This window comes from Anopheles ziemanni, chromosome 2 (genome assembly GCF_943734765.1).
Source record: "Anopheles ziemanni chromosome 2, idAnoZiCoDA_A2_x.2, whole genome shotgun sequence".
Taxonomy (NCBI): Eukaryota; Metazoa; Arthropoda; class Insecta; order Diptera; family Culicidae; genus Anopheles; species Anopheles ziemanni.
In genome coordinates, this window is record NC_080705.1 from 82,106,564 (window position 1) to 82,356,030 (window position 249,467).

Here is a 249,467-nt window from a genome sequence, read left to right on the forward strand (position 1 = left end):
GAAATACGTAGTATTTTTTTTTTTTTTTAAATTGAAATGATTGCATGATTATTAATATAACTTATATGGCGTCGACAAAGTTTGAATAAAATAATATATTTTCGTCGTAGTTTTTAAAGATTTACTTAGATATAAACTTAGTTTTGATCGTCATTTGAATTTATTGGTGTGACCATAATATTTTACTACATTAATTGTTAGCAATATTCTACTTGTGTTGACTTATATTGTATTCCACAACTTGTTTTAGCTCTGAATTTATTTTATATACCGTTAACTTTCATATACCGTTTTAAAATGAAAAAAGATACTTACTTAAAAGAAGGAAAAAAACTCAGATAAGCAGGGAGGAAATGTCCTAAGAATTTAAATTTCAGCCATATATTATTGGCTCTAATAATATTAAAACATTATTTAAAAAATATAATAATATTTGAGGGTCCGCGACAGCCGAGCGGTAGCGCCGGTTAGAACATCGGCCCATGAGCGCCGGGGCTCACCACCTCGACGGCGTGGGTTCGAATCTCAACCGAGACCGGACCCTCCCCTGTACGAGAGGACTGACTATCCACGTACAACAGGGAAACAAGTCTCGTAAGCCCTTAACGGGCAGGCATGACCAAGAGGTCGTTACGCCAAGAAGAAGAAGAAGATTTAAAAAATATAAAAATAAAAGAAAAATTATGAAGGTTTAAAAAATGTCGTCAGCAGCGAACAAGCAACCTAGTATGGGTAACGCGGCTCTAAACTTTGCATGCCGGTAACTTGAAATTTTTGTTAAATCATAAAATTATCTCATATGTTTTTAGTCTAAACATTTTTATTTTGACTACTATGAAAACAAAACAATTAATAAACGCAACCCAAAACATGAAAGAATAGAGAATTTGATTAATACTGTCCAAAAAAGTTATGCCTACTAAGGAGAATTCTTGAAGTCTAAACAAAGTTCGCGCTCAAGGAACAACAATTTGTATACACAACCTAAGCTGCAAACGCTTTTGATTGTCTGTTAAGTACATTAAAGTTCAGTATTTAAACTTTTATACCTTGACACATTGACCTCCTACGCGAGATTTATCGATATTTTACAGCCGTGGTGATCCACAGATTGTACCACGCCGAAGTAGCAAAAACCCGGGACAAAACGCTTTCCGCGCATCCTTAACGACCGGTGACCAACGACTGCAATTTGCTCAACAATTTTACGAGTGCTCATTAAACTCTGGATTGCTGCGCGGTTGGGTCCGTAAGATATTCTTTGCGAAAACAGGTACCGAACGAGGTGAAGGAGTTTGATTCGAACTCACGATAATCTTATTTATCATTCGTTGTCGCCACATTTATCTCCGGTGCGGGGAGAGGCGAACAGCAGGCGAAATCTTGGCGAGAAACAAAAACATCCCCGAAAGCACCCAATCGCAACCCGCAGTTCGGTAATAATTCATTGGCCACCCGAAAGTTGCGTGCAGTTCTTCGCTCACCGAGTGCGGTCAGCGTGGCCATTAATTAATCACGGGCCCATTTCGGACGGGAAAACTTTTCCCCGGGCATCACTCTTCTTCCGGCTTTCGGTAATTCATTCTGTTTGACGCGTAAGGGGTTGCTGTCGAGGTTCACGCCGCCGAAGGGACGGTTTCTGCCTCGCGGACCAAAGACCTGGCCAGTATTGGTAGAGTTTCGCTTGTTGTTGAACGCAGCTACCAAATTGCGCCTATCAAGACGAGTAGCTGTTTGCGAAAGCTTCCTTCCTGCTTTGGCGTGTGATGTATTGCCTCCAGCTTGTCAACCGGTGTTTTTGTAGAAGATTGTTTGTTTCGCCGAAATAGTCTGTAAATAAGCTATTTTTGGTTGTAGTTAGCATATTTAAACAAGCCAAGTAAGCTCCAAATATCTTGTATCACATACATTACCGTCAACCAGGGCAAACACACTTAACTAACACATAGAAAAGAGCGTGAACATAACATTTAATTGTTGTTCCTCATTTTAAATCAAACATTTGTTTTTGATGTATTTTAATTATTCCACTTTCACTGACATTTGATTTGTTTTTGCTTATATCTGTATTTTTTAAGGCATTTATCTTTCGAATAATGTTTGGCACACCTTTCCCAATGCGGTCAACACCTGACGATAAGGGTTTCCATTGCCGTAAATATTTGCTTTCCGCACAATCATTCAAGACCCGTTCGCTGTCGGGGATCGCTGGGCGGGCGTTCATTGGATACTTCAATCCGTTTTCGTTTGTTACACACCGCATTAATTAAATATTCATTAAAGCTCGACATTTTCGGACAATCGGCCTGGGGCGAATCTAATGAGATGTTTCGCCAGGGTGACCAAGCCCCGGTTGGACAGAACCGGGCCTGCACCGGTGGCCGAAGACAAACTGAACGTTAATCTCTTAATTCGATTTTATGTTCCCGTGCCACGCTTCCGGGGTTGGTCGCTCCATTTGGCCCATTTTCACTCGTTCGATCTGAATCGATTCCCACTCAATCACGCGGCTGCCCGTCAAAAACATGACGCCCCGGTGCCGCAGCCAGACGCGATGCCAATCCTGACCCGGGTTTGCCCATATTCTTTCGACGTTAATGGGATTTCTCGTCATGCCAGGCCAACGAATCCTTCCACGTTGCTCGATTCGTAATGAACACGATGGAAAGTTCAGTCTATTAATTTTATTTATAACAAACAGGTAGAGCAAATGTTTACTGATATTTGATACAGACAATAATAAACCTAAGTTTTGACGCATGATGTACGAATCAAATTACAAGTTATCTTGTTGTTGTGGGTCAATTGCTTTCTAGACGAATCTCCAAAGGAAATACAACTTTCAAAAGTGGATTTACATTAAAACTTAAACTAGCGCTGAGTAACTAGAACTAGTGTAAACGTACACCACAATACGTATAAAACTTATAAAACATTTTAGCATACAACTCAGAGATGTTTGGCCTTGTTTGGTGCGTTTTGGCTTTCAGTTTTAGTCGAATGAAACGCTCAGTTTCAGCAAATTAATTAGGACAAGACAATTTACATAATGCATTATCATGGAGAATGCCTTAGACACTTCAATTTGCATTGAGCAGGAGAACAAAAGGTCCACAGAAAATGTATTTACATTTTGCATTTAACACTAGAATCGAAGAGTCAATTTGTTCACTTGTTAGTTTTCTTTTTCGAATTTTTAGAAAACGGTTGAATATTTGAACAAACAAAAACAAAGTTTATTTTACAATTCAGTTCTACATCAGTTCCGCGAAACAATGGGACGTACAACAACGTTGTGTTCTAAAAGTGAATTACGTACAATTATGATGAATATGTTCAAATCAATGTTTTTGCGCATATTTTCTAGGCAAACTATTTTCTTTGCAATATATTATGGTAATGTTTTTGGTAAATCTGTCTAAATATTTTTCTATTTACATACACTGATAAAGTGGTGCCCTAAAAACCTAAAAACAAAAGCCCCTAAAGATAGTTAAAAAAATTGCTAAACAGCGGCCGTTTATAGAACATAATCAACTTTTATCATCATGAAGTTAATACATTTTGAAAATGAGTCTAATCTAATTGGTTGAAACTTTTGATGCTTGGCTCAACGTTTTTGTAGGAATTGATAGGGTTCAATCTGGGGTTAAGACAACAACCTCTTTACATAATAGCTAGACTATAGCGAGCTCACTTACTCTATTAAGCACAATTACTCCTTTTCCTTTCCCGCTGGACTAACTCCCGTTGCAATGACCACTTTCTGAACTTTGAAATCGATGGCTTGATCGTGCAATCATCTACCAGGAACCGGTTTTTATTGAGCAGTCTAATGTGATAAAAAAAAACTTACGACATCCTATATAAACGCGCTTTGAAACCATTTGATCGACAGTTCCGCCTAAGCAATGAAACCGTTAGGAGTATTTTGCGTTATTGTGACAATTCTGTCAACTCATTCAATCTCAGCTTATCCCAAGTCGTGTTTAGAGGTCCCACATCGTACGTCTGGTGTATATAGGATTCAACCGGAGGTGCCATTTCGGAATTCGATAGTGGTGTTTTGTGATCAAGAATACGAATCAGGCGGTTGGGCAGTGATACAACGTCGTATCGATGGAACTGTTGACTTCGAACGCCACGTAGCTGATTACCTTGACGGATTCGGAAACATTGAGGCCGAATTTTGGCTAGGCCTTGAGAACGTCTACAGACTAGTGAAATCTGAACGGCATGAACTGGTCATTTTGTTGGAGGATTTCTCTGGAAATGTTTCTCTCGCCAGATATGAACCGTTAAACCTAAAGAAATTAACTGCTGATCTTTTTCAACTAGACTGGGAAATTTACACGGGATCTGCCGGTGATTTTTTAAGAGGACTAAATGGAAACTCAATGTTTGCATCCTCAATCGTGGGTTCACCTAGTTATGGTGCCTTTTGGAGCTACGAAAGCAGGTTTGTTATTAACTTACAGTCGTTACCAGTTCATACTGTCGTCCGTGCCATAATCTTCGGTTATTGCACAGGTGCAAAAACTAGGCGAGTTGGCTCAAACAACCAATTGACGGCTCAATAACCGAAGATCATGGCATGGACGTCGGTACGGAGTGGCAATTATGTCGAATGTCGGTGTAAAGCAATCACATGTTGTTACATATGTTCCTCTGTATGACATTTTTTATGGTAATGGTAATTTTCCTAATATTAAAAAAAAATCTTTTATAGGAGCAACCTGAATGGAAAATACATACAACCAAATAAATCAGACACAAACCCTGAAGGAGGACTATACTGGGGTAACATTAGAGCAGGATCTATTAAATCAACCAAAATGATGGTTCGGCCCAAAAAATCAACAGAGTTACCTCAAGATTCGCGAAAGAGTGGTGAAACGATTGTAAGGAAATAAATATAATAAGTACAGTAATTTCTACTAACAGTCTACCATACTTTCGTTCTGCTAACCTGCCTACCGGTTCATCTTGTGTGTAATATTGGTGATCTTGAAACGCTATTTTCTATGCTAAGGCAACGGTGGTAAGCCTTCTACTTAATGCAAAGGATACATATTTTGATTGAACTGTTACCTTACTATGTTACACATAGATTAAAAGCAACCAAAACGCGATGAATTCTAAGATGGTGTAGGCACAAAAATATCACACAAAGACTATAACTGTTATTTCACGAAACTATGCTTATCTTTCAGGCAGTACCATATAAGAAAGACTCAAAAAGCAAGCCTCCATACTAACCTTATCTCAACGATACGAAGTTATATTTTCACTTGATAAGCTTTGCTTATCGGCTTCGAGTTGGCCGCTAAGTAGCATCAAATGTTTGATTGTTAGTGTGGCTTCAGAACAATGCGGCGTGAGTTTCGTATAACCGTGGGATTACTCATGTCCCTCATTATATGGTGGAGTGTTTCAGTTGCAAACAAAAGTGTAAAGTTAACCGCATCGAGAACGTATCCTAAATCATGTCTAGACGTGCCACAGCATTTAAAAGTATCCGAAGTGTATATGATTCAACCAGAGTGGCCATTCCACGATCCGATACTGGTGCTCTGTGATCAACAGTACGATTTCGGCGGCTGGACAGTGATACAACGCCGTATCGATGGAACGCTCAGCTTCGAGCGGCCGGAAAAGGACTACGTGAATGGTTTTGGCAACGTAGACGGCGAACATTGGCTAGGTCTTGAACACATCTACCGATTGCTTACCTCTGCTCCACACGAGCTTGTCATAATGCTGGAAGATTTCTCTGGCAATCAGTTCTACGCTAAATATGAGCATGTTGAAATGGTTAAATACGGAGGCTACGGAACTCCCATCTATGGTTTGCGAAAATGTGAATCATACAGTGGAAATGCTGGAGATTTTATTCTAAAAATTAGGGAAAGTGGATACAACACAACCCGTGGTACCACCGCTAACGTACGCGTACCTAACTTTGATGGTATAATATTTCACGAATTTCAGTACGAATATTCCGGAGGATTTTGGCTTGGTAGTGCTAGGTATGTTGAACATCAGAGCGTTATGGATTTATCCAGTCGCTACAAAGCTATATGATTATAAAATTAAAATACATATGATTTTTCTTGAACTTCATTCACAGTAATCTTAATGGTCGATACATACTTAAACAGGATGTTTACACCAACTACTTTCAAGATGATTGGAGCTACGAAATGAACTACCAAACTTACCTTCATTGGGGAGATATAGAAGTTGGGACCATTAAAACAACAAAAATGATGGTTCGACCTAAGATAAATAAAAATTAACCTCGTTGCATTCATGCAGATAAAACCCCAAAAAGAGGAAAGTGAGATGGCATTTACGACTAACCACGTAATGTGCAGGAATCAATGGGTTTTACATCAGAATGAAAAAAGAAGCTTCTATCTATTTTGAAGGCCGGAAATCGGAGCCACCGAACGGTCGCTGCTGCATGGTCCCATCCAAATTGGACCGCATAATCTCGGCTCCTGGTCGCTCGAACGCGTCCAGTACAGCATTCCCTGATAAGGATCAACGGCGTGTCGGCATGGATGATGATTTACATTAGTGATCAGCACCGTACGCACGTCTGGATTTACTAGGCTCGCGAACTCGTTAGCAATATTAAAAGGATCGCGTTATCCAATCGACCGCCACCTCCGTCAGTCCGATATCCTCAAGCTGTTCAAAGTGACAGATTGTGGTCTTATAGGTCCAAAAATGTTCCGGATACCAATTGAAAAACATTTGTGGCCACCACGCCACACACGCGTTTTTATAAAAAAAAATAGACAAAAATTACCACTATTTTATGTAAAACCGGTAAGGCCACATTAGGGGCCGGGGGCACTCTATAAGGTCTTTGTACCGAGTTACTGCTGTTTAGTGTCTTAAAGGCACATTTAAACGACACGAACTTCAAAGCGTGAATGTTGATGCCTCAATGTTGTACAAATCAGTTTGTGATTATAAATTTACCAACAATTGTTAAGCGACCGGCAATGGCACGAACGCTCAACAGCATAAAACTTTCGGCCAAAATTTGTCGATAAGAGGTACAGAAATATTACAAAAAAATCTCGATTATAAGATTATGTTGCTGCCCAATCATCGCACTGAACACATAGAAATTATTAATGCTGGAAAATTCCAACAGATAATCATCGAACCAGCGACCAAATGAATTTGAAACAAAACAGAAAAGGCTTATCAGGAAGATTTACTTCTTTCACTACGACAAAACATACAGCATGCAAAAAGCGCTGGACAAGAAGTAAGCATAAGAATCAACACGAAAACAAAAACATAACAAAATAGTACTCTTAACAATTTTAGTAAACAGTACTAAAAAAACATTCACAGTATTTTCTGTAATAAAATTAATAGAGCTCTTGTAAAAATTATTGTACCATGTTTCAGTTCTTCAATCATCTTCTTTTGATTTATTTTGATCAGATGCGGGTTCTACTGATTTTCAGATTTATTTTGTGACATGTTTTATTATTCGTTATTATACACCATTATACACCAGTGTTAATACTATTAAAGTGTTATTTAATTAAGAAAAACATTTTCATCATGTTCGATGAGATCGAAAGTCAAGCACATAATTTCAAAGTTCTTATCGGTTGCAAAACTAAAAGTCGGAGGGGCAGCACCACCAAACGAAACCACGTAATCCAAAGGTATCGAGTCATGTTACAAGTGCTTCATTCAATCGCCTCTAGTGCCTCTAAGCTCTGATATCTTCCGGGAGCTTTGGTCGAGATGGAAAAAAATGGTATCCCACTTCCACGGTGTCGCAAGGTTGGTTCGTTAAAAATGGAAAATATCGTACTCATGGTGAAAGTTCCCGGCGCTCACCTGAACTCGGGCTAGGTCAACACGGTGTACCAAGTGGGCTTTGCGCTAGGTTACATCTTCGTTTGCTAGTGTTGCCAGCGGTGGATTTCGGTTCCGTTTCGGCGGCACGTTACGTGCGGATTACACCGGATATGCAGATGTCGAACACCCCCTTAACGAACCTCCCAGGGCTCGATAGACGTTTGGCAGCTCCGTTGGGAAGCGGAACGGCTACCATGCTCTCCAAATCGACGCGACCCTTCACTGTTGCTACCGATGGATCCGACTTTTTGGTGCACCTTCTCGGAAAGCACTGTGCAAAATGTTCCGCATGCACGCCAGATTACCGAGCCAGGATACCGGCTGGACCGCCCATCTGCTAGCCTCAAGTGGAGCAAATGTGGGCGCCAAAAAAGGAACATCCAGCTCCCTTCCACAATATGGCCGAACGGCATGCACCATGCCAACAGTTCTCGCACAGGGCCGAAAACAGAGTATACTCGACGCCCGCCATGGACCGATAACGCAACACTCGATGGGGCTCAACTTCCACTCCAGGCTAGGCTATCGGGACCCCGAATCGGTTCGCCTTTTTTTGTTTGTTGTCGATTGCACTTTGGCGCTGGCAAGCGGTCCCATTCGGGTGCGCCGTGTTCGATATTTCTTTTTTATTACCCCCATACATCTTGGTGCAGCTACTCCTAATACTACCACTGCTACCATGCCGATAACAACGGCATCTTATGCCCCTAACGGATGGACCCCCACCGCACCATCGGAGCAACAGGGGCTAACGATGAGTCTCCAATGGTTTCGAGCATAGAATCGCTCCTTTCCGAGACGCCATCGACAGGCGGCTAAAAGATGCACCTTTCGGACGCTTGCACTCTCGAGAAGTCTCGTTCCGGTGCACTTGCTAACATCAGAAGAATAAAAGGCTGCACTTTACGAGCAGCTTACAATTCCTTCTTGCTTACCCCTATCACAGCCGTGTCCGCACTTGTCTTAAGGAGCTCGCCCTTTGCCATAGCCCCTAGCCCTCAGCCATCCCCCCCCCTCCCCCCCTCCGACTGGACTAGTCGCACGAGCTGCAGCTGAAACCGGTGCCGCATTCTCACAACCGTTTCAGAGATAAATATTTAATGCACCCCCATTTTTTTCCCTTCCACCGGGGCAACAGAAGTCGAGTGCTTTCCAACGCTAGGCGCCGGGTGTGTGTGTATCTGTGGGAGAGCGCACGGCATCTAATTACATATTTATCAGTTTAGTTAGCTTCATAGTTTATGATGTATGTGTGCAACTGCATCACTTTTTCCTTTTCAAATCCTTCGACTTTGCGCTGTTCCGTGTGAAATTCAGGTGAAACAACAAATGGGTTTCGGGAGATTGTAAATAGTCATTCTCAAGCTATCGTAATGTGCATAATTTATTGCCGTAGCTTTGGTAGGGAAGAAGATTTCATGAAAAAAGATAGTAGAATCGGAAAAAGGAATTAAATTGAAAAAATCTTGAAAATATTCATACTACAAGCTTGCCATAACCAGCTCACACAGATCTTTATAACTCATGTTCTTGTATTTCCGTGGAATATTGATGAACTATAATTAAAAATATTAGAGTACCAAACACAACATTCTCTATCGTATCCAAATGATAAAACAACTCCTTTGGCGTGTCAATCGTCAAATAGCTCAGTGTAAGAATATGGAATCGATTTGTTAGAAGCTCTAAAATCAACTATTTCAAATATTCCAAACATCATTTTGTAAAGCTAAATTAGCTATAACGGAGTCTTAAAGTTCAGTGGCACCACCACATTAAAACTGCGTTGTGCTTTCTGCGTAATTTAAAACGGTAGGTAACGTTAGTCTCTATACCCACCATTAACACACTCATCGCACTATATTGACAACTGTAAGTTTATTTTTCGCGATCATTCGACCCCTGGTGAACTTTCGGTTGCAGGGCAAAAATTATAAATATAAAAAGAACGCTCGTCGACTTCCTGTTGCGCATGAATGATTGAGCGAGCGACAGGGCACCCCTTCGGCGGGCGAATAATTTCCATCCGCCAGTCCGGGCCATTTCCTAGCTGAATAAAACATTTGATTAGTTTCCGTACATCAATCCTTCATATTCAGACATTCCGGCGTGGGCGCTGCATGCAAGCTCCGGGCCTAATTCGGCCGGTGCGAGCGCGAAAAGTTACCGGGAACGGACTTTGGCCAACTATTTCCAATCGAAAATTCAATTAAATTTATTTCATACTGTTCCGGTGCGCCGGATATGAGGCTCCCGTATCGCCACGGCAGCAGGACGCATCGGGTCGATTTGATTCGCCATAGAATCGGCTGGAGCGTTCCAAGAAGCGCATGAAGGCGGAACTACAATGCACCCACGGGCGGGTAGCCACGGGGACACTTCCTAGCATCCTCGACAGCGCGCCCCGGGTCGGCCGAAAAATCCAATATCCATTTGCCGCCAAACGCGGGGGCTTAGGATCGATTCAATTTTCGACGGACTCTATAAAGAACGTCCCGAACGCTACGAAGGCCGGTCGTGCTTAGTTGGGCATTCAAATCCACTCCAGAGTAGTGACACCCTCTAAATCCACTCCGTATGGTATTCCACACTCACACACACACACACACGTTCCATGGCACGTTTGGCATGCAACCCGAACGCTTCGTAAACGTTCCCCAAACTTGCTGCTTCGGTCGACAACCCCTTCCGTTACCCACCTTGGCGGATGTAACAAACCGTTTCCGGCTCATTCACTTACCGGACACATTACGGCATAGATAAACTTGTCAAATGGGGAGGGCTTAAAGAGACGTTTGCCATGTGCTTGACACGAGCTTTCCCCCCGCAACGGCGATGTTCAGCAGCCTAAACCGCACTTGCATGACATTTCTATGCAGCAGTGCAGCATTTTTTAAGAAATTTCTTTAGCTTACTTTTAAAAACATTTGAGCTTGTCCTACCCTTTTTATTAATCACCATATATTTTGCATAAATTTCATGAACTACATTGATGATTACAAGCAAAACAAAAAGTTTACTAACGAATACTTCAATTCGCGTAATGTTAACGTTTCTCAGCGTTGGGACTTTCTGTGTTTTCGTAGCCATTTCTAATCTGTTTCATTTTGCTTCTAAAGCAAAATTAATAACACGATTTAAAATAAAACTAAAGCTAGAAAATCAGCAAAAAAGCTCCTCCACAAATTTTTGTTTGCTCTTAGAGGAATTGTTATAAGTTTATAATTTGATATATTTTCATTCAATTTCTTTCACGTTTCTTTTATAGATAGATCCGGTTAAGTTTATCACATTACATTGGTACATTGTACTTGGATTACGTCTTACCGTTCATAAAAGAGGAAAAAACCTCCTCCGAAAGCAATGCAAAGTGGAAAAAATTGAACATCTTTTGGAAATTGTGTATTGTGTCTTACAGTTGCGTTAAATTTTAATATTACCTCTACAGTCTCTTTTGGTCAATTTTTTGCAATTTAATTCATAATTAACATTAGTGTGTTGTAACTCGAAGCTATTTATATTAAATCTATTCCTCATTTTCTACAAACATTATTTATTTTACTTTGTGCATGAAACGTGTTTGAAAATGTGTTGGCAGAATAGTCAAACGAAATCATACGGCTTTCGCAAGAGTTGCGCATCATTTCTCGTTTCTGATTTGTTTTTTTTTTCACGTTTTGTCCCGGTGAGCAAATCTTGCCAATCGATCTCCCCCTCTGAATGCCTTCACGTCACAGCAAGTCGCACTCGAAACCGAATGATTGAGTATCGATTTAAGATCAAACCCTCGCCTTAGTCGCATCCACCCCCCGAGACGCTGGCCGAGTTCCGGCGGAAAATCTGGGCTGCCCGACGTAGAACGGCACCATCCTGGCCATCCTGTGCTCCTCGCAACTCCGCGGTCCGCTCCGAAGGCGATGGGCGATGCGCCGGCAGAAGATTTCACCGATCAGGATGCCGATTGACAGGGCCAGCCCGCCGGCCAGCAGCACGAACGCCGAGACGACTGCGTCCAGGCCCACTATCAGGTCGGTCGGGGCAATCTGGCGAACGCATTTCGGTTTCGGTTCCTGCCAGACGTTGCGCTGCCGCTGCATTAAGCCCGCTTCATTCAACCGGCGTAATCTGTGAGTTTAGTCCCGGGGATTTGGTGGCCCCGGTGAAGGCCATTGCACACGCACACATACATACACACCCCGGAGATAATCCATCCACGAGCAGAACAAAAAAGTGCCGAAAAAGTCAGCACGAAAAAAATGGAAACAAACAAATATCAACTCTCAACATTCAGGCACTCGAGATCGTGAGGTGGTGCGGGGGTGAGAAAAAGAGTGAGAGAAAAAAAACACACATTTTCCATCGCACTACCTCAGGTGCAGATAAAAACAGGAATGAAAAGAAAACGAACGAAGGACGAAAAAATACACCAGAAAAACCATGCTCAACGACTGAATAAATCCAAAATTGGCCACAGTCTATCACAGGAAGAACCGTTCGGCCACACGACCGCACCTTCTGGGGCTGCGTATCTCCGGCAAGGTGAACCGTTGGCACACAGCACCAATGACTTTTCCACCGTGGCTCCGCAGGCGACGAAAGCAGGTGATGGGGGTTATTGAAACTATGATTGAAATCGAGCATAAAAATCGAGCATGACGTTCGATGGCGTTGAGAGTGTACCGTGCGCCTCCATCGCGCCCGATGATGCTTTGTGGCTTCTGATGCTGATGCTGACCGATTAGCCAGTGCCGAAACACGAAACACTGTTGAAGGGCGCACGGAATATGTGACACTTGAAACTGTTATTTTTTAAATGCAAAAAAAAGATGACAAATATTTTTCATCTGATGACGCTGAATATTTACTTTAATAAATGATTCCATGATCGTGAGAAAATTTAATACCCTGACCAAATTTGGTTTATAGGGAGGCACGGGTCATTATGCTGTTTTTTTTTCTTCATTTATCATTCGATCGGTTTTAGTTTTCGAAAAATAAAAATATCTCTTACTCACTTTTTCCTAGATATGTTTTAAGATACAGATACAGTACAATACAGATATACAATTCGCAAATTTAATCACAAAATCAAGAGAAAATTATTGTTCCATGAATAATAGGATTATCAAATTGCTTGATTCAAATGATTTCTACTTTCCTGGTGGAAATGTTTACAGGCTTTTCAAATTGCTATACTTCATTTTAATATTGTTGTTTTGTTGGTAAATCAATTTTTTAATTATTATTTTGTCTTTTCAATACACGCAGGCGTAAACATTAAGTACTTTACGCATAGAAAGGCATTTAAACACATTTGTTTCATAGTCTATAGTGAAGCTTGCCGTTTTACAAATTCACTTCATGAATTGCAATGAACTAATGTTTATTTTTGGAGCACATTTTCTACCCCAAAACAGTACCAATCTAAGCCATTTGCGATGGAAATAAAAGTTTATTGTATCGAGAAATCCCAAAACAAGTAACTGAAAAATTGAAACAGTATTCATTGTGACAACATTAACGTGAATGAAAAACTTTGCTTTAAAAATCACAATCATGATTTGTAAAACACAAATTGAATTTTTTTAAATATTTTCGAAACGAAAACTCAGGGCACCGATTAAACTCGCCCACACGGCGGCTCTACTGGTTCTGTACACTCTCTCACCCCCAGCAACTACCCTCCCGGTCCCTCCGCTCCCTCCGCTCCATTCTTACCCGTAGGTTATGACGTCACGGTACGGTGAATTCTTCTGGACGATCGCCACCATCCACTGCGACGACACGGGAAACATATCAATTTCACTCAGCTCGCAAATTTCCCGCTCGCCGAACGTCTGCCGGATGATGCGGTAGGCGGCCGATATGGCCACGTGGAACGCGTACCCGCCGTCCAGGACCAGCTGCAGACCGTCGGCGGCGGGCAGGAAGTGGGACTCGTTGCGGCCGGTGCGCGCATCGTAGTACTCGATCCGGGTCCGGTACAGCTCCAGCGAGTCGGCATCGGTTGTGCGCTGGAAAATTTTGGAGAGCTATTCGTTTTTTTCCCATTCTTTGTTTGTGGGTTTTTATTTCACTCTTTTTCCCTCTGGGTGACGATATCATCCATAGAGCCATTAGCAGAAGAAAGGAAAAAAAAACACACTCACAGTGGCGTATCCCGAGAGTCCTACGAAATAATGCAATGCACGCACCCACTCAGTTCGGGGGACATCGGACACATATGCTCCCGGATGGAGAGGGTCAGGAAAAATAGTGGAAACTGAAAAAAGCAGTCGGGACAGGCAAACAGTAGGATAGAGCGACAGGGAAAGATTTCCCACAAAACGATGCTGAAATGGGGAGCCGAAAAAAAAATGACCAACCAACACAAACGATGCCCCAACTCTTCTGCACCCAGAGCTACAGTTTCCATTGTTTTGCACGTCCGGATGGCCAAATAAACCGGTCCACCTTTTCGCTTTTCCTATTGTGTGTACCGTTTTTTTTTTCTTCCTCCCCGGTTCGCTTGTTCATGCATTTCGCATCTAATCTATTTGCGTACAGCCTGGTCTAATCTGTTTACGTTCTCTTTAGAGGCAGGACGTTGGGCATACGTGTATCGTCGGGTGCACCGGACCGTGCAATGCAAGCGAGTTGATACAACCTAAAATATTTGCATTTTCCTTCCCGAGATCCATCGCTCACTCTTACGGTTTTTGGGGAATGTCTTTCTTCGGAACATTTTTCCAAAGGTTTACAAAAGGATAAGTGGACCAACAAAACATCACTAGATCCGTAAGCGGAATCCATCTTGCAGCATGCTCCTGAAACTTCTGGAAAACTTTAAAAGAAAAACTTAATTATGTGGGTTGGCCTTCAACCGAGCAACCTACTGCAAGGGAACTTCGCTCGCTGCCGGATGTCTTCGGAAAGCCTTACCCGAACCTGGCATAAATTTCAATCAAACACTAACCACAAAGTAATCTCTGGAATAGGGAATATCCTCGATGCCGAGCGTGAGGCGGCTGTCAATCAAGCCGCGCAGCGTTTTTATACTCTTCGGCTGCTCCATTAGCAGCGAGCCGACGATGCTGGCCGAGTAGTACTGGAACATTAGGTAGCCGAAGAGCAGGATGAAAAATGACGTACATCTGCCGGATGATAGGTGCGGTATCTCGGATAATCCTGTTAAATGGAACGAAAGTAATACGGGTGGCTAAGGGCGAAGGGTCATTTGCCGGCACGGGTGTCGGACACACAACGCAAAACAACAAAAGCCACTGAAGAACAAGCTTCACGAATACTGTATTACGATAACTAACTTAACTATCAAACTGCTTTGATTTTTGTCTTAAAAAAATAAAAATAATTGAATCGTACTTGCGATAAGCTGTTGCCGATGGATATTAGTTGAAATTTGTTTTTCATATATTTTTATGCTTTACTAGGTTTGTTCATTCTTGATAGCGTGTTGCGTTACTAACTTTAAAACATACAAATCAAAATCTATTAGGAGCAAAATTAAATATCAATATACCCCCTTTCGACAACGGAATTTATTTCAACGTTCAAACGTTCAACGGGGTTAATCGTTTGAAAATCGATAGGTATATCGCGAAGCATCGCTCCTTCTTTGGAGCTTCCTCGCTTTCTATCTTCCAGCAGTCCGAATGATTGATTTTCCACATGTCAAGAAATGTTTCCTGTCAGTTTCTAGCGTCTCGCATACGTGAAACATAAGTCGGAGTGACAGCGTAACAATACCGCCGAGCAAATCGGGCGGCAATATTGGAATGGTTAAACTTTTCACATCATGCGTACATACAGGCCGGTGCGGATGGACCTTTGTTTCTCCGGTGGAGCATATCCGTGGAAGGAAAGAGAAAAATGGGTTCTCTATCGAGGCCGTTGCTTTGTAAAAATCAATCATAACCGGCTGAAAGGAAACATGATAAATCTTAATGAAACGTGAAGCCATACGCAACGGAAGGCGGAGGGAATGGGTTCCTTCATCTCACCAATGAATGTTGGCCACATTCCAGTGGAAATCATGTATTTTAACATTTTTGAAAACTTTTTAAATTAACCTGAAGATTGGTTTTATAAGAGTGAAACGGGATTTTTCGTATTGATTATTCAAATATGTCACTAGCAAATTTAAATTTAATGTTGCTATTTTTAGGCAGATTTTGATATATTATTAAAAATATAAAGGGTTCAAAGCATGTCATAATTTCAACTTGAATTTAAATTGCTTATAAAATTTGATATACGTGCTTATACTTTCTTGTAATATGTTTGCAAATTAACTGTTGAATCAAGATAAGAAGAAAAGTTTATAACTTCTAGCGCAACAATAAATAATTTCTCAACTGCCTACGCCAAGCTTTTATTGCATGGTCATATTTGTTAATCCAAGGGCACGATAAAAGAGGTAAGGTGTTGGAGCAAGCACTGGCAACGATCAATAAATATCTACTCAATTTGATGAAAATTTCCATTCCCCAATTCCAATCAAGCAGCGAACACGGCTTACACAGGCAGTGTAATTTACGAACGATGCAACTTGTCCAACGTGCCAAAGCAAACACCACCGAAACTTTTCGCGACGGGAGCCACAAATAACAGAAGAAAGCAAAAACCTGATGGACGATAAAAAATGTTCTATCTCCGTTACCTTGTTGACAAACGCCTCCGAGAAAGAGTAAAACGCTCTTCGATGCCTTTTCCGCCTTATAATTGCATTTGGTGCCATCGTTTCCGGCCACCGGCTGAAGTCGATGCGTTCTCGACGACGACGGCGATGTGTGCACATCCTTGTTATGGCAATTGTTCCCCGTTCCCGGTGCACCGCCCCCAACACGCTGACGACAGTCCGGATATTGCCGGTGGCAGATTTTCCAACGCCACCCGACGGTTTTCGGCGGCCTTTCGATTGAGAAAAGCCACCGAAAACGAATACGGATAGAAGCGACGATAGACGATAGAGAAAAAAATAAGAGTTAGATGTGCAGTTTGACACTCGGGAAAAAATAAATCCCCGTTCGGGGTAGGGTGGCTCACATACAACAAAGGAAAACTGGTGTACGAAAAAAAACTCATCGTTATTTCGTTCGGCCTTTTCCCCAAACAGGCCACCATTAAAAAGATCCACCCGTATTCGATACGACAAACTTTGCATTTGCTGATTGAAGTGAAAAATGTTTCTTGTAATAATGATTTTCTTCCGGTAAACGGGGGACGGTTGGAGCGGGGTGTTTTTCTTCACGAGGAACGGGGGTTTTTCTTGCCGTAACGTAGTTTGCCGTTTGACATAAAACCCGATATTCACTATCCCTTCTTCTGATGGGTTGCACATTGTTCGATCGACCTCCGGTCGGGCCTCCGATCCGTTGCATCCAAAGTGCATCCGGCTTTTGTGCAGTGTGCAGACGGGGGCGACGTTGGTGGCGAGCTACATGCTCCACACAAAAGGTGAATCTCATTCCACTAATGATGTCGGTCCAAAAGTGGAAACCGATCGTGCTGCAGCTGCATCCGGTGTGGTGTCCGCATTGGCGCGGAACGACTGAACAAGTCGTTTTCCCGATGACTCCGGCCCCGAGCTGCAGCAAGCGGATGGAAATAATGCCGTCGAGTGCCAGCTGCAAGCAATTTGTGAGCGCTACTGCTGGAGACTAGTCGAGATTGATCCGTTTTTCACCGAATCGACAGCGTATTGAACATGGATATACTGCATACATTGACAATGGTTCGCCGTTCTCAGAAAATCATTACATTAAAAGATGTAAACCTTTCAATGGGTCTAAACATAAACCAACGAGGATGCAAATGTTTGTATAATAAAAATGTTTCTCTGAAACACGATACAAAACTTATCATGCAATCCTAGCGCGCATACCCTTTAAACTCCACGCCATTGCATGCACGAATGAATCGTTTTAACGGGCATGCATTGCCGATCTCATCAACATAAATAAAAGCAAAGCGTGCATATCACCTACCGGGCGTCGGCTGCATCAGATTCTCCGCCGGATGCTGGCACGTCCTCGCTGTAACGGATGTCTTTCACTCGCTGCCAATATTGTCGCTGCATCGGTGACGGCTTAGGGCGGCTTAAAAAGGATTCGCTTCCACTCCGGTACGCTTCCGGTGACACGTTTCCCGCCGCCTCATCCGCCCGGAGCGTCGCCGTGCTGGCTCGATCGAAGTTGGCCGTGGCCCTCGCGTTCTGCCACATTGTTCTCCATGCGCTTGCAATTCCACCGACAATGCTGCACCATGGCAACGGAACCGGAGCCGTTCGGTGTCTTATCGGTATCCCCCGGTCGGTCGCTGTCGGGAAGAATGGGTGAAACGATCTATAAATACCTGTCCAATCACATTAGGACACCTATCATCGCCCAGCCCGCCCGGTTCCGTTGTAGGTGGGAGAAAAGCTCGATGTCTATTAGGGAATGTTTCCATTGCACTGTAGACGCTGATGGATTACTAGGCGATAGGATGTAATAAACATGGAACATTGAGAATGGAACATGTTTTAGAAAGAAAAAATCACCTGAAAATGAATTGAAACAGCTGACACTGGCAACATAAATCATTCGAAGTGTCTTGCTCATGCAACGCTGGATAACATCATCAAGGACGAAGCATTTAGAATTTCTCACACATCCGTACGACTAGTGACGAAAAAATATTTTCCCACCCATTTATTTGATTAACACATCTTACTCGTGTGAGTGATGGTAATCTTCACCCATTAAGCAAACAATCCTAATTTCTTGCAATTCATTGAAGAAAAAAAGTACCGAACTACAAAAAACGACACTCTCAAATAGTTTACTAAAACTAAAATCATTTAAAGTTCTCAAAGAGCCTCTAGTTTAAAATTGTGGGACAGAACCCCAGGAAGGGGTTCATGGGGTAATATACAACCATTAAGGAAAACTATTGAATTGTCTGTGTCAATCAATTCATTTGATTCATTACGGTTCAAATTAGAAACCTCTTAGGGAAGTTTAGACTTTTTTTACTAAAATAAAAAAAATCAAGAATATTTCAATTTTTAAAAGTTCAACCATAACAAAACGGCAATACACACCGTAACAAAAGAGCAATATGCACCAAAACAAAAATGCACCACTCCTCAAAAAAACAAATTAGGATCCATCAACAAAATGAAAAAAAACTGTACTTTGACCGAAAGTTAATTAAATACAAGGAGTGAAACCTTTTATTAATCAAGGTCTATATTTTGAACGATAATAATTCGTTTTAGTTTACTAACAAACTGATGCATTTTGCCCCGACCTACGGGATGCTTAATGCCCCGTTCATAGTTGAAGGCAAATATGCAATTTGAAGCTCCGATTCCAATGTACCGGATTATGTTTGCCGTGTACAAAAACAACGATTTTTGTACTGTTTGTTCCTTAGCGGAGTGGTCTGCAAAATTACATCAAAACATGTTCGAACCCGCGATGTTTTTGTTTTGTTTTTATTTCACTTTAATGTTAATATAAAAAGCTAGCAAACTCACAGGATTAACATATTTTAGCTCACTATAGCAGAATGACTACTTTTTTCGCGATCAAAACAAGTTTTTTATAAGAAAGCGGAACAAGTGCGTTTTGCCTCAGAGGTGCATATTACCCCAGTCACCCCTTGTGAAAAAGAACGCACGTGAATATTAATTTAATAAAAACTCTATTTAGGGGTATAGTATATTAATAGTTTAGTAAAAGAGGATCCTGGAGTCTAAATAACAACCATAAAATGAATTGTCTTTTTTAGTCATCTAGGTTTTTAGGGCATCTCTATTTCAAATGACCATCATTATACTCCAATTTAATATATTACTTTACAACATTTTCCTTTTTCTCGTTAGCAATTGCTTTGCTTTAATAAGACCTACAACCGTTTTTCCTACTCTAGCCGTTTAAAACTGCTTAAATTATATTGTTCAGTATGAGTTAATGACCACGCATTTACTGCAACAAAGTATTTTAATTAATCTACATAACACCTATTAGAAAAAAACCTTACATGCCAGAAAATAGGTGAATAAGTGAATAAGTTACCTGTGTACTCGAAGTAAAAGCTGAAACTCAACGCAGCCGCCAGCATTATGCCCCAAACCACCATCAAGTACCAGACGATCGTTTCGAAGGGCAGCAAGAAGGGATTCTTGACCGCATCCTGACGCGCTGGATGGCGAAAGATGAAGCAGGGCCTGCAAAACGGTCGGAATTACGGTTGGGGGAAACGCACACGATGGCGCAGGTCAACAAACCGCTCGATGAAGGTACGCGTGGTGTAGCTGACGACGCGGTGGCGCTCCTGGCGAAAGAACATGGGCGACCCGCCGAGGTCCACTTCCCGCCGGGACAGTGCTCCGATCATGCCATCGAACGTGCCGTTCCGCAGATAGCCCCAGCTCTTGGTGCGCCGGTTGACGAAGCTGCCCAATGCAATGCACAAGTTTGATGGCTTTAGTGAAGTACTTACAGTATTCGCACCCTTCCTTCGGTCGCATTTCGCGGGGGGAAGAAAGTTTTTCTCGGCGAGCAAGGAAATAAGTTCTTCGCCAACGATATAAAAAAGAAAACTAAACTGTCAAACATTCTACTGAACTACCCTCCACTCCCCCAAACAGGCGCTGCCTTTTCTACCTAACCTTTCATTATCTGGACATCGTCAGGCCCCGGTTGAGGCATTTCGGGATCAAACTAACCTTCTCCATGGCCGTCAGCAGCTCATCATCATCATCCGGCCATAATAATCATTAATCATGTGTGAAAAGTTAAACCACAAAAGCCCTCCCATACCCGTCCCTCCATGGGCGAGGCGTAAAATGCTGGCGGTGCCGATATCAGTAATGAATCGAACTTTCACCCACCCCACGCTGGATCTCACACTCCCCGGCAATAAAAGGGCGACCCTTACGTAAAGTTGTAGAAATCCTTCAGCATGCTCATCAGCCCGTAGTTGTAGCGGTGCACGGCATCGAGATGGGTGTTCCGCGGCGTCGTCAGATACCGCTCGAACGGTTGGTGCGGTCGCTGTGTCACCACGGTCATTATCTTCAGCTTCAGCCCGTCCATGTTCCGGCGGCGTACCACGGTCGTTTCGTGCCGCTCCACCACAAGCCCGCCGGCCGGCGCATAGCGCCCCAGTGGCTCGACTTTCAGTTTGCCACCGCTCATGTAGCCAGGATTCCTTTAGGGTGGGTGGAGAGGAATAGACAGAAATCGAACACGGACAAGGAAGAGAGGGTTTGTTTGAGACCGGAACATCGAACCGGTGTAGCGATAAGCAAAGTAATTTTTATGCTTGTACGACTATCTAGCCAACGGACAGATCGGAAGGATTGATTCTAATCAACTACCAAGCATGTCATAAACATCAAAGTGTTTGTACCGACGGCCAGTATGCAACAGCCATGGGTGGTATGGGATGTCAGCAACATGCAAGCATGCAAGATGGTGCCGCAAGAAATGTGTTTTCAGAGACTTTACGCTCTTTCCGTTATTTCCATTCATCGTATCAACAGGGATACAATTTTAGTAGAAATATGATTTTCAGTTAAAATTTAAATCATTCGAAACATATTTTGCGTACGGTTTTCAATTATGCCCACAGCTAAAAGAAAACATATTTAAAAAACAGTTTTATTTAAAGAAAATTTAAAGAAAATAAGGTTTATGCAGGATACATTTTGATTTCGAAAATAAAAAAGGCTGATTTATAAAAGTTGCCAAGCTGTACGCTAGTTCTAGTATGGTTTGGAACAACAGAAGAAAGCAATTCTATTGCATCGATGTAGGTATTCAATATCCGAACATCACAGAACCAGTGTGACGCAATGCGGTTAAATTTGGTCCAGCTTCGCAGCTCGTTGTTGATCGCTGTTTTTGTTTTTTTTTTAAGTCACGAAAACATCATTGGGTGCGCAACTAACCACCCCTCGACATAGAAGTTTCCGTAGTGTAGCGGTTATCACGTCTGCTTCACACGCAGAAGGTCCCCGGTTCGAACCCGGGCGGAAACAGATCAGTTTTTTTTCCCTACATGTTGTTAGTTGTGTGTCTTTTTAGCAATCGCTAATCGCTATGACATCTATGACCGAGTGTAGACTAGGCTAGATTATACTAGACATTCATAATGACACACAAGAATAATATCTAATCACGAAGGCGCGAGAGAAGTAAGAAACGAGTTTTATGTAAGTCATCAATCTCTTGGCAAGGGAAGTGGGTTGAAATGGACAAGCGAGGAGTCGATAATGACCGCGAGCCGTCTAAAATCAACCCCCTCCCCATCCATGCTCTCCCTTCCTCCCTTCCTCCCTACCTATTCTAACAACACTCTACGGTGGTGCGATGGACAGAACGTACAAAACGAAAACAAAGGAACGGATGATTACCAGAGATCATAGAGTGTGAATTCCCGATAGGTTGCATCCGCAGGCCGCGCAATGGTTATTTCTGCATTCATGCTGACGTTCATTGTTGCGAACAAGTCGAAGGCATTGCCCGGGGCGCTTGCAGCGGTGCCAACGCCGGCACTCCGTTCCCAATCGGTCTCTGTTGGTTCTCTCGAACCGCCAAGGCTGCTGTTTCCCAGCGTCGTTGGGCCATCGTTTCCATTGTAATTTTTATCAATTATCAGCCAGTGGAACGACGCGTTGAAGAGTTCATATTTAGATGCCTGCAGTCAAAGCGGATTGCATCAGTCATCAATAATATTGTAGCAGGGAAGAGAAAAAGGCCGGGGGATTCCGAAAAGTTAAGGTGTGTACCAAAAGGATTGCTTATAGACTGATATTCCTTATTACCAGCGACTGGAGGTATTTTTGTAGATCTTAAAAAATCATTGGATGAATATTTACAGTTCTTAAAATGATAAAATACAATTAAAACTTTTGATTCTGGTTTAAAAACAAATTAATTTACATTCGGAAACTAATTCCTGTAAGGACGCCATCCGAAATAATTGGATTATTTAATTAGAGGAGTAAATGGTAACGGTAACGAAAGCATGAAACTCCCCTTTGGAAGTTTTGTTCTACAAATTGGCATTTCCACAATAAGACATACAAGAAAATTAAATTTAAACAGTTTTTAAAACAGGTACGACAAGATAGTGCCCTTTTATAGGCAAAATTAATTATTACAAACAGGAATAACGAAATATCTCGTGGCGCAACCAATGTTTAAGAAAATTAAACTAAAACGAAAAATATTCTGCAGAACAAATGATTGAAAATTCATGGTTGACGCTATTTTGCGATCCACACTGTGCTACAATGCTACGTGAAACATCGTTTCGATGAAAGCGAAGGATCAAACCTTTCGTATCGTCCTTCACCAACCAACCATTTTTGGAGCCGTTCCGTGTAGAACTGTACTGTATCTTGATTCATCCCACATAAATTCAACTTAAGCTTAACGCTTTTTAACGTCTGCGATAGTACCCTACACGATTACGCTAATCCCTCCGAGAACGCCATTGCTGTCTCCTACGTTTGCTTGATGCGAGGACGATTGATATCCCACGTGAAATTCGGAGCGCTCACTAAAGGCACAATAATTCCATGCTCACCTGTTCCAGTACGATCGGTGCATTTTGGCAGGCCATGTGTAGCAGGACGAATTGATGAAATTCCAGCGACTTGCGAAGGGCACTCGAGAACTGTTCGGACTGCCCCGGTGGTTCGTGGTCCATATTCACCGTTCGCACCGGAACGCTTCCGGCCGTCAATTGCGATAAAACCTGGTAAATGAGCAGTAACTTTTGGTAGCATGTGAAAACGATACCCATTTTCAGGCCTTTATGATCCCGGAAAAACTGGTAAACCAATGCGGCCACCGGTTCGTCGTAATCGTCATTTTTTATCGTCCCACTGCTAGCCGTTGACAGCACGGCCGGAAGGATTGCACACAGAAGGCACCACACGACCAGCCGTATGTGAGGCAGATGCATCATCATCAATCGGGTACGCTTTTTCAAATCCACTCGCGACTTCCCTGGTACACTGTGGGGATATTCGTTCAGGTGGTTACTATTTATACCGGATCAACCAGAACCGAAGCGGGGCAGCAATTGCTTCATCATTTTTCAACCGCAATCGCTGACGGAACTTGTCCATACGTAATGATTTGCTGGCAATAAGGTGCGCCAAAAAGCCGTACGCCAGTAACAAACGATACCACCGCTATACGCATATATTGGAAGAAAGATCATTTAGTTGTCAAATCGATTTACGACCACGAGAACTAAATTACTTCTCAATTGAACATTTCGATGCAGAAGCTATTGGATGACCATTTAAAATGTAAAGCATTCAAAACGAGATTAGTTCGGTGAAATTAAGAAGTTTGCAATAATGAAAGAAATATAAATTGAAGAAACAGATTGAGCTATTATTCAAACTGCGTTTGGGGGGTAAACCATACGATGGGTAATTTTAGATCCGCCTTTACCACGTAAGTGCAGCTAAATGGCAAATGTTTGATGATCTCTACATGGACTTCCAAAAAAACTCATTCCTTGACCAAGTTTAAAGTGTGTCTTAAATTGTTTCTAAATATAAAATTCAATTTGCAATCGTGTTGGCAAATATTTTATTTTATTTTTTCTTATTATTTTTTTGGTTTGGCTTTTCTTTAATATTTTTTTGGTTTTTCCAGCGTTCCCTCCAAACACAGAAGAATAGCAGAAGACAACGTTCTTCAAAATCAAAATTTCATTAGTAAATAGTAAAATGAATCTGTTACTTTAAAGATAGTTCTAAAATTACCCGAAAGGTTTATTAATAGAAAAGTAATTTATAGCTATCCCGTATTAACTTTATGCTCAATACAATTCTGCCGAAGAAAGAAATGAAAAAAACAACTGCTTATTTACGTTAATATCATTTTGGTTTATTAGATAACCTTTTCCTAGCGTTACATTAAGATTCGTGATGGATTCAATTCGGAGCTATTTTATTGTAGTCAATGATCGGTTTTTGGTTTACCTTCAAAACAATTGAACATAACTAACTGGGAGGGGGATTTCCAATTCGCTCGCCAACTGCATGGCACATACCGTTTTACCTAAATTTCACCTGATTTCCGTATCTAATAGCCGTGTATTAGTAGAACTATGTAAGAACACAATGTCATAGGACGCTGGTGTTTACGGAAAGGATTAAACTGCGTTAAGTTTGTCGAAACACCTAGCCATGCTTTGTAAATTGAATTACATAAAAAATGGTAGAACAAACATTAAATACAACAGAAAGAGGTAAATATTCATTTGAGAATTAAATAACCGAATGATATACGAGAAATTTTAGTGGACAAAGGATACTCGTTATTAACTATCGACATCCTATAACTTGCGTTACACACAAACACACATCAAATAGTTGTGAGATTTGATTTGCATCGAACCGAACCCCTGAAACGGCACATGTAACGCGCGCCCGTGAGTAGCTGCTAGTGGTTTCAATGAATGCATCAGCTTATTTCGAAACATGCTACCGAAGATTGTTACACCTCGTGTAGGGTTTTTGCGTATGTGATGCATTGAACTTGTTTCGTGGTAGTAGTATATAGTAGTTAAACCGAGAACACATGAGGGGGGACACCGGACCGACAGGCGTGTTTCGAAGCAGTTTCTGAATATTTGGAATCATTAAGCACACACAGACGGCACAGAGTTTTGCTGGTGCACCGACGGTACACTGACGGACGTGCAGCTGCCACCGTAGTGCCATGCCACGGCTACCCTCCTTCCAAAGAGATTCGATGTGTCGACCGGATCAGCTTATTATCGATGTCGTCCCAGGTACGCCTTACAGTGAGGACATGTATGGTGTACGTCCATACACTCGTCGATACAGCACGGAATTAAGCAGCATCCTAGCCAGCATCTAAAATTAAACGTTAAGAAAAAAAATTTATTATAAGTGTGTATTTTTTTGATAAGCTTCGTACAGTTCCTACTGATTGTGTGCTTCTACAAAAAGGTACCATGTGCATAATTTTCCATAAAATAGGTAATTGCGAGATAACGACAGTTTTCCAGATGTGTTCTTTCACAATTCCGTACAAAAACAATACTTTGAAAAAAGCGAAACATTGGCCGACCGCGTTGAGAATCTGCACGGGCTCTTAAGCACGCGGTACGAATTCTTATTTACTGATTACCGTCTCGCAATGCAACTAAACTACACATAAAAATCCAAATATGTTTTTTTTTCAATCCTTATCTAAAACTGATTTGGGCTCTGCAACAATCAAGCGGTTACGTAGATTAGAAAATCAGCATACGAGCTACCCCTCAACGGCGTGAGTCAGAATACCAATCATGACCAGACCCTCCCATGTACGAGAGGACTGACTATCCACAACGGGAACAAGTCTAAAAAGCCCAATATAGATTCGCGTCTAATTTGTAAGTCTAGTTATAAGATTTATGCACGCCATAAGGCGAGATACTATGTATGTTACTAAATTTTAAATTAAATTTAAATAGAAATTAAAATAGGTAGATACGACCGAAGACGAAGAGAAGCACGCCAAGAAGAAGAATCTAAAGTTGATTAAACGGATAAAAAAACGATGAGTCTAAGATTGAAAAAGAATTCAAAAGTCTTCCCAACAAAATGACTCTATCGCGCACGTGTGATCTAACATGTGGCTTTGTATAGCATAAAAAAAATCAAAATTTAAAAAAAGAAAGCCATTTCAGTCAGGATATATTCCATATCCAACCAACCAGGAGTTTAAGATAAACAACAGCGGAGAAACGAGGATCCCGAATGATATCCGTTGGTTAAAACTGTTGGAAATGAGGACCGCATTCAAAATGCTATCGACTTTCTTTCACACGAGAATTAATGTTGATGAAAATTGACTGTAGCAATGATACCACCGATAGCATTTCTACAAAGAAATAGAGTGTAAGCATAAATAAATTTCAGCAAACCGTTCTTACCCGAACAAAGCGATCAGAAATCCGGAAACGTAAGCTATCATGCCCGGCGATGTCGTCGTCTGAGTGTTAATTTCTGCATGGCAGCTCGGACATATCATGTGGGTCGACTGGGGCCCTATGGGGACCACGGTGGTCACAATCTGTGCACCGGTCAGAATGGGCTGCTGTGGCGTAAAGGGGGCAGACGGTGGGACGCCACCTACGGCTTGCGCGTAGCTCGGCGGAGCGGACTGTGGCGGGACAAACCCGTACGGTGGTGGGCCGTCTTTGCTCATCTGTGGGGAAAACCGAAACAACAGGTTTGATTAAATGGTGACGAACGAATCTTATCATGGGTTGCTGGGTTTCATCTAGATTTTCGAACCGCAATTCACTTCTCCGTGATAGCGATGGTTTGAACAATTCAACGATAACCGTATGACGATATTCCTCCCCTCCAATTAGTGTTGTTTTTGTCCGTGACAGAACACGCGATGGTTATAAACATTTTCATTAGCTCTGCTGGGTAGCGTTCATGTTCGTTCTACTCCCACAGGGCAACTGCACCTGAGACAAACGCGTGACAAACGCAGCAAATAGGATTTAGTTTTTACTCCTGTTATCCTCATTTTTCTTTGCATTGATAAGTATTATTTTGGGACAAGAAATGGAAGCATATGCATAGTATGTAACGGAGAAATAATAATGCCGGAGAAAACCGTTGATCTAAATCTAAATTTATAAGTCTCGTATGAGACCTTGTAGAGAAGGTTGAAAGTGATGCTGCCAATGAAAATAGGAACATGCTTTTCAATAGATGTGTTTAGCTCCTCGACGTTGGATTGATTCCTGCCGGACAATCCGTGCCTGTACGATAAGGGTAATCGAAAAACCGAACCATGGTTAACGATCCCAGTCATCAAAAGTCGGTCCAGAAAGATCCCGATACGTTGGACGTACATATTGGTCGATGCGATGTGTAAATTATCAACCAAATTTCACAACACAGCTCCCCCACTCGCACACACACAAGGTCAGGAGAATTCTTTTTTCAGCAACGCGTTTCCATTGCCTGCTCGAAGGTCTTTTCGACGTCGAGGCGTCGTCAGCCGTTCTGTAAATGGTTTGCAAGCGCGATCGCGCTTCTTCGCTCCGCCACGATAATTAACGTGTGCGTTTGCATATTTGTTGCCACCCGTTTGTTATTTTAATCAATAACCCAGGTGAGCTTGATGAGGCCCACACAGAGTAACACAGAGTTTCCGATCGAATGCGGCACCAATTGCCAGCGCGTTTGTTGACGTAATTTACCAGCAATCGTTGTTCCTGGAACACCGCTGGCCCTCGACAAACTCAATGACCGTGTCGTCATACTGCATTTGATTAGGGAACAGAATGTCCGCCTGGATCTACACAATGCACTGCGGCCAACATTGAACCGAAGCTTTACCGCCCGATGGAAAATGATTAGCAAAAATAGATTCATTCGGTAAACTTTGACTCCCAAACCACGGCCACGGATGGGTAAACTTTCTGCATTCTGCGTAGTTTACCTTTGTAATAAACTCGTTCTAGAAGAAGCTATGCAAGCTGCTCGGTCTGAACGAAGACGATTTCGATCGTTTTGCTTCACTCTCCGCAGGCAAGATGAAATGCAATTGCTTGAACCAAAACTCGTAAGCACTTTGTTGTATTTAACTGCCCTACACGACGTTGACTAACCACTCGAGGGCTAGGAGAACGAGAAGCTGGCACGCACTTCAATGTTTCTTGTGTTTCTACGTTGCTGCATATGACTTCATTGCTTATATTTTTAGCGCTGTTTCGCGTTTCTTTTTTTTTCGTTTGATCCACTCCTCACCACATTCCCCTCGCTAACCATTCCTGCTTTTTTTTACTGTTTAGAATAGTGTTGGCAGAATCGGGACTCAAAAGACTCGAAGATTCGATCCCTAGAGGGATTCTAAAGATTCGAGTCCCATTTGACGGATTCTAAAGATTCGAATCCCATTTGACGGATTCTAAAGATTTGATTCGATTCTGACTTGATCCAAACTCTTTGAATCGACTCACAATGATTTGAGTCGAATTAGTCACATAACTAGTCAATCTAGAGACAATGTAATTGATTTAAGTTTACTCAAATCGAACGCTGGGTAGAATGTCCAATGGAGATAGATTGAGTTTTTTGCACGATTTGCAAGTTAGGCTCTAGAAAAATTCCTGGAACCTATTTTTTACAAAGAAATACAGTAGAATGTCCATTATCCAAGTTGCTCTACGTTGAGTAGCAACTCACAACCCATTTAGCCCACGGATCTGAATGGATGGTTCAGATCAGGACCAGACCATTTTCACCAGATTCTGAATCGTATTCTGGGGATTCAGATTAGGATAAACAATTTCCAGACCGACATTGAATCAATGGTTACGTCGAGATCTCGCTGTCGCGACTGTTTCTTGGTTTGGGAATCGGATTTGATTCGATTTACCCACCACTAGTAACAAAACATCCGTTGGAAAATGCAATTTTACAAACTTCGGTTCGATGGCCGGTTATTCTAACTTCTGAAAAGAAGAGCGGGCAGTTCTGAAGAGAATTTTTTTACCCCAAAATAACGCCAAAATTTCTCGTTGGGATGTTCGTTCCGCGATAAAGTCCCCACCGGGAAAGTGCGGAAAAACATCACAAAGGACTTGCTTCATTGTTTCAGTGACCCACGATGGATTCAATTTGAATGATAACACTGTCATAATTGTTTTTGAAACATAATAAATGCTACTCTTCTTGAAATAAACTCGGGTAAATCAGTTAACCTGTGGTCACAGCTTTGCGCAACCGCATGCGGTTGCGTTTTTGATCTGTCAAACGAGCACAGCTTTTTGCCAAAAATAATACTTTAATGTTTGAATATACCACACACTTGAATATATGAGCATACAATCTCATTAAAGTCTACTAGGAACAAAATTTACTGTTGACATATAAAAACGCAAGAGTCTGCGGCAAGAATCAAACTCGTTTGATTTTTTAGTACAGAAACCGCAAGGTCTTGCGTCTGCGGTGACAGCCCATGACAGCTCCTATCTCTCCCATGGGAAAAAAACGCAACCGCATGCGGTTGCGCAAAGCTGTGACCAGGGGTTTAGTCTTCATATTCCCAAAAAGGACTAGATTGTTCGTGTTGTTTGAATACAATTAGAGGTAAAATCCCAAATGAAGCCCCCCCGGCGCCGCATCGTCATCATTTTTTCCACGTTTGCGCCTGAAAGTTATGCAATAGGTGGCACATCAATTCAGTTTGAATATTTGAACCGTTGATGTTCCGTTAGAAGCTGTAATGATTTGAACTGATCGGTTAAACTGAGCAAGATGGACATCATAAACCAATGAGTCGGAGTGAAAAAATGAGTATGAAACGGCGGCGCGCCCGCAGCGAGCGTAGCGAGCGGACTGCGCTAGGTCTACCGAAAAAGGGAGTTTGTTATAAATTTGTGAAATAAGGGGGGCCCGTGGGCCCCCCTCATACCGCACCCCTAGGTTGATGGCGTAGCCGAATTTTCATACACTCATGCAAGTTATGCATGAGGGAGTTTATGTTGTACATCCTTTCCAGTATAATAATCATCTTTAATTTAACGAGATTTCAATTCAAACGGTTCACACAACGGCATTTGTTTCACCAATTGCATACCTTTAAGGTACATCTGCTCACAAATGGTGTAGCCACGACAGCGATTTTGGCTGGGGGGGGGGCTTCATTTGGGATTTTACCCAATTAGATTTGAATCGAAAGATTCGAATCCCTGTGGGGATTCAGTTTCTCCATCACTAGTTTAGAAGCAACTGACAGCTGTATCTGGGAAGTTGTCAAATGCTTCAGTGCCACAGTATACCTTCAAAGATTTTCAAAAATTTACGTAAATTTAATTTTTTCCATAAATTTTTCAATTCAAAACCTAAAGTAAAAGATGAAGAATAATTTATAAATGAGGAGCTTTCATAAAACATTTTTGAACGCAACGCCTGTGGCATTTACTTTCGTTGCATATTGTGACATTTGCACATTTGACAGATGAGGTGAAAACATGTGTAAATATTGCCGATTCTGCATATTTCGGGTTGTGAAAACACCGTCGTGGATATCTTCCGCTAAATAAAAGTCTAGCACGGAACGTGAAAATGTGTAGTGTGGATAATACTAACCGAATTGCTGCTTTCTTGGATGTGCCGCTAGGAAAAGTCGGATACAATTCCGAAAAGGTGAGGCACGATTATCTACTTGAAAAGATGACACCGTTTTGACCCTTTGGCATTGGTCCCTTCTAGATCCTTACCAGGACCAAATCCGCACAGGAACCGAGCATTTCGGGATTTTCATCAATCATCCAATCTCTTGTAAGGGAAACAAAGAAACCGGCTGTAAAGCAGCTTCACTCCGACTTCGAGGTTGAATGCCAAATACTGCAATGGTTGGATTATGCCGTGCTGTTCGTGGCACCATCCAACAAGGATAAACATGCTGCTAAAAGCTTGCTGGAGGTAAGTAACTGGCAGTCTTAACAATACGAAACTGGTTGACCCCTGAACTGTGTGTTTTCTACTTGATAACTTCGTAGGAACTAAATTACTACTTACAAAGTAGGTCCTATTTGGTGAATGATTCTCTCAGTGTGGCCGATGTCGTAGTTTTTCACACAATACACGAAACCATGGTAGGTAAATCAAATTGTTAGTAAACTGGATTCAAGTGGTTAAAAATCCTCTTTTTACCCGTTTTAGGCTAATCTGCAACCATTAGAAAAAGAAAATTTCTTAAATGTTTCCCGTTGGTTCCACCATTTGCAACATCTTGCAGAGGTGCGCCAAGGAAAGCATCTTCTGAACTTCTCCACCTTACAACTGTTGGAATGGGCCACCGGTACTCATACTTAAGCTCGAAACGAATCTAATCTATCATCTGCCGCTGCATCGACTTTGAATTTTTGTGCTGTGTAGAAGTTTAAATACCCATCCAACTGCCTCTCAAGTTGATTTGCAATAAATTATGTAAAATATGCATTCAAATTTCCTTTCTTTCCAGAAACAAGAAAACAATTTCCGTGTATAACGACCCCCTTTTAGTTGATCTAAAAAAATGATCAAAGTCCTATTAAGGGTGTCGTTATACACCGGTAGTAACTTTTCGATTCGATCATAGAGTGGAAGTTAAAACACGTATAACATCGTTACAACTGATGGACATTAAAAGAAAAAAAAATTAAATTTTTTCATAAACATTGAATAATTTTTTTGGGGGGGTCTTACACCAAACACGGAAAAATGCAAATTACATGCAAATTGACTTAGTCCAAATCTGATGAATCCCTTAGCCTGTTGTCCGAGAGAAAGATGCCCAGAGAGAGGAAAGTCCTTTTAGGCTGACCTGAGAGGAACTGAAGTCGTGGTAGGCCTAAATTGGGATGGAAGAATGGCGTAGGATCGGGTCCGCGACAGCCGAGCGGTTACGCTATTTAGAAAATCGACCCACGAGCACCTAAACCCTCGACCGCGCGGGATCCCCACCAAGACCGACCCTACCCACGTACTCAAAGGATTCAATTAGTGTAAGTCCTTAATGGGGCAGACATGACCGAAGACGGACGTTACGTTAAGAAAGAAGAAGTCCGCAAAACCAGGATACGGAATTGGACCAGTTTTGGCGAGCGACCGTGCATTTTCGGATGCAGCTTCTTCAGGCCAAAGGCCGTTCAGCGGTTGTAGCGCGCCAATTGAGTAAGTAAAAACCAATATCTACAAATACCTTCTCCCCTTACATACATCCCTTTATTTAGTTTCAAACGGCCATGCCGTATTAATGCTTCTTCAGCATTCTTGCTTGTCTTGCTCGGATACTCAGTGCCAGGTACTTAGCCTAGTAACCGCCCTAATGAGCAACGACATATAACATGATCAACAACTACTTATACTAATCTACTATCGTTGGTTTATAACAAACAATCAAAAAGTAGGTGAATCCTAGTGTTTGCAATTGTTTTTATTTCAATAGGATTCCAACCTTCTAGTTATGAAAAACAAAAATTAAAATATCGGTTTTTAGTCAAATACTTGACAATTGATTCCTTCATCAATTAAGAAATTAAGAAAATTGATTCAGTAGCAAAGGCAGGCATAGAAAAAATACTTAACTCTCTATCTTCAGAACAAATTTACAAACGTAATTTTCCATGAATGAAACTTATCCAGACGCTTGACTCATGTAAAGCCTCCATAATGGCCATATACCACAATTTCATTGCATCCGAGCGTAACAGATCGTAAACGTGTCCCGCCATGCCGCCGCCGTATGTTCAAGAGCATCGTGAAACAAGCCAAATGGTGAATCACTTCGATTCATTCTCCCCACATCGACGTTCCATTAAAGAACGCGCTCTATGTCGCGTCCAAGATCCACTCTTCGCGGGCTCTCGAGCTAAGAAGAAAGAGCAAGCAACCGAATTCAACGAACATCTGCATTCCGGGTGTTTGCGCTCGTTCGTGGTTTTGCCTCATCCGTTTGCTCAGCTTGCCACCACTTCCACCCCCGGCTCGCGGCCCCACTCGCGCTATCAGAGCACACGCATCTGTTCTTCACGGCATTTCTCCAATATGCGCGATCATCCCGCGTGCCGCCATTTCGGTGGTTTCGCGTGGTGTATACAGTTTTCTTTCCGGCCATACTTATGACTTATCTTAGCCGTTGGGGAGGAGAGTGTTTGTGTGTGCACCCAATGGGCATGGGGCACCAGGCATACACTATGCATAATCACGCGTCCCGTCCGCGCGAGAGGTTCTTATGCGCTATACGAAGTGGCTTAAGCTTCCCGCGCCCGATCTTGACCGCGTCTCTTTCCCTTCGGCGGTGGCCCGGCGTTTTGTGGCGCCCTAAATTCTTAACTCCAGTACTCTCACTTTCATTCGCTTGGATGCAGTTTGCGTTGAAACGTGATCGCGAGCGAATCGATGATGCTGATCCGTGGCCCGACTGGCGCTGCTTTATCACAACAAACCGCACCACCGACAGCAACGGTTTCCGCATTTCGGTATCAATATTTAACATTCGTTTGTCAATCATCCGCGGGTTTGATTCGTGCGTGATTGTTACACTTTATTCCTCGGTGGGATCCGAAGTGCTTGAGGCCGATCTTGTGAGATCTGAAACTGTGAGTGTGTGTTTAACGGCGAAAATCTAGTATAGAAACCGTTTTTCCACTGCTGGAGAGCATTTTCTGAGATTTATAATAGTGTTTGCAGTGCGCAATGCATCAATAGGGCCGATTGTGCCGTTCTAAAGCATGAGTGTTGAAGTCACATGTGGTTTCCATCGCCGTCGTTGAGTAGTAGTGCACCACTGGAAGATACTATCCAAGTGAACACACCATTCCGCTATGATGGCCGGCAGCAACAGGGCGCTGGGAAACCTCAGCGATACGTCCGACGGCGAGCTGCTGAAGGATGGTGTATTCTGCTCCAAAGAAATATCGATCGTGGCCGCCTCGAGCGCCACCGTCATCGCCGTGCTCGGAACAATCGGTTTGTTTGTGTGCCTCTATTTATATCCCGCGTACTTGTAGTGCATTAGCCCTCCTAAGCCCTCCCAACCCCCCTCCGTGACCGTTTCCGCACTTGAAATCAACGCATTTCCGTTTCAAACCACTTCAGGGAACGTGACGACGCTGTTGGCACTCGGGCGCAACCGGGCCGTACGCAACCGGCGTCGCCAACCGACGACGGCGTTCGTGCTGTCGCTGGCCACGGCCGACCTGCTGTTCTGCGTTGCCGTGATGCCACTGATGGCCCTACGCTATGCCCGGCGTCGGTGGCCCTTTTTCGACACTTCCGGCGCGTACGATAGCGTCTGGTGTCGGCTATTTCCGGTGGCACTGTACGGCACGGTGGCCACCTCCGTGCTGAGCCTGGTGGCGCTGACCGTCAACCGGTACGTGCTGATAGTGCACCCGAGCTGGTACGGTACGGTTTACCGGCGTCCCGGGGTGGTTCCATTGCAGCTAGCCTTCTGTTGGGCCATTCCTTATGGATTGATGGTGAGTGGTGTCCGTTCTATTCGATTTCTAATTAAAAAAATATATTGAAATATGCTTTTCACTGCTATATGTCGCAAAGCAGGGGGTATTCGTAAAGGCATTTGACAAAAAATTCATCTACATAATACTAATAAAACTGTATTTATACTGTGAATGAAATGGAAATTAAGTGGAATTACCGTAGGATTTTACTTCTATTAAAACTATTTCAAACTAATGCTTTCTTTACTTTAAATAAAACATTAAAACCTCCCCAATGAACTTGCATAATGTTACAGAGCTGCAGCTTCATGAAATCAAATGAAAATTCATTATCCAGTTTCACGATAAAAGCTATCATAATTTATGGTTTTGTTTTATACATTTGAATGTTTATTTTTCCTAAGGCAATGCCACTGTTTGAATTCTGGGGCCGTCTTGGCTTCGATCGTCGAACCTTCTCCTGCACAGTGCTACCGTCGGTCACAGCCTTCGGCCGGTTCTCGGCCAGCCCGAAAAAGTTTATCTTCATCGTGGGCTTCGCCCTGCCTTTCTGTGCCATCGTGTTGTGCTACACGGCCATTATAGCCGCTGTACGACGGCAACGGCGTAACATGCAACGGCATGCCGCCAAACGGCCAGTTCAGACGCCGGCTTCACCCAACGCAAGCATGGCCGCCAGCAACGACGACGACGAGCGGCACCTAACACGGACGACGGCCGCAATATTCGGATGCTTTATGCTCACTTTTCTACCGCTTACGATAGCCAACGTGTTGCTGGAGGATGCCGACAGCGTTGGCGAGGCCGGCGATCTGCACGTCCTGGCGTCCATTCTCACGTGGCACTCGGCCGTACTTAACCCATTCATTTATGCGCTGGGTAGCCGTCACTATCGGTTAGTATAACAAACTATTTATACTTTATTTCGAATAAAATATTTTTTAAAACTATAAAAGCGTAGAGTCGTCCAACCTTCATTTTAACTATAATTTTCAAACATCCTTTAAAATGTTTAAAAAAAATCATTTCACTCAATTTTTTGTTAAAGATGCTCCTTTTAATTTTTTTTAATGTCCTTCACAGCAACGCGTATTGGGCCGTTCTACGTTGCCAGGATTGTAAAAATACAAAGCCGCATCGTGTGTTGCCTAGGCAAACCCATGCATCGACAATGTCCCCAGGATTGCCAAAAGCGACCAAATTTCGTACCTCCAACGGAGATATGACGGGAAGCGGTACACAAACTAATTCTGATGTCTGAAAACCACCTGCTAGATATAGTGTAAATTTAAATTTAAAAAAAATCTGAACCAAATAAATAAATCTCATGTTAACCATTCCTTCGACACTTTCTCTCCACTTATTTAAGCGCACGGATTGCAATGGAAAAGGAAAAAGAGAAGAAGAGTTATGATGATTCCAAAAACATTATTAAAATCATAGTAATAGTTAATTTTATTGTGTAACTTTAAAAATATATAGGAAAAAAGTAAAATTATTTTTATTTATTTGAAAAACAGTTTTAACATCAGCTGCAGCTCTAGTAAAAGAACGTATCAAAGAGACGATCCTCGAGCGTCAGCTCAGTGGCTTCAGTAATGCGACGTTCCATTTGCTTCGTTAGTTGTGCTAAGAGATACGTATGCGGTTTCATCACTTGCAGGAACTCCGACCGGTCTAGTTTGTAAAGTTCGCACACCTCCAGTGCCACCACGGTCACAGCTCTTAGAGCCCCAGCTCGAAACAGTCCGATCGCCCCAAAGTTGGCTCCATCGATCAGGTGACCCAACTCGGTTCCATCCGGCGCGTAAACGGCAGTTGTTCCACTGGCCAGAAAGTACATCGAGCCAGCACCACAGCCAGCCTTTACGATGATGTCCTCCTCGAGCATCAGCTCAAAACGCAGTCGACCGGCGATATCTTCAAGAAGGAATGGTGGGAAGTCGCGGAACACGTCGGCCCTTGTCAGAAACGCCCGAAACACGCCGATTTCCGTTAGCAAACGTCGACGCACGTTGTCCGTGGCATGTGTCAGGATAGGCCGCTCGTCGAAAAATCGGGTTCGAAAACGACATCCAACGTGGCGAGCCATCTTGCGGTTGGTTACAACGGAGTGTCGTTGTGTATGGCAGAAAGCGTCGATTTCGTTAAGCGTTTCATCATAACCGGTATCGCTGGCATCGGCCGTTTGGAGTGAACGAATCAACAGCAATAGCACGTAAGTGGACCAGATCCAGCCTCCAAGCAGTAGCAGCGATTGCATCCATTCGTGCAGAAAATGGTTACCCACGGACAGCGAGTGGCCGCCCTGGAGGCTGATCTTCAGTGTGATCATCAGGGCGCGCAGGTATCGGTAGGGCACCGTCACATTACGTTCAAGATCTTCCAGTTTCATAGCGAAGAACTGCGCCTGTATACCGTCAGGGTGTTCCTGTAAAAAGTGCTTGAAATCATCTGCCTGCATTCTAGCTCGATGCGTGATGGGATAGTGGATGGTATCGCGCTGATGATCGTGCGTCCACAGGATGTCTACGAGGAAGTTGGCCCCAGAAAGACTCCCACCAAGCAGAGACACGGTCAGCAAAGGAACTATGTACACAAGGCAAGTGGTCCAGTGAAGCACGTACAGCGAATCCAGAATGGGTTCGATGAAGCTCAGCTGCCTTCCAGATGTACCAAACATGCCTTGTGCGATGCTTCGGAAGTACCACCCAACCGTCCTAAAGCGCCAGATGCACAGCAGATACAGGTAGACCACTAACGCCAGATACACCAGTGCAGCATCCTGGTAAAAAGCACGAACCAGTTCATCCAGCAGAACGACGTACGGTACGATGAGCAGAAGTCGATTTGCCACGTTCCACCAGCGTAAACGGTAGCGAACGATCTGACCGGGATCTAGCACCACCACGCCGTCCTCAGCAACGTATCCCGTAACCAGCTTCAGCACAAATTCTATCCCCAATACCATGCAGAATCCTACATCGATTAACTGCAGTCCTCCGAGTATTCCAGGAGCAAGATGAGGTGCGAAGGCGAAAGTAAAAGCCAGCAGAAGTAGATGCAGCGTCAGAACACAGTAGATCACAGCCTCCCAGCATTGCCGGAAGCGGCTAAAAGGATGTACGATAAACGGGGGCAAATCACACACGAGCCGTTCGTTCTCGGCCGAAATCTTCGTACGGCTGCGGTAGTAGGTGCATGTTTCCGGGTGCGTTGGTGACACGAGCAACAGCGTTCGAAGATACCGAAAAAAGCGAGTGGAAAGTGAGGTACCTGGGAGTATCGGCGGAAGGTGTGTTTCGGAGCCATCCGCACGTAGTGCCCCGGGAAGGGAACAACGATGGCCGGTCGGTTTAACTTTACGTTTCATTCGATATTCAGTAACTTCCGCTACAATGGAGGTGACAAAATGAACGGATCACTTTTTAAAACGGATTGCTATGCTTATACTTTTCAGTTTCTTGTTTATTAACAGTATAGTGACCGATGTGATAAACTATAAAAAGTATAATAATAATTATACGATTTACTAAAACGTTCTTACATTTTCAAAAATTTATTTGATGAAAAATTCCCTTTTAACTGAATGTTTAAAAACAAACGCAGGAATTTCTCTTTTTTCTTTTCGCGTTTGCATTTTGACGTACGCGAAATGTTCAAAATAATAAACAAACAACAGAGTAAGCGATAGAAAATAGAAAGAGATGCAAATAAAAACAATATCCGCAATCCCACGCCTTAATGTGTCAGTCGCCATTAAACACTCAAGGCATTTGGTTGATATTGATCCGTTCTGGCTTCGGTGGTTGTGAAAAGTATGGCGCAGTAATTTGTTAATTACAATCAATTGATTATAATTAACCCACCCACAAGCTTCATAAGAAAGCCAATCGTTTCTGAGAAGTGTAGTAATAAACAGCGATCTTCAGCCCATCGGAGGTTTTGTAGGTCCTCTTTTTGTATCCAAATTGATCACCTGAGATCACCTTTAATCTTGCATTCCAACAAAAGGTATGAAGTAAGCGTTATTTACATACTTGATGTAAAGCAGGATTTAAATAGAAGTGATACATGATGTGTAATTAACAATTCTAGCTAACTTCTTAGTCCGTGTGACACGATGTCTAATCGTTCGTCGAATAGTAAGCCTGACAACAACTCCAAGTCTAGGAACAGCAACAGAAACACCAATAACAACAACAAGGCTTCCAAGGATGGTGTTGATTTCCAGTATCATCTTTACTATTTCATTATTGGCCTTTGCCACGACAAATATAAGTACTCTGCTCTATATGAAGGAGATATGGCAACGTATGGCGCCCTGGATGATGTGATACTGAAGATCAAACAAAAAGATGGTGTCTCGAGTCCGGAAGCATTATACTTTATTCAAGCGAAACAATTTCAAAGCAAGGAGAGAAAAATATCGCTTTTCGATTTACTACACCCGAAAGATGGCTTCACCAAATATATCGAGGCATACAAAACGTACAAATTGTCAGAAACGTGCATTAAAGATGGTCTACCAACGCAAATGATCTACTGGACATCGCTGGATATCCACAGCACCACGAAGCAACTCATGGATGTGTTTCAGGACAGTGAAGACCATTTGAAAATTATAAATGTTGCTGATACATCGCAGATAGAGAAATACTGGATTAAAGATTGGAAAAAGCTGTTCATCTTTGAAATTGCTTCAAAATTAAAGGACTGTGCGGAGTCAAGTGGAAAACTCACTGAAATTCAGCAATGTAAATGTGAATCCCTTGCTCAAATGCTTGTTAAGGAAGTAGTAGAGCAGGTACCTCCTGAATACGAAGAGGACAAACCGAAATTGAAACTACGCAAAGCGTTTCTGTACCGCGACACCAGTCTTTCAGAATATGCTACAATACTTCGCGATTGCTACGATTTGGCTTATCAGACAGGGGGTAAAAAAGCTGACTGGAGCAAACTGGAAGGAAAGACCTTCGATGATATCTTCGGGGTAAACTTCGATGCTGACATAGATAACACGGAGAGTACGTTCGAGTACAAAGGCTTAACCGAACAGGAGTTGAATTGGTTTTTTGAACATTTCATATACTACGTCAATGTACCAAAAGGTGAAAAAATGGTTACATGTTTGAACAATCTGTACAATGGAAATTTCAATGAACAGATTTTTGAAAAATATTTAATCCCCAAAGGAGACGTTCATTTGGGTTTCGTACGTGAATCTTTAATCGATTCAATAATTCAAACAGTTAAAATAACTACCGAGCTCAACGTGGCACCATTAACAAGCATAGAGTTTAGCGAATGTAAGGAACTCCAAGATATAATTGGATCATTATTTAATCCCATCACAGAACAACAATTGTTCCCAGAGCATCAATTGACCATCATAGCAAAAACTCACATCGATTGGACCGTTTCGCGAGTTCTCAGGGAGGTTCGAAAAATGCCAACCACATGGATTGTTGTTCAGGAAAAGGATGAAAAAAGAATTAATGATGCTCTGCAAACTGTTATTCACGGTGAGATGCAGACTATTATTGCGGTCGATTTAAAAAATCCTCCAAAACTACCCAAGCAATTACGACTGATTTGCATCTTATCACCCGATTCGAAATACGCCAAGGGCAGCTTCTTTGAAGATCAAATTAGTATGAACGATATAGAAAAAGTACATTTCGACCAGTTTGGAGACAAAACATTTATCATTGACGAAAAAGAAATCAAATTTTCTGAGTGTTGGAGCAAGAATACGATAAACGATAAAATAGAAACCCTCGCTGAACTATACGACCTGAGCAAGTTGGAAGTAAAGTCCGACGTTTACGACTACAATGAAAAACATTACATAGAACGGGAGCTGATCGAGAAAAATCGAGTCGTGGCGCAAAGTGCGTTAACGTCGGACCAGTCTCAAGCGATTTCTATTATAAGTGATACAGCAGGCCAGGGAAAAACCATAGAACTTTTGCGAATTGCAAAAACTGCGCCACCGGATACAATTACCTTGTTCTTCAGGGCTAAAACTATCGCAAATGTAAAACTATCTGGAAATGTAAACGCGTACCAATGTCTGTCGAAGCTGCTCCACATCGAGCCAAGGAGTTCGTTGACGGATGAAATCGTTCTACGGTGCCTTGAGCAAAGCACCGTGCTTCTGCTGGTCGATGGTTTCGATGAAATCGTGGAGGACTCTCAAACACTTGTTGTAAAGTTTATGAAGTGTGCTTTGCAACAAACATCTTGCTCCCTTATAATAGCCACGAGAACGGAATCCAAATCCAAGCTGGAGTCTGCTTTCAAAAACGCCAAATGTTATACGCTGGGCAAATTCGCTTATGATCAATACTTTGAGCAGCTATGGATAAAAGATAGGACCGAACCAGCGACAGAAGTGTTAAGAAGCAACTTAAAATATTTCATTGAAAACTTTGATACCGTGCTTAAACGCGCCGGATGTAAAATCTTTCTCGAAGTCCCACAGTTTTGCCGAATCATGGGAAGTATCTATCAGGAGCGAATTGGCAAAGAAAATTTTAAATTGCACAACAACTACGAAATCGGCGCCATCTACGATGCGTTTGTTCAGAGTCAGTTCGCAAATACATTCGAAGGCTATTTTGACGAAAGAAAGCTGAAGGACCTAATGGCCGTTAGAGTTTTGAAAGAGAATTTCTATACAAGGCACATGGAATTGGCATATTACAATCAGTATAATCGATGCAGGAAGGTTAATCTGTTTAAGGACCTAGTATATTACGACTTGATAATGAACCAGGATGATCAATACGAATTTATTCATATTACCGTCATGGAGTATTTCCTGGTCCGTTACTTTATGGTGGAAGAAATTGGTGAAAGCAACAAAGTTACTTTCTTACGGTTTTTGGAACGATATTTCTGCGTTAATCGGGTTAATATCGCGGACAAGTTTATAGATTTCTTTTTAAGCAATGGAACATGCTATAATCAAACCGAAACCAGAAGAGACGTTATATTAAAGTATCTACAAAGCAATCCCAGAAACCTTCCCGCATTTGTTAGGACTACCTTAAACAACGCAACATTTAATACGCTGAAGCTTCTCTTAACCGTCTCCCCCGAACCGATGCTGTTGGACCTGTGTTTCCGATTCGGATCAGTAAAGCAAACCAACGACGGTAAAAAAGGAAAAGGAATGGGTGCCACCTACGACGAGTCCATCGACAATGAGATCAACCTAAAGCGCCTTGGTGAAAATCAAATGATTCTTTTGCTGCAGGCCCTGGAAGAGAGCTGCAGTGACAGACCAAAGATTATAGAAAATGTGCTGTTCCCAACCGATCCCAATGAAGAGGACTTTATTGAAGTGTCCCTTCGGAAACCTTTTCCGGAGGTGTTCGATAAAGTAGTCAATTATTGTACCAAAAATTGTATCGAAAAATTTAAAGACCATATAGAGGCCAGGCTCGAGCAGTACGCAGTAGTTATCGTCCAACACTGTTATGCCGAGAACAAGGAACGTATGATTGATAAAATAACGCAACTTTGCAAGGACAAACTTGACGCCGGTACCATTTCGAGTTATTTGAAGAGTTTTGATTTCTTTAAAATTTTGGTGGAAAACATAGAGGTAGTAACTGCTGGCAAGAAATTTATTGAAACAGATCGTCTTAATTTATTGGGAAAAATTCTCTCCATGCTGAGTGAGTTTCTCGACCCGGAAAGTCTAGCCGTGAGAAAGCTGCAAGGTAGGGTGCAAATTATTGCTTTAACAAATGAATCCATCAAAAACCGCTTGAACGAGTGGTTGGATGAATAGTTGTAATCTTTATCCATGGTTATCAGACGTCTGCTATCTATAGACTTTGATGATAGGAAATCCAATAAAGATAAGGAGGCTATATTTATCTAAACTATCCATACACATGCTAGTGGCAACCGCTATGATACTACACAATTGGAAGGATAATCAACATTGGCTTTAACATTTGTGTTAAACTGTTTCGTATAAAATCAAAGTATTAAGGAAACAAGCAGGGCAAGATTCCCCGGTGGTGTAAAATGCACTGACATGTTTGCAGCTGTATTAAGTATTTTGACAAAATGTACAAAAAAATTAAATTCGATAAATAGTTTTAATTAAATAATGGAAAAGGAATCAATGTGTGAAGATTTAGGGTATTGCAAGAAAAAATAATATTTTCGGCTTAAGGGAGGACATTTTGCTTCACATTATAGCGCGAATTTGTGTGAACGATATATTACAAATAACATAGCTTTATTATCGGCAACTGATAGAACCAAGAAATGTCTTAGAAGTTAACTAGGCTTAAATATATATTGCACCAATGACGTATTTAAGTACACCTTCATACTAAAGAAGCAATTGATGATGATCGGTGGGTGAGAATCAAATCAAAATATGATCAAAAAGTGAAAAACGGCAACAGAACAAGTACAAATAAAAGGAATATAACAGTGGCTCGTCAAAAAATCTTAAATAAAAGCTATTTTACTATAACTTATCCACATTATGCATTTCTTCTTTAAATTTTTGTACATATTCATTTGGCTTCGGAAGCGATGTGTTTTCAAAACATTACGCATAAGTTCTATGAAATGATGCACGATGGTTTGCAGATGAAAGCCGCTGTGCCTTGGAGCGCGTTGCGCATACATTATTATCTTGAAAAAACATGAGTTAGTGTGATAACGTTCAAATCCGCTTTTTAAAAACTTCAAGGTTATTAAAGTTTGCATCCAAAGTCCTTAGAAACCTTGATGATGTCAAAATGCTACTGTCAAAATATTGTTCGACGCGTCTACGTAAACAAACTGACGCCGTAGACTGGCAAACATATCGCATTTTCGTGCTACTCCCGTGCAACTTTTCTCTAGAATGTCTAAACAATTCGTAGGGTTCTCCGACGACGATATCTTCAAGATCTCTCGCCAGACAAATGGCAAAGATTCCGGTTGGTATTCACTGACCACAGTGTATGTGTGTGCGAAGATTTGAAATTTGCAGTTCGATTTCAGCGAAGGATCCCCCACGGCCCCATAAACTGCCCAAGGCGCCGCCAGGTGCGGTAAAATTTGTCCCTCCGCCAGCGACGTTGGACACTGGTGCTGTCAGCTATGTCGATTCAAGCATTTATCCGAACCACCCGATACAGCAGGCCGTCGCTTTCAAACCACTGCCCGTAATGATGAACGCTCCCGAGGATGAGTCGATTCTGGTACTGCCCGGTCAACAGGTGGGCAATCAGGTCACGGCACCAACTGCTACCATTGCCACAAGTACACCAGGAGTTGCTGGTTTGAGGCCTATGTTGGCTGAAGCTGTTACTCCTTTCAAAGGCATGTCACTTAAGGATTTTGAGCACCAGCGCAGACTAATGGAAGAGCAGAACCGCCAGAAACGGGAAATCCTTCACAAAGCAATAGAACAGCAGTACGTACTGATTCCACTTTACTGAAAGTCTGAGCATGTTTTTAGATTCATTAACACAAAGCTCTATTTTTACCTATTTTCTTAGTGCCCAGAAAACTGCAGCAGAAGCAAGCAAAATACAGGAAATAAAATCGGAGCTCACCAAGTTGGATTCAGAGTTGGCCTCGGATGTGGCGATTCTACGCAAGCAGATCGATGCTGCCAGCTTGCATTTTTCCAACGTCGAGTAAGTGTGCACAACCATTCGCATGTACTGTTCTTTTAAATCCAACGACTAAATGTATTTTTGTTGTATACTAGGAAAAACTACCTTAACATTGAAAACATGTTTCTCAAGGCGAAAGTGGAGCTCCACCAGGCTCTAGAAAAGAAGGAGTTACTCACCGAACATTTGTGTGCAATCATTTCCCACAACGAGGAACGGAAAGCCCAACGCTTGTCGGAACTGATGGAAAGGGTAGGCATCTCTGTTACCGGGGAGTCCGACGATACACTCAACGGAAACAGCTCATACGCACCCGACACGTCTTCCATACCGGTTGAACCTGACACACCGACTAGGAACTAGTGGCAAATGCAGGCGATAAATGAGCATGTTTTTATTTAACGTTGTGATACACCGGACGCAATAGGTGGCATTACAGCAAAAAAAAGTAACCAAATGCAAAAGCAATCTCTACGGAACAAGGTCCCTTAATCTTATGACGGTACTTCCTCTGTTGGCTAAGGTAGGACAAGGCAATAACTATGTCGTGGGAAAAATCTTGCCTTTATCATTGATATTCTACATTCAGTGTATTTTAATGGTCCCACTTTAATCACAATTAATATTTAAATTAAGGAAAAAACAACATTCTAAAGCAATCTCAATGTTACAACTGCCCCAGTACTCACCTGCACACGTATTAAAATATTGTAGAGTAGCATGATTACGATTTTGAAACATTTTTAAGGGTTTGGTTCCATCGCCGCCCCGAACAGACAATAAAGTTATTCTATTTTTCTTACAAATTTTTTAAATTAAACAATTTTTTTTCTTCTCAACAGAAAAGAAACAGGAAACAGAGTCTTCCTGACGGAAAGAACATGGGTGTTTGAAAAATATATCGAGGAGAGGAACTGATTATTATATTTCAGAGACGCATGACCGAGGAGGTTTAAAAAACAAATTATTTCGATATGGAATTCGAAGGGAAGCAGAACCTAAAAATCCTGGTTCTCATTTACACTTTAAATAATCTTGTATTTGAAACTATGTGAACAGCTCCAACTTTTTGCATAATAATGTGGGAAGTCTGCTTCAAAAGCCATGGGAAAATTAAAACATTTTGAGCTTAATAATAATATTTGTCGGATTGCTTCCGGATAGTGAATAGGATGGAGCCATTTTCAAGTATCATTAACGGCTCCAAGCGAATAGAGAAAACATTCCTATCGATGTTTACGAGTACACCTACGAATCGAACGATTCGAACGGGAAACGTTATCCGAGGGTCGAAAGGAGAAATGAAAAATTTCCTTCCAGGTGCGCGAAAGCGAAATTGAACCATCGCAGAAAGTGGTCCAGCAATGCTCCCGATGAGATTGAAAGCTGCTTCAGCTAGGAAGCGCTAGTGGAATCGGTAAAATGCAACTAATGAGTTGCGCTACTTTGCGCAGATCTTTCTACAGGATTGTGCTGTCACCGGCTCGCTCCGTGACCGTCTTTATGTCCTACAGCTTATCGAAGCCCGCAGGGCACTCGCACGGCCACCTGAATCACATGGTCAGCATGCATGCAGGTCGCTCCCGGTTGCAATCGGAGCCGGATAACTTGCAATACCTGTTTTTTTCTTTCTTCTATAACCTAACGACAAATTACTGCCGACGGCGGCATGCGACACCGCCATCATTAAAACCGCATTCGATCGAGAACGAGAGTTGCAACTACCGATGCAACTGGCGACTCCATCGAAGAAGAACGGCGATGCGAATGCATACGCGGTCGGTTGGTTGCATAAAGTCGGCTCTTGATGATTAGCCTGGACATTACCGTTTGTATACTCGGGACATTTAAAGAAAAATGGCTTAATTATTTCAAATGTGTCAATTTTTGCCAAGGGTATTCCTCTTTACCTGGGACAATAACTCATTTGATGTGTGGTCCGTAGTTTAAATATTTATAAATTACGCAATTTCATCCGTAATTGCTAAATTGCACTTTGAAAACAAACTGGAGTAATGGTAAAAATAATGAAATAGTACAGACATTTTCAAGAAATAATTCAAATATCGCATTTGTCGGTTAAACGTTCCACGAACCGCAAGAAAAATGGTATCCTCTCTTTAAATCACTCACTCTCTCTCTTTCTCTCTCTCATTCTCCGAATAACAGCAGGTCGGGTTTACAGGTGTTCAAAGCACACACGAAGCTTCAGTTGAATTTGCTCCGCGTTCGACGTTGGTTGTGCGTGTGCTTTTCCGGTGCGAAGAATGTGGTTTTAAACGATCCCCCGGTGGAAAAAAACACAAAAGAAAATAGGAAGAATAGTACGAATCAAACGTCTTCTTTGAAGGGTCTGTAAAGAATCTTTGGATTGGTGGGATTTTGCGTCTCAGTTTGGGGTTGTAGCAGCGATAAATGTTGTGCGTTTTTTTTTATTTCCTCCGTTCGCGAACCATTCACAATTTTTCCTCGCCAAAGCGAATTGTTCTAGTAAAGTGTGCAGGGTTTTTGTTTTGTATTTTGGCTAACGTGAGAATATCGTCCGCCTCTAAACACCGAAACGTGCCCGGTGTGTTGCGCTTATCGTGTCGTAACGATTCCCCCCGGCTGAGGCTAGCTGCCTCAAGTGGGGTAGGTTTTATTTTGCCTCGACGGCCAACTATGGAGTGCGGTTCAGTTGGTGGCTTCCCGTCCCTCGCCGTCCGGCCCTCCAGCTCCGACCGGCAGAACCATATTTTTAACGATAATTGCGTGATGTGTGTGTTGTGCTCCTCGCGGGTCGTGGTTTTCGTTTTTTTTTTGCCCTAGCCGACCGCAGGATCCCTCAGTTCGAGACTACTACTATCATCCGCCTAATGATTCGAAGAGCAATTGCTTGAAGATGTCCTATAAAATGCCCATTTTACCCTTTGGCATGAAACGTCTCGTTCAAGGCGGCTAGCAACGGCAGCATTTGGATGAAGTCTCTATCTAACGAGAATCACCTGTACAAATAAGAAGAAAAAAGGAACATAACAAAACGTGTCTATGAAACTGTTCAAGGTTCAGTTGATGAAGGATTTATTTTTTCGTGGTGTTGTGAAAATGTGTTTTATTCCAGCTCAAATGGAGTTGTAAAATGATGTTGCTGTAATCGTATCCTGTGAATCCAAATTGGACAGGTGGAACAAAAGAAAAAATGCCAAATCAAGCAATCTATGGGGCTGGGAAAAAAAATATTTGTGTGACAATTTTTACCCATTTTCCATGTGTGCGCGTTGTGACGATCTTCTCGGCGCCATCATCAATCGCGCCGAAGGGCACCCGGATTTTCCAAGTGTTAGCAAAGTGACCAATCGAATCGGAACATCCGTCCGGTGGCTCGGTATCGGCCACTTCAAAACGGCGATAAACGAACCAGCCGCCGATTTGATGTGTGATGTGAAAACGATTTCTTCATTCTCCACGGCACACTGAGACCGCGAGCGAACAGGATTGCCCCATATTGGTGGCCCCGAGGGGTGAAAAAATGGGACAGGTTGGCGGTTGGCTGCGGGACGAGAGCTTTTAATTTCAACGATCGGAGGCAGTACAGCGCGTGCTTATCCAACCTGTGTGTGCACTGATCTTTGCTCACAACACGGCGTGCGAACATGTACAAGCGGCTCTGGAGGGTGATCGATTGGAGTGATGTGGTTGGCGAAATGTTTACGATCTAGTGTGCGTTTTATGGCGCCAGCGAGTGCTCGGTCAAATGACGCACTGATATTTGTTTGTGCAATTGTCAATTGTTCCGCTGCATCCCCGGCGCAAGTACGAGCGGTGAAGATTGTCGCGTCAGGTTGCAAACTCTGTGGCGAATTGCTCGTGTGTACATCGACGTTTTACTCCGATTGAACTGAGGTGCAACTAATCATTGCATCCAGGAGTGTACGGCTGTCCAACGGCCTAATTGAATCTCCATGGAAACAAACAAGTATTCTACAATCACGGTGTAGCTACAAGAAAGGTTTCTAATCAGGCTTTTTATTTTAAAGGTAAGCGTTTAAATAATGTTTAGTACAGCAGATAACAATACCCAATACAGTTTTCATTTCCATTGCTTTTTTTTTTTGTTTTTAACAATCAATCTGCATTGACACATTGTGTCCTACCAAAAATTGCGAATCCAGACAAGGCAACAGCAGGAAACCCCAAAAAGAAGGATACAACCTTGACGTTGTCTTTCGTTTCTCACATATTTTTTTAAAATGAATTTCTCAAACAACTATCATCATCCTTCTCAGAATTTAAAAATTCCTCACCTAACCAGCATAACCACCCGATTATTATATCCCCGGAAGGATCGCTGGTACCTAAATCATCTTGTTGGAAGTGACCTCGGACAAAACGAGAAGAGTGACGATTGCTCTGAAGTAAAGGGGAAAAACAGGAAATGCGTCCGAGCTAATTTATCCATTATATTCTTGTTCTTGCTTCGGGCTCGTTGTGAATCTTGACCTGAACATAGTTGGGAGGTTTGTTGTCTTTTTTTCTTTAAATCACCGGTAACTTGTGAATCCTTAATCCTTGAACTGGTTTCGTTTTTTTTGTTGATGCCTCCCTGGGGATAGTAACATCGCTGAACGAACCCTTTCATCGACGTAATAATAAGATTAGGTGCCTGCAGCATTTGTGCCCGGTGAAACTAGCTCAAGAATTAGATGTTTTTTTTCAGAAGAAAGCGAAGCTACCTGCAAGGCTTTTACTGTTTTGGAGCATGGCGAATGATTATCTTATCCCTTGCCTTTCCGGTTGAACGTGAGCTGTTTTTTTTTACTTTGATGAAAATTAGATTGTAAATTTTGTGCCGCTGGTACATTTTGGCATGATTGCGTCATGAGCCGCTTTTCAGACAGTTTTTATAGGTTATCCTTACAACAAGGACGAACCAGTTGCAAACTCAACTGGAGGAAGACTTGGTGTTTTTGTTTCTTTAAATATTGATATTGTTTGTCTTCCGACGTGTTTAATCGCCGATGGGTTTTTTGTATTGATCGTCTACTTGAGGTTTGATTTTATACAATAATATTTTGCGCAACCAAGGTCTCGAGCATGAATTGACATTCAGGTATAAAATTGGTAAAGCGCAAAGAAATACCCATTTGGTGGTAACATGTTTGTAAGAGAAGAAGCGCACGGATAAAATCTACGTCAACGAACAGGAAGCGAACCTGTCCCGGCAGCAGGTGATCGTCGTTGTTGCAAAAGGAAGCATCGAGGGCCCATATTGGTAGACACGGCCGGTAGACGGTTACCTTCTTTGTCCGCCTTTGTCCGTCCGTTTCTGTTGGTCATCTTGCGCAGGCAGGCTTCCTTCCTTAGGGTGGATAAACATACACTCAGACAAGATGCGCCCTGCAAGGTCTAAAAGTTTTCGGCTAAAGAACAACGTCTGTACGCTTCTTGCAACCTTCTGGTTGGCGTACGAACGTGTGTGTGTGTGTGTGTGTGTGTGTGTACATCCTACGGTCACACCGTTTCGTCACAGGGCTTCTACCTTTTCTCCGTTTCGTTTGCTGAACGCATCACTTCCTTTTACTTGGTGTCGGCCCACTCGGCTTGAAGCAGTCCGGGTTCCTGATGCGTGAACGCCATGCGGTAATTATGAATTATTCACCAGGCGCAACCCACCACAGACGTTCTCTGGGGTCAGATCGTCTTGTGCAGGAGTCCCAACCTTGGCTGACAACGGCCACATTTGGGCAGCGATGGAAAATAGGCAAAGTCCCAACGAATTGCCCATTCCCGGTGAGAGCATTTATCAAGCCAATGCGGTCCAAGAATGACACACATTGGGAAACTGTTTGCCCTGGGAAAGACAAACAGGACGACGATCATAACCAGCGATTGTGGGGGAGAGCTCAGCAGGTTCTTTTCCAGCGAACTGCCAGAGCATAAGAAAAACTATCCACACATACACCCACACCATGTGCATTGTAGAGTGAACATCTCTCACCCTCACCTTGTCCCGGGAGGTGCATTCTGGTGTGGCAATGCTGCGGCCCGGAAAGCACCGACTGAATTGAAATCAAAATGGATGAATGTGGTCAAACACGCTGTGTCGTCACTTCCGGCACGCGGGGTCGTTTCCCCACGGGGGAAGATTTTACGGGGACCAGGGTCACTGGATTCCATTTTTCCATTCAAAATCACACAATTCACTTATGCAAAGCCTCCGCTCCGGGACGGATCGATGACAATCCAATTTGTAGTCGGTCCAATATTGAGTATTCGACAGCGGGGGTAACCTTTTCGCCTCGGTTCATTTCCACGCGGCCTTCATTATTCACGAAATTCATTGATCCGACGCCTGTGAACCTGTCGAGTAGGAGTTTAAAAGGTTCGTTGAAAAATCTATTCACAAAGGAAAGTTGTTCGAAAACACATGCATTGTTTTGCAACCCACACAATGTAATGCAATATCTTCAAGAAGGTGCAAAAGAAAGGAGTGTGGGTTCATTGAGATCCTGGCGATGTACAAGGAAACGATCATTTTACATTGCCATGTACGACAATCGAGTGAAATTGTTCGAAGCATCCCAAAAAAACCCGCCCACCAGCGTGTCCTGTATTATGTTTCTCGTCTGCATCTTTTTAGTTTTGTTCCAACTGTTTAAGGTACATATTCACAAAACATCGCCCTTTTTGCTACGACAAACGATGAAGGAAGGAAGATTAAACGTTCTATTTTCTTTGGCCAACTTTGTACAGAAAACAAAAGTAAAATGTACACGAGGATTTGAACCCCTCGTAGCCCGGAACGGAAGTGAAACCTTTGGCCAGCTGGGAAAAGGAGCCGGTTGTAAATTCACCGAAGCGCATATGTGGTGTATAGTTTATTGTTTTAATTGGATCATGGAGCCCGACTGTTACACGACGGCTGCTATTCGATAACGTCCCATTGAAGGGAAGGTTTATCCATCGGATCATCCGGTCCAATCTTTGGAGGAACCCGAACGGACGATTGGTTTGTATTTTTACTAAGTGGAGTTGTAATTCTTGGTTAAGTATTATTTGGTTTTCGATTCTACTAGGATGTTGGAAATGTGCTTCAAATGTAAACTCCCAACGATGGTGGGAATTTTGCTAACTCGAATCCATTAGTGAACCCTCGGTGGAAACCTATCGAATTTACGCGGGTCTAGTTCGGCGACCTGTCGAACCGCGCTTCTACACAATTATCGCTGAATTTTGTGCCTAAAAGTACGTACCCAACCACTGAGCACACACACACATAAATGCACAGCCTAGCATAACTTTTCACGCTACGCTCATCATACTTATAAGCCAATTAATCCCCAGCTGACGATCATGCCCCTAAAGTGTTGTGGCGGCGTACCATCAGAAAACCCTCCGCCCGGCTCTAACCTCAAGGATCAAGCACCGTAACGAGAATGAACGGGCTCTGCGCTCTTCCCTTGTTAGTTACGGAGTGGAACCTTGGTAGATCTGGGAGAATCGTATGGGAAGTACTGGTGGAAGCAACGGTCAAGACATTAGCCACAGTCTACATATTATTTTGGAAATATTTTTAAACCTTTTCCGAAACAAGCCAACGTTGAGAATGTAGTGAATTGAATGAAATGCAGTTGTGGAATATTTTGAAGCATGTAGTAGTGTTTTCTTTCGAGTACGGTAAAGTTTCTTTATTACACCTATCCATTATTTGTTTATACCGAGTTATAAATTATCATCAAACTCGTTTTTTCTCCTACAACTCAAGAATGTCCCTTTAATTTACAATCATTAAAGTGTACAAACAACCGTTCTATTTCTCAATGATGCATAAACAAATTTAAAATTTGATAGGTCTTCGTATCTGTTGGAATTTAATGCAATTTTGATTCTATGTTTTTATTTAACCTTTTATGGTTTCATCTACTATTAATTTTTTTCTTTTTTTGTTCATAATTACGCTGTTTTCATTGACCTTTAACTGAAACCCTTCGTTAGTTTAGGATAAAAAGATATCGTCAAAAGGCATTTGTGAGCAACTTTTTAAAATGATCTCCATCCTTTTTAGCATTATACGCGTTATGTCCAATTTATGTTATAAAATATTGCAGCAGCTTACTAATTCACTGTCCTAAACTAATATTTTACACTTCACTGCGCTTATTGTAAGCATCTTAGATGAAATAGAGTTGATGATGTTGTTGCACTAGCTTCCAACGATAATCTGCTTCCTCAATGTAAAATCGATTTAACAGCTCGTTTTGATGGAATCGTATGGTGTCAGTAATAAATAACCTTTCTAACTGCCCGTGATTGTTCCATATGAGCTTTCTGCTCGATCATGCAACAAATTAATCGCTTAAAAATGATGATTCCTTTGCTGCCGGGTATAAAGTACGGCTAAAATGTGCTTAGAAACATAGCCATAAAAAACACACAAACACACATCACATTACTTTTTCCCCCCATTCGGGAAGGCAGCGTAAGGAAGCTCCGGCGTGGAGTTCACAGACCGTTTCCGTCCATTTCTGGTGCCGCTGTCCGTTTCGAAGGTTGACGACGGATGAGTCAAGCCACCCTGGGCCACGGGTTTCGGTCGGTGAGTCGACTGTTAATTATTTGTGCGTTGCAGTGCAATTAGCATACAAGTGAAAAAAAAAATCAGAGATAAATTAAATGGAAACCACCACCACCTCGCCAATGAGGAATGCACCTTCGCGGATGCACTCGTCGACAGCCACAAACACTCGACGGTGGCGGTGTTTGTGTGGCCGAATGATCCACTTCCCGTGCGATCGAAGATCCCCCTGGGCAAACATTGGAAATCATGTCACGTACGTTAGGAAAACACGCCGGAGAATGGTTGTTGAGTGTCCTCCGAAGGACCTTCCGCTCCAGGTTGTTGCTAACGCTGCCAAGTGTTTGTCCCGGAATATTCGTCTCATCGTAGATGACTTATAAGTCATTATAATGCCATATTGTCTTTACGAAGCTTATACTCACAAAGGTAGCTCGAAATATAACACATTAACCATTTCTGGGGTCTGTATGTAAGAGCACGTCCTAATCACGGATCACGGCTTGGGTGTCAATGTTTTAGGCGCGCGCGGAAGGTTGTCCGCAATTACCACCGATTTTCCCAACTTGGCACAGGTCAATGCTTCTACCGGGCCGGGTGTCGGTTTGCTGAGGCTTCTTTGCGGAAGTACTCCCGCCAACCTTCCGTCCGGATGTGTTGTTGAGTTGTGTCCTCGCTTGCCCTCTCCGCGCCCTTTTATCCAACTTCACCTTCGTCACGTTTCGTACCGGGCACGATTGCAGTGTTGTGTGCGTGGTGTGGTTTGTGGGATGAATAAATTAGTGACCCAAAAGACTGCACGACCGGTCGGCTTTATTGCCCCTCAGCCCCTTCCACTCCCGTTGTTGGTCTCCTGCGCTCTAAATCCCATTCTCCTACCTCCCCCACGGGGTGGAAAACCACCCAGTAGCACGCGCGGATAATAGTTGATTCACCACACGGTGATTTATTGCTACGCGGAACAGTTAATCGGTTGATTATAGTAGAAGTGATTGGTTTGCGATTTTTTCTTCTTCCATCTCTCTTTTTTCTTCGCTCCCCTCGTGTTACTCGCGGGAATCGTCAATAATTTATCGTTACCAATCTAGTCCCAGTTGGTGGTTGGTGGTGATTTTTCTTCAGGCAAAGAGATGAGAAATAGGTCTGTCGGTCGGTTATCATCTTTCCGAAACTCACCAGAACACGGTGTGCGGTGCAAAAATGTGATTGCAAATTCAAACGATCAGCGGCCACTGAACGCTTACGTAAATTCGGTTGGAAAATCAAAGAAAGCCGGTTGGTATAAATACAAAGAAAAAAACTGTTTGTGGCCGTTTGAGAACGATAAACTAGGTTTGGAATGTCCCTCATTATAGCGGGCCCGTAGAAATGGGTTGAATCATCGGCCGAGACGGTCGGTTGAGTTATGAATTTTGCCAAACACGGGGTTTGATTTAGCCTACTGTGATTAATGGCATGTTTTTCTTTCACAATATTGCTGCTATTAATTCAGAATTCTTGCATACACCTACAGTAACTATCACGTTGGTTGTATGGTTTAATTTAAAATTAAATGTTAAAAATTAACATGATTACATTGAGTTTGATAATCCGGTTCTTATCTACCGTTACAATTATAGGCATTAAATTATAACCTGATCACAAGCTTTAAGTATTGCCAGCAGGTATTGACTATCACGAAAAATTCCATCCCAAAAATTCCAACCCAGAAGTAAAGTAACATAAAATGACACCGAAAGATTCCTCATCAATTTACTTTATCACTGCAGTTGACCTTCGTTCGGAAGGTGCGTATAAAACGTCCGGTAGGGCCAACTTTTTAATAAACTTTTGCCAACAAAAATCCATTGTTGTAGGCCGTTGTAGTTGTTGTTGTTGTCACCGACCGGTGGATAATCAATAAAGTTTTCCAATGCGCCAACCAGCATCAGAACACCGCCGTTCTACGCCTGGTGTGATGTTATTAGCGACGGGCGAGAGTTGTTAATTTGTTTTTGGCATAAATCAATTATGGTAAAGTTCACCTCAAGGACGACACGGAGGCGCCACAAAGAGCGCGCGCGTTCGCGCGTTTGTTTGGCGTTAAACATTTGTTGTTTGGGGCCCTACGGAACCGTTTCGGGCGAGGGAAATGGCATGGCGTGGCGTGGTGGTGGTGGTGGTGATGGTTGCTGAAGCGTCGGTCGAGTGATGAGGGCGATCTTGGCTCGGAATAGTCATCGGCAACATTGATGGCTTCGTTGGGTTAGGATCGTATGTGGAGGAACCCTCCATGATGGCATGCATACCACGACATTGGCTTTTGTGCAGCAAACTCGCAGTATGTTCGCTTGTCGTGTTGAGCGTGCAAGTTCGATGGAACCATGATGGCACTATGGGAAACGTTATTAGCCAGAATATTATTACAATTACTTATTTTCACTCAGAGATTGTTGTATTCGTCGGAATTTTTGTTTAGATTTATGTAATTTTCTCGAGTCAATTATCCTGATTTTTAAGTGGTTCGATTTGAAACTATTTAATGTATATTCTTTTGGAGTATGCTATTTTAAAGGGCTCGCTTGTATTTTTTTTACCTATCATAAAACTAGATCAAGATCTCTTTCGAATTCAGATATCTCGAAGGAAGTGACGATATATTTTTGATACACATGTTCGGCAACATTGGAATATTTCCTTTGCAGATCATCTTACTTAAAATTATATTGGTAAACTTACTGTTGAATTGATTGATGCAAATCCTCACGGAGACTTTTTCTCACTCCTTTTTCATTGTAATTCTTAACAGGGATGCCAAAAAGAGTGTATGAGTAGTAGGTGAAAGAGTTGCTAGTCACCACAGTGATTCGAATCCTTCATTAGGATTCTAAGAGTGAGTAAAGGAGGTACTAGTCGCCACAGACATTTGAATCCGTAAAAGGAATCGAATCCCAATTAGAGATTCATATCCCAACCAGGGATTCAAATATCAAAGAAGGATTCGAATTTCAATCAGGGATTTGAATCTCAAACAGCGACTCGACACCCATCTAAGTAGTTCAAAAAGTAAATATACTAGTGAGAAAATGTTTTAATGATTATTCGGATTTAGTATCTGGTTGAGATTCCAAACCCTGTTTATGATTAAATTCATTTTTTTTTATTGAAATCTCTGTGGCGACAAGTAACTCGATTACTCACCGTTGGGATTCGAATCTGCGTGGCGACTAGCAACGCTTTATTCGCTCATTCACTCTTTTTCGATTCGAATCCCTGTTAAGGAGTCAAAACATTGTGGCGACTAACAACTCATCGCAAAAGAGTAACTTAAAGGATCGAATCATCATGATAACTGTTCATATTCTGATTCAAACAGAGATGTTATTCTCATCACAAGTATACTTTGCTATGGGATTCTGACAGGTTGAAATACAACCACCGTTTTCTTGTCATGACCTTAATTCATCGAGATAATGGACCTCAAAACTAAATTTGCTGCCATAACTACACGCTGCAAGAAATCGTGATTTCGAACGAGGAATACCCTTCGAATGATTGAAGTGCGATAGATCTTTTGAGTTTGCGATTGTACACCAAACGCCTTTTTCTGCTTTTTGTCCACCTTCGTCTAATGGTGCACCGCTGTGCCTACCCTTTCGTGCGATTAACGACCCCAGGTGACCACTACCGCGCGAGAGGTACCGTAGAGAGCAGTCGGGGTGCGTACGTAATGAGCAGCTCGTCTTTTTTTCTGTGATAGTTCAAATTGTGTTGCGATTGACCGTACGGCACTTGTTCACGCGTACCGCTTCACCTTTGCATGCGCTTGACGCGGGGATGACCAGACGGGCCACAGAATAATCGTCGTCATTTTCGCATACAAATACCGGACCGTCCGGGTCTTTTCGGAGGGCTCAGCACGTGTTGAGCTTGCGTGGCTGCGTTCCTCTTGTTCACGTTCCGCACCGTTCCGACCGCGAGAACGGTGCTTGTTGGGCTTCACCGCGACGTATCCATTGTTCGCGGTCCGTCATGTCAGCCAGCGTTGCAGCTTCCACAACTCACACTCATGTGTAGGATGTGCGCAAACGACAGTAAGTACGCGAGCACACCATGCACGTACCTCGAACGTACGGGCATATGAGAATAATTGATCCACAGGTGAATTTTTATAGCCACTTCCATCATTCCGCGCCCATAAAGCAGTTGTGGCCGCGTCGAGGTTGCCAGACGCATGATGGAAATTGGTGGAAATGCGAGAAATGCCATTCGATGTGTTGTGTCGTAATAGGTGTGATCTCCACGGGGAGGAGGCTGAATCTATTTTCCATCGTGAAGGTTCACTTTTTTGCTCGCTTCCCATCGTGGCAACGTAAGGACTTACATGCATTATTGCAGAAACCTACCATGCGCCATGATTGATGGTACACCAGCGAGGGAGACCGTTAGGAAAGGATTTTTGTTTTCATTTGTTTTGTGAGTAATTAAATTTCACTGCCACGGCAGCAGCTGCTCGACGTTTTAATAAGTACGTTGGTGGACCATTAAAAAGGCAAGAGTGTTTCAAGGATTCACATATGAGGTGCTTTTATGTCATTGCAGCTGAAATGTTTATAGTTGTCGCAAAGGTTTGCTCGTCAAGAAGAGCTTGGTCGTGGAAAATTACTTGGCATCATATTTCTGATTTGTATAAACTTAAATATGAACGTTTAAAACACGTAAAGAAATGTATATTTATTTAACTTTGCAAAAGGGATACTTAATTTTTAATTAAGAGACGATCAGGGTAAAGAAGCAGACAATCATATATTATCAATATAGCTTCAAGAGTTATAAGGATTTAAACTTTTACCTTCTGCAACAGCACGGTTGTCTTACGAAGAAAGGTTTAATCAAAGATAAACATTCAAAGGACTGCTTTCATGGCAAATCCCAAATATTTACTTTAAATAATTAAACGAATATCGTTCACTAATTAACGGATGCTGCTTGCAAACATTCGATGCAGAATGAACCTCTCAAGCGTTACTTTACCGCTTACCAATACCTCCGGCCGATTTTGCCACGCCGTGCTGGCTTTACACACGTGTTATCTCTGCTTCCATGTGGAGCAGCAGACTGGTGTGAATGTGCTGAGCAAACAGTTCATTAGTCAACCGTCCCCGCCAAGTGTAGGTCAGGTAACGAAAGGAGAAGTGATTCCCCGGGTATGAGGTTACAGTATTTTACAGGATTGTAGCGCGCGCCCTTGGAAGAGTGGTCACGCAGAAATTAGATTCAAAACTTTGAAATTTCACTGGTGTATGTAAAATAATATGTATTCGTAACTAAGTAAGTAGGGTTGTAAGTCATATTTTATACGTGTACAAGCGTACACGCTACATGAATTTACTATTTTCACATTTTTTTTCACTTGTGATGCGAAGAAGTATGACGATGCGATTGAACTTTCATTTGTTGCTTGATTGACAAAGCATTTCACAACTTTTTAATAACAATAAGAATTAAATTACTTCAATAAAAAATCACAGGACTGTAGAATGGCTCCATAGATGCACGTGATCTTCTAAACGGGATCGATATCACAGCTTATGATAGACGATTACGGGCTAGATCTTTTATAGATCATGTGTATCTTTTCACCAAGCCTACGACATATTTGATTTTAATTTGATACAGATCAACTTTTGCAATCGTCTCCGGCAAATAGCATAACATAATTATTTCTGCAAAATTCATACGATCCTCTGACTTCGATGAATATTTAAACAATAAAATATCAAATGTCAAATAAACAATCAATATCTTTAGATATTTTTAAAGAATTTAATTTGTGTAGCAACCATCATCAAAGATGGTAGATCAAAAAGAACAATAATATTTGAATAATGTGGAAAACATGCGAATTGAAAACATGCCACTAACATGTTCTGTTCCCAAGTGCCATCCTAAATCCGGGCCATGCTGTACTTTTTCTTGGAATTATCGAGTGTAAAAAATAAAACAGGAATGCTGTGCCGACCCCATTGGCACCTGGTCGAAGAGGGGCTTCGGGGAGAGCGTGGCCCCATCCCGCGTCCCAACGCTCAGGGTGAATCTTTCCTCATATATTCGCTTTTGCAACCATTGACAACGACGTTCATGATTTTCCACTTTGCGCCTCCCGGGGAACGACGTACCTACCGGGAGTCAACTGCGAAGTGAAATCGTCTTTTTCGTTCACGCGGTGTTAGCCTCAGTTTGGCTCAGCCTCTAAACCTGTTTCCGGCCGATTGCTAGCACTGCTGCTGCTGCGTTGGACCGCAAGGTCGACGTGTGACGTTTCCGATGAAACGCGATGAACGGCGTCGTTTATCGAGCAATCTTCTTCCGGGACGGTGCCGCCGGTGCTGTGGGAGAAAAACTATAAACCCCCCGTCCATTGGCGTAAAGCGGATCGGTTCGATGCAGTTGCAGTTTAGTTTGCAGCAACGGTGCCTGGAGAAAACCAATCGCACCCAATCGCGCCCGGTGTAGCGTGTCGGAACGCGCTTCCGGCTTCGTTCGGCCGGGGTTGGCCTGTTGTAAGCGGAAAAGCCAACGCGTTTAACTGTGTAGTGGCGCCCTGCGACCCCGTTTGGGCTTTGCAGCCTCACCATCGGTTCCATTTGCTTCCGATAAGATGTCGCCGCCACCCCACCCGTTCCACTCACGAATGATTGCTCAAATGAAACATGCACACACATACAGACGCGCACACAATCAGCATATCTGATATCTCGTTTCCGACTTTCCGCCGGACTTTTCCGAAACGGAACTGACCCGACTGAACCTCCGGTCCGGTGAAGTGGCCAGGGTAAGTGGTCGAAGCGGGGGCTAATTTAACTCAATTGGCTGTTTATCGATTGTGGGAATACGATACCATTCGACCTCCATTCCTCCCTTCTTCCTCCCCTTTCACCCCGATTGGTAACACCTTTGCGTTCCAGCGGGGTTGGCAAAGATTGAGATCACAGTGTCACTGGGCTAATGTGTTCGTTGTGAGTGGCCGATGATGGTACCCCGGGCCACTTTTCACTATTCCTTCCAATTGCGCGTCCAACTTCGAGACAAATTGGGCGCCTCTTCGTGACGCACAGTCGGGGCTGTTTATTTGCTTAGTAGCTTTTTTATTTTGTATCCTCCACCCGCTTCCAGTCGGCGTGATCGATGGAAAACCAGCGCGGGGGGGTTGGTTTTGCTTTCATTTCCCTCGCGATCATCACGCTCTTCCGGTGGTGATAATAGCGAACTTGTTCACCTTGAAAGCGCGCGGACACGCGTGACTCGCTGATTTTTTTTTTTTGTTAACAACGAACCATTCGCACACCAGTGCATATATGTGTTGGTGTATATGTTTAGATTTTTTTTTTAGCTTTTATTACCTATTGTTCCGAGCGGATCGTTTATCGAAATAGAAATGAACTCGACTACTAAACCCGACTCGGACTTTGGTTCATGGACATTCGTTGGCGCTTGTCGGAAGCGAATGTGGCTTCGCGTCGATGGCGATCGAATCGACAAATCGACACCTGAAATATGGGCAGTTGTTTTACGACCATGTAACTGTCCGGGAATGTGCGATTGTACAGCGGTCGTTAGCTGGACATTTTCCGTCCACTTGATTACCTTATCGAGCCGCGCACTTGTATACTCCTATGCGGAACATAGGGGTATTACAAGCTTAGATTAACTTGTTTTCATATTGGTTTTTAATTTACATCGTCGAGTTGATTTTCATTTTTACCTTTGCTACAAACAGTTAGTCTAGGATAATTATTTACTCATTTTTTAACTTGTTGACCGCCAAGCGTTTTTAGCTCAAAATTTTTTAATAAAATGAGTTTATTACATTTATTAATCCGACGCGTTTTGAAGGCTAAGCAAAGACTTAGTTTTCCAAAGACTTGAACTAAATTTAAATACTGCTACAATTTTTGTGTTGCATTTTCATTGATTTATGGGACAAAACATTTTTAGAACTAATGGCAGCTGGCTATCAAAAATGATAGCCATGGCAGTCAATTTGTTAATCATACATGCAAGAAATGAACAAAATAATAAATTTCATTATTTCCTTAAAAAAAGCAAACTCGTAAAACTAAATAAAAAATGCCAGGAAACTGATAAAAGAGCATACAAATCTTCTCTCTTCAATATTTTTCCTACAATTGTAAAACCTTCGGCTCATTTGGTCGCGTATTAGTAACTAATACTAAATAGTAGTAAGGTAAAATTGCAAAACGGACAATTCAAACATTATATTTATTTTCTCAACGAAGCGAAATCTCAAATAACATTCGCCAATTTTATCATTCAATTCATAATTCTACATGTATTTTCTATAATTACATTTAATTTAAGCATCCATTAAAACAACCTAAGCCTAACTGAACCATACGGGCATGTTTTCAAGAGCGATAGAATAAATATTAGCTAACAAAAAAAAACAACAACATTTTCTAGAACTTCAACCTCTTTCACCTCCTCCCAGACTGTTTTCTCTTGTCTTTGTTTGCACTTCATGTAATCATAGTCTATCGGTTGTAGATGATACTATAATTTCAAATCTAAGTTGAAAATCATGGTTTCGTACGTGCTTGTAGAACGATGCCACCGAGATAGCCGAGATAGTCTGTTATCTCCGCGGTACTCATAACAAAAATACACATTTCGTTTTTACTCTGCTTGGACTTGGAATCCACATCGATACGATCGAGAAGCTCCGTGGAATGCCATGAGCTTGACTTAAAGTCACGTCCAATATTGACTCATAACAGTGCTGTAATGCAATACTAGTGCTCTTCTGTAGATTATTGAAAATAGTTCAAGAGAAAGGTATACAAACAGTACACGTCTAATGCATTCCTTTACGCCGAAAGAGCTGTTGCGCGCGGTGGGGTGATCTCATGTGATTGAAAAGTGAAGTACTTGACGTACAATCCGTGGTTACTTCATTGATTTGCTCTCTCCAACCGAGATCCAGCATCATCCGGACACCCCTGCCCATTTTTCCTGTGCTCTATAATGCGACAAACATTGGAGGTGTGTAATCTGGCAAACATACGCACGAGAGAAAAACCAATTCCGGACACTTTTGATTATGGGTTTGCTCGTGGTGCCGGCGGGTTTTTGCGATTCCGTATTATTCCACTGCATTGCCAAAGACGCACACAAAACACACCGCATCTCGAAAGCTTCCGGCAGTTTGTTATTATTTTGCGCCCCCCAAAAGCCTCCTCACCGTACCTTTTTCCGTTATACTTACCACGTTTCTTTTTCTTTCCCCCTTCTTTTTCTTTGCAGTTCTTTATGGCGCAAAACCGAGCACCCGATCATCATCCTGCTGCTCCGCGGTTATAGTCTCCACCGCGCCGCTCCCATTCGGGCGCCATGTCCGCGAAACGGAAACTTCCGCCTGTGGTCTGCAACAAAAACAACACTAGGAAGCAAAACACTGAGAAAATCAAATAAAACCCACGTACATGGAGCTGCGAGCGAATGAAGTTGTCTAAAAATAACACCGACGTTGGACGCCACCGACAATGAAGTGCATCTTCGACTTCGATTGTTTATCCCCGATTGCGCGTCCGGAGATCAACCACGGATCACTCCCGGAGGGTGGGAGGTACCGAGATCGGGCCTACCTGCAAATGGCAGCAAGTGCATTTGCGTCTCGACATAATTGAGTTAGGCCTGCTGCCCTTGCCTGCTACCGGTGCAGCGTGTGTCGCAAAGATGCAGAAAGCAGGGCACTACTGAAAGGGTTATGGCATCATCCGGAGGGTTCATTGTTGATTGTTTAGTTCACACGTGTTTCTGATGTTTTTGTTTTGTGCAATGAAAACGAAATAACTTTATTTTACCTCGCGCGATTGGGACATTGAGGTTTTTTTTCTTGTTGTTCAACAACAAGTGTTTTTTTTATATGTTTATATTTAATGTTTTCTCGTTTTGTACTGCAAAGAGTTTACGAAGGTTTTGAATGATTTGTCTCAAACGGGATTGTCTTACTTTTTATATTTTCTTTTTGTTTTTTTTTCCTGTTGGTATGACTTTAAATTCCAGTTTAATGTAAATATAAAATATGTTTAATATTTTATCTAGGAATAATTTTTTAAATTGTAGTTTTATCTAAGAATCGTTTTTAATATTTAAAGCTATTTCAACTTCCAATTGTGTACGATAATATTCCCTTTGTAGTAGGTCCGAAAGGAAAAGAAAATTCAGTACAAAAAAGCTCAACATTAAAATGTATAACAATGCAGGAAGCGTTTTTCATGCTCTTTGCTAAAAAAAGAACTAACGTGTCTTTGCAATTGATGTGGTAAAACTGCATAAAAGATACATGAATGTTATTGTTGCCAAAATGACTGCTTAATCCACCGCCGTCAGCACTGACCAGAGGAGTCACACTTGACGAACGTGGGACATGAGAACTTTTCCCATTTCCCGCTGCCATGCGGCCGAACGGAGTGGGGTTTTCCATCTTTACCGTTTTCTTCTGGCAATACACTTGGCAAGTGTGCAGGGCGTCCCTGTGGCGGCTTGGTTGATGAATTAATCATGCAATGTTTTGTGATCATGCTGACCAAGGGAGGTCTGTTTTTTTGTATGTGTTAGTTTTCTCTCCTTCCTTCCCTCTACGCCTGTTTTCTGCTGGCATCTCGCTTTTTCCACACAATTTAGGTCTACACTCGGCGTGGTTGTGTTGTCGCTATTGTCTGGGAAAACTTTGGTACAAAGCAACTGCCTAAAAAAGCAGCTAAATTCGTGCGCTCTAAACACTGTACCTTGGTTTTCTTGCTTTGTTGTGTTTTGGGCTTTATGCTTGGCGCCAACGAAACCCTCTGGACTGGGACTTTTCGTTGTCAACGAAACAGCACTTTCGACAATATTGAGAAACAGCTCTCTAGCCACCGTCATTTGCATCGGCGAGTCGCGCTCTTTTCTTCGCGTTTTTCCAGTCACATTACATCAGAAGATTTCATTTTCGTTTCTGTAACTGAGGTTCCATAATGCATCTCCCGTTATTGTTTTGCACTCGCAGGAATTGGTTTGCCGCTAATCGACATGATGAGTGCGTTCGAAAATGTGCATCGATCGGGTGATCGAAAGTGTCGGTAAAAATTTACTTCAACAACCTCAACTACAAAGCTAGTGAACACCTACGCGTGTGTGTGTGGGGAAGAAAAGTCCAGAAAAATTGTGTCAAATTGAATTTTAAAGTGTTCGTCAGAATTCCAAAATTATTGTTATCAAAAGTGCAGCGAAAGTGTGTGTGAGTGTGTGAGAATATTAGTGGTTTAGCAAGTGGTGTCTCGCTGTAACCTTCCCCCGGTAGAACGAGTTTATCGAGGGAATCGACCAACCAGTTCCGCCCCAGTTCCCGGTGACCTTCGAGGAGTGACAACATGAAATGGAAAAATAAGGAGCCAAAACAGTCGGTAAGTGTGTGTGTGGCGCGATGCCCAACGCCGTCGTCGTCGCTGCACTCTGCTGTTGCAGTTACGCAAGAGAAAATGAGTTATGCAAGCCCACGAAACGGCGATGCATCGGGTCGGAAAATGCATCGAAAATGCTGTGTGCTTTCCACCTGACCCGGCTAGATTCACCTTTTTTTTAAGTCGATCGATTGTTTTGATGTGGTTGGCTTGTTTTCTCTCTCTTTTGATTCCCTTCTCTCTGTTCCGGGCGCATGGTGCATCACCGTTTTGGGCCGACATTCACCTTCACCTTCAGAAAAAAAAAAAAATTGTTGATTGCTGTCATGTTGTCTCGGCGGGTTGCTTTTTATATCGCTCCCAACGTCAAAAATATTTTGTTTCGTTTTCCTACACCCCCACAACATTTTAAAACACTTTTTCTTTTTCACCTTTCACCTTGCGATCAGTGTACTTTTTAAAGGTTTGTGTGTTATGTTAACCATCGAGATTGCATCCATTTTTTTGTTTTCCAAATTTCGATAACATGATTTTTCAATTAGAAAACACGTTTGGTACTAGGGAGTCTAGCGTTCTGAGACCGATGCATTTATTTTATCTTTAATTTCGTTTTCGTTCATGCGATATGTTTATAGCCTTGCCACTTTTCAAGAACGTTTCGGACGGGCATGTTTTTTGTTTCGTTTTTTTTATCCACTGCTAAGTGCGATTCGTGTTCCTTTCATTACTACGCAGCTCGTCGCCAGAACTTGTTTCCTTTGCCTTGACATTCTCTTTTTTTCTTTTTATCTCTTATCTGTCCTACGGTTACCGGAGTTTTGAGCAGGTTTCGAATGAATATTGGATCGTTGGGACATCTTGTACTGCTTTCGAAATTACAATTTTAAACGAAATGTATATTAACTGATGAGTTAAAGTTATTTTAACTTTCAAATATATTTTTCCAAAGAAAATTGATTCAAATTCAAATATCTAGTTGATACATTTACTTTCAACATGATCGTCTAACTGGGTTAAAGATCCTATTACAATATGTTGCATAAGAATGTTTTTTATGTTTTAAGTCATCCATGCTTCTACGCTTTAATTGTTTATCTTGGACGCGTGCAGCATTTATGTTCGCTTGGTCTTTCTACTTTTGCCGCAGCAAACAATAGTCTTTCGAACAACCTTCTTTCTTGCCTGCGAATGGGACCATATAGTCTCCTCTCTTATCGTTCACTTGGCCCCGCAGCCTTGTGCGCGCCTTGCTTGTTTTGTGCCCTTTACCTACGATCAGGTGCACGTGCGCGTTCGTGTGCGCGCGCTTACGCGAAACCCATCGTCGTACCATTAAGTGATGTTTTTAGCTTCATTAAACACTCGCTTCCGAAAAACTCGCGCCTCTTTTCGCTTTCTAACCCAGCTTTGCGTAGCTCGCCGTGGAAAAACAATCTTCAGCGTCCACTGCCGTGAAGGTTTCGCGGGTGGTGGTGGTCCGGCTGGAGGACGGGTCAACACATTTGTAAAGAGCATTTTCCCGTCGAGTCCGTTTCGACTCACGTGTCGGATTGACTGCCGATATTCATTTGTTTTTGCTCGCACCGCAATGAAGCAAGTGTGTGCAGTGTTTGGATATGTTTTTGATAAGTGTTGTCGCAAAAAAAACTGTTAAAGTTTGAAACGGGAGGAAAAACGTTGCGTATGATTTAATTTCGAGTGCAACGGCTTTGAACATCATCCGACAAATGCTCACGTAGTTAAGGAAAAAAAAATCAATATTGTCGACATAATAACCATACATACATACGTTCGGAAAAAGCTCTCCAATTACATCCACGGTCCATTAAGGTAACATTTTCCAGTCTAGCACACCCGGTTGGGTCGGATTAAGCGCTTGCAAGCTCGATCGATCATGCGATTTCATCGTCCTCCGAAGCCCCCCGGACATGTGCCGAGTCGATAAACTGAAACCGAACGATAATGTTCGGATGAATTTGTAGAAAAAAGTGAAATTTCCATTCAGGTTGTTACGGTTCATCCAGCATAATGCTATCCGTTCAGTCGCCTTCTTCGACAAAAGGAAAACACCTTCCAAAAAGGGTGACTGTCCTTGGGAGAGCCATGAGTTTTCTTCCAAAACATCCCACCACTTCCTGCCGCAACGCTCCTCTTCGCCCATCGCCAACGACTTGTTGTCATGTACGCAATTTGCATCCATGTTTTCGTTTACCCCGCTTGGTTTTCCGTATCGATTTCGGATTTCCATTTCTCCACCTTAGTACCCGGCCAGCACAAAAACAATCTTGCAAGGTGTTTTCCGGGCTGAATGGGAATTTCCTATATAAAAACCGATCCCGCACGCTCCTTCCCGCGTGTGAAGTCCTCGGTGGCAAAGGAAAACCTTTCCAGTTTTCCGTTGCCACCGAAGACGATGCCATTTTCGTGCCCGTGCCGCGTGCCAGAGAAGTGTTGCAAGCCGACGTAACGACACGAACGGCAAAGGCGCAACGGATAACGTGCCGGTCCAACGTGAAGATGGTGTGGACTTCCGTCCAAGAGTGTTTTTCTATTTTTTGCTACATCATAGCATTTGGTTATCCTCCAAAGACTAGTTTGCAGAATGTAGAAACACTTTTGGCAATGGTTTGGATGTTTCTATGTTTGGAACGTTAATTGAAATATGAATCAAATTAAACGATGGACCAGGTTGAATAGTTTTACATTAATATTTGGCACGATTTCACGATGTAGTGTATTTAAAAGACATTATTTTTATTTAAAAGAATTGTGTTTATTTACAGCCGTTACCACAAAATTTGGCCTTGTAAAGCAATTGATTTTGTCACTAAGGGATCATCTTTTGAATTAATTCACCAGCTTGTGTCACTAACGCAGCTCAGTTTGTCTCTAAACCATAAGATTTTATCTGTTACCGTGAAACATTAAAATCAAAATGGTAATCAAGATTTTCCTTGATAATTGCACGTCAATAAAAATAAATATAAGTTAACTATGTTAAACTTATTTTAATAGCTGCTAAGCGTCACTTGTTTTCTTTGTTTACAATCCCTTTATATATTTTATCATTTCAGTATCAGTATCACTCTTTTGATTTGTTGAAAATTTTGCGTCATTTCTATTTTGTAAGCAGCTTTGAAAACTAATTTTAAGTAACATCAATAACTTTTATATTTCATTCATTCATTCTGAATTATCAATTTTTTAGATGCTAAAAGACAAACTCAGATGAGTTAGAGACAGAAGTTGATGCTATTTCAAAGATAGTTTGGTTTGAGGCAAAGATTAGTGGAAACGATTGTATATAATAATTCATTGCACTCATCTCCGGCTTAATTTTGCTTTCGTAGTTCCGTCACTACCCAATAAATAAAATTAATTGTGTTTATGTTTCTGTTCGTCTTAAATTGGTTTTTATTGTTCAATAAAATTACATTTCTGATGCCAAAATGTAATATTAATATCTTTTTGCTTGAGCGATGAAGGTTAGAGTAAATAAGGATGCTGAATATCGCCTTTAACCATCTGGAATCGAATTTCAACCATTGTTGTTACGGTGCATTTATTATGTAACAGTACGTATTAACATAATAATTAAAGTCAATGAGAGACCATAAAACCAGAAATCCTACGAATTTAAAAGTAATTGGTGCAAAGATGCAAATCTGCCCTACTTTGTCACCAATTAAAATACAATTTCCTTTCGACGGTGTCCTTCCATTTCGAGAGCTCCGTGTACCCGCACCTGTGCCCTGAACACTTTCGCTAATCCTTGAAGCCGTCAGCGCTTGTCAACTTCCTCTCGACAGCACAGCCCTTCGGCGAATCCTTAGAAGGTGCGCTCTGAGAGTTCCGTGTCTCAGCTTTCACTTCACGTTGCTTTCGGCTTTTCGGTGGAAGTTTCACCGTGGGCTAAAAGTTTCAACCTCCTTCGGGCAAAAGGATCGTCTCCTGGAAATGATAGTTTTCCAACTGGAGCACGTTTCCTTGCGGATTAAGGTCCACACCGGAGGGCCGACGAACAGGAGATGCAGGTTTCCTTTCCCTCGGCTGGTGCAGTTCGGTTCTCGTTGGTCGTTCCGTTCACGTACCAACAACATGTGTACGGCTGCCCGGAAGGCGGGATCGGCCTCGGCCCAGAATCGAACTGGGGAAGTAGGATAAAACTCGTGTTGCCATTCGTTGGCACGCGCTGTTCCTTCGGTCGGTTGGATAGAGCCTGTTCGGGCGGGCGGAAACACAGAAAATGAATATTCAGAGCAGCCCTAAACTGCAATATCCTATTACTACTGAGCTGTTACAAGCCGTTCCTCCTCCGGCATAAGGCGAGGTTCTCTTCCGCGTGGTTGATTCGAGGCTGGTGATCGATACGCCCGTTTTTAAGGTTCAATACAAGGAGGCCTGTCTTGGGGCTAGCCACCAACACCCCCTGCGTTATCTAATATGTGCCGACAAGGCTTATTACACACGCGCATCGTACATCGGTGGCGGAACATATGGCGATGCGAAACATCACTGACTCAATTTACTTTCCACGATGAATCTTAATTTTCGCCGTCGTGCGAATAATTAAGTTTATGCGTGTATGCTTTGGTAATTAGTTACTTGTTTGGGGAATTATGATAATTGTTGCTGGCCGGTTGGGATTTCTCCAGCAAACATAGCGTGGTTCCATATGTTATAATCATATTTACATGTACATTTCTCAGATGGCCCATATTTCCCTAAAAATAGTTTACATGGTTTGATAAGCTGCTGTATTAATTTTTGTGAAAGGCTTAAAGTTTTATGCGATACTTATAATTCATTTTCATATCATACAAATGTGGTTTACATTACACTTATATCCATTTCTTTCTATTGAATGTGAATTCTGTTGCAACTTTTGCAAGCTTAGTGCGATATTTCTTGTATTATAAAGGTAGAAAGCGATTGCGGTTTTGTTTTTGTATTAATTTTTATGTTGCTTTAGTACATCTAGTTTATAATGTTTTGTTTTTTAAATTTGGACTTAGTAGTATTTTAATTCCTATTCAAAGCGCTCTTATTGTTTGGCGAAAAATACCATCACAGGTCGATACTTTTACATCCTAAATGAGAATATTTGCGAAACTCCCGATTTAAAATATCAAATTTGTACATAACTGTCGCTTGCTTTCAGAACCGTGTAAACGTTTGACGACGTTATTTAAATTGATACTAAACTTTACTAAAGTAACTATTAATTTGTTGGCACAATTTTTCTGGATATCAAGTATGTTCTTCTTCTTCTTGGCGTAACGACCTCTTGGTCATGCCTACCCGTTAAGGGCTTACGAAACTTGTTTCCCTGTTTGTACGTGGATAGTCAGTCCTCTCGTACAGGGGAGGGTCCGGTCTCGGTTGGGATTCGAACCCACGCCGTCGAGGTGGTGAGCCCCGGAGCTCATGGGTCGATTTTCTAACCGGCGCTACCGCTCGGCTGTCGCGGACCCCCAAGTATGTTAGTTTCTTTAATTTACTGAAGATTCGACTTTTGCGGTTAGCGTTCTAATTTTGTTGCTGTAATATTTGGCAATATATACATGCATTATCGATCTTGAATGCAGTGGAGATGGATTTTTGTTTTAATGGAAATTGAAGCTTTATTAAGTTAAACATATTTACATGCGTAGAGATTTTCTAGAGATGGCGGCTACTAAGAAATTAACTTAAATATCTTAAAGAGATGATTAAGGATTGTGTAATGAACTGGTTGTCGCTTAAGTGGAAACAGATTGATCATTTATTTGGTGCAAATATACATATTGTTATTAAGTGATAAAACCATGGGAAACAACTTGACCTATGCTCTCTTTATTGTGTCCCCATTCGCCCCATCCGTTCCGCCGCATCGAAAGCAATCAATAATGCATTTGTTTCCATTCTCGTTCCGCAGATATCCAGCGTCACATCGATGTCCTTCCTGTCCGACGAGAACCTCACGTTTCACCGCTTCTCCGATGGGACCATCACGTTCACCTCCGAGCGCAAGAAATCGATGGAAAACGCTCTGAACGGTGGCGGTGCGCCAACGACGATGACCATGGCCACCGGTGGTCTCCCCAAGCCCGACCCGGCCGCCCACGGTGGCCCCGGTACCGCCCGCACCCTCGAACGCACCCGCAAGCACTCGTACACGCAGGCCACGACCGGCGGATCGTCTCCCATCTGGACGACGAACGCGTCCTTCAACAACTACACGACCAACACGATCACCAACAGCAACCGCCGGCAGCACCGCACCTCCGGCGGTCGCCCCGGTCCGGCCGGGGTGACGGACATCCCGGACTCGGGCACCACCGGCGCCGGTCCAACAACGACCGCCGGCATTCCGACGCTCGGCGATCTGCGCTACCTGTCCACGCCGTCGTCCAACCCGAACAACTCGAGCGTGATCCAGAACGGGTCGACCGTGAAGCTCATCTCCACCAAAGCCAGCGCCAACACCGTGGCCGCGAGCGACGATCAGACGAACAAGCAGGTAAGACGGGACAGGTTGTCCGGCATATGCGCGTCAGGCTTCTTTCCCTCCCCCAATCGATTCTCCACAAGGCAAAAGGCGCACCAAAACGTTCGGATCGAATCGCGAAAAGTGCGCCATCCCTCAACGGTTCCTGAAGGCCGTGATGGATGTGATCGTCCACACACATACACGCTGTGACACTCCGCTTTGTCTAGATGACGATGGTGAAGGAGGGAAACGGTGCGAATGTTTCCCATTTACGATGCGCACTAGTTCCGTTCGGCAAAGGTGGCCATCACCATTGTTGTTCTTCGCCTTCCCTTCCACGGTTCCGTTACAGAATGGACCGAAGTGGGCCATCTTTTATTCATAGAACTTTTTCGGACCACCACCGTCACCGCCACCGCCGCTCGGTCTAAGAAAAGGTCTCTTCCCGCTACGGAGAGAGGATGTGCAATATTAAAGACAGTCCCATCCAAGAAGAGTGTTTTGCTTCTTTCTGGGTTTTTTTTACCGAACCCCGGTTTCTTCTGGTGTTCTCGTTCGGTGTGGCGGACATTCGCACTCGGTACTTCGCACTTCTGGCGGTTTGGCATGCGGAACCGACCGTACTAACGGTCACTCTGGTTGATTATATCAACACGGCGCGGGAGGAGGGGGTGTGCGAGCTGAAACTAATTCTCCTATGTGTCGTATAAGCCAAAAAAGTAAAAAAAAAAATTAAAACCATCCTAAGAAAGGGCGAAGAAGTTGGTTCTAATAGTTTACAACCACCCGATGTGGCGGCATAACGGGACGCGCTGTAGGTGTACCGTTTGTGTGTATAAATAAAACAATCTTTCCACAATAAAACACTGTTCCCCAGTGGTCGGTTTCGCAATGATGTAACACGTTCTTAAGTTAATTGCAAGCATACGAAACACGGTCGTTGTTTTTGCTGAACTGTAGCTTTAGGAAAAGATTTTCTGGGACAACCGTGATGGGGTGATATCTACTAATGATGAGAATAGCAACTCTTTTTAAAGATTTGAATCAGAGTGAACAAACATCACGATGAATCGAATTCGAATCCCAAAAAAGTGAATGAGTGAGTAAAAGAGTTTGCTAGTCGTCATAGAAATGCCAATCCCAAATAGAGATTCGAATTCCAAATAAGGATGAAAAAAAAAGAGTAAAAGAGTTCCAGTTTGGGATTCTAATCCCAATTTGTTATTCTAATCCCAATTTGTGATTTAAATCCCAATTTGTGATTCCAATCCCAGTTTGAGATTCAACTCTCTATGGCGACTAGCAATTTTTTTACTCACTCTTGGGATTCGAATCCTTACTTGGGATTCTCTACTTGAGATTCGAATTTCTCTGACGACTAGCTACTCTTTTACTCGCACATTCACTTTTTTGGGATTCGAATTCCTGTTAACAATTCAGTTAAAAAAGGAGTACCAAAAACTATCCGTTAAGATTTAAATCAATCATTCATTAGTATGATTCAACTCGATCATTAATTCTTACTCAGTACGCACATCACTAGCATCTACCATCAAATGGGGTTGATAATTAGACCGAAATAACCTTTTTCTAAAGCCTTCACCGGCGAAGCACGGTTGATCGGTAAAGATGATCGTACGAATAAACCGCCCGAAAGCTGACAAGTTGCGTGCCGAATTGACAGAACGTGGCTCGTTTAAAGGAAGATTAATTAGCAAGCATTTCCAATTCGAAAACGGTATCCGTTTGTTCCGCCCCGGTGGTGCAGCCGTGGTGCGCTAACGAGTCGTGACGACCCATAAAAGACCCAAACTGCCACTGCTGGCCGCACTCCTCGGCCACAGTTGTCGTCGGGGGTGGTGTGTGCAGTGTTGCAAAAGTAAATCACCCCGAAGTTGCTGCTGCTTTTCCCCGCTTGTGACAGCAGGAGGACCGTTCGATTGAGTTCTCGCATGGGAATGGGGATCTTGCATACGGCAAGATGATCGACGAGTGTAACATTCCTTGCGAGCTGGATGTGCGCGCCCTTTGTTCCACACACTTTTCCAGCTGTGCAGCGCGAAGAAAATCGTGTCTCCCGTTCCGCGCTACGACGCAGTACGTGTCCCGACCGGACGATAAGACTCTCGGCTATCGGGTTTGCGTGCCCCGTGGCATAACATCGGGCGGGCAGGAGTTTAGAACCCGCTGCCCGGCGATAGAATGTATTAAACGCTCAAGTGCCGCTTGCTTCACGATGCGATGCGGTAAGCAATAAATTTGGGAAAGGAAAGCGACGCTTTTTCGCGCTCTTTCCTCTGATATGCGCCCCCGCGCAATGATTTATGGCAAAAGCTTTGCGAAACACAGCCCGGACAGGCGTCGCTACCCCAAGCATTTTACCCTTAATCGTACAACCTTTTTCACCAGTTGGGATTTGTTTTTGTCCCGTTTAAGCCGTTACCAAGTTGTACTATTTCTGTAAATGGTGCACTTGATGCAGTCCGGCACGAAGAAGCCCCAGGCCCCAATGGCGTCCGATGCATAACAGGCTGGTGGTGTTTTTTTTACGGTTTTTGCGGTTAAATACAACACCGCAGCATTGCCGAGGGAATTGTCAAGCTGGAAAGGGTGAAGAAAGCTGAAGCTAAAGATAAACCTTGATCGATATCCTCAGATTTCTGAAGGTGGCCGGGTTGGTTTGTGATTTGCCTTGTAAGCACTGAAGTACTTAAGTTTATCTCAGAGCAGAGGCAATAAACCGTCATATAGAGAGGAGCGAAAGTTATGACATCATCTGTGATGCACTAATTTATCACATGCAACATTTATTTACACACCAAATGGCAAAAACGTGAGAAAACAACCCTACGCCACATTACTCTTTTTGCAAGGATTATTTATAATCAAAACAAGAAAATCTATAAATTTAGGTTGAATTGGGATGTGATAAAAAGGTCAACAAATCCGTGTACATGAAGGCGAATTGAAAATACGTCAAAGTAAAAATATTGATTTTTTTTTGTTAAATTATGTCATTGCTATAACTAATAACATCATTTGTGATACACTAATTCATCACATTAAATATTTATTTAAATATAAAAAACGTGAGTGAACAAACCTCCGCCAAACCAATCTTTTTGCTAGAATTATTCAAAATCAAAACAAGTAAATTTAGGTCAACGAATCCGTGTACATGAAAGCGAGTTTAAAATACTTTACACTACTCAAAATAATTCAACAGAATGGAAATGCAACAGAAATTCCATGCTGGTTTCATGGATTAAACTGTTAAGAAAAAAAAATACTCAGACACATATTTGTTTAAAGAACAAAAAAAGTCAGTTCAAGCATGTTGGCTTTAACAATACAGCTACGCCCGTAATATCATAATAAATAAATAAAATAAATAACATATTTGTGTAAAGAACCAAATATAAGTAACTTTAAATTGGCGTAGAATGCAGCTCGTGCACAATGTTTTCACTTAAATTCTAGTGCTTTGGGTAGAAACCTAGATAAGGGAGATAAATATACATCATTTCTTCAAATTTGTCCTTTCAAGATGTATTACTTTTTGGTTTCTCAATTATGCAAAGGGCTCAGCTTTTCCTAATTTAGCTAATATTCCATTACTAAATCAAGAATAATAGAACCAAAGGTTTGACAATAATGATATCAAGAACGAGGTCATAGCGACGACCTATCAATTATTTAAACATCTTCGCTAATGAGTTCAAGAAAGGGAAACGGAACGATGAGATCTTGAAATCTAACCAGTTCAATAACAAACAAATTCATCGGAAAAAAACATTGGCACAATACTAAACGTTCGGCTTGCGCTTGCTTAGTTATGGAAATCATTTAGGCCCATACGTATTAAGTTATTAAGCTTTTCTGCATGCAAATTGACGGCATATCGGATTTCCAAGCCACCCAGCATCATCGAGCCTCCGGCACGAACCACAAACCGCGACGGGGGGAGGAGGTCGCGTGTGCCGATGGCGTCATTTGTGGGGCAGCAGCTCACCGATACATGTACACGGCCCGGAGAGTGCACTCGTACGGAAAACTGAAAAAAAACTTATACAGAAAACACAATCCTAACGCAACTGTCGGTTTTTCCTCCATTCGGCCGAGGTGTCAATTTACAGTATCAGCAATTTTCTGGCTCATGAAACCTACTTGGAAAAACCAAAAACCAACCAAGCTCTTCACCGTCCCGGCGGCGCGGCACCTCCTCTCTCCGTCATTGTTGCGGTTTTGGTGGGAAAAACAATACCGGGCTGTGTAGAAGGTAAAAAGAAAACCCAAAACAAAAACCAACCCCCACCCCGAAGGCGCCGAAAGGGAGAGTGCATTCGGGGTGCTGCATTGTTGTGAGGGGGGCCGACTGTGGGAGAATCGGCTGCTGCTTCTGGGCCAAAATCACCCATTCATCTCCTCCAACCTCACCAACCGCCACCCAATCGGTAGCCCACATTCGCGATAATTTCCATGCTTCGACTTTCCTAACAGTTCCCAGAGCATAATGATGATGCGCCGCCCTCGGTACAGAAGAAAAACCTTAACTCATCTCGGATTCTAGGGCAGGTGCCACGAACAGTTTCGACTTCGACGTTTTTCATCTCTCTCCCTCTTCTGCCTCTCCAATTGCCTTACCTCTCCATTTCGTTTGGAATTGTTTTAATTTATTTTTCTGCTTGCCTCCTTTGTTCGACGCCACTCTTGACCCATGCGACTCATCGGTCATCGGGCATTGTGCGTTTTTTTTTTAACTGCTAAAAGCCGCAATGAAAATTCATTCCATCCATTTTTGTTCGGGCCCAACACCCAGCACCGGCATCCCTTCGCCCGCAGTTCCCATCCGCCCTCGTAGATAATCTTCCAATGTAAACATCAAATCATTAATAATACTTAGCCCGCCCTCGAGGGTGGCCCTTTTCCCGAGCGAGCGCACCCTCACCCCCTGGTGGCACTATTATCAAAAGCGAAAGAAAAGCCAGGTGAAATTGGAAAATTTGCTCTTCCTTTTTCGAAATTAACCCCAACCAAGGAAAGTGTTGATGGAGTTTTTTTTTTAATGCAATGATTGACCAATCGTCGGTTTTTGTTTTACCCAAGGGAAGGGTTTTTCATCACCTCCCCTGCTCTAGAAAGCATTCTCGCGAAGGGCAGTGGGGTTGTTCGAGTCCGGAAGAAAGCAAGAGATTTATTGGTTTGCTCCAAATCGCACGACCAATGCCCATTAAAAGAACCCATCCGTTTGTCGTTTGTTGAAATTGACAAAACAGTAGAATATTGTGATTTCCGTTCGATTGATACGTTATCATGTAAAACCATTCTGTAAACTCCAAACAAATTGTTCAACTACTAAGAGGGTCGTTTTTTTCAAAACCCCGCCAACAATGTGCTCCGACACATTCCTGGTGTCATTCCAAGACGCTGAATCGCACTCGTTGGCGACACGGCGCGGGTGGGGTTGTACCGTCGGCGGGTGGCGACGACAGCAGACACACCACTCGAGGTGCGTTATCTGCGGAAAAGTATAATAAACAAGATAAAAAAAAAACTGCTCACCCCGAAGGCACTCGTTTGCCTCACGGACTCCTCCTCCTCTGCCCTCCGGCACAATCAGCGGCCTCCGCTGCGTAGTCGTGCGCACGTCAAAACTACTTTCAACTTCAGCGTTCCTTCGGTGTGCTGAGCGGTGGAAAAATGTATTACAAGCTACTTGAGCCGACAGCGTTTACTTTCGCTGATTAGTTTTTTTTTTATCCTGTGCTCAACAATGAATCGCTTTGTTTCAGTCGTTTTTGTTTTTCTACCGTTGATAAGATTAGCTAAATAAAATAGCTATATTTAATCCAAGGTTAAGGAGCATAGTGCGGCTAGAAAAGAAATTACTTTTTGTATCATTGACTTTAAAGTGAAAGAACAAAATACAAACTAAATGTATTTAGTAGGGAAAAAATGTGATAATACGCGATACCTTGATCGAAGATTCTATCGAACTGCTTCATGGATCGGCTTTTCCTCCAACTTCAAAAATAGATGAATTTCCACATATTTTAAAACTTCGTTTAATGATTCGTCATAGATTCTTAAATCTTCGTATTGCATCGTTCAAAAATCATGCAAACATGATTGCGTTTTTGTGCACTGCTTAATCTTCTACAAATTGATGCATTAGTATGCAGAAACTCGTGTAACTAAGGAGAATCTTTCTAAACTAATATGACAGAATTATTAATCCTCTGTAGAAAGATTGCAATTTAAATTCAATTCAATTCCATTCAATTGATTTCAATGAAATATTACTGAAATATAACTGAAATGTATTGTACTGGTAGGGAAAAATGTGACAATACGCGGCGATACCTTGATCGGAGATTCGTTCAAATTCAATAATTATGAATCTTGTTATGATTTGTAATAGATTCTTAAATATCCAAATTGCATTACATACATGATACATGATCTTAATTTTGTATACTGCTTCCATTTCTACAAATTTGGTTCATTAATATGCAGAAATTCGAGTAGCTATGGAGAATTTTTCTAAACTAATTTTACAGAGTCATAAATTCCTTGTTGAAGGAATGCAATTTAAATTCAATTTAATTGAAATGAAATGAAATATGAAAATGGAATACTCATTCCGGTTCATAATTCTCCATTGACTTAGATATTATCTATTTTGAATCGATAAAATTATCAAAGTTGTTTTTTGAGTAATCGCAAGAAAAGAAAACTAGTAATAAACACATGTTTATAGGTCAGAAAATGGCAGTGATGTGACAAAATTGATTGAAGTGAACATGAAGTAATGGCCACATAGTATAGCATAAGACATTAGGGTTGTTAGGATAAATGTTGGAATATTGTTTTGGATAATTTTTACATTGCGAAATTCTTTCAAAAAATATAATACATGCAAATGACCAAAGTATTGTAGCTGCAATGAACATTATTTTCCACTACACTAATATGTTTTATACATAGAGCCGTAATATACCAGCAGTGTAATTGAACCCCCTGTCCTCCCAGTAAGGCTCGTTTCGTCACGGTCGATCAAACGAAACACGTCAATCGAACCCAGTAGTCGAAATTTCGTAAAACATAATTCTTCTGCCCGACGCAGCTGTCTATAGACATTCGGTTCCTCGATTGGAAACTGTGGCGGGCGTCTATTACTCATCTTCTCCATTACCGCCCCCCAAACAGCGTGTCCGATTGTATCACACTTGACAGGAGGAGTAATTGTGTACCTACAATCAAGTAACAAAACAGCAAAAACAGAAAAATAAAACAACCGCGAACGAGAGCCGGTGAGTCGAAAGACGGAAGCGTGTGGTTTTTTTATTTTCGGGGCTCTCCGTTTCGAGGACGGCCGACTGCTTTTATCGGTGGGTTGCGAAAAATTTCTTCCATCGAAGAGGAAAAACAACAACAAAAAGTTGGCACTTGGGGTCTTTCTTGCCGCCAAACATACGGCCGATCCACTCATCGGGAGTCGGCGTGTTGTGGGAGTACCACTCTGTAAAGGTACACTTTCGGTTTGCGTAAAGATGATTTGTTTCCAGACCGAAATTCGACCGCGATATCGGTTTACCATTACGGCACAAATTAACGGCGATGTGTGGGAGGAAGAGTGAAAGAGAATTATATGCTTATGACCCGGGAAATGGTGATCATAAGGCCTCCCTCCCCGCGATAACGCCCACCAAAAATGCGCCCACGTATCTCGCCCGCCGCCTCGAAGTGTCCTCGTTTTGACCGGTCAATCATATCATGCAAGTGTGTTCGAGTTTGCTTAAGGTGTCTTCTTTTTTTTGCGTCCATTGATTAATTGTACAAGTGGTGGTGAGGAGAAGGGTTGGAGTGGAGGGGGTGGTTCACTTTCTTTTCCAGCGGCATCATCGGCTTTTCGTGCATTTCAATTCCGTGCGGTTATTATCTCCGTCGTACGCACCGTATCATATCGAAACACGATGAAGAAGTCGAACAATTTAAACGAAACATGTTTCTGGACCCCTCGAGGGGGTAGTTGATCGTGTTGTGCTTGTCCATTCGGATGGTGATGTTGGCCGGCGCGCTGGCTACGCCACTGCACTCCCAAGCACTGCACCTTGCATTTTGCGGCAAGAAGTATGCTGCGTATGCGCGAATGTGTTTGTTTAACTTTTTTGCCACGCCGGGTGTTTGTTTGCTGCATCCCCATTTTCTCCCCTGGGTGGGTGTCAAACACGGACGATGGTTTTGTTCTTCGCCTGCCTTTTAGTGCTCGTTGTTGTGCCACAAACAGCGCACGCGTTCGTCGCACATTTCCTCACTTTCTACGGTTTGCGGTCGTGTGAGACCCACTGACCACCACAGGAAACACGGTTACTACGGCCATACACACTACTTGCGGCGAGGGAAAATCCAGATCAGATTTCGCTACCATATGCGGACGGGCTGTGATCTGATCTAGTTTTTGATTGATGGATAAATTAGACATTACTTTGATTATCTGCTTTTGCTGCTGTGCGGTGTGTGTGTACACAGGCTAGTAGATGTAGGTTTGCTGCCAGCGAATCGATCTTTGGAAAAGCGTCTCAGCTCGTTTTTGTCATCCTCTCGCTGCAACATAAAAAACAATTTGAACTGAAATTAAATTGGCATTCGAATGACACATATCAAATCACTGTGATTGGCAGATTCAGTTGAAACGAATTTGGGTCGATTTTCGAATTTTTTAAAACGAAAAAATACTGTGTAGGTGAACAAAAGGGTGTCAACCAAAAAAACTTTAAGTGTTAAAAATATTTAATACAGATGCACCGTCGTACAACACGTTGGTCCAAGATGAAGAATGTTGTTCTTGTTCTTGATGTTGTTGCAACATCTCAGGATTCTACTGAGATTTGTTGTAATTTGTTGCATTTTTTACCATATTTAATACCTTCAGAGTACCACTACCTGCTACCAATAAACATAATTCGTACTAAACACTCTTTTTGTTTCTAAACGGGCTTAGAAACATGGTTTTCTTTTTGACAATTTCCGTATACGTTAAATTTGTGATACAAATATCAAAAAACTTCTTGGAAAAAACATTAACGATCAATTATTGTTTCGAAAAGAAGAGGTGTTGTTACCCGAGAGACTTTTCTCTGTCAATCCCTTCGTTCCCGTCAGTTGAAACTTATTACTGCGAGCAGCATCTACTTTTAAACATTTTTCATTTATTATATTAAATTTTATTTTTGCTTACCACTATATTAGTCACGAAACAATATGAAAGAACTATTAAAAATAAAACAAAAATGTTGAAGCAAAGCCTTGTTAGTACTAGAATAGAGTTTTGAAGTCATATCAATCTAGCAAATTAAACTATATAATTCGTTCAGCAAATGTAGATGAAGAAGTATTGTTATATAAAACAATCAAAATAACTGGTTACACACTAGCAAATTTGGCAATTGTTTCAACTTTTGTTTAAATTATAAATACTCGTAAAGCCTTCTTACTTCTCATTTAACGCGCCACAATACGACACCATAATTGCGGAGAACAAAAGAAGAAATGTAAATGTTTAATGGTTTTAATAAAACGCAAAAACCGTTTGATAAAGCTCGCTGAAAATTTAATAATTCAAACGTAGATTTAAAACCCACAAGGACAACTCAATGGCACATTCTGGTGTCGTCCAAACACCTCCCCAATGATGATTGATGGTACCGGGGTCGGTCCTTGGTGGGTTGTACATCCTTCGCCGTCGTTAGCTTATATTTTTCGTTGGAAGAGAATCAAAAATATTTCAATCTCCGGCGATGCGGTGTTTGTCCGTGTCCCGATGGATTTCTATGTAATCAAATCTGGGCCTTTCGTGCGGCTTGTGACGAGCACCTACGCCGTTCTGTGGAAGAACGATCCAACGAGATGATGGTGTCTTCTTCGTGTTCTTCGCGCCACCCTCCAGTACTCTTTGTGGTTTCCGTCGAAGGACACCAAATAAACCTTGCGCCGGTGCAGAGAGCGTTGACGTAAAAATTAACGAGTTTAAAATAATATCAAAAACAAAACTTTTCATTCAAAAAAGTAATATCCTCGTACACAACCCTCCGCCGTGCGCCTTTTGCCCAACCCTGCCAGCTTCAACCGGGGAAACGATCTCTTTACAAAGGAAAATGGACCAGAGGTTTATTTTTACACGTCTGTCACAAATTATTACAAGCATCGGCATCCTCCATAGCTGCGCCGCCACGCGATGCTTTGAAGCCTGGGCCGGCAATGATCCTTCTCAAAACTTTGGCCCCAGAGAGGTGTGTAGGCGTCGGTGCCAAATAAACTCTGTTTGCTGAGGGCCTTCCCGCTCCAAATTTATATTTTAGAATGCAAGCAAATGTTTTCCAAGTGCCACATTTTCCACGAACCCCCGGGTGCCTTTGCTTCTATTTCGGTAGCTTGGCATTTTTCTACCGGGTTTTTGACGGTTTTTGCAAACATGAATATCGAAAATCGGTTCGATCGGTGTAGGATAACACGCTTGAACATTACACAAAAAGCCGTCTGCCAGCAGCCGGGCCCTCCGACGGTTGCCAAGTGCTGTTTAATTAAAGGAGGATATTTATTTTCGAATGCGATGCGTTTGATTTTCCAAGCTAAACCCGAAAATTGAAACCATACCAAACAGTCCACCGAGTCAAATCAATTCCACTTGAGCTAAATAATAACACATTTGCAGACTGCTTTATCATTGCTTCCGTCCGGTCCTCCCTTAGGTTTATTTGTCTTTTCCGGCGAGTCAGCAGACAAGTTCAAAGTAGGGCACTCACACCATGGCTCATTATCAAAAAGCTAATGCGATGCCGCCGAGACTATCGTTCCGGAGTCTGCCCGGTTTTCAATTAGGCAATTTCTAATGGCTTTTGCGCGCACTTTTTGGTTCCCTTCGCCAGCGCTTCTTCCAAGACTGTGGCCCCTGTCCCAGGTATAAGGACGCCGTAATGCCGAAGTTTATGAATACGGCAATTAAGGGTTAGTTGTTTGCACTGCCACAGTGATAAAGTGCACATCTTTGATCACGACTGCAGCCCGGTCGGGTTCTGTTGGTTGCGAGCGCGTCGAGGAAGTATATTTTCATGATGTCATGTAACCTGACTAATGGTTTGTTTTTAAATATTTATTCTGCAACTCGTTTCAGCGCGGAAATGATTAGGTTATACGGACAGAATTAACGTTTTCGAAAAATACCTGCTCCTCCCAACCTGACGTCATTCGGCAAAGGGTCATTCAAAGGGTCGCCTGATGATTAATCAAGTTTCGTGGCAAAGCATCCTGATAAAATAAGTCGTCGACGCATTCGCGAAACCGTCGTGCCAAAGTCACGATCAAGGAACTCGCTTCCGACAGTCTCCCCGGATGAGCTGGCAAAACGTTTTCGGAGCAAAAAAAATGAAATCAAGCATGATTTCATCGAACTCACCAACTTAACTAGCATCCGCAATGAAAACGAGTAATCGATGCATCAACTAAAGCTCGCCATCCGTCCATACGGGCGACCGATGAGTCGATCCGCTTGTTAGGCTTCGTTACGTCACGGGGGAAGACGGCCGACGCGGGAAAAACCGGAATTTTCGGCAATTTCGTCCCAGCGTGCCCGGCGGGAGCAAGAGAAGCATAAATATGCGGAACAGCGGCGTCGCCCTCGCCATCCCGTTTATCTCCTCACGTGGCGACGGAGGGGGGTACGTCGTCGCGAATCAGCGAAATCAAAACAAAACAGGAAACCTAAACAAAACCATGCTCACTGCCGAGGCGGCATAGTGTATCGGCTCCACTAACAGACCTCGAACGTTGCTGTTTGTTGCTCTGCCGGTGGCGTCCGTTTGAAATAAATAACCTGTTCTCAACATGCTCCGGAGAGATGAGCGTTCAATGTTGGAGCATGTTGGAGCATGTTTCTTGGAAGCCAGATGCATGCGATCTCTCGAGACCTCTGGAACTCACTCTCAATTCGTTCGCCATACCATTACAGAGAGAATGAGTGAACAATGCATTGATCAACGAGAAACGTTATGTACTGGAAAAGTTCTGTTTAACTTATTATTTTCCGTTGGTGTAAAATGTTTGGTATGCATTTTTAAACTACTTATTTCATGTGTAAATCGCATGAAATCAAAACACTTTAAAAAACCGAACATGTCGTTACATTTTCTCATCTGGTTGCTAACTCATTTTGCTCCGTTCCCTTCATTTAAAATGAACAAATCAATGGGGGTTGTTTGCTTCATTATAATATATTCACAAATTTGTAATACTGTATTATTTTGTGCGTATTATAATTTATTATACACTATTTTCGAATGGCTCTTTATGTTATTTAAATATTTGAAAACCGTTCGTGGTGAATTGCACGGAATTGCCCCTGAATTGCTGCTTCACGTAGGTACACTATAACATGCCGTAGTCTACATTCAGGCGCAGTTCAGTCATATTTGAAATACAAATCAATCCCAGAAACTAATGCAGGTTTCTCTATGAAATGCACTTTGAACATGCATATTCGAGGTTGTTTTTTAGTCAATGATAAAAAGGATTCGATAAAAGTAGAATGATATTCAATCCTTATGGTATTTGAGGTAACCAATTACTTCAAAAGAATTGTGTTCTTTAGTGACCCTTTCGCGTCGTGCATTTTTTATCGAATTTATGTAACGGGTTGTCAATTTTATTAATGCCTTTGATTTTATTGATTCTTATATGATATGTAAAGTATAATAAAATCATAATCGAATGCTTAGCAAAACTTTGCTATATTTATTTTCGGATTTTAAATATACGTATCTTATTCGACCCGAAGTCGTTATTCTTTATAGTTATTTTTTATTTATCCCAATGATGTTCAAAAAATGTTCGATGTAACGATAGAAAATACGAACTTTTTGTTCTCTCGACTTTACTCCAGAATAGATCTATAGATAGATCAAAATAATAATGATATACCATTGAGAAACCCGTTATGTACTACAGAAATCCTGATAGGACAGGACGACCCTTGCTTTGCTATTAATCTTATTATACAAAATAATCAAACGTTTATACTAAATCATGGGTCTGTTAAAGGGAAGCGAAGATTAAAAATGAATTAACTTTTGACACGCGACCTGTTCGCGCAAACGACCCGTACCAAAAGGGAGGAAACTTTCCTTCCCCGAACAGTAACAAACGAACATGGGAATCTTGGTGCGCGAAGCTTTCTCCGGTGGCGTCTGTAATCGGCTGGAGCTTGGAGCAGCTAGCAAAAAAAGCTGGCAAGGGGGAGGTGTTCTTTGTTGGTTAGGTTGATTTGAATAAAACTTCCGCTTTCGGATCATTGCCTCTCAGGCGGCAGATAGTTTCTATGGTGCGCCAGAAATCCTCCCGGACGTGCCGGGCGTGGACCAGCAAAAGATCGCGTCTGCTGCACCGTTTGGTGTGGTAAAAAAATGGAAACACAAAATAAACTGCACAGTAAAATGGGTCAACGTAATTTAAACCTGCCGCGGGTGGGTACTATCTCCGCCTCCAACCGGACCGGCCACACACATTCTTGGTCGAGATTCATCAGACGTATGCTCGGGGCAAGTTCTACTAGTTCCTGCTTTTTCTTTTCCGTAATGAATCTGGTTGAGCTCGCTTCATTATCGTGCAATCGGCTTTCGCGCCCTGTTCTCGCTGTGCCATCCGGTTGCGCCTCCGGGGCAGGGCCGGCGTAACGAAGTTCTTCGTAGACGAGAATCATACCGACGAGAAAATGTAATAAAACAGAACTATACACACACACACACACACACACTCAGAAGAAAAAAAAACAATCTACACAGGATAATTACGATTTAATGGGCATGCAAAGTTTGTGCTTCCTTAGAACTTTTACCATAAAGCGTGATCGTATTGTTGATGGTGAAACGCCACATTCACCGGCGAGGATCCTAATGACCCGATTCTATGGGAAAGTGCTCCTAAAAATCTCATTCCTCTAGAATACATAATTAGTCGAAACATAGTCAAAACTTTAATCTTTTAATATAGATTTAAATCTGACGTCTCTTATTTGAGAAAAATCAAATTTAATTTGTTGGCATCTTTAGACCCTTTACTAACATGAGAATTTGACGTTTCATAGTTTTACAGTTATTGTATTGCTAGGTATTTTGTCAAATTTATTTTCAATTGTTGTACCTGAAACCATATTGTATTAATTCTTCCGAAAAGTGTGGGAAATATGATCATAACTTTTTTTACCCATCCCTTTGATAGTATGGCGCGGATTTCACGTCATTGATGTTACTCAGCATTATCATTTTCTCACCAGATTAACGTTTTCCCGGATATGCAAATCGCTACCTGACGCCTGGTTTTGTATCTATTTGAAACAGAGGTTTTAAGATTTACAGTTCCACTTCGGTGGAAGAGGCATAGAGTGACAAACCTTGTAACACCTTGTTTTTACATAACTCTTCGTTTCGTTTGTTCGAAAATTAGAAACTAAATTCTTCTTCTTTCTATCCATTTTACCTTAAACATCTTCACGTTCACATGGGGCGATGGTTGTTTTGGTGATCCATTTACAGCATCCAACGCCCACCGATTTTCGTTTGCTTTTTATAAACCAACTGTTGTGCCTCCATTGCGTTAGTAGTGTGGCCAATAATGTTGCGACGATCTCCATCGCAATCGCAGCACCCGTTCCTGCGTTTGGGTGAAATGTAAACTTTAACGCACCGCCATCCCCTTTGCCACGACGAGCCTGTCAGTCGCGGCTAATCGGGGTCTAAAGCCAAATCGAACCGCGAAATAGCTGTGCCAATGATGCAAAGAAGGCGCTACACCTAAAGACACCCATTTTGTGTGTGTGCTTCTTTGTACCAATTCATTTTGGTGTAATTCTTTTTTTTGTGGGTCTGCCGAAAAGTTTGTGCGCGAAAGAAAAGCGTTGGAAAACTTGGATTGCCCAAAAACCGTGCTCGCCGCCCTTCTTCTCGGTTTGTTTGTCGGTCGGTGGGTTTACAAACTCGGCCTCATCGATTGGTTCAATGAAAGTGTGAAATAATCGTACAGACGCACGCACGCACAGACGCACGCTTCAATAGTCATCTCCAGTTGCACTTGATGGACGGGTGCTTTCCATTTCTACCACCGATATTGCCTACCTTGGCCCCAAAAGAGCCAACATTATCAGCACGAACCTGCCATAATTTTCTTTTTCATCCCCTTTTTTTTGGTTATGGTAGGTAAACAATAAAACAACAATAACAAACAAACAAGGAGCGCTAGTTCCTTCGTCCGATACTCGTCCCACGTCAATAACAATTTCGTGCAACAAACCACCAACGTTGACCGAAGGGCCGATTGGATGATTGAAAAGAAAAACTGTTTTCTAAATTAAATTAAACTTTATCTTACCACCCTGGGGTGGTAAGTGGGGGGTTTTCCTTCCCATCAAACGTGTGTTGGTGGGAAATTTTCCCTCTCGAGAGGATTCGGATTGACCATTATGATATTTCAATTTCACCGACACGCAAACCCGTTCGCGCCCGGAAAAACTAAACGTAAACAAAGGAGTACAATAAACGGCGCCGTTGGTGGTTTGGATGGGGGTTTCCTCAGTTTTACTTTGCCGGTGTAGGTAGTGCTAAGGTAAATCCAACCGCTCGTAGCGAAATGGCTGGTAAAACGCAAACTACCAACCTCATCAGCCCTACTCAATTAAGTAAATGAAAAATATAAAAGTAAAGTCATCATACATGAACTCGACTGCTGACATCTATCCTAGCCTCTGGAAGAGGTTGCCCTTTGCCATTGGGAAGCATTAGTGCACAGTGTCGCCTGTGCATACCCTATCTCGATAGATAATTGAATTACTTTACATAGCGTCCATACATTGTGGGACGCCAGCAGGTCGACAAACGAACGCCCACGGTTGTAGGTTGAATCCGAGTCGCAACCTCGGCTGCGCTTATTCCCAGAGAAGAAAGACTAGTCCTCTACTGTGTGTGGAGCGTGCTCCAGCTGTGTGCCATTAAGAAGGTTCACCGTGGGAGCAGGCCCCCAACAACGGATGAAGGATGGGTGTCATAAAGCGATGCAATCTCTCGCAGCAGCTCCAATGCTGCCCTTCGCAACGATTTTGAGTGCAATTCAACGAATAAAAGTTAAATAAGTCTCACACAGCTGTCGCCAGCGCGCAAGAAAAAGAAAAGGTGCACATCAGGAGTACTTAGCAATTGCCATGGCGCTACTGACGGGGCCCTCGGCAGCACACACTAAAAGTTGAACAGTGAAAATAAGCCCAATAAAGTAATAAAACCTACACCTCGGGGTCGTGGGATTCGGGACGCACGTTAACGGTGTTGGTATCCTTCGGTGCACCAACGCTCTTAAAAATCAATATCGAACCCTCGTCCCACCCAAAAATATGCACCAACGCGGCCACCATCGATCCGGTTGGGTCATCTTTTAATGGGCAGATTATACAAATTTCAAAGACAACTCTCTCAAGAAATGGGAGAAAGTTTTCTTTCGCTTCTATCCCAGTGTTTTGTTGTTTTCCATTTCCGATTTGTCCGACGAAAGATTCAATCGATTGCCGGCTCGCGCCAGCAGGGGACCAAATTTGAAGCGAAACAACAACCACAGCTCCAAATATCTTATATCGAAGGGAGATCCAAAGTGGCCGAACGGAGTGGATAAAATAAAAATAAAAAATGAAACCACACCGGAAGAGTGTACGTTACGAAACTCGCAGGGCTCAACGTCGCGAGCGGTTGACAAATCCTACCCGAATGCCCGATGAAGATTATGCAACGCAGCGTGATGGAGTTTTTAAGTTTGCTTCGAGCACCAGATATCGCAAGAATGATGGGATTTCATTTTATTTGGCTTTTGCTGCTTTTCCTATTATTTTCCATTTCCGTTCCTAATTTGTTTGTTTATCGTACACCAGCATTATCTTATTCGCCTTTCTTAATGTACAGCTATGGTGATTGTGGTAATATTGTCATTTTTAACAGCGTTTGTTAGTTTCATTTTCATCTTTTCATTTTGTACTTTTTTGTTAACTTAATAATTTTTAATACGAATTTCTATCTTCGTTTTCCTACTCCCCATTAAGAGAACAATACTTTTTCTTCTATTGGAAAAAATGGAAAGGTTTTTTATTCATTGAGACGTGTTTATTTATTATTTTGGAACTATCTTGTCCCATTTGTAACATATCTTATCCGGTTTCTATCTTTCCGGATAGAAAGATATTTTAAAAACACAAGTTGTTAGAACCACATTAGGCTTTTACGTGGTTCATTTTGTATTATTCGTTGTTTCTGTGTCCAACAGTCCAGACTATTTTTTGGCGCTTCAACTATGTTTTTAAAAGACATCTCGTACATTTCTTGTACGCCGCTGTTATTGTACAATTCAAGACTAAAAACGGACCAAACAGGCAAAAAACATTGACAGTGATCGGTAAAAAGAGTAAAATTTGAAGAATCTGTTTATAACATAAATAGTTTAATAAACAGGCTAAATAATAAAAAACCAATAAAAGTATCAAATCGAAATGAACAATTATCATACAATTCCAGAATTTAAACATCTCCCAAAGCCTGTTGCATAAAATCAAGTCCTTCTTTTGACACGCAACTCTAGGCCAAGTGCAGCAAATCGTTCTTGCAATTGCACTTGCACTGCTGCCTCGGTGGAAAATCCTTTCGGTTGCGTTCTTTCGCTCACGTTGCATTTTTTCCAGTGCTAATTGATCCTCTCCGTCGACGATATCAACACACCATCGTTGTGCAAAGGTCTCCTAAACACGTAGTCAATAATCGTCGGAATCGCGGCGGCGGTAATACCAACGCCGACGGCTCCGCAAACACACTTTACTATTGGTTCACACGTATATGCTGCAAGGCCTGCCTCGCACCGACCGCCTCGAACGAACTAATCGAAGCGGAAAGACTTGCCGCACGAAACCCTCGCCCTTAATCGGGGACCGGGTGGGTGGATGGAGCCTCGCCTCGATGTCCACCGCTACGCAAGACCATTGGCGAGGAACCGCGCGGAACAATAGAATGCAACGGATTCGAGCACCATGTGTGTGTATGTGTAGGTGTCGTGTTGGACGCCAAGATGTACGGTTACGATCGCGTAGAATGGCTCAAATAGCCCTCAACGCCTACACAAACAAACCAATTGGGACTGAAACAAGATATGGCGGAAGATGAGAAGAAAATATGTGCCCCGTGGGCGCTGATGGACAGATGTCTGTCTGTTGTTTTTTTTTCGTCAATCGTATACGAAAGCCATGCGAGTAACATTTAATGCAGGATTATCATTCTCATGTTTTACCTAAACAAACAAAGCTTTGGGATTTAAAAATCTTTTCGTTCGTAAGCTATGCAGCACTAACATCGAAATAGCCGTTTGTAATCTGAAAGATCTGTCATGCATTAACACTTGCATTAGTTATATTTATGAGAAATATTAGGTCTTACATAATTTGATTCAGTTTTTGTTGAAGTTTAAAAGTTTCAAAAATTTATATCTGAAACTTTTAAGGTATTTATAATTTATTGTTCTTTCTGCAAATAATCATTTTAAACCATATTTTTTAAACATTGTACTACATGTTACCATTTTATCTTTCCAAAAATGCTTTTCTAAACTTTTTTATCTTTACCCATCTTTTTGTACTATTTTTTCTTTTCATAGGAGAGTAAACATGTTTAATCTTTCTATGTATTTTTTTTCATATACATAATAATAAATCGTGTGACTTTGGTAACTTCTTGAAGTAATGCATTTTTAATTTCCAGTGAAGCATAAGTACAATACATAGATAAATGATTGCTATGCAAAATGAATCAATTTTTAATGTTTGTTTTTCAATCTGACACAGAAAAGGATTATTAAATGGAGAGAGAAATCCTACATGTCTAAGCAAGAAAATCGAATGTCTTTCCTTATGACTGTCTTTATCTGATACCATATCAAAGTGTTGTTATCCAGTGTTGTCACAGATTGCATTTTGAGCTTGACCTTATTTTTATCGATTATTAAAAGCTACAACTTTCGCATCGATAAAGAACTGTGTGAGGAAATAATCGCGCTAATTTGTGGTGCAGCAATTAAATTCAATTCAGCTGGAATTTTAATTCATTCGCCAACGATTTTCCTGCAGGTGCGGAATAATTCAGTGGGACAAATTAGAATCAAAATGAGCGATCAACGCTTCAAAGTAACGCTTTAAAACATCCGCACCTCCTCACCCGACAACGGGGCCGCCCCTGTCCCAACATAAACATCTTAAAATTATGATAAATCCACCCCGAAGCCGGAAGCTTTGCGGAAACGTTACAAAGTATATGCTCCCAAAGAGGTGGCAAGCGATGGTGTGGAGAGAGAGGGGGGCAAAATAATAAACGCATCCAAACCTGACCCACTTGCCGCTGGGAAATGGGTTTCGCTGTTTTCATTTCCCTTTTCAAGTTTACTTTTGCCCCGCGTTGTGCCGTTCTTTGACGCACGGTGAATGTTGGGTGGCGTGCGGCTGTCCTATGGCTCGTCAACGATCACCCACCACGATCACTGCCACCCCGCGCCACTTTGACATGATTGTGTTCGGGTGACGACGTCCCTCGACGTCTTTCGCGATGCGAAACTTTCTGCTTCATGCTTTCGATGATCTTGGAAAGGCTGTTAGTGGTTTTTGACCGACTGATCGCCAAACAGAACGTAAACGCATACTTCCCACCTTGAAAATGTATGTGATCGTAAACTCTCTCTCCCCCCCCCCCCCCCCCCCTCCCGGGCCAAGGAAGAGATTTTTCAAATTTTCCCAATACTTGCGATCTCCTCGCAAAAGCTACACAAGTGCGAAGAGTTCTGCGAAGGCTTTTCTCCTAGACCTCCTTGCATCTTACGCACCCTCGGTCCGTTTCACTTGCTGACGCTGCTGACATGCATTCTCAGCTTACAACCCCACAAAGTGCATCGGGAACGCCCAAACTCCCGAATGTGTGAGAGAGAAAACATGGAGAGAGAAAAGCACGACGATGCTTTCGTTCGCGCACTTCCTTCTGAATTGCGCGAGTCTTCTCGCGTTTCTGGCATTTCTGAATCACACGGGGGGGAAAAGCCAGCTGTGCTGTCCCTCCCCCCCTACGCCACCCACCACCCATGCGAGGGTGCAGGAGCAAGTGCCGAGCGTGCCGAGTTGGGCGTTCGAGGCGCGGCGGCCTTCAGTCTTCGCTCGAAACCGGACGGTGCAACATATCGGCCAAACTCCGCCGCTCGGTGGCAGCTTTCGGGCGCGGTGCGTGCGTGCAAAAGGAGTTTCGTGGCGTGCGTTCGATGAGGTGGAACCGAAAGGCTTGTTGCCATCATCCATCATCACCATCATCATCCCCTTGGGGTGGTGGAGAAGTCGATCGGGTGGTACATGTGTATGGCACACGCTGCTTCGGTCACCAAAGTGATCATACGCCGAAAGTGGTTCAAGGTTTTGGAAATTCATCGACCCTGAGTTCACCCGGCCGTGGTGTAGGTTTTCCTTGAGATTCTCACAGAAAATTCCCGTGTGCCGTGCGGACTGAAGTGATCTTGCAATTTCTCTCGCTGTGTGTCGAAGAATAGGAAGGGAGGGAAACTCTACACACACACACACACACAGCCTTCCCGGTGCGAAAAAGGTCACCCTCTCCGAGGGGAGGTCCTCCAGTTAACCCACGACAAAAGAACAAGTGCATCGAGTGTGTTGCATTGGAGGCAGATTTTTCGGTACATAGTTGTGTTTCGTGCAGTGACAGGTTCATGTTGTGCCAGTTCGGGCTTCAGTTGCTCCCAGTACCCAGTGTGTGCGTGTGTATTTAAGTGTTTTTTTTTTTGTAGTTAATTTTACGTCCACATTGTCCACCAGAATCTACCCATTCCCGTACGTCTTGGAGAGAGAAAAAAAAACGGGGGGAAAAATACAGTAATACCCAGCAACAACCGGTAGTTGAGACCTTGGCAAAACGCCGCCCGAAACCGGCTTGTTGGCTCTTTTTTTGTTTTTCTTCGGTTTCTTCTTAAGCAAGAGCTTGCACGATGGAGAAAAAAGAAAGTCACGAAAGCGCGCGGCCTTGCCAAAACCGCCACATAATTAAAGTAAACTCAACGTTAACTGTTCATTATTTAAAAAAAAGGGTACGATAATGTCTGAGATCTCCTCCTTTTTTCCCTCCGAGGAAGTTTGCTCTTTCTTTAGCACAGCTCTGCTTTAGTTTCCGTGCCAAACTGCAATGAACAATAGAAGAGAGGGGGCTCGGTTGGTTGGTTGTTTGTGCAAAGCGGAGGATGTGAACAATTAATTGATGTGTATTGCCTTTTTAAATGGGAAGCTGATCGCTTTCGGGTTTGTTAGTGCAAAGATGAGTTTGGATTTTGTTTAGTCTTCTATTTTTATATCTTAGCAAGTTTCACTGCAACTTTTGATTTCGCCGTGCATTTGTTTTTTAATTGTATGAACTATGTTGGGCAGCTTGAAAAAAAAATGAAAGTGGTAAAAGTTTTGCCAATTGTTTGTAATTTTAACACAGATGCGAAACACTAATCTCTAAAACAAACAAAAGGCAAGGAACTTTTCGGTAAATAGTTGCTAAGCCTTTGGTTTAATTTGAAGTAAATGTTATCCACATCCTGGCTATAATTTTTACAAAGTCTACACTGACTTTCTCGTTCTTGTTTCGGTGCCAAATTTGATAGCCATCACTTAAGCTCTCCGGCATCACGACAGCGCAACAAGTAAAGCCCAAATCATTACTGACCAAAAAAAAGTGCATCACGAGGAGAAGAAAATGCAACAACAACAAGAGTTAAAATAAAAATTGGAACAGTTCTCATCGATCCATCCCCCGCCGATTCGAACCCATAACCTCCCTTTCCTGCGGAACGGGTTTAAAATTAGTCTGCCACCGCCTTTTCGACCATTGATGGGGAGTGAAGTATAACTTTGGCAGACATTACAGCAGTTTTTGTGGTTCTTTTTTATTTTGATTCTTTTACGAGCCCCATCGGGTACCGCATATTGGCTGGCGCAAGGCCCGAAACTGGCCTTTTCTCGGCCTTGCCGTTTCCCAGGGAATCTTTAAAATCCGCCCCGACCAACCCGAACCTTTCCGCACTGGTCGACCGGAGCTTTTTTAATAGTTTTCTATCTTAGTACATTTTAATTACAATGGCGCGGCTTCTCAAAAAAAAAAAAAAGAGGATGATGATGGGCCGTAATTGAAACTTTCTTATTGCCACGCAAACACACAAATTAACCACAAAGAAAACCACTTCATTCCGGGGGGAGGGGGGGGGGGTTTCTTGTCGCATCACAAACTTCAAACGCCAACTTTACGATTCGTTCCGCATGTTACGAAAGGCGCTTTTATTTCGGCAGTTCGAAACTGCATCATCGGTGGGACAATGGCCACCGAAAACCCGACGACCTCAAGAAGCATAAACCATTGGGGGTTTGCCGCGTTCATTCCATATGAATGCCGCGCTGCAGCAGAATGTCGTAAATAGCGGTAGTCGAGGTAAATTATTTACATTGCCATAAGTTTTACACCTGAATGGCTTGGAGGCTATATATCATTTTTTATTACTCAGTGAGGAGTACTGTTTTCTTAGGAGTAGCAGTTCTCACATAGTGTTGAAATGAAAGAAGTCCATGTAGTAGAGAATAGCTATCAAGCTTTAAAGCAATTACAGTATGTCCCATAAAAAAATACGAAAATAGCTTAGATTCAAATATTTTTTTGTTTCATACAACATGATAAAAAAAATTGTGCTTTTAATCAGGGAATCGTGAGGAGCCTTTAATGAATATTTCACTAAATCATTACTAAATAGGTCTACCATTTTTCTCGATCACCTTCTCCAGACGGAAACAGAATCGACAGCATACCTTCTCAATGTAAGAATGAGCTTTCGAGATCCATGCCTTGGCAATTGAAGCTGTCAGGGATCCATTAATGGGGCTAGAACGTCACGGTGCTCCGTCCTATTGGAAAATGACGTGTTTTTGTGCTCCAAAGTTGGTTTTTATCCATGGCAGAACGTGTCCCATATTAACCTCAAAATGTAAACCTGTCTGTAAGTGTGTTAGATACGGATTCAATGATGAAAATTTTTTCATCAGAGAATATGATAATGGTATTCTTTTATTTTAATGTTGACTCTAAACGTTTCGAGAACACTCCAGCCGTAGTTGTTTGATTCGGTCTGTTACAAGGTGACGCTCTAATCTGACTCTGGACGAACATTTCAAGTAATGCTTGATCAACCAATGAATGGTAGATTTCGGCTTCCTAAGCCAATTTCCAGTGCGATAAGCTACGTCCTGTAGTAATGCCATCCGGTTAGATCCAGGCGAGGAATCAGGGGCCAATAGACGTCGGGGGTTTTGGCCGGTAAAAATCCGGCACTAACCGTGGACCTTTGACAGGCGGGGTCCGATTGTCTATCGAAGAGCGATAAGCTACTATTTTGCCGCACTTATCATCTCATTGAACTGATGACCTTCGGCGTGCGAGTAGACCGTGGATAGCCACTTCCTGGCTTCCGAGGATGTGGCCCATCAAGGAGTGATCATTGGATACAGTAAACGATAGGCAGGTGACATCCCGCAATCTTTAAAATTTATTTTACGTGCTTTTGGGCGAGCAGTAAACTAGATACAATCTCCTTTGCGAACATTTTTCCCAACTTTATTCCTCGAGAATCACTCTTTTGTTTACATCATCTCAGAGTATACTACCAGATGATTACGCACACATATGACCACTTTAAAAATGACGTTTAAAGCTATTCAAAAATAAGCATTGAATATTTTCGCATTTTTTATGTGACATACTGTATTTAAGTTGTATAATTTATTGAAAACGCTTGATCTACTTTGGATCGAACCTATGTGTTTCTGGGGAACCTTTCCTCCATTGGGTTATTTTTAAAAGCTTACCTCACGTTTATTAGTAATACATACATTAACAATAATATGTGTGGAAAATAAATTCCCGTTTTATTGCATGTTTCATCGCCATTGTCCATCAACTGTGGCAAATGGACAACACTCAAAAGCAATGCCGCTCGATGACGCAACCAAGCGACTTGTGCACGGATCCGAGATGAATGAATCGATCAGCGGGAACCAGTTTCTGCCTAGCCCGTTGTGGGCATTCCGGCAAATAATGTCTTCCAGCAATTGGATGCGAAACGATCGCCGCAAGACTGCTGGTCGCCCACAATCGCTGAAGTCGCCGGAAAGGCCATCGAAGTTCACGTTCGACAACTTGCTCTCGTGTTTCTTCGCTGATGTCGCACACACCATGGCAAATGAGGCTCTCTCCGCACGTCGATGGTCGAATGTTAATTCTGCCAATCCGACCCAAGAAATGTATGGTTCGAGATCTGAGGAAGGTGCACTACCGGCAGAAAGTGTCCTTCGGATGTCATTGAAAAATGCACGTTAGTGCCGCGTGGGAGACATCACTTTTTGCATTAGAACAGGAAACACAAACGGTTGATGCCACGCTTCGAAAACGCGGAAACATCTTACGGCCGTTCCTTTGATTTGCGAAGGCCAACTTTCGACGCCTACAAAGAGGCTCAAACGCATTCATGGGCGAAGGAGCTACTCGGGGGAGCGTAGGAAACGTTTACATTATTCCGATCGGTGAACTGTGTGGTTTCGTGGTCGTATGCAAAGTACACGGCGTTAGGTGACGTGCTGCAGTGGAAGCCGAAACAATGCTAGAGAAATTCGCCACAATGCGGAAGAGATGGGTGTTTGTGTGTTGGCGCGGAAAAGTCGCTTTCCAATTATTACTTCTGCATCACGCCGGACATCATCATCATCATCATCAGCAGCAACAGTATCGGTCGACCGATGCTTGAATGTACGCCTCAGTACACACACCTGTCGGCGACACAAACAACCACTGACGACATCATTCGGGATGGGAAAGATTGTTGGCTGCTGTAACATTTTTCACGCACCGCCGACTTTGATCCCGATATGCATACGGGCGGAAGACGGCCCGGCCGGAGCTGATGCATGACGTACCCCGGCGTCTGACGGGCATTCCCGGGAAACTGCCCGGGAAAATGGCAGGAAAGAATCCGATTTCCCACCAGTTTCTCCCCGGTCGAAGTAGCGAAACCGAAACGAAGTAATTGAGCCTGTTGTTGCGCTGGTCGCAATTGCAGATTTGTCACCACGGACATTAGTACTTCCCCTACTTGTTGTTGCTATAGAGTTGCTTAGTAACCGGGACAGTGGGTTGTATAATTCTGCTTTGCCACCTTCGATGCCGGTGCTTTATGGAAACGACTCCAATGGAAACTTATTCAACGACTGACGGGGCTTAAAGTTCTTATCTCACCTCGGTGAGACACATTCAATAAATAAAGGAATCGCATACTTCCTTTAAATATTGGAAAATATTGGAAAAGCCATATTTATTTTCTTGTAATATGGCACTTAGTTTTTAATTGGTTTAGAGCAGGGGTCGGCAAAGTCTGGCCCGCGGGCCAAATCCAGCACGCAAACTGATTTTATCACCTCTCAATTTTCATCGGATTTGTTCATGGTTTGTGTCAGGTTCATGGTTGTTTTCTTCCCAAAAATGAAGAAAACTTCCCAAAATTGTCAAACGAGGTGTTCTTGTTATATGTTGAAAGAGCAAAACCAAAATTCAACGAAAATAAGTATCAAAATGCTGAAAAAAGTTTAATCACAATATTTGAAATATTTTATCTTTTACCTGTGGAACTTTACTTTTCAGAATTTTGATACTCCATTCAGAAGAGTACTACTTTGACAATATTAGATCATAGTTTCGATTTGTTTCTAATCATCTGGTACTTTTTAAGAAAGGTATGCCGACCTCTGGTTTAGAGTCATTCATGGCCGAGTGATAGCGTGAGGACAAACAAAGCTAGAAATCACTACACTCTTTAATTTGTGCAATGTTAAAAAAGAAATTAAAATTTTTAATATTCCTAAAACATCAATTCAGATAAAAAATATACATGATGATCGATTAAAAGGCCGGTCATTAAGATAAAACTACTGCAAATGTGGTTTCGGTCACTGTTTATGTAACTAAATATTATTTTTCCGTCACAGTCACACACTTTCCACCAGTGCTTATTAATTTTATTTGACTAATTGATGTGTCATTTTTTCCCATTTTTTCCTAAGCGATGCAAATAAAATACTTTCTTGTACATGTGCATAAACATGTAACAGAAGCTATAATAATAATAGAAATGAATCCTACTGTTTAATTTGAAGAGCACCACAATGAGTGTATGTGATACAGATAAATAATAACATCAGTTATTAAAAACGTTTGCTAGGAATATTTAAATGCATTACTTTCAAACTCCTATTTCAAACTTTCCTTAATTAAACGCTTCCCAAATATTTCGTAATGTGTACAAAATTTACTAATGTTTTTCCTAATTAAATTACTCTCCTTCATTGTCACTAAACGGATCTAACACTTCCAAATGACTTTGGCTATCGAAACGGTTTGCGCGGGTGCGCATCATAATTTTCCTTTTCAGCGCCAACCCCTCCGAAGGGGGGATGGCGTGGGAGGAAAATATTCGGTAACAATCGGCCGGGGGGGCGACTGCAGCGGCGGCAGTTAGTTGCATGTGAGGGGTTGGGGCCCCGCGTGGCCTATGTGGAACTAATGATGATGATTATGATGATGATCTAACGAACGAAACGTACCGCCCAAAAAAAAAAAAGAAAAAAGAAAACCCTCCAGATCCGCCTCGAATGGCGTGATTAGAAAAGGGTTTGTTGTTTTGCGTTTTTTGTTTTTTTTGTTATTCTTCATGACGTGTTTTATTTTGGACTTTTCGCTGAAAAATCCATTGAAAAAAAGGGTTCAAAACCATGCAACTGTACCACCCTACTATCGCTGGGAGCGTTTGGCTCGAAAGGGCATCCATCACGCGATCGCTAAAGATGGGTCTAGGGAAAAATGAAAAGCCCTTCATCAGATAACGATCCGGCAAGAGCCAACCGGAGTGGCTGCAAACCACCAATACCAGTGTCGCAAATTCGCTAATCCCAGTTGAGAGAAGAAAAAACTTTCCACAGAAAAGTGCATCCGGGTGCATCGTCGAGCGAACCGCGGGGCAGCGAGAAAGGAGGATGGATCTAGGGTCTTGTGAAACTGTGAAAAATCGCCCCCAGTCTCTCAGCCGGTCGTCACGGGAATGTGGAATCGATTGGTGTTTATTTTGGTGTCTCTCTCTCTCTCTCTCTCTCTCTCTCTTCGTCGGGTCCTGTTTTTGTTGCACCTTCGGCGTTCGTTTGTGTCAAGTGGGCGGAAGGTGAACGATTATGAGTGGTGTGTGAAAATGTGATTAGTGCCACCGGGAGGAACATTTCCACTACACCCCATGGGGAAAAAAAAAGCTACAAACTAGAGCGACAATTCGAAGAGAAAAGTAAAGAAGCGAACTGGCCTCGTTATGCACAGAAATTGTTAATTATGCCGCATTGTCGCCGAAGCGAATTGGAAACAAGCCCCGAGCGAGTGTTTTTCCCTTCGGAGGAAAACGTAGCTCTTTCTTGGTTCCTGTGGCCAATGGCGACTTCCGGCGATCGATGATCGAGAAGCGCCCGTGCAATCGCAAACCACAAGTGCAAGTGCAGGTGGTAAAAAATTGGTGCATCGGATCACCGCGCACTGCTGAACGGATTTTGTCAAAGACAATTCACGTGGTATGACGAAAGGAACGGGACGGGAAAAGTTAATCCACCGCTAAAGTGAACGCGTTTGTTGTCACCCCCTTCGTTTTCCCACCTCGTTCGAGGAAAACTCCCGCTCAAGACCGTGGTTGAGCCCGAGAGGGAAAGTGATCACACACGCACACGAAAAAAGAGGGAAAAACACCTCAACTATGTGGCCATAAACGGACGCGCACCGTGTTTATGTTTATTTATAACATTGTTTATTTCCCCCACATTGTTGGTCGATTATCGCCAACGAGCAGCCGAAACGAAAAGAAAAAAGTGTCGCGCGTCCAGCGGAAAAACTTATGGTGATCAGTGACGAAGTCAATAAACAGAAAACAACAGTTGTCAACAAGCCAGCCCCCCTCTCCGCCTCGCGGAACACGGCGCGCTTTGCGAAGCCGTTAGCAGCAATGCGTCAACTTCCAAATGTTTGCTCCCGTCCGCCAAACGTGTCAACAAACTTTTGCATACGTAATAAAATCGTGCAACCGGAACCGTCGGCCCCATTCAGAAGAAACTCAACCACCTCGGGGCGGGCCTCGCTCCCTCCCACCGGCGGGGAAGGAAATTGTCCATTGACTTTGTCGCGCTGCTGTTTGTCAATCTTTTAAATGTGCCAATGCTCGAAAGCAAACCTTAAAATACACAACAACAAAAAAAGAGAAGGAAAACACGAATAATTAACAACACTAACGACACTCGGTGTTGATGTAAAACTATCGACGGAAAGAACAACACCGAAACCGTGGCAGCGTCGTGCGAAAGTGCGAATGAAGTTTACACCGTCCCCTGTGGGCGAACCGTTCGCCTTCAAGATGAAGAAAATGGACGCCACGAACGCTAAGTATCTGCTCGACTATCTCTACTACACCAGAGATGACGAGCAGTTTCGTTTTTACAAGAAGGTAAGCGCGGTTTCCCTCAAGGAATAGGGAGGCCAAGAATGATGTGCGATAGTGTATTGTGTGGGGGGGGGGGGGGGGGGGGGAATGCGGAAAACAGGTTTGTTTTCCCAGTTGATTGCGAATCTTTCGAGCGTTTCGTCCGCGCCCAACACGTAATTCAAACCACCCGGCCAGGCGGAGGGAGAGCTGAATTTATTGGTTACGAGATAAAGAGAAATAATGTAATGCAAAACCGAATAAAAATTACCATTTAAAAATAATTTTATGATTAATTAGAACACAGAATGCACCACAATTTATCAGAGATAAATAATATTACATTATAGGATGTAATAATAGGACGATGAAGGATGAAAAACCGATCAAAACCAATTCCTGCACTATAATAAATATTTTTCTGCATTAATTTGAGGACTACGAAAGGTCAGATGAAAGATAATCTTGAGCTCGGAATAAAGCACCTTTTTTTGCGAAGGATATTCGGTACGCTTCGTGGGGCAACCATTCGAGCAAAACCGATTGCAAATGTTTCCCGCATCCATTCCCGATGCGCACCAGAGAACACTTCTACCGTTCAACACTCACTTGCGCACAATAACATTAATCTACATTTTCTGTTACTGTTTGTTTGCAACTGCATCGAATTGGGTACAAAGTATAATTAAATGGAAGTACTTTTGGAAATAGATTTCGCTTAGCGCGTGTTTGACGGGTAACTTAGAACTTGCGTATTTTTATCATAAAAATGGGGAGAAATTTCCATAAGAATGTACGTTCTTTGGAGATCAGTGCCAATCTCAGCAACATTGAGACATACCTTCAGCCCACCCTTCTTTTCCGATCGTTCAGACGGTTCATACAAACAGGGGTTCGTGTTCTGTCAACTAATTGAACTCTTTCCCTCTATCACACTCTCTGTCTCTCCGTTTCGCAGTCAAGATCATCCATATTCCGCGGTGTGATACTGTGCCTCTGCCTGAACCTCACCTTCGCCAACGTGGTCCGGTTCCCGCGGGAGCTGCAGCAGTACGGGTCGGCCTTCCTCGTGCCGTACGTTATCCTGCTCCTCCTCGTCGGCCTCCCGGTGGTGCTGCTCGAGATCTCGCTGGGGCAGTTTCTCGGCCAGGGCTCGGCGCACATGTGGCGCGCTGCCCCCTTTCTCAAGGGTAAGTTTTTGTGTTTTCCGTTTGTTGGTGGTTGTACCAGACGTACTGATTGATCCGCTAACGACAGGTGGAAAATTATCTTTGTATATTCTTTGCCAATTTACGAGTTATCATTATTCCCAATTAAAAGAGATTTAAGTTATGAGTTAATAATTTTCAAAGCATTTTCAAGCCAAATCAGTATAATACATGAAAAATATTGGCCTTACAATATTCTGTTCCAATATTCTGTTTTAAATACTATATTTGTGCAACAATAAATTTTTAATAATACGTTACCTTCACATTGAATAAAATGCATCTTTAAGACATTCAATATTTATGTAGCACAAAAATTCAATGTTTGTCTTCTTGTCAAAAAATTTTGTTTTTTTTTATATGTTTTACAAATGAAAATTTGTTAGCGTACTTTAGAAATACGTCTTTATGAACTGAAATATTACCTTTAAAATGAATTAACTTTTAAACATTTTTTAAATAGGCTAACAGAACTGAAGGGAAGATTTTAAACACGATTTTCATACAACATGCATAAACAGCCTTAGAGTTTGTTGACCGTGGACATTAGTGTTAAATATTCGTAATTTTTCATAAGGTCAATAATTCATCAAACCAAACGATACTGAGGTTTAATTAGGAACCCAGAACGGGAATATCTTTACAAAACAAAATTTATCACAGAAAAGCTGTCAAGTCAAATGCATAAAAATTTGTCATAAAATAAATTTGATTAGAGAAAAGGCAAAGTTTTAAAAACACATGCATTTCTAAAACAATGAAAACCATAAAAATGTATTTCAAACAGTGTAAACTCAAAGTTTCAACTTTAAAACACTTTTAACTAATTTGGTATTTAAGTGTTAGCCTTAAAAATGCTGTTTCGTTTCGAGTCTACATCCTATTTACTCTTTATTAAATTAATCTAACTCCTTTTCACGACGTGTCCCTTCGCAGGTGCTAGTCTAGTAGGACGTATTGCTTCGTGGCTGGCGGCAATATGGACATCGATGCAATCCGTGATTGCACTGCTCTACATCGGAATGCTCGCATTCAAATCTGTGCCATTGCGGGAGTGCTCCAAAACGGTTACGATCAACCCGCAAGCCATCTATGTGAGTGGTTCTGATCCTTCCCCTCCCCCCCACCCCCCGCCATTTTCCTTCGTTTTGTTCGTGGCTAATGCTTTTCTCCTCCCCGTTTTCAGAATGGATATGACGTACAGCAAAGCACTGGACAGGAGTGTTTGAAGTAAGTGTGGTTCTTTCCAACAACCAACCCCCTGTTTTCGCCTCTGTCCCATGCATCACAATTAGTATGCCGTCCGTGGCTCGTTCCACCCCAGGCAGCGGTGATGACGACGACGACGACACGGCTTGTGACACACTTTTACATCAATAGGTCTTCGATTGCTAATGCCCATTTCTCTTCTTTCCACCTGTTTTTTTTCCACCGCTTGGACCGCTTTCACCATGCAGATTAACATTCCTACGTCCCGTGTGGAGGAGTTCCCTGTACTTTGGCTTGCTGGCGCTCAGCTTGATACTGCTGTGGGTCATCTCTATGGTCTGGTAAGTAGCCCTCGCCTGTCTCCTCCCCCGCGGTTCCCCCCTTTATGTGTCATCGCATCGCATCTCTTCTTCTTCCGAGCAGCACACACAGTGGCAAGATCAATCGCCGTTCGATCTACCTGTTCGGGTTCGTGGCGCTGTCGCTGCTCATCTTCGAGACCGGCTGGGAGGTGACGAAGGCCATCAACGAGCAGTACCTCCCGGAGCTCTGGCCCTTCCATCCGGAATCGTTCGCCGACAGCACGGTCTGGTTTAACGCACTGGTGCAGGTGATCTACTCGCTCAACATCGGTTTCGGGGCCGTGCCGGTTCTCACCGGGAAATTCCTCTACAAAGGTGATGCCATCAAGTAAGTAAATTCGGTCGAAATAAAGATCTTTTATCTCATTGACATGAAAAAGCAGTCGATCTACGTTCATTTTACAACAATAGAGTTAAAGAGTTAAAGAATGTTGTGTGTAAAGCATAAGTAAAATGACCCAATTACATGGACTTATATGGACTAAAAGTTGGAAAACATATCCAACTTTTGGTATTTGCACAACCGATGTTTTCGTTCTGTTTTACTCATCGCCAGTGCCTAAACATTTGAAATTGTCAAAATATGCTTCAGTTTTATAGAGCTTTTTTCCAATTACTTTTTAAAATTCCTTCAAAAAGTTTTCAACACTTTCATGTTTTGTTCGTGTTGCGTAAAGTTTTTTTAAAATAAAATTTATACTAAGTCTTCTTCTTCTTCTTTTTGGCGTAACGACCACTTGGTCATGCCTACCCGTTAAGGGCTTACGAGACTTGTTTCCCTGTTGTACGTGGATAGTCAGTCCTCTCGTACAGGGGAGGGTCCGGTCTCGGTTGGGATTCGAACCCACCCCGTCGAGGTGGTGAGCCCCGGCGCTCATGGGCCGATACTAAGTACACTTAGTATATACTACACTTAGATTATACTAAGTACACTTAGTGAAAAGAAAACCACGTACAAAAAGTTTTCAAGACTGTAAGAAATGGAAATCTAGAAATTTTTACAAACAAAATGGCAGTAAACTAGCTTTCGAAGCAATAATTTTGGGAATTTAATTTAAACGTTGTTGAATTCAATTTTTAAATGCATAATATGTAGCATATTTGCAACCAACATTGATTTATTTTATGACAAATGAAATCAACTCGTTGTACGATGTTCATAAATATCAATTAACAAGTAAAGCGATGAACTTTCAAATTTCTCTACCTGGTTTATCAAATTCTAACGTTCTTTTTTTTTAATATTTCTCCCCCGGGTAGGACATCATTCGTGTACATATTCTTCAACATCCTCATCACGGCGATCTCGGTGGTGTTCTACCTGTTCCAGTACCGCAACAACTTCACCGAGCAGAACCCATTCTATCCGGAGCTGAGCACCCTCACGGTCATCTACGACCGGGCCATCACGGTGCAGGAGGCGGACCCGACGGTCCAGCGGCTCATACCGGCGCTCTCGTACGCGATGATCTTCGTGTCGTCCCTCGTCTCGATCGCCGTGTACGTCTATACCTCGACGCGGATCATCCGCAAGCATCCGAACTACACCGTCTGCTTGGCGGGGCTGGTAGTCGCGATCGCCGGCCTGCTCTGCCCGAACTACATCTTCCCGCGCATCCTGGACACACGCATCGTCGGCTCGCTGGCCGTGTGCGCCATGATCTTCGAGATCATCCTCATCATTTGGGTGTACGGCTCGAAGAATCTCTACACCGACCTGGAGTTCTCGCTAGGGCGGCCCGTGCTCAAGGCGTGGCTGTTCATCTGGGGCTTCATCCCGGTGCTGCTGATGGCGCTGCTATGTTGGTGGGCGATCACATACTACGACACCGATCTGCTGATCGACTACTTCCCGAAGTGGTTACCGGTCGTGTTCAGCTTGACGGTGATCGTGCTGCTGGCGTGCGTCGAGATCGGCAAGCAGGTTGACTATAACCTGTGCAGCATGATCCACGGTGCGACGAAGCCCTCGAAGGACTGGGGCCCGGCCGATCCGCTCGTGCGCCACGCCTGGAAGCAGTGGAAGTCGGTGTGCGAGGACACGGGCGAGCGGGACTTTACGCTCCGCCGGCGCGGTACCAAGGACTACACGAACTCAATCAAGAAGGGCCAGTACTCGCACTCGCACAAGTACGGGGCGTCCTCGAACCGGAACCTCTCGACGGCCGGCAGTAACTCGCCGAATTACAGTGGCTCCGTGTTTGGCGATTCCGCCATCGAGGAGGACATGAGCGTGGAGAAGTATCCGCACTACAAGCACGGAAATAACACGACCACCACCACCGTTGTGGGTGGACAGTATGGCATGATGGACACACCACCGCCAGCCCGGGCCGACACAACGACCACCATTACCACTACCACCACGACACCCTCCATGGACGAGGGTGACGATCAGTCGACACCCCGCATCTCGGCCAACTCCCGCAAAACGTCCCGCGCGGCCGACCACGAACGTAAACGATCGTCGGTCGGTGATCGCAACGGACCGACGGATCTGCTCGGTCCGGGCACACGCAAAATTTCCGACCACAGTTTCTCCTCGCGCATCGAAATCATGCCCACCGATGCGGACGCGTTCGGGCGTGGAACCGCTATCGTGCGCAACCCGCTTGCCAAAGCCCACAGCCAGAACCACCATCAGCAGAGGCACTATCACATGAACCACCACCCGGCAGGGAATGGCACCGTCGGAATGGTGGTGCCGGTACACGGCCCACCCAAACCGCACCAACCGGTGTCCTACCAGCAGGACCATGGATCCTACAATCGGGACATTTTCATCAGCAATGGGCACGCGGCACCGCCGAACGGTGACCACATTTGCTGGCGCAAGTTTTCCATCAACTCCGAGGAATACTCGACGGAACTGTAAACTGTGCTGCGCGGAGGGAAAGGTTTTTCATTCTTTTTTGTTGTAAATATTAGACGCAAGGGTTCTAGCCAAACACACAAAACAAAAAAAACAAACCCTACCCTTACGGATCTTGGGAACTGATTTCAAATGGACACACGTGTTGGAGAGATCGAAACGTTGGCAATATTCCGCGCCAGGGGAATATTATAGGGACTATATTTATATTGGAGAGAATCCACTTTTCTGTGAATCTAGGGTTAGCTTAATGTGCATGTGTTAATTGGACACACTGCTCGATGCCACGCGGGTGTGTAAAGCGTCGGACGCGTGTCACTGTCAGAACGTGTTGAAAGAAAGTCTAACCGGAAAGCCACAACCACATTCGCCTGCACGGCGATGCGAAAACGATAGGACGCTTAAAACGCGTTAATTTGTTGCTGTTGTTGTTCCGTTTAGATACCTTCGTAGATATTAACAAGAGAGGGCATCTGTTCGTTATATTCGTTACCAATCCGTTACGACCGGAAAATACACATTCCGTTTGCTTCTTCCGCTCGTCTTTGTTTGAAGGAAGAGGGAATCTACCGCGTCTGTTTGACTGTAGAGAAGCGTGTAGGGTAAAAGTTGGCCAGAGAAGGATTGTGCCGCTTCACCAATTGGGTCCACATTTCCGGGACCGGAACTGAGAAGCACACAGTTTAGCGAGGAGCGGGCATAGGCCGCACATGGTTCGTGATTTGTTATTGTGCGCCACGTTGGGCTGGTTACGAAAGGGTGGGCAACAAAATAAAAAAAAACGGGAATGTATAAAACTTCGACACAGGCATTATTAACGAGGTAGTAGTAGGCGATTGCTTAGTAGTTAGCATCCGTCGAAGTAGGCGGATGGTTTAGGTCCCGGAATCCGAAGCCTACTACTTGATGCAGCCGGAACGTTTATCTACTCGTAAGCACTGTACATAGGGGAATACCCACTCTGGCAAACGATCGATGGTAATAAAAATGGTTACTTACTAATTGAAAGATTAAGGAGTTGTGGTTTTTTAACTCAATGAAAAAGATGACATGCTTTTTGTTTCAAATTTAATTACTGTTATTTTCCAGTTTCCAAAACAATTTCAATCCAACTCCCATATCAAATTGGGTTAGTGAAGCTGCAGTCGCGATGATTTGTACCAGTGGTGCTTCCGGTTTGCGCTGAGCTTTGGATTGAGCTGGATTAGAGCCCCCTTGAGATGGCTCTACGTGCTCTTGTTCCATTTTCGATCCGGAATTCGTAGGATGTGGCTCACCAATAGGATCCTTTACGAAGCTGGTGTTCGTTTGCTCGGGTTTCATCGGGTTGTTTGTCGCTTCCCGGAGAAGGATCTCTGGCGGGTTCGTTCTCGCTTTCAACGTTTTCCTCAGAATCTGCTTCCGGTTGAGCCTTTTTCACGTTGGATCGTCCTATGATGGGCCATTGTTATCCTTCCTTTAGACTTCTCGTTATTTTTACTTTTCAACAACGCTTGTTTTTCTGGTAACATTCAAATTACTCTCAATCAGATGTTCTTGTTTTTTTTAATTTGTTTTTTAATTTGTTTTTTAATTGTTATCCCTTGTGTTATGTGTTTATCCCTCTTCCCTTCACGTTCGCGTTGAACCGTTCGAACGATGATGATACGTACAAGCATGAAGTGTCCAATTTACCCTTGTATTTTCCAGCACTGGAAAGGCTCGCACGTTGTCTTCACCACTCGAAGCAAATGAGTAATAAGCAAACTTTCTCCTAGACGCACGTTTATTGAAATGCTACGATTTTTAAACAAATATTTTTATCACCTACTGAATCTTTACAGACATCGTGGGAGGAACGCAATGATTGTACAAGTCATTGTTTCAAGTAGTAGATAAGTTCAACATGATTTGTGGGAAAATAAAATCGAAAATGATAGTTAAGGTATAAGATATCATTCGACTGACAAAATATTGAAAACATAGAGAGTGTTTAAACTAGATTATTAATGTACATAGAATTATGATCACGCGGAAAAAAATTAACAAGTATTAAATATTACAAACCGAAGAAAAATCTTTCGATCGAAAAATTTAAGATTCCCGAATTTATATTTTAATTTTCCTTTTTTCCCGCAGTATTTGTAACTAAGAAGCTAAATCTGTTGATTGATTCCTATTTGCAGATATTTTCAATTTCAAATGTTTGTTCACATTGTAAGTTTAGTGGATTCAAATTTGTGTATTCATTGAAACTATAGGACAACGTACCTCTGTTGAATTCACTAAGTAAATTTTTCTGTCGGGTCACGTTGACGGGCCACTAGTACGCACTGATCACTGAATTTTCCCCCCCCCCCCGGTATGAGTTCAAGTGGTCATTTACCGGTAAACAGTGACGATGACCGCAGCTTCAGATTATTTACATGATCAATAGTGTCCATCCACTATAAAAAGCCTCATCTAAGAAGAGGTACAATATCAGAACTTCGTGAGAGACCAACGGAACTAAAGTGTCTCGATTGCAAGCATAATAATGGTGAAAATTGCACTAGTTCTACTTGTTGGTGTAGTTGCCCTTGTGGTGGCGAAACCATCCCAACAAAGCCTCTCAGAGGAGGAACTCCGACAGCTCCACCATGCGGAACGACTGTCCGATTCGTATCTGCTCAAGCTGTATGAAAGGCTTTTGGAAATAAGTCCGGTAGGCCGAGCCCCAGCAGAAACCCCTTCGGCTGATTCCGGAAGTGACCTCGAACCGGCGGCAGGAGACCGTGACGTTCCTGAAGCAAGTGGTGATCAGCAGCCTGAGGCTCCGGAAGCAAGTGGCGATCAGCAACCAGCAAGCCCTGATGTTGAAGATGCGCCAGAAGATCCAGCCCCAGAAGAAGAACCGTCGCAGAACGAGGAAGGACCAGAAGCGCAACCGTCGCAGGATCAGCAACCGGATGCGGAAGAAGTACCTGAAAATCAAACTCCTGGAAAACCCTCAAACGAAGAGGAAGGTTCAGATGCTCAACCATCGAAGGACCAGCAGTCCAATGGTGATGCGGATCAAGCTTCTGAGAAACCCTCAAAGGATGGTGAACAATCCGAACCAGCTCCAGAGAATCCCTCCAATAACGGCGAGGGCCCCGAATCCCAACCACCGCAAGATCAGCAAGCCGACAATTCAGTAAGGCCAGATGGTCAACACGACAGTGAGGATGGTCCACCAAAGAACGGCGAAGAACAGGACAAGCAAGGAAAACCGGATAACAACAAGCCACACAAGGGAGGAAATCCTCGACCACAAACACCAAAGGGAGGTTCTGAACATGGTCGCGTGCCGAAATCGGACGGTGAATCGAAGGGTGAAGGTAAGAGGCCAGCTCATCCGGCCAATAAGCCATCTGGCCCGCGCCCGGAAGGACAGCGAAGAAGTCCCGGTGCGCCGGAGAAACCTAATCAAGCCGCGGCTCCGTTGGTTCAAATTAACGTCAACATTGCCAAATCTACTAATTAAGCAGGGTGGAAAATGGCATAAGTGAAAAAATAATAATAAAAAGATCAATAAATACAGTTACTGCGTTTATAAAATGATTCAGTCTAAACTGGTACCTACAAGTAAAAGATAAATAAATAAATCAACAAATCCTTTAGAAGCTGTTTATTCGACGAGATTTTCTTACCGAACACTCCGCTTATTACAAACTTTACAATATTGACACTGACCATAAACTTGCGATTCTATGAACACCGATAGATGACTTTCCACTAGGGAGACATTCCGATTTCCGATGGGGGAACATTCAGCTTGACATTAAAGAACGTAGGAAAATTATATTCTATCTCATCATCATTTACTCTACATCTCAGCCGGCGACGAGCTTTTGCAGCTGATCGCTGATTTCCGTCGAATCAATCTCCTTGGCAACGGCAGGCGACTGACCATCGGCACCGGTAGAAGAGGGTCGGGCGCAGAACTTTTTGTGCGTAAACCAGTGCAACCGCTGGCACTGGCGATCGCAGTATTGGACCTCCCGGCATTTGGAGCATTTCTTGTCCGGTTTTTCCTCCCCGCACGAGCTGCACACCGAGATGGTGTCCTGGAACGGGCGCTGCCCGTTGATCGCCGCCCGGGCAATATCGAGGGCGGCGGCGACGTTCTCCTTGCTGGCGAGCTGCGTCACCATCTGACGGAAGATGGTACACTCGCGGTACGGAAACTCTCTCACGCACTCGCGCACCAGCGCCTCCACGTAGTCCAGCGTTCCGTCCTTGTTCGGTTTCAGCACCCGCTTGGCGAACAGTTCGATGAAGTCGGTTTTTGCATCCTGCTGGGCGTCGCGGCGGGAGTTAATGTAGTCGCGGTGCTTCTCGATCTCTCCCACGACGTACGCAAGGAAGTGATATTTGAACGCCATCACTTCGTTGACCCCACCGCGATGTTTCATCTCGCGGTCCATCATATCGCTCAGCACGGAGCGGATCCGCTTCAGGTCCGCCGGCATCAGGCCATACTTTTGCAGGTTCAGCAGTATCCGGACCGGGTGGATGTTGACCTGCATGATAAAGCTGTGGAACGGTCCCAGTAGCGTAGGCTGGAGAGCTGGCTCGGACCCGCCCGTGGCCACTGTGTAGCCCTCGATGTCCTTCAGCGGCACAAAGTTGTTGATCGTGCCGACCGCCTCGAGGTTCGCTACAAATGCTGCCATCTGTGCCGGTGTCCGGCCGACGGAATTCACCGCCTTCAGGTCGGCTCCGGCGAGCAGTAGCTTCAGGCATACGTCCGCGCTACCCGAGAGCGCTCCAAAGTGCAGCGCCGTGTAGTTGTACTCGTGCTTGCCGGAGTTCACATCCGCACCCTGGTCCAGCAGCAGCTGGACCACTTCCTTGTTGCCCTTGTAGGAGGCGTGCTGGAGCGGGGTCATCCCATTCTCGTCCACAAAGTCCACGTTGGACTTGTACTGCGACAGTAGCAAACGCAGTTCACTATTTTCATTCTTGGCAATCCGGTTGAATATTGCCTGCTGGTCCTCGTTCAGCACCACCTTGGGGGTGGTCGTTTCCGGTTTTTCCGGCTTACTGGCCGATTGCGAATCTGGAGACGACATTTATAATTCACGGGGAAGTTGAAGCAGTTGGAAAATTACGCTCAAGTGTGGTAAATTGTTCTGAAAACACAACTTCTTTTAAACTCCGTCGATGAGCACAAAACGAAAACACGCGTTTTGATATTTTTGGCCAAAGTAACGTGTTAATGTAGAAGGTAGCTTCTTCTCTACCGTGACATGACGTATGGGTGGGAAAAATAGTAAAACCAGAAATAGTTCTATTATTAGTCGTAACAGAGGTTTATAAAATCTAAACAAATTGCTTAAAAATGTTTTAGCAGATATGATAATAATGAGTAATATAAAAATACTATCATTCTGAAAATGGAAAGAGCCCACCTAGTTTTGTTATCTTTGGTTTTAAACACCACCAGAATCTGTCAAAAATTAACGAATTGATAAGTTTTAGGAAAAAAACATTCTTGAACAGGAACAATAGCAAAAGAAATTTAAATAATTTTCAACCATTTAAACCATAATCATAATCACAATAATTTATTTTTATTTTTTATCAAACATACCGCAAGGATTATTAGATTAATTTGCCAGGTGACCTTTTTACGGATTCCAGCTACCAACGGCCTTCTTTTGGATTTAAAAGTAAAATAAGAATCAAAGAGTTTAATATTCAGCATTGGGTATGGGTAAATTAGGTACATTTCATGAACAGTTGTGTCCTATCAACGGTATTTAATTTCGTTTAGCTTTAAGGCTATGTGAAATGGAACCGTAAAACATTCTATGACAATAGACACAACTTTTTTTATTCATTTAAGCTGTAGCATTTTTATTTATATATTAGTGTAAGTAGGTTTGAAACAGGGTTAATATAAGAGTAATACCATTTACATTAAGATTTTCATTAAGCTAGCAATAGCGTCTTTTAGGCTGCTTTTTAAGCCTAGATTCACTTTAAGCACGGCGAAGAAGCATACGTTCGTTTAATCGTAAAATCCGGTCACATTTACAAAGTTCCAGTTGGCCTAAAAAGAATAATAGTGCTTTTACTTTATTTTTAAATTCTTCATTTCAGTCACGCTCATACCTGAATTCCAAGAATCCATCCAGTGCCGGCCGGATTGAGTGGCGTTATTCCGCTACGCTTGCAAACATAGCCCGACTGCGACACGGCAAACACGTGCTCCCCGACGGAAACATTTTTGAATCCACTATTCCCCTCGTAGTGCGGTGGATCGTTCAGTATGTTCTGCAGCAGCTGCCAGTGGCTGCCCTCGGGGAACGTACCGTTGATTTCCTTGCGCACCGACAGGCGCCCGGCCGTGTCAAGTGCCCAAATGCCACACCTGCCCACCGAGATCTGCTTAAAGCTGACCCCACCGGGGGGTTCTATCAGTTGCCATTTGCTGCCGAGTGGGTTTTCGAGCGATATGCCACACCGCAGGAATGCGGACCCATTCTTACCGACGGCCCAAACCTTGTTCTCGTATATACTAATACTCGTCAGTGGTTGATCACAGGGAACGTGTTCCCAACCGGTGCCCTTGAATAGAGAGAGATAGAGAAGGGAAGAGATTAGTTTCGTTCAGTATTGGCCTTGTGGTGACGTATGGAAAACTTACTGCTGGTTGAGATTGGTACACGCCTCGACGGTACAGGACGTCCCCGTTCGCCGCAATCGCCCACACCGTGATCGTGCAGTCCCGTTCGTCGCTGTCCGGTTGCAGCGATACGTCCACAATCTTCGTATTGCCCACTTCCTGCCACGGTCCGCTAGTCGTCAGCCGGCACTTGCGGTACCAGCGTCGTCGCCGTACGTAATCGGTAAACTGTTTCTTCGCGTGGTACGAGGCGGGAAAATCGACCGCGTACTGCCACCCGTCCCGATCGACGCCGCCCGGGTTATGAAAGTCCACCAGCCAGTCGCTGATCCACTGCCAGTGCATCGACAGCAGCTTGGCGTGCTCCTTGCTGCGCTTGTGCTTGCCCGTCACGTCGCTCCACATGTGCCGATCGGTGGGCAGCCCGGTCGAGGAAAACCCAGACAACGGGTTCCATCGCTGGTTTTCGTAGATGTAATAGTTCTGCGTGTCGGTCATCACGTTGATGCCCTGATTGCTCGTCTCCAAGCCCTTCAGGAAGGCACCACCCCAGCCACCCGTATACACCCACACCGTATTATCGTACCCCAGACCCCAGACCACGCCCGTGGCCCGGCTGGCTACGACTCGCTTCATGTGGCCCCCGATCTGGCGCCAGTAGACATCGCGCAATGGGATGACAATCTTCGGGCTGTCGTACACGATGTGCAGGATCTTCACGCGCCCACTGCTGTACAAACTGCACACCGTGTCCGGCGCGAGTCCGCTGCGGTAGTGGAACTTTGGGTGCTCCGTGCCATTCACTTGCACCCGGAACCCATCGGTATCGCTGTAGATTTCCAGCTTAAACTCGGCCCCGGGTGCAAACGATACCAGCTTGTCGCGAATTTCGTCCTCGCTCCAGGCGGACGCGGACATCGAGTTGAAGACGGTGAGCTTTTCGTTGAAGCGTGGATTAATGTGCAATGGGATGTTGCGTTGGGTTTCCATCTTGTGCCGCATGCGCACGGTCGGGTGCGCTTGCAGATCGAACCGTACCTGATCGGCGTCGTCGTAGATGAAGCCGGTAATTTCCAACCGCGAACCGATGATCATGCTGAAAAGCGGAACGAAGGAAAATATAGCCATGAAAATTGATTAAAAAATAAATTTCAACAATGATCCATGAGGTTCATCGCGACAAGGAGGTGTATAATTCTTAACTATTTATATATTTACAGATAATCAATTAAGGCTTCATATATGCCTTAATTATCGAAATTAAATGCTGGTAGTCGAAACGGAAACCATTTGTTTGCATTTGAGACAACACACTCGAGTTTTACAAACATGTTCAATGTGCCACAGTCAAAAATAAACTAACTGATGGTTGTCTAAGTTCTGCAATCGAAGTTCACAGGTAATCAATTTTAGATCTACAAAATTTATCATGAAACATTCATTGTACCTAAACGAAATTTATATTTTACGCTTAAGGGTGCATATTACCTCGTCTCACATTAAAATAAAAAAAAATCACTTCATTGTACTTCAATCGAAGTACACCATGAGTAACCATGCCCTTCTCTTACCCATTGTGAAGCGATGTTAAGTATGGCGTTTCGGCTGCCTTCATGTCGAGCTGCAGTCGATAACTCTTTGCATCTTCATTCCACTGCTGCGCCTCGAGATTAATCGGATCGAACACGAACACGTCGCCCAAGCCGGAGGTGATCCAAACCGAGCGCCCCGAAGGACGTCCCTGCACCTCGTTGATCTGACAGCAAACCGAGGTGAGATGCGAGATCCAATCCTCCAGATCGGTGTCACCGCTGAACTGTAGCTTCAGTGGGGAAGACCCGGGCGGCAGCCGAGGGGCATGGATGGCAACCCGAGGCGAACCCGGTTCACTGCAGCACATGATACAGGTGATTTCCGACAGCGAGAATTGCATCTTCGTGGTGATACCGTCCGAGTTCAGGACGGTAAGCGTACCGGAGTCGGGTCCCGTGCCCTGGTTGTTCACCCATTCCAGCTCGATCAGACAATCCTCGAACGGATGGCCCGATTTGGCGCACCGTGCCTCGCCCGATTTCACCCACGAGCTCATTTCGATTGCCTTCTCATAGTGTGCGTACGCACCGCTTTCCATCTCTTTGGCCGGCAGCCGCTTCTTGAGATCGTCCAGCAAACGGAGGCGCCAGGATTGGCTCAGCTCCTCGGAGGCGTTCTGCGAGAAGCTATCGTGGAACCAGTTCGGAAGCATGGCCGGATCGACGGTGACGGCGCCGGCGGAACAGCCCACCCAAAGGACCTCGCAATCGGTCCAGTTCTGCGAGCCTCCATGGTCTTCGCACTCGCCAAAGACGCCCGAATCACGCGACGTTTCGCCCTCGAACACACACGAGTCCGTTTCCGGGTGCGCTTCGGTGCCGACAACCGATCCGACTGACCGTACCGGACTCCAGGCGCGCGAGTTCTTCAACTGCTTGCCGGAGATTTCGTACACCTCGTTGCTCACTGGCACGCTTGTACCGGCCACACTTTCCAGCGAGACCGGCTTCTGTGCCAGCTTGCTCTCGACCAGGCTTCCCACGTGATGCTTGGCACCTTCCAGATGGGTCACTATTGCGTCGGGGGAGAGCTCCGGTTTGTGCCATAGTTCGGGTCGGTTCTTAACGTTCGCCGTCGGGGCCGAGCGGGACGTTTCCTCGATGCCACCGGTAGTGCCAGTTCCACCTGCGCCTCCTCCTCCACTGCCGTTACCCGTCTCCTGCTGCAACCGTTCCTTGTAGAGACTGTTCAAACTGCGGTGCTTCGTGGTGGTCGGCGAGCTGTTGCCACTTTGGCGACTGGAGAAAGAGAAGTTACTCGACGTTCGGCTCAGCTGCATCGGGAGCTGGATGAGGCGCCACTTTTTCCCGGTCAAATCCGATGCCGACACACCGGAGCGGAAGTATAGGGCCCGATCTTCCGATCCCACGGCAAACACTTGGTCGTTGGCAGCGACGGAAATGTGCGAAATATTGCCCACCATCTCGACCCAACCCGTGCCGATGGCGGCGTCTTCGCTGACACCCGACGCCTCGCCGTGGACACCGCGCCGGTACCAGACGTGATTGTCGTTCGTGACGCACCACACCGAGTTGGTGCCGACGGACACTTGGGAGATTTTCAGATTCGTTCCCGGTGGTTTCACCTCCAACCAGGTGTTCCCGGTGAGCGCATCGCGCGTTACACCGGCCCGCACGATCGCCCGACCGTTGTACAGCACGGCCCAAACGAGCCCCGTTGCACCGACGGAAATTTGTGACACCTCGCACCCGGAGGGCGTCGTGACGGCGGTCCAACGGAGACCCTCCGGTGCGGTAGTGCTTACCCCGGAACGAAACATAACGCGCCCGTGCGCCGTTACGGCCCAAACGAGCAGCAGCCCCGGGGAGGCACCGGGCACGTTCGCTCCACCGATGGACACGTCGATAAACGGTTCCTGCGTTGGATCCTTATGCAGCGGCGCGACGGCACACCACGAGTTGAGGGCACAGTAGCGTCGAAAGCGGACCCATTTGCGACGACGGACGCACGACTTCCAGTTCTTCTGCGGGTGATACGTGGCCGGGAAGTCGACGGCGTACGTCCACCCGTCGTGATCCAGCGGTTGCCCGTCGAGCGACAGGTCGAGCTGCCATTCGCCCTCCCATTGCCACGCCATCGAGGGCAGCCGGATTTTGTCAATGTTTCGATCGACCGTTCCGTCGGCGTTGGAAAAGTGGAACCGATCGGTCGGCAACAATCGGTTGGAGAAGCCTTCGATCGGTAGCCAGCGCTCATTCTCGTACGCTTCCTCCTTCAGACGAATCGGTACATCCAACCCGTGCACGTGTACGTACACCTGCCGGTCGCCCCCGATGGCCCACATGAAGTGGGGCACGACGGAGATTTTCTTAAACTCCAGCCCAAGGTACAGGAACTCGCGCCAGGCCGAGCCGGATGTGGAGAGTGCGTAGACGCGGCCTTCATTGCTGTTCGCAAAAAGCAGTGTACTCGGCATTGTCACTCCGTTTGTCGTTCGCTTATTATGGGCAGCACGAGTACGCGAATCCTTGGGAACGGACGTGTTGCACCTTCGAGCCTTCTTTGTGCTACAAGGTAACACTACAGTCTCACAACAACGTAAAGCAGAACCGTCCAGCCTTCCCGTACGAGTTGAATAATCGATAATCAAGATCGGTCGCTTCGATTCCTTGTCCACTTTTTGCCAACAACAATCACGACGGCACAGACAACACACAATTCACACGCTAAACATTACCGCAGACGAAAATATTGCATTCCCTTTGCAATGCAGTGTTCGATAAGGTCACAGCCACTACTTGCAATCTACTAAATTATCACCATTTTCAAATCGCCACACACCCCGCAGGTGACACCATACGAAAGTAATCAGAAGGCAGGAAAAATTTTCGCTGGTGGTTGTGTACTGCCCTGCAGGAAAGTGATTCGCGTAGTTTGTAAACAAATGCATCAGAAATGACAAGAATTGCGGTTAGCGATGGAAAGAAGCTGACTTTTGTCGGGGTAGGAGTTAATGAATCCAATCCGTAATGGGAACTAGTTCCACGATTCTTGATTTGTTCACTTATTTCGATGTTGCAGTTGAATAATTCGCGACTTTTCATGATATTAATAACATATTCGTCACGTTTCATTAGCATAAGAAACCAAATAAGCAAACAGAACCAATAAAAAAATATTTATTAGCGCGGATTAAACACCAAAACAGAATCACTCCATGCGCTCTGCTCTGTATGGACAACTCTAGTGCGTGTTGATTCGTTTGTTGAAATACAAAAATCAAAACAAATAACAAAACGCCGGAATATTACAAAATTACACAATTGTGAAGCCAGAGTTGTCGTTTTTTAAGGACTAGAAATAAAGAGCCATGCTTTCGTTTAAGTAAGTTTCATTAAGATAACAATAACGTGTAGGAGCAAAATTATTTCACGACAGGTGGCGATGTTCTCTGAAAAATGAACGGTGATGAATCATATCGGCTTTATCGCATTAAGATTACATTCCATTTCGACGGTACATGGATAAAATTGAAGTACAGTACGCGGTGGCACCTTGTGGTGTAATGGCAAATGTTGCAACATAAATCGCAATACTGCATCGATAGAAAAGCAGACGTTCGAGGAGTTGTTCCTTCAGTAGTGAAATGTGAAGACGAATGTCGGCCTCGTCTTGGAGAAGTTGTACATCAATATCAAAAGTGTAAAATTCACCCTACCGTTGAGTGAAAATTGAAAACATGAATAAAAGCATTTTCAATAAAAATAATTTTAAATCCGACCCATTCCATTGGGCAGCGGCAAATGATTGGGCTGGTGAAGTGCAAAAATGTCTACAGGAAAATATGAACCCTTATCGGCCGAACAAGAATGGATTAACGCCGTTGCATGCTGCCATAGGGAACCAAGCGGTGCGAGTGGCTAATGTACTGCTAGCGCAATACTCCAACGATTTGGCGATCGTCAAGGAACACATGCGCAACAGGTTTCTGTGGAAGATGGAATGCAACTACTGGAATAAACGACCGATTCTGATAGCCTGGACGGAGGAAGAATGTCAGCACGTGCAATCGGTGGCCAGCCCGTGCCCGGCAGCTATACCGTTGAATGTGCAGATATTTGTTTTCCTGCGCCTACCCTGTGAAGGAGTCCGGCTCGTTGCCTTGGATGTGTGTACCAAAGAAAAGTGGCCTGCTGTGCTTCGCTTTATTCGTCAAATTCTACCCAACGGGGTGTTGTCGCTCGATAAAAGTGATTTTCGAACCGATTGTATGTCCTACCTGCAGGCGGCTTGCTACATTGGTAGTAAGGATTTACTGCAAACGCTACTTTCCAGCGGAGCGCAACTTTCAGCCACAGGGGACAAAGGCAAAACACCGCTGCTGACCGCTTGTGATGTACTGTGCACGGACATCATAAAACTACTCCTAACAAAATACATCCAAAGGTACGATCCAACCGCGTTTGATGATGAGCAAAGAAACGCCTTCCATATCGTTGCCCGAAAGAACCACCCGGAAATGACGGATTTCGTGCTGAAAGCGTTGATACGGTACCGTGTGGTAAACTTTGGCGAAACCGAATCCGAAGCGTTCGATCGTACCTTCCGATACGAGTATATTGAATACGAGTACCTTTCATCGTGGTCACTTTTGCCGGTAGCTATGAAAAAGAAATGCAGCGAGTATGCGGTACAATATCGAATGGATCTAACGTACACGTGGCGGTACAATCTGCACTTGTTGGACCTCATTTCTAACAAGCTGGCGTTGAACTATTGTTTTGAAGAGATTCGTAGCAATTTGGATATTTTAAAAATTGAAACCCATCGCGAATCGACTAATATTCTTCATGCCTTATTGCAGCACGGGCATATCGAATTTGTTGAGGAGCTATACCAGCAGAATCCTTCAATTAAAACAGTATTTAACACCCAAGGTGCCCTACAGGTGCTTACAAGCGCACTTGCTAAACACAATGTGAAACTGTTAGGTTTCATTTTGCAGCATCACAAAGAATATTTTCAATCCGAAGCCAAACACTTAGAAGAGGGTGTTATCAGCTCCACATGGTTTGATATCGCCGTCTACCGGGAACCGTTCTCGATGCTGTCGGAAGCGTTTCCAGAAATGCGAGAAAAAATATCTGAAACCGTTGAACTTGTGGAGAAAACACACAACGCTCTAAGTAAGTTCTATTGCAAATACCGAGAAATAAAGTGTTTATAGTGTATTGTTCCGTTTCAGGTTTAGATAAATTGTACGCTTTGCTTGATGAGGATTTGGAACAAGCAATTTTAACTCTACAATCAGAAGAGATTGTGGTGAACGAAGCTGGACGCAATGTCTTGCATCAAGCGACGGACTATGATAAACCGCATCTAGTTGAAAAATTGCTAGAATGTTCAGTTAATCTCAACCGAAAGGATAACGAGGGAAATCTTCCCATTTTTCTTGTTCGCTCGGAGGAAGTGTTGGATCTGTTCCTTGAGAAAATGTCCATCGACTCTACGATCGTCAACGACGCTGGATACAACCTTCTCCATTATTGCTGCAAGACAGTCTGCATGCCGGGCGACGAGGCAAAAATTCTATCAAAATTGTTATCCTTAGGATTCGACGTCAATCAACCGTCGAAGGATGGCAATGTTCCACTATCGCTGGCTTCGTGCTGTACGATGGTTAAATATCTACTACAACATGGCGCTTCATTGGAGCTGATCGATGGTTCAGCACTCCAAGGAACACTTCGCTACAAGCGGTACTGCGCAGCGTGGACATTGATTCCTGAAATTGCACACTTCGAGTGGTTCGAAAAGACGGCCCATGCGTTCCTGCCCTGGTTACTGGGAAATCAGAATCGTGACTTTTTCTCATGCAACTCTGGCGACCAGTTGGAAAAGTATCCCGATATTCGGAAAAAGTTGTACGACAGTCTGTACCGGCACTCCAAGGAACAGGCGGCTAGCTTTTTCCTCACAGTGTGCCAGCGGTCGATAACCTGCTGTGCCCGGTGGTTTCTGGACTACGGGTACGACGTAGACTTCGAACGTTGCGACGAATATGGCTACACACCACTGCTCGGTCTGCTGTCCTACATGGAAGAACCGAGTCACGATATCGTCGAACGATTGGTTGTGGAAAAAGGAGTAAACGTAAATGCCAAAAACGATCGGAAACAGAGTGCCCTGCTGCTGATCGCATCACATTTTCGCTACGCACAGTGGTATGGGTATACGTTGAAGACGATCGAATTATTGCTGGACCATGGCGCAGAGCTTAACGCGCAGGATGAGAAGGGAAACACCGCGCTACATTACGCGTTCGAGGAGAACCAAATCGAGCTGGTGGAGTTGCTGATCGAGCGTGGCGCAGATCTTAAGCTGAGGAACAACGAAAACCAGTTGCCTTATCAAAAGTGTGATAAACACAAAGCAATGCTGTATAAGTTTTTGGGATGGAACAATGAACTTGCACAGCTAGCAAACAGTTAACCTAAAGCACCAAAATGATCACAATGGAGTTCAAATGCACACCAACAGTGTGTAGTAGATAATACATATGTGGCCATACAATTACCTTTGCCTACTTTCTTAGTTACTTAAACCGCTTTGTGGTCATGACCAGAATAACCACTCGCAAAACTGGTCTCACTTGTTTTACCAGATCTACTGGGAAGATCGTTTGATTCTAGATAAGATACTTTTATAACGGCCGCATTGGAATCGAACGATTTATGATGGTTTATGTTGGTTTATGGTCCCTTTACAGCTGATGTCTGATGATGATGGAAATTGTGCTATCCAAAGTGTGATGTTCACGAACTAAAATGTAATAAAAAATAAACCAAAATTCTGTTATGATGAGATGTTCAATGAACGTTCCATCAAAAAAAGTATGTGAACATTGTAGAAAAACCAATTGAGAAATATTGTCTTGTTCTATTAAAGTTCGATGGACATATTTATAGCACAAGCATGTAACTGAGTGGAACAGCATGCTTCACGATGCACTTTCGAACACTGCATGGCATGTGGTTTAATTTATCAGCTTACCGGAAGATGTGTATACCACGAATTGCTGTTCCATTCTCGGCTGCACACACACACACACACACACACGACTCGGCTACGTTCTCGCTTACATTCTGGTCCCTCCGTTGGTCTTTTCCACTGGATGCTGTTCGCTGCTGGTGGCATCTACGTTTCAGAAAACTTATCAGGGCAGGCGTGTTGTTATCGCCTGCTTTTCGTCAGTCCAGTCTTCCTGTTCGTTTCTCGCTTCTGCTCAAACGATGAATGTGGAACGAAGTGAAGCAATGGGCAACCACTGTGTTCAGTACATCCCATCGTACGAGCCAAACGGTGATCCGTTGCAATAGAACCCGGTCAGTCGCACTCTAGACGTAGAGCAGATCGGCGAAGTAGGCTATCGCTGCTCTAAAATACTCTGTTCGTGGCACGGCACGTTACGTACGGAAGAGTTGATTGTGTTAAATGAAGACCATCTGCCGCTGCTGCTTGGGTGTACATCGATTCGGTCCACGTTCGAACAGTGTCGTACCGTGAAGCTGAACAGGTGCTATCGCTTGTGGTGCTAGGTACTAGCGTTGCGTTGAGATAGTTGTTACGGATTATCTTACCAATAAAGCCAAATCTAGTGGCATCGCTTCCGCAGATCGAAGGACCGGTAATAGGATACGATTTACCAGAAAAAGAGTCTGCGAGATATTCCCAAGCACTTCCGGCGAGCGATGGTTAACTCTCACCAAGCGTATTTCTGTGCTCTTCTGTGCATCGTTGCACTAGGTAATGGATTAATATGAAGTATCATTCTTCTATTCTGTCTGTTTGATAGAGGAAAGTTTAATAAATGTTCACATTCAGCTCTTAACTTTAGCGACTCTCAAACAAATTTAGAAAAGGCGACGGACAACTTGTAACGCTGCCTACTGTGATGTGGCCTGTTAAACATAAATTTAATCTCACGTTCTACTATTGTTATTTTTTTAAAGAAACACATGTACCAAAACCAAGGAACATAAGCAAATATTTGTAGAATGAACAGGATACTTTTTACCAGGTGAAAGCGAAAATTTACCATGGAGTTCTTAAATACCCTCTCCTCTTACGGGAACAGTATCTTATACCTCTATCAGAATGGTTCTTCGCATCAAGCCCTTAAGAAACACTAGACCCACTTTGACCGATCCGAAACATGGAGCAGGAGCTGTTAAACAATTATCTCGGTTATCAGTCGTACGGCAGTCAGTAAATTTCCTGTTTCTGTTTCTCCGGGTGACGCTATACTTACAGCAGCGGTACTTATCAGGCCGACGCAGGGCTGCGATCTGGACCAAACACAACACGGATGCCGGATAGATAATGGCCAATGCACTTGTGCGTTCGGCTGCAAGTCGGAGTTTCGCTACGCGACAAAGAAGGAGTGCCAGGATGCGCTAAAGGTTGGTTGAACCGGACGACAGCGGGAGGACATTACCGTTAATCGGGGCACTCTTACCGTGCTTTGCTTGTTCTAGGGTCGCACCAACGACATCTGCAGCCGGCAGCCGTGCATGAACGGTGGATCGTGTACCCAGGTCACAGCCATGCCACAGTACAAATGCCGATGTGAGGGTACCGGCTACTGGGGTAACCGTTGCCAACGATGTAAGTGAGCTGCGCAGCTCCAGGTGCGTTACGAAGCCACTTCCTTTAACACTCTTCTTTCCATTCTCCGCTTTACAGTGTGCCCTAAGCCCGAACAGGCCGGTCAGGACGTAAAGTTCCCCCACGAGTGCGTAGTGATCTAATCCTTTGCCGAAACGAACGGAATTGCTACAACGTAGTATCAACCTATAAAAAGCAATACGTAGACCTAAACCATAGAGCATTGGATTAACAATCTCCGCCACGAGACCGACCAACGATTTATGCGTCCTCAGAACCCAATAAAGAAAAGAAAATAAGACCATACCGCAACACAGTGGAAGACGCATGATAAGGACTTCTCTCACGACCAGCAAACGGTTGGTTTATCTTTCCTCCGGTCCAGACGAGCGTCTGCTCTGTATCACGCAACATTGGAAACAGGAAACGGACATCACATTCACTAAGCGCACTGTTATCCTACAACATGCCATACACGTAGTCCAAGTCCAAGGAAACAGTTATTTTTAGTATTTCCTCGATTGTTATATAAACGCACCGGACGGTGAGCAAAGTACCGGGATTATGTTAATCTCGGTAACAATCACTCCTCGCAAATTTAGACCAAAACTGAACCAATTCTTGTGGCGAGTGGGAGAAATGTTTGAATAACTAGTGGTTAAACAATAAAGAAATATTTCTACTAATCAATCCAAATCTTTCACTATTCTCGAGAACAAAAACTCTACCGGAATACGAATTTTATTAAGTAGTAGAAATGGCTAAGACAAACCGCCTTCAAACGAATTTCTTCGTAAATTAGTCATTTGCCATCGCCAAATGTTTTGATAAAGTTTTGGAAAAACTGTCATCACTACCGCAGGGGTAAGGGATTTATACAAGAGTTGTTAAGTGTAATGCTTTTTTTGTTGTTTTTTGTCTGTTTGCTTGCTTGTTTTATTGGTTACATCAGAGTTTCGCGTTCTTGTTTCGTTCAGTTACAATGTCGTATTGATTTCACAGTTTTTTTTTCATAGTTTTTTTCTCTTATATTTTACAGTTTTTTTTGCATTTTTCTGAATTTTTTTGCTTTTCTCCTGTTTTTCTTCCTATTTCATTTCCGTTTCCTTGTATGATGCTTTATTTTCGATTTTTGGTTACCGGTTTCCTTACTTTTTCCGTTTCCTTCTGGCATGTGAAGCATTCAGCCACTTTCACTATTTCGATCAATGTCTATCCCAGACGGGCGATCTGATGTATGTTTTCCTGCAACCCGTTCTACTGTATTTTGCGGAGAATATTTAGCTCCTGGGTTGTTATTTTAAATGTTCAATTGTATTCTCCATCATCGGGTTCATGTTGTTTGTTTATGTCGCCCGCGCCGGGTCTTGCACTACTCGCAGTTCGCGCCGTTACAATGCAATACGATACAGTAGGTTTCTACTTAGTTTCTCGGCTGGCTTTTCATTCGGCGTTAATTCGTTGCAGTAATAAAATGGAACGAAAGCATTATCAAAAGGACACAAACAATAAATCTGGTGGAAACTGGAACCTAAGATGCGCAAGCGTTGGCATCTCTTGGTGACACTGCTTGTGAGCACCACCTTCATCCTGCCGTTTGATCCCGAAATGTTCATAGCTGTTGTTACACCTTTTGTTTTCGACGCTCAAAGTTTTACTTTAAAGCTACCCTCTTTCTTTCTGTCTTCACTAACGTTTCTCATTATTGTATTGAAAGTTTTTTTTGTCCATTTGTGTAATAAGTGTTTCTGGCGGATGTTCTTCTATTTCTCCTTTTCCATGGTGCCATTCCGCAGCAGGTTGTATTGGATGATTTTAAATTCTTTGCTATTTAGAATTTATCGAATCGAAATTGCTCCTGCACTGGCACTTGAGTTTTATCTTGTGTTCTTTTGCTTTTGGTTGCCACAGAAGCCATCTTCCATTTGATCTATCGCTAATGAAGATCCAAAACCGCCTGCTTGACAGCGTATTATCCATCATTTATTCATTTATTGTTCTATAAAATTTAATTAAAAGCCTATACGTTGTGTTTATCTGCATCCGGATAGTTAAATTGTGTACGGGTTTGTGTATGTAGGTTGAGTATGTGTTTGGATTTGTTGTTCGTGATAGTTTACGTACTTCCGTTTAGCTTCTCCTTCCGCTTCCTACGTTCGCGATGGGGAGTAAACGATTTCGCTAACTGTGTGTGTGTGTGTGTGTGGTGTATTTGCTGGGCGCGTTTTAAGCTTCTCCAATAGTTTTCACAAGCTATTCAATATATCGTGTTATTTGCTTCTTTGTTTTGCGTTGCGTGTAATTTGTTCGCTTTTTATGCGTTCACATTCTCATTGCCCCTCTATCTCTCTCTCTCTCTCTTTCTCTTCTTCTGCTACACCCCTATCGGTTTTCTGTCTTGTTACACATTTCATTATCATTTTGTTGCGAAGACTAGATCATGTTTTATAAGAGGAAATATGCGTTGGGATACTTGTTTCTTTCGTTAGCCTTTCGAATTTTCTTATGCTTCACTTAAATTTGTTTCCCTTTGTTTTGCTCCGTTATACACGTTTTGTGTTACCTTGTGTTTTCATGTTTTGTTTTCTCCACTTATTCCATAGCATAACATAAGTAATTTTTAAAATAGTACGGTTTTGTTGCATTGTGTTCTTTTTTTTTGTTTTGCTTCTCCATGCGCATTGATCCTATCTCCTGTTGCTTATTTATTCCCAAAGTTTCGGCTAGCACCCAACGATTTGGGGGGAAGGAAAAACTAAAACGAATAAGCTTCTACCACCGAGCGAGGTTTTGTGGCAAAATACAAGTGTAGTAAACATTTTTCATGTTCAAAATTAAAACATTTCCGCGAGCCGCTCAACTGTGTCTGTTTACTTTTTTCTTTTTGTGAGTTTTTCCCACGCGGTCGAGAGTGGTATTTTTTTCACTAGTTTTAAAATAGGATCTTCAATAAGAAGAGAAATAACTTGCAATAGGCGCGCAAGTTTGTATTGTTACTGCTGCTTACATAACACAATTCGTAGAGGAAAGGGAAAGCCTTTAAAGGTACATGAGCAAATCATTTGGTAGTAGTTGGAAAGGAAAGAAAATACATGCCGGAACAAAACGGAAGGCATATTTTGATTCAGGACATCGAAAAGATGGAAAGAGGGAGAGGTAATGAATTAGATTCATGTTTATCTTATCAGCTTAAGGACCTATTTCCAATGATGTGTGTGTATTTTTAACTTGTTGAATGGTTCAATTTGACCATCTTTATATTGCAAATGCAAACATATCGAAACTTCTTTTTAACATTTTTGTTATTTTTTTCCATTGGGCGTTCTATGCTGGGCATTAGACATGGGTAGGAGTATTGCAAGCTCTCTACAAGAAAATACAGACGATTCAGATGTTTATCTAATAGCCCGTCTCGACTTATAACACTTAAACTTTCCGAATGCTCGTTACTCAAAGTGCTACTGTGAGCACACAAAATTCCATCTAATCCGATTTTACATACAACGGCCTTAAAGCAAAAAAAAAAACATCAGAAGTTTCGCTTAGTTGCATAGTGCACCGATTCAAAGAGAGAAAAAAAGACACTTTACATTACGTTTACACTAGCAACTTATTAAGAAGGTGATGGCATGAATAACATCAGAGACCAACCCACCCCTAGCAGGATGAATGCTACAGCTAAATAACTAATCAATTGTTTCCTCAAATACAGCGGTTAACGAAAATACGCACGTGATCGTGCGGTATATGTTTGTGGTCGTACAAACTATGCCATTATGTTTTTGTTTTGTTTTAAATGAAATATTAAATATCGTTTGCATGCTAAACAAAATGAGCCTAATCTTTCTTTTTTTTTCTAAATATTTACCATTCCGATTGAATGTTCACCGCCTGTTTTCCTTTTTTTTTTAGTTCACACATTATGCGTTGGCAGTGTGAAAAAATAAACGCAATGATAAGCGTAATTTTGTTTGTTTGTTTCGTTTCCACATGTACCATTGTTGTAGTGTAAACAATGTGTTTTGATTCATTATAAGAGTTTTAACATAAGTTTCACCGATGCATAATTGGTTGCACGTTCTCGCTTTTTTCTTGTTGTTGCTTTCATTTTTGTTTTGTTTCATCATTATAACCGATCCAATAATCAAACCTATTTGAGTTTAATTTTCCCAAGAACATAATAGTAATCGTAATATGTGTATGCCTAACTATAACCGGCTGCAGAAATTAACGTTAGCACTTGTAGAAACTAATATAATAGTAATAATCGATACAATTGTTTTTTTTTTTGTTACAATCAGCATTGCTGTTTTACTGTTTTCTATCTGACTACTTTTATTCCACGCATTTGCCTGTGAAGAGATATAGAGCGGGGGTTTTAGGTTAATCAACGGAGATCAGCGTGTTTACACGATTTGTGTGAGTGAGTCTACTTACCAACTGCTCGAGGGGATCTGGCCGATGTCTGGAAGCCTTTTGTACCGTCCGGTCCCTTCGGGGCACGAATGACCGTTAGACGTGGTCCGTTGTCATCTACAGAGTTCAGCTTGATACGAGAAATAAGCCGCTCCGGCCGTGGTCCGTTGGCATCCAGCAATTTAATTACATTGCAGGCAGATGTTTTGCCATTGCGCTGTGTTTGAAAAACAAAACGAGAAAACATAAAATGTAAAATAAGTTGAGCATAACATTCTCTATCAAAGGTGGGCCTTTGTTTACCAAAAGATGTTGATGTTTTGATAATGATAAAAATGTTTGATGATGTTTTTACTTTTACTTTTCAGTATTTTTAAATACGCAACCGACGAAATTATGAGTTCTATTATGAGTGGTACGAGTACTATACACTTGCCTGGTTAGTGACGATCGAAAATTCTACTGAATCGCCTGGATAGAGGTTGGCATTGCCTTGCACCTCGGACATATGGAAAAACAACTTCTTTCCCTCGTCCACCTCAAAGTCCAAGAATCCGAATTGCCCCTTAATGGAGTCCACCTTTGCTTGCTTCTTGGTGCGAACGGGGGCGATCTAGATTGAAAGGAGGGAGGGAAACAAAAAGGCAAATTGGTTACACATTTTCTCCCACCACTCTAAACTGTTGGCCGAGTCCCATACCTCCATCGCACGACTGAGCTCATCGATCTTGAACGTGACCACATCGTCCTTCTGCAACAGATCTCGTTTGTTCTTGAGGCTGGTGATGCCAAACTCGTGCGTCGACAGCGAATCGCCGTTTTCGTTCTTCACCTGCACCAAACCACAGTACTCGACCTGGTCCGGGTTGATGCAGCGCAGTGGGCGCAGCACCGAACCGTTGAAACCGGCCGGCAGAATCTTCGGTTGCTGGATAGTACCCTTCGGCAGTACCTTCACGTTCTCCGCCGGAATGCAGTTGCCGGCATTGATGGCGTTGCGCGTAGAGAGCGTGTACTCCACCTCCTGGCCGAGCTCCAGCGTGTTACTGTTGCCGACGAAGTTGCTGTAGTGGAAAAACACCTCCTGGTCGTGCTCGACTGTTTCGATGAAGCCAAAATTTTCCTACAACAATCGAGAGACAAATTTTAATACCACTAGCTTTTTTGGCCCGGGTTACAGGGGCTAGACTATGCATTTTCTGAGGTGAAATCTATCCAGGAAAGGAAAAATGAACATGTTCAGTCAAATATAACGTTCATTTAACAGTCCAACGGAGTGAGGAGCTCTGGATTATGTTTTGGTCGATTTGTGCAGCTGGGACTTAGTCGTTTGATTTTGTTTAGTGCGTCACTATGTTTCGTTCCTGTTTTACCTTTGTACTTGCAGAATCGTGAATAACGGTTTGAATTGGATAAGCCAATTCAAAGCATATTTGCCTGTTGCTTGTGTTGTGTTGTGTTTAGTGTTATTATTTTTTGTTGAATTAGACGATGAACCGTGCATGTTACTCGTTTCCCGGAGTGGATCTTTATTTCTACTTTATTACAGGCCTAGCCCGTTGGACTAGATAAAATTTGAAATGGTTTCAAAACAATTTTCACTTGAAAAATAAATTGTATCTCCAAATAACCTTCTATTTTCCCCAAGTGTGCTGGTTGCTATAGCAACCGGTGCTATGTAATTGGGTTAGCTGTTTAGTAATGTTTTCCAAAAGTGTCTGAGCAGTTTTGTCCGTGTTTCAAGGTTGTGGAGAAAACAAAAGTTCTAATACGTCCACGATAAGCTAGCAATTGCAAACAGTGAACAAAACGTATAATAAATGGTGATGGAATTCGGAGGATTTTCCATCGAATATTTTCCATTCGAGCATAAATTACCTTCAAAACGGCAATGAATCCATGGTGAATCTTTCCGGGTTTTATGTTCCCGTTGGTGTAGTTGGATTTCAAAACGGAATTTCCATTCGCACGTGTGCCATTGCTAAGCCCTGCCGTCGGTGATTGGGATGATTGAAGCGTAGTAATGGTGAGCTGTGAGTCGACGACAGTGGAGTTTTGCTGCTGTTGCTGCGTCAGTAGTTGCTGTTGTTGCTGCTGCTGCTGCTGTTGCAGTTGTGGTTGCGCTTGTTGTGTGTTCGACGTGATCTCTTGAATGTTTGTTGCGATCAACTCTTTGTTACGTTTTACCTATTACGGAACGAAGGAGGGAAGATGAAGCAGCCATAAAATCAGACGAACGTGTGAACACCGGTAGTGTAATGAAAAAGAAAGCTTTTTCGACATAAAACAAACGCAATTACATACCTGACAAATATTGAACCCTACTTTATCACCCACACGTGGTGGCTTATCACAATCTTTCAAGAAATACATTATAGTCTTTTTGTTTGGACCTTGGCCGTAGGTAATGACGCCACCCTCGGTGCGCTCCTGCGATTTGATCGGGCTTTTCGGTGCCTCACGGGATACGACGCCCTCGACGTTGCTCTCGACGAGCGTCTCAAACTTGACCGTGCCAACCGGCAGGTGCTTGATGCGGATGCCGCTCTGGCGGTTGTTGGCGAAGCTTGAGCCCGGATCCTGAATGACGGTAAACTCGACTTCGTCATCGACGCAAATTTCGCGGCTCTGGACATGTAGAAAGAAGGGAAATGAAAGTTAAAAATAAATTTCACACACGTCCCCCCCACATTCGATCCACCTTCGCGAGTACGTACCGTATCCAATACTTCAGTAAAATGGAAAAATAAACGAACAGTGCGCTCGACGCAACGCAAAAAGCCGAAGCCTTCTTTAAGCGATACCACCACGCCCTGCTCGCGCTTCTCGCCGCTCACTTGGAATGTTTCGTCCAGCAGGGAGATCGACGTTGCCCGTTGCAGCTGATCTCGCCGATCGGTCGCCAGCAGAAACTGCACCCAGTCACCGTGGCGCAGCGTGTAGTCACCCTTCTGGTCCTTGTCGCCGAACGGAACCTCTACCTCCGAATGGTCGGCTGCCCGGTACCGGATGCGTCCCGGGAGCGGATCGTTCGTCTGCTGCCGGGCCGGATTGTTGCGATCGAGCGGCTTCAGCACCTGTCCCTTGTAGATGGTCGTATCGACGTCCTCGAAGATAACCGAACCGGGTGCCAGGCGGGCGATATTGCATGCCACTTCCTTACCCTGGGTGTTTTAAGACAAAATTTAATGACCGTTTTTGATTGTATCGCCTACGAACTAAATCCGGCGAAGTGCTTACATTTCTTGTCTGAATAATAAACTCCACATCATCTCCCGGGCGCAGTTCGATGGTGTTGTCCGCCTCGGAGAAATGGAAGAAGATCTCCTTCACCACGTCGGCCCGCTCGATAAAACCAAACGTATCCTTCATCGAGCAAACGACGCCACGGTACTTGACCGGATGGGCCGGGTTCTCCAGTCGAATATGGCATGCACCCAGGTTACCCCTTAAATAAGAATAAAACATTGTGCATCAGCATGAAACGTGGGTTCTCTAGGCTAGTCTCTTCGACCTACCGTTGGTTCGTAGCTATCTGAAAGCTGACTTTGTCACCCGCACGCAGCGACACGTTGCCTTCGACGTCATCTTTGGTATAAGGTAGGAAGAAACATTCGCCACGATTCTCGTAACTGATACGCCCGGTTGTGGTGTCGCTCGAGGTGGACGAACTGGTCGTGCCGGTGGAGGATTCGCTCTTCAGCTCGGTCGTCACGGTGCCTGTTACGCGCTCCTCCGACAGCACGACCTCCGGTGCGATCTTCGTGACCTGGCTGGCGATCGGTTTGCCGGTGCGACGATCGTACGTCATCTCGAACTCGACCGGATCGCCGATCTTCAGGTGCTCGATCGTGCCCCCGAACTGCGAGAAGTGGAAGAAGAGCCGAGCTTGTCGCTCGCAGCATTGGATAAACCCATACGAATGCTAAGTGAGGAGCGAGGGCGAAACAAAGATTCATACACGTTAGAATGCGTTTGCGATCGTCAGACCAACTCGTTGCCGACATACCAGTAGTTTTTCAATGATACCAGTCTCGCGTGTGCCCTGGCTAGCGTCGACGCCATTGCTGTTGTTCTGGGTCGAGTAGGAGTTGTTCGCATTGCCGCCCATGCTGTTCGGGACGTTCATCGCGATGGCGTTCGCGTTGAACACGCCGATCGAGCCGGTCGAACCGGAGCTACCCATCACGCTCATTGCGTCGCCGCCCCCGAAAACGCCCTGGCTCGGGGCAGCCATCGTGGTCGACTCGAGGCTAAAGGTGCCAATCGGTGGGAACACATTCGACGGGTTTATCGACTGCCTCGGGGCGGGCGGTTGGTTCGCTTGGCCACTGAAGAACACATCACTCCGCTGGCCGTAGGCAACGTAATCCATGAACGGCGCTGTAAAATAAAAATTATTACTACTACATTAACCTCTTTCACAAAATCGTGCATACATCTTGCAGTTTCCAAATACATTCTCAGCTACAGAACCTATTGCGGGTTTTCATAGGAATTTGAATCTAAATTTACACGGAACAGAACATTAGAAAAATGGAATCTTTCCCATCCTATTTCTGATTGCTTTGTACTAAAAGGGTAATAAACGACAACAAAAACTTCAACAGTTACTTTGTTTTGCAAACTTTGGAAAGGGATAAATTTATTATTACTCATGAACAAAAAACAAACAACATCGTCTAGGTATTTGGTTTCAAAAGTAAAAGACCTATTGTCCTGCTAAAATTCTAATTAGTCTAGCATCATTCGAAAGACAACAAAAGTCGTTCGCAATATCAATGACAACATTTTTTATAGACAAATTTGAATATTCACGTGGAAATTTAATTGAGTTGAAACAAAAAACTCTACTCTACTCTACTCTCTCTAATCCGTTCAGTATTTTTATCGGTACAAAACCAATCTTATCTCCGCATAAGATACGAAGAAGATAATATCGAATATGTTTTTTTTTGTTACTGTACTATTATCTGTATATTGTGGCGTTCTGGACGAAGTTCGCAATTAATGTGTGTTATTTATTTTAGAAATATGAGAACCCGATCTCGCTTCACTTACCATCGGCCGATCGGAACGGTTTTGTCTGACTTCCCATTGCGGTTGTCGTTGACACAAAAATTGTTCCTTCCTTCGCAAGGGACCTTTTCACTTCTTACGCAGATACACACGCACACGAATTACAATTTCCAAAAACGGAATTCGGCAGATGCAAGGTCAACGACGGTCGTGGTAACACTCGAACTTTCCCTTGTTAAGGATAGAAACGGATCGGCTCTTCCTCCACTTGTCACCGTTCACACGCCGCCTCCTATCGATGTCGGACTAATTTCGCAAGAATTGTGTCGCTCGAGAACAGGAATTTGTCACGTGGATTGATGTTATATCCTTTGGCTTTGTTGCTAGTCGTTTGCTCGACAGAACGTTGACGCGTAAGGGGATAATTGGAGCCACTGCCACTAGCCACTCTAACCGATTAGCGGGATTTATAGCTTGGACAGCACTTTTCTGCTCTATAAGTCCTTTGCTTTCTATCTCTTTGATGTTGTTTCAACAGCTTATTTAGTTCAGCGACGCACGACACTTAGATCTATAGCGTTTAGTTGTGTGTTTTTTAATATTTGTTTCGAATATTAATGTCTCTTCTTGCTTCTGCTTATTTATCGTTTAGTTTGGTTTCTGTTGTATTCACAATTCAGCCTTATAAGATATCCGTGTTTATTTCGGTTACAGCGCAGTTTGCTTTAGTTGCATCGATTGTGTTCATACAGTTCTTGACTTCTTTTTCCCACTGCTTTTCGTTATCATATGTCAGCAAATGCGAATATATCACTAGTTTTTTTTTTATTTATTTTGTTGAATATTTTAATTTTTGTAGCGCAGCTAATATTTAGAGACAGGATTGCGGTTTACGATGTGTAAAGTTAACACACACCCGAGAGAGTTTCCCCCTGTGGCTCGAAGCTCCTCACTCGACGCTTTTGGTTCTTAGTTTTCCGTAGTGTTTGTTCAAAACTCAAACGACTTTTATTGTTTTCGTACGTGATAACAATTATCGAAACTAAACATCACCCATCAGATGCAGTGGCTGCTGTTTTTTTTTATCTTCTTTGAAGAAACGCTTCGGTTTTGCTGGTGCCAAGCAGATTGATTTATCGACTTCCAATCGGTCTGGTCTATTGTTTGCTTTCGTTCAGAGCTTTAGCAATGCAACAACGACGGCCTGAACGGACTGTGGTGTGCGTGTGTCTCTGCCAAGTGTCCTTTGTGCAGTTCGAACGCTCTACCAACTTGTTAACGAAAATAATTACTAGACTTAGCTCGGAAAGCGTTTAACAGAATACCGAAGAGTTTTGGGGGTGGGAGGATGCACCCGGCGGTTTTCACAATGTATTTTCACAGAAAAAAATCACACTTTGATTTCGTTTACTTTACGCTTGAGGCCTGATGATTCAGGTTGGGAGCTGAGGTTAGTTCTGCAACACGGACAGATTTACAGCATCCGCAATTATAGTTCACGCACGCACTAATGGAACCGACTGCCGGAGATTCAGCACGCGACGCAGGATGTTTAAAGTGAAAGCTGAATTTGCACTGACCGGTATGGTTGGTTGGAAACCGGAAAACCGATACCTTTTCCGTCAAAGGCCGAACGGAAAGAGATGCGACCAAATGAAGAATGGTGATCGAGTCTATTTTTTTTTTCTAAATGCAAACACAAACGTATAGTTCGGTTTTGTTCACAGAACCAGCACTTGCTGAGTTTAATCTTACGCGGATAGTGTTTGATGATCGCCTAAACGTACACTCTATGAATATACCGATTACTTCCCGAATGCATTGACGCGGTTTTGGTTCAGTTGTTCTTTTAGCGCTATTTGCTAGACGATTTTTTTGTTTAATAATTCAGCGTTCTTCATCACTTTTGTCCGCACGTTTGTCCCACGTGGTGGTGTGGTGGAGTTTTCTTTAATATATCTTGTTTTTCCTCCGTTTGTTTCACCATCTGGGTATTTTGGTTACGGTAAGCCTAACTTAGTTTCACTTTAATAAACATATGCTTATTTTGTTATATTTTTAAATTTTTATCACAGAATGGTTTTATTTGTATTTTTTTCTCTCTCGCTTTCGATTTTCACTTTTTAGAACCTTCCACGTGGCTCGTAATAATACAGTCTTGTCCGTTCACCGTCGCGCCCACTGAATCTGACTTCACCGCCTTCTTTGTGATGCTAGCCAGGAAAACCGAAAAACACCGTGTAATGCATGGACTACTAAGGACTTCACTGTTCCGTAAACACTTCGCGGCAATCAAGAAAATCCGAACGGTTCGCCTCAAGTGTCACGAGAAATCAGTCTCCAGCAGGTTGGGGGGGGGCCTTAGCTACCCCGGCGGGTACCTTCTGCTCGCTTTTCTGTCTGCTATCGATTGGGGAGTATAGTGTCGAGTGACAAAACGGGTGAAGTATACTTATGTGCGTGGTTTGTTTTGGATTTTTGCTTCGCTGATAGTTCGTCCAATGCACACACACACACTGGGGCAGACTAAGTGATACGTTCACTAAATTTGTAGCTTACATCAAACAGTTGGATTGTTTATAGCAAGCATGAAAATATTGCTGTACGGTTTCGTTTGTATTCCACTTCCGCGACACTGTGTCTCTTTCAATAATGGCGATGCTCGCACCCAACGGTTACCAATTTCGATGGCATTCCCCTCCGTGCTTTATCCGGCTTCCAGCGTTTCTTATTTTGTACTTCTATTAGACGTTACACTCTGCTATCAACTTTATCCTCTAAACGCTCTTCGCTTTCGTCAATACACACTACTTGCACACGCCCACATCACCGCTTACAACCGGTATAATTATCTGCACGCTGTCGCGAATCTCGATAGCTCGTTGACAGCTCCTATGCTATTGCTATCGTTGTTGTGCTACACACACGACCACCTTGCCGGCACGGCACCGAAAGGGTCAACCGACGAGAATATGTTTGCACCTCTCACGTACCGGTTGTTTTGATGTTTTGCAGATGGAACAGTTAAATAGAATATGCAAACGTCGTGAAGGGATGCACGTTGAACGCAAAAAAAGTAAAGTACTTTCACTAACGTATTGCCCACGACCAGTGGAGATTTCGTCCAGGCAAAGGAAAATATGTTCGATATAAACACTACACTGAACTAGTATTTCACTGCTTTGCTCGGGGATGCTGCTGCAGTTCTGACTGATCTGTCGCTGTGTCCTGTCTGTTCGACGGTATGGACCGTCCTGCTTCTGCTTCACCGGTGCAAGTGTGTTGGCGAATTCCCGGTTTTGGTGTTATAACTTCTGTTGCATTTGACTCGTTCGATTAGTTGTGATTAGTTCCCCGTGCCTCAGGCTCGTGTGTTTGGTCATTCGACTGAGCTGTACAGTCGAGGGCTGCTATGGTACTTGATGTGTTTCTCTTATCTCCCACTAGTGATGGGTGTTGCAATTTTGTTGCCTTCACTCGATGATGTTGTTCTGCTTGTTCTATGACTGCTGATCTTCCGTTGCACCGTTCGGTCTTGCTAGGTGTCGCGCAAACAAACTCGCGTTCGGGTATGGATGGGTTTATGGTCGTTCGACTGACCGCTTTCATTCACTCTGCTCGCTCGGTTCGGTCGTCGTTTGCCCTGTCGCAGGTTAGCGCCCTTCAGCGTACCCCCGCCGCTTGCTTGCGTGCGGAATCAAAATGTCGTAAATGCGTGCTAAGTTGTTCTTTGTGTTAATGTTCAAGAATTAGGTGGTTGTGTTACTGAATGCTATTTTTCTGTAGTCGTCGTCGTCGTAGTAGTAGATCGAATCTCACTTGTGCACTTTTACTACCAACTTTATCCACTCTGCGGCACTGCTTCGCTTCACGTCGCTTCCTATTGCTGCTATGCGCTGCTTACTTTGTATGCTCCAACGTATTCAAGGGTTTTAAATCCGTCGATAGGGTCATTTACGTTATTTCCGTTTTTGTTTTCTGCCGGCAGAGTGCGCGCGTATGATTCTTCACTATTTTTTTGTTTGAAGTTCGTTTTCGACGAAAAAATGAAAAGAAAACTGGAGATCACAATTTTTTACGGTTCATAAGGCTTTCTTCTAGTTGTTTCTCTCCTTCGCGCTTCGTTACTCTCGCTTTCGCTCTCTCGTACGGTGTTTCTATTTTTTTGTAAATCCCTTATCTCGACGTACGAGGTCCACCGCCCGCTTTACTTTTTCATCCCTTGCGCAGTCCTGCAAGGATTTGAAATTTCGATTACGATTATTCGTGCATCGTTTTCACCGCTACGCTTATTTTTGTTCAGAAGATGAAACTGCCTCCGGCGCCGTGGCTTTGCTGTGCTTCGTTTTCGCTTTCCTCGGAATATACGCTTTTTATTTGGTAAAAATTGTTGAGTATTTTCCCAGTTGTAGTTTTGTAAAGAAACAATATTGATGAGTTGTGTTTGATTTTTTGTAGCTTTTCTTTTGTTGGTTTTGGAGTTGTTGGTAGATGTAGATTCGATTATACTGCTTTTTAGTCTAAAATAGCGGTTTAGTTACACAAGCTGTGGAGGAGAGTAGAAAAAAATAGAACCATTAAAAAAATCACCACCACCACATATCGGTTACGAGCAACCCTTCGTACTGGCAGGTGAAAAAAGAGGTTGCAAAAAGCAACTTTGTGAGAAAGCTTTGTCGGGTCCAATTTCTCCATTTTTTTTCCCTTGCCAGGCGACACCTATTTCACTCTGTTCCACGGTCCGTATCGTTCCATCTCAACAAGACACTGCGATTCGATGCTATTCATCACACTCGCACAGTGCTTTTTTCTCACTCGGACACACATCGCACCATGGAGGGACGGAATCACTCATTTAATTTTTCGGTACTCGGAAATGGGAAGATGGGTTTCACTTTTTCAATCACCGATAAGTCGTGTAAATCGATAGGCATGAGTTAGATAACAGTCACTCCACGTGCTAGGTACACTAAACTTTATGCAAAAATGGTTTTTAGTGACGGAACGACTAAATTACACGGAGTATTTTCGAATTGAAAAAACTTACCACGACCAAGCACACACTAACGACACAGTCAGCCATGTCATTTAGTGTTGGGTAATGGGGTCCGGAGCGGACTCTAGGATTGGAACCTCAGTCGAATCAATCCGAATTAGGTCTCATGTCTGGGATCGTATCGAACCCTGATCCGTACTTCGACTTGGGATTGAGATTGGGCCTGGAAGTGGGATTGGGGAAGGGATTTGGACTGGGATTAGGAGACGGGGATCTTCATCTCCATTTGACAGAATGTTAGTTGGCGGGTAATCAGACATCAGACGGCGCGGCACTCTGATCACGCATACCATGGCAAATGCTCAATTTCTTTTTTAAGATATTTTCGTTTAGCATTTCCTTCATTCGATTATTTCGTCTCTTATTTGCCTATTGTTATGGACTGTATCATATGTTAATGCTCGTGCTATCACCTACGCTATATTATTTGCAATGACTAAAGGTGAGTTTGACAAGTTTCTGGAAAATTGTGCCTCTTATGGTAAATCGCCAAGTGATTCTGAAGAAGATGGAAACAATATCAGACCAATTTATGTTGATGACCGATTTTGCTTATTTTGTTTTTGCACATGGTTTGTAGCATATGCACATCCGAAGACGGATTCGGATTGATCGGAGTTAGTTTATGGGAGTTATGGGAGCAGATTTTCTCATCACTACATTTTTATTCGTGTTTCTGCAATCCGCAGGTGGCGCTGCTGTTGCGCTGAACAACCGCCAGTTTGACAGCAGTCGCAATTTCGGTTGACACATCGTGTCGATATTTGAACAAGCCGTTATTAACATGTTCTGCTGAACATATTTAATTTAGGTAGATACACCATTTCCTTTAAACATCACATTAAGCAATTCACAAGGCATCTTCCTGTTTTTTTGGTGCTTTCTGTCTTTTTTTACATGCTCGTGGGTATCCCGCGAATCCAGTCGGCTCATACAAAGGGTCTGATATTGACTAAGGAATTGAAATCCTTGATTCGTTTTGTTTGATTCGTATTGGAATAAATGTGATATGTTGGGTTGGAGAAATAACTAGGATAATCTACTTATGGGTTCACCCATTCGACGAATTAGTCCGAACTTTATTACATCATTCTACTTTTTTCTCTATTGGGTCTACAATTTAATGTTTCGTACTTAACCATCCACGCTATAGTATATCAACAGCATTCAGTCTGTACGTATGGTTCATAAACTATCGTCACGATTCCTAAGTCTTCTAAAGTAAATACGACTTTTCTTCCAAAATAGAAGTAACATCTTGCTTCAATAAGTATTTACTATCTGCAACAATCCCAATATTTTAAACGTAGACGATTGACTAACTTTAAAAGATAATGCAGTTTTTGTTGATTGTGATTGGAATGGCCTGTTGCGCTTTGGAACGCGAGGAAATGCAAAAATTACGTTTTAAAAGTCTCAGTTTTGAAATGTAACATAAGGTTGTTTTTTTACCAAAAAAAACGAATCCATTTTTCTTAATTATCTTTCTTTATCACGATGCTCGTAATAGTAATGCTGGATGATAGGATTTTGTTCGTGTTTCGGATCACTTACTTTCATGTGGTTAATACGAACCTTAAAAAGAAGCCTTACTTCCTTTAGCGGGTTTCTAAACTTTTGTCCAGCTGAAATAAAAAAAAAACGAAAAAGTTCTGTCCTACCCGTGTCCGAAGAAATCGATTCACATCACATTTTCGATTAGCTTTGATCCTGTGCGCACCCTCTTCTGTTTGCTTCACGGAATCAGTGCATCAGGTTGCCATACTCGTTCAAAAACGTCGCAGCTTCGTAATCCTGTAGACTGCCTGTTCCGGGACGTTCTGTCTGCTGTTCGCCGCCTAGAAGAGCTTCGGCATCTTCATCGTAGCACCGCATGGGATATACTACACCGTCACCCATGCTGGAAATAAATTTTAAGAAAATTCACATGCCTTTTTAGCATTGGCAGTACTGCAAAAGCATCGCTATTTTAAGGGCAGACAAACGAAAATATTTTTCAACTGGTGCCTGGACGATGGTAACTGGTCATACTTTTATCAAACTCGCTTCACTAATCGAATATGAATAATGCGTATAAAAGCGGGTTTAAATATGGTAAATTTAATGCCTTTCACTGTTTGCTACCTTGATATTGAGTCATTTATTTGATATTGAGCCAATTATTATTCATTGTCCTAAAAACACAAAACCTTACATTATAAAAATGTGTTTCGTTTATCGAGTTAGTCAGTTTTATTTCCAGTCCTTGATAAATATCTTACAACTCAAATACTCCTGGCAGATGATTGTAAAGTTGAATGCTTTTTTTGTTAAATATAACTTAAGTTTACAAAAGATAACGAAAGACAAAAACCAAATTCTTTTTCGAAGCCTTAGAACTGGAATTTGTAATGTTTGTTAAACCAACGAAAAAATAATTGTTACCAAATAAATCTTAACTTTTATTGCAGAAGTCGCTAAGTAAAAAATGCTCATGTTATAAGTAAAAAAAAAAGAGATAATCTAAATATGTGTACCTCTTCAAGATCATTAGTGAAGGCTTATTCTAGCGAATCTGAAGTCACGTGTTTGTCCGATATTTTTTCAACCGCTTCTTGCGCCCGAATCCCAGCAGAAGTAAGGCGAAGGGCGTAGCACTCCAACGGATTGGGTGCATCTGTTTGAGGTTGTGTCTGTATTTTGGGGGATTCTCTTACTCTACGAAATCTACGAAAAAGGGAAACTCTACTACAACTACCACTACTACTAGAGGGGACGAGTGGGAACGGAACTCTCTTTGGATTCTTGTTGCTGAAGACCGTTCACTCGGGCTTGCGGCGGCATGCCGGCAGCGTGCTGCTGACCCGGGCGGTGCTCTACTGCGCCGTCCGTAGCCACCGATCCTGCCCCGGCCTTCGTTTCGTCGAGGTGTTCTAGAACGACCGTTTGAGCGATTGGGGCTACGGCAATACGGCCATTGCCATTTTCAACCACTCCGTTACAATGCTCATTGCCAGCGGTCAGTGGCGCTACCGGCGACCCAACTTCATGTGACGGATTCGATGCTAAATGGTGTGACTGGGTGGGAAACAACATCCCATCCCCAAGGCTACAATTGAACAAAAATGCAAAGAGAGACATTTGGTCAGGTGTGTTGGTTCGGCTGCGTATTGTGGTAGCTTTGTTCGCAAAAGTTTTTCTGGTTGCAGGAGGGTTGCAGGAAACATATAAACAATAGAAATACATAAATAACCATAGGATCGAGCAAACAAAAACAGGGTTTCCATCTGTATAGGGCGGATTGTATTGTGTTTTTTTTTTTGGTTTGTTTTAATATAAAATTTACCCTCTTATCGTTTCCTCCGTTCCGTTATTGAAATTCAACATGCAAGGGAATTTGTTTCAAAACTATCTAAGCGAACCATTTAGAGGTATATGCGAGAACTATTACTCATAAAAAGATTACAAATGGTTATCTAATACATACAATAGTTATTAGTGACATTTGGGATTATCTACTGTAATATTCAAAGAAACACTCTGTTATTTACAGGACAATTGAGTAGTTAGAGTGATATAAAGAGATAGTAAATAAAAGGTGTTGTTGATTTCGTAGTGGTAGCACAATTCACTTATTAGAGTTAATCACACCCAGTACCCAACTTTTAATAAAGTTAGCAAGGAGGCTAATTCTTTTCTGCTGTATGGCTCTGTGTATTTTGTTGAGCCAATGAACTATCCAATACATCATTAGAACGATTTGATATAGATATAGCAGTTGCATTATAAATGTAAGTGGTCAATAAAAACAAACCCCAAGCCAAAAATAAAACCTCCGAGTAAGGAGAATAAAATGGAATATTTGACGCACCTTGTGTAAACTGGAACGAACCAAAAGCGTCTATCGTCTCCGAACACTTCCTGGAAGTTGCTCATTTTTCCCAAGCTGAACCCATTCTTATCTGGACCGCCGTACCGGAAAATCGGTGTACGAAATGATTCTAAAAAGGGGCATACAAAGCAAATTATTGAAGTTTTACGTTTTGAAATACTTCAGCTTCATACCTAGAGTCGTTCTGTTAAGTAGCACTAAATAACAGTGGTAGCCAAACAAACTGACTAAACTGATTGCGAACATCACCGAGACGAAAAACAGGAACAAAATGTGGAACCGTCCGTCAATTTTGCCCTGTAATGAAAACACCATGAATGAAACGGATCTTATTATCCCACCGTTTTGAGTGGTCTAATTGTTTTAAACTTACCGTCCATATCAGCTCCATGTAGGCAACGGTTGTGAGGGCCACATACAGACAGTAGAGCAGTGCATAGCCAAGGAACAGGATAAAGTACTTGTAGTTGGTAAAGTTAATGCAGTTGTTCACCCACGGGCAGTGATGGTCTAGCTTGAGCACGCAGACACCGCACACACTGCAATGATGTGCCCGGTCCGGTTTGACGAGTCGACATTTCTCACAGAAACGCACTGAAGCGTTAAGCGTACGTGTGACTACGGGTAGCTCCTTGGCGAACGCTTCCAGAATCTGTTTCTGTTCGTCCTCGCTCGTGGCCCGTATCATCCGATCCAGTTCGCTGCGGGGAATTCGGAACTAAAACGACATGCGGCAAGAAAGCCTCTTGATTGTTATCTTATCACAAAGGCGCGGACGCTCGATAGTAAACCGTACAGAAGTGATGAGTCATACCGCACGGCCGACACACATGGTTGGGTACTTACTCTGGACGGGACACGGCCGATTTCAGTAAATACCGTCTGATAGTAGGACCATAGGAACATTACCAGTATGGCATGGTAAAACAGGAGAAAAAGTATCCTTTGCACGACGCTTGTCACGGTGACTGTGGCGCGTGAAGCGGAGGGGAAAAGAACAAAATGCGTCACAGATTAGTACGGTTCGATCGGCACGCTACGATCGCTACTTACAGAAGGAAAGTTGTATCACAAACGCATAGTACGACCAGCCGATGACGGAAACAATGAACAGCACTGGAAACCATTTCATTGTACGAACGCAGCAGCCACAGCGTTCGTTACGTTCCGTATCGACCGTCCGATAGTCATAGCTGTTTCCGTGTCCCACCGACATGTTGCTGCTGACGGTGACTCAAGGCTGTTCAATCGAGGATCCGCTAGACGATCCCTTTTTTCGTATCAAACAGCTCTCCCACCCTTTACGCACCAGTGCAGGCACAGGTTTGTATGCGTGTGCTTGTCGTCGAAAACGAGGGATAGAGTTTCCCGACCACCGGTGGCCAATGGACCATGGATTACTGCACAACTCCACCGTGGTGCACGAGGAGGAAGGGTAGCTTGGCAACCCCCGGAAGCACCTACTCACAACACCAACTATTGATCGTGTGCGGACAATATTTTTCTGCGACCGTGATCCGCAGCGGTCGCTTCGCTCGACGGTCGAATCGGACTGTCAAGGACGCTGTCAAAACAGACGGATCGGCCAAGGTATGTATACACTCTGCAAGGGAACACGGGAAACAATTTACAAATGAATTACGAAACGAATATTGATGGTACGAATATAATACAATTGCAACAGTTATATTATGAATACACGAAGGGCAGAGGCATTAATATGCAAAAGAATTATCGCTACAAAGTAAAAAGTCAAAACGGACGGATATCGTTTCTACAATGGGTGAAGTAGCAGAGTTGCATAATTCAGGCTTAAAGGTGGTGCTAAAGCAATTAAGACTAGCAGAGCTTTGAAATAATAAGTTTTAGAAGTTGTTTAAGTTTAGTGACCTATATTGCAATTTAGAGATAAAGTAACCTCAAATATATTTTACCTGAAGTAGTTTACAAGCACTTTGGTACGCGTGAGAAGAGAGCGCACTTACCTGGAAAGTGGGAGCGAGAGCGTAGCGCAACGTGCGAAACGTGTAACCGACCGCCAGGACTGCTGCGGTCGAAGATAGCGGCTCATTGCTAGAAGTGAAGTGAAAGCTATCGTACACGTTCGTTTTCAGCGCCCGCTATCACCAGCGAAAAAAAGTGGCCACCTTGTGAAGGTTGTTTTACGTTTTTTCCTTTACCACCATTGCAGTGCATTCCGGCGAATATCGGAAGCATTCGAGTGGCATCACCTGGTGCACCTATCTATCTGCGTACGGTACACGCTCGATCTAAGTAGTCTTCTTTTGCAGCCAACTGCTACATGGTGCAGCAAATTGGGCTCGCCTCAAGAACCAACGTGCGTTTAGTTCAACAGGCAAGGTTTTTGTTTTATACTGTGAAGTTTTTGGAAATAGTTGTGGTTTCGATTAGTTTGCAGTGATCAAAGAAACGCATCGGCTTGGATACATCGTTTTGCAGACAAAACGGCCACTTTTGAAAGAAGGAAACAGTGTTCCAACGTTTTCTGCCTCTCTGCTCAGCAAACACTTGCCCAATGAATGTTAATGTTGAAGAATCGATTTAGTTGTACTATTCGAGAGGGTGGAAAAGCTACAGGAGCCACTTTGGGTCCGCAGGCTCTTGGCAAGTGCTGAAGACGGCAGAAAACTTGGCCCCTCGTTTCCAAAACGGAAGAAACATCACTTTGAACAGTCGTGGAGAGCTAGCAGGGGGGGGAGAGAAAAAGAGACCCCCGTGTGCATGCGGTCATGTGTGCGAAAGAGTGAGAGAGTGAAAGCAAGAGAGCGTTATCGACCTGGTGCCAGAAAGTGACAGTAGATGTGCAAAGAAGAGAGCGAATCGACTGACAAGGCTGCTGTGATTCGGGAATAATTTCTGTGACATCAGGTAGACACGAGCGCATGTGTGCTTGAGCGGTGCTGGATTACAGCAGCAGCAGCAGAAGCAGCAGCAGCAAAAGTAGCAGCAGCAACTTTTTCCCTCCCCCTCCCACTGCGTTAGGTCCGCGTCAGCGGATGTCGTGCGAAAGTTGTTTCGATTGATAAATTTTCCTTGCGCAAGAGCAGCAGCAGCAGCTTTCCAGGGGATGTGTAACAAGTTGTGAGAAGCTGCACGATCCTACCGGGAAAAAGCGAACCTGTCTGCGGTGAGTGAGATATAAAAAAAAGGTTTCGCGGATAGCGTTCGCACCAGGGAAATCCACCGAGTAGCGCACCGATTCTGGCGTCGGTAGCCATAAACGAAAAGAAAAAGAAAAAAGAAAAAATCCTGTAAAATAGCCTTTTACTAAACGTATCAACCTATCCTTTTATAGTGGCGGGCACGTGAGAAGAAAGGTGAAATCAAATTAATGCTGGTTTCCCGGCAGCAGCATCCCATCGATATCAAACCAGTGCCAGTCGCTGTGTGAAAGCAGGCTACAGCTGTGAAGCGCCAAGTGCGAATAGTGTGAATGTGTAGTAAGTGGTTGCTGGGCTAACTTGTCGTTTTTCGTTCCGTGTTAGAACAGTGAGAAAAAAAAAATACAAATTGAAATTGAAATTCAACCCGAAACATCGAGTGCACAGCGAACATTGCTAGAATCGAAGGAAAACCGACGAAAGGGTAGATAGAACGCGCTAGCCACCGTTGCTACTGGAGCATAGAGGTAATTGATGTGGGAAAATAATTTTCCCGTGCGTTTTGGAATGCAAAATTTAATTCTCCTCTTGTTGTTCTCATGTGATCGCATACATTTCCCTGGGCTCATGATTTTGGTGGGGTAGAGAGAGAGAAAATGGGTGCGACGGGGGAGCAACGCAAGCTTTCGCAAGGCCAGGCACTGGCCGAAGGATATCAGGAAAATTTACAGTCGACCGTTGGCGGACGTCCAACACAACGGCAACTTTTCAATGGCGCACTGGTGTGCGTGGATGTGTTTCTATGCTCCCGCAGTCTACTAGGATACTAAGGACGAAATCTACACACTGATTTGGGGGGTAAAGCTGGGAATGTGTGAGTGTTGTGTATGTGTGTGCAAGGGAAAGAGGTTGGTTAAATGGAGCAGCAGGGAAAAGTCAAATCAGAATATGGTTCGGTAGCGTAAAAGGTATCGCATGAAAGAATTCAACAGAATCTTTTGTAGGAAACATTCAGTGTACTTTTCTGAGAAACATCTTTTGCAGACATCTTCATCCCAATATAACGATTTAAACAGGTGGCAGGTTGAGTGATATCCTTTCGTCTGCTACATCCACACATCGGGCGGAAAAGGTATTTGGACGAGTTTACACACTACTAAACGTGCCTCCCTTGTTCAGTACGGCAGACAATCGGTAGTAGTAGTAGTGTCAGGTAGTGCAAACAAAAGTTATCTATGCGCCCGACAAGGCAGGCAGGTGTATCCTTGTACAGGTTGGTTTCGCTGCAACAAACACATGTACACCCCGGGAAAGGCCAACCCGTCCGAAAGGATAGAATCATGACCTCCCAGCAACGAAAAAAAAAGGAGTTCGCTACCGTTTCCCGGCCGGAGGCTACTTAGTTTAATTCTGAAAAAGCGAAAAGAAGTAGCATGAGTTTTGATTTACGTGCACATTTGCTGTGAGCAGTCATAGTACGTGCTGTATACACACCGTAAAGCTTAGCGAACTCAAGGATACCAGAAGATCATCGCAGCATTAATGCTGTGTTGTAAATTTTGGCTGGAATCCGTGTTTAAACTATTGGTTGCAGCGTTAGTATAAAAAAGAATCCTTCACGTACCGATCATACCGATCTATTTGACATGTCTTTTAAAAAATAGCTGTCCCTATTTAATCACCTTCATTTGACCGAGTTTCGAGCTGATGTTGCTGGCTAGATGTGTTTTTTTGTGTACAATTTGCTTAGCTAGCACCTGAGTTCACCTGGAGCCGGTAATGAAATAATCAATAGTCATGACATAAGTCCGCAGCGCTTGGAGGAAACTCGTGTGGCATCATCTGCTCCAGTTTCGGGTTGGTCTTGCATTGCTCATTCCATGACACAAGCATAGAACGTATGTTTTTCGCTGGAGTGGCGCCTCGAAAATTCCTTAATTAAATGAAACGGACAGCATACGAGTTAACATTGGCCCTCCTTTGACCTTTCGACCACAACAACCACCACCTCCCGGTCTGGTGTGGTATACCGATATTCAACCGGCACACAACCCGTAGCATCGAGAATATCTTTCCGCAAAATTTTCCGACTGCACCCCGTTTTGGTACGTGCCATCTACGAAGAGGGTAGTACTATTGTGCAGCTAGCTTATTTCCTGCTGCATTTCCTTTTCAATTTCCCTCTGATATTTTTGTCTTCGAGGTTCTGGTCGTGGCTCAAGCTACAAGGTTTCGAGTAGGAGCAGGGGAAGCACGAAGGACGATTGTCGTAGTGATCCTGTTTGGTTCGGATCTGGTCGCTGCAGTATGCTAAACGATATGTGGCACATTTTATTCACCTTCAAGCTAGACGGGGTCCGGCACCATCTCCACCAGTGAATCCACTTTCCATAACAAAAGGACTTGCTTCTTTCGAGCGCAACTCACACATTTCATGTGTTTGTGTGTGTGCATGTGTAATTAGGGCAAGGTAAAGGTAACCAAGAACGGCTTGTGGACCACATCTTTCCGGAAGCCCACACACCCGCCAACATTCTCTCTCGCAACAAACAGACACATTCTAGACTAGGGACGGAAAGGACGAACCGTACTCAACCGGTCGCAACGCAAATCTTCCGTTAGCTTTTCTTTCTGCCCTCTAAAAGGCCGAAGCGCCAAGCACAATAGCACACGTAGCGGGAAAGCCGTTTTTTCCCCATTTTTGTTACCCTATTTGAAAAGGTTACGTGAATATTTCATCAGGAGTAACTTTTATGTTCCTTCGTCAGCCGGACTCCGTCAACAAAGCCTCACCCGCACAAGGTTGAATGAAAAGAACCGACAGTCGGTGTCGGCCGTGCTGGTCAACCGATGTTGGCTTGGAGGGAGGGGAGGACACATTGTTGCCATCGGTCACCAAGCGAGGATTTTCCTGCGATTTACTGCAAAGCCTCTGCCCCGGACCGGCACTCCACGTCGTTAGCGTACTCATAAATTCCGCGTACCAGCGAACTGGTCCTTTTCGCGGCAGTGCGAAACCAACGGAAAGAAAATGGAATGCTAGCTTATGTGTCGAGGAATTCTAGTTCGTCATTGGGCCGCGGTTTAGGGGCGCATTGAAGCAAATACCACGTCCCGCGGAAAGAAGGAACACTTAGGAATCGTTGTTGAAATTTCGACCTGAAAACTTCGACCAACGAGGAAGGGTGAAAATGCACAAACTAGTAGTGCCAAGTGTTGATAGACGCGGAACTAAATGGCACTGGCGGAAAGGTGTCGCTGATGGGTGGGTTGGGTTGGAAAACCTGCGGGACGGAAGCCGTCGCATGCAATCATGAACTGCACTTTTTTTTTCGTATTTTTCGGTTTCATGGCTTTCGCTGCTCGCTGTTGGGTCATTCATTCTACTATAAATAGTGCGCTGGTCCTGCGGGGGTACCAGTGGGGCTAGTGTGTTTGCGTGGGAAAGTGGCACTCGAAATGTCAATGGTGCTCTACATGCGTCACGTTTCGAAACAGGTATATTTGAACACCTAAAAAAAACAAAACAACAAACATTTAAGCAAACAAACAGTTGTGTTTGTTGGCATGAGCACGGTAGGAGTTTGGTTTGATAATCCTTCGAAACTGTCTGCTGTGCAATGCCTTAAAATATCGTTTTCATCCTCAATATTATCATTTTTTGAACTATTCTTATGATAAGTGGTTGGCAACGTGGGTGAATAATGGGTGCAAGAAGCAGTTTTCCCCGTTTATGAGGAATGCAATGTTCGCATTAAACCAGATTTTATCTTTCGTTTGTCCTGGTTGGTTGGTCGGTTTTTTTTTCTTTCCTCGATTCCACACACCCAAGATTGCATCAATTGGATCAGTGGCGTTTGAAAAGCGTTTCTTTATGGCTTTTTCATGCATAAAAAGGAACGTTAAAAAAGCTGGATCCTTTTTTTCATGGCCGCACATTACGTCGGTCCCAGAGGTGGTCACGGAGCACTACGGCATGGGGCTAGGAACCGTGGCGTCTGCTATCGATCGATCCGGTAGGCGGACCCCTCCAATGCGGCGGGTGTTCTTTCGTCGAAAGCAAGCAAAACCCAAATCCTTGCTATTCGCAGAAGAAACAAAAACCCAAACAAGTGAGAGAGAGAGAGCCACCCGAAAAGTGCCTTTTCCGAACGAAGCATCGAACGAGGACGGAATGTGTGCAAAACACTACAAACTCTATTGCCCCTTGGGAAATGAGGGCGTTTTTGTGGTTCGTTGGTGACCATTTGCGATGTGATGGTTCTACTAAAAACAAAAAAAAAAAAAAAAAAAAATACAAGAAAACCCTAAAACCCTTTCATTCGTTCGCTCTCTTGAACGCACTCTAGAATTAAATATATATACTCCTGTTTCACTCGCCCGGGGGTTTTATCTGGTTGAACTTTATCCGATATGCAAAAGGCTTTAGGGTTTGCTTCTTGTTTGGTGCTGTTTTGGTAGAACCCACATTAAAGTGAGTCAACGTTAGCAACGCTCTGGCAAGATTATAGATTTTTCCTGCAGCTATCCTTCCAGGGCGCCTGGTCACCGTGATTCAGCGTAAATACTCATCCAGATGACCGATGGAGTGGTGCTTCATAACGATTGTTGCTTGTACAATCATATGTTTTCGTTGTTCGCTGATACCTTAAACAAGTAGAAACAGTGGCGAATAAGTGGCAGGCGAATATATGGCAAGGATGTAAGGAACAAGAAAGGAAATTCATGCCTCACCACGCATAAGAGTAAAAACATGTTATCCTCCTATCGTGCAGCATTACATGCCCTCAGTGTTGTCGCCACCGTTGGAGAGGAGTTGTGGTTGCGACGACTTGTTTCATCATTATTACTCATGGCATTTTTTTAAAAAGATTTTTGATTGCCTTCACATGGCTGGCATTTTCAACCGCTTCTCGCACAGTCCCACGAACGATGGCGAACGCACCATAATGGTGGGGAGAGACGGGGCGGCAAAACAAGTGACTTCCATCTGGTGCAGCATTGCCTTTTTCACCTCGGGCGTTCTCTTCAGTTATTCCGTAGGGAAAGAACGGCGCCGAAAAGCACCCGAAAGGAGGAACCTTCGATGACGGCGTGCGTATGGTTCAGAAAGGACGAACATGCCATCAGTGATAACGAGAAGCGCGAGCATAAGAAATGCCACAAAGTACGCCAAGCACAACCGCAAACCCCCTCCCGTGCCCCCCTTCCAATGTCCGGGGTCCCAACGGCTTCCTCATGTAAAATCATGCGTCCGATCCGGTTGCCATCGGTGCTCGAAAATGGAAATAAATTGTGCCCTGGGACGGACAAAAGAGTTTTTTGCACACCCTTTCCATCGAAGGTAGCAAGATGCAATCACGTGGTTGGAAGAGATCTTAAGTGGTCGATTTATTAGTAGTGGTGTGTTTATGTTCGAAAATAAGTTTCCACCAATGGTGATTACAATGCAATATTTTTACACCCTGTCTAAATTTCATAAATGATATTTGGGCCAGTGGAAATGAGGCACAGAAAGTCGGTTTCGGAATCGATGTTAGAATGTTCCCATGACGTAAGAAAATTTTAAGAAAAGCTTTCTCCAATCCGATGCCTCGTTCTTGCGCGGCCGGATTTATTTATTAATCCAGCGTAAAATCCCTCGTTTTATGCACCGCACCATTCGCACGGGCAGGTTAAATCCAGTATGAAAAAGTTACGAGAAGCCATAGATATTGACCGACCGTAAGCGGGACGAGTCCTAACCAAACCGAACGGTTGGTTTGTGGTAGCCCATGGCGTGTTCCTGACCCTGGCGAGCGCGCGCGGTGCTGGTGGATATTATGATAAATTCATTATTAGCCGTCCCCGGCTTACCGTCGGGTTCTCGCTAAGGTTCGCCAGCGCTCCGGTAGCACCCAAGACAATCAGGAGACGTGCGAACGTACCAAGCGCTAGTGGAAAGGAAACTACTTTCTTCAAATCCTCCCGCTGCGTCGGGGAAACCGGGTAGGAAAATCCAACCAGATATCCTGCTCTCCACAGTGGGGACGGGTGTGTGTGTGTGTGTGTGTGGTGGAAAATGTATGTTTTGCCGTTAAATAAAGCGCCAAGAAAGTCACCACTCGCGAACTACACACTGTGCATGCTAGATGATGGTATTTTGTTTTTCCTTTTGTCCGTATTGCGACCCGATCTCGCCTGGTAAATAATGAAAATTTAGGAAGGTCGCCAAATTTATGGTTTTCCAGAATTCTCTCTAGGGGATGTCTTGAAGTTTCGGGCATGGTCGCGTGAACGTATTTCGAGTCACTTTACTTTCGCACTTCGCCAAAGAATGTGTGAGAATGTTACCGACCTGATGGTCGCCATTGGGATACCGTTTGTGAGCATTATCTTTATGATTTAAGTGCTTTCTAGCGGACAAGGCAATGGACGGCGACTTTCTTTTGGAGCGTCTTGCCCCGGTGAAGACCAGTTTTCAATATGGAATCTTCTTTGAGGCGTGTAATTAGCCCGTGGAAATTCTCTTCGCCGTTGTCTTCGCTTTGCTGAAAGGCAGTCGTAAAACTGAAGCATTTTGCAACGCAATGAACGATCTCATAAAAGTATTAAGGTAAAGTGAAGCTCCCCTTAAGCGAAAAACATTAAATTTTCGCAGTCCGTTCTAAAACAAATATCCCAAATTTTTACAGATCGATTTGTTATCCTTTCTTCTACTGCAAAAAGTTAAAAAGGCCATCAAAACTCCCAGAATTTTAATAAAACTAAGATTTTTGAGAGTATCTTTGCACATCATTTAAAATTGTGGGGCAAAATGGCCCAGGGCTTCCAACTCCAAATAAAAATTTGTTCTGTTGGAATGCAATTTACAACATATACTTCAATATGAAAAATCACCAATCAGTCACTTGTGAATTGCGGATACAGAATAATTATCATCTTGAGTTAAATTATTTGGGAAAGCGCCATACAGAAAAATTTGAACAAGTTGAGTGTTTTGCCTAACACATACAGCAGTGTATTCTGCTCCACATAAGCCGGAGCCACAACCAGAATACAACGAGTATGAGTATGAATTTTGTTCAGTATTCGTTAAGCATCGTTTTGAGGTACTGAATTAATGTCCGCTCGATTGCAATATTTTATTTTGAATAGATTAAACTTTCGCGTTACATAGGAAATATCTTACATGATTTAAGGCATCATCTTATTGAAGAAGTGTTAGCAACGAAAATGAACATATACTATTACTTTACTTTTGTTTTAAATGGCTTCAATCGGCTACAAAAGAGGCCGATGCATCTCTTACCTCATCGGAGGAATTTTGCTACACTTTCCCCTACATGTGCCTTTATATAGCACAATTGAAATAGTAAAATTGCATTTTGAAATAAAAATTTAAGTCAAGTAAGGAAATCTTGTGGTGTAAAATATTTGAGAAACAATTGTTCAGGCATCACTAACTTATTCTACAAACTCTCAATCTCTGTCACAGTCGCAGCCTCCGTTCGAAGACGAATGCGCTCTAATCGACCCGAACTGTTTGTGCCAACGTGATAAGACATATTTAATGTGCCTGCCATAAAATGTAACGTGATCGTAGCTGGCTACAAAAACGGGTCTATAAATTTGTGTTAAATAACTTCGACAACACACAGATTCAAAGTGGGTTCCGGGCGACCGGATCAAGTACTGATCCGCATGAAATGATTCTAGCGGTCGAACGAAGACGAACAAGAAAATCCGCACATCGGCGGCGATGAAATGGCTTAAAGGTAAATAATGGCCGATGGAGTAATTTATTGAGCAGCTCAAAAATAGTCATAAGAAGACTGTTTAGAGTCTTGACCGGGAGTTCACAGTTCGGGAACTCCACACTAACTCCGCCCGCCAGCGGGCAAACGGTGTGCAGACAGGCGAACGAACGACGACTGCCAGCGGCGCAGCACAGCCACCAGTTCGGTTCGTCCAAAACCCAAACCGAGTCTTACGAGTTCCCGAGGCGTGTGCTGTGCCCGGTTGTTCTAAAATGTCTGAATTTATGTTAGTCTCCCGCAGGCGTTCGCGATACGCCGGTGCGCAGAATGGAAAACAATTTTTGGCCCGAAGGGGGAGAAGCAGGAGGATGGAAAAAAATAATCCCATGACCAGTGCAGAAAGATTGATTCCTGCTTTTTCGTTGTATAAACAAATGCGTGGGTTCGAAACGCCACACCCGCACCCGGCAACAGCCTCTCTATGATGATGAAGTTCAGGGTGGAGTTTGTAAATGATCGCCCAGGGAAAGTGGATGGGGGATCCCTACTGGCACACGGACACGGGACCTGTCAGTTTGAAGTGGGTGCGGGGGAGTACGCGTTAAAATTGACCCCCCTTTGGCGTTAGTTTTGTTAAGGAGGAAAATAAAATGCCGTGGATTTGGCGAAGCATCGCACCAAAGGAGGGGGGGGGGGGGGGGGGGGGGGGTGCCCTGTGTGAGTGGTCGGGAAGTCATGTGAGTCATGTGTTTCTTTGGAAAAGATTCTAACCAAGTTTGGCGGAGCATTCCAAGTTATGTAATTGTGGATGCCAGATTTTTCGCTGCTTTTGGTGGTGTCGAATGGATAGAATATAGATTTTATTGAAATCCCTGGTTGGATACAAATTTTCGCACATACCTTCAGGTAGATTGACGATGTGGTTAGCTCCTAAACGTTAAGACTGCTAACCTACCCATCGTTTTCTTAAGGTGTCTTTTGGCCTAATTGCTTGCTTCTAGCTTACGCATTTATGTTTCATCTTCTCGAGCTCCCGAAGTCCCTGCCCGGTGACTTGCCGGAGATGATTGTTGCTCACCGCAACAACCTTGTGCAGTCACAAGCCGATTTCGTCGTGACGACGACGTCGCATGGCGGCCCGGGGACCGCACTCACGTGCTAATGTGTTCTTATTTGTGACGCAACTATACCCCGTTTTTTCCCCCCTCGCCGGAAACCACTCAACAGCCGCGACCAGCGTGAAGAACCGCCGTACGGCGTGGAATCCAAATTAACCCAATTTGACCATCGTCATGTGAGAGACGATCGTAATAATGAGTACATGTGTCTGTGCCGCCGACTTTACGTCGTCGGGTGAACTGCTTCCCATGGCCGGGGCCGGCGGGGGGAGAGGCGATGCCCGGTGCCGAGGCTCTCACGGCTAACTGCTGGGAAGCTTCTTAGGATTCTTTTAGGTGATGATACCACCGGGTTACGTTATCGTGTCTATGGCCCACTGAATGCGCACAAAACTGCGTCGTACGGTAAAAGTGAGGTGATAAGACTTTTGATTTCAACCTGATGCTCCGCCACAGCGATTCCACCACGGTCCATGGGGAAACTTGTCGACGGAAGAACTTCAATGGGCAGATCGGTGCAGTTGCATTTCGAATGCACTCTACGAGGCGCAAACTATGAATTCCACCGAAACGAAATGTTGATTCATTAGGGTAAGAGAAGTCGAAGGAATTTCTCAACTGTATCGTCTTGTTTCGGGATCCGTGCCTTATCTCGACCGACACCACCTCCTCCGTTACATGACGAACGTGTGCCTATTCACGTACGCGCCTGACCAACACCACTTACCCAACCGTGTACACACTTACGCTCCGTTCTGTGTGAATCTTTAGACCACTCCGCATCCGCTTTTCCCCTCCTCCTCCTCTTCCTCGACCAGGGATGAAGGTGAACTGAGGTGTAGGAACTGACTATACTCTGCCGCCTTTGGCTGGTAAAAGCGAGAAAAAAGTACACGTAAAACCATCTACATATCCCCAGCATCATCTGGTGCATGCATATGTGTGAGTAATGAGACGAAACGCAAAGGAAATGAAAAAAAAAGTACTGTGCATAGAAAAAAAGTACCCTTCCCCCCCACACATGGTCCCCGCCGCCGCGGAACGTGTCAAGTTGGATGTCAGGTGACTGTTGTCATCAACTCGTTTGGGTCTGGTCTAGTAATTTGCTCCCATCTTCAACGTCGCGTTGTCGTTGCAACTGTTGAGTGTTTAGGTACCATGGGGAAGGGTTGGGGAGGAATGGAGCAAACCTTGCCACGATAACCATTGCACAGCGTTGCCCATTCCTAGTGCTGCACTGTGCTGTAAGCTGAAGTTGTGCACCGATGCAACTGTGGCGATGTATTTTCATGAATATTTTACTTTGGAACTTCGTAACTTGGTTCCTTTAGAGTACTTTCCTGATGTTTCACAGCGCCCAAAAATTATCATAAAATTCGATTTTGACGAGCGCATGTGAAAAACTCTGTACCATCCAATTGTGGGACCCGCACACTTATACCGAACTGCATAGCTGGTGCACCGCGCCGTTGTTTTATCATTGCATAAGGGTTCTATGCAAATCAGCCCGGGAGAGCGGCAGGCGTGGAACACGAGGGCAAGAGGGAATGGCGCGCTGATATGCTGCTATTTCTCACCCCCATATCGGGGGTGGTTCATGACGTACCACAAGCGACGGGAGACCGAGAAAAGGGGGGGGGGGGGGGGGGGATACTATCCATGTACTGGCCAAGTGGAGCGGGCTGAAAAATAAATAGTCTATGAGCAATAAAACAATTCGATTTGTTTACGCAAACATTCTTCCAAGCAGGAAAATGGTCCAGGAGCGGCGGCAGCGGACGGGAATCGAGGAAGGTCATTTCCACCGACGGCGGGGGGAAACTGCGGCACGTTTCGCCAGTGTGCTGGCATGGGAAAATGGCAGTGTGTGTAATTGTAGGACATAAAGCGTCGGAATCTATGTTATTGACTGTTTAAACAGGTCTCTGCCATCGCCAGCGATTAAATGGAACCTCTTCCTCTGGCATGGCAGTTTTTGTTTTCTTGTTGTTTTTCGTTCCGTCGAAAGGTCCGTAAAAATCGGTATCGATTATCGCACGGCTCGTCCGTGATGTCATGGCACAGGAATATAGGACCGGCCGGGGGGTATAGGGGGCGTGCACTAAAGGGTGCTCTTTGGTCGAACGTGCCTAGTAGTCTGTTATTACGGGGGGTTTGGATTGCGCATTCGTGATTTGGAGTCGCTTTGGAGAGCAGAGTAAACAGCCTCGGACTTCGGGCGGGGACAAACCGACGACCCTCGGGAGGTGCGAAGGGATGCTGTTTGTTTGGATGTTTTAATTGTAGTGTTTCTGTGGAATCTACATTTATTACTTCGTGTCCACATGGACCACGTTTTAGATGTTGGCGAATGGACTTTTATCCATCGTTTTTGTTTCAATTGTACGGAACCTTTTTAATAGCCGGGATGTTAATTTTAAAATGCGCGTGAACCGTTCGTTCACGACTAATTGGAAACAATTGAAGGAGAAAAGATTTTCAATCTCGTTTTATTTCAAAACGGTTATTACTACAATTAATTGCCATTTTGTTAGTTCAGTTCATTGTTGTATTTGATTTTTTCCTTCTTTAATTAGTGCTCTGTTGTATCATTCATTTCGTACCACAATTTTCAACAATACGGCTTTTGGTTCCCATTACAAAAATTATTTTTGTTTTTTTAAATATTTTTTACGCGACATGAGTTTTAGCTTTTAAAAAAGTTAATGAAAAATTGTACATTCAATAAATTCTCTTGATGGATTACTTGATGGTTTAGAAATATTAGATATGTTACTATTTCAATATAATGATGTAACAAGCAAAGCAAAAGTTAAATTCCATGACAATTTAGCTACGTAATACTTAAAGTTGATACGAGATGCGTTCTTCACCATGAAGAGCATTCCAAGCAAAGGTTTCGCGTTCGAGGACAATTGGAAGCAAATTAAAGCCAAGTCCTGGCGAGCGAGTGTCCAATTGTCCCAAGGATCGAAGTTCGCTGGCTCCGAGTAATCAGAGCTACTAATAAGTGGCTTCCGTTTAAGCTATTACCACCATTTAAAACCGAACTGCTCGGACCCGATCGAGTGTCCGTCCCGTCCGAGCGGCCCAACAAACCGGGATGGGACGTCTGTAAGCCGCGTGGAAGCTTAGTGCGATCGAGTAATCACTCTCTTCAGCTTCACTTCGGACATGATTGCGAATTTAATTAAGCTCAATTAAACGTTCGAGGTTTGGTCACTGCTGCTTGGCTTTGAGATTCCTCTTAGCTTAACGGTTCGGGCTGGACGCTGATGTGTCCCGGACCTACACAGACATACACACACACAAACACACACAATGGAGCTCTGGTCCTTCGCTTAATTGCTCCACCGTGATTTCCTGTTGCATGTCGCACGTGATTTGCTCCATATTAGTCGCTGCCCTCTTCGTTTGATCCGTTCCTTCAGTGACGTCTTCTTGTGCGACGATGCTGCGCACGGCACGTTCCGAGCGCAATATGCCACCACAGCGTCCCGCATTAGGTTGTTAATATATGTGTTGCCTTCTTTCCCTTCTTCCACAGTGCGATAGAAAGAAACTATGTCGAGTCAACAGAAGCATCGAATTCAAGTTCCGGACGGACTGCGGGACGTCCTGCTGGAGTTTTCGATAGCCTATCTCCTCGAGCAGCCGGGCGATGTGATCGACTACGCGGTGACATTCTTCACAAAGCTGCAGGAGGACCGCAAAACAACGATGATCACGTCAGCCGAGCCCACCTCCCCGGACGAGAGCATAATGTCCCACGACGAAGGTAAGCGCGCTTTCCCCCCCTACGCTGTGCGGCGGGAAGAAATGCATCCCAAACATTGCCAAATACCCAGGGGAGATACGTGATCGATTCATAAGTTGCAGATTGCATAAATCCCAAGGGATGAACTGAGTTTGATCTGTACACATCGTCGAGTTGAAGATGAAGAACGGTTCTACTAGACTCTAGCCAAATTGGACTGCTGCACCATAATGGAGGGGGAGGCATCAGCTCCAACGAAAAAGCTTCCGCTTCATTCCCTGAGCTAAGTCCCGCTAAAGTACATGCGAATGCCATTTGGCAAAAAGCTATATTTAAATACCTAACGCTTATGCCGACCGATTTGGCCGCCGTCCAGCTGCGAAAGGGCCTCATAAAGCAGTCTGGTTGTGGATTGTTTTTATCGATTGCTAGCACACAAAATCATCACAATACTCCCGAAAAACAGCTGCTTTTGCTGCGGTGCGGTCCCGAGGCTAATGAGGGGAACCATAAATACCTTTTCCCCCTGAACAATAAAAGCAAACCTACAATTGTTTGCCAGCCTTCGCGGGAAACCCAGCACATCCGGTGTCCTGTTTTGCGCCGTCGGCCGTCTTCCGCACACAGCAACACACGCTTTCCGAGTCCTTCGAGCTCTCGAAGGCATGCGCCCTGCAATCGCCGTCAATGTCGACGAAATGAAAATTCCCTCCGGGCCATTTCTACTGCCAGGTGTGTGTGTGTATGTATGTGCTTGTGTGAATAAATGTGTGCTGCTCTTGCTCTTCTCCCGTTTTCAGCGGCTCACACCTTCGCACCCAATCGACGCCCTATCAAAACCCACCCACCGCCTCTGTTTTACCTTATATTGGCTACATCCTTTGGGAGCAGTGGTCGCCACGGTTTCGCTAGAAATTATGAGACTTGAATCTGTATGCTGTATGTGAGCTAGTGATGAGAATAACAACACTTTTTTATGATTTGAATCAGAGTGAATAAACACAACAAATCAGAGTAAAAGAGTTGCTATTCGTAATGAGATTCGAATCCTAAATAAGGATTCGAATCCCAAAAGAGTGAGTAAGAGAGTTGCTAATTTCAAATAGGGATTCGAATCCCAAATTGTATTTATATGCATGCATAGTTTGTATATTAAGTCTCAGTTTGGGATTCGACTTTCTAGCAAATCTTTTACTCACTCTGGGGATTCGAATCCTTGTTTGGGATTCGAATCTTTACTCTATGACGATTAGCCACTCTTTTATTCACTCATTCACTCTTTTGGGATTCGAATCCATGATAAAGATTCAAATTAAAAAGGAGTGACTATCCGTTAGGATTCAAATCAATAATTCATTGGTAAGATTCAACTTAATGATGAATTCTTACTCTGTACGCACACCACTAATGTGAGCGCCATTTAAATACTGAGGTGAAATCGTAGAACATAATTTTTCAGATGAGTATATTTGCGAATTACATACGCAAAAGTTTAAAATTCCAGTTCAGGTCCATCTTGATGAGTTTCAAACAATTGTCGTTGAAAATGGCACTTATTTGTTTTGATGTTATTCTTCACCATACCGAGATTTGCTGTACTGATGTTCCAAATACTTGTAGGTGCTTTCGTTCCCATGGCGGGCTGTGGTTACCCCTGCATTAGAGAGTGGCTCCATCGTCGTCGTCGTCATCGTCATCATCCTTTGCAGAGGAAGAAAACACTGAAAATGCTGTACAACATTTCGCTATTCGCACCCGGCTGTGTGCGTGTGTTTGTGATTTTAAGAGCATTTGGAAAAATTATCGATTTCTTGCCGGGCACAGCAGGGGATATGGCGATGATGATGATAATTGTTTATAAGCATGCAGCTCCAATGAAAAGAACGGCAACCGGCCCTTTGGAATTCACAAGCGAAAGAGAGAGAGAAAACGCACGAAACGTGACAAGGGGGATCGGGAGCGATCGAGATCGCTCGAACATCATAACCACCACGTTCGCGGGAAAACAATGTACGCGCAAAATAGTTCAATTTTCCGCACAGAATTTTGGCCACTACTCATTCGTGCTCAACGCTTTTCACCATCACGTTGGTGGGGTGTATAGGGGGGCGGTACGTGTTGGTCCCGGCACCTCCTCAACATGCGTCATCGGACACACGAAAACGCCCTCTGGGAAACCATCTGTTTCGACGACGGTTGTTTACAAGGCGCGGGCAGCGACGGTTGTCGGGGTTGGCGAAGGGCTTGGGTAGCGCACCAGTTGTGTAAGATAAGAATGAGCTGTCCAGGTGCTCGACAAAGCAGTGGCCCGGGCTTTGCAACTCTTTGCGCAAACGAGGTGCGTGGTGGAGTTCAGCGAGTGGCTCGAAGTGCAGTCGATAAGCCGCAAGATGTAATTAGCTCTCACCATAGTTTCGCTTGACAGTGTCGCGGCTGTGATGGAAGATACGGTTGGAACCCCAACCATGGCTCAGAACCGAACGCCGGCAAACGATGGAAAAATGGTGGAAAATGTGTTCAAACAACTCGGTTATGCAAACCCAACCCGGGATCGTTTCTTTGCATGCGCTACTGTGAAGTGTAAAGCTCGTGCCTAGAAGCTTATGAATGAGAACCGTTTGTCGTGCAGCCGGGCGTTGGTGTGGGTGGGGCGTAGCGAGGGGAACGGATCAAGTTCCCGTTGTATTGTTTTAGCGCGGCTTTCGCTTTGACGAAGGAAACTACAAAACCCGCCTCACAACATCCTCCGGGAGAAGGATGTTCCAGCGATGGAAAATAAGCTCCGGTCTTCCGGCCGCATCTTACAATGGCGAGCTCCCATTCGGATGGGAAAGCACCAGCACAGCGTTGTGCTATTATTTGTGGTGAAACCCACGGGATAAGTAGCGCGCGTGTTTGAACAGCAGGAGAACACGCCGGGCCCGGGTTGGTGGGGTTAATGGTGGGTGCCGTTCGTACCGGCGCAAATAGAAGTGCGTATTTTTCTTCACCGAAGAACGAAGCACACTCGGCGGCGGTGCGGCACGTCATCAAATGTGTCTCTTTATCTGCGGCTTCTTGTCGAGTTTCCCACACACGCCGAGCCACACACAAGTGGTTCGTTCGTTGATGGTTTATATAAGCTAAAGTCTGCTTGCAATTAACGAGGTTCCGTGTGGAGTGAGAGAAGAACCCCACGGTGAAGAATGGTGAACCCACAACATATCGCGAAACGAACCGGAGAACGTAAACTGTTTACGGGTAAATTTATTTACGTATAAACAATCTAGCGGGGCAAATGTTGGTCGAATTGGTGGCACGTGTGGCGATCGTTGTTTCCCTGTTCTAGTTCTATTGTGCGCCAAGGGCATCGTCGAGGCGGTTTGCCCGAATTGGTTTGTCATACTACGGGCACGTAAATAAATGAAAAATAACTTCATTTCCATCGATTGATTTTTCCTCATTGAAGAAATTGAAGCGGCCAGCTTGATGACCCCCCACCGCCGGTGACGTGGAGACGTACCCCGGTGGTGCAGTGCCGCCCATCGGGAGCTGTAATGTAAACATATCCCTTCTTGGTCGGTGCTGGCGAGTTGGCCAATCAATTCCTCTGCTTTCGCGCACAATCGTTCTGTAGCGCTAAAATATTCAATTAATTAAGAATAGATAAACACAATCAGTGGAGTGCACTGTGGTCGTGGACAACCCCCTCCGGTGTGGTGTAGTACGAGTTGACGGCTCTGTTGGCTCTCGGCTTCGGCACTGTACGGTCGCAAAGCGAAAAGCGATCATTGGCATGGGGGCAATTAGCGTTATTATTGCTATAGTGAGGCATATGGAAGCGAGCACACCAGCTAGAGCTAGATGAGACTGGAGTGTAGCGTAGAATGAAGATGTTTTGATGTCCTGACATCCTGACCGCTGGCAGAGAACGGCTATGGAACGAAAGCGACTAATTTTAAAAGAGTGCTTCCCGGCAGTTTATCCTTGCTCTTCTCATTAGACCGGATTTAGTAGATGGCTTTTATTTTTGTTTCCCACTTCTTACACTCGAGGGGTTGTTGATGTTTGTTGCACATTCACAAAGATAGTGCAACCTGGCGCTCCGTATATTTCTCCGCGAACAACCAGAACGTCAACGTCCTTGTACCTTGTTTGCTTCGCGAAGCGGTGATTAATTAGGAGCTGTAAAATCAAGGTGTCCGAACCAAGTGACAGCATGAACGCTCCGTGTGCCACTTCGACATCGGGCTTTCGGATACTGAAGGCACAGCAGCTACTGCATTTTTTTCCCTCCATCAATTGCAACTCCGTGCACCTTTGGCCGCGAGTAGCATATGCATTGCGCGTACTGCTCCCCAGGCCACAACTGCAGCAGGTCGGTGTCTTCGTCCCTTCGTGCGCGGTATCCTATGCACACTGGTGTGTGCCCTCGATTGCTGGCGTGATATATTACTGCCTAATCGCCACTATCGGGTGGAAGTCATTTTTTAACCTTCGTCCCTCAGCGCTACTACTCTGGTGCTCGAACGTTCTCGGTTATTCAGGACGCGTACTGCCCTGAAGAGGGGGAGGTGACGGTGGGAAAGGGAGACCCAACCGTGCGAAACCTAAACTGATCTACTCCGATCCGATAGCAATAAACGGAAGCCGTCTGCCGAAGTTCAGACGTTGCGCGTTGCATTGAATGAAGTTGCGGAAGGACAACAAAAAAAAAGGGGGGGGGGGGGGGGGGGGGGCAAAAAAAAGTTAATAGAGGAGAGCAAAACAGAATCGAACCAGGGAGGAAGGTTTCACTTAATGATGCTGGTGATGAAGATTGATGAATCTATTTGTCACCGGGGGCCGCCGGGTAGGCCAACGTTGGCTCCTTGGCTCTCTTGGTCTGGCCGGCCTCCTCGCACACATTGACAGGTATCGGCGGCGACGACACGGTCCGCATATTAAGATGTTATTAAATTACGGAGAATATTTCTTTTATTCAATCACAAATCGAACGATATTGCTTTTATCTGTACTGGTTTTTTCCCTCTTTCTTCGGGCTTGAATTTTAAATGGCGCGAGTTTTGAATCCAATTTTGCCTTCCCAAATCACAGTCCCGGTGACAGAGGTGTCAGATTGTTTTTTAAGTTTGACTTTTGTACTTACGGGAATGTATGGCTAAGGTATATTGGGCTATTGGATTTTAAGATGGATGATTCTTTGAACAACAGATTAACTAGGTCCAAAAAGTCGGTGAAATGGGAATAGAGTGGATGCACAACATCCGATTTAGATTCATGAATCTGAATGACTCTTTGCATCGTTTTGCAGATTCATGAATCTTAATGAATCATAAATGTTAAAAGAAGAGAACAGTAAAGCCCGAAAAAGTGCAAAACATGGGAAGAGAGGCTCCTTTTTTTTTTTTAGTCGCTTGATGCACGTCAATGAATGAATCATGGAGATTCGTGAAAGATTCGTATGAATGAACCTCACCTGATAACAGCATAACACGATAAGGAACGACCCTTCCATCAAAGAATCATGAAGATTTTCTAAAGATTCAACCGAGAAAGCCCGGGATTAGGCCTAACCGTAGGGAGGAAATGCCCTAAGAACAAAAAAGTCTGTTAGAGCATGTTGGCTCTAACAATACGGTCCGTCATACCTCAATAAATAATAATAATAATTATCTAAAGATTCATAAAAGATAAATGAAAATTCATGCATGCGTTACGGAAGTTTGATGAATGTTTTGAGGTTCTAATTCTCTTTCCCTAATGAAGCTTGAATGAACGATTCGTATGAATGAATCTCGTCAAAAGATTCATAAGGGATAACTTAAGTTCATGTTTCAATTTAAAAGATTCTTTGATTGAAAACCACCCGATCGACTTAATACTATTTGGCATAATGATCGCTCGCAGCTTATTGTTATTGATTCACAGAGGTCGAATGAGCCTCTGGTACAAGGCTTCTTCTGACGATTAACATCTGTGTTCACCGTAGTCTTTGCAGTCATGCTATCGCACCATCGCATCGTGCTCTGGTAAAAGGCCGTCTCGAAATACGCGAAGAAAAGTCGCGTGTCTGGTTCGTTCGAGAGCCGTTCCTTTTGGTCACACGACGACCGCAAGCGATGCAGTGCCTGCAGAAGGTGCGTGCGGAGCTGTACGTGGCCCGATTTGGTCATGCGATGTGCAAATGTGCGTACCGGGGGTGCCGTACGGGTGGACGTCCGATCTGCAGTACCGGTTTTTCAAGCACCGTCGCTGCTGCAGCAAACCCATTTGCAGCACTTTTTCGCGAGTGTGTCTTTTGGTGGTGGGGGTGTTCGTGGGACGACCCCCGAGGGGGACGGTGGTTGTTTGTTGGAAAATCAACGAGCGACGAGATGCAAGCGCACGATGCAGTTTCGATGTGCGATCGCATCGAAGGAAACTCGACGAAAGGTTGGCCGGTTGTTCGCATCGGATAGCAAAATGAATAAATTACCGAGCGTGACTTCAAGCGATCTGGTCGTGTGACGAACCGGGTAGACCAGGGTTCACCAAATGTTTTCTTTAATGTAGTTATAAGGTATAAGAAATGAAATAAGTGCGAAAAGTGCACTTGGCCGGGACACTTTATGATAAAATGTCCTTTTTATTCTTTTCTTGTTTATGGATGATCGTCGAAAGGAGGATTGCAAATTTATTTGAATAATATCTGAATCTGCATCTGTACGGCATATTGAAAATTCATTTTTATGAATAATATTTCTCGCGTTTTGCACGGATATCTTAAGAATATCTTGTTGATTGCTTGGTTTGTAAAATTAATCAATTGTTTCTAAAACAGTGTTGAATGATTATGTCACATTGATATCAGAGCAAGCTCAACCCAGTTTTGTGTGGTTAATTTCTGCACGCCTAGTTTGCCAACCCCTGGCTGCTTGCCCTTCGTGCCGGTTGTTGTAACGACTCGCCCGACGGCAGGAACGCTGTAAGTAAGTTGTTTGCGCTTTCTGGTCAATCGCGTTGTGCCTCGGGAGTTGTGCGCGCAGATTGTTATCCACAACCTTTTACGCAATTTGTCTTGTCTTGGTGTCAAAGAGCGTATTGGAATACAAATCGGTGGCTACAGCGATTGTAACTTTGCTACTCATATTCCCAGCCGGCTCGTATGTCTCGTAGGCAATATTCTTAGAAGCCTTCAGAAGTAGTGGGCTGAAAAAACTCCAAACTCCATAACACATGTGTTTTGTAAGGACGTTTGCTAATTTCGCGAAATTGTATCCGGGGAAGAAATTTCCTTTCTCGGTCGTCCCTTCCCGATGACATCCGCCTGACGAAGAAGATAGGAAAGCATGCAGACAACCAACGTCGTCGGGTAACGGTCGGACGAGGGTTCAATGAGATATATATATTGAATATTTCAGATAATCAATATATTTACCTTGCGCGATACATTTTTAACATTTCCCAACCGTGGAAAGAGGGGGGCGATGCTCGACTGAAACCGGAACGCGTGGGAGTATCTTTGGATGGGTGATATGAGGAAGAGAGATAAGAAACGTACGGGGTTGTCAAATCAGACGATTGAGTTTGATTCGATGTGAAGCGGGTTCTGCGTGGCTGAGTGTCGGTCTTTTATTTTTCCTCGTCGTCCTTCTCAACCTTCAATTGCCGTATACTTGGGATGTTTGTTTGTGTATAAGATGCTACCTTTCGGTTCATGACAACCACCAGTTTGTGAATGAATACATAGGAGCGGAGAACGGCTGATAGCATATCGTTGCCTCCGAAGACAGCAGTTACATAATCCTTTCGGAACATCTTTGAGGTGTTTGCAAGGGGTTATTTATACGAAGAAGTTTTTCCCTCTTCAGCACACAAATTATGTTCTCACGGCTGAACTTGAACTGAGTGGCAGAAATTCACTGCCCTGAACCTCTGGCGTTGAAGTAGATGATGAAGCTGAAGATGACGATGTGAAAATGATTCGAGCGGACGGGTGCGAAAGTGTTGGAGAAAAGTATCCTCATTTCACCCACCGCATCCAGCCTCTTCGTTGGCATTGCTTTCGGCGATAGCCCGGTCCCAATTCGTCCTTTTTCGACTCTCTCATGCTTCCACCAGCCTTCACCGATCCCTTTGCTACGTTGTGCAATTCGTCATCGTTGCCATGATTGATGGTGGCGGCGCGTACGGGAAAAGGAGCCTTTTTCGGGGAATTTGGGTAAAAAAGTTGCCAAGTCAATGGTCGGGCGGGCGGGCCCTCTACTTGTTGCATATTGAATATGGGTATCATTACCGTATAATGTCACGGGTATTAGGCCGGCGAGCGGTGTCGGGTGGAGAGCAACATATGAAAGATTTGTTTGCTATGCTATTGCCGATGTATGTCGTAAGGTGTCTTCCGCGAATCTCGTGTCCGTGTTTGTCTTTTGCCAAGGCACCGTTATCGGAGACATTTGATCACGCTGGCGCTATCGTGTTTGGATAAATAAGGCAAATTTACTTCCGACATTCGGTTGAGAGAGAGGAAGCAGAGGGGGAGGGGTCACACGTAACGATGGGGTGACCTCTCCCATCCACCTACCGGTAGTAAACGGTTCCCGGTGCGACACTGGTATCGGTGCGACAGTATAGCCCAGTATTTAAGTGGCCATCAAATCAGGGAACGTACTTCAGTAGTTTCAGTAGACTGAACCAGCATGAGCTCCTCCGGAACGACCGTTAGTAGATGCTCGTTCAGCTAGCAATAAACTTCTTCTCTCCATTCACTTTGATGGGAAGCTCCCGATGTTTGTGTGTGTGTATCACCACCCACGCCCCCCGTTTTGCGAAACCGGCGTGAGGTCAAATTTGTGCCGCCCTTAAGTGAAGAGCAAACTGTGGCAGTAAAGGAGAGTGTACCGTGCGCTGACCGTTACCGGGCGGTGTAGAAAGTTTAATTACCCCAAAAATGGACGGCTCCGGCATCGAGACCCCGGCCTACGCGCAACATCCGACGCTCGGTTGGTCCACTTCAAACGAACTCGTCGCCGAATCGGGACCGAGGGTGGAGAGTGCCGCGGAAGAGAGGATGGTTCACTCGGGCTGCCACATCCTGGACACTGTTGGGGAGTGCTTTTTTTCCTATAAGGTTGTTTGTCCATTTCTGGTGCACCTCTCTTTTTTTTACCACCGTGAGAGAGTCCATCTAAAGCGGCAGTTCAAATGGCGAAAAAAGTACCTACTGTCATAATTGAACTTTATGCAGTCTTTTCGCCTATTAATAGAAGTAAGTCCGTTGCTGAATATAGGATCCCACCTACAACTGCGCTTACATCGACCCGACCAAACGTTTCTTGACGTTCGCACCATATTCAGTTAACTGATGTTTGGAAAATAAGGCAGGACCGAAAAGAGGAGATGTTGAATGAAATTAAAGAGATGCCAAAGTTCAACTGCGTCTGGGTTTGTCAGATGCAAACGGTGATTATTATTAGGTATCAGTTATACTTCGATCAAGCTTTTGCACGTGACTAAACCTTATAGCAGGACGAACTACGAGGTCCAGAAAAGGGAAAAAGGGGTTAGTTTTATTGTGTCAGGGGTTACAGACCAGTGTTATCACTGCAGAACTGCACGAAGCAAACGGGTCTTCCTACGTCGAGTTCTGAGCTCATGCAAGGATCCACGATACAAGTGCGGGGGCTCAATGTTTTCCCCTGGTGGGGTTCATCTACCAAATACCCATTGAAGCATGTAAGCATGTAAGTCCTTAACATCCTAATCGTGCGGTTCATTTTTCCGTATACCAGGGGGTTTGCGGTTCATTTTTCCGTATACTGAGGCGAGGCGCCAACTCGGCTCGCTTATTCGGACCACTTCTAAAGGACACCACCATCCAGAAAACGACAACTTACATCTGTGTGCTGTGGTGTGTTGGGAGGTCCAGGTCCACGACGCGCCCGGGGATGGGCAAAGTGTAGCGAAGCGAAGAATTTAATATTTTCCATCTCATGTTGTGTACCGTGCCGCCAACCTTTCATCCACTTTGTGTTGGAGCGCTTTTTTCTCGCTCCACTGACCAATAGCTACACCCTGCGCCGGGCACACCCGCGCCCACTTCTCTCGTCAGCCCGCGGAGAGAGATGGCGGCGGTTCCCTTTTTGACCATTTGGGGTTGTAGGTCGAGAGCAGCGCGCCATCGAGTCGTGCCATTTCGTTCGTAGCAACAGGCTGAGGACTTGGTTCATCTGCGCTAGGGGAACTAGGAGCACCAACACGGATGACTACTGGAGCGAGAGTTCCCCTAGCATCCCGTTTTGCCTCGGGCGAAATATTGATTTCTATACACGATGTGTTGTTCCCATATATCCCATCCCGTCATCCGATGTCCACTGAGCTCGTCGTGGGGATGCTGTGTGTTCCCGTTGTTCCGTCCAACAATTACCAACTCCATACGGGGACAATGCTCGTCCCGCGCATACCTTCCCCGTCGTTCGCGTACCGTCGTTCCTAAGCAGACACAATGTTTTGTACCGGGGGACTGGACGCGCCGATCGGCGAGGGCCATGAGGTCAGCTCGTCACATTCCACCCGTGTGTCCTCGTCGATGTGACAAGTAGGAGTTGAGGTTGAAGTGAGTCGATGCAAAAAGATCGACTTCTTGCCACGGCCCGAACCAGTCGTCCGGTGGTGCTTGGAGCGATCGGATCGTGTCACGTCGTAAAGTCGGCATCTCCCGTTCGGGCGCCACCGTTTTCTCGAGGTTGGAAAGAAATATATTATTGAAATCGAACGAAAGCGGAAAAATTGAACACATTTTATTTCCATCGATTTTCGTTTTCGCATTCACTCCTGGCTCGGTCGGTTAATGATCGCATTCGTAGACGCGTGGACGCGACCAAAGTGCAGCACGTGGGCGGCGGCGGCGTGTCATGGTGTTGGCTTGGAGTGGTTTAGGTGTTTGGTGGGCTTGTCCACGATGTGCCATTCGCCGCATCCCGCCCGGATACCAAAATCGCCAGTGCGCGACCGCTTTTGACTTTCGGTGTGTTCGTTCGTGATTCCATTCCCGGTGCTGTGGATGTAGGCAGAGCCGGTCCTTTAAAGGCAATGGTGGGCAAAAAATCGAACAACGAGTTTTTGCATTGTGTTCCGATGCGTTGTCGGGTTTTTGTTCTGCCACACAGCGTAGGTGACGATGATGGTTGGCACATGGTCCGTTGTCTCGCAGCTGTGATTCAAGTGTCATCGGCATTGCATTGTGTGTTTGCTGCAAGTGCAGAAGTACCGCTTACACAGCAGTGTTAGTTGATTGATGCAGTTGCATCCCTCGGCAGTCGCTTGGTGGAATCTAATGAAGCGAGTGTGTGACCAGTGAGTGATGCTTGATGGAGTGCCAACTTGATAGTGCTGATACTTTTTCCTTCAATGGGATTATTTTGTAATTAAAAGTGAAATATTTGCTCTAGTATTAAGGATCATGTTCGATATGCCCAAGAAATGTCTATAAAATAAGCCTTTTTTTATTGTTTTGACTCCTGCCTCTACAAGACACTCTTTCCATCCTACTTTTCAAACACAATAATGCAGATAATAGTTTGAATGTACAAATGGAAAGACGGTGGCGATTGTTTGGGCGTTTCTTGCACAAGAAAACGCGAGGTGAGATTGATCTTTTTCCCGATTAGTGTAGGGAGCAACAACACTTCCCGCAACGTTTGATTTAGCTACACTATCATCTAGCACCACTTGCATTAATGAAAAACGCTTCAGAGCACACCGGTGGAGGAGTAGAATCGATAAATTTCAATATTTTGATCAGTAGTTTCACCATATATTTGAAAGTATAAAAAGATGTGTTCACATTGTGTGGCAAGCAGGTGATTAAACAGTCTTTCTAATCCTTCATCATCGATGTGTCATCGCGTGCATAATGGGTGATCTAAAGTGGTTCGCGGGTATCTGGAAGGCATTTATTTGCAGAAGCAGCTATCGATGGTTTCGTTTTGGAGTGGTTTCATTTTTTGCCATAGCGTGCCATAAATAGTTTCACTTCCACTCTTCAGCCCGTTTTAATCGCGTCTTGGAAACGCTGGATCCAGCCATAGACCTTACACCCGTGCGTTTATTGGTGTAATTCATCGTACTTTAGTTGTGTGTTTGGCTGTGTGTTTTTCTAATGCTAGCAATAAGCTCGGTGTGGTTGGTGTTGATCCTGGTGAAGGACAATTAGCCGTTGTTCGAATGGAAGTGGTGTAAAGTTGCACTTGAAAAAGGGGTGTTTGTGCGACGGTTGCGCAAGTCGTGAAGTTATTTTGCTCCACCCTCCTCCTACCCTTTCAATCTCCCCCGTCGTCGGCTAATCTCAATCCAACCATCCTTCGGCATCTCGCTCGGTGGCATCGCGGATAGAAGCAATTAGGAGTGTAGCACTAGCACACACCACCACCACCACCACCCCCACCTCGGCACCAGCACCAAGGCACTGGCAAGAATTATGGCAGTACAGACACAGAACTACGACGTCCTCTCTTCGGTGAATGGTAAGGAAAATGGGGGGGGGGGGGGGGGGGGGGGGAGAGGGAGGTAGTGCCGTGCCGAAAGAACTGTTGCTTGCAAACGGCCAGGGTGTGTTTCGCTGGTCTAATCGCTCGATAAGTGCAGCAATTTCGCTCGATTCTACAGCACCTTTTCCTCACCTTGGCAATTAACATTTAACAACCGGGCAATTGTGGTGCTTCCGAAGATTTAGTTGGTCATTTACGAGTCGCCAAGGGAAAGAAAAGAGGGAGAGAGAGAAAGGGTTCTGGAAGTTCGTAATGTTCGGTTTGTTTTCGTTAATTGATTAACCTGCCGACAGTTTATGGCGACCAGGAACAAGTGTCCTTTTAGATTATTTACGTCAGTGTCTTAACGTTAAGGTTTTTAAAACATTTAAACTCTTGGCCTTGTTTTTGGCGGCGTTGAATTCGTTTTGGTTTGAGGTTGTTCTCTTTATTTCTCCACCACATCCCCTTCAGTTAGTTTGAAACACATTGTAGGGTTTATCGGAACAATGCTATCGACCGAAAAGTACACGACGAATCTTATCACTGGTGTGTATTGAATTAGTTACATTGCGATGATGGTACGAGATACGGCTTAACAAACCTCTTCCATCGCGGGACAGATAGCGAACGCCGTCCGGTCCTCGGTGCGGAGGTGCCAATGCTTTTACAATGTCGCACACCACCTGACATCGCCACCGATATGGATCGGCTGCTAGAACTAGGAAGTCACCCATCCGCCTTCCCGTCTCCGGGGTCTGCAAGTTTTTCTTAATTTTTATCCCCACAACCACCTGCCCCCTCCCGGCGGGGGTCACTGTAAATATTTGCGATAACGGGCCGAGCGGTCGTGATAGCGCCACGGTTGGTAGTATACTTATGTACTTTCGGCTGTCATGGACACTACCGTTCTGATTCGGGGTGCGTAAATTGAGCCCCGAATGGCAGAGGTGGGAGGGGGATTTTTTTTTTTTTTTTTGTAACTGGCAATCAATTTTTTATCCGACCAGAAGTTCGGGAGAGAGGGGACGGGGGCTAGGAGTTTCCCGTGCCCACCCGGGGCTGATGTTTGATAAGGTTTCGACAATGTGTAAATATTGACACGAGGGTGACAAACGGGGGCGAGGGAAGCTCGGGAAAGTCCTACGGGACCGGGGGAAGGGGCTGTAAAAGGGTGCTTATTAAGTGGTATCAGATAACCGTGCCTCGCAACGATAATTGTATTTGCCAGCACACGCCAGCGATAACAATCAATCGGTTGGTAAGTCTCCGGTGTGCCCGAACCGGCCGGCTGTTGTTTTCGGCCGGACTTTTTGGACGACAGAGCATAACATTTGATGTTTGTTTGAAGAAGCTGGAACTGCTTTGGTGGCACTGTTTGCCATGGACAGGCTGCGGGGGAGGTGAAAATGAACTTTTTCATGTGTTTCATAGTGGAATGTTAAATTAACCCAACAGTCACCATCGACTTTGATTAACTTACTGATTACTCGCTTAAATGGCTGACGATGGAGGAGTAGCAATTTAATTCATAACGACTTAAATGTTATGATATTTTGCGTTGCTTCTGAGAGTCACATCAAATTTCATTTTAACATTAGAATGCAAATATTTGTTATGTTGACCGCAATACAATTTTCAGTTTTAGTGTCTCAAAAAATGCTGAATATGTTTGCAAAACCAAACAAAGCTTTTTTTAACAACTGAAGCTATGTCTAAAAAAAACTTCAAATTTTTCTGTTCTTCCAGTTTCGAGAATTAAATTGACCACCTTCTTCTTGGCCTAACGAATATCTCGTACAAGGGAGGGTCCAGTCTCGGTTGGGATTCGAACCTACGCCGTCGAGGTGGTGAGCCCCGGCGCTTATGGGCTCAAATGACCACCTCTAGAATGCTTTTTAGCGGCCATTTTGACCGCTCTTTTTAACACGCTATTATTTTCTCATTTTGGGAGATTTTTCAATTTAATGAACAGCAGCTTTTTGGTATATTTGTTGATTATCTCCATCATTCCGCTAGGTCGGTGTAAAGAACAAAAGATCAAATTTGAGTTTTTCAACTTTTTTGTTTTCAAAATGTATAATATAAATCCAGTAAAAAGTGTACGCTAGAAATTCAATACATTAAGCAACATTTAAAAATTGATTTGTAATGCTTGTATTATTTCAATCGAGTATAAGACGTCCATTTTCGAGATTCTTGTAGAACTTGTGGATGCAATATCTCTGCCAGTAAAACCTGCTGGATAGTTGTTGTTGCTGTCTCAAGTTCTTTCTTTTAATAGTTAGAAAAGTAAATAACAAACCAGATACAAGTAATCGACAAACCTGTTTAAAGTAGATCAATTTGATTTTTGTTGTAAATTTAAAGATCTCGTTACCTTACAAATTTACGTAGAATATGCTTTCATTCATTTTTGATATTCTCGTCTGTTTACTCTAACGTCAGTTTATAGTGACGATAGAAAAATCATCATTATCGCAATCTCTACTCAGAGAGGTAATCTCCAGCATTATGCTGGTATGTTCATCATGAGCACTGCCCATTGAACCGTTCGGGTTTATCATCTGCAGTCCTCTCAGTGGTTCACATACGGTCGGTTTGCCCAAATGTACCATCGATGTACGAGCGCATTTTCGTTGCATATTTCGCTCATTAGAGGATTTCCGTGGAAACCACCCACCCGGAGCGGAATGTTACAATCCGTGCCAAGGTGGTGCATTGAAGTATGCCAACCAATTCGCAGAACGACTCTGTTCACTAGGCTGCCTTCGCTCCCCCGGAGGGGGGGGAAGATAATTTTGGCCCAGATCGAATCGATGACGTGTGAAGCAAATTTGGAGAGATCCATTCCGGTCGATTAGATAACCCTGGTGTAATCTGGCCATCCTAACCCTCCCCGCTGGAGCTGGTGCTTCCCACTCCCCCCGGCCATGGCAACCGTGAAGGAATATCGAGCCAAGTGTGTTCGATAAACGCGCACACTACTAGTTCAGTTCCGGAGATGGTGGGAACCACGGGGAGAGGGGTTCGGTACCGCGAAATTACGTTCATTCACTTGAATTAGTACGAACATTTCAATTATCGCCCCACGACAAGGGCCACCAGTGCGCAACGCGATGCAACAATCGGGAGAGTGTTTGTTCGTAGCCAACCATCCGAACCGGCACCGTTTGCGTTCGCATGTTTGGATGCTGCATGTGCCCCCCGCCCCCACAGCTCCCTTCCGGTCGATCCAGTCGGCCGAGGGCGTCGCGTTGGTGTCGCTTCGGTGTGGGATTGGGCTCTCCCGACACGACCACACCTTCTCCACCTTGACGGCGATGGTAGGAGGGGGACCGTGACCGTTCTCCCACTTCGTCTCCCACGTTCGTAGTGATTTGCCTTAATTGCTGTGCATTTTGAGCAGTTAACAGATTTTAAATTTAGATAAAGTGTTCGTACGCGGATGCAAAGGTGGCAGACTCTAGGGCAGCTTGCATTGAGCGAGCGAACACACACACACACACACACACACACACACACACGAGTTCGGCCGACGGCTGGTGGGCATGGGAAAACCTTGGCGGCACTCTAGGTCTTTTCCATTGCCGTTCGCTAATAGTACGATGCAGTGGTGCATTTTGAGAACCGACTGGGCTGATCATCTTCCCAGAACTGGTGGGTGTTGCAAAATGTTTGCCCTTTTGCTGCAACAGGCACACGAAGGGAGAGGCAGGGCAAATGTTCTCGTCATCGTTTCGGTGCAGAAGAACTAGCTCGGGTAATCAATCAATCAGGTGCATGAGATTTCAATTTTGATCATTGTTTGTAACTAGCTAATGGACATTCAGGGCAGTGCAAGGTGTTGTTGTGTCTATCTTTGCACACCTAATTAAGGATTAAAATTTACAACACGTTGTACCTGGTTTCGTGTAATACCTAGTTTCGGTGAATAAAGCTTTAAAAGGATCCAAAAATAGAGATCAAAATTTAATAGGAACATAATAGAAAACTAAGCATCGTTAGCTTAGTTAAAATGTATTTAAATCTGCCAGAAATATTTTTCGAGATGCCCAAACCAAAGTCAAATGTAAGCTATTAATGCCTCTACTATACTGGAACAACATGTTTGTGTTGAAGGTGTTAGAAGCTGATCTTCATGTTTTACAAGCGCCCTTGTAAAATGTTGGAGCGAATGTGATATCAGATAAAAATAGATTTGTAGTTTTGGTATACGAACCGAAGGCAATACTATTGTTTTACAAGTGTAATATTGTTTTTAAGTGTAATGCATTCAAAAATTATGCATTCAATTATTATGTGTTATTAATTACAGAAAATATAATTACCTATCCTTTCTTTTATTTATTTAAGATTATTTGCATGTTGCCGATTGGTATGTGAGAAGTATATACTATTGGCATAGGAATAAATTAAAACGAATAAAACGAATATTCAAAGGAATTTCAACCGTTTGCTAAGTTATTATTTTTACGTTGGAAACAAACCGATTAATGACTGCTAGCTAGAAACAGCATAATCGTGCGGAAATATTTTCCCACAGCCCTGAACACAAACCAGCTTTAGATCAACTACATATGTTTGATGTTGCATCGAGCGTACGGTACGTGCATCGTACCTCCCGGTTGGTGTATGGCTCTCGCCTCAAGCCTAGGCTGGATGGCTCGTCGTGTGTGTTACGACGAAGTATCCTTGCACCATAATTAATTCACCAGCAAACGAGCGAAAAACTCCGATGTCGCTTGCCACGGATGACGGTAATCTGCATGCCCGGACTACGCTTCCCATTAGCAGCGTTGGCTTACAAAAGATTGAGTGTCTGACTTTATGGAATGGAAGGGTTGTGCGCTTAGGGAGGAGGAGGAGAGGGGGTTGGATGAGATGACGGAAAAAGAGACGGCGTTTCTTTTGCTTTTCAGGCGATCCGCATTGTCCTCCGGCGGTTGGGGTCTGGTCGGGATTAGTCAACTTCCACGCAAAATGAGGTGGATCTTTTCCCCCTGGTTACGGTTTTCGGTGGGTGTGGTGGTGGTTTTCCGTGTGGATCCGTGTTGGATGTTAAAGGAGCAACACTCGACCGAGTGTGCCTCGTGTCGTTTGTTACGCAGTCGGGTGTTTGTTACCCGCCAGGACCAGCGAAATGTGGCGTGAAGAAAAGGATGTAATGTTGAACTGAGCTCACCGGGGGTGGGGGGAGATAAAGCAACAGCTGGGTATTACCACCCTAGCACGATGCGCTGGTGGCGTGGAACAAAGGAAATGAAAATTTATGCTTCACTTTGCTTTGCGACCATCTCGGGACAGCACGGTGCGCTGGATTACTGCTGGCCTTCCGCTGCTCGTTAGGGACGACGGATACTTCTGCAAACATCACAGACGGTTCGCGCTGGAGTGTCCCCCTACTCTCGAGTCCCCCGCCCGACAGGAGGCTGGAGTGTATTGTACCGTTCGGGTGTGATTATACTTGGCAAGAGGCAAAAAAGTTGTGTACCACAATCAACAATTTGTTAGGGTACAAACGACGACGACGGGGCCTGTCGCGCGCACAAGCGTTCCGGGCGTTCCACCGACGAGGGTAACAGATAAAAGTATTATACAATCTGCAACGCCGTATTTAATTGCCTGACATATACGATGAATCAGTGTTATTATTGTTAATCTTCTGTCACCGCATTGCGAGTGAGTCATGAGATTCCCCGGGACGTATCGCGGTTAAAAAAGCCCGCAGTATTTGCGTGCACCCGGATGGCCAAGGATGGTGTAACCCGTCCAGTGGCCCAGAGTGCTTGGAAGGATTTTGGGTGTCGAAGCGGAAGATAATTTTTGTTTGTTACCTGTGGAACGTGTAGGTTTTGGTAATATGACGCGCGTCAAACGTTCTGTTCCGTGGGCGAGAATTCGCGCCTCACCACATCACGAACTCAAACTAATGGGTATTATGGGCTTTTCAACTTGGGATGTCGTTTCAAACAGTCGACTGTTGTCGATTTTATTGGACTAATATTTGTTTAAATTTACTATAACATTCTAATTCTTTCTTCCCAGAGCCTATGGTGAACCGGTACGCGTCGCGCAGGAAATCCGTTTTCGCCGAAACGTACGATCCTGAGAATGACGACGAGGACGAGGGTGCGCGGGCCATCTTCCCCAAAACGGACGAGCAGCGAGCCCGGTTGTGTGATTCAGTCAAAAATATTCTCCTTTTCCGATCGCTGGACAAAGAACAGGTAAGTTTCTGGCGAGAGATTTTCCGACGCTACGAATGGGTTTATGTTTTAGCTTTCCGTCCACGGGCACATGCTTGTCCTCAGGGAAAGGATTGTGGTTTCGCTATCCTCATCTATTGACAAAGTAAACGTAGGTTATATTACAGTTCACAGCGGTTTTTCAAAATCTTATACAAAAAGAAAACAAAAACTGACAAACTAGCGGTGCTATTAACGGTAACATGTTCCTGGGGGTCCGCGATAGTCGAGTGGTAGCATCGGTTAGGAAAACGGCCCAGGAGCACCTATACTCACCACCTCGACAGCGTGGGTTCCAATCCCAATCGAGAACGGACCCTCCCCTGTACGAGAGGACTGACGTACACAAAGGGTAAAAGTCTCGTAAGCCCTTAAAGGGCTGGCATGACCAACAAGATCGTTACGCCAAGAAGAATGTGCCTGATGCAGGCGGATTTTTATTAACTTAAATTAAATTAATAATTAAATATGTTGTGTAAGTTTTGATTTTGGGCTAGCCTAAATGATAAAGATGTCGTTTACTCAGAATGACCTAAATAATTTGTTTCATGGATTTCTATGGTAAATCTGCAGATTGTAGATTTCTCATCGTGTAATTTCACTTTAGTCAATTCAATATTCAATGTTTTTACAGTCTGACTGATCAGTTCATTCTCAGTATAATTTCTTGTGAACCATTTGTTCATCCCGAATGTCCTTGAAAGTACGCACTTCAACGAGGTAAACACGAAGGTGTTTCCTATCAAAAAGATGTCTATAAACTAAACCAACAAAACGATTTTATCCACCGCTCTTTGATAGTTTTGTCTTTGCAAATCTTGGTTGAAACTTTCAGTAAACTACAAAGCCAACTTTCGCACTAACCATAACCTTGCGCGGGTTACGAGGCTTAGTGGGGCGATTACGAGTGGAATATGTATGGCCAAAGTTTTATTACGCCCTGGTGGCTGAGATGCCCCCGTGGTAGAACCAGCGGTGGTGGGCTGCGGTGTCGATTCAACATGTATTGATTATCAAGTTGCGAGTCCGCGCTGTGACCGCTGTTCACCGCTCGTGCGGCAGGTGAAGAAATGAGATTCATAGGTGGCCGGATACACCAATCTTCGCTTTCTGTCCAGGGAGTTTTCTTTCGTGTCGGAAGTGGAGGAAACTTTTTCAATTACGATCTTTATTACTGTGGCCGCGCTGCAGTCAGTCGGGACGGTTTCTGAGTGCGCTGCTACAAGCGCTGATCGAATTTTATCTCCGATAGCACCCGTCCCGCCCCCGGGGCTATCTATCTGGCTACTAATGCTATCAGCGAGACGACTGTGTTTCCACATCTTGGCTCCGTCTTGGGATCCGGTCGGCCGGACGTCACCGAGTCTCGCCCCGTGTTACAAGATTGGCCAGCTTATAATGTATGCATTTTTAATGGACAAAGTTACCGTTCGCTGGGTGGCTAATGGAGTTTGTATGTCCGCCAGTGGCCTCGGCCGAGCTCCTAGCAGAACGCGAATTTATTGTCATCGAAAGTCGTTGCAGAGTTCCGTGTTTCTTGTTGCGAAACGACAGTTAGTTACTTTGGCCTCACGAACGAAACGGCGCGCGATGGTAATTTGCTTGATTATTAATAATTCGTTGCCAAACCAAGACATTCCCTCCGTCACCCCGACCAACTTTTCGCAAACAACAAGGTATAATTGATGTATGGCAATGGGTTTTTTTCTCTCTCTCGGTCCAATCGGTTTTTCCAGATGAACGAAGTTCTAGACGCCATGTTCGAAAAGATTGTCCAAGCAAAGGATTACATTATCAAGCAGGGCGATGATGGAGATAACTTTTACGTCATTGAGTCGTAAGTATTACTGCACCTCGCGCACGCACTGCATGATATATCGATGATGCCACGTGTATGATATCGAATACTTGTACACTTGTTCGCAGTGGAATCTACAATGCTTACGTGGGCGAAGATCAGAAGCACATACACACCTACGACAACAGGGGTAGCTTCGGCGAGCTGGCTCTTTTGTACAACATGCCAAGGTGCGTATCACAGAGACCGACCGACGACGAGACCGGCTCGTCCGCCTGTCGGTTGTGACGCCAGCTTCGTATAACTGTTGACGTTTTTGGTATCTCACAACTTTATTTCCCCACCATAACCATCTTTCCAGAGCGGCCACCATTCAGGCGGAAACGGATGGCAAACTGTGGGCGATGGATCGTCAAACATTCCGAAGAATTCTGCTGAAGTCCGCGTTCAGGAAACGGAAAATGTACGAAGCCCTGCTGGATGCTGTGCCGATGCTGAAAACGTTGCAGGTGAGTTTCTGGGAACTTTTTCTCGGCGGCCGACTGGGAAACGAAGGGAAAGTGATAGCCCTGATTACGCTGAATGGTGGTATTGATTTACATTCTATTGTGTTTTGCTGCAATTTATTTGTCTGTTTCTTTAGAACTACGAACGGATGAATCTGGCCGATGCTCTGATACCTCAAACATACGCCAAGGGCGACCGAATTATCAAACAAGGTTAGTTGGGTAGTGAAGGAAGTTAATTTACTGAAGTTGATCTGCCTTTCCAATGAACGGATCATGGGATAAAAATAAGTTCCTATGGAAAGATTCGCAAGCGCTTGAAGCATTTTCCTCTCGTTGCGTGTGGTTAGGATTTCAAAAACATAACACTATTCCTTTCTGCCTGTTTCAGGTGATGCTGCCGACGGCATGTACTTCATCGAAGACGGCAAGGTGTCCATCCGCATTCAGCAGGATGCGGGTGAGGTAGAAATATCCAATCTAGAGAAGGGAGGCTACTTTGGCGAGCTTGCCCTTGTGACACATAGGCCACGAGCTGCTTCCGCCTATGCCGTTGACAACGTGAAAGTGGCATGTGAGTATACGCGTGGTTGCTCATGTACACCCACATGCACATGATGCATCTTTAGAAACGCACCCATTTTGCTTGTCGCTAGTAAGTTTGAAGGCATGACATGTGTTATTAACGACAGCTTTATATGCTCGGCCTTTTTGTTGAGTTTAATAATTTCAGTGCTTTCAGTTATTGCCATTGGAATTATTTTTGTTTAATGATTTCCTTCTTCAATATTGGCTGTTTTTCATGTTCTTTCTATTACTATATACTTAATAATATTTTTCTTTTTTTCTCTGATGTTTTTGCATGATCGGTTTTGCTCACTTTACCTGGGTCGGTTTGTTTACATGTGTGAATCGTGTGTTTCAACATTCATCCGGAAAAAACGACTATTTCACTCAATAATCCTACATACACTCTCACAATTCGCTAAAACATTAAACATTCAAAACATTTGTTGATGATATTTCTCTTTGTTGTTGCTTCTTTTTTTTGTAACAACTTATTTCACGCACTCGAATGTTATACTAATCTAAATTGGTGGCCGTGTTTTCCGATACACGATACCATCATACGGCTCGGCGCACCGTTAATGTTCACGTGCGTAAATGTACGCCGTTCACTTGCTCTCGTGGGTTAAAAATATTCCCTCGATGCCACCGTTCATTTTGCCACAGTCTTAGAAACGGAGTGTTTTGAACGATTGCTAGGAAATTGCATCGATGTGCTACTTCGCAGCATGCAACACTATCGTTACATTGACGATGGTGTTTACGAAATGATTCGTGAAGCCTGCCAAAGGGCCTAAATTGGTTCGGTGTAAAATGTAAACATGGGTTTTCGAGTCTGTTGAAATAAAACTTCCATTATGGTACAATGTTCAACATATTCAGTGCCCACCACAATTTCAATGTTAGCACGACTAGTTTTAAAACCAACATACTATTAAGATGGACGTCCACCACTAACTAAAAATGTTCATGTTGTGATTCTGTTTTCATAGAAGATTGTAAACTCAAATGTAACAGTAACTGTAAGTTCAAACAGACTAAATTGTCCATTGAACAAACTAAACTAAATAAATAAATAAATAAATAAATAAATAAATAAATAAATAAAATGTTAGTTTATAAAAACTAATCATCACACTCTTATTAACACTAAAATGTATTCATATGACTTGACTTGCTGGCTTACAGTTAAGCTGTGTAATATGTTGCACTAAATGCAAATCTGCTCTCATTTGCTGAAAATGTTATGTCTAAATTTAATAAACCTAAAAGGCTTGCCACATGTGTTAACAGTTTTTCGCATCTATATTAAATCATTGTAAAGTGCTTTCTAACATGCGCTTGCGAACCATCCTCAGAAGGATGTGTGAATTTCATTCTGTTTTTTTGTTTTGGTTCTTTGTGGTTTGGCCACGTTATTGCCCGTAACCTTATTTGTCTCGCTACTCTCTACACTGCAACCAAATATGAAGTTATTGATTTTTCTCTTGAAAACGTTGGCCACATGCCATATGCTTGCAAACCTATAAAAGAAGCAGTTCATTGTTTTCTCTCAAACAACTTTTGCCGAACGGAACAGTGTGAAGTTACGTTTCATACAATCTTACTTACACGTTGATACATACACTTAAAAATTGCAAGATGCACACGACTAACGTTTGCACTGGTGTAACATTCATAGCGCCTTTCAAAACAAAAGGTAAGAGTTTGAAAACTGTTTTTATCAATTCAGAAATGTTGATAAACAATTGGCACTGTTAAAAATGGACCTGTCTGTGGTTGTATGTGTGTGTGTGTTGTAAACATTGTTTATTAAAAATTGTTATCAGTAAGTAGATTGTAAGTTAGCCTATCATGTTATTAATACCTTTGATTTGGTATCTTTACCGAAAGATTGATCGAATTGGTAGCTTTATTGGCCTTGAATTACCGTTCACCTTACCTTCTTGTTATGCTACAGTTCAATAGTTTTCTGATATACAAGTGAACTTATTATACATGGTTCGATGTTTTTTCAGTCTTGGACGTTGACGCCTTCGAACGTCTGCTTGGACCGTGCATGAACATCATGAAGCGCAACATCGGTGACTACGAGACGCAGCTGGTTAAAATCTTTGGCAGCAAAAACAACATTACCGACATCCGATAAGGCGTTCGGCATGTGCCCAAATGTTTGATTTCATGTGCAATGAACGACGACGTATGGACGGAGCGATACACCTTCGACGTAGACCGTACAGAAACCAGTCATTAAGGAACACCTAGGATCGCCATCATCTTGAATATGAAAACTCCTTCGCTTCCCCGGTTTTTACTCCCAAGCGATACAAGGAATTAATAGAACGAAAGAATGAAAGATACAGCTGCTACCAATAATAACAATGGCACATCTAAAAGTGTTATCAACAGGAGGATATAGATACACCAGGGGAGTGAAGTAAAGAAAATAGTGAGGGAAAATAAACACTCAAAGTGAACCTGCCTGTCTGCTTAATCCAAATTGTAGTACCGTACGAGCAGCATTTCGTAGATATTGATACTTGATACTGATTTTATTTAAACCAAATTAGCTGCCCCGCTCGTGATCGTTAAGCACAAAAGAAACAGGAATCATCGATAGTCGAATCCGCAGGAATTCAATTGTTGCAAGCAAAAATCAGAAAACTATCGATATTCATACATGGGATGATTACTGATTAACCAGCCCAACCACGCACCGGACTTGAAGATAAAATAATAAAAATAATAATAATAATAAAATGGTAGAGTAGGACATATTTTGTGTGCTAAAAATGATGGTACAGAGCAAGAATATCATTATCTATGAGGATTACAAATCACCACCGCTGCCGAACGCATCAGACACCCTTATAGCAAACGAATGGGGAGTAAAAATCTTCAGAAACACAACCGAACGACGGTCGAGGGTGTAATGACGGTAGTACGGAAAAATGTGTCGGAATAATTGTGGATTGTGGAAAGCGAGTAAAAGTTGTACTATAGCTACCCATGCTATAATTCATATCGAAATCCTGCGCAAAATTGGACAGTATAATGTAGCTGATAAGTTGTGCACTAAAGCAAGCAAAGTAGGATTTACAATAATATATAATTATCTATAAATAGGTTTAATGCGCTCATCCGTTTCTTCGGTTATCTACCGTGGGTATCCATCGAGTGGTTGATTTAAGTGTTGAAGGAGGTTAAAGAAAATGTTATCAGCAATGAGTTTGAAACCAATAACGACAGCGATAAGAAGTTGCATTAGCCGAACTTGTATTAAGAGCCGTAGTGCGTTGCATTGTTTGATCTTAGTTTGTAGGTGTTTTTATCTGTTTCGATTTCCTAATTTATTAACTTCCGTTTTTTTGTTATACATGCTCTATTCCACCTAAACGGAGTAGGAAAAAAGCACATAGATTCAAGGTGAAACAATGGTATGAGTGTGTATGGAAAACCCCACTACAGAGGTATTATTTAAAGTCGGAATAAATTGTATGGGCAGGGCTGGAATGAAGCAGAAAGGGAAAATAGTAAAATGAAAGCGGTGTAATCGTTCAACAATATTTTGCTAGACCATTGGAGCTGCACGAGTGATATCGTCGTGAGTCGCAGAAGTGAAGTCTGTTGAGCCCATCGGTTGGTTCCAGGATGACAACAAAAACCCAACAGCAAGAACCAGTGCGATCAGAGAAATTGCCATAATAATCGATTGAAGTAGTTAGTAAGCAGTGAGTGGAAAGTTTAAAACGAAAAACAGTATCAAACATGAATATATTATAGACCCAAGGCGCATAAAACAACTTAAAAAAAACAGAACAAAACCTTTTGAACATAAATATAGTTTTGCATAGCCCATTGCAATGCGAAACTGCTGCTGCAACTGACGTTGAACGAAGAAGAGAAAGCAGAATAGTAATAAATACAACAAGATATATACTTATATATATAAAGAGATACTACAGCATGCGTCTATGGAGTTGAAGGAAGGTTGGACAGACTGAGTGTGAAAGCATTTTTGGAGAAACGTCGGCAGAGAAGCACAATCCGTACTCGTAACATCGGAAAAATTAAATTTAAAAAGCATGTTGCGAGAGTAGCACAGACAAAAAATCAAATGTGTTCCTTCCCCACTGCTCAGCATACATATGTTGGGTGGTAGAGCAAAAGTCCTGCAAAATAAAATCCCCACTGCTATCCTAGAGCTATAATTCCTCTGCATTCGATCATTGCATCACAGTGTTGGACGAGAGGACATTGATGCAGTGTGGAAACCGTGTGCTTTAGTTTTTGTTTTGCCTGCGTGGTTTTCTACACTATCGCAAGCCGGGCTCAGCACCAGTTGCGAAAAGATATGACACGTATGCATATTTGAACGGATCATCCTGATATTAGTATTTTTATGTATATGTGCATTAACTAGTGGAAAGAAAAGCGCCAGAACAAGAAAAAAACTCATTCATATGAAACATAAGCGCAAAAAAACAAATTTGGCCATGCTGTCCTGAATATTGTCAACAGTATTTGGAAGAATCTCGCCGTGCGCCAAAGTGATTCATCTAATATCAATGTATCAAGGGCGTAGCTAGTTTGCACCTGGAAAACACACACTGTATCGAGCCCTCCCTAGGAGGCATCCTAGAACCCGGCCACCCGCCCTACCTATCGCTTTGAACGGTTTCAAGTAGCGGAAACAGACAACAAAAACACAGAAAAGTCCCGTAAACCAAGGCAACATCAAGGAAGACGTGGTTCGCTGGGTTGGACCAAAGGGCGACTATTCAAGAGACGGTCCATATATCTGCTGGAGTTTTGAGTTGTATTTTGCATGTTTTCACCACGTTCAACATATCAAGATAGCGTTTGTACCGATGCATGCCACAACAAGATGGGAAATCTAGCGGTCGTTTGATATCTGTGTAAACAAGATTTTGTAGTGATACTTGCTATCGGTTCTGGTAGAATACATCGGCTTCGTTACTCGTTGCGAGCGTGATGTTAAAAGAAGTGGCCATAGTTGAAGCGCATAGCGAGCAAGTATGGTCCCTCGTTGTACATTCTGTTGCTGGTGAACGGCCGGCGTTATCGTGAAAGGCCCGTGCAGGCTTTTTCAACCAGAAATCCGTTCTTACAACTACGATCTTTCATAGTTTTTGTGGGTCGTAGCATTCTTTGGCTGGACCTGACGAAGCCTACCTTGATACACGCTCGCCTAACTGAACACACTTACTGATTGTCTCCCTGTACTCTACACAATACCGCGCCTGAAACTATCCGTAATACCTCTCTGTCAAAGAAGAAAACATAAGCAACAAAGAAAAAAAATATTCGCCGTCTTGAGGAAACAAAACATTACGCGCAGTCAGGAATGCCGGGGGACACAAAGAATCGTATTTCTATAAACGTAGGCAGAAAGAGGAATGCTTGCTGACGCAAGGAAACAAATAATGAAAATCGTTGACATCTTAAATGTGCCCTTTTATCCAACAGAGATTTACATATAAATGAGCAAATGCAGAAAACAAAATAACCTTACACTTAATTAGTCACACGGCTAGAGCTACACAGACCGGCAAGCGCTAATGCTCATCCAGCAGCACGTTTCACGGTGTGTTGGAGCAGTTCTTAAGCGAGAAAGAAAATTTAATCCAAGCTGGTAGCAACGCTAAGCTCCGAAGCTGGTGGTAGCAAACACAAAAATCTATCTGGCGGAATAGAAAGATATTTTCGATCGTCTACACTTCTTGTTATATTTTCGTTCATTTCATAGGTATATGAAGAGCTTATACGAAGTGGTAAGATCACTGGCCGCAAAAGACCGTAAGTGGCACCAGGCGGACAGCGGACGGCATGTAATACAATCGTAACGGATAAAATTAGATAAAATGTGCAACACTCTCTCGTACCCCAAATCCCCTCGCGCCCATATACAGACACAGGAAAAATCATAAACAGGCAAATCAAAAGGAGTAATTTTATTGTATTTCAAAGGATGCGTTTACATATGTGGATCGTTGAAAATTATGAAAAGCAAAGCTTAAAAGAAGAAACCAGTCGAGTATAATACGCTAGGATGCACATTTCGGAAATCTGTAAGTTAAGCTTGAAAGCAAGACCGCCAACTTGTTACTCTCCGTTAGCGTGATTAATTTACTATGCACGTGTGACGATTTAGAGTCCTTCGGGAGCCAACAGTTAGTCGTCCATTGCAACTGGAATGATTTGAAATAACAAAAGTAGTGCGCTGACGGTCGGGAAAATAAATGAGATCCTAGAGTTCAGCTTTCTTTTCCTTGATGAAGTGCGTGAAGTTCTTCCTTAACACGCCACATGGTTTGAGACACTAGTTGACGCATGCTGTATCAACACTTGTTTAACAGATGGCGAGTAAATCTTTAGCGTAGCCTTTCGACGTACGTCGTGTACTCCACAGAAAATGCTGGCCATTTTCATTTTAAGAGTTGTTTATTTAATAATAATTTTATCATACATTAATCAACCGGAATGTTGGTTCGTGACGCTGTAGCAAGGGATAAAATAAATGGTTAAAAGCACCTTTATTTAACAATCTGCAACGTTCGTAGCCTCGGTATGTTTTCTTCTTACGTCTCGTTTCTTATGGCACCTTGTAAAGGAAGAACGGTTCATATAGTAAACATATTGCATGCAGTGGACATTTGGCAACGTTAATTTGTTTGCAAAAATATCACGTACTGATCAACTGTATTTTTTTAGATGAATAAAATATATATAAAAAAATAGTTCACAATATCATGTGCGTGGAAAGCCGATTGAATTTATTCACAATGAAAAAGTATAATAGAATTGCGAATACTTGAAAACTCGTTTATCTAAAAACTATGTTCAATTTCTTGCCAGAGTTTTTGTTTAGAAAATATTATCAAATTTATGCTTACTGTTGTTATCTTCGAAAACTATTTCCCCCACACACTTCTAGAACCCCTATATAACATGCAATCCCTAATGGACGATCATGAACTGTGTAATGGCCGAATGCTTCCCTGTGTGCATAAATACAACCCAATGTAACAATTTAAGCCATTTGGAAAAAAAGTAATGGCTTGTGTAGAATGTCCTGTTTTTTTCTTTCAAATTTTTCCCTTACAAATCAAAACATGAAACCAGTGTAGGAAACTGTCGATTAAAACTCGGTTTAGTACTGTTTTTATTTGATCGTTTCGTTCGTAGCTTTAAAGGCAAGAGAAATTAATGAAAACAACAAACTATGCGTAACAAAGAACAAACAAAACCCAGATGAAAAAAAAGAATTAACAAAACCAACATGTTGCTGTCTCGTTATTGAAGGTGTCGTATTTAAAAATAAAAAGGAAATAAAATGAAAGTAGTAATAAATCATACGCCAATGTGTACAAAAATAGATTGCTCGTTGTTTTATGCTTCTAAATTTTTTCTTCGCAAATTTACATGATGACATAAATTGGGTGTTTTCCACAATTGTATTTGCCATGGCTAGATGTTTGCAACGTTCACTTCCTTGGTTAACGTATGTTTTATGTAAGAGTAAGCTTTTCTCGGGTAGTTTTGAGGTTTAAGTAAAATATAACATTTTTAAAAGATTTGAAATACCGAACAAAAGATTGAATTTTTTTAATCGCTAGAATTCGCTAGAACAAAACACTTTCCATCTCTTCATTGACTTTAAAGCCGCATATGATAGCATAGCCAGGGTAAAACTGTATCAAGCCATGAGCTCATTTGGAATCCCGGCTAAATTGATCAGACTTGTAAGAATGACCATGACCAACGTCACTTGTCAGGTGAAGGTGGATGGAAAACTCTCAAGTTCCTTTGCTACCACCAAGGGACTGCGCCAAGGGGATGGGCTTGCCTGCATACTCTTCAACCTAGCGCTAGAGAGGGCCATCCGAGACTCGGAGGTGGAAACTTCGGGGACCATCTTCTATAAGTCAATCCAGATCCTGGCATACGCTGATGATATTGATATTATTGGTAGAAGGCTCTCCTATGTAGCAGAAGCATACCAAAGGATCGAGCAAGCGGCGAATAACCTTGGGCTGCAGATAAACGAGGGGAAAACCAAGATGATGGTGGCACCATCAGCGGCCCTGCCAACAATTGCCGAAAGCCTACGCGGGGGTGACGTACAAGTAGGTGAACGCACTTTTGAAGTCGTCCAAAATTTCACCTATCTTGGGTCAAAGGTCAGCACCGACAACAACATTGAAGATGAAATTCGCGCTAGGGTGCTGGCAGCCAACCGGTCGTATTACAGTCTGAGAAATCTCTTCCACTCACGATACCTGTCAAGACAGTCGAAGCTGGGACTATACCGAACATTCATAGTACCAGTGCTCACATACGCCTCCGAGACATGGACTCTGTCCAAATCTGACGAAACCCTCTTAGCCGTGTTCGAGAGGAAGATGCTCAGGAGGATTTTTGGCCCCGTATGTGAGGAGGGACAATGTAGGAGCCGCTATAACGACGAGCTCTACGAGCTGTACGGTGACCTTACTGTCGTACAGCGAATTAGACTCGCCAGGCTCCGGTGGGCTGGTCATGTCATGAGAATGGCACCGGACGACCCAGCCCGTAAAGTCCTTTTAGGCTGTCCCCAAGGACAGAGGAGGCGTGGTAGGCCTAAATTGAGATGGAAGGATGGAGTAGACGAAGCCGCCAATAAAGCCGGGATACGGAATTGGACCAGCGTGGCGAGCGACCGTGAGCGGTTTCGGATGGAGCTTCGTCAGGCCAAGACCGCTCAGCGGTTGTAGCGCCACATAAGTAAGTAAGTAAGAATTCGCTTATTTTGAGGTGCTGTTGTGATGTCAGATATACCAATTTTTCCGATGCCCAGTTTGTTCTGGATTTGTTTTTATAAGATTAGATTAGTAGGATCGTTTATTGAATTTTTAATGATGATGTGTGGTCGTTATAAAACAAATATATTTAAACTTTTTGATATCCATTATTCGTGGATTGATTGTTTGTACCTAATATGTTCCACTGATATTACATGATACCTTTTCTAAGCCTTTTTCTAGACCGTTGGCATTTTCACGTTAAGTTTTCCCAGCAGCACCAGTCATTTTCCGATTGGTTTATTTTCGGTTCATCTCGATGCGCAAAGCAGCTAGGACGCATGCGTATCCCGGTTGAGTCAGAGATGAACATCAATTTGTTTATAAGACATTGGTCCGGATATCTTCTGGTTAGTTGTTTGAAAAACATCCTACGTTGAACATTACTACTCCTTTTAAAATGGCTAGTGCTAAAATACTGCAACGTGCCGAGACGGCAATGGAAATTGGTGAGGATTTTCTAGTGTCGGACGAAGATGACGACGACGATGCCGACGAGGGCAGTGAAAACATGCCGTGCAGTGAGGATGCCGACGAAGAACGAGGAGAGGGAGAGGATGAAGCTGACGACGCAACAAAGTCAAACGCATCTGAATCTGTGTGTGAATCAAAAAGTGAGCAAAATGATCACAAACAGGACGAAACCGCTTCAACCTCAAATTCTACTAAGGATGGTAAAACGAAGGTAGAGGAATGGTAATGTGAAGTTAAATCGGTTGCTGATGAGCGCCAATTGTATTCACAGAAATCTGAAAAGGGTTTGGTGAACAAACTGAAAAATTACGTAGGAGGTGTTATGCGGCCTAGCGGTGAGTGAACCGTCCTAGGAATGATTCATGAAAATGACTCATTGTGTGGTATTTAAAGCTTCAAAGTTGCAGTGGGAAGCCGGCTTAAACATTAAGGCATCGAACAGGGATTCTCAGCCCAACTCGGATAATGCTGGAAATCGAAAGCAAACTTCTCGACCACCGAAAGATGAAGAGAAAATCAATTCGCCTATTGATACAGCTGAAATCAAACGTGTAAGCTGAATAATAATTCGATTACCGAAGGCTGAACATAATTATCATTTTTGTATTTATTTTTTTTGAAATGAAGTTGCGAAAGGAAAATAAGCGACTGGAAAAACTGGCTGACAAATTTCTGAACGGTAAAGTTTTTAACCCCACTTTTGCTATCCACTAGCTAAAATAAATTATTGTCATTGCAGAAATCATCCAGTTGAAAACAAGAATCGGAGAACTGTCTGAGGTAATGTTTTGATACATCAATGTAGATTGATTAAAGCTTGCAAGTAATTTGTCCATTATGAGTTAAGTAAACACTTTTATCTATCCAATGTAGGTGGGAGGTCAACTGGCGGCTACCCGGAGCTGTTATGATAGCTTGAAAGCAGGTTAGTAAGTGTAGATCAGGTTAGTAAGAACCGTTGACTAGCAGGCAATTAGAATTTCCTTACAAATGAGTTATTTTGCCAATATTCCTGAGTTGCTTGTTTTTAAGATACCGGATTACTAACAGTAAGCAAGCAAAGAAAACATATCTACATATTTTTTTTATGCACAATAGAATTGAAGGAATCCCAAAACAACCGAGAAAGTTTGCTCAACAAAATTGACAAACAATCCGAGGAACACTGTGTTGAGTTCAATCGATTGAATGAAGAGCTTAAGAAAACGGCCAAAGACCTCTTAATGGTATGAAAAGTTATGCAAGTTTGTTTCAAATTTCTTCACGTTCATTAAGTATTCTTTTAAATTTATAGATGGAACAGGAGAAGAAATCCTTTGAAGATAAATATAAACTGAACGAAGATGCATTATCATCAATGAAGGAAGGTAAGTATATTTGCTAGACACGTTTTAGAAACAATCTGCTAGTAACAGTAAAATTGTTCTTCCCATTGATCATCATAACCGATACGCTACGCAGAGCAGGTATATTCCATCCTATTTTCTTCAGTAAATTTGCAAAGTTTTATAAATCTTTACTTTTTATTCGATTCCCAAGAGCTTGAAAAACTGAAGGCTGAACAAATTACGAATGTAGAGAATCATTACTCCGAAATGAATCGTCTCACCGAAGATTTGCGGAAAGCTGAAGAAGAAAAAAGTCAGTTGACCTCTCAACATCAGTACAAAGTGAAGGAGGTAGCTACAAGTGACAAGTTCATAAGAAATTGTAAGCAATACAATGTGTTTATTTTGCCTTTTAGTTCGAACAAAGAATTAAGGATGTACAGAATCGTAAACAGACGGCAGAAGCAGAAGTGAATCGACTAAACACGGATTTAAAAAAAATAAAACAGGAGAAAACTGTCCTTATCAATGAACATCAGCGTACAGTTTATAATGTAATTGTAAATGACAAGTCCACAAGAAAAATAGTAATAAATGGTGTTTATTTTACCTTTCAGCTCCAAACCACAAATACAGATTTGGATTATCGTAGAAATCTGGCGGAAACAGAAGTGAATCGACTCTCAGCAAAAGTAAAGCAACTTGAATATGAGAAACGTAACCTGTCCAGTCAATATGAGGATGAAGTGAACAGGGTACTTACAGATGATAAGTCCAGACGAAAAGTATGTGATTATATTTTATGTAAATTGTATATTTTTTTATCTTTCAGCTCAACGAACAGCTTAGACAGGCGCAATATCGCAACCAATATTAGCAGCTCAAACAATAATTATCCCTTCCTTAATCCTTTTCTGAATAACTTTTCTGAAGCTATTTCGTTCGGTGAGCCACCTAGGCAGGTGAGTTTAGTGTACCACAAGTGTAGTGCAGAGCTAGAATAATGCTACACTTGGCAGATGTAGATGACTGACTCACTGGATGGATGGATTGTTTGATAATTTAATAAATTTGGTACATTTCTTTGTTGCTAACGTAGTTTTCGGTTTGTCGGATATGTTTTCTTTTCATATGGCCATCTTTTTTCGAAAGAATGATGTGGAAGTTTTAGCTGTTAATAGTAAGTGGTAGTGTTTTGCAGTATTGAGTACAGTTGTACCGAAACAAGAGTTGCCTCTTTTATACCCACTATATTTCTCCTTCACGACCTTCTTCTCATTATAAAGGACAACATCTTCGCGTGTATGGTGAACTGAAACTGAAAATTTAGAATTGTTCGCTGTGAAGTGTTCAGTGTGTAATTTTGGATGTACAATTTGAATTTTTCTTGATTTGTTCTAAATGAAATCAAACTTATTTGCTCGGTGGAGAGTCCTTCGGGAGCCAACAGTTAGTCGTCCATTGCAACTGGAATGATTTGAAATAACAAAAGTAGTGCGCTGACGGTCGGGAAAATAAATGAGATCCTAGAGTTCAGCTTTCTTTTCCTTGATGAAGTGCGTGAAGTTCTTCCTTAACACGCCACATGGTTTGAGACACTAGTTGACGCATGCTGTATCAACACTTGTTTAACAGATGGCGAGTAAATCTTTAGCGTAGCCTTTCGACGTACGTCGTGTACTCCACAGAAAATGCTGGCCATTTTCATTTTAAGAGTTGTTTATTTAATAATAATTTTATCATACATTAATCAACCGGAATGTTGGTTCGTGACGCTGTAGCAAGGGATAAAATAAATGGTTAAAAGCACCTTTATTTAACAATCTGCAACGTTCGTATCCTCGGTATGTTTTCTTCTTACGTCTCGTTTCTTATGGCACCTTGTAAAGGAAGAACGGTTCATATGGTAAACATATTGCATGCAGTGGACATTTGGCAACGTTAATTTGTTTGCAAAAATATCACGTACTGATCAACTGTATTTTTTTAGATGAATAAAATATATATAAAAAAATAGTTCACAATATCATGTGCGTGGAAAGCCGATTGAATTTATTCACAATGAAAAAGTATAATAGAATTGCGAATACTTGAAAACTCGTTTATCTAAAAACTATGTTCAATTTCTTGCCAGAGTTTTTGTTTAGAAAATATTATCAAATTTATGCTTACTGTTGTTATCTTCGAAAACTATTTCCCCCACACACTTCTAGAACCCCTATATAACATGCAATCCCTAATGGACGATCATGAACTGTGTAATGGCCGAATGCTTCCCTGTGTGCATAAATACAACCCAATGTAACAATTTAAGCCATTTGGAAAAAAAGTAATGGCTTGTGTAGAATGTCCTGTTTTTTTCTTTCAAATTTTTCCCTTACAAATCAAAACATGAAACCAGTGTAGGAAACTGTCGATTAAAACTCGGTTTAGTACTGTTTTTATTTGATCGTTTCGTTCGTAGCTTTAAAGGCAAGAGAAATTAATGAAAACAACAAACTATGCGTAACAAAGAACAAACAAAACCCAGATGAAAAAAAAGAATTAACAAAACCAACATGTTGCTGTCTCGTTATTGAAGGTGTCGTATTTAAAAATAAAAAGGAAATAAAATGAAAGTAGTAATAAATCATACGCCAATGTGTACAAAAATAGATTGCTCGTTGTTTTATGCTTCTAAATTTTTTCTTCGCAAATTTACATGATGACATAAATTGGGTGTTTTCCACAATTGTATTTGCCATGGCTAGATGTTTGCAACGTTCACTTCCTTGGTTAACGTATGTTTTATGTAAGAGTAAGCTTTTCTCGGGTAGTTTTGAGGTTTAAGTAAAATATAACATTTTTAAAAGATTTGAAATACCGAACAAAAGATTGAATTTTTTTAATCGCTAGAATTCGCTAGAACAAAACACTTTCCATCTCTTCATTGACTTTAAAGCCGCATATGATAGCATAGCCAGGGTAAAACTGTATCAAGCCATGAGCTCATTTGGAATCCCGGCTAAATTGATCAGACTTGTAAGAATGACCATGACCAACGTCACTTGTCAGGTGAAGGTGGATGGAAAACTCTCAAGTTCCTTTGCTACCACCAAGGGACTGCGCCAAGGGGATGGGCTTGCCTGCATACTCTTCAACCTAGCGCTAGAGAGGGCCATCCGAGACTCGGAGGTGGAAACTTCGGGGACCATCTTCTATAAGTCAATCCAGATCCTGGCATACGCTGATGATATTGATATTATTGGTAGAAGGCTCTCCTATGTAGCAGAAGCATACCAAAGGATCGAGCAAGCGGCGAATAACCTTGGGCTGCAGATAAACGAGGGGAAAACCAAGATGATGGTGGCACCATCAGCGGCCCTGCCAACAATTGCCGAAAGCCTACGCGGGGGTGACGTACAAGTAGGTGAACGCACTTTTGAAGTCGTCCAAAATTTCACCTATCTTGGGTCAAAGGTCAGCACCGACAACAACATTGAAGATGAAATTCGCGCTAGGGTGCTGGCAGCCAACCGGTCGTATTACAGTCTGAGAAATCTCTTCCACTCACGATACCTGTCAAGACAGTCGAAGCTGGGACTATACCGAACATTCATAGTACCAGTGCTCACATACGCCTCCGAGACATGGACTCTGTCCAAATCTGACGAAACCCTCTTAGCCGTGTTCGAGAGGAAGATGCTCAGGAGGATTTTTGGCCCCGTATGTGAGGAGGGACAATGTAGGAGCCGCTATAACGACGAGCTCTACGAGCTGTACGGTGACCTTACTGTCGTACAGCGAATTAGACTCGCCAGGCTCCGGTGGGCTGGTCATGTCATGAGAATGGCACCGGACGACCCAGCCCGTAAAGTCCTTTTAGGCTGTCCCCAAGGACAGAGGAGGCGTGGTAGGCCTAAATTGAGATGGAAGGATGGAGTAGACGAAGCCGCCAATAAAGCCGGGATACGGAATTGGACCAGCGTGGCGAGCGACCGTGAGCGGTTTCGGATGGAGCTTCGTCAGGCCAAGACCGCTCAGCGGTTGTAGCGCCACATAAGTAAGTAAGTAAGAATTCGCTTATTTTGAGGTGCTGTTGTGATGTCAGATATACCAATTTTTCCGATGCCCAGTTTGTTCTGGATTTGTTTTTATAAGATTAGATTAGTAGGATCGTTTATTGAATTTTTAATGATGATGTGTGGTCGTTATAAAACAAATATATTTAAACTTTTTGATATCCATTATTCGTGGATTGATTGTTTGTACCTAATATGTTCCACTGATATTACATGATACCTTTTCTAAGCCTTTTTCTAGACCGTTGGCATTTTCACGTTAAGTTTTCCCAGCAGCACCAGTCATTTTCCGATTGGTTTATTTTCGGTTCATCTCGATGCGCAAAGCAGCTAGGACGCATGCGTATCCCGGTTGAGTCAGAGATGAACATCAATTTGTTTATAAGACATTGGTCCGGATATCTTCTGGTTAGTTGTTTGAAAAACATCCTACGTTGAACATTACTACTCCTTTTAAAATGGCTAGTGCTAAAATACTGCAACGTGCCGAGACGGCAATGGAAATTGGTGAGGATTTTCTAGTGTCGGACGAAGATGACGACGACGATGCCGACGAGGGCAGTGAAAACATGCCGTGCAGTGAGGATGCCGACGAAGAACGAGGAGAGGGAGAGGATGAAGCTGACGACGCAACAAAGTCAAACGCATCTGAATCTGTGTGTGAATCAAAAAGTGAGCAAAATGATCACAAACAGGACGAAACCGCTTCAACCTCAAATTCTACTAAGGATGGTAAAACGAAGGTAGAGGAATGGTAATGTGAAGTTAAATCGGTTGCTGATGAGCGCCAATTGTATTCACAGAAATCTGAAAAGGGTTTGGTGAACAAACTGAAAAATTACGTAGGAGGTGTTATGCGGCCTAGCGGTGAGTGAACCGTCCTAGGAATGATTCATGAAAATGACTCATTGTGTGGTATTTAAAGCTTCAAAGTTGCAGTGGGAAGCCGGCTTAAACATTAAGGCATCGAACAGGGATTCTCAGCCCAACTCGGATAATGCTGGAAATCGAAAGCAAACTTCTCGACCACCGAAAGATGAAGAGAAAATCAATTCGCCTATTGATACAGCTGAAATCAAACGTGTAAGCTGAATAATAATTCGATTACCGAAGGCTGAACATAATTATCATTTTTGTATTTATTTTTTTTGAAATGAAGTTGCGAAAGGAAAATAAGCGACTGGAAAAACTGGCTGACAAATTTCTGAACGGTAAAGTTTTTAACCCCACTTTTGCTATCCACTAGCTAAAATAAATTATTGTCATTGCAGAAATCATCCAGTTGAAAACAAGAATCGGAGAACTGTCTGAGGTAATGTTTTGATACATCAATGTAGATTGATTAAAGCTTGCAAGTAATTTGTCCATTATGAGTTAAGTAAACACTTTTATCTATCCAATGTAGGTGGGAGGTCAACTGGCGGCTACCCGGAGCTGTTATGATAGCTTGAAAGCAGGTTAGTAAGTGTAGATCAGGTTAGTAAGAACCGTTGACTAGCAGGCAATTAGAATTTCCTTACAAATGAGTTATTTTGCCAATATTCCTGAGTTGCTTGTTTTTAAGATACCGGATTACTAACAGTAAGCAAGCAAAGAAAACATATCTACATATTTTTTTTATGCACAATAGAATTGAAGGAATCCCAAAACAACCGAGAAAGTTTGCTCAACAAAATTGACAAACAATCCGAGGAACACTGTGTTGAGTTCAATCGATTGAATGAAGAGCTTAAGAAAACGGCCAAAGACCTCTTAATGGTATGAAAAGTTATGCAAGTTTGTTTCAAATTTCTTCACGTTCATTAAGTATTCTTTTAAATTTATAGATGGAACAGGAGAAGAAATCCTTTGAAGATAAATATAAACTGAACGAAGATGCATTATCATCAATGAAGGAAGGTAAGTATATTTGCTAGACACGTTTTAGAAACAATCTGCTAGTAACAGTAAAATTGTTCTTCCCATTGATCATCATAACCGATACGCTACGCAGAGCAGGTATATTCCATCCTATTTTCTTCAGTAAATTTGCAAAGTTTTATAAATCTTTACTTTTTATTCGATTCCCAAGAGCTTGAAAAACTGAAGGCTGAACAAATTACGAATGTAGAGAATCATTACTCCGAAATGAATCGTCTCACCGAAGATTTGCGGAAAGCTGAAGAAGAAAAAAGTCAGTTGACCTCTCAACATCAGTACAAAGTGAAGGAGGTAGCTACAAGTGACAAGTTCATAAGAAATTGTAAGCAATACAATGTGTTTATTTTGCCTTTTAGTTCGAACAAAGAATTAAGGATGTACAGAATCGTAAACAGACGGCAGAAGCAGAAGTGAATCGACTAAACACGGATTTAAAAAAAATAAAACAGGAGAAAACTGTCCTTATCAATGAACATCAGCGTACAGTTTATAATGTAATTGTAAATGACAAGTCCACAAGAAAAATAGTAATAAATGGTGTTTATTTTACCTTTCAGCTCCAAACCACAAATACAGATTTGGATTATCGTAGAAATCTGGCGGAAACAGAAGTGAATCGACTCTCAGCAAAAGTAAAGCAACTTGAATATGAGAAACGTAACCTGTCCAGTCAATATGAGGATGAAGTGAACAGGGTACTTACAGATGATAAGTCCAGACGAAAAGTATGTGATTATATTTTATGTAAATTGTATATTTTTTTATCTTTCAGCTCAACGAACAGCTTAGACAGGCGCAATATCGCAACCAATATTAGCAGCTCAAACAATAATTATCCCTTCCTTAATCCTTTTCTGAATAACTTTTCTGAAGCTATTTCGTTCGGTGAGCCACCTAGGCAGGTGAGTTTAGTGTACCACAAGTGTAGTGCAGAGCTAGAATAATGCTACACTTGGCAGATGTAGATGACTGACTCACTGGATGGATGGATTGTTTGATAATTTAATAAATTTGGTACATTTCTTTGTTGCTAACGTAGTTTTCGGTTTGTCGGATATGTTTTCTTTTCATATGGCCATCTTTTTTCGAAAGAATGATGTGGAAGTTTTAGCTGTTAATAGTAAGTGGTAGTGTTTTGCAGTATTGAGTACAGTTGTACCGAAACAAGAGTTGCCTCTTTTATACCCACTATATTTCTCCTTCACGACCTTCTTCTCATTATAAAGGACAACATCTTCGCGTGTATGGTGAACTGAAACTGAAAATTTAGAATTGTTCGCTGTGAAGTGTTCAGTGTGTAATTTTGGATGTACAATTTGAATTTTTCTTGATTTGTTCTAAATGAAATCAAACTTATTTGCTCGGTGGAGAGTCCTTCGGGAGCCAACAGTTAGTCGTCCATTGCAACTGGAATGATTTGAAATAACAAAAGTAGTGCGCTGACGGTCGGGAAAATAAATGAGATCCTAGAGTTCAGCTTTCTTTTCCTTGATGAAGTGCGTGAAGTTCTTCCTTAACACGCCACATGGTTTGAGACACTAGTTGACGCATGCTGTATCAACACTTGTTTAACAGATGGCGAGTAAATCTTTAGCGTAGCCTTTCGACGTACGTCGTGTACTCCACAGAAAATGCTGGCCATTTTCATTTTAAGAGTTGTTTATTTAATAATAATTTTATCATACATTAATCAACCGGAATGTTGGTTCGTGACGCTGTAGCAAGGGATAAAATAAATGGTTAAAAGCACCTTTATTTAACAATCTGCAACGTTCGTATCCTCGGTATGTTTTCTTCTTACGTCTCGTTTCTTATGGCACCTTGTAAAGGAAGAACGGTTCATATGGTAAACATATTGCATGCAGTGGACATTTGGCAACGTTAATTTGTTTGCAAAAATATCACGTACTGATCAACTGTATTTTTTTAGATGAATAAAATATATATAAAAAAATAGTTCACAATATCATGTGCGTGGAAAGCCGATTGAATTTATTCACAATGAAAAAGTATAATAGAATTGCGAATACTTGAAAACTCGTTTATCTAAAAACTATGTTCAATTTCTTGCCAGAGTTTTTGTTTAGAAAATATTATCAAATTTATGCTTACTGTTGTTATCTTCGAAAACTATTTCCCCCACACACTTCTAGAACCCCTATATAACATGCAATCCCTAATGGACGATCATGAACTGTGTAATGGCCGAATGCTTCCCTGTGTGCATAAATACAACCCAATGTAACAATTTAAGCCATTTGGAAAAAAAGTAATGGCTTGTGTAGAATGTCCTGTTTTTTTCTTTCAAATTTTTCCCTTACAAATCAAAACATGAAACCAGTGTAGGAAACTGTCGATTAAAACTCGGTTTAGTACTGTTTTTATTTGATCGTTTCGTTCGTAGCTTTAAAGGCAAGAGAAATTAATGAAAACAACAAACTATGCGTAACAAAGAACAAACAAAACCCAGATGAAAAAAAAGAATTAACAAAACCAACATGTTGCTGTCTCGTTATTGAAGGTGTCGTATTTAAAAATAAAAAGGAAATAAAATGAAAGTAGTAATAAATCATACGCCAATGTGTACAAAAATAGATTGCTCGTTGTTTTATGCTTCTAAATTTTTTCTTCGCAAATTTACATGATGACATAAATTGGGTGTTTTCCACAATTGTATTTGCCATGGCTAGATGTTTGCAACGTTCACTTCCTTGGTTAACGTATGTTTTATGTAAGAGTAAGCTTTTCTCGGGTAGTTTTGAGGTTTAAGTAAAATATAACATTTTTAAAAGATTTGAAACACCGAACAAAAGATTGAATTTTTTTAATCGCTACAATTCGCTTATTTTGAGGTGCTGTTGTGATGTCAGATATACCAATTTTTCCGATGCCCAGTTTGTTCTGGATTTGTTTTTATAAGATTAGATTAGTAGGATCGTTTATTGAATTTTTAATGATGATGTGTGGTCGTTATAAAACAAATATATTTAAACTTTTTGATATCCATTATTCGCGGATTGATTGTTTGTACCTAATATGTTCCACTAATATTACATGATATCTTTTCTAAGCCTTTTTCTAGACCGTTGGCATTTTCACGTTAAGTTTTCTCAGCAGCACCAGTCATTTCTCGACTGGTTTATTTTCGGTTCATCTCGATGCGCAAAGCAGCTAGGACGCATGCGGACGTATCCCGGTTGAGTCAGAGATGAACATCGATTTGTTTATAAGACATTGGTCCGGATATCTTCTGGTTAGTTGTTTGAAAAACATCCTACGTTGAACATTACTACTCCTTTTAAAATGGCTAGCGCTAAAATACTGCAACGTGCCGAGACGGCAAGGAAAAAGTGAGCAAAATGATCACAAACAGGACGAAACCGCTTCAACGTCAAATTCTACTAAGGATGGTAAAACGAAGGTAGAGGAATGGTAATGTGAAGTTAAATCGGTAGCTGATGAGCGCCAATTGTATTCACAGAAATCTGAAAAGGGTTTGGTGAACAAACTGAAAAATTTCGTAGGAGGTGTTATGCGGCCTAGCGGTGAGTGAACCGTCCTAGGAATGATTCATGAAAATGACTCATTGTGTGGTTTTTAAAGCTTCAAAGTTGCAGTGGGAAGCTGGCTTAAACATTAAGGCATCGAACAGGGATTCTCAGCCCAACTCGGATAATGCTGGAAATCGAAAGCAAACTTCTCGACCACCGAAAGAAGAAGAGAAAACCAATTCGTCTATTGATGCAGCTGTAGTCGAGCGTGTAAGCTAAATAATTATTCGATTACCGAAGACTGAACATAATTATCATGTTTGTATATATTTTTTGTGAAATGAAGTTGCGAAAGGAAAATAAGCGACTGGAAAAACTGGCTGACAAATTTCTGAACGGTAAAGTTTTTAACCACACTTTTGCTACCCACTAGCTAAAATAAATTATTGTCATTGCAGAATACATCCAGATGAAAACAAGAATCGGAGAACTCTCGGAGGTAATGTTTTGATACATCAATGTAGATTGATTCGAGCTTCTAAGTAATTTGTCCATTATGAGTTAAGTAAACACTTTTATCTATCCAATGTAGGTGGGAGGTCAACTGGCGGCTACCCGGAGCTGTTATGATAGCTTGAAAGCAGGTTAGTAAGTGTAGATGTTAGAACCGTTGACTAGCCAGCAATAAGAATTTCCTTGTAAATGAGTTATTTTCTCAACATTCCTGAGCTGCTTGTTTTTAAGTTGTTGCTGTCTCGTTATTCGTATTCTTCTTCTTCTTGGCGTAAACGACCTCTTGGTCATGCCTGCCCGTTAAGGGCTTACGAGACTTGTTTCCCTGTTGTACGTACGTGGATAGTCAGTCCTCTCGTACAGGGGAGGGTCCGGTCTCGGTTGGGATTCGAACCCACGCCGTCGAGGTGGTGAGCCCCGGCGCTCATGGGCCGTTTTTCTAACCGGCGCTACCGCTCGGCTGTCGCGGACCCCCCAATCGTATTACTAACAGTAAGTAAGCAAAGAAAACATATCTACATAATTTTTTTATGCACCAATAGAATTGAAGGAATTGCAAAACAACCGAGAAAGTTTGCTCAACAAAATTGACAAACAATCCGAGGAACACTGTGTTGAGGTCGATCGATTGAATGAAGAGCTTAAGAAAACGGCCAAAGACCTCTTAACGGTATGAAAAGTAATGCAAGTTTGTTTCAAATTTCTTCACGTTCATTGAGTATTCGTTTAAATTTATAGATGGAACAGGAGAAGAAATCCTTTGAAGATAAATATAAACTGAACGAAGATGCATTATCATCAATGAAGGAAGGTAAGTATATTTGCTAGACACGTTTTAGAAACAATCTGCTAGTAACAGTAAAATTGTTCTTCCCATTGATCATCATAACCGATACGCTACGTAGAGCAGGTATATTCCATCATATTTTCTTCAGTAAATTTGCAAAGTTTTATAAATCTTTACTTTTTATTCGACTCCCAAGAGCTTGAAAAACTGAAGGCTGAACTAATTACGAATGAAGAGAATCATTACTCCGAAATGAATCGTCTCACCGAAGATTTGCGGAAAGCTCAAGAAGAAAAAAGTCAGTTGACCTCTCAACATCAGTACAAAGTGAACGAGGTAGCTACAAGTGACAAGTTCATAAGAAATTGTAAGCAATACAATGTGTTTATTTTTCCTTTTAGTTCGAACGAAGAATTAAAGATGTACAGAATCGTAAACAGACGGCAGAAGCAGAAGTGGATCGACTAAACACGGATTTAAAAAAAATAAAACAGGAGAAGACTGTCCTTATCAATGAACATCAGCGTACAGTTTATAATGTAATTGTAAATGATAAGTCCACAAGAAAAATAGTAATAAATGGTGTTTATTTTACCTTTCAGCTCCAAACCACAAATACGGATTTGGATTATCGTAGAAATCTGGCGGAAACAGAAGTGAATCGACTCTCAGCAGAAGTAAAGCAACTTGAATGTGAGAAACGTAACCTGTGCACTCAATATGAGAATGAGGTGAAAAGGGTACTTACAGATGATAAGTCTAGACGAAAAGTATGTAATTATATTTTATGTCAAATGTATATTTTTTTATCTTTCAGTTCGGCAGTTCGCAGTATCGCAACTAATATTAGCAGCTCAAACAATAATTATCCCTTCCTTAATCCTTTTCTGAATAACTTTTCTGAAGCTATTTCGTTCGGTGAGCCACCTTTGGTGTATCACAAGTGTAGTGCAGAGCTAGAATAATGCTACACTTGGCAGATGTAGATGACTGACTCACTGGATGGATGGATTGTTTGATAATTTAATAAATTTGGTACATTTCTTTGTTGCAAACGTACTTTTCGGTTTGTCGGATATGTTTTCTTTTCATATGGCCATCTTTTTTCGAAAGAATGATGTTGAAGTTTTAGCTCTTAATAGTAAGTGGTAGTGTTTTGAAGTATTGAGTACAGTTGTACCGAAACAAGAGTTGCCTCTTTTATACCCACTATATTTTTCCTTCACGACCTTCTTCTCATTATAAAGGACAACATCTTCGCGTGTATGGTGAACTGAAACTGAAAATTTAAAATTGTTCGCTAACTGTGAAGTGTTCAGAGTGTAATTTTGGATGTACAATTTGAATTTTTCTTGATTTGTTCTAAATGAAATCAACCTTATTTACTCGGTGGAGAGTTCTTCGGGAGCCAACGGTTAGTCGTCCATTGCAACTGGAATGATTTGAAATAACAAAAATAGTGCGCTGACGGTCGGGAAAATAAATGAAATCCTAGAGTTCAGCTTTCTTTTCCTTGATGAAGTGCGTGAAGTTCTTCCTTAACACGCCACAACACTTGTTTAACAGATGGCGAAATCTTTAGCGTAGCCTTTCGACGTACGTCGTGTACTCCACAGAAAATGCTGGTCATTTTCATTTTAAGAGTTGTTTATTTAATAATAATTTTATCATACATTAATCAACCGGAATGTTGGTTCGTGACGCTGTAGCAAGGGGTAAAATAAATGGTTACAAGCACCTTTATTTAACAATCTGCAACGTTCGTAGCCTCGGTATGTTTTTTTCTTACGTCTCGTTTCTTATCGCAACTTGTAAAGGAAGAACGGTTCATATGGTAAACATATTGCATGCAGCGGACATTTGGCAACGTTAATTTGTTTGCAAAAATATCACGTACTGATAAACTGTATTTTTTTAGATTAATAAAATATATAAAAAAAGAATAGTTCACAATATCATGTGCGTGGAAAGCCGATTGAATTTATTCACAATGAAAAAGTAGAATAGAATTGCGTTACTTGAAAACTCGTTTATCTAAAATTTATCTTCAATTTCTTGCCAGAGTTTTTGTTTAGAAAATATTATCAAATTTATGCTTACTGTTGTTATCTTCGAAAACTATTTCCCCCACACACTTCTAGAACCCCTATATAACATGCAATCCCTAATGGACGATCATGAACTGTGTAATGGCCGAATGCTTCCCTGTGTGCATAAATACAACCCAATGTAACAATTTAAGCCATTTGGGAAAAAGTAATGGCTTGTGTAGAATGTCCTGTTTTTTTCTTTCAAATTTTTCCCTTACAAATCAAAACATGAAACCAGTGTAGGAAACTGTCGATTAAAACTCGGTTTAGTACTGTTTTGATTTGATCGTTTCGTTCGTAGCTTTAAAGGCAAGAGAAATTAATGAAAACAACAAACTATGCGTAACAAAGAACAAACAAAACCCAGATGAAAAAAAGCCCAGATGAAAAATTAACAAAACCAACATGTTGCTGTCTCGTTATTGACGGTGTCGTATTTAAAAATAAAAAGGAAATAAAATGAAAGTAGTAATAAATCATACGCCAATGTGTACAAAAATAGATTGCTCGTTGTTTTATGCTTCTAAATTTTTTCTTCGCAAATTTGCATGATGACATACATTGGGTGTTTTCCACAATTGTATTTGCCATGGCTAGAAGATGTTTGCAACGTTCACTTCCTTGGTTAACGTAAGAGTAAGTTTTTCTCCTGTAGCTTGGAGATATACACAAAAAAATGACATTTTTGAAAGGTTTAAAACACCGAACAAAAGATCCAAATTTAATTGCTAGAATTCGCTTATTTTGAGGTGCTGTTGTGGTGTCAGATATGCCTTTTCCGAGGCCCAGTTTGTTCTGGATTAGTTTCATGTTCTTGCACTGATACATTGGTATAACATTTATTCTAAATCGAAAGTTTAGTGTATCTCGAATTTTTAATTTTAAATAAAAAATTTTTAAATAATAAATATTGTGTGGTCGTTATAAAACAAATAAATTTAAATTTTTTGATATCTCTTATTTGTGGATTGATTGCTTGTAATATGTTCCACTGATATTACATGATATCTTTTCTAAGCCATTTCTAGACCGTTAAGATTTTCACGTTAAGTTTTCCCAGCAGCACCAGTCATTTCTCGATTGGTTTATTTTCGGTTCATCTCGATGCGCAAAGCAGCTTGGACGCATGCGTATCCCGGTTGAGTCAGAGATGAACATCAATGTGTTTATGATACACTGACGTGGAAATTAGTTTACGAATTTTCAGAAGGCAACAAAATTTCAGTGCATTGTATCTTGCTCAGTTTTCTTGCGTTTAGTAGTTTCAGAAACACCCAGCGTTGAACATCATCATTCGTTTCAAATGGCTAGCGCTAGAATACTGCAACGTGCCGAGACGGCAATGGAAATTGCTGGGGATTTTCTTTTTGCGGACGAAGACGGCGACACCGATGACGATGCCGACGAGGGTAGTGAAAATTGCAGTGAGGATGCCGATGCAGAAGGAGAAAATGATGCTGACGACGAAACAAAGTCAAACGCGTCGGAATCCGCCGCATCAAAAAGCGACCAAAAGGATGGCGAACGGAAGGAAAACGATTCTGCCTCAAATTCTACTACGGATGGTAAAACGAAGGTAGAGGAATGGTAATGTGAAGTTAAATCGGTAGCTGATATGTGCATGTTACGTTTACAGAAATCCGAAAAGGGTGTGGCGAAAAAACTGAAGAGTCTTATGGGTGTTGTTACGCGGCCTCTCGGTGAGTGAAGCGCATACACAATTTCATGATGATTCATGGAAATATACCTTTCGGTGATATTTAAAGGTTCTAAGTTGCAGTGGAGAGTTGACTTCAATTTTGAGGCATCAAATAGGGCCGCGAAAACTAACAATCGGAAAAGAGATTCCCAACCCAACACGGTCAATACTGCTGACCGTAAGAAAACCACTCGGGCTCCAAAAGATGAAGAGAAACCCAACTCGTCTATTGATGCTGGTGAAATCAAGCGTGTAAGTTGGATAAGCCAGGTGGTGCCAGAACATCATTTTTATTAAATACTTTTCTATGTGCAACCTAGTTACGAAAGGAAAACAAAGTATTGGAAAAGCTGGCCGATATGTTTCTGGATGGTAATGATTTTCACTCCATGTTAACTTCTCACGCGCTAATGTAAATGTGTTTCGTTGTAGAATACATCCAGTTGAAAAGAAAATTCGGAGAGCTGTCGGAGGTACGTTTTTGACTCGGTAATTTGTAATAAAATAATAAACACTTTTACCTCTCTTATGTAGGTCGAAGGTCAACTGGCGGCTGCCCGGAGCAGCTATGATAGCCTGAAGGCAGGTTGGTGTGCGGAAAAGTAAAGATTATAATTATCAAAATTACCTTTAAAAAAACTCTTTCAATTCTTTAAACTACAACAGAACTGAAGGAATCGCAAAGCAACCGCGAAAGTTTGCTCAACAAAATGGCCAAACAATCCGAAGAGCACCGTGTTGAGGTCGCTCGATTGAATGATGAACTTAAGAAAATTGGGAAAGACCTCTCAAAGGTATGAAACGTTTGGCATATGTTTTCAATTTTTTTTTCATAGAGTATTATATTAAATTTATAGATGGCACAGGAGAAGAAGTCTATTGAAGATAAACATAAAAAGAATGAAGATGCGTTATTAATAATGAGGAAAGGTAAGTATAAGTACTTATTTTTAAGTCAATTATTAAAAATAATATTAAAATTACAAGAGGTTTATTTATATCATTAATCAGCATATCAAATACCGCACGATAAACAATTTTATTTAACTGGATTTACAAAGTTTGATACATTTTTGCTTTTTATTCGTTTCCCCAGAGCTGGAAAATCTATCATCTGTTCGCGATAGTTTGAAGACAGAGTTGATGAACCAGGAAGAGAAATTTCGTTCCGAATCAAATCGATTCTCCGAAGATTTGAGTAAATCGAAAAATGAGATAAGTGAGCTATCTACTCACCATCAGAGCACAATAAACGAGGTACTTACATTTGATTAGATAATGTGGCAAATAAGTAGTAAATTGAGTCCCTTTTACCTTTTAGCTGAAAAGAGATATTAATGGCGCGGAAGATCGTAGAAAACTGGCAGAAGTCGAAGTTTTGCGGCTGCAACATAGACTCAGTGAGCTCGAAAATGAAAGGGACACTTTGCGATCTAACCTCAACAGTAGTACGGCCAAAGTGAACGAGTTACGTCGTGCAATCGCGGTGTAAGTATGGGCCCGACTGCTCGGAATATTATAACGGAATGTAGGAAACCAATGTAATGTATTATTGCACTCTTTTAGACTTGAATCCAACGCATCGACATCCACGACGGTGGATATTTCAAATAAAGGACCGTTCACATGTCCTTTGTGTGGAGAGGAGTTCGGATCGTTGGCAAATATGCAGCTACACGCGGAAGACTGCTGCACATAGGCTATAGCATTTATTTAAAATAAGGCAAAGAAAATAAAATACGTTTGCTAAATTACGTTTGCTCTATCACTAGCAAACATGACGCGATAAGTTGATAGTTTTTGAATATTTTTTCTGAATACCACAATGTTGAAAACAAAAACGGACTTTTGTTAGATTGCAGAACAACCACACGAAATAATTTTCCCATATTTAATATATACTATTTAACATCGTTATATAACCTGAAAGTAAGAGAATTGAAGAGAGCTGCCCAAGTTTCTAACTAAAGGCTAAAATGCCGCAACGTTCACTCAGCGTTCGCATTCGTACACTCAAGGAATAAACAATCATAATTATTGTCAATTAAACAAGTTGTTTTTTTAGTTTTAAATGGTTCGTTTGATGGAGATTCTATATCGTCGTGTTATGAGTTGATTGCTTGAAATTAACTGTTCTGATATACATGATATCTTTTCTAAGTCACCTGGTTACTTAGTAGGATTTACGTTGGTTACTTAGTACATCGAGTTTTGGTTCATTTCCACGACATGCGCAAAGCAGCTAAGCCACATGCCGGTTGAATCAGGAATGAACATGAATTTGTTTTTAAGACATTGGCTCGCATATTTTCTGGTTAGTTCTTTGAGAGACGTTCTACGGTGAACATTACTACTCCTTTTAAAATGGCTAGTGCTAAAATACTGCAACGTGCCGAGACGGCAATGGAAATAGGTGAGGATTTTCTAGTGTCGGACGAAGATGACGACGACGACGCCGACGAGGGCAGTGAAAACATGCCGTGCAGTGAGGATGCCGACGAAGAACGAGGAGAGGGAGAGGATGAAGCTCACGATGACAAACAGCCAAGCGCAGAGCAGCAAAAGAATCAGAAACAGGACGAAAAAGCTTCAACTTCAAATTCTACTCCGGATGGTAAAACGAAGGTAGAGGAATGGTAATGTGAAGTTAAATCGGTTGCTGATAAACACCAATTGTATTCACAGAAATCTGAAAAGGGTTTGGTGAACAAACTGAAGAATTTCGTAGGTGTTATGCGGCCAAGCGGTGAGTGAACCGTCCTAGGAATGATTCATGAAAATGACTCATTGTGTGGTATTTAAAGCTTCAAAATTGCAGTGGGAAGCTGGCTTAAACATTAAGGCATCAAACAGGGATTCTCAGCCCAACTCGGATAATGCTGGAAATCGAAACCAAACTTCTCGACCACGGAAAGATGAAGAGAAAATCAATTCGCCTATTGATACAGCTGAAATCAAACGTGTAAGCTGAATAATAATTCGATTACCGAAGGCTGAACATAATTATCATTTTTGTATTTATTTTTTGTGAAATGAAGTTGCGAAAGGAAAATAAGCGACTGGAAAAACTGGCTGACAAATTTCTGAACGGTAAAGTTTTTAACCACACATTTACTACCCACTAGCTAATAATTGATTTTCATTGCAGAATACATCCAGTTGAAAACAAGAGTCGGAGAACTGTCGGAGGTAATGTTTTGACACATCAATGTAGATTGATTTGAGCTTCTAAGTAATTTGTCCATTATGAGTTAAGTGAACACTTTTATCTATCCAATGTAGGTGGGAGGTCAACTGGCGGCTACCCGGAGCAGCTATGATAGCGTGAAAGCAGGTTAGTGAGTATAGATGTAAAACCGTTGACTAGTCACCAATAAGAATTTCCTTACAAATGAGTTATTTTGCCAATATTCCTGAGTTGCTTGTTTTTAAGATACCCTATTACTAACAGTAAGTAAGCAAAAACCCCATACCATATTTATATAATTTCTTTATACAACAATAGAATTGAAGGAATCGCAAAACAACCGAGAAAGTTTGCTCAATAAAATTGACAAACAATCCGAGGAACACCGTGTTGAGGTCGATCGATTGAATGAAGAACTTAAGAAAATGGCCAAAGACCTCTTACTGGTATGAAAAGTTATGTAAATTTGTTTCAAATTTCTTCACGTTCATTGAGTATTCGTTTAAATTTATAGATGGAACAGGAGAAGAAATCAATTGAAGAAAAATATAAACTGAACGAAGATGCATTATCATCAATGAAGGAAGGTAAGTATATTTGCTGGACACGTTTTCGAAACGATCCGCTATTAACAGATAAAATGTTCTTCCCATTGATCATCATAACCGATACGCTACGTAGAGCAGGTATATTCCATCATACTGTTTCAAGTGAATTTACAAAGTTTCGTAAATCGTTACTTTCTATTCGATTCCCAAGAGCTTGAGAAACTGTCATCGGTTCGAGAAAACTTGAAGGCTGAACTAATTAAGAATGAAGAGAAACATCTCTCTGAAATGAATCGTCTCAGTGGTGATTTGAGTAAAGCACAAATCCAGAAAAGTGAGCTGTCCGCTAAGCTTCAGGATACAGTGAACGCGGTAGATACACATCAAAAGAGACTCTGCGGAAAATTCAGCAGTAAATTTTGTTTTATTTTTCCATTATTTAGCACAAACGAGACATTACGGATGCACAGAACCAGAGAAAGACGGCAGAAGCAGAAGTGAAGCGACTCATCGCAGACTTAAGTTTAGCAAGAAACCAGAAACGTGATCTTTCCGCCCAATATCAGACTATAGTGAACGCGGTAGTTGTAGATGATAAATTTTGAAGAAAACAAAAGTAATAAATGATGTTTATTTATCGTTTAAGAGCCAACGAGAAAAAGCGTATGTGCAGGAAAAAAGAATGGCGGCTGAAGCAGCAGTGAATCGACTCACCGAAGAATTAAGTAAAGCACAGAACGAGAAACTTGAGCTTTCCGCTCAACATCAGAATGTAGTGGATACGGTAGTTGTGGAAGACACGTCCAGAAGAAAAAAAAATGTAATAAATTGTGTTTATTTTACTTTTTAGCTGAAACGAGACATTACGGACGTGCAGAATCGTAGTGTGATAGCAGAAGCAGAAGTAAATCGACTCACCGAAGATTTACGTAAAGCTCAAGAAGGGAAACGTCAACTGACCACTCAACATCAATACACAGTGAACGATGTAGTTACAAGTGACAAGATCAGAAGAAAATATCAGCAATACATTGTGTTTATGTTTCCTTTTAGTTCGAACGAAGAATTAAGGATGTACAGAATCGTAAACAGACGGCAGAAGCAGAAGTGGATCGACTAAACACGGATTTAAAAAAAATAAAACAGGAGAAGACTGTCCTTATCAATGAACATCAGCGTACAGTTTATAATGTAATTGTAAATGATAAGTCCACAAGAAAAATAGTAATAAATGGTGTTTATTTTACCTTTCAGCTCCAAACCACAAATACGGATTTGGATTATCGTAGAAATCTGGCGGAAAGAGAAGTGAATCGACTCACCGAAGGTTTGCGTAAAGCACAAGAAGAGAAACGTGTGTTGTCCGCTGAACACCAGAATATAGTAGACAAGGTATTTATAGAAGCCAAGTCCACAACAACCAATCAGTAATATATTGTGTCTTTTTATCTTTTAGCTCGAACGCAACATGGCGGAAGAGAATAGTCGTATAAGGCGTGTAGAAGCCCGGTTTAATAGAATATGTAGACCTTGCGCATTTTGTCAACTCAGGAAGGCAAGGATCCCTGAATAGAAAAGCTATTTTGCGTATTAAGTTTTAAACAATTAGCATGTTTTGCAGTATATTGTCAGTGGATGATTAGACTAAAATATTTTTTAGTTTTCTAAACCCTCCTGGTATGTTGCCTCACCTTAAGCTGCCAATCGTACGATGTATGCTTGAACTCGTATGTACTTTGCTCAAGCGGCCGTGCCGGCAAAACAATATCAAGCTACTGTGATTGGAATTTCTACTGACAACGCTATAATAAACATGCTCGCGTTATAAAATCTGCTGCTGCTGTTGGAATATCATCTGCTGCCGTTGAAAAAAAAGGTTGCTTCTTTTATTCTCTATTTTTTTACATTTCAATCCATTACGCAGATATTACGAATGAAACAATCGGGTTTTTTTTTAAATTTGTAAAATTAATTTAAAAAAATACATTATTCTATCCATTCACCATATTGACGAATGCGCTACGATAAGCAGATTAATGCAAATGGAACATTTTATTTTGTTAATTATATGTGTTTCAAGAGCTGAAAAACCTATCATCTGGGGTCGTTTGATCTTATGTTGTATTGTTTATTACGTCCTGCTCGTTGTCGGTCTATGATAGAAAAGAATGTGCTTCCGAACGTTGTTCCTGAATAACTTGCTCTGGCTCCCAAAGCAGTTCGTAGCCGTGGTCTACTTTGGTTCATTGGACCCCCCAATCTTGCTCTGAGACATTTTTATTAAAAGTTGTTTAAAAAGTTTAACCAACGGTTTGCGAGAACTAAACAATGATAAATATTGAGTTTGGTAATTACTGCATTTGTTTGTAGACCTTATTTTCATACGTTGATTTTTTTGCGTAAGAACGTTTTCAAAGCCATATTCTCTTGCTATCAAAAATGATAGCCACGCGGTGAACATGTTAAAAATGCAGATGTAGAACATAAAATTAATGTTGGAAATACACGATGATGAGGCCCATTTTCTGGTACCTAATCTATCCGTGAACTTAAACTTGATACCTCGTATAAATTTGATAACAAATATTAACTGGGGCTTGGATACTTGGACCAGAACGACATGCTCGCCCAGGAGAAGTCAGGATATTGCGAAATACATTTCTGTGAAACTGTACTAAAGGAGTTGCTTGCGAAGTGTACAAAGTAGATGGACAGTGGGCAACCGGTACTTGTCGTTTTATCTAGTATAAAAACGGATTTAAACTTTATTCAGTCGCTTGTTGTTAACAGTTGGAGGAGCTCAATTTAGTAATCAGTATACATTATGCATACATCTAACATGACTTGTCAAAAATGCATTACTTGCATTGAAACTGCCTTTGCTTGATACATTCCAATCTCTGTTGGTTTTATGCAAATGCATGCTTGTTTCCAATTGATACTCTTCAACTCTGATTATATACCGGACCATCCTTTCATTATTTCGTCATGGTTCTTGGCAATAATTTTTATAGGATGCAGTACAATTATCCATTATCGACCGGTTACAATTTATTACTTTCAAATCATCGAAGAAAATTGATGACGTCTCTTGAATTGTTGTTTAAGTATGAAGGTTCAGGGCCTCTTGTGAGCTCGGGCCCTCCGCGGCCGCTCAGTCCGCGCACCGATAAATCCGCAACTGTGTTTACCAATTTGGTCAATTTCGCCTCGAGTTGCTGGTTCGCGCAGGCGATAACGCTTTCGAGCGCAATGCAATGCTCTATTAACCCTTTATAGAGCATTGCATGTGTGCGCAAGCATGTTTATGCTGGAAATTCGAATACTATTGGATGAATATCATAATCTCTGAAAAAAGAGTTTTTCTTTGATTCCAGAACAACACCATGAAAAATTTTCTCGATATTTGAATTTTAAAACTCAAAACATCTGTTTATCTAGCGCCTTCATTGGCTTGATTTTGTTACTTTCATACGCTTAAATTCCGCTTTTTCTCTGCATGACCGAAAGTTAAAAGACCGATTATAGTTAAGCATCTTGACGACACCGTACGGACTAATTGCAAATACACTGATTTCCAATCGATCACAACGTACGTACGTTAAAGGCTTACGAGACTTTTTACCATTTGTGAGTGTCCTCGTCAGTCCTCTCGTACAGGGGAGGGTCCGATCTCGCTTGGGATTCGAACCCACGCTGTCGAGTTGGTAAGACCCGGCGCTCATGGGTCGATTTTCTAACCGGCCATACCGCTCGGCTGTTGCGGACTCCCTCTAAATCTAAATACTCATTTCGTGGTATTAAAAGGGAAGTTGCAGTGGAAAGTTGGAACAAAGTTGGACTTCGAGGCATCTAATATGGGTTCTGAAGGTGAAATCGAGCGCGTAAGTTGAATTTGAATGCTTTTAACAATGGCCGTACATAATGTTTATCTTTAAATTTTGTTTGAAATGAAGCTGCGAGAGGAAAATAAGCGACTGGAAAATCAGGTCCTTCAATTGAATGATGAACTAAAGAAAACGGCCAGAGACCTCTCAACGGTATGAAACGTTGTGTGATTTTCCGTAAATTTCCTATCGTTCACAAGTATTCGATTAAACTTACAGATGCACCTGGAGAAGAAATCCATTGAAGAAAAATATAAAAAGAACAAAGATGAATTATCATCAGTGAGGAACAGTAGGTATATTGCAATATTGTACATAAATCATATTGTTAAGGCAAACTAAGAAAACAAAATCTATTACGCAAACTCTTTTTACAACATAGAACTAAAGAAATCGCAAGACATCCAAGAAAATTTGCTCGACAAAATGGCGAAACAATCCGAGGAGCACCGTGTTGAGGTCGATCGATTGAATGAAGAAGTTAAGAATATTGGGAAAGACCTCTCAAAGGTGTGCAAAATAGTGTGATGTTCCGTAATTTTTCTCTTGTTATTAAGAATTCGATTAAATTTATAGATGAACTTGGAGAAGACATCAATTGAAGACAAACATAAAAAAAACGAAGATACATTATCATCAATGAAGAATGGTAGGTATATTGTAATATTAAACATAAATTATAAGACAAACAAAGAAAAACCGAATCTGTTACGCAAATTCTTTTTACAACGCAGAACTAAAGGATTCGCGAGACATCCAAGAACGTTTGCTCAACAAAATGGCCAAACAATCCCAGGAGCATCTTGTTGAGGTCGATCGATTGAATGATGATTTGAAGAAAATGGCCAAAGACCTCTCAAAGGTGTGAGATGTGTGTGATTTTCCGTAAATTTCCTCTCGTTATTAAGTACTCGATTAAACTTACAGATGGAACTGGAGAAGACATCAATTGAAGACAAACATAAAAAGAATGAAGATGCATTATCATCGATGAAGAACGGTAGGTATATTGTTATATTGTACATAAATCATAATATTAAGACAAGCAAAGAAAACATAATCTGTTACGCAAATTCTTTTTATTAACATAGAACTAAAGGAATTGCACGACATCCAACAAAGTTTGCTCAGTAAAATGGTCAAACAATCCGAGGAACATCGTGTTGAAGTCGATCGATTGAATGATGAACTAAAGAAAACGGCCAAAGACCTCTCAGCGGTATGAAACGTTGTGTGATTTTCCGTAAATTTTATATCGTTATTAAGTACTCGAATAAACTTACAGATGGACCAGGAGAAGAAATCCATTGAAGACAAACATAAAAAGAATGAAGATATATTATCGTCGATGAAAAACGGTAGGTATACTGTCATTTTGTACATAAATCATATTATTAAGACAAACAAAGAAAAAAAATTACGCAAATCCATTACGAAAATTCTTTTACAACATAGAACTAAAGGAATTGCAAGACATCCGAGAAAGTTTGTACAATAAAATGGTCAAACAATCCGAGGAGCACCGTGTTGACGTCGATCGATTGAAAGATGAACTAAAGAAAACGGCCAAAGACCTCTCAGCGGTATGAAACGTTGTGTGATTTTCCGTAAATTTCCTGTCATTATTAAGTATTCGATTAAACTTACAGATGGACAAGGAGAAGAAATCCATTGAAGAAAAACATAAAAAGAATGAAGATGTATTATCATCGATGAAAAACGGTAGGTATACTGTAATTTTGTACATAATACATATTATTAAGACAAACAAAGAAAAAAAATTACGCAAATCTATTACGCAAATTCTTTTACAACATAGAACTAAAGGAATTGCACGACATCCAACAAAGTTTGCTCAGGAAAATTGCCAAACAATCCGAGGAGCATCGTGTTGAGGTCGATCGATTGAATGATGCTTGGAAGAAAATGGCCAAAGACCTATCAGCGGTATGAAACGTGTGATTTTCCGTAAATTTCCTTTCTGTATTATGCACCGTATTTTTTCCGTGTTAACGACCCCCAAAAAAACCGTTTTTCAACCTGTTTCTTTCACTGCTTTGTTTTATGATCGAATTGAAAAGTTACTACTCGTGTATAACAACATCCTTAATCGGACTTTGATCATTTTTGAACTGAAAGGGGGTCGTTATTCATGGAAAAATGCGGTATTCGATTAATCTTACAGATGGAGCAGGAGAAGAAATCCATTGAAGACAAACATAAAATGAAGGAAGATGCATTATCATCAATGAAGGAAGGTAAGCATATTTGCTGGACACGTTCCAGGAACAATCCGCTATTGACAGATACATTGTTCTACGGAGAGATTTTCTAATTTAGTTTGATTGCATATTCATCAGACAACATAAGTATACACCCTTTTTACATAACTAGTCTGTATTTTTTATGATAAAAGAATAAGTAGAAAAAGGGTTTTTTTTGCAACGCAAAATTGAGCGTACAGATCTATGTACTTCATAATCTAAGGGTCAAATTTGGACCAAATTTCCGTGCATTGGGTGCATACATTCGCGCGTTGGTGCATCGCTAAATCAGGCGGCGTCCTCGCCGCTCGGTGTTTGCGATCTTCAGTGTTTGGCTGACACTTGGCTTTGATGCGCACTCGATGTAACCTGAACTCGGCGGCGTCTTGGCAGGTGCGACCTTCGGTGTGTTATGCCTCGATCACGCGCTGCTTGCTAGCATGGTGGGGACATAATCGTTGGTCGATGTAATACAGAACAAAAATAAACAATTGTAACGAGGCGGTTATCCAATCGGGCGCGAAGGTAAGCCCGACCGAGTGCGTCGTCGTTCGTCACGCGAGAATCTTCGCCGGATTTGGAGGTCCGTCGGTTTTGGTATCAACGCGTTCAGTCCGGGCTGTGAAGTGCCAACACAGGAGAAAACAACGTGTGATACCACAACCTAAAGTTAAAGTAAGCCGAGAACCCGGTCCGCAGCGTGACGTGCCGCTAACGGAGAGGTGTTCTAGCGAGATATCCTTAACTCCTTTTGGACGAGGAGTTTGGAGAGGACCACGCAGAAAGCAGGAACTTGTTGAATTTTCCAAAGTTCCGTCCGAGCCGTAACTTGCCGACGTCGGAGCGAAGCCTTTAGAATTTTGAAGAAATTAAACCTCGCAAAGGGTTCCTGTGAGCAATTTCCCAGTTGATGTTAGCACTGACTTACCTTCTAAGAGTGTCAAGTAATTTCTAGACCTGTTTTGGAATTATTTGTAAGAATTCATTCTTAGTCTTCGAGCTATTCTTCGTTTGTCGTCTGTTACAAAAATCAATTTCGGCCTCCCGCGGTAGGGTTTTCTCTTTATTTTTCACCTGCCCACCTCTGTCACTATTGTAGATCGTGACCATTTGACGCTAGTTCTAGTCCCCGGATCAACTTTGTGTGGCAAAACATATCGCTATCCTTGGTACAAGTTGCAATAGCCGTTAAAGTCCCGTTTGGGTAAATAAAACTTGCCAAAGTGCTTAATTTATAGATTTTCCAGGCTTCTAGCCGGTCAGCCTTCAAACAAACATTGCTTGACACATTCTAAAGTTCCCGAAGTCAAGTTACGCTTAGTAAAGACAAAGGTGTATGCTCAATTGTGCGTTGCTAAAACTTGCCTGTTTTTACAAATAATTTTTTTTTATAAATAATAGGAACATGTAGTAAAAATGCAATTTGTATTTTACATTTGTACAATAAATAAGCTACAAAAATAAATTTAAAAGACTGCATTTTGTAAATGTTTTATGGAGTTATAATAGAAAAACAATTTCTCCTTAAGTTGTATGCTCAATTTTGCGGCCGACTGTATATCCCATCATGCTTTTTCAAGTTGATTCGTAAAGTTTCGTGAATCTTTTCTTTCTATTTGTTTCCCAAGAGCTGGAAAAACTGTCATCTGTTCGAGATAACTTGAAGGCTGAATTAGTTAAGAATGAAGAGAAACATCTCTCTGAAATGAATCGTCGCATCGATGATTTGAGTCAAGCTTACATCTTAAAAAGTGAGCAGTCCGCTAAGCTTCAGGATACAGTGAACGCGGAAGATACATATCAAAAAAGACACCGTAAAAAATTAAGTAATAAATGTTGTTTTATTTTCCACCATTTAGCTCAAACAAAACATCACGAATGCACGGACGGCAGAAGAAGCAGTGAAGGCTATGTTGAACGCGGGAGTTAAGCTGCGGATAGACGGACGCAATATTCCACTGCAATAAAATAAATTAAAATTAAATTTGAATTTAACAGCTTATTTCATTGCTTTCGTGTATCGAGCTGGAAACATGAATTAATTTAATTTCGTCTCAATATTTCAATGATCAATACTTCGATGATGGTGGTTGAGCAACGAAAGTTTCATTGCAATTTTGTGACGACATTTCGGATTTGACAGTACCAACAATGTCGATTGTCTGAAGGATTATTGAAACAGCCGTTACATTTATTTGTAATACCTACTTCATGACGTTTTTTTGTTCGTGATGAAAAGGAATAGAATGTGTTTTTGCAGAAATTTCCAAAATTTGCATTTTTCAACTAATCAAATATATTTCTGGTGAACAAACGTAGTAAATAGTCATATTATCATTTCTATTTTAACATGTTATCGATGGTCGATTCAATAGAATTCAACTTCTGAGAAACAGGAACCATCGCGATATTAGTCTGCCAGCAACTAAAAAAAAAAGTTCCTTTTTTTATTCCAGAACAACATCATGAAATATTTTCTTGATATTAGAATTTTTCAAAACTCAAAACATCTGTTTATCTGGCACCTTCATTGGCTTGGTTTTGTTACTTTCAAACACATACCATCCGCTTTTTCAGTGCATAACCGAATGATAAAAGACCGATAGACACCTTGCCGTCGGATGACACCATATGGCCTCATTGCAAATAGATTGGTTTCCAATCGACCACAACGTATGTGAGATGTGCTGAATCTTCGTCCGTATGGCGTATTGTACTGAAAATGCTTTCAAGAATTTTTCGATTAGTACCACAAATACGACGATGCTGGGCTTTGAGCCTCTTCAACGAAGTTAATGTAATGCTTAATGCTTTGTCCTTTCACGACTGTTAAATGGCTCTATAGATGCACTAGAACTCCTTGGCGGCATAGACATAACGGCTTACGACAAACCGCGTGTTCGATGAACATCAAATGATAAAATATGAAAATGTGAAATGTTAAAAAAAAAACAGAAGTTTTCCAGAATTTCAAAACAAGTAGACGAAAGGGACAATGAGCTGCAGGTGCTGGACAAAGTAACCAACCGGAACGAGACTCGTGCAGCCGTCAAAGTGTTCATGTTCTCTGGCTATCAAAAGGGATGCTACTCCCAAAAACGCTTTCGGTTTTTCAAAAGTGGTGGCCATGGAAATGAACTCGTTTGCAGTTAAGTTTTAGAACATAAAAAAGCATACAATAAAGGATGGAAAAAGAGAAATGTGAAATTTTAATACTGTTCGCTCAGTGTGTCGGCTACACTAATACAATTTTTACTTCGTTATCACAATGATCACCAACGGCAAATTCACTGGACTGCTCAAATTTGGTGTTGGGACGCAGTTTGGCATAAAAGTGCCTATTTATGTTATGTCACTTTCGGTATATTCGGTTTTCGGTAGTTAAAACTAAAATACTAAAAAATTACAAATTTAAAGTCCATTCAATTGATTTCTATTAAAACCAAAAATCACGAATCACTTTCATCGTTATCATTTTGAGTTTTTTTTTTAGTTTTGAAATTACATGGTATCTTTTCCTAGCCTTTGCTGAAGTGTCATTTTTTTTCAAGAAAACCCAAGACTGGTTTATTTTCGGTTCATTCCCGTACACAAAGCACCTACGCCGCATGCGTATACCGCTTGGCCCGGGGATGAACATCAATTTGTTTATGAGACACCGGCTCGATTTAATTATGTTTAGTTGTCAGTAGTTTAGTAAGCATTCTACGATAAACATCACCATTTGTTTCAACTGGCTTGGGAGGAAATTCTGAAGCGTGCAGACACTGTAATGGAATTTGTTGAGGATTTTGTTTTTAAAGACGGAGACGATGACAACGACGACGATACCGATAAGGATAGCGACAACTGCAGTGAGGATGCCGATGCAAAAGGAGTAGAGGCAGATAATGAAGCTGAGGGCGAAGCAAAGTCGAACGCATCGGATCCGGCCAAACCAAACTGTGAGCAAAAGGATGACAAACAGGACAAAAACGCTTCCAGCTCAGATCCTGCCAAGGAAGCTAAACCGAAGGTAGAAGGATGTTAGTTTGATATTAAATTGGATGTTGATTGAGTGGAGTCTTAATTCACAGAAATCTAAAAAGGGTGGGACGAAAACACTGAAGAGTCTTATCGGTGTCGTACAGCGGCCTTTCGGTAAGTTATGCGCCATATGAGTGTTTATCTAAACAATTCTTCTTCTTCTTGGCATAACGACCTTGTTTGTTGAACATACATGCGCGTTAAAGGCTTACGAGACTTTTTACCATTTGTGAGTGGATAGTCAGTCCTCTCGTACAGGAGAGGGTCCGATCTCGCTTGGGATTCGAACCCACGCCGTCGAGGTGGTGAGCCCCGGCGGCGCTCATGGGTCGATTTTCTAACCGGCGCTGTCGCGGACTCCCTCTAAATCTAAATACTTATTTCGTGATATTTACAGGGTTGCAGTGGAAAGTTGGAGGAAAGTTGGACTTCGAGGCATCCAATATGGGTTCTGAATCCAAACCGAAAGATGATGAGAAAACCAATACGTCTATTGATGAAGGTGAAATTGAGCGTGTAAGTTGAATTTGAATGCTATTGACAATGGCCGAACTTAATTTTTATCTTTAAATTTTGTTTGAAATGAAGCTGCGAGTGGAAAAAAAGCGACTGGAAAATCAGATCCTTCAATTGAATGATGAACTAATGAAAAAGGCCAAAGACCTTTCAACGGTATGAAACATTGTGGAATTTCTCTAAATTTCCTATCGTTCTTAAGTATTCGATTAAACTTACAGATGCACCTGGAGAAGAAATCCATTGAAGAAAAATATAAAAAGAACAAACATGAATTATCATCAGTGAGGAACAGTAGGTATATTGCAATATTGTACATAAATCATATTGTTAAGGCAAACAAAGAAGACAAAATCTGTTATGCAGATTCTTTTTACAACATAGAACTTAAGAAATCGGAAGACATCCAAGAAAATTTGCTCGACAAAATGGCCAAACAATCCGAGGAGCATCGTGTTGAGGTCAATCGATTAAATGATGATTTGAAGAAAATGGCCAAAGACCTCTCAAAGGTGTGCAAAATAGTGTGAGGTTCCGTAATTTTTCTCTTGTTGTTAAGTATTCGATTAAACTTACAGATGGATTTGGAGAGGAAATCAATTGAAGACAAACATAAAAAGAACGAAGATGCATTATCAACAATGAAGAACGGTAGGTATATTAGCATTTTGTTCATAAATCATATTATTAAGACAAACAAAGAAAACAAAATATGTTATGCAAATTCTTTTTCAACATAGAACTTGAGAAATTGCAAGACATCCGAGAAAGTTTGCTCAACGAAATGGCCAAACAATCCGAGGAGCACCGTGTTGAGGTCGATCGATTGAATGATGAGTTGAAGAAAATGGCTGAAGACCTCTCAAAGGTGTGAGATGTTGTGTGATTTTCCGTAGATTTCCTCTCGTTATTGAGTACTCGATTAAACTTACAGATGGACCAGGAGAAGAAATCCATTGAAGACAAACATAAAAAGAGTGAAGATGCATTATCATCAATGAAGAATGGTAGATATATCGTCATATTGTATATTAGTCATATTACTAAGCCAAACAAAGAAAAAACAATTTTATTTATTACAACTTTTATCAATAACAACACAGAACTAAAGGATTCGCGAAACAATCGAGAAAGTTTGAGCCAAGAAATGTCCAAAAAATGTGAGGAGCAGCATGTTGAGATCAATCGTTTGACTGAGAAACTCGCAAAGGTACGTATCGTTGTGTGATCTTCATTCATTTTTTTCTCGTTTAATAAGTATTCAATTAAACTTACAGATGGATGTGGAGAAGAAATCCATTGAAGACATACGTAAAATGGAAGCAGATGCGTTGTCATCATTGAAGAAAAGTAAGTATATATTTAGACAGTTCTCAAGAGCGATTAACGTTATTAAAACCCGCAAAAGCGAAGTGAAATACCTAACCATAGTTATTGGACGAAAATATTGTTGGCCTTTAGCATAGAAATTTGTATTGTTCAAAGAGTATTTGAGAAGTTTTTTTGTACTCTCATTTTTGGTTACACGCCTTTTCGTCAATGTGCAAATATTTCTATGTTTTTCAAGAACTGGAAAACTTGTCACCTGTTCGAGACATCTTGAAATTGGAACTGATGAAGCAACTGAAGAAAAACCTGTCGGAATCAAATCAGTTGGAGGAAAATTGTAATGAAATAGAAAACCAGATAAGTAAGCTGAACGCTGACCAACAGAATGGAACGGATCAGTTTCTTCAGGTAATGTGAGGTAACATGCATGCGGTAACGAAACCCATTAATTTCTCACAGTCCATTTGAGAAATAGAATTCAATTTTCTAATCGTTTCGTTTATCTTACTACTTGTCTTATACCAAAAATATTAGAACATATTTAGCAATAGCAGAACTAACTGAACTTCATCCCCAATCCTCAACAAGCTAATTTTTAGTTTTTGTCGCAACCATAATCACCAAAATACATGAATTATGGTTCCAATTCTTTTCACTATACGTTAATTTGTAATATCGTTTGTAATATGTCACCCGTAGTTTCGGTAGTTTTTGTTTTGTCTGTTACTTTATAAGGAGGAGTCGTGAAATCCACCTAGGGATGTATACATGTTATTTAATATATTCGTATACATATTGTTCATTTATTCATTATTTCACGTATAGATGTTTTAATTGAATAATTGAATCAAGAACATGTGAGTGCTTTTCACCCCGCCGGTGCATTCTTAACCACTTTTCATTACATTTGACAAGACCAAAAGAAAAAAAACAATTAATAAACTCTCTTCTCTTAACCTAGCACCTCAAATGCATTCCGTTAATGCACGTTCAGTTGCTGGAAGAAATGAAAAATCACTACAATGCTGAGAAACAACTAGAGCTTGATAAGCTCAAATATGAAAAAGACACTTTGCAATCCAAGCTTAACACCAGTAACGCCAAAGTGGACGATTTGAGTCTCGCAATTGCGGTGTAAGTATGGGCTCCAGTGGAGTTAAATATTATAACGGAAGTTCAATAAAATATCTGTTTTGAAAATTTTAGATTTGAATCCATCGCCTCGACATCTGATTGAGTTTGTAAACGCATCTACGACGGATATCGCATATAAAGGGCTGTTTACATGTTTATTGTGTGGGCAGGATTCGTTCGGATCGATGGCTAAAATGCAGCTTCAAGCGGGAGGTACGTGAGATATGGCCAGTAGCGAGTTTTCACTTATGAGGGGACCCTTAGCTGTAAAATGATCGGGACCCTTTTACAATACCGTAAAATATGATGAATTTTCATCTATTTTGTATACTTTTCAACAAACCATTGTTGCCAATTACTTTTGTCCTTTTCTGCGGAATCCTCGATGGTTGGTTTTATAAATTTTGTTCAACAATTCTTATTTAATTACTAGTATTTTGAAAAGTTATGTTATTATTCCTCCCCATTCAAGAACCGCTGAAAGTACTTCTTTAAACACGCACCTCTTTTTTATAAGGTTTTTCACTTGGAATGGTGCGCAGTGTTTTTAATCAAATAAATGAAACTATTTAGATTTTTCAACGCATCAGTCCTATACTTGATATATTTTAAAACCATATTGTTTTGATACAAAAACATGCCTTTTTTCAATTGATTTGCTATACAAAATTTTTCTTTCGTTATACTTCAACTGTGATTATTAACCGGACTATCCTTACATCATTTCCTTATGGTTCTAAGCATTAATTTTTGTAGAATATATTAAAATTACCCTTTATTGTAAGATTGATCTCATTCCAACCTGTCGATGATTAACGAATGTTGACGAATTCTGTAGAATATTTGTCTATTTATAATTCTTGCGAACTCGGTCCTTGGAAGTTTGATTGTAAAAAAAAAAGTTTAGAAACGGGTAGAAAGAAGCAAATACAGAGCATTTTTCTTTCAAGGCGTTAGGAACATAGGTGATTAGAAAACGGGAACCTGAGTTGTGTTTGTACCAGGTCATTTCTGTATCAGAATAGAATTTCAAAACCTTGCCGGAAAAACGGTTGAGAATCTCTGATTTAGGATCGTATGTTACCATCTACCAACACTGATCTTGTTTTCTCCACGCATCAGGCCAACAGTTGTACAAACAAAGTATAAACTTCTTTAAATATTTTCTTCTTTCTGCATATTTCCAATAAACTTTAGACTAAAATAAATATCCCATGGCGTGATGTTTAAATAAATTTTGACCATTCCTAGTGTTACAACTGCCCCACTGTACCGTCAACGAAATTAGCGAACACGCCGTCGAACGGGAGAGCGTGAAACCGAAAACAAAACAAGAAAAAAAAACAAAATACCTTCGATCCGGGGGATCCCCGGACTAAACTGGTTACGAGCATTTTCGCAACATTTGGTCGCTGGACCACGCGCTCCGCGATCATAACGCGATCGCAGTGCTTAAGAAGTGTTCGTGCGGTTCGGATGTTGCTTGAATATGGCGAGCAAAGACGCTGGTCCGCGGGATGAGTCAGAGCTAGAAAGTGCATGGGATTTGCTAGACAACGATAGTGACATCGGCTCGGATGGAGCGGAAGAAGCCGAAGAGGGTGCTGTAATCAGTGACGATGGCGAGGGAGAAAGCCCGGAAAAAGATGGGAATGCTGACGCAATGGTCGCGGAAGAGCACACCGGGAACGATGGTGAAGCTGTGGAAGAGTCGAAGACGTCGAAGGAAAAAGTAATGTATTGTTTTGTTGCGAAAACAGTGCGTATGTAGGTCACATTTCACAAGTTTTGATTGGTGTTTTAGAAGAAGAAAAAAGGCAAAGCCGCCCGGGTGGTAAAGGGATTCAAGAAGTTTGTCGGAGGTGTGTTCCGACCGAGCGGTAGGTTGATGATTCAACACATACAAGTAGCATTGCGGTAGTGATACAAGCGCAGCTAGCCGTCGCTGGTTCGCAGCATATAAACAACGCTGTTTAATCGCGTTTTTTTTCTTCTACTTTTTCATCACATTTGGTGACACACTAGGTTCCAAGTTGAAGTGGGATGTGGACGCCAATGTGAGCCTGAGAGCAACGTATGATTCTAATGGAGCAGACTCCAGCGCAGAACCAGTGCCCAAGAAGGAACCGATTGTTGCCCCCCCGAAAAAACCACCGGCCGATCGATCGCCAAGAAAAAGTCAAAAACCAGTTGCCCGCCCCAAAAAACCCCCGGACGAGGAGGATGGAGAAATAGCCGGGCCTTCAATGTCGGTTGAGGACGCGAGACTAGCCGCTGTAAGTTATCGACTGGTAGTTAAGATGTCCTTGGAGAATATTTCTTATGTCGGTGAATCAGAATGGCATCTTTCTAAAGTGAATCAAACAAACAACAGATCAAAAATACGTTTAAATTGTATTAATATTGGCGATGAACGATTTTTTTCAATGATTACTACCGTTGTATCAGCTATACTGGCAATTCTCCCTTTATGTAGATGCGTAATGTCGATAAATTGTAATATACTACAATTATTTTTACTTTTATTTTGTTTCAGTTGACTGCAGAAAACGAGGAGCTGAGGCAGAGGTACCGCATATTATTGAATGTAAGTGAACAAGTCGAAATTGAAAGAGCTAGCGCATTATCAGTATTGTTTAGTAATTGTAGCCATTAGAGCGTTGGAATATTTTGCATTAACGTGCACGGCAATATTTGTTTTAAAGTAGACCCCTTAGGTTGCGGATGCTAAATGCTTGTGTAAAAATGTTTCCTTGTTAAAAAAAAATGAACATAAGCTTTTTGAGTAAATTTCACAAAAACTGAAATATTCCGTTTTATTGTTTTGCTTCACCCCGTTTTGAATCGTTTACGTAAAAAGCACCTTGATTACATCATTGTGGAATTTTGTTGATCTAATCTTCTAGATAAGGATCATGCGAGACTATTAATTATTTGCGAGAATTATTTCATTCCATTGTCGTTTGAAAAAATATTAATTGCATATGTTTGTTTGTAATTTTTTTTCAGATGCAAGAGAACTACCAGCGAACCCACGAGCCGATTTGCTTCTGTGCTTTCTACTCACACCTGTTAAGCAATTTGATATATGGATTAGGAGACTGAAGCATTACGATCATTTACCAATGTGTTTCAAGCACTGCCATCATAAAATACAAATTAAACTCATCCAGGAAGCAGCATAAACAGAAGCAGAATGTTGGGAATGGTAATTTGAAACACGAGAACGGTTTTGCAAAAGCGCATCGTTACTAGTCTTTTTTTTTGTTTTTTTGTTTTTTTTTTTATATTTTAGATGATAAATAACGGAGACTGACCCGGATGTGAAACGTAGTGACATTATTTTTAAGATTCACTTAAATTATCCCATTATTCACTGAAGGATAATTTTGAAAGCAGGGATATTATTATATATCTATAATATAAGCTTCAAAAAGATGCATTTGTATTTATATGTCATCAGAAGCAATGTGTAAAGTCGACTAACTTACGGGATGGTTACCGACGGTTGAACGTTGGCATAATTTATTATTTGATGAAATCACCGAGTACCTAGTGACAGACTATCATAATTGTTCTAATATAGTATTACAAGTTAACAAATACAAGTTGAATTTTTTTATAAATTGTTTCAATTGCATCAGTACTGTGGAAATGTTTTTGTTACACTATGTAACGTAGCAAGATCGAAATAAAAAAAAAAAACAACAGAAGCACCACCATATCTATGTTTAATGCTCAACCTGGTACAATCCGATCCAAGGAAGGAGGAAGCAAGTGTGATAAAGAAATGAATTTTCAGCCTATTAGATCGATGCGCAGAATCGGGAAGCCTAAATGGTCACGTTGAAAAAACCCAGTTGATATAAAAAGATCAAAACTAAATTGATAATGAATTGCTACGAAAACTAAATGTATTTTAGTATTTTAAAACAAAAGCTCATCAATGGCATCCGTTTTTGCTTGATTTCCTTACAGTGGAACTATTGCAAGATTTGAATGAAAATAGCGACCGAAAGACCGCGTGGGAATGTGATAGCGAGAAGAAAGTTGAAAGATATAAAAAATGGAACGCCAAGGGGATTCCCCCGGGCAATGCTAATTGTGTGGGTTTGCATAAGGCTTGGTGGTTCACAAGTTTAGCGGCGTCTCATCTGGTGGCAGTGGTCAAGAAGTGCTCGAGCTGTTCGGATAATGCAGCTGCAAGATGTCGGACGAAGGCCTTCAGCCGCAGGAAGAATTAACGCTGGAAGGTGCGTGGGTGTTTATAGACGACAATGGAAGTGATGTCTCGGAAGAGGTAGAAGAAGCCCAAGAAATGGTAGAAACAGATGAAGAGGGTAAAAAAAGTAGTGTATCTGGTGGAAGTGCTAATGATGATCCCGCGATCGAAGAGACTGCTGAAGAGAGTTCGGATCAGGAAGTGGATGAGCACAGCGAAGAGGACGATGATTCCGAGGGAGGTCAGGGCGAATCGAATAATGATTCAGAGGAAGAGCAGAATGTTGCAAATGTAGGAACATTCTATTAAATTCCAATAACAACGATATGAGGAAGTGTTAATTATTTTGCCTTGTAAATTTGCATTTTAGGTGAAGAAAAAAGGCAAAGCTGCGCGAGTTGTGAAGGGGCTCAAGAAACTCATGGGAGGTGTGTTCAAGCCAAGCGGTAAGTCACAACGTTTGACTTATGTTTGTATGTTGTATGATCGACTGATTGCATCACACCCAACACACATATGCTTATGTGGGTGTGTTTTGTTTTATTGCTTTCTGCCGTGTTATCACAAATGGTAGGAGCAAAGTTGAAGTTGGATGTGGACCTTAACTTGAATCTGAAGGCATCGTATGGAAAGCATCTAGCAACAAACACTTCAACGAAAACAGTTGCTTCCTCTAGCACGCGGACGAAAACACCGAAGAAAGATCATCATTCTAAACAAAATGTGGAGAAAACAGGAGTGACTAAATCGCAGCCAGCTGCCGGTCCGCAAAAAGCTCGGAAAAAATTGTTAAAAATTAAACGGAAGCCAGATGAAGTTACTCCTTCCAAACCAATGCCAAAGGAGCCGTGTATAACGAAACGATCGTCGTCGATAACTGACGTCCAACGTATTGCAAAAGTAAGTTGAGACATAACCTTACACTTAAGGTAACATAAACATAAACACGAACATCAACTCGAATAATCTATAGCCTTTATAAAATACGACGTTTCAGCTGATCGCAGAAAACGAACGACTGAGGCAAAGGAATCGCATATTAATTCATGTAAGTGAATTGTCTTGATCATTTTATGTTTTGAACTCCACCCGTAATCAAGGCATAAACATTTCTTGATTTGTGTAATGATGATAGAGGTATTGTTATGTTTTGGGTCTGATTTCGGGTAGTTCTTCTGTAAATTATATCGTAGAAAAATATGATCGATTATAACATTACTTACCTTCGAGAATGTTTCCCCACATACACTTCTTTGGTTACCATTTTGGATTTTCAGACAAACGATAATTTAACGCGAATATACCGAACGATAGGCTGCTGGAAATTCTTCTCGCTTCAGCTGAGGAAAATAATGTATAAATTTGGCGAATGAAATTTTCATCATAAACGACTGGTGAGTTGCTGCAGCGGCAATTTTCGGAAATAGAATTTATTTATCTAGTATTTATTATCTTTTTAAGGCACTACAATTGGTGGAGATGTTGTAGTTCTAACGGTATATTAAAATTACGAAAAATGCTGAAGTTTAAGACAGCAATTTGTTATAAAAATTACAACCAATGTGGCAAGTTTTGTTGGTGCTGACAATATTTTATACTTTGACGGATAACATTTTCCAGCAAAAAGTAGAAAAAAATATTAAATATATTTATTAGATAAAGAAATCCATAAAAATCGGTTGAAAAATCTTACAACCCTATATCGTAATCAAACGGTTGACACGACTTTTAACACGATCTACGAAAAGAACCATTTATTAAACTGATATTGGTATACCATGGTATGGGAGCTGTTTCGTAAACCAAAATGTTATATAAAACTTCAAGGTTGTTGGTAACATGGTGTTGTAACTCTTATATTTTGTTGGTAAGGGAGTGTAATCTTTGTTTCAAACTTAATTATGTTTTACAAGAAAAAGTACATTAACAAGTTTTTATGCAAATAAGATGCAACAAATACTTATGCAGCTTATTATCGCGCTGTCGCATAACGACACTTATTTCAGGCTAATAAAAAAGAAGCCAAGAAGCCAAAATTGTTTTTTTTTTCTATAAAATCGTAGATCTTTTTTCATTTTTATTCAACCACCCATAATTCCCCTCGCGTTTGGTTTATCTAGCTTTTATTTGTTCTGTTTGTTACTAAGAGAAGAGAATTATGAAAAAAGAAGAATGTGATGTACAAGAGCGGTAACTTGGAACTATATTGTGCATTGAAGCGTTCGGACATTAGACATTAAGACTTTAAGATGTTGAAAAGAATCTTTCGTACCCTTGGAATGAAAGCGCCGATTTTACAGATAGTGACAAAGAAACATCCTGCAAAGAGGGCCAAAACTTCAATTGAAAATTGATAAAGTAATGGAAATAAAAAAAAATCATGGATTGATCTTACCGGCTTAGTTTCAGGACAAATTTTATGATGCAACCCACAAGAAGTTTGATTAATAGTTATAGTAGTATAGCAATGAGACAGCAAATGTTTCCAGACAGGAGGAAAGAAGAAAAATCCATTCGATCAAATCAGGATGGATGAATGGATTTAAAAATAATAAAGTGCGTGTGCGATAGAGTAAATTGTGCAGTAGGAATGTTATTTTTATAGTACTTTTCTCATTGTATTATATAGTATTATCGGTGTACTTTCAATTTTTAATATAAATAAAATCAAAATGAACAAAACACAATTTTGTTTTAAAAGTGGCATGCTGAACTTTTCAGCTAAAAGAGAAACGTTAATGAATTTCATTTATCACAGAAAATATATTATTAACAAACGAGTGTGGTTGAGTCATACTCATGCATATAAGTGGTTTTGTTTTGTTCAAAACTTCGAACTAGCAATATTTATTTTGCCCAACGACGCTGTTTTTATGCTTCTTCCTGTATACTTGAAACACTATCAGGTGGAAAGGGGAAGTACCAGCAGCAAAGCGAAATGAATCGAGCAGTTGTTTTTGTGTAAAGAATCGTGATACTTCTTGTTTGACAAAACTAGAATTTTTTATGCTATTATTTACAACTGTACCCAAAATCCCCGTGTTTGGCCTTTCGAGCAAATGATAAATTTTGTTTACTACATAGAGAGGAATGAGAAACTAAAAAATAGGCAAAATGCGATAAGCAGATTCTGTAAACATTCTTATAGGCAGTTTCAGTTTTTAGTTTAACAACTTTCTTTGGCAGAGAAGGACCAGCCCCTGCTAGGGCCAAGAAATATTCAGATGGGAAAAAGCAATTCATGTTCTTTGAATGAAGAAACCGAGCTTTCGGTTAGTGCTAAAAAAACAGCTGGTAATGAAGAGGAGGAGGTTACAGAAGATAGTGTACAGAATTCAGATGACATACGAAACGTGGACAACGCTGGCGAGTGTGACGATGGAAACTCTTGCATGGTAAATCACTACAACAGAAAAGAAACGTATTCGATTTAACAGTTCGATTTCATATCATTGTCACACAGAGTAACGAAAACCCTGCTTGTTGCAGAGGGATGGACTGCATTTGTAGAATGCTAAAATTAGTGTGGAATGCAAGCGGTAAGTGTGAGAACTAGTCATAATATGTGAAGTGAGCGAAAGATTTATTGGTATGAAAAATTGAAAAAAAAACCAATTAGGTTCCAAACGAAATCACTTCTTATATCGTAACCTTTTGTATTCAAACACTGCAGGTGCTAAGCTGAAATGGAACTTTAATCTAAACATGAAGCTGAGTGTATCGAATGAATGGAGAAAAAGCAAGAAACGAAGATCAGCTGCTAGAAAAGAGCGAGCTGGCGACGGACCGGGTGGAAAAAAGGACAATGAGAAGTTAGAAATGGTGATGGATGAAAATGAAAGGGTAAAAGTTGCGTAAAAATACAAGTTTCCGATGGCCCCAATAAGCTCGCTTAAATTTCCAGGCCATGAGTGAAAATAAGAGGCTGCGTGATGAGGTAAACGACCTTTCTAAGGTAGGTAAACTGTTATCCTACAAATGTTTTGTTAGGAAAAGTGTATCATCAGACACATGTCCAAGATTTGAGGGAACAAATGAACGGACATGTGTCCATCGGTTTTTCTAATATTTCTAGACAGTTCAGCAACTTGCAGCATGCAAAGCCAACATCAATAAGATGGAAAAAGGTAAGAGTTCGGCGACTGATGAAGTACGGATCTGCTTTGAATTCCTGTTTAAAATTCAACACATGTTTTCCACAGAGCTGGAACAATTAAGAGAGCAAAGCAAACCATCGAGCTCGCAATCACAATCACAATCCTCCCAGCGTGTTGAAGACCTCAATCGCCTCCTATCAGAACTGGGGCAAGCTAGGATGGATGCAACACAGGTTCGAAACCATGGGATTCTTTCGTGATCCATTTTCGTCGTGAACTCGTATGGCTCACCCCGATTTCGATTTAATTTTCAGATGGAAGAGCAGCACAAACGTGATGTTGCAGCATTGTGCAATTTAAAGGAGGGTAAGGATGTCTAGCATACTGTTTGCGTGATTTTTGTTAGGATCCAGATTATTTGAAACCACATGACCTTTTTCTAAATTTCCAAGAACTGGCTGCATCGAAGAAATATCAAGAAAGCTTGGCTGAGGAGATGCTCGCCATGAAAGCATCTCATCAATGTGGAGTGACAAAAATGTTTGAAACCATAAAATCGGTCGAGCATGAGAAACGAAAAGTCAGCGAGGAGCTTCAATTGAAAATTGATAAGGTAATTAAAACACATGTACACGTTGACCCATGAAATTAACCGACGATTCATCTTTTCCGTTTGCCAGCTTCAGACTGAATTGGACGACGCAAACGAACAGAAAGCTGGTATGGAGAAGAGCAACGCTCAGCTGCGGCAAAAGTTCCATGATGTTGTTATCGAGAAAAATTTGTTGGAGCAGTACATTGATAAGAACATAGTGCGCGAACGAGAACAAACGCAAGGAACGGAGAAGTACGTGTACGATAGCGGTCAGTTGGTTGTTAGAAAAGCATTTATAATTTGACATGTTTTCATCTAATACTTTAGCACGTACATACTGGACGGAGGCACAGCAATGTACTCTTGCGCCATATGCAAGGAGCGGTTTACAAAATTCGCTTGTTGGCACACACACTGGATGAGCTGTTACATGCGCAAGCCTACATTGTCCAAAGCGGAGAAAATGTGATCGGAAATCGAATACAACCGTCTAAATTCTGAAATAAATAACATACTTTTGCAGATTGTAAATTGTCCTTTGGAACTAAAAATATAAAATATTATTATATTAACATATTTATCATAAGGATTCCCAAATTGCGAAGGGGGATTGGGATCAACCTCCAATCTTTTACAGTGACAGTAGAATGTAAGAATTTGTCATCATGGCACGAACCCAAAATGGCGGAATATTCAAGAGACGGGGAGCAGTTTGTTTTCCATCCTTTATTGTTGTGTGTGTGCTCATTCCGTGATTTTGTTGTGTGATCTTCATTAGCTGCTAAATACTAGTGTTAATGCTTTTTCACTGGTTTTCTGTTTTACGAACGCAACAATACACAATGATTTGTCTATCTGGCTACGCTTTTTTTGCTGCCCGGCACTCGGTCCGGCAGTTTACACTATACGATGGCCGCCGACAATGTGGCGTATATGTATATATAGATTTATATATATATATATATACTATCATACAAAATTAAACCTTTCGGCCGATCGCACTTGTGACGGTCAATTGCAACCCTTGAAACCCGTCCGTGCATCGCTTTTCCTACCCGCTCTCGTGGGAGGACTCTGATGTTGATCGTTATCGGTATTGGGTGGGGGGGGGAAAGGGAGAGTACAATAGTTTCCGTATATAAAATATAAATAGATTTCATCCGAACATGATATCAGCTGCAATACATTGCCACCGGTATGATTCGTGTGATGTTGTATGTTCTGTATCGTATTGGATTTTCATTTGTTCAGAAAAGCTGTTCAGCCGGCATTCGTACATTTGGCATTTTATCTTTTTGTCATTTCTCCTGTTCGATAATGCATTGTTTCCATGGTTTCCATGATCTACGGTTTGACACGAGTGACAGAAAAACTTTGCTGCTTTTGTCAACGTTCGTACTTCATTTGCAGTTAAGCATGGCATGGATCAACATCGGCTGCCTCTAAACAGTGTCCGCATGGCCTACTTAGCGCTACTCTAGCGGTTGGTGCACTACAACTCTAATCCCTTCCAGCGTGCGTGGCTGCTACTATCTGCCAAAATTATATTTGATGAACGCTTTGACATTCTGTTTTCATTTTATTATGTGTAGTTTCGTGTGTTGTCATGTTTGAGCTGTTGCTTTAGCCATTGTTCGGTGTAAGTTTCTTTTTGGTTTGTTAAAAAAAAACAAGCTCTAGTTGTATGATTGCCTTGCATTCCTAATTTCTTTTTACGACACTAATTTATTTAATTCTCTGTTTTTTCGGTAGCACTTCATTCTTTATTTTCTCGTTTTTTACAACCAGCCCTCGTTTAGGGGGCCTTTTTTGTCACCCTTTCACACCTTTAAATTGTTTGGATTATTTTCTTTGCTGTGTTTAACTGATAACAGTTCGTTTGGAAATAAATAAACAAAAAAACTCTTTTGAAAAGCCTTACAAAAAATGTGAAGGACAGCGTTCATTTCATTGGTTATTTGGGAAAAAATACTGGCCCATTCACTTTTCCAAAGTTGATGGTTAAAATAAAAAAAGGTATAATGGATGGGAGGGTGCTGATGTGAATTAATATAAGACAGGTTTATTTTTTATTACTTGAAATTATCTGGATTCATGAAAATATGTGGCCATTTTTCTGTGTGTTTAAAAACGAAAGTACAAACACCAAAAAGTTTGTTTGTTGCTGATAAATTGTGTTGAAAATTCTTGTCCTTCTTGCATTTTCTCAATATTTGACAAATGTTGGTGCTTGGGTGCGTTTCAATATCAAATAGCAACGTTACAATGTGCCCTTGTGTGGTGATAAGAAAATGTGCCGATATGCCGAAGCAGACAGCCTGGCTCGTTTTTTTTTAGTGATTCTTTGTTGTATGTTGGTATTGTGCGGAATGGATTCGATGGTGTACAGAAGATTTGATTTTTATCTGATCTTATAAGAATGGTGCAAAAAACACTTATATCGGTAAAACATTTGCACGTCTTAATGGGCATTTTGTATAGATTGAACAACATACACAAGACGTTGAAAAGATTTAAATTTGGCACAATCGTTTGTTTGTCAGATGTGTTTTTTATGTTTATACATATTTTTTGCTGTGCTGGGCATTTGGTTTTGTAAAGGTATTGACTTATTGGGTTTGCTGTCCTTCATTCCACCGGCACTGGCTAAGTTACAGGGGCCAACATTCTTCATAAGAGTTCCAGGGGCTCTTGCGGGGAGGAGGTTTCATTTAATTTACACATAATTGTATTTAAATATGTTCTAGGTGCGTGGATAGATAATGTCATGCTGTTGTTTAGCTTGTATCGGTACAGTGGTTATGTAAGGTAATATCTCTATATATCTAACGTTTCTCCAGCAATAGAAAAATGGGCAAAATTGGCACAACTTTCACATTGAAAAATTCCTGTATTCTGGTTTATTTTGGTTTCTGGTTCTGTAGGCTGCCATTGCTCGATCGCCATCTCCATCTTCCCTGCTTAAATGATCAGGGTAATTGGGGCATGTACTGTTTTGCTGACGCTTGACATTGGATGTGAGTGTGTATGAAGGGTTTGAACGATATAAGAGGTTTTGTTTTGCAAAATCATTCACATGTCCCGTTTTATATCGGATTATTGATTAACGTGCTAATATGCAACTTAAACGTACGAAAAACAAAACCACGTTTTCTCTACTCAGCCTACATGCCTCTTTCCTTGTCTAGTATTTATAACTTTTCTTACATATTATTAATGAATAGTGTTGATCACTTCGCTTTATCAAAGTCTCTTCCACTTTAAATTGTCTATGAATATGTGTATATAAAAAACTACCTCGACTAACATTTTATCATTTGTTGCTCCTTTGTTTAAGTGTTTTTTTTTCTCTCTCTCAAACGTGCTACATTCCGTGATGCTACTTTTATTCGCACAATGTTAATTTCTTTAATTTGCCATCGATTGTTTTTTGTTGATGTACATGTATTGTTTGGCGTAGCACGCAGTATTTCCTGTAAATACTGTTATGTTGTTTCTTTCTAACCGTTGGCTAAACGCCGAATGTTGGTTTTATCATGTTGTATTTTTCTTGTCTTCTTTTACGTTTCCCTCCTGTCATCATTTTCCCCTCTGCTGAGCAGCTTCTTCAGGTCTATGTATTTGCATGAATCGCATAGTTTTGTAAATGTGTATATATTCAATTTTAATATTATTAATTTAACTTATCATTTTCACTACTCCTCGCGTAGCTGGCTGTCCATTATAATTTATCTTTACTTCCATCGCATTTGCTCCATTAACCGTGGCCTCGGTGATTCTACTGCCCTCAACTTTCCTCCCGTTACCCAATATTTTTTTCTAGACTTCATACAATAAGTATAAAATATTACTTATGTAAATTAAATGTAAAGCTTCCACAGTCATGAAGGTGTAAATCATGATGCACTCAAACGTACCCCACCCAAATGGGTTAAAATTTGTTCCATTTGTTTTTTTTTTTATTCTTAGCGTCGCAGTGATAAGGTGCACGTTGTTTATTTTGCCGCTTTTGAACATGTTTTTATTGAGATTTGCTATTTGTACATCTTTCTTTTCTATCACTGAACGCGACGCTCAAATCCACAATTATTCCCAATCATGTAATTATTCTAAAAGATTTAACTTTGCGGAATAGTGCTGGGATGTTCTTCGGGTGAAATGTTGCGACTCGGTCGGAACATTTCCGCTCCGGAGGTGAAACGTGGAAAACACGGGGAGAAATATGGCGTGAAAACAATGCGGCACGCGTCTTATCGATCGCTTCAAGCTGGAGTTGTGATGCATTGTATTGCATGGATTAAATCATTTCAACCATATCATTACTCACGGTGGGTCAGTTGTTGCACCGTATAAAGGGTTTGTATCAATGCCTCTGCTTATCTTTTTCTCAGTTTTTTTTTCGGAAAAAAACAATCAAACTTTGTCAACTGGAAAATTGAGGTGTTTTCGTTCTTCGTCAAACAATTGCTTTGTTTCGTGAAACCTTGTAATGCCGCTATCATATGTGTTTCTTGTCGATACTTCGATGAAAACAATCATAACGAGATGAAGTACAAGAGGGTGAAAAAAAATCAAAGCATGTGTGTCTGTACAAAATAGTTTAAAAAAGTAAAACTCGTGGTTAAAACTGAAATTATAACTGCTTATTTATTTCTAGTAGAATAAAACATACGATTACAATTATAATTTGCAAGAAAAACAAATCGTTTCATGAAAACATAAAGCATTTTGCGTGTTGCAAGCATCAGGTGACAAGGCAGATACGCTAACACACACAAGAACGTTAAAAACATTTTTTTTTACTTAACTTTACTAGGCTTATTGCCTTCTATGACACTGACAATAATTGAACCAATTAATTTTCGATACTAATTGAAGTATTATAGTTGAAAAATAATCTATAAAATTACTAACCAATTTATAAATCGATCAATCAACCAACTACTTGTCGATGTTAGTTTAACATTTTTGTTCTCCAATTTCCCTCACTTTAAACTACCGGGAGAGGATAAAATTACTCTTTTCTCTCTTAATGACAGGGTTGATCATATTCCTAACAGTTATTATGTATAGCTCATGGTTGAATTGTTCTTGACTTTGAGTCATACGACTGCATTTATGAGCTACACTATTTCTCATTACAAAAGTATATTATTACTAGCTGGGTCTAATTCTTCGCTACAGTAATTGATGACATGTCCAACCGCTTCTACTTTTGCCATTATACAAATGATCACTTCGATTCTTATATGCAAATACACATGGTGGACTAACCTTTAGAATTTAATGTCATTTGTGTTGCTGTTTTGTTTCGTTTGCGTAGCATAAAGAAAGGGCCATTATAAAACAAACATTGATAAAAAGGATCTAGCTGTTTTGTTTTTACTTTAAGAAAACACCTTCTCACTGGTTCAATAGTGTTAATACAAAAATGAAGAAAGGTTAAATTGAAAAAGATAAAGTATTCATTAAACCATTACTTAATAAAAAAATCTTTATCTCAATTCTTTAAGGACAATGACATGAACATTTTAAACGTATATTGGAGAAAACTTTAAAGAGATATATTGTGGCATAATGGGACGAAAAGTTTTACAATTTTTCCTAGCAATACATTAGAGCATTTCTTATGGAAATTGAATTTGATGTATAAGCAGATATGATTAACTTAAATACCAACGGGTTTGCACCAAGTCATAAAACCAAATCAATTTAGCGGCGTATGGCTTGGTTATCATGGTATGAGGTTGTGGATCGGCTATATGCAATATATAACTTTTCGTTCCGTACATCGACCAAACGTGATGTATATCGATGGGTGAGAACATTATCCCATAGTAAATAAGGAAGAAAAAATGAAGCTGAAAACTGAGCCAATATTGAAAGCAAAACCTAACACACATAAAGGGACGTGGTTTAGCCATACTCGATTTTTTGTTTACGGGTACGGGCAGATGTTTACTTCGCTTTTTTTTGCCACATACGATCACCGGTCAGCTGGATTTGTGTGATGGTTGATGGTTTTTCTTATGTTTCTGATTTGCTACTAAACTTTATTGTTATTGAACGTTGCACTTCTGTTGGTTTCTTCATTTCTCGCTTGGAACAGTAGTAGATGGAAAGGAAAAGCATTTTTCACACTTTGCTCGGCCGATGATTTTGGGGGCATTTGCATTTGGTACGAAAACCATGTTTTGCTTTCGTAGTATCTGCATCATTCAATTGCACAAACGTATGTTATGTTTACGATGCTTCGGTGCAGGGAAGGGGACAATTTGAACCCTAACTTTAGCGAAGGGTCCATGGATGGGCCATAAGATTGGTTGTAAGCATCCACGGAAGTAAAATGGTTTCGAAAATCGAGAGCATTTGATTATATTAGGGGTTTTTCTAAGCGCTCGCAACAATTATGCTCTTTAAATCATGTTTAAATTTCAGTGATGATTGAAATATCATGGTTTGGGTTAAGGGAGGTGAATCTAGAAGGTGGACTTCTTGGAAAATCATCAATTTATCTAGAGGATTCAGTCATTTTGCTGAACATTTAACATTTTTTCTAGCCCATTGTGTCCAATAAAAATATGTATGTACGGAAGTGAGTGTTGGATTTAAGAGCACTTCAACGATTCAGGGAACAAGTTCTGGAAATATATATTCACAAACTTCGCCATAATTATTCCACCTGACCTGGGGGAAGGTATTTCTAGAAGATCTCATAAGACAGGTCAGGGCTATCAGCCCTCCAATGCTTGAGGCTTGGTAGGGTGAGTTAAAAAATATGAAGGGCATTAATAGTTTCTTCTAAATTCCATAAATATATTTTTCATTCCTTCTTAATTATGCTTCTTTCTTCCTGTTGCGCCTGTGATCTTTCATTCTTGCGTTTGTACCGTATCACTGTAAATCAACCACTTTATCAACCATGATGTACGGTTGCAGCATGTTCACTGCCCACTTGTAGATGTACGCAGAGACATTGCAAAGCAGTAATTTTCAAATGGTTTAGCAAAGCAAAGCATAACTCCGAACATTAATTGCTATCTATGCATCCAAGATAGACTGTGTTCGGTTCAAATGTATCATAGTTCCTTCACATATGATTTCACCTCTTTTCATACTGTCGACTTGTTACTCACGTACTCTCGTTTTTTCATCTCTTCTACGTTATGAAGATTCGCTTACATTCTGCTTTCTTTCCAGTTTTTGTTTGTTTGTTTGTTTGTTTGTTTTTGTTTTTGTTTCCATCTACCACTAAAATCACAGCCCTTTATGCGTTTTTAGTGAAAAAACGAAATCAATGTAAAAATTCATCACATGTCTTACTAATAACCATCATTTTATGAGTGTCTTTATTCCATCGTGGTCGTAAATGATCCTTACACGGGGACAATATGTTCAAGCATTTGCGATTCCTCCACTCCCTCTTTCTCTTTCTCTTTCTCTCTCTCTCTCTCTCTCTCTCTCTCTCTCTCTTTCTCTCTCTCTCTCTCTCTCTCTCTCTCTCTCATTTCGTGATCAACAAAATTGATCGTCAGAATATCAGATGCGAAAGACGGGTAAATGAATAAGAAACGAGGACAAGAGGAAAGCAAACAAGTTGAAAATAGAAAATCATCACAATTTCAAATGCACGAAAAGTTTCTTTATTTACCTTTCAGTGTTACGGTTAATGCAAGTAAATTAAAAATATAAACGAAATATCGAATAATCCTTTCCAGTGCGTACTATACGTTAAGAACGAATGCAAAGTGATTTGTTATACCATAAAAACTAACTAGTTCAAGTATGTTTTAAACAAAATTTAATAAAAAAAAGTTCGTACAGTAAAATGTCACGAATCCTGTTTTGCAGGGAGGCGTACTTTATCATATCGAATAAATGAGAGAATAAAGATGCATAAATAATTGCACGTTTTGTCTTTTAATGAGTCGCATCGTTCTACAATCAAGCTTTATAGCTCTTTGCTGCGTTAATCATGTTGTTTTTGTTCACTATCAGTGTCGATGTCACACTTGTCACTACTGTACACAGGTTTTTTTATCTTTTACCTTCACTTTTCATAAAACAAAAATTACTAGTGTACGAAACTTTCCTTCCTTTCCGGGGTTGTGATGTTGTGTAAATGTGATGGATGATACTGTTTTTTAATTTTTTCTTTGGTTATTGATCCCTTAGTAGATTAATTTAACATTTTATTGTTGTCTTTCACCCATTGTCCATGAGTTGCAATCTCACTAGCTCCCTTTACCTAGTTCTAACGCCTTTTTTCCGATATCGTACGCTACTACCTTACTAGTTTTCGATTTATCTAGTTCTCCTTTTGTTTTTTTTTAAACCACCATTTTTTTAATCAACATTTTGCAACCATTTCCGCTCCAGCTCGATCCAGTTTTTATGTCCCGCTCCATTGAAATCGCTTCCTTAACCCTAGAAATCTTACACCGTAATGAGATTTTGCTTGTGTTTTGCAAATCGAGATGCAAACATCGTACACCGCACATCACATGCCGTGTGTTTGTTCTAATCTGTTTGTTGTAGTTTTATACTTGTAACGTTTAATAATCTTAACATTTAGATTGTTTCTATGCTTATCTAATCTGTAGCCTTGTTCACGCCACTGTAACTTCTTCGCATCGTTCGGCTCACCGTCTACCGTCTATTTCTTACTTTGCATTGTTTAATGTTGTCATACATGATTTTGTTCTGCTAATCCCAAGACACGCACACACATCTACCAACAGTTGTGATCATACAAAATAAAAAAGAATTGTATCAATATGAAAAATCGTTTTCCCGCCCCGCCACTTACATTCATCCGTACGCTATTGCTTGACGTTTTTTTAAGTTTGTTACTTGTTTGTTCCAGCAATGTGTTCATTGGATTGTGAGTGTGTGTATTGTTTTCATTAATGTAAGTTAATTTTTCTGTAACATCCATCGTTCGGTGCATTACGACGTCTAAGGTGTCTTTCGAAGAAATGTTCTTTATACCTCGATCGTGCAGTGGGCTCGATTTTCTCGGGCAAAAACACGTACAAAAAGATTGAATGAGCTGCTGAGTGGACCTACTATCGACACCATGTGATCGGATACGTTCCGATCAAGATCATATCGTTGGAAGTTTTCGCTTCCCCTACGCTTACTGTGTAATGTAACATTGAACAATTTTAAATATAATTTCGACGTTACGCTTCCTTTGCAGACAGGAAGTAAAGCTCTTAATCTTGATTGACGTGATTGGTTCTTCTCTCTGCCTGTCACACCGTGAGCTCCATCCGATCGATCCGTTTCCATGCCAACGCACCGGCGTTGTTCAGCAGCATCTTCGAGCTTTCTCAAGGATTGGAAGGCGTAGCATGCGGATTTAATGATGGGATGGGTTTATGTACGATCGTGGCTACAAAACTGGTGCCTCTTAGGAAACAACAAATAGCAATAATTTTAACCTACATGTAAGGTGATCGATTGGATGCATAAGTGTGAGTGTGTGTTTGTGTTTAGGTGCGTATAATTCAAGGGCAACGCATAATGTTACTGCTTATAAGGTGTATTGCTTTTCGATAAGTTCTTTCGTGTGCTTGTGGGTCCTTTTCGAGCTCGTTTTCCATTTCATTCCCTGGGAAGAGCTGCATGGGGCATACAATCATCTGCACCAGCCAGATCGGGATGATTCAATCGTTATTCTTTTCAGATTGAGATTGTCAGACTAATTTATTCTCCGCCTATCTCTTCGCTATTGCACCAGAAATAGTTGACTTTAAACTTAGTTAGTCGTTTATCGTTAGTCAGCCGTGTAGGAGTTATATCATTGGCACGCCGTCGGAAAATGAATAATATTCAAAACGGTTGTTCCTTATTGCAAGTCCAAATACAACGCTGCTGTCAGCTTCTCCAAGCCTGATATTTGATGCGTTTACCAAAACCGAGCCGATATGTGACCGTGATGTGTTAGAAGAGGGATAAGGATATTTATGCGCGCTACGTGTATGTGGTAAAACTATAAAAATGGGATAGGATAGGAGCTGATATAAATCCGGCCGGATTAAGATATGATGAATGGGTTTAGTTGCTTGCTTTTTTTTTCTTCGTGTAAAGTTTTATTAATGTTATTTTCCATTTGTGTACAAGAGATTATAAAATAGGTATTCCGTTTGTGTAGGGATTGAATAAAACGTGGATATGAGCCATTGATTATGCACTAAGTTGACGCGGGGTCGTTGCCCGCGGATGTTTGCATCATTTATATATATGTATATGTGTGTGTTTTTTTTTCTTCGTCCGTCTAGATGATTATTTAAATTGGATAGCACAAGGCATAAGACTTCTAGTTTCAAGGTTACAACATTAAATAAATTCGTTCACTACTTTCTTGAGCCATTTATCGGGAGTTACGGGAATAGGGGCGTGCAAACACATCGGTATATAAATTCATAAATTTCAATCTAGTCCAACACTAATCTTAAATATGCCCTTTGTTTGTTTATTTTATTTTCTGCTTTGTTTTTCATCTACCTTTCCGCGAAGCACTAGTCCGGCACCTCGCCCGGTGTACGACGGACAGGCGCATGCCGTCGGAACGTTCCGCTAATAATTTAATAGTGTTGCCTACCGTCGCACGTAGTCGTCAGGCTACGGTTTCAGTAGCGCAAAATTTAACCCTGTTTTCCAGACATCGAAAATTCGACAGGATCCGGCCCTGAATGATTGTTTTAACGATTGCTAACCTCTTTTCCTTTCCTTTATTTCTCTTTATCTCTCTCTCTCTCTCTCTCTCTCTCTCTCTCTTTCTCTTTCTCTCTCGCTCTGGTGTAAGAAAACGATGCCTCATCCTCCGAATGGTTTTATTATCATCCAGAAAATGACCTCATACATAGGCGAATTGCTTTCTTACGTATCGCGAATGCATTATGACGTGTGTTATAATTTACTGAAGAATTTAAAATTCAATACCACTACGTCTTTATCGCACAAGATCGTGAACATGCCTGACTAAAGTGATGTAATTGCGTGATTTTTAACTACTTTTGATAAAGACCGAGTCGAATCCTAACGATAAAAACAGTAAACATAATCTATAAAAAAAAAACATTAAACAAAGTGTTTAAACCAATGTCGGGGAATCAAATTTTTTCCTAACTCTTTTACTTCCTTCCAATTCTTCTCTGCAAGCTAGCTTCTTTCGGGGAGATGGAAAGCGATGATCGTGTGATCGGTCGATTAGGATGTTTGAAAGGATCATCACCACCGTCCTTAGAGTTTACAGGCTATTTCTATTTATCTTTTATTTTTGGCACTTACGTTTCATTTAAGTATTTTTCTTTTTTAAGAGAAAAGCCTCACTTTTCGCTTGCTTTACCATTCCTCGCTTCCCTATTTCCTCTGTTTGCGCTCTAACGCTGTCCCGAATACTACCTGCCCGTGTAAACGAACCTGTAACGCTAGACTAGCTAGGTGATTTCAGGACCGTTTACTTTTCATTCCCACCGTAAGACAGTCGGGCGAAAACAGAAAGATTAAGCCGAAAAACAATCCTATCGCGCAACCAGTAGCGCCGTCTAGTGTTTTGATTAACTACCATTTAATTTATTGCAGTCATTAAATAATGAACGATTATCTACGCGTGACTAATCCGTTTGTCGGGTGTCCATCGAAAAGAGAGCATCATTAAATCAAGTGATGAGTTGCGTTAAGCGTGAGTGAACATATTCTACTATCCTTGTGGCATACCTAAGGCATGCGCAGCGATAAAACAAAGAAAGAAGTTTAGATGCTTATAACACATTCATAGTTTTGCATGCATTCCCGTTCCTTTTTCCATGAAGTTACACAAATATAACTTTAACAATCTTTAGAACATTGCAAATGTCTTTTTGTCTCTTACACGTTAAACGATAAACTAGTATGCAATTAAAAAAATAACAAATTAAAATGATCTCAAAAGCTAATCCGTATCAGTATTGGGCATTTTTGTCTCGTTCTAATCCACTTAGTTGTACTAATTTCATCCTAATTTTTGCTTGCAATTCTTTTAACCCGCCCCTCCAGCCAAAAACCTTTCGGATTGGTTCCTTCGCATCCGTTTACGTCTTTAGAAGTATCAGATTCCAGTATGTTTTTTTGTCGGTGCCAGTTTTTGCTTCGCAATATGGAACGCCGTAAAATTGTCCACCTCTTTGCTTGGTGGCACGTTTTTGTTTTCCTCTACCGACACGGGGGGGCGGCGGTTTTTACCTTTCTTTTTGTTTGAACACCCCTTTCCACATACACACATACGTAAGCACAGGATATGTTTCTATTATATGCATTAGTTTTGCTTTCCTGTCTCATTTTAGTTTTATTTAGTTTTTGCTTTAATTGAGCAAATGCCACTTTCACGGGTTTCCAAACGGTGGGAAGTTTTTTTTTTGTTTTTCATTTTCCCTTCCCAACCATTCACATCTGGATTTTATCGTATACTTCTGCATTTTCCGTCTGCTGTTGTGTTTTGTTTTGTTTTTTTTTTAAACTTTTTGTATTCAAAACCTTCCATCCATTCATGTTCTTTGCAGTACCAGTAGATTGACTACGCGTTTGAAACGCATTCCCGTTTTCGTGGCCAACTTTGCGACAGTTTGACATGCAGCCTGCATCCCTTCGCGTTGTACGATCGAACAGAACCATCTCTTCTTTCCTATCATTTGTTGTTGTTTTTTTTCATCCTATTTGTTTGTTCTGCTGTCCCTGTACTCTACGTGAACCCTTCCTATTGGTTTTGCTGCTACATACACAAGCAGTCACACGCACACATGCATCGGTTTTTTTTTTTTATATCCTAATGTTTCCACAATGGCCACGCAAACAAGCGCATTGTACCCTCCGAAACAGAAGATAAAGCGCGTGTGTTAAAGTTTTCTACGCCTGCTAGTATGCCTAACAACTATGCTACGAACGATCGTTTTCCCGACGTATCCAACCACGTTTCGCGACGGGTGGGAAGTTTTGTTTTTATTTGGAAACCAATCCCGGAAATCTCATCTGTTTTAGTTTTAGTATATTTTTGTTTGTTTGTTTGTTTTGTTTTAGGTGGCCCCCTTCCTGTGGACCGTCTGACCCATTGCATGGTTGGTCACCGAAGCCACCACACATCCCCCTGTCCTGTATTGCCTGTGACTTATGCTAATAGAAAAACGTTACAAAAAACAAAAATAAAACCGTGAAAAACGAAAGGAAAATAAGGGGGGGAAAACACGAAGCCCGGTCAAAGCTTGTTTAAAAACAAAAACATACGATCAGTTACGCGTTAGGACGAAAAAAAAGGTGTATACGCTCATTTCTTCTCCATTTTCAGCAAGTCGGGTGTTGATGTGGGAGGTGTTTTTTTTCTGTATGTGTGTATTCCTTATCGGCTGTAGGATCCTTTCCTACAGCTCCGATTCCGTGGGATGCGAGATTTGTTTCCCCTACCCCAGCAGGAATAGATCCAAGACGGTGGTCAGCACTGTTATGTAGTCCCGTTCCGATGCGATTTAGATTTATGTGTTCAATTTCAATATTGTATGGCGGTGAGGTTTCGATCCGGTGACGGTTGGCACGAGGTTGCTGTTCACCTCCCGGCTGCTGCTGCTGCTGCTGCGAGTCCACATTATTTCCGGTCCAGGTTCAGACCGTACCGGAGATAGGGGAAGGCGGCTACCGGACCGACGGTGGCCGGAGCCATCCCACCGTAGCCGATGGTGGCCGGCCGGGGGGCACCGGCTGCGGCGGCGGCGGCCGCGGCCGCTGCTGCCGCTGCCACTGCGTTGCCGTTGCGCACGCTGGCGGCTGCCGCCACCGCCGCCATGCTGGATGCCGCGGTCATCGGGCGCAGGATGCTGCTGGTGCTGGTGCCGTTGTTGCTTCCGCCGCCGCCGAGCCCTGCGCCACCGTTGCTACCAACCTCACCACCACTTCTAAAGCTGAGAGGGAGAAGAGAGCGAAAGTTTTAATGGATCGGCGCTTTCACGATGTGATTCGGGGTGATGTAGTGATAGCCCGGGATTGGCATTCCGGCAGTTTCCATGGAAATTCTGAAAGTAGAACGTTTTGAACAAAAGGGACGTACGCGGTGTGGTGATTGTATGCGTGAATGTGCGTGGGCGCGTGTATGTGTGTGTGTGCGCGAGGATGGTTGGGATAGAAATTTGAGTGGGGACAATGTAGTTTGTGGTTTGTTTTCAATTTCGAATGGACCGAATGGGGATATAGGGTATAAATTTGATTGGGTTTTTCGATCAGGAGAGGATGATGGGGACGGGGCCAAGATCGAGCCACAAATGTCGATCGTAAACGATGACAGTTCGATGAAGGGCCATACATGAATGTAAACGTACAATGGATACACAGGGATACAAGCGAAGAACGGGAAAAAGGATAACAGATCAAAAGAGTAAGAGAGAAAGAGAGAAAGAGAATAGAAAGAAGAGAGAAAAAGAGAGAGAGAGAAAAAAAAAAGATATATTTATTCATATTACAATCATTTTCGCATATAAAAATCACAGGTGTCCACCACACAACAGACAAAACCACTGAATGCAAATCAGTTGTACGGAATAATGAAAACTAGTACGCTCTTCATACTTTTCATTACACTATAGTTGAATGCCGTGTACGTGTGTATGTGTACAAGTGTGTGTGTGTGTGTGTGTGTGTGTGTGTGTGTGTGTGTATGTGTGTGTAAATATGCTATTGGTTAATTATATGGTGGTTTATTCGTTCGAACGGTAAGAAACGTACGAAAGAAAACGGATAAACTATCGAAGGTGATACAACAGCGCTTTGAGACTTAGTGAACTCAAACAAACATGACAAAGGTAGAAAATGGTATCATCCTTCAATAGAATCAATAAATAAAACAAAATCAAGCTTTTCGTAAAAACAGCCCTGAAAGTTTTAAAGGTCGAAGGCTAACCTCAATCGATTTCCTACGAAGCAAAAGGAAATGAATAACCGGGCACGTTGCTATGGAAAACGAGGCAAAGATGAAAAGTTTACTAAATCAAAACGATACAAATGCAGTAAAAACCTAGACCGATTCAAATTTAAAAATGTTACTTTGAAAAAATAATTGAAATTATGATTTATTTAAAAAAAATGTTTTTCCCAATGGTGGTAAACCTATCGCATTACTGATACGCGATAAGACACTTCAACATTTTCCCGTATTGTTGTGTGTTCTAAAAACACTAAATGAGAAAAGTAAATAAAAAAAAAATTAAAATGAAAACTACCGTGTGAAATAAAACTCAACTACACTAAGCAATATAATTCTATCGTTAAACTATGTTTTTCAGGGCAAAACAAACGTAACTAATCTATCATTAAAAGTAATACTGACGATTGGAACAAGTTGTTAAAGAGAAAAGAGCAGATAAAACAACGCTAAGTGAAGGACGAAACAAACCATCCCTACAGGATGGGAAGAAACAGAACAGAACAAACAAACAAAAAACAATCAGAACTTCTCCTAGTGGTAAAGTACGGAAGGATATATTGTGAAGAGCCTTTGGAAAGCGCCACACGCACGCACACACGCTAGAGAATGGCAGAACACGATGACGACGACGATTGGCTGTTACTTGGCCAAGAGAGTTGTTGGTGGTTTTTTTTTAGGGGGTGGAAAATACTGGGGTTGGTGGTTTCGGTGGGGCGATGGTTTGGCCGCTGGCTCAAAACACATACACGCACACACACACAGCTAAAAGACTATATGTTAGAAAAGTAAAAAAAAAAACACTGTTACAGGGCTCTGGCAACACTGGCGGGGAAAAGAAATCGAACAGTCTAAAAAGGCATACGAGAAACGGTGAAAACGAAATACGAGAACCAGAGTAAGTAGAAAGGGAAAAAGGGAGAAGTAGTAGTAGATAGATTTATAAATTATCACCCGAAATGGGTGAAAATGTAAAAGTTTCAATACGAAGGACGGAAGAAAGAGAGAGAGACAGAGTAAGAGAGTAGATAAATGTCAAACGAAACTAGAGTAGTAGCAGTGGAGTAGAAATAGTAGTAATTATGAAGAAGAAAAAAAACCCATACGCAAAAGGGTAACAGAAAATATGGCAAAAGTAATTTCTTACCGGGAACAGTTCATGATAAGTATGGGTTTTGGTTTGGTTGTATTTAGTTTGGCGGTACGTGAACTATTGGACATACGATTTGTGGTTTGGTTTTGGTTATGGCACATTCGGTATTTGGTTGGACAGGTGGTGGTGGTGGTGGTGGTTGTTGTTGGCTGACGCTATAAAATAGGAAGAGGAAACGTTTGTTTTTTTGTTTTGCACATTGAGGTTAATATGGATGAAATATGGCGATGAAAGTTATGATGATGGCGAACACGATCGATGGTATAGAGTAGGTGAAAGAGGTATGTAGGTAAACATTTGATAGGCGATGTACATCTGTTAGAGATCACTTGCGAACGTTCGCAAAAAAAACCACAATTACATCTTCTTCTTCTTCATGGCGTAACGACCTCTTGGTCATGCCTGCCCCTGAAGGGCTTACGAGACTTGTTTCCCTGTTGTACGTGGATAGTCAGTCCTCTCGTACAGGGGAGGGTCCGGTCTCGGTTGGGATTCGAACCCACGCCGTCGAGGTGGTGAGCCTCGGCGCTTATGGGTCGATTTTTCTAACCGGCGCTACCGCTCGGCTGTCGCGGACCCTAAATCTACATCTACGCGGACATCTGTTAGAGATCACTTGCGAACGTTCGCAAAAAAAACCACAATTACATGTTCCGTGTTTTTTTACCATTAACAATGGTACAATGTTAAGGCTATGGTAACGCAATAAAACAAGTATCCCCCACTTGACCCATTTTGCTCGGTTGTAAGTTTTATGCAATTTTTTAGCTTTGAAAATGGGATATAACAGAATGGAGCATGTTTCGGATCTCGAGTGAACTTCCAATATGGTTTGCTCAAATGGTCGACAAATCGAGATTTTGGATAAAGTGGTGTATTGGTATTTGCTATGCATTCTTCATTTTCCTTGCCCTGGGTCCTGGTTGGATAAATTTGGTAAAATCCTAATCCAATTTTTACTTCTACTTTTCCACTGAATTTCTTCATGACATCGGATAGATCCAAAACACAAGGAAGGTGGGAAGGAAGAACCAATGGACAAATAACAATATACACACACAACAGGAAGCTATATTCATGGGAAGGTTTCGGATTTCTTGGTGTGAGGGGATTGTGTGTCTACGACCACAGATCTACATCTACTACCCTTTCCTTCGCGGTGATGTTAGTTTGGAGGATTTGGAGATGACATTCTTGTGATATGTGAAAATGGTTTTTGCAACAAACGCTGGCAGGCAGGCGGTCGGGCGGGCGGTAGGAAAGGAGAGCAGGTCGGTGGATTTTACTAGCTGTCGTTCTGATTCTTTACTTTCTCCCGTTTTTGCAAGGAAGTTATTGCGCACTATCTCCGCACAAACCATGAGGAATTTTGGTGATGGTTGCGTGGTGGTAATTATAAGGTATCGGACCGCTTCGTCGATGGTTACTGATTGGGTTATAATGTTTGCGTGTCGGTTGTAAAAGTTATGAAACTGAAGACATGAAAGTAATGGTCGATTATTGGTGGTGAACCTGGGATTAATCCTGGATGGATGGATGGCGTATGCACATTACTCAAAGTTTATGGAACATTGGTGGCGTTTTGTTTTTTGAGGTGGTGTAGAGAAGAAGGTCGGAACGGTCGGAATTTGGTGGAGTTGAGAGTATGAAGGAGTTTTTTTTTGTTTTGTTTGGTGACGTGGAGGAAATTCCCAGTCTATTTCGTTGTAGAAGGCGAATTTGCGTTGCATTTCTGTTTTTCCCGCGCTGGTATGCAGGAACCGAAGTGCGTTGTCGAAGGCGCTGAAATCAGGAGTCGCATTAGTGAGTGCACCCTTTTTCCCGCTTCGCGCTGCAAACAACAACAAAAATAACAGTAAAAGTACTACAGACTAATCTCACTACTACAAACTGCCGGCCGGTTTCAGTTGGGCTTAACTCAAGATCTATTCTTTTATTCGTCTTTCATTGTTTTGTATTCTGGTTCGCCTTTCCCCCGTTTTGCTTACGGTTACACATTGTTGGAAGTAGGTATAAGGATATTAATCGTTTCACAAACTGCCTCTAGCAACGTACTACATCTGTACTTAAAAATCTGAATCCGAATTTGCTGCCGTGTCCAACTTCTATTTAAAATTCGTCTCGGTTTGGAGAAATGGAGAAAACTCTGCCTGATGTCTCTTCGTTTTTCGTTTTTCATTATCAATGTTTGAACAATTAATTACTGGTATTGTTTAATATATTATATGCTACATGTTTGTTTGTTTGTTTTAAGAGATGTGATACACTTTTTGGCTTCCGAAGGCAGAGCACGGGTGCACTCCGCCTCCGATCCGGTTACTGAAGTAAATCGTAGGGTTGTGATTACATGGACAATATATGAGTTTGGTCATTTAAGAACGTGGATAAATTGTTTGCACGTATGTATGCGTGTAGTTGTGTTTAAAAATGTTGTTGGTGAGAGATGCAAAACTTGTGTGTCGGGTGACCGAGAAGGAATACATAGCATTACTGATTATGGTCACTTATAAGCTAACCGCAAATCGAAGATGTTTTATACTCCCATTCCTGAACGGGGATTTTTGCTTTTCTTTCGCTGAGTGTCGCGGGGGAGTGGTGGTAGAAAGTACAGTGTGTTTACACTAGAGGATAGTAACAAGTAATCGTTCTTCCTGTTTTCCCTTTTAAAAAAGAACACTGGCTAAGCCTACATTCCTACATAATTAAGTGAATATTACTCCAATTTGCTGCTGTTAGCTTGCTTTTCCCGCTGTTTCTCTACCTGCATGACCATGTCCACTCCACTTAATCGGTACTTAACTAGCGCAACAATGTCGTTAGATCATGGCTTACGTACTCGCTGCCTTCTCCTGCTTTCCGTCCGAACATAGAACTGCGATGGGCGACACGGTTGTGTTCGGTTCGGTTATTAAATCGTTTATGTCGTGATACTGTCGCTCTCTGTCAGATGCGATTTTACGCGAGTACTCAAATCTCGGTGCGCCACACACGTGGGAAGGAAATTTGTACTATGTCTTCGGGCCATCACATACACACACACACACACAAATGCGCCGAGGGGGGGCACGCACGTAGGAAAAATCATGATCGTGCGTCTGCTCCAAGAGGAACATCCAAATGATTCGCGTTTGAATTGAAGAAAGTAGTTTTTTAAGCAAACGACTGCGCTGGCATTTCTCTCTGCTCGGTTCATCCTTGGAAAAGTTATGGTAAACGCGGACAGGGACATTGTTTATTGGTCAACTTAACCACACTTTTTTTATGCTATTTCCTCTAGCAATTTACAAAATCCCTTGAGAACTTACAATACCAAGTTCCATCAAACAAATAACGCAGAACAAATGTTTCCGCTTAATATTTAACATGTTTCTATTCGAGGTACGAGTTAAAGTCACACAATCTTTCCTCGAAAGAAAAAAAAATTACCATAAATCAGGTGCAATCAAGAGCTTCACGCTTTGATAGACGAGAATGAGTTGTGCTTTATGAATCTTTAAGCGAGATTCATTCATTGGAATCATTCACCTAAGATTTATTCAGAATGATTCATGAATCCTTTGCGATTTCAATCTTAAAACATTGATGAATCTTTCACGAATCTTCTGGGTTTTTTAATTGGTGTGCGACAATTAAGCGACAAAAAAAAAGGTGTCTTTTCCCAGTTTTTTGGCTTTAATTTCCTGTTCCCTTTAACACGTTCCGTACCGCGTCACCCAAATATGGGTGACAGCAGTTTTAGTTTTAAAAAGTTTTTGACCCATAAATAAATGAAAATGCAACATAAAATTTATAGTTATATTTTAAATAAGTTATTTGGTAAGCTAAGTTTTTGCTTGGCTTTCGAAAACAATCGGTTTAACAAATATTATAAACAAATTGTAATTTAATACTAAAAGTACTAAAAGTACTTAAATACTAAAAGTTGTGCTAAAATGCTTGGTACGCAACGTGTTAACAATCATGAATCTTTGGGATTCATGAATCTGAATCGGAATTACACAACTCTAGTCATCAGCCCTTTTACTCTAGAAAAGTAGTGGACTTATGCAGTAGGCTATGATAATAACTAAAAATAATCTTTTGGGAAGCGTTTGATAAATTTTATTAAATTTGATGACCAAATTTTAACAAAACTTATTGTACTAAAAATCTGTACTAAAATAGCGTGCCAGTCAACGTGTTAACTATCTTTAACTGGCAACGATTCAGATAATGAAAAAATAACTATACCAATTGTCGCTAGAAACAAGAGAAGAACATTCGCACTATGTTTGAATTCCTGCGCGGGAACGCCAGTTTGGAATTTTCCGGAGCAAGGAAAAATGCCATTTAACCTTCTGACTGAAGGTAGAAAGGGAAATAAAATGGCAAGCCCTAAGATTTAAATTTATCTCCTTGCGCAGTATAGTGCAAACC

General features: G+C 42.2%; 20 protein-coding genes and 1 non-coding gene across 24 annotated transcripts; 14 read left to right on the forward strand and 7 right to left on the reverse strand.

The window, feature by feature from the left end:
- Positions 1-6,420: 6,420 nt before the first annotated feature.
- LOC131294540 (ionotropic receptor 75a-like) lies at positions 6,421-23,868 on the reverse strand. Its single transcript, XM_058322585.1, has 11 exons — positions 23,485-23,868; positions 22,307-22,590; positions 20,827-21,099; positions 20,174-20,341; positions 19,962-20,113; positions 17,886-18,216; positions 16,559-16,809; positions 14,855-15,066; positions 13,618-13,913; positions 11,795-12,024; positions 6,421-6,536 (listed from the first exon to the last, which is right to left on the reverse strand). Exons 1-11 carry the CDS (start codon positions 23,866-23,868, stop codon positions 6,421-6,423), a joined length of 2,697 nt encoding a protein of 898 aa, XP_058178568.1.
- Positions 21,859-21,931, forward strand: Trnav-cac (transfer RNA valine (anticodon CAC)). Its single transcript has one exon. It is a non-coding gene; the product is annotated as a tRNA-Val (tRNA).
- Positions 23,869-24,792: 924 nt separating the features above from the next.
- Positions 24,793-28,693, reverse strand: LOC131287559 (cell death-inducing p53-target protein 1). Its single transcript, XM_058316620.1, has 3 exons — positions 28,401-28,693; positions 26,869-27,143; positions 24,793-25,801 (listed from the first exon to the last, which is right to left on the reverse strand). The coding sequence occupies exons 2-3, from the start codon at positions 27,141-27,143 to the stop codon at positions 25,699-25,701; spliced, it is 378 nt and encodes a 125-aa protein (XP_058172603.1). The 5' UTR covers positions 28,401-28,693; the 3' UTR covers positions 24,793-25,698.
- A 2,279-nt stretch (positions 28,694-30,972) lies between these two features.
- LOC131281287 (eukaryotic translation elongation factor 1 epsilon-1) lies at positions 30,973-31,903 on the forward strand. The gene is made up of 4 exons (XM_058310564.1): positions 30,973-31,111; positions 31,178-31,390; positions 31,468-31,563; positions 31,631-31,903. The coding sequence occupies exons 1-4, from the start codon at positions 31,031-31,033 to the stop codon at positions 31,781-31,783; spliced, it is 543 nt and encodes a 180-aa protein (XP_058166547.1). The 5' UTR covers positions 30,973-31,030; the 3' UTR covers positions 31,784-31,903.
- A 2,375-nt stretch (positions 31,904-34,278) lies between these two features.
- Positions 34,279-36,175, forward strand: LOC131294541 (protein trapped in endoderm-1-like). The gene is made up of 4 exons (XM_058322586.1): positions 34,279-34,420; positions 34,550-34,932; positions 35,319-35,809; positions 35,998-36,175. The coding sequence occupies exons 1-4, from the start codon at positions 34,279-34,281 to the stop codon at positions 36,173-36,175; spliced, it is 1,194 nt and encodes a 397-aa protein (XP_058178569.1).
- Positions 36,176-36,454: 279 nt separating this feature from the next.
- On the reverse strand, positions 36,455-38,287 carry LOC131294542 (uncharacterized). The gene has a single exon (XM_058322588.1). The coding sequence runs from the start codon at positions 38,285-38,287 to the stop codon at positions 36,455-36,457; it is 1,833 nt and encodes a 610-aa protein (XP_058178571.1).
- A 750-nt stretch (positions 38,288-39,037) lies between these two features.
- LOC131294543 (uncharacterized) lies at positions 39,038-42,832 on the forward strand. Its single transcript, XM_058322589.1, has one exon. The coding sequence runs from the start codon at positions 39,038-39,040 to the stop codon at positions 42,716-42,718; it is 3,681 nt and encodes a 1,226-aa protein (XP_058178572.1). The 3' UTR covers positions 42,719-42,832.
- Positions 42,833-43,798: 966 nt separating this feature from the next.
- LOC131281092 (RAB6-interacting golgin) lies at positions 43,799-45,329 on the forward strand. The gene is made up of 4 exons (XM_058310346.1): positions 43,799-43,874; positions 43,939-44,353; positions 44,439-44,579; positions 44,654-45,329. Exons 1-4 carry the CDS (start codon positions 43,799-43,801, stop codon positions 44,919-44,921), a joined length of 900 nt encoding a protein of 299 aa, XP_058166329.1. The 3' UTR covers positions 44,922-45,329.
- Positions 45,330-64,390: 19,061 nt separating this feature from the next.
- On the forward strand, positions 64,391-106,360 carry LOC131282439 (sodium-dependent nutrient amino acid transporter 1). The gene is made up of 8 exons (XM_058311909.1): positions 64,391-64,556; positions 70,471-71,055; positions 100,667-100,898; positions 101,853-102,010; positions 102,103-102,146; positions 102,374-102,466; positions 102,549-102,815; positions 103,748-106,360. The coding sequence occupies exons 1-8, from the start codon at positions 64,524-64,526 to the stop codon at positions 105,360-105,362; spliced, it is 3,027 nt and encodes a 1,008-aa protein (XP_058167892.1). The 5' UTR covers positions 64,391-64,523; the 3' UTR covers positions 105,363-106,360.
- Positions 106,361-107,874: 1,514 nt separating this feature from the next.
- On the forward strand, positions 107,875-108,843 carry LOC131294544 (basic salivary proline-rich protein 1-like). The gene has a single exon (XM_058322590.1). The coding sequence runs from the start codon at positions 107,875-107,877 to the stop codon at positions 108,841-108,843; it is 969 nt and encodes a 322-aa protein (XP_058178573.1).
- Positions 108,844-108,972: 129 nt separating this feature from the next.
- LOC131291031 (ankyrin repeat and MYND domain-containing protein 2) lies at positions 108,973-110,554 on the reverse strand. The gene has a single exon (XM_058320226.1). The coding sequence runs from the start codon at positions 110,432-110,434 to the stop codon at positions 109,193-109,195; it is 1,242 nt and encodes a 413-aa protein (XP_058176209.1). The 5' UTR covers positions 110,435-110,554; the 3' UTR covers positions 108,973-109,192.
- Positions 110,555-111,243: 689 nt separating this feature from the next.
- On the reverse strand, positions 111,244-116,023 carry LOC131281198 (tectonin beta-propeller repeat-containing protein). Its single transcript, XM_058310461.1, has 4 exons — positions 113,565-116,023; positions 112,015-113,089; positions 111,480-111,935; positions 111,244-111,417 (listed from the first exon to the last, which is right to left on the reverse strand). Exons 1-4 carry the CDS (start codon positions 116,021-116,023, stop codon positions 111,376-111,378), a joined length of 4,032 nt encoding a protein of 1,343 aa, XP_058166444.1. The 3' UTR covers positions 111,244-111,375.
- Positions 116,024-117,286: 1,263 nt separating this feature from the next.
- Positions 117,287-120,053, forward strand: LOC131281807 (uncharacterized). The gene is made up of 2 exons (XM_058311161.1): positions 117,287-118,733; positions 118,793-120,053. Exons 1-2 carry the CDS (start codon positions 117,287-117,289, stop codon positions 120,037-120,039), a joined length of 2,694 nt encoding a protein of 897 aa, XP_058167144.1. The 3' UTR covers positions 120,040-120,053.
- A 1,245-nt stretch (positions 120,054-121,298) lies between these two features.
- On the forward strand, positions 121,299-122,357 carry LOC131294546 (protein crumbs-like). Its single transcript, XM_058322591.1, has 4 exons — positions 121,299-121,353; positions 121,861-122,009; positions 122,085-122,214; positions 122,293-122,357. Exons 1-4 carry the CDS (start codon positions 121,299-121,301, stop codon positions 122,355-122,357), a joined length of 399 nt encoding a protein of 132 aa, XP_058178574.1.
- A 4,029-nt stretch (positions 122,358-126,386) lies between these two features.
- Positions 126,387-132,752, reverse strand: LOC131281917 (cold shock domain-containing protein E1). Its single transcript, XM_058311281.1, has 11 exons — positions 131,692-132,752; positions 130,640-131,013; positions 130,149-130,555; positions 129,871-130,078; positions 129,348-129,794; positions 128,935-129,258; positions 128,509-128,817; positions 127,331-127,753; positions 127,067-127,243; positions 126,652-126,847; positions 126,387-126,566 (listed from the first exon to the last, which is right to left on the reverse strand). The coding sequence occupies exons 1-11, from the start codon at positions 131,726-131,728 to the stop codon at positions 126,550-126,552; spliced, it is 2,919 nt and encodes a 972-aa protein (XP_058167264.1). The 5' UTR covers positions 131,729-132,752; the 3' UTR covers positions 126,387-126,549.
- A 5,445-nt stretch (positions 132,753-138,197) lies between these two features.
- Positions 138,198-142,115, reverse strand: LOC131282755 (palmitoyltransferase ZDHHC15). The gene is made up of 6 exons (XM_058312293.1): positions 141,630-142,115; positions 141,423-141,544; positions 140,921-141,294; positions 140,750-140,865; positions 140,556-140,685; positions 138,198-138,605 (listed from the first exon to the last, which is right to left on the reverse strand). The coding sequence occupies exons 1-6, from the start codon at positions 141,790-141,792 to the stop codon at positions 138,449-138,451; spliced, it is 1,062 nt and encodes a 353-aa protein (XP_058168276.1). The 5' UTR covers positions 141,793-142,115; the 3' UTR covers positions 138,198-138,448.
- Positions 142,116-142,628: 513 nt separating this feature from the next.
- On the forward strand, positions 142,629-182,140 carry LOC131281924 (cAMP-dependent protein kinase type II regulatory subunit). 4 transcript variants are annotated; one of them, XM_058311288.1, is made up of 10 exons: positions 142,629-142,732; positions 143,893-144,225; positions 156,103-156,333; positions 174,849-175,030; positions 176,785-176,885; positions 176,975-177,076; positions 177,208-177,355; positions 177,490-177,565; positions 177,744-177,926; positions 179,938-182,140. In XM_058311288.1, the coding sequence occupies exons 3-10, from the start codon at positions 156,120-156,122 to the stop codon at positions 180,066-180,068; spliced, it is 1,137 nt and encodes a 378-aa protein (XP_058167271.1). In that variant the 5' UTR covers positions 142,629-142,732; positions 143,893-144,225; positions 156,103-156,119; the 3' UTR covers positions 180,069-182,140. The 4 variants fall into 4 exon arrangements, with proteins under 4 accessions (XP_058167271.1, XP_058167272.1, XP_058167273.1 ...); XM_058311289.1 differs by lacking the exon at positions 179,938-182,140 and adding an exon at positions 178,586-178,754; XM_058311290.1 differs by lacking the exon at positions 142,629-142,732 and adding an exon at positions 142,981-143,724.
- A 5,043-nt stretch (positions 182,141-187,183) lies between these two features.
- On the forward strand, positions 187,184-189,462 carry LOC131294547 (tropomyosin beta chain-like). The gene is made up of 5 exons (XM_058322592.1): positions 187,184-187,468; positions 188,552-188,624; positions 188,797-188,967; positions 189,222-189,340; positions 189,418-189,462. The coding sequence occupies exons 1-5, from the start codon at positions 187,184-187,186 to the stop codon at positions 189,460-189,462; spliced, it is 693 nt and encodes a 230-aa protein (XP_058178575.1).
- Positions 189,463-193,104: 3,642 nt separating this feature from the next.
- On the forward strand, positions 193,105-204,845 carry LOC131294548 (serine-aspartate repeat-containing protein F-like). The gene is made up of 16 exons (XM_058322593.1): positions 193,105-193,389; positions 194,473-194,545; positions 194,718-194,857; positions 199,309-199,381; positions 199,554-199,724; positions 202,710-203,023; positions 203,084-203,147; positions 203,214-203,398; positions 203,467-203,518; positions 203,579-203,619; positions 203,681-203,732; positions 203,813-203,940; positions 204,004-204,076; positions 204,243-204,403; positions 204,468-204,634; positions 204,713-204,845. Exons 1-16 carry the CDS (start codon positions 193,105-193,107, stop codon positions 204,843-204,845), a joined length of 2,112 nt encoding a protein of 703 aa, XP_058178576.1.
- Positions 204,846-205,510: 665 nt separating this feature from the next.
- On the forward strand, positions 205,511-220,041 carry LOC131294549 (putative leucine-rich repeat-containing protein DDB_G0290503). Its single transcript, XM_058322594.1, has 25 exons — positions 205,511-205,771; positions 205,832-205,892; positions 206,295-206,335; positions 206,429-206,480; positions 206,652-206,779; positions 206,848-206,920; positions 210,689-210,765; positions 211,345-211,417; positions 211,503-211,630; positions 211,696-211,768; positions 211,860-211,987; positions 212,054-212,126; positions 212,224-212,351; positions 212,418-212,490; positions 212,588-212,715; positions 212,954-213,026; positions 216,836-217,057; positions 217,456-217,574; positions 218,153-218,225; positions 218,315-218,442; positions 218,509-218,581; positions 218,678-218,784; positions 218,852-218,924; positions 219,142-219,311; positions 219,898-220,041. The coding sequence occupies exons 1-25, from the start codon at positions 205,511-205,513 to the stop codon at positions 220,039-220,041; spliced, it is 2,679 nt and encodes an 892-aa protein (XP_058178577.1).
- A 1,459-nt stretch (positions 220,042-221,500) lies between these two features.
- On the forward strand, positions 221,501-222,395 carry LOC131294551 (uncharacterized). The gene is made up of 4 exons (XM_058322595.1): positions 221,501-221,769; positions 221,842-221,917; positions 222,063-222,313; positions 222,375-222,395. Exons 1-4 carry the CDS (start codon positions 221,527-221,529, stop codon positions 222,393-222,395), a joined length of 591 nt encoding a protein of 196 aa, XP_058178578.1. The 5' UTR covers positions 221,501-221,526.
- The last annotated feature ends 27,072 nt before the right edge of the window (positions 222,396-249,467 follow it).

Coding starts and splice junctions, on each gene's coding strand:
- LOC131294540 (XM_058322585.1), bottom strand. CDS start 23,868: ATGATGCATCTGCCTCACATACGGCTGGTCGTGTGGTGCCTTCTGTGT. Junction 18,217..19,961: donor CTTTTACTTCGAGTACACAG/GTAACTTATTCA, acceptor TCTTCCCGACAG/CGACCGACCGGGGGATACCG. Junction 13,914..14,854: donor ATTCCAGAGATTACTTTGTG/GTTAGTGTTTGA, acceptor AAAATTTTCCAG/CGCACAACCGATGCCGACTC.
- LOC131287559 (XM_058316620.1), bottom strand. CDS start 27,143: ATGAGCAAAGACGGCCCACCACCGTACGGGTTTGTCCCGCCACAGTCC. Junction 25,802..26,868: donor TTTCTGATCGCTTTGTTCGG/GTAAGAACGGTT, acceptor GTTTAATTTTAG/ATGCTGGCTAGGATGCTGCT.
- LOC131281287 (XM_058310564.1), top strand. CDS start 31,031: ATGTGTAGTGTGGATAATACTAACCGAATTGCTGCTTTCTTGGATGTG. Junction 31,112..31,177: donor TCGGATACAATTCCGAAAAG/GTGAGGCACGAT, acceptor GGTCCCTTCTAG/ATCCTTACCAGGACCAAATC. Junction 31,391..31,467: donor CTGCTAAAAGCTTGCTGGAG/GTAAGTAACTGG, acceptor ATAACTTCGTAG/GAACTAAATTACTACTTACA.
- LOC131294541 (XM_058322586.1), top strand. CDS start 34,279: ATGGCCGGCAGCAACAGGGCGCTGGGAAACCTCAGCGATACGTCCGAC. Junction 34,421..34,549: donor CGCCGTGCTCGGAACAATCG/GTTTGTTTGTGT, acceptor AAACCACTTCAG/GGAACGTGACGACGCTGTTG. Junction 34,933..35,318: donor CCATTCCTTATGGATTGATG/GTGAGTGGTGTC, acceptor ATTTTTCCTAAG/GCAATGCCACTGTTTGAATT.
- LOC131294542 (XM_058322588.1), bottom strand. CDS start 38,287: ATGAAACGTAAAGTTAAACCGACCGGCCATCGTTGTTCCCTTCCCGGG.
- LOC131294543 (XM_058322589.1), top strand. CDS start 39,038: ATGTCTAATCGTTCGTCGAATAGTAAGCCTGACAACAACTCCAAGTCT.
- LOC131281092 (XM_058310346.1), top strand. CDS start 43,799: ATGTCTAAACAATTCGTAGGGTTCTCCGACGACGATATCTTCAAGATC. Junction 44,354..44,438: donor CACAAAGCAATAGAACAGCA/GTACGTACTGAT, acceptor CTATTTTCTTAG/TGCCCAGAAAACTGCAGCAG. Junction 44,580..44,653: donor TTGCATTTTTCCAACGTCGA/GTAAGTGTGCAC, acceptor GTTGTATACTAG/GAAAAACTACCTTAACATTG.
- LOC131282439 (XM_058311909.1), top strand. CDS start 64,524: ATGAAATGGAAAAATAAGGAGCCAAAACAGTCG. Junction 100,899..101,852: donor CGCTGCCCCCTTTCTCAAGG/GTAAGTTTTTGT, acceptor GTCCCTTCGCAG/GTGCTAGTCTAGTAGGACGT. Junction 102,011..102,102: donor TCAACCCGCAAGCCATCTAT/GTGAGTGGTTCT, acceptor CCCCGTTTTCAG/AATGGATATGACGTACAGCA.
- LOC131294544 (XM_058322590.1), top strand. CDS start 107,875: ATGGTGAAAATTGCACTAGTTCTACTTGTTGGTGTAGTTGCCCTTGTG.
- LOC131291031 (XM_058320226.1), bottom strand. CDS start 110,434: ATGTCGTCTCCAGATTCGCAATCGGCCAGTAAGCCGGAAAAACCGGAA.
- LOC131281198 (XM_058310461.1), bottom strand. CDS start 116,023: ATGCCGAGTACACTGCTTTTTGCGAACAGCAATGAAGGCCGCGTCTAC. Junction 113,090..113,564: donor TTAACATCGCTTCACAATGG/GTAAGAGAAGGG, acceptor TCCGCTTTTCAG/CATGATCATCGGTTCGCGGT. Junction 111,418..111,479: donor GATGGATTCTTGGAATTCAG/GTATGAGCGTGA, acceptor TATTCTTTTTAG/GCCAACTGGAACTTTGTAAA.
- LOC131281807 (XM_058311161.1), top strand. CDS start 117,287: ATGAATAAAAGCATTTTCAATAAAAATAATTTTAAATCCGACCCATTC. Junction 118,734..118,792: donor GAAAACACACAACGCTCTAA/GTAAGTTCTATT, acceptor GTTCCGTTTCAG/GTTTAGATAAATTGTACGCT.
- LOC131294546 (XM_058322591.1), top strand. CDS start 121,299: ATGGTTAACTCTCACCAAGCGTATTTCTGTGCTCTTCTGTGCATCGTT. Junction 122,010..122,084: donor AGTGCCAGGATGCGCTAAAG/GTTGGTTGAACC, acceptor TGCTTGTTCTAG/GGTCGCACCAACGACATCTG. Junction 122,215..122,292: donor GGGTAACCGTTGCCAACGAT/GTAAGTGAGCTG, acceptor TCCGCTTTACAG/TGTGCCCTAAGCCCGAACAG.
- LOC131281917 (XM_058311281.1), bottom strand. CDS start 131,728: ATGGGAAGTCAGACAAAACCGTTCCGATCGGCCGATG. Junction 127,244..127,330: donor AGCTCAGTCGTGCGATGGAG/GTATGGGACTCG, acceptor CTTTCAATCTAG/ATCGCCCCCGTTCGCACCAA. Junction 126,848..127,066: donor TTTCGATCGTCACTAACCAG/GCAAGTGTATAG, acceptor TTTCAAACACAG/CGCAATGGCAAAACATCTGC.
- LOC131282755 (XM_058312293.1), bottom strand. CDS start 141,792: ATGTCGGTGGGACACGGAAACAGCTATGACTATCGGACGGTCGATACG. Junction 140,686..140,749: donor ACTTAACAGAACGACTCTAG/GTATGAAGCTGA, acceptor GCCCCTTTTTAG/AATCATTTCGTACACCGATT. Junction 138,606..140,555: donor TTCGTTCCAGTTTACACAAG/GTGCGTCAAATA, acceptor ATTTATTTCCAG/CATGGGTGACGGTGTAGTAT.
- LOC131281924 (XM_058311288.1), top strand. CDS start 156,120: ATGTCGAGTCAACAGAAGCATCGAATTCAAGTTCCGGACGGACTGCGG. Junction 176,886..176,974: donor AACTTTTACGTCATTGAGTC/GTAAGTATTACT, acceptor ACTTGTTCGCAG/TGGAATCTACAATGCTTACG. Junction 177,927..179,937: donor TGACAACGTGAAAGTGGCAT/GTGAGTATACGC, acceptor ATGTTTTTTCAG/TCTTGGACGTTGACGCCTTC.
- LOC131294547 (XM_058322592.1), top strand. CDS start 187,184: ATGGCTAGTGCTAAAATACTGCAACGTGCCGAGACGGCAATGGAAATT. Junction 188,968..189,221: donor TGACAAGTTCATAAGAAATT/GTAAGCAATACA, acceptor CCACAAATACAG/ATTTGGATTATCGTAGAAAT. Junction 189,341..189,417: donor ATGAGGATGAAGTGAACAGG/GTACTTACAGAT, acceptor TTTATCTTTCAG/CTCAACGAACAGCTTAGACA.
- LOC131294548 (XM_058322593.1), top strand. CDS start 193,105: ATGGCTAGTGCTAAAATACTGCAACGTGCCGAGACGGCAATGGAAATT. Junction 203,148..203,213: donor TGTTGTTACGCGGCCTCTCG/GTGAGTGAAGCG, acceptor TGATATTTAAAG/GTTCTAAGTTGCAGTGGAGA. Junction 203,620..203,680: donor AATTCGGAGAGCTGTCGGAG/GTACGTTTTTGA, acceptor TCTCTTATGTAG/GTCGAAGGTCAACTGGCGGC.
- LOC131294549 (XM_058322594.1), top strand. CDS start 205,511: ATGGCTAGTGCTAAAATACTGCAACGTGCCGAGACGGCAATGGAAATA. Junction 210,766..211,344: donor CTGAAGGTGAAATCGAGCGC/GTAAGTTGAATT, acceptor TTAAATTTATAG/ATGAACTTGGAGAAGACATC. Junction 212,127..212,223: donor ATTATCGTCGATGAAAAACG/GTAGGTATACTG, acceptor TTTACAACATAG/AACTAAAGGAATTGCAAGAC.
- LOC131294551 (XM_058322595.1), top strand. CDS start 221,527: ATGGCGAGCAAAGACGCTGGTCCGCGGGATGAGTCAGAGCTAGAAAGT. Junction 221,770..221,841: donor CGAAGACGTCGAAGGAAAAA/GTAATGTATTGT, acceptor TTGGTGTTTTAG/AAGAAGAAAAAAGGCAAAGC. Junction 222,314..222,374: donor AGGACGCGAGACTAGCCGCT/GTAAGTTATCGA, acceptor TCGGTGAATCAG/AATGGCATCTTTCTAAAGTG.